General features: G+C 36.4%; 8 protein-coding genes and 1 long non-coding RNA gene across 22 annotated transcripts in view; 4 read left to right on the top strand and 5 right to left on the bottom strand.

Annotated features, from left to right (window-relative positions):
- Positions 1 to 4,012: 4,012 nt before the first annotated feature.
- On the bottom strand, positions 4,013 to 48,224 carry NLN (neurolysin). The gene is made up of 13 exons (XM_062600418.1): positions 48,158 to 48,224; positions 34,871 to 35,127; positions 32,216 to 32,364; positions 26,026 to 26,133; positions 24,431 to 24,533; positions 23,544 to 23,704; positions 22,024 to 22,159; positions 18,563 to 18,929; positions 13,064 to 13,265; positions 10,651 to 10,837; positions 9,202 to 9,330; positions 8,568 to 8,704; positions 4,013 to 5,234 (listed from the first exon to the last, which is right to left on the bottom strand). Exons 1-13 carry the CDS (start codon positions 48,181 to 48,183, stop codon positions 5,100 to 5,102), a joined length of 2,097 nt encoding a protein of 698 aa, XP_062456402.1. The 5' UTR covers positions 48,184 to 48,224; the 3' UTR covers positions 4,013 to 5,099.
- A 148-nt stretch (positions 48,225 to 48,372) lies between these two features.
- On the top strand, positions 48,373 to 71,565 carry SGTB (small glutamine rich tetratricopeptide repeat co-chaperone beta). Of its 4 annotated transcripts, none has more exons than XM_062599974.1 (11): positions 48,373 to 48,461; positions 49,495 to 49,621; positions 53,856 to 53,959; positions 54,727 to 54,796; positions 59,083 to 59,182; positions 61,116 to 61,220; positions 63,728 to 63,866; positions 63,954 to 64,016; positions 66,027 to 66,064; positions 66,311 to 66,394; positions 67,911 to 71,565. In XM_062599974.1, exons 2-11 carry the CDS (start codon positions 49,522 to 49,524, stop codon positions 68,020 to 68,022), a joined length of 915 nt encoding a protein of 304 aa, XP_062455958.1. In that variant the 5' UTR covers positions 48,373 to 48,461; positions 49,495 to 49,521; the 3' UTR covers positions 68,023 to 71,565. The 4 variants fall into 4 exon arrangements, with proteins under 4 accessions (XP_062455958.1, XP_062455959.1, XP_062455962.1 ...); XM_062599975.1 differs by lacking the exon at positions 48,373 to 48,461 and adding an exon at positions 48,892 to 49,049; XM_062599978.1 differs by lacking the exon at positions 48,373 to 48,461 and adding an exon at positions 53,230 to 53,385 and having other exon boundaries at positions 49,543 to 49,621.
- Positions 71,566 to 72,747: 1,182 nt separating this feature from the next.
- Positions 72,748 to 99,424, bottom strand: TRAPPC13 (trafficking protein particle complex subunit 13). 6 transcript variants are annotated; one of them, XM_062599376.1, is made up of 13 exons: positions 99,366 to 99,424; positions 92,456 to 92,524; positions 91,426 to 91,525; positions 90,491 to 90,575; positions 89,657 to 89,784; positions 89,412 to 89,484; positions 85,983 to 86,027; positions 83,140 to 83,157; positions 80,800 to 80,933; positions 77,939 to 78,137; positions 74,191 to 74,291; positions 73,165 to 73,315; positions 72,748 to 73,067 (listed from the first exon to the last, which is right to left on the bottom strand). In XM_062599376.1, exons 2-13 carry the CDS (start codon positions 92,520 to 92,522, stop codon positions 72,960 to 72,962), a joined length of 1,209 nt encoding a protein of 402 aa, XP_062455360.1. In that variant the 5' UTR covers positions 92,523 to 92,524; positions 99,366 to 99,424; the 3' UTR covers positions 72,748 to 72,959. The 6 variants fall into 6 exon arrangements, with proteins under 6 accessions (XP_062455360.1, XP_062455356.1, XP_062455355.1 ...); XM_062599372.1 differs by lacking the exon at positions 99,366 to 99,424 and adding an exon at positions 99,204 to 99,294 and having other exon boundaries at positions 73,165 to 73,312; XM_062599371.1 differs by lacking the exon at positions 99,366 to 99,424 and adding an exon at positions 99,204 to 99,294.
- SHLD3 (shieldin complex subunit 3) lies at positions 95,613 to 99,288 on the bottom strand. Of its 2 annotated transcripts, none has more exons than XM_062599378.1 (2): positions 99,204 to 99,288; positions 95,613 to 97,010 (listed from the first exon to the last, which is right to left on the bottom strand). In XM_062599378.1, exon 2 carries the CDS (start codon positions 96,872 to 96,874, stop codon positions 96,125 to 96,127), a length of 750 nt encoding a protein of 249 aa, XP_062455362.1. In that variant the 5' UTR covers positions 96,875 to 97,010; positions 99,204 to 99,288; the 3' UTR covers positions 95,613 to 96,124. The 2 variants fall into 2 exon arrangements, with proteins under 2 accessions (XP_062455362.1, XP_062455363.1); XM_062599379.1 differs by lacking the exon at positions 99,204 to 99,288 and adding an exon at positions 97,204 to 97,418.
- Positions 99,425 to 99,725: 301 nt separating the features above from the next.
- TRIM23 (tripartite motif containing 23) lies at positions 99,726 to 134,067 on the top strand. 4 transcript variants are annotated; one of them, XM_062599269.1, is made up of 12 exons: positions 99,726 to 99,836; positions 100,590 to 100,752; positions 107,196 to 107,317; positions 108,221 to 108,499; positions 108,967 to 109,149; positions 109,841 to 110,056; positions 111,067 to 111,201; positions 114,746 to 114,875; positions 114,992 to 115,102; positions 116,560 to 116,684; positions 117,023 to 117,225; positions 133,986 to 134,067. In XM_062599269.1, the coding sequence occupies exons 1-11, from the start codon at positions 99,735 to 99,737 to the stop codon at positions 117,200 to 117,202; spliced, it is 1,746 nt and encodes a 581-aa protein (XP_062455253.1). In that variant the 5' UTR covers positions 99,726 to 99,734; the 3' UTR covers positions 117,203 to 117,225; positions 133,986 to 134,067. The 4 variants fall into 4 exon arrangements, with proteins under 4 accessions (XP_062455253.1, XP_062455251.1, XP_062455255.1 ...); XM_062599267.1 differs by lacking the exon at positions 133,986 to 134,067 and having other exon boundaries at positions 117,023 to 119,883; XM_062599271.1 differs by lacking the exons at positions 100,590 to 100,752; positions 133,986 to 134,067 and having other exon boundaries at positions 99,795 to 99,836; positions 117,023 to 119,883.
- Positions 122,071 to 136,102, bottom strand: PPWD1 (peptidylprolyl isomerase domain and WD repeat containing 1). 2 transcript variants are annotated; one of them, XM_062599265.1, is made up of 11 exons: positions 135,964 to 136,102; positions 134,669 to 134,771; positions 133,930 to 134,030; positions 132,558 to 132,678; positions 129,442 to 129,889; positions 128,700 to 128,890; positions 128,012 to 128,201; positions 126,377 to 126,558; positions 124,073 to 124,154; positions 123,439 to 123,621; positions 122,071 to 122,426 (listed from the first exon to the last, which is right to left on the bottom strand). In XM_062599265.1, the coding sequence occupies exons 1-11, from the start codon at positions 136,100 to 136,102 to the stop codon at positions 122,283 to 122,285; spliced, it is 1,884 nt and encodes a 627-aa protein (XP_062455249.1). In that variant the 3' UTR covers positions 122,071 to 122,282. The 2 variants fall into 2 exon arrangements, with proteins under 2 accessions (XP_062455249.1, XP_062455250.1); XM_062599266.1 differs by lacking the exon at positions 135,964 to 136,102 and adding an exon at positions 135,647 to 135,757.
- An 89-nt stretch (positions 136,103 to 136,191) lies between these two features.
- CENPK (centromere protein K) lies at positions 136,192 to 157,481 on the top strand. The gene is made up of 10 exons (XM_062599273.1): positions 136,192 to 136,263; positions 138,935 to 139,069; positions 141,443 to 141,499; positions 144,020 to 144,092; positions 149,103 to 149,149; positions 150,540 to 150,622; positions 150,732 to 150,830; positions 151,101 to 151,236; positions 154,024 to 154,077; positions 157,106 to 157,481. Exons 1-10 carry the CDS (start codon positions 136,261 to 136,263, stop codon positions 157,262 to 157,264), a joined length of 846 nt encoding a protein of 281 aa, XP_062455257.1. The 5' UTR covers positions 136,192 to 136,260; the 3' UTR covers positions 157,265 to 157,481.
- A 23,150-nt stretch (positions 157,482 to 180,631) lies between these two features.
- Positions 180,632 to 183,016, bottom strand: LOC134153533 (uncharacterized). The gene is made up of 2 exons (XR_009961164.1): positions 182,922 to 183,016; positions 180,632 to 181,703 (listed from the first exon to the last, which is right to left on the bottom strand). It is a non-coding gene; the product is annotated as an uncharacterized LOC134153533 (long non-coding RNA).
- Positions 183,017 to 189,386: 6,370 nt separating this feature from the next.
- ADAMTS6 (ADAM metallopeptidase with thrombospondin type 1 motif 6) overlaps positions 189,387 to 288,358 on the top strand; it is a 144,452-nt gene continuing 45,480 nt past the window's right edge. Inside the window, exons 1-13 of the mRNA XM_062599217.1 lie at positions 189,387 to 189,483; positions 190,239 to 190,603; positions 197,483 to 197,651; positions 203,488 to 203,705; positions 204,244 to 204,327; positions 204,831 to 204,976; positions 243,415 to 243,458; positions 246,914 to 247,019; positions 257,707 to 257,853; positions 267,037 to 267,178; positions 278,047 to 278,154; positions 283,507 to 283,652; positions 285,953 to 286,016. Of these exons, the coding sequence (XP_062455201.1) occupies positions 189,387 to 189,483; positions 190,239 to 190,603; positions 197,483 to 197,651; positions 203,488 to 203,705; positions 204,244 to 204,327; positions 204,831 to 204,976; positions 243,415 to 243,458; positions 246,914 to 247,019; positions 257,707 to 257,853; positions 267,037 to 267,178; positions 278,047 to 278,154; positions 283,507 to 283,652; positions 285,953 to 286,016 (1,836 nt within the window). The remainder of the gene's footprint in view (positions 189,484 to 190,238; positions 190,604 to 197,482; positions 197,652 to 203,487; positions 203,706 to 204,243; positions 204,328 to 204,830; positions 204,977 to 243,414; positions 243,459 to 246,913; positions 247,020 to 257,706; positions 257,854 to 267,036; positions 267,179 to 278,046; positions 278,155 to 283,506; positions 283,653 to 285,952; positions 286,017 to 288,358) is intronic.

Raw genomic sequence — 288,358 nt, forward strand, 5'->3', positions numbered from 1 at the left:
TCTCTCTGACCAACAGTCAGCCACTTTTTCAATACTGAAATCATTAGTAGTTTTACAACTGTGGCATATACCTGGTATCTCAAAATTAACAGCAGTGAGGAAAAAAAACCCCTACCAATTCTTTTAGGTTTGTAGAGTGCAAGTTATCCAATCCTACTAATTTAAAACTGTTTATTCTTAGTAGATATTGCTTAATATCCTCCTCACTTCATAATGGACTGGAAAGTACCCGATTTTCTCATATGATATGATTACATCATGCTGCTTCTTTCTAAATGCAGAAGAGAAATCATAAGTGAAAAATTCTTTTCTGTCACTAACAATATCAGCATCTCCAATTAGTACAGAATCTGTAAGACAAATGGGATTTCCTTGATTCTTACTATATTAACTTCAATATCTTACTGACCATAAATGTTTCGTTCTTAGATTTTTTCTTGATACCCTTATTTTTTATCTTTTCCCGACACATTACAATTCCTAATTTTATATGTTTCCTACTCCTGACCCCATTTCTGTTTCATTTACTTCTAATGCTGTTTTACTCATGAACAGATTGGTTCTTAGGCAGAACTGTTCTCTTTTTATGTTGTGAAAGTGTGAATTTTTTGGCCATTTAATTTCTAAAGTCCTACTACTTCTCATTCACATTTTTAATTCCAATTAATTTTATTCATTGGCCTCTTTAGCAATGATATATTTGGCCCTTTTAATCCATTGGCAGCATAGTGCGAGTAAGTATTGGTTTAGTCTGTTCTGTTAATCAATACTGAACAAAATTAGGTCACGATTATTGGTTTCTAGGCAACCACCAACTTCCAGTCCTGTAATTAATTCATCTTTATCTCTCCTAATTAGGTCTAAAATAGATTATTTGTTGCTTGGTGCCATTTCTTCATCTACACTTTTTACAATTGCCAATGATTATATATATGGGACTGTCAGTACCATAAACCGAACTTTTCCCGTAGTATCATATTTTTTCCTTCCACAATGGGAAAATATTACTTAACATACACTCATGAAGTAAATGATGGCGGAATAAGAAACAATATTCAGATGCCAGAAAGAAGCAGAAGTATTCAAGCAATATTTTGTGCATAATCTCATATTCCTTGACATGTTAATGAAATGATAAGGATCTATAACTATCCAGAGATAAATATAAGCATCTGTTGTTTTTAATTTGTAAAATAATAAAAAGCATTCAGTAGCTTTTCATAAATCAGCATGCACAGAGCCAGTCATTTTCCCTGCTATTTTTAAGTGACCTTCACCCTAAGCCTTCTACAGCCATTGTAAAAATACCCTACTCCAACTTCATCCTTCCACCTCCTGCTTTACTCTTTTCTTTTGACATGAGCTACCACATAACCTTACTCCTGACAGCCAGCCCCTCTAATTTGTCCAGTCATTGACTCAGTTCTCCACACCTCCAGACATGCAACTCCCACTCACCACATCTCCAGTTGCCAGCTGTCCTCACCACTCCCTGTACGACCAATTCTACGCTTCTGGAGATTCCTGGAGGGGTTTTCCATTCAATTCAACTACTACCTACTATGTCTAAATGCATTTGGAAATGGTTTCATTTTTCAGAGAGGAAGCAGAGATCTTGACCTTGTGATTCAGCTCTTCTTGCAGTAATCTTACTTCTCCCATACCAAATGACTGCAAACATTAGAATTATTTTCTGTCTGATCTATTAAAACAGAGTTTAATACAATTGTGTGACAAACAAAATCAGCAGTTAGCTGACCCTGATTAATTAAAATGAGCAAAATTTTGGGCTTCAGCCCCCTCCCCAAAGTGCATGTTATATTACACACTAATATACAACAGCACTATTTGTACAGGAAAACAAATTGTAATAGCATTAGAAGCTCAAGTGTCAGAGTAAATATTCCATTTGATCTCTACAAACATGGACTCTAAGCCTTACAGTTCCCTTTACGGAGTCAGCATATAAACTGTGAGTCTCCAAGGCTCAGAGATGTTGAAAACTTTCTTCAGTTACAACGAAATTTAAACATTTCCTTCAGCCTTTTTAGCATTCAGGTTTGGCCATATGGCTTGCAAGTAATCCAAAAGCAGCCTACATGCTGGACCTACATCAAATGACCAGCAGCATTTCTGCTGCAGGAAAATATGAATCCTAAATACAATGTAATTATAAAGAAATAATATATTAGTAACTCGAGAAGGCAACAGTTTGCTACAGAGTAAGATCACAAATTAAAACAACTTTTTCATTTCTTTATTACAGTGAACATATAGTTAGGTGGGAATCAATACAAGTTTTAGAAGCTTTGAATTTAAATTGAAGCATAGTTTTAGAAACTCTGAAATAGGCTGCTTTTGCCAGGTACCTACCTTTTCCTGTGTTTGAACAAATATGATTGTTTCTGTGCAGTGTCAAGGCAATTAACTCTTGTTTCTAAAACATTTATGATCATGTTTCCCTGTTTTCTTGAGGGACTTTATTTCACTGCCTTGGAACAGTGTCCGAATAAGCTTGTTTCCTATACAGACAAGGTTCGTGCCTACAATGGAAAGTTTCACTGCAAGAACAGAAAAGATGTCTTTAGCTAGGTTATCATTTTCATTCCAAGATCAGGTCTTTGCAATAAGGAATGAGAACTTGAACTTAACTCATAGGCTCGAAGAAGCTGATATAAAAATGAGCAGCCAAGTTTGATATATTACTGCATTAGGTATTTCAGAAGCACCTCACAACTCTGCCCATTAACCTTCTGTCTTTAGCGCAGTTTTAGGCATAAATGATCCGACTTAGTTACTGTCCGATGCAGACTAAAGGAGCTGGCTTCAAAAAAAAAACTAATTGCAAAAAATCCTATTCTTTTTGACAAGTATAGATTGCAACGCATTTGTGGGGCACAACATGGTTTACATTTCTCTTCTCCCTACACACAAGCACATCTAGCTCATGAAAACACAAGTCTACACATTCATGTAGGTATTTTCACATATGTATAATAGTGGGCATTCTCCTGCAATTTCTCTTTGTTACAATTTACTATATAATATGCATACTCTAAAGAGCAAGAAAATAAAGAGCCAGTCAATTAAATTACAATCATTACTGTCCTACGTCTAACATTTAAATATTATCATGACATATTTTTGTTTACAATTACTACATTTGCAATTTAGCCTAAACTAAGACTTCTTGTTTATGCAGAGAAAGGTCTCCCTCATGTGGAAATCTGCCTAGTAACTGTGAAAAAAATAATACCATTTGCTTCTTGATAAACTTTCCATTGCTTAGATTTGAAGACTGATTTCTGGAAAGTATCACTTAGCAGCTTTTTGCAACATTTTAGTTCATCAAAACTACCATCACAGTGTGAATAGAAAAAAAAAAAAAAAAAAAAAAAAAAAACTTGATCAGACAGGATCACAACAATTTAAATAGCTGTTCATAAAGAAAGCAAGCAAAATACTTCCAAACCCAGTCAGAATGTAATGGAAATTAATGTACGCAAAATTCACAGAGAATTAGAATTCACCTATCTTCTGTGATAAAACTAAATAGTTTATATATTTTGGCTATAGACTTTTATGTTTCCTTACGTTTGTAACCAGTGTAATTAAAAAGTAAGTCCTGGAAAATTTCCCATTTTGAAACAAAAATACAAGTAGAAACAAATATAATTCGTTTCTTTTTTTTTTTCAGTTGAAATGCTTTAAAGAAAATAAAGTTTCAACTTAAGATTCACAGGGTTTTTTTTTTCCCCCTGAAACATGGAAATTCGACCTCAAGTGAATGCTTTCGGTTTTCTTCTGCTAGAAAGAGGAAGTAGTCTTTTGAGTTGACCAGGCATATTTTCTTATTTTGTGGTTGAACCAACAAATAAAATATCAGTAATATTTACAGCCATGGGTGAATGTCTCAGAAATGCTAATTAGTAAACAAATTAAAGTTTTGTTCATATGAATGTTGTAATCTCAAAACCAGACATAGCATCTAAAGACAAAAATAGCAGTGCACTTGGATTAGCAGTTTTATTCAGGATGTAGAATTGGCTCATAAGACATTTTCCCTGATGTTTCAGAAAAGCTGCAAAATAATTCCTGGGTTACTTTCACACTCAAACAGCTGAAATCATGAAACTTCTGAAGCTTTTTTTGTGACACCTCTGCATACCACACTGGATAGGACCGGTAAAAATTCTGAACTGACTTTTACCAATCACACAGAGGACGTATTCATCTTCTTTCCTTTATATGTATGTGTGTGTGTGTGCCTGCATGTTTTTTTTTCTTCCAAAATATTTAACAAACCAACTAAAATCATTATAATTGTTCAGGTAGGACTTGTTAGCAATTGCCATCGTTAGTATAATTGGGAAAACAAACATCTGACTTGTGATCATCAACAAAAAGTAAAAAAGTAGTAGAACTGCCAGGCTCATAGATTTTGCCTGTTCCTCCTGAATGAAGAAAAGTTCACATTAGTCTTAGTTTTTAGTCACATAGTATAATTTCATAAACAGTACAATAATTTAACATGCATCATAACAAAATATAAGGGTATCACACAAGTATCTCAGCTGTAAACCTGTTTGGAAGAAGGCTCTCAGTCTTGAAATCTGTCAGGAAGCTAGACTGAGCCGAAATCACAATGAAAGCAAACATACCATCTCTCCCGCACACACATTTGTGAGCCATCAGTACCATAGAAGAATACAGAATAAAAATGCATCTGTTTCTTTTATTGCTGGTAGTGCTTCCTTCCCTCCTCCCCCTCAAGTTTAAAATTTGATCACAAGACATAGTTTAAATGTGTCTATTAAAAGAGATACAGGGCAGCAAACCTCCATATTGATTAATATTATTTCATAACAATTCACAAATAAATCACCATCTAAACTTCTCAGCTGGTGTATATCTCAGATTTTTTTCCAATGTGTTGAGTTTTGTTAGCCCTTTGCAATTAAAAAGTCACATTATTAATACAATTTAAAAAAATCAAAATGTGACCCAAGTGACCTAGAATGATACATGTTAAGGTGTGAAATACACTGACATTTCCAGCTTATTTCATAATCAGATGCCATTACAAAGGAACCATCATTTTACTGAACACACAATCCCTTACTCAATAGAAAAGCTCTCTGGCTTGGTTTACGCCCCAAGAAATTTTGAAGCATATCCATCCCATCCAATGATCCTCCAGGTTTCAAAATAAGGTTTCTGTATTTCATCCCCGCCTGATAAAAGGTAAACAGAATGTTAGTATTTCTTATCTTGCAAATTGCCTTTTCTCTGTATTAATTATATATTTAAAAACCTACAAAAGATAAAACAGCTTCTCTCCTTCTAGATTTACCTAAAACCAAATGCAGAATATACCACAAGTGTAACTTAGATCTGTTGGAAGGCTTAAGACAGCAGAAATTTAATGTATTCTCTAAGAGGAATCCTTTTTCTTGGTTCTACATAGTTTTAGAAGTTATAATCACACAATGTGCCCAGCTTCTGGCAGATGTTCCAGGTGTAGCTCACATACACAATCTCCACATAATCTTCAGTAATGCATTATCCCCTTTAACTGACGGTCAGTAAAAGGGAAGCTAACATCCATACACTCTTACTAATTTCATACTTTCTCTATTCTCTCTTTGGACAACAGATGACAGTTCTTCTATCTACAGTACTGTGGAATAATAAGGCACATATACACATATTATACACATAAACACATCGTACTTCCCTATTAAAGTATCTTAAAGTAATGGAAACTCAATTCATATTTTATATTTTCAGGAAGAAACATTACTTCAGAAGGAATGAATGTCTTTAAGAAGAATGAATCAAGAGCTTCTGAGACAACAGTAAAATATGAGGGCTTTCTTAACAAGAAGTCATACTTCAGAGAATGCACCTTAAGTATTTTGGGCCTCTGAGTCATGAAAATATCATTTTGCAGGCATAAATCCTATATGCTTTTATTTTTTACATTAAAGAAAAGAAGGTTCTTCCTTTTAGTCATTGCATATATGCACATATACTTCCTCCAACTCAAAGCTATGAGATTAAAGGACTACACAGCTTCCTGATAGCTGTACTGCAAAACAAGTGTAGGTCCTTTTCACTAATGGACTTCAAAAACTAAATTGTATTACCAGTTGCATCATCACAATGAACAGCTGGAAAAACTGAAAGGAAACAAAAATCACTCAAGTGTTGCTTATATTTTGCTGATTGTGTTAGTTGCCTGAACATTAGCACAAACGAAAAAGTTGCTCCTTTTAATTATCTGAGTAAAACGGAATCTTTGGTGTTGGTAAAACAAATCTTTCTCTACAGGGACAGCGTATGAACCAGTTCTAGGGAGACCAGAGAATACTTCGGACTTGTATTGAGGAGTTCGATAGTTACAGAAGTTATAGAGTTAAGTGTTTGCTGAAGAACTGTTACAGAGGCAGTCTCGAACTAGTTTTACGTCTGTTGCTCAAAACAGGAAGAGAGGTTTAATTCTAACAGGAAGAGGTAAGCCAAATTTCTAAAAACCCTAGTCATGATACCGTAACTGTTTTCCTTTCCTGCTGTTCTGAAAACTAGTCTAAATCTAAATAAAATGAAATATGAATAGAGAAAACATACCGGTATCCAGTAATTTTTTTTAATAAGGAATTACTTGTGCCATCATAGTGGTATCTAATATTTGTTTATAAAACAATCTGTCCCATCTTGGGGAACTCTATTATGCTTATAGGTAAAAGATGACTGATTTGAGAAGATTGTATTGCTCTGAACAGGGAGTTACATGAGCACCCAAGCGGGCACGTGCACACGTACCTGTCTGTGAGACAGACAGATACACAAATATATACATTGCATACACACTAAAATAACCATTTTTCTTCCTCACTTCTTAGCCGAGACAGGAGGCTTCACATTAAAAGAGGCGCTAACAGTCTTTTAGTTGAAATACAGTAAATATCCCTTGCTCCTAGCATAATAAAATTATTCTCAAAGCCCCCTGTAGAAAGAGAAAGAAAACAAAAGCCTACAGAAATATCAGAATAAAGGGCACTTCAATCCTTAGGGAGAAGTAAAGGTCACAGAGAAATTCTGGAAAACGCAGCTTAGGGTTTTGACTACACAATTATTCAGAGTTTTGAGTAAAGGGAGTAAAGATAACAGGAAAAAGGTCTGTGATGACACTGGAGGGGTGTGTGCATATATGTGTGTGTGTGCACACACGTGCCAGAACAGAAAAGCGACACAAAGTCCCATAGTCCCAGCATCAGCACCCTACTCCATCTCTCCCAATTGCAAGCAGTTCAAAAGATATTAAGTCTAACTCCTCTCAAAATACTTCTTTTAACATTCATATCAACAGCATTTTTTCTTAAAAGTTATTTTACTCTTATTTAACTTGCCATTTCTTCTTCTCTTCTCTGAGACTGACAACACTCCCAAAATTACTGTGATACAATAGTTTAGTCTAACAAGCAAGGGTGCTTTACCCTCACATGTACCCGTCATGAATCCCTCAAACTTCAAAATTAACCTTGATCTCCAAACATTTTGCCACCTCTACTCAAACTCTTCAGTTTACTTCCTTCCTCCTAAAATCCCTTTTCCTACAACTCTCATTGGCCTAATCACTACCTCAGTTATCTGGCCCCTACCCCATCGCCTCATGGGACTCTGTCCAGGTCAAGATTTAATTTTATTGTGTTTCTAGCAGTTCTGGTTGCTGTGATAAAGAAAGAGAGGAATGAAAACAAATTCCAAGAGAGGAACAGGGAAGTCAAGCACTTTCTACTCTTGCCTCTACTTCTCCCTATTTAAAGTTATTGGATAGAGAGAAGGAAGAGCTAGTGCTGGCTGCTGAGCTCCAGAAGACAGGTGAGTGGGACAGGAACCCCAGAAGATCTTTCCCATGATAGAGCTGCAGCATCCCTAACCATAGGTCTACTACTATCATCTCTGAAAAACAAAAAAAGATCACCAGAACTGGTAGGGCTATTAACTACACCACTAACTGACCTTCCCTTCTGCTGGGGTAAGGGAGGTCAAAGGATTACATGGAGGTAAAAAGACCAGTAAATCTAGAACCCAACACTAATTTAAACTTTGAAAGTCATTTGGGAGAAAAATTGGAGACGCAAAAAAAAAGCGAGTTATAAATACATACACTTGAGGTATTATTATAATAGAGCACTACTATCATACAGCTTTCACAGCAGAATAACATGCATCCACTCTCGCAGTAGAAGAGTGTGGTTCTCAGCACAAAATTAAAGGCGGCAGCATTGGTAAATGTAACACAGAAAATATGTATTAAGAGTCATGAAATAATTGTTAATATTTGACCTTATGTACAAATTACATGAAAATCCAAATGCTCTTAGAAATTTCCAGCAATAAAGCAATAAAGTTACGTATACATCATCTTTGTTCTGCTGAATTTCGGAGATGTAGTAGAAGTATTTGAGACATTAAACCTATGGATCATGCTGATTGCAATAGATCTGGTTTTAGAGATAAACTGCAACTGAATTTTTACATAAAAATTACTCAGCACCTACCTTTGGATTCATTATTCCCTCTTGTTTAAAGCAGCTATAGAAAATGTCCATGGAAAACACTTCACTCCACAGGTATCCATAGTACTGGCCATCATAACCACCTGCCAGATGCCCAAAAGTAGCTGGCATGCTTGTTCCTTAAAAAGTATATTAACATTAATGTGTTTAAATCAAACACTGTAATTTATTTAATGAATATAGTTCTTCAGCTATAGAAAAAATTAATAATGCATCTGTGCCAACTAATCTGAAACATCTAACAAAAGGGTCTGTGTATGCCTCTAGAAGCATCAATTATACTCCACTGCCTGTAAAGAAAAGCCAGTTTCCCATTTTATGCCAATTATACATCTGACAAAGATGTGAAGAACATATAATGTAGACCTTATGGTATCCATGTCAAATCATTCCAAAATATAATCTGCAAAAGGTTACATTTTACATTTACTTTCATCTTCCTTAGGATAAAGAGATCATTAAGATCATCCCAAGTTTCAAAGTAATTATTTGAGGTTCATAAACTAGAGTCTTCTATGAAAACTTTCTTTTTCCCCCTTATGGTAAGCATTTCTGGAAAAGTAATGTTCAATCAAAGCACTTGGACATGCCATACAAAAGTTTTATGGTAACATACCTGGAGTTGCAGGTATTCCTAGAATCTCCATGCAGTTTTTAGCATATTCATTTGCTGGGTCAATAGATGGCTTTGTATGGAGTGCCTGATCAACCTTGCTCAAAACAATCTGACGGAGAGTTAAAAGACCTAGTTGGGTAACAGCATTCAATTAATTACCATCAAAGTAAGTTTCTTTAGCACCTTCTATTCAAAGATCTCAACTCATATCCTGAATTATTAGAATTTTAATTGCAGAAAAACACTTGGAGCTGTGTTATTAATCTCTCTTGAATTCTTCAGTTACAAAAATATAGGAGAGGGTATACTTTTAATAAAGAAATTACCATTGCAAGCTCCATTTTACATTATTTTCCTTGTGGATTAAAATCAAATTAAAAATAGGCACTTTAAAATAAAATTTCAGTATTTAAAATTACGCTCTCAGTTGTTCTCACAGGGCTTACACAGACAGTGGTTGTGTCTACTGCTATTACCTGAGACACTTCAAAAAGCAGCAACTACTGCTGCTGCTGTTGCTGCTTTAGGCTCTGCTTTTTGAAGAGGCTACAAGATACAAACCTTTGTCCAGAAAAGATGCTTATGCAGCTACAATGCCTGTACAAGCCAGCAAGAACATGCACTTCTTATTTCAGGACAAGGAAGCAGAATGAAGCAAACACGTGTGGGCTGACAAGATGAACTGTACCATAAACGGGTAAGACTGAGTTTGAGAGTCTTGACCACAGGGTCAGAGGAGTGAGAGTGACAGAATAACAATGGGATGAGGGGAAATGGCATGGGATTACAGAGCTGGTATGGAGATACAGGTAAGGTGGCATGAGATATGGAAAGAAAACAGAATTAGACTGTAGCACTGTATCTAGCTACAGGAAGGTGGGAAACACGGACTTAGCGTTCTGCTTTGAGAAGTTAAGGGATTTATGAGCAGTTATGCATGCTCAGTAAACTTGCAAACAACTTCCATGTCTGTGAAGTGTCACAGGCAAATCAAATGTAGAAGGCACATGCTGAAAGTCTGATGCTTATGTACTAATGCACAGTGTCTGCCCCAGGCTACCAGAAAACCAGAAAGATTGGGAGAGGAAAGAAGGAAAGAAAAGTCACATGCTCACACAGAGAGAAATACAAAAGTATGTTAGCCCTGTGGATAGCCCGGAAAACCAGGCCTGCTACCATTTCTGGACACGGCAGTATTTGTCATCACAGTCTTTACTAATGGTTGTACCCAGGCTAATAAATCCAGGAATTATTCATCCAATGAACCTATTTTATTGTAGTGCATGCTTAATTCTTCATGGCATGGACAGTGGTAATATACACCCAGTAAAAGTATAATTGGCCTGTTAAGTTCTACAAAGAAAATTATCTAGACCATTTCCTACAATTTTTATTTATCTATATATACATATAGATTCACACTGTGGGAGGAAGAGGGGAGAAAGATACCTGTATTAGCCAGTCTAGAGGCAGCAAGTTTCTCAAGGAGAGTGTCTGCAATGTGGCTCTCATCTTTATAATGTCTTGACATTTGTTGTAGTGGTTCTTTTTCCCATACCCAGTTCTCAAACATTTGTGAAGGTACCTCTACAAAGTCTGTTTCCACATTAGTGCCACTAAACCTAGCAAAATCAGTCTAAAAGAAAAAAATCATTGTATGAAATGAAAATAGAATAGGATTTCTAGCAGAATATAAACTTTCAGATGCCAAAACTTCAGTGTTAATCACAGCAGAAGGAATCATTTCAATAGGTCAACAGTATGAAAAAAAAAATGAACTTTGAAGAAAAGAGGGCATAAATTCAGATAGTTAGGCTATTACCAAACAACAAAATGGATTTTTCCGTCATTTAGTGCATTCTCTATCAGTGTGAAATGATACTTCTGTTTTTCTTAATAATAATCCTTTCACCTCTTAGGTGAAAGCTATACAGCAATATGAATGTTTTAGTGCAGTCTTATGACAATGCTATAAATTGTTACAGAATTTTGTTATATTACAGCTGGGAAGTAATGGTGATAGAAATGGCTATAATAAAAGACAGGAGAGGTGCAAGTGTGTCTTGGCTTCCAAATATAACCATCTACCCATCCATAACTGCACTGTGCTAACCATAAATATTAAGACATTCAGGTACTTGAACAGCTCCCCTTCCCTAATGCTATGAACAGATCTCTGCCTTGCCCTAGTATCTCACTTTCCAGCAGCTCCCACTACCTTACAAGGAGCACCATTCTCCAGAAGCTGACCTTCATGTGCTGCTCACACATTCTCCTCCAGTTAGATCCCCCCCATTCCCTGGAGAACCTGTCCTTAAATGTCAAGTTTTAACATGTTCAAAAAGCAGGGGGGGGGGAGGGGGGGAGAGAGAAACAAGACACTCTTTTGCAATAAGACACTGTTTTGCACACACTAAACCAAGAGAGGCCAAGATGTTCTTCTGTGGGCAGGGAAGTTATTTGCAGGTGTGTTTATTAGTCCATTATATGATTTACATGAAATAGAGCAGCACCAAGCACGGCAGTTACACACACAGAGACCACTTCAGCAGTGAGACAGGCAGTTGAAAGCAGGCCTCCCCGACCTATGAGCAACTCCACAGCAAGTGAAGAAATATGTAAGTTATCAGAGGTCATGGCTGGGCTGCCCTGAAGATGCTCTGCAGCACGTGCACATCTTCATTGGTTACCTAAATTCAGTGGTCAATTTTGCATGAAAGCTGAATGTGTCACATTTACCAGGAGAAGCTCTGAACTCTGAGCTCTGAGCTGACTGTCTTGGGATGAAGATAATCAAATTATCATTACATTTCTACCTTGGAAATAATGCAGTTATATAAAATCTACCTTTTTGCTCTGAAATGTGATTGAGTATTGTTTGTTTAATTCTAAATTTAACATAGGACTTCCACGTCATGATTTCTTCACCCTTCAGTCTCAATGCCTAGAACCCAGGTCAAGAATTAAAATCTATTAAGTGCTGTATCTCCTCCTCCAAATTGTGATTTGGTACTTATTTATAAAGGAGATCACAGCAACACCACACAAAGGCTGGATTTGTGGATAATAATGCAAATTTACAGTTTTGGTGAAGGAATATTGAAACTCGTCTCCCTCTCTGGAGCATAAAATTGTCATTAGGCCTATAATAAATTTATCATCATCTGGCAGATTCAATCTTAAATGCAAGTAAAAATGAAAACAGGAAGTTTCACACTTTTTTGAGGTCTTGATGTGAAATCTGCAGCCTAGCTTCAGTTCTTTACTGCTGACAGTGAATATCCCAAGTGCCAGATGGGAGAGCAGAAAATAAGATAGCTCAGGCAAGACCTGTTTTATGTTTTTGATATTCAGAATGATAACTCAAAAGGAGTACTAAATGCCAAAATGCTGGAGGTGAAGGCATAACTATCTGGATTCACAAATCGTTTGCATTCCTGCAGACAGCAGCCTTTGTTTGGTTGTTTTTTTGCTTCTGCCAAGTACCCAGCATGTGACTAGGAACAGCAAAAAGCCTTCCAACAGCTGTAACAGGAGCCACCACTGAGCTCCTTCTTTACTTTATACAGGGACCATACTGTGACCTAGTCATAGGTATTCTGAAATACAAACGCAAAATGATACGCTCTTACGAAACTTTTCCAGAAGCTGTATTCACTGCTATAGTTTTAAATGAAAATTAAAAAATAAAAGCAGGTTTTCACTTTGAAGAAGTGTTTTGTTGTTCTTTCACGTTGAAGAACAACAAAAAAACCTCACACATCCTTTACTGAAATTAGAAGCTACCAAAATAGACTTACACCTTGCTTTGAATCATTGGGGAAAGAAATAGGTCTTACACTGGGATAGAAACATCACTAACCTGTGCACATATCTGATGCATTACATGACCAAATTCATGGAAGTAAGTCTTCACTTCATCATGTCTCAGCAATGATGGGCGATCTGATGCTGGTTGTGTAAAGTTGGTTACCAGAGCAGCCACAGACATCATTCTGCTGCCATCAGACAGAAGGCAGCCAGGCTGGAGACCAAAGCATGCTGCATGTCCATACTTCCCCTCTCTATATAAGAAAATATACCAGAAACTATCTTTAAACAACAGGTCTTCTCCCCAGAATAAGAAGCCTATTCAAGGACAGGGATGATGAGTCAGAGTCTCTTTACAGGTTTACATGAAGAAATGAAACCTTTTCATTAGAATGATCACATAGCATGCTAAGAACATACAGGAGAAAACAGTATTTAAATCACATCAGTTCAAGACTGACAGTAGCATTTACAATCATCTGATTTTTCATTTAGATACCACAAGTATATACACTTCTGAAATCAATTCTATTTTTAAACTACTCATGAACACTGTAACAGGAAGGACTAGGTTCTGTTCTCAAGCAGTAGCTTTTCTTTCATTACAGCACATAAAAGAATGCAGTTTACTGCATTTTCAGTGACCTCTGATCATCTTCGTAGCCCTACGCTGGACTCTTTCCAGTAGTTTCATGTCTCTCTTGTACTGCAGAGCCCAGAACTGGACACAGTACTTCAGATGTGGCCTCATCAGGGCTTAGTAGAGGGGCAGGATCACCTCCCTCAACCCGCTGGCAACACTCTTCCTAATGCACCCCAGGGATACCACTCGCCTTCTTGGCTAACTTGGCTAATGCTTGCTCATTGTCAGCTTGGCGTTCACCAGGACTGCCAGGTCCTTCTCCACAGAGCTGCTTTCCAGCAGCTCAATCTCTAACCTGTACTGCTGCATGGAGTTATTCATTCCTAGGACCTATGAGGGAGGAGCTCATGAAGTTCCTCTCCACCCAGCTCTCCAACCTGTCCAGGTCTCTCTGAATGGCAATACAGCTTTCTGGTGTGTCAGCCAACTCCTCCCAGCTTGGTATCATCAGCAAACTTGCTGAGAAGGCACTCTGTCCCTTTATCTAGGTCACTGATGAAGAAGTTGAACAGGATGGGACCCAGTACTGACCCCTGGAGGACACCATTAGCTACAGGCCTCCAACTCAACTGCACCACGGATCACAACCCTCTGAGCTCTGCCCTTCAGCCATTTCTCAAACTGTTCTCAATCCACCTCACTGTCCACTCATCTGACCCACACTTCCTGAGCTTACCTATGAGGATGTTATGGGAGACAGTGTCAGAAGTCTGGCTGAAGTCAAGGTGGACAACATCCACTGCTCTCCCCTCATTTACCCAGTCAGTCATTCCATCCTAGAAGGCTATCAGATTGGTTAAGCAGGATTTCCCCTTGGTGAGTCCATACTGATGACTCCTGATCACTTTCTTTTCCTCCACATGCTTAGAGATGGTGTTCAGGATGAGCTGTTCCATCACCTTTCCAGAGATGGAGGTGAGGCTGACTGGCCTGTAATTTCTTGAACCCTCCTTCTTGCCCTTTTTGAAGACTGGAGTGACACTGGCTTTCTTCCAGTCCTCAGGCACCTCTCCTGTTCTCTGTGACCTTTCAAAGATGATAGAGAGCGGCCTAGCGATAATATCCACCAGATCCCTTAGTACTCGAGGGTGCATCCCATCAGGGCCAATGAGTCTGTGGATGTCAGGTTTGCCTAAATGATCTCTAACCCGACCCTCCTCAGCCAAAGGAAAGTCTTCCTTTCTCCAGACTGTCTCTCTCGTCTCCAGGGCGTGGGACTCCTGAGGGCTGGCCTTAGCCATAAAGACTGAGGGAAAGAAGACATTCAGCAACTGCCTTCTCTGTATCCTTTGTCACCAGGGCGCCCACCCCATTCAGTAGCGGGCCCACATTTTCCCTCGTCTTCCTTTTGCTACTGATGTATTTGAGGAAGCCCTTCCTATTGTCCTTGACATCTCTTGCCAGATTTAATTCCGTATGGGCCTTAGCGTTCCTCGTCACATCCCTCCATACTCTGACAGTGTTCCTATGTTCTTTCCAAGTGGCCGGTCCCTTTTTCTATATTTTGTGTGCTTCCTTCTTCTGTTTGAGTTTGGCCAGGAGCTCCTTGCTCATCCGTGCAGGTCTCGTGCCCCCTTTGCTGGACTTTTCACTCATAGGGATGCACTGCTCTTGAGCTTGGAGGAAGTCTTGCTTGAATATTAACCAGCTCTCCTGGACTCCCCCTCCTTCTAGGGCCCTAACCCATGGGATTCCTCCAAGTAGTTCCCTGAAGAGGCCAAAGTTTGCTCTCCTGAAGTCCAGGGTTGCGATCCTGCTTATTGTCCTGCTTCCTTCTTGTTGGATCCTGAACTCCACTATCTCATAATCACTGCAGCCAAGGCTGTCCCCAGCCTTCACATCTCCAACTAGTCCTCTGTTTGTTAGTTCAAGGTCTAGCAGCACACCTCTCATCGTTGGCTCCTCCACCACTTATGTCAAAAAGTTATCAATCAGTCTCCAGACTGTTTGTACCTGCGTGTGTTGTCTTTCCAGCAGATGTCAGGGTGGTTGAAGTCCCCCAGGAGAACCAGGGCCTGTGATCCTGAGGTTGCTTTCTGCTGTCTGTAGAAGGCCTCACTGACTTCCTTTGACACAACAGTGTCACCTATGTCAGCCTGCCCTTTAATCCTTACTGATAAGCTCTCGACTTGCTCTTCATCCAGCCCTAGGGAGAGCTCGATACATCCCAGTTGCTCTCTCACATAAAGAGCAGCTCCACCACCTCACCTTCCTGGCCTGTCCTTCCTAAAAAGCACATAGCCATCCATGACAGCATTCCAGTCATGCAAACTATCCTACCATGTCTCTGTAACTGCAAAGAGATTATGGCCCTGCGACTGCACACAAATCTCTAATTCTTCCTGTTTATTCCCCATGCTGTGTGCATTGGTGTACAGGCATTTCAGAGAGGCAATTGAGCCTACAGGTTTCCCAAGAGGGGTACAAGAGGATCCTCCATAGTCATGTCCTATACGCACTTCCCCAGTATGCACCAGCTGGAGGCATCCTGACTTGAGCTACGTTTTCTTGTCTACCCTGTCTTGCTTGGAGGGCTAGTTTAAAGTCCTCTTTACCAGGCCGGCCAACCTGTTGGTAGAGACATGTGCCCCATATAGTGAGTTGGATCCCATCTCTCCCCATCGGATGTCAGTCTTCAGATGGGGTCCCATGGTTGTAGAAACCAAAACTGTTGCTAATACCAGCAGCGTAGCCAGTTGTTATCTTGGAAAATCCATCTACCCTCCTCTCATCCTCCCCCCTCACTTGCAGACTTGAGGAGAAAATGATCTGAGCTCCCAGACCCTTGACCACCATCCTCAGAGCTCTGAAATCCTGTTTGATGGCTTCCCAGTTGCCCTTGTTATCATTAGTGCCCACACAGAAGAGCAGCAGAGGTTAACAGTCCAATGCATGGACAAGCCTTAGCAGTCCTTCCATGACATCTCATATTCAAGCCCCTGAGAGGCAACAAACCCCTCTAGACAAGAGGTCAGCTCAGCAGATAGGTGCTTTTGTCTCCTGCAGCAGGAGTCACTCACAACAATCGCTTGATACTTCTTCCTCTTCTTCCAGGTGTTCCCACAAGGCCTAGTTGCTTCCCGTGAAGCCATGCCCAGCTTCTCCTCAGCATGGAGGGCACCAAACCTGTTCTTCAACTTCAAGACCTCAGAGGGAGTGACCAGTTTCCAGCCTTCTTCTATAAGTTATGATGTACCATTTCACATCACACAGGGCCCTCCAGCAACTCCAATGCTTTGGGGAGTTGGGACTCCTGGAGCTGTACAGTCTCCAAGAATACCTTCTCTCTTGCTCATCTTCATGGATGCTACATAGTCCACTGACTTCCTCCTGTAACTCCTTTACCTGACAACACAACTCGTGAACAACAGCACATCTTCTGCAGGAGAGCTGACTGTCAGCCGAGGCTTCACAGAGAGGTCCCAAGCACTCCTTGCAGCCTGAGACCTGTAAAACTGCATCTGCTCTCAGACAGTCAGTCCGGGTTGAAGCCTCTGTCACAGCTGATGTGGAGACTCCCCAAGAGCTACTGGGGGATGTGCTCCGTGGCATGTCATGACCATATCTGAGTAAGCATACTCTACTAGGACTGGAAACAAAGGTGCCTTCTTGTGTCCTCCTGCACAAACTGCTGTGCTTGTTCACTGCCTCTGTCCACTGTGCTCTATAAGCCTCTTCCTAGCACTGACTCACAGGGTGCTTGGCCCACCCTAACAAAGGGCCACCTAGATCTAAGACCCCAACCCCCTCTGATCAGAGGCAACCAAGAAAGCTCGTTAGCAATAGCTACCCCAGCTAGAGCTTCTCTCAGGAGAAGTTAAGGCCTCCTGTAGCTGTCCTTGTCTAGATCCCCTTTCTTGCTAGTAGCAATCAACCTCTGATTCCTCAGGAGTCCCCAGAAAGCCCCAAAAACGTCCTCGAAAGTTCTAAGCAGGGCGCAGATGCTGCTGCATTAACTGCTGTGTCTGCTCACTGCCTCTGTTAGTTGTGCTCAGATACCTTCAGCAATTCATGTAGGATATGGAGAAAAGCGAGAACAGAAAAACAGGTGAAGAAGAAAACCAGTGCCTGTCTTAAAAGAACAATTTATATACTTTTATACCAACCAACTTAATTTTCTTTTACCCCGAGAAGCCTTACATCCCTTTATATTTTAAAAGTCATCAATCAATTTATAAATTGCTAAAGAAACAGCCAACAAGGTCTAGCTGAGAACAAATCATGTCAAATCAGTCCAGTCTTCTGGACTGCAAAGATGATTCTGATAGCTAACGAAGAGCTATAGAGATGAACCTGGAAGTACATTTCAAGGTTTGTTCAACAGGAATCTTTTCTTGGCCCCAATCTACTTGATATTTTCTTTAGCAAGCTGGACAACGGGGTACAAAATACACCTATAAAGTTTACAGATAAACAGGGAGAAGCTAGAAACACTTGGTATACTGGACTATAATTAATCTGAACAGACTGAAGTAACAGTTCAACACAAACAAAAGTAGCAAAGTCAAACAGTGTTATGGATAGGAAGGCAAAAAGTCACTGAGACAAAATGATGGACAACTGGCTAGACAGCAATACTACAGAAAATGAACAAAGAGTTATAATGCTTCATAAACTGAGTGTGAGCAAGGAATACAATATTACATAATAAAAATAAAGAATCAACTATTTTACTCAACAAAACTGAGGCCTCAACTTATAAATTCTGCAATATTGTACTATAAGGAAGTGTAAACAAACTGAAAACAGTCCAGAGGACAACTTAACAAACACGGTAATAGTCTTGCCAGTAGGACAAATATTTACTTCCAAATGCATTTAACTCCACTCACTCCAGTATCCTGCTCAGACCAATTCCATTTACACATAAACATACAAACACATAAGTAAATAGCAAGTCATAATTACCTGGGGTAAAGGTCCAAATAGAATTGCCCTAAAGTTTCTCCTGTTGAGTTGTCCTTTACCGTATAAAGAGTGACGCTGTCATGCCAAACATGAGCACCCTCTACTTGCTCAAATACAAGTCCAAGCAGCTCCTGGTAGATACTCAATAAGCCTTCTGTAACAGCCTCAATTGGGAAGTATTCCTTCAGCTTCTCTTGATCTATGGAGTATTTCAGCTCTTGTGTTTTGTTCATATAATAGTGAAGATCCCAGGCATTGATTCTTCCATCATAATCAAAGTTTCTTTCTTCACACTCCTTTTGCTTCAAATCCAGAATGAACTTACTTTCTTCCTCAGCCAACGGCTTTAGCTTCTTACTCAAATCATCTAAAAAAAAAAAAGATTGTCTTTAAATCTACTTGTTTGTTCCTCAGGAATATGTATTCCTACAAAATGCATCCAGATTTACACAGTATAACTTTAAGCATGTGTCCTAAAAGTGGATGCTAAAGTTTTCTCTTTGTTGATTAACAGCAAACCAACTGTCTGCTTTCTGTTTCAATGAGTTTAGTGCTCCAAATAGTACAGGAATACTCATAGGCCTAGCAGGGCTGGGAAGGGTTTTGGTAAGTTTAGACTCTTCCAAAGACATCAGAAATGAAAAGTAACAGTTCACTTAAAACCTTTGATTCTACTTTGTGTAATCTCAGTTCTCTTGATGTGCTTCTGTAGAAGCAACTGAAGACTGCAATTACTGTTAGTTCCTGGTAGTGTAAAACAAAATTCAACCATTACTTTTTCTTCCAGGATCTTTCAAAGTAGCTTCTGATCTAGTCCCAGCTGAAGTCCTATAAAGAACAACTAACTGAAGAGTTCTTGCCTATTCTGTAGCTAGCTTCTGGACTAGCAAATCCACAGAATACTAATTCCCACAATCCCAATTTTTTCAGTGTAGCTCCTCTTGGGCAGGAAGACACAAGGTCACAGCACTATGAAAGTGCTACATTAGATATTTAAGCTTACTGAAGCTTCCGCAAAGCGCATGCTATACCTGACTTCTATGCTGAGTATTTTTGCATGGCCAAACACTTTTTTTCCTCCTTAAGAATTCAGGATTACGTTCAATTTGTTTGTATTTGGAATACAAGCTTCAGATATTATCATCCTGTTTCTAGGTAGACTATAAAACACTACATGCATTTACACAACTAATAAATGGTAACAGCGTACAGTTTGCATGCACAAGACAGAATGCTTTTTGTCCTAGCCATAAGATCAATTTATAAGCATCAATTTAAAATATAAATATATGAAAAAGCAAAGCAAATAATACTTTCATTCATACCAAAAGAATTAAATAAAAGCTGATAATTAATTTGATGAATATTCTCCATTTGCAATAATTACCATGAAACATGATCCTTGTAAACATAAAAATATATGAGCTTATATTGTAAAAAATTAGAGTAACAATTGCTATTAAGTTTTGAATTGTATCAGTTTCAAAACAAATGAGAACAGCACAGTACTGTAGAAGCCTGTTTAGAACAACAAAAAAAATACAATGGACAGAAAAAAGTTCAACCTATTTAAATGCATTAAAATCAGGTAATTCTAACATTTCATTATAAATAAAAACTAAGTTTATTGACAAATATACAGATAATTTGCACTGCCAAAACAGCAGCCAAGCTCACACCATATGAGACATGACAGAATTACAGCTGAAGGAGAAACATTTGAACCTCTTCACTGCTGTGCAAACACAGAAAAACATTGCTACCAAACAGATCTTATTGCTGCACTGAATAATTTCTTGGCTGTTTATTTATATAAATACAAATACATGATTCTCTTGGTTAAAAGGAATAAGCAGTCTTAGGACAAACTATTAAAGAAATGTTGTTTATTATATGGAACTGCATAATTTCAGAAAGTAAAAGTTAACTCTGTGCATGTGAATTGACCCACTGAAGTCAGTAGGATGACTGTATGTGAAGCCATAAACTACGCAGTTCCAAAATTTCAAAATCTCTTTCAGCGTAAATTCCATTAGAGGACTTGATCTTCAGAGAGGATTTAGGTCATTCATTTTTTTTTCCAGCCTGTGGAGATCGCATCAAAAACCACCAAAGACCTAAACTGAGATAACACTTAAATGTTTTTTAAAAAAAGGTTAAAATAATTTTACCTTACCACAGTATAAAAGAAAAATCATATGAATGTACAAAAGGCTATTCTGTCACAGCGACTTCAGGACTAGTTACATGCAAAAGACAGCTTTTACAGAAGCATGTTTTTTTTAAAGCATCAAGTAATGTGCTGTTTTGCATATCGCAAAGAGCTCTGGCATTACTACTCTTTTTCCAAATTGAAATAACAGAAAAAAATCAGAGCAGTGTAGCTGCCAAATTAATTCTGAAGTATTTCTTTTTAGAAGTCTTTTTTGTCTTGAATAGAGAGAAGGAACTCAATAAATTGTGTTATTAACTAAGCATTCTGCATTACAATCATACAGATGCTCAGCACATACCTGCTTTCTATTAACCTCTCAGTCAGCTCAGGAATTCACCTGCCAGCAGGTATGCTCAGTGACATCAGTTCAGGGATAACTACCTCATTCATCTACTTACACATAAATATTTAAAAACTGCTCGAAGCTACAGATATTTTAAAGTATCACAGAATGCACAGGTGTCGCAACAATCATACCGAGGCACACAAGTCATCAGGGTGTAAGTAACTATTCTAGCCCCACAATCCCATGTTACTCATCAAAAGACCATGTGCACTCGTTTCATTTTTAAATAATGGATACAAGTACTCTGTAAAAATTTCTCCTCCCTACAAAAGTAACCATCAGAAGCAGCAGTTGCGGAAAAATCACTGAGCTGCATTGATCAGCATTCCTTTGTACTGCTAACAAAAGTTTCATTCTGTTGTAACCAGAACAGAAAACACTTCCACAGAAAAGCAAACACAGAAGTGGATTACTAAAAAGGGCACTCTGTGCCTTCACAAGTTATAAGCTGCTCCTCTAAAACCTTTTATGACACAAGAAATACCTTTTCTCTCCAAGCAGACTTGTATCTTTTATTATACTTAATGCAGTTCTATCAGTGTACAGAAAGAGATGCTAAGGCTACAGACACAAAAAATCTGTAGCTAATTTACAGTAATAAAAAGCTGTAACTGTGACACAGTCTCTTGAACTGATAACAAATGCTTATGCTGCACATGCTATTCTGGTTCCAAATTAGGATAATTACATTTTGGGGGCAGAAAAAAAACACAGCAGCTTATCTGTATTAACTGTTCCAAAGTGATTATTTTCAATATGCCAAAGCTGGGGCAACAGAGAGCTCCTTTTCTATCTGAACATGATGCACGCTGTGACCCAATTATGTACTTAAATTAATCATGGCTGAGAAGTTATGTTGCCACGCTAAATATAAAAGTATTATTTATAAATAAAACAAACCTAAGAAGGCTGTTACGTTATCTGTGCTCTTTGCAGTGTTCACTTCCAGGACAAAGTTGGCGTGAGTATTATATCCAAGAAGCTCTGCTACTTTTGCCCTTAGTGGAAGCAACTGCTGAAGAATTTTTGTGTTCTCCTAAAATAGAAAAAAGGCAATTTTGTGAACTCAAACCAGTCAACGCACATTATGAAAACAACTATCTGAATAACATCTGTAACCATAAAGACAGCAAACATTTAAAATGAAACACATTAAGACTTACATATACAAAAGTTTAGCTTGATTCTTGTAATTTCTTTTTTGCAACATTTGATTATAGATAGCTAAAAATCTCATTTTCTGATTAGTCTAGGTCATTTTTCTCCCTATTATAACAACTCTATTTCAATTAATTATAAGATAGACAGTTTCCTTTTAAGGTAACAAATATTTGAGAGTTACAAAAAGTTGATTTCCTTTATCAATCATTTAAACATATGAAAGATAACAGAGATACAATTAAATTAAATAAATTGCTAGATTCTGCTGAAGACAGACTGCAAATACTAATGGTAAAGACAGACTATTAGGCCAACACACAAAGTTTATTTGCAAGTTTCCTTATTTTGCTCACTCTGACAACAGCAATCAGAGTAAGGGATAACATTCATCTGAAACACACACACAGGCACAGACACGCACACAGGCAAGGAGGATCCCTGAGAAGCTGAAAACATAGGTGAAACTCCGTTTCTGGAAAAGCGCAATTTCACTGGTAAAAACCATTTTACAAGGCAGGCACAGAATACTAGGTTTGAAGATGGTCCCACAGCTTTTACAACATATCCCTTTAAATGTGCCAGCTTACAGTGTTCAGTTCTTGGTGACATATTATCTTATCTTGTACTCTTCACATTTCCCAGCGTTTCGAGTATAAAAGCTCAATTCTGCCATTGTTCTCTAATGAATGATTGGTACAATTGCCTCAATGACACTTCTTCTATCCTTTCTACTCTTTTCATTACTTTTGTACCTATCTGTGTGTCTGTTCTCATCAGTTTCAAACAAATTATTTGTGAAGTGATTTCTCCTCTTTATAAGATATTTCCAGCTATTTTTCAGATAATTAAATGACTCGTGTTAAAAAAAAACAAAAAAGCATTTATTTCACATTTCACCTGCATTTCATAATTAAAACACGTGTTCGAACCACCCCTTTCGTTCTGAAGAATCCCACTTCAGAAGCTACATTCAGAAAGCCTTCTCCGGGAGGAAAGTGCCAACCAGTAGCTGCGGAATAGACCATTGGGAAATTTGGCAAGAGAACAAGATCCTAGTTCTATTAACAGCACCACTGAGACTTTCACACACACACGCAGATGATGAGCTTTTAACGAGGAAGTGGAAGACTGCACCGACAGGTGTTGATTTAGTAGTGCTAGACAATATATACAACTCAAACCTAACACCTAAATGGTGTCTAGCTCCATTTTTCAACTCTGTCATTACCCTATGGTAGAACACTCAATATATAATGTACCTCTTTGCATCTTGTGTTAAAGGCAGATTCCAACTTTCTCCTGGTTTCTGAAATGCAGCACTTCTTCATAACAGGAAAATAGTGGGGATACTTTAAAGTAATTTTATACTTGTCTTCTGCAGTCTTCTCTAAATTCTTAATAAAGTCATCGGGAAGGCCTTCTGTGGAACACAATTTAATAAGTGATGTTCACCAGAGTTAGCTACACCCCTCATTTTGTGAGATTACTGCATTTGTTTTGCTAGAACCCAATTTGGTATCAGGAGTCTCCACAGAAAAACAACTCTTCTTTTTACAACTATTTGCCAATACTTTTTCAAATCGAAACCAAGCAAAATGAAAATTGGTGATGTTTTACTTGTGAGCAAAAGAGAAAGAAAATGTAGGGCTAGTAAAATTGATTATGACTATTAAAATATCTTCTCCAGTGCTGTTAAAGAGCATTTTATACCATGCCCTCCAGATAATGAATCCCCAAATCCCTTATCACAGGAAATCTTTATACCAGCATTTAAATGATTGAAGTAGCTTAACTATCTTGTAAGACAGAGAAGTCTTTCAGACAATTATAACGAACAAAATGCACACCGTGTTGCCTGATGGCAGAGAGCAGACAAAGAGAGGCAGAGAAAAGATAAGTTACGAAAAAAGTAGGCCAGATGCTCTAAATTTATGCAAGGCAAACAGTCCAGGAAGCAGCAGTCTATGAAGAAAACTCTACAAAGGGTAATTCTAAACTAATTTTGGAGAAGGATTGACAAGGAAATGGAGAAGATTGGAATGCAGCCAGGATTCCATTTCATCTAACCATCACCAAGTGGGCCAAAAAAGATTACTCAATAAAACTGGAGAGCTGAAGAAATGAAAAAAGCTAGCAAACTACTCACCAAGTTCTTGCTTAGAAAATACAAGAAATGTATTTTCTTCATTCAGGTTTTTGTTAAAATCTATGCACAGCTCACTCAATTTTTTCTTCATTGTCTTTATTTCCTAAATCAAATATAAACTGAAACTTAGTCAAAAAACAAACTTTGAATGCTTGGCAATTACCAACCTACATTTGAACAGCATTTCATTTTTTCCAGCAAGGTACTATCAGGCTCATTTTCACCTTTTTGTTTTCTTGATGTTCTGAGCAATCTTGTTGCCAATGAATCCTGGGTGGGGCTATCATTCCAATAACATTTCAAAATGTTTCAAAAAATTCAACTCAGAGGGTACTGACCATGCAATGAACTTTTCAGAATAGCATTATGTGCCTCCATTTAGTTATTTTCTCATATTTGAAAAGTCTAATTTTAAATATAAAAATACCAACTAAAATCAAAGGGAATCAAGGGAATAAAAAGCATGCAACTAGTTGAAAAACACTTCTTTGGGATTGTGGAGGTAAAATTACAGGAAGAGAATAGAGCCACAGCATAGAAGAGCATTCCAAAACCTTTTCTAAATCCTTTCACTTCTCTGAAGCATTTTCTCATGTATCTTCAGCATGTCTTTGCCCCTTACTGCCGGTTCACACAAACAGTATTTACCAGTAACAACACACAAAGATGAATTTGGCATAGGTTATTATTAGTCAAGATTTTACATAAATGTAATTCAACTATTGTCTTCTTATAGAGTATTTAAAAGTTCTTCTAGAAGAATCAGTTGCCTTTATGGAACGTAAATACATAAAAGACAACGGTCCCACTAGCTGAAGAATGTACATGATGAATGATTATTTTCAGCAAAGGGAAATTTATTCAAGAGTCATAAACCTAGATTGTTATAAAACAGGTCAGAATTTAAGGAGAATTATTCCAGCATCTCAAATGCTGAAAATTTTATTTCATGATTTTCAAGAGTGACAAGGGCTTTTAGATGCTTGAGCAAACCCTCTCTTCATGGGGCCAAGCTTCTCAGTGCTGCCTGAGCTCCCCTGAAGCTACCTCAAGTTTGTTATTCAAAATCAGTAGCATCTTTGAAAATCTTTACTTATTTTACAACGTTGGCTAATATTTGAAATTAAAATAGCTGTGTCTTTATAACAATTACAACACATACACTTTGAAGCTTGAACTCACAGTTAATATTTTTGCAAGGCTTCTTGATTAAGAATCCAAGAGGCTCTTGATTAAGAGGCCTAGGCCTCTTGGCTAGGAATCCAAGGAATCCAGTAATTTAGGCTTCCTCTCTAATCAGCAAATATAGCAAACTTCTTCCAGATAGTCTTCCAGATTAAAAGAAACCTAAGAGAGGCGATACCTTCTCTAACCACTGAATACTGTGGGAAACTAATTTAAAAAACTGTAAATGACTGAAGTTTAAAGAATGGATCTGGGGCTAACAACAGACAGTTAAGATTAGAGCAGTAATTAAGAAAGCTCCAAAAGGACTAAGCTCAAATATATGCTTAATAGTTCAGTTACACAACCATAATTTCATCCCTTGAACAATTTTTTTCACTTTGCTTTACAATCTAAGAACGCTTACTTACATTCTGCACTTCTTTAGGAAGATGGAGTCCATTCCTTTTTCCTACTTGAACTGATTTCTCCAGATATCGTTTTGTTTCAGGTTTTATATTTTTGAGATTGCAGGTTTGCTGAAATGACATTAGACGATAATGAGAATTCTTTTCACAGCATGTTGTGAGAAACATACCTACCAAAAGAAGGGTCTGAACAGACCTGTTCTTTAGAATAGCATTATAGAAATACTGCAGCATCCTGGATTTTAGTGTTTTTAAAAAACAGTTACCCTATAATAGTATTCTTTCACTGATATAAAAAAGTTTTAAAGTAATTTTCTTTTACTAAGTATCACAGCCAGAAATAAGAACAGAAGCATTTACATGTTGCCATAATGACAAGTCCTTTATGTTTGCAGTACTATGCACTTAAGCTCTTTCTATAGCTTTCTTACAACATTAACTTGCACAAGTAAGCGCTGTAAGGATACACTGTTTCAGGCTTTCTGAAAGTATCAGATGGGATAAAGTTGAAGCATGTAAAATTTCCTTTTTCAGAACAAAACAGTGACAACAAATAATCAGAATTGCTAAGGCTGGTTGTGCCATTATGAAGATTCTTGAATGATCATTTGCTAAAGTAACTGACATTAAAAGACAAGATACTGTTTGGAACAGATCACTGAAACAATCCTATGAGAGTCTAGCTTATAAAGACAGATCCATTCAAACTGACTAGACCATAACAATTTAATTCAGAAACTTATCTTTTTTTCTTAAATTGAAAATAATGCTCTAAACATTTAAAATTCCTTTTCCATCATTATAAAGTGAATATTTTAAAAAGGCATAAGTTATAGTACTTGTTAAAAATGGCATATTTTATTAAAGTTCATCTTAAAGGTTCTAAGACATTGGAATCAGCTCAGACTTGTCTTAACAACCCTCTCATCAGCTTACCTACCTACAATTAATTCTTGACTGGCATCTCTGAAAAGTAAGGATGTTGAAACATGCAAATTTTATGAAAGAGTTACACAACTGTCAACTAATGACCTGCCAGTGCAAACTAGCTCTCCCTTAAGCAGGAAGGATGAGCGACAAGAACCCAGTTGTATCCCAGGAGAAAATAAATAATAACTCGGAAACAGGAATTTTCCCAACTCTGATTTAAAAAGAATTCACACACTAACAACATATGAACGATGTCTGCTCTGATCAGCACCCTCACTGGTGTGATAAAATCTCTTAGTGAAATGTATCGAAGGTTCTGACAACAGAATGAATGCGATCACATAGATTTTCCATAATTTACAACAAAGTCTGATGTAATGTCCAGCCAAAGCAGACTCAGCGTGAGTACAGAAGTACAATAACGACAACTAATGAAAAATTTATCCTATTTTTTTCTGAAAAACAGAAATAATTAGATATGTATTTAATACTAAAGTGGTTTCTTACCACCTCCCTTTTGATGAAAGCTGATACACCACCATTCTGTAGGCTAGGAGCCGAAAGTATCTACTGACAAGAAACAGGATAAACTCAGTGGGACTGCAACTTCTGAAAAGCAAAGCTCAACATACAAATGACTAAACATATCACACAGGGACTGACCTGCTCTCTCAAAGCCTCAAGTGGTCAACTGGAATAGGCAGAAGGAAACTGCTCAGGTGCTAATACATTTTGGTAGAGACTGGGGAAAACCAGATACCCCCTATTTTAACAGTATTTCTGTGATCATAACCACTGGTATTGTCCTGTTTTTCAGTGGCAAGATCTCCTATTACTCTGAAGATATTATTTGGGAAATTCCCACAGGGTATAGGATAAAGAATTGGTGGAGATTAGTTTTTAGAAACATGGAAGAATTTGAATGAATTTAGCTTTCTTTTTGCTCTTCAAAGAAGATAGTCACAAGTCTTTACTCCTGCTCACCATGCAGTGAGGAAGGGCAGACAGACAGAACTAAGCATTAACACAATTGTGCACAACTCACTTATGCACATACCAGCAGTCTACACATAAGTGTTTTTTTTTTTTTTAAAAAAAAAGTCTAATTAAAAAAGTACTGACAACAATCACTTTGCTTTGTGATAAACCAACTTTTCTAAAGCATTAGGTAGAATATCTTAGTTTACTGATAATACCATAGTCAAATGATGAAGAGTACTTTTCCTTTTTAGTATTATCTGTTATCAGGTTATTTTTTCAGAAATTATTTTTTTAAAGTTGGATGATCAAACTTGCGTGTCACCACATAGCCAAAGTCAACGATGCATGAATAGTGTGGTTATATGGTGCACAGTTCACTATGGCTATAATTTTTTTGCAGCACTGGGCCTCTGCTGTTTCGCTCTCACAAAATGATGTAAAAAGATAGCTCCTTCCTTTTGGTAGGAACCCGTCTCCTCCCCAAGTCAGATCTCACATTTTCAACCCTCATTTGTGATAAATGCATAAGATAAGCCATACAGAACACTTCCCAACACAAAGAAATAATAGGAATGCTATTATCCCATTCCCTGTGACCCTCAGGCTTCCTGTTCTGCTTCTAGCAAAGAATACTCCTTGATATGCTGCAGCTCCATAAAGTTCCTGTGCTACCAAGCACTACATGTAGGATTATGAAGTAATGCTGTGATATTGAGTAAAACCGTATTTGATATTTGAAATAATTAGAATTTTGATGTATTGTTTTTTTCACTAGACAACTCACAATTCCTTTTTCTTTTTTCTGGGCTAAGATCAGTATGATAGGAAAAGCATGACTTCACCATAATAGAGGTGAAAAATGTACATATTGTCATTGCATTAATATTTTTATTGTGCTAACTGTACTGTTAGGCTCAGAAACAGAAAGGGTGAATAAAAATGTGAATAATCTGATCTCTAAAGAGACACTTCTTTTATTGAAGTAATAGTTAAGGACAGAGGATTGTGAAAAGCCTCGCTGAACTACTTACATCTTGGGAGGGATTCCCCCCATCCTCATTAGACAGATTTGAAAATGAAACCGTCACACTCCCAAAAATCTCCTAGGCCCGAAGCCACTAGAGACTTTAGGCAGAAGGAGGAATTCACAAATACTTGTAAGCCCTTATAGCCAGTGAACATTTGCTCCTTCTAGAGCTAAGAAAATGAAAGAGTTCTTTTCTGGAAGAAACGACAAGAAAACTAATTTTGTGTTCTTCATGCTCCTCTTGATTAATATGCATCTCTGCATACATTTAACAAGGCGGCAATATCAAGTAGCTTCTAGCCTTAACAGTAGCCTTTGGGAAGCTTATCTCCATCACGGACATGCCTAAGGCAAGGTGTGTCACACTCAAGAGGCCAGTCACGACTGCAAGGACAAGCAACCGCACAAACTCTCACAGGCAGAGGAATTAAGGGGCGCTGCAGTCATCTCGCGTCCCTTCAGGATGCTCCACGCCACTCACCGCCCCTTTGATGAGCAACAACTGCAACAGAAGCACTAACTGCAAGTACACTACTGCACATGAAATTTTGGAACTTCACAAAAATTTTGAACGGTTATGGCTGATGATTTTAAATGCCATTTATATATGTTTCTGAACAACTATGCTACCCCATTCCATGAAGAAATCTTGAGATAGAATAAGAAAAGAAACCTATTTAGAATATCAGGAAGAAAAACCGCAGCAGCTGTTTACATCAGGCCATGTTTCCTGAGGGTGTGTGGGTGGAGAAGATTGGCAACATTCTTAAACATGCCTCTGCTAGCCAACATGTGCAGATGTTAGCAGTAATGAAATCTAAAGTGATAGTTTCACTACCAAATCCACCTTTATTCAAAATTTCAGATCCCAAAGTCAAAGTTTCCTGAAGAATAAGATCTGGAGTATATTCAATAACAAAACCTAAGTGGCATTTTTTCCCTCAGTGTATTAGGAAAATAAATAACCATCCCCCCCAACTCTATTCCACATTTTTAAACTAAATACAAATATATCACACATTTTCCACCATGACCTATTTTTAAATAAAGCAGAATTCAAGAATCATAAACAGTTAATAGCTTTTATAGGTTTAGTCCTTGGATAAAGGGAGAAAAAACATTCCAGATGTCACTGAGAGCTAGGAGATTTAGTCATCATGCAGTGGATTAGTTCTATTATAAAAAAGCTCCGAGTGTGAGGAGCCTCATTCTCTTCATTGTATTTTAATCTGTACCTCTCTTTGTAATATCAAGAAACTGAACTCATGTATCTCAACTCTTATACCCTTGACAAAGCAGCTTAAAAAAAAAAAAAAAAAGTTTTACTGTTCTGTTTAAAATGATTTCAACAGAATGTTTCTGTTTGTGGAAGAGTTTTTTTCATCTGCTCCTGGCACCTGATTTTTCAGCTAGGAGTTTCTAACAGGAGAAGATGAATTAGGCAAAAATTTTGTATTGTGATCTGGAAAGAGCAGGACTCGCTCAGTCTTGCACTGCTGGCAATTTCATATCTACCCTCCTATAGCAAAAACTGTTACTACTTTCTTAGCTATTTCGAAGCTGATGAGTGCTCAGATCTCAGTGCAGGTCCTATCTCTGGAAAGCTAAGACTAAAATATGCCTGCACGCTACATTCAAGCCAAAACAAAAGATACCTAAAAAAAATGAAATGAAGACTTAAGTAACAATTGCAATTGTTATAAATGACAGATATTGCTGCAAAGGAAAATGAAGCAGGAAAACATCAAATAAAAATATAAAACATCAATAGAAAGTAATACTGCTGAATAGTAGCAATTGTTTTTCACTAATAGAACTACTTTCACTACTAGTACTATTAGAAATTCCTGTAAGTAAAAAAAAGATAGATACACAGATATTATAGACTAGTCCTAAATGTATCTGTGTACATTATATGGAGTCAGGGGGATATAATCACAGCAAGTAATAAATGCATATCAAAATTCAATTAATAGCAACAGATTAGAGAGAAAAAAAAAACCCTCCAACATAAGGCACTATCCTTCAACACACATCAGAAGGTCCTCAAAAGGAAACCATGAACACCTACGCGTATATGTAAACACCAATATTCAGTTAGAGGAAAACACTTGCAAATGCACCTAGAAAACATAGCAATAAAAGACAATGGAAGGGAGTTAAATACAATATTGCAAATACAACACTGGTTCCAGTCAACACTAAAAGAAGCACAATGACTCCAAGAAATAGCGCTCCAATGTATTACTAGCACCGCAAGAAGTTTGAAAGTAGGTGAGATGGAAGAGAAGATTCACATTTGGAGCACGGACAAATGCAAGCTCTTCACGTGTTCATGTTAAATAGTTTCCTAGCATTATTTTTAAATTATCTTTCTGAAAAATGATAATTAAATGTTACCAGATGCATTTGGGGAAAACAAAAACAAAACAAAAAAATTCTTCCTGTTTAAGCAACAAAACAAACAGGAAAGGAGAAGAATACAAAATCCGTGCAGGTGCTCAGTTAGAAGGGAAACAACAGAACAAAAATGCAAAGGGATAGGAACTTTTTCAATCAGTAAAAAATACTAAAACCAAATTGAAAGATATATTCTGAGGCTTAAGCAACACATAAGAATGAGTATACAATGTGGCTGTCTTATAAATAGCAGATCAGAACAGAAGACTGAAGGTCACTCCCAGTTGTATGTTACTAGCAATAACTTTTATAACTTAAAATTTAAATCCTCAACAACTTCAGAAATAAAGCACAACCTTGGATTCAAATTCAAAAGTAGCATAAGCCAATCTAAATAAAGATTGCCATTTTGCCCCTTTCTTTCCTTCCCCACTTGGTGATGCTCTGGGCAAACCAGTTCAGGAAGCTTAGCCAACAGAAAACAATTCACTTTATTTTTCCTACTGGATTTCCTTCTGCTGGTCTAGCTTCCTGAACCAGCTCACTGGAAAATTAGACAAATGTCAAAGCTATTGCAATGGAGAGAGAAGGAAACACGCCTAGAGATGGGAGGCAAACAGCAGAACACCAGGCTAGAATAGAATAAGTTTCTGAGGAACTGCAGTCCCAGCTTGGATAGCTGTGTCCCACTGGAAAGATTTGACTGCTACAGGAACAGGTAAAGCAAATACAGTGATGGGGGTTTTGAAAAGCATAGTGCATACTAACTTTAAATATTTTTTTCACTTTTTTTTCAATTTCAGAATTTTATCTACACTTCCACAAGTTACGTACAGTGATGTCATTGTGATTTACCTGCAAATAAACAATCTTCTGAAATACATCTTCTCTCATGCTCATCTCCACATCAAAATTAGAAAGCTTTTTATCAGCTTCTGTGCTTGCTAAGCGCACCTCTTTGTCTGGTGAGACATGCTGTGGAAAATCCAACATGCTTCTTTCCACTGTTTAAATAAAAAAGCAGTGACACTTTAAGGATAAGGAACTTGTACTTACAAATGAACTGTTCCAGTAATTTCCTCTTTCCAATATCAGTAGAAACCATAAGAAACATGTACCTAGAGCAACCTGAAGCTTCATATCAGGCCTCAAGGTAATGAAGTGATTATAGTTAAAGTAAAAATGAACGGGTAAAGGGATAAAACTGCATAGCACCGTAACAAACTAATATTTTACTGAAGTCATCCATTACCAAAGTCTAATTGTCTCATCCTTGCAATATTTCCATAAGTCAACTGAAATGTATATAAATGTGATCTATGATTTTTGAAAGATGAACCATTTGTAAACAAGAAGATCAATACTGTTTCATAGATGGCACAGACACTTCCCTTTCAGTATTTTAACTGAAAAGATCTGAATCTTTCAAAACATGCCCATCTGTCCTGAAATCATTTTTATATTGGCATGACAGAACAGTGTCCAAGCCCCTCTCTTTCCTTATTTATTTAAGGGGAAACAATAAAGCAACCGCAAAGGATACTATCTATGTATTTTGAACTTCTTAAAGTCAGAAGCTGAATAAGACTATTGTTTTTAAGTATACTTTTGAAATTAGATGAATTCTTATTTTGTAAAAATATATTGCATCTTTATGACACTGAATACAGGTGCTAAAATAAAAATGAAATGCCATGGTAAGCTGAATTAACTTCTTATTTCTATCCAATTATAATTTAACTTTTTCCCCTCAAAAAAAAGAGAGAGAGAGTAACAATAATCCTAGGAATGAAGTTGTAAAGCACTGTAATTTTAAGTAACCTATGTTTTTTTTAAAAAAAAACACACACACACTGTGATCATCTCAGATATTCCCTTTAGAAACCTATGGAATGCAAGCATCGGCATACAGTTCTTGAAGCTCACAGGAAACTTCTCTTTTTTTCCTCCTATCATCAAGCCAAGATGGTTCAAAATGATGAAATGAGTTTTGGCAGCTTTCAAGTGAAAGGTAAGGTCTGTTGTCATCCGTGTCTTTCCTGATAATGAGTTCAAGTTACTGGGACAGCACTCTCACTTTCATGTGCATATGAGAGGGCCACACAGGACTTAAATTCGAGGGTCTAATGGGTTGTGGTAATATGTCCTTATCAGACACTACAGGGTGTTTCAGAGTTAAGTAATGCTAATTTCACATACAGCTTTGAAGATTAGCATTAAAAGATTAGATATGACCTACCCGTGCAATGGCATATAAAAAGAAAGCACACTTGGAAGATGTAATCTTGATGGTTATACTGAGAAGCTGATGGCCACTATTTTCTGAATCAGAGATTTGCTTTTTAATTTAAAGCAGATTTTTTTTTTTTACTTTGGTGAAAAAGCTTGCAAATAATTGTACCAAATACACTGGTACACTTAAAACTGAATCTGAGAGGACTAGACAAAGATTATTCAGTCTTCTGCCAGCAAAAACTCCAGTCAATTCACTAGATATGTCTGAACTGTAATTCTAAGGAGTGTAAATGCTACAGACTAATATTACTATACAGTCATTTGTGCTGCAGGCTGCTCTTTTTTACAAGGTGAAGACTCAGTGCTTGAAGCCAAGGTACCTGCTTTCAGCACTTCCGTTGCCACTGTGAATTTTGGAAAGGTTAAGAGAACCTGACATTCTGTTAGAGTCACTATTTTTGGGGGAGTCATACAGTATGACTTTTTTCTTTTTTCTCCCTTCCCCAAACAAAGGCACTACAATCACATTTTACGTTTCTATTTCACCTGACTGACAAAAGTTAACTGAATGACCTGTGTTGGGCCATTAAACTCCATTTACATGCTGGCATGTCCTAATAACTCATAAGAGCAATTCAGACAGGAGTATCTTTCCCTAGTTTCTTCAAGTACTTGCAAGCAGTAATATAATAGTGAGTAGGTGAAGAATTCTTTTTAAAAAAAGAGCATACAAAAATTCCTCCATATTCATCCATGACCTTTTCTCTATTAAGAATTTACCAAACTTATCATTATTCAATTTGACTTGCTCCTCTCAGTCAGATTTCTGCAGTGTCTGAAGAAATGTACTTAGAGTTGAAGGTATTATAAGTAACACAAACACTGTAAATCCACACTGTACAGGCAGCTGCACATTGTCCCCTAGTGGTTGTACACAGTTGGAAAAGAAAATACAACTTTGCAGAGCTTCAAATGCAAAAAGAAAACAGTGTCCAGTGTAGTTCTTTGGATGCATCAAAAAGATCAATGCAACAGTTTTACTAATCCTAAATTTTGTCTCTACAGTAACATAGCAGAATTTCACATACAATCAAATTACATACTGGTGAGATGCCCAGAAAAATGACAATGACTGATGGCCCTTATGAGACCTCTACATATTCTACACAAGCAGCTCGGATCAGAATCATAAGTGATAATAATCATTCCTCAACCTTTTTTCATCAGTGGACAAAATGTGCTAAGTAAAGAATCACAAAAAAAAAGTACACTAACCTGCATATTCCACTTCTATATCTGCCAAAGCCTGTACAGTGTTCTCATGTGTTACTTCTTCAGTATTAAGCATCCCAACGCTGTCATATACATGCTTTGTCTTCCTGATCAGTTCTTCTGTTCTTGTTCTAATTTGCTCTGGGGACAGGTCCCATCTCAAAAGGTTTCGGTTTGATGTGATATAGGAAGAGGCTTTGAGCTGGCCAGTAATTTCTGCTCCCAACGTCATCCTCAAGACAAGCCGTGGCCCAACAGCCCTGAAAGTGTTAAAATGATTTTTGCATACTGAGATTGTAGTTCAAAAGGTAGTTTATAATAAATTAGAAACAGGCAACAGGCTTAATAATTAAAGAATATTTTTAGAAGCAAGATGAAAGTTCTTTTTAGAGCCACCATTTGTCCAGCAGGACCATAAGCAGCTTTTACCCTTATCAAATAAATCTCATTTTAAAATAAATCAGAGGTCTGTTTTCTACCTATTCTATTCAGAGGAAAACCAACTATCATCTAATATATTTGCAGACAAATCTAAAACCTTTGGTATTGATGAAAACAGACAGATTTGAGTTGCTATTCAGTCTTCTAAGCAAATCATAACAACTACTGAATAAATTACTAAATAATTACTGAAACTACAAAAACAGAGAGTATTTTGCATTTTTGAAATAAAGACCAAAATCCACACAGCAATTTGTAGATTATAAAGACCAAGAACTGCAAACAATATACGCACAAGAAAAAAATGCAGTTTGCTAGTGTTCACTGAAACAAATAATTTTATATTTGTACTGATTGTTTGCTGCATAATGGACCATGGGAAGAAAACCTAAATTGTTACTCCCTTGAAAATTTACTCCTTTAACTATTGAAGATTTTATACAGATAGTTTCACTCTATTGCCAGAAAAGGGGAAAAAAAGGTTACTGTAATTTATGTACTAATAATCCTGGTTATTTAACTCATCTATATTTCAGCTTTAGTTCAACCAGAAGGTTGTACATACATCGGTTGTCTTAGTTCTGTTGCTGTGCAAGCAAAGGCTGCCCCTTCACTAATCTTTAATGATAAAAACAAAACAAAACAAAACCCCCCTGAAATTCAGCTGTTTTTCAAGTGCTTTAAGAAAGGAGGAAAACTCAGTATTAAGAAAAACATACCTGATTTTCTTTCAACTCACTGAAATACCAGAAGAAAGAAACTGTTAGACAGGATATTTTACCGACTTTCCTCTGCTCACATTTTTCCCCAGGATTTCGTATCTTTCTCTTCATACAGTGTATTTCAGTTACTTATTCTGCTTTATCTTACCATTTCTCTGATACACTATCCTGTCCTTTCTTTTCCAGTCTTCTCCAGCCTTTTCCCACTCCTTACCCTGTTTTTTCTTCCCCATTCATTTTGGGGAGATCATCCACGCAAGAGGTCATGCTTTTCAACCACTACGCAGTTTCTCTCCATCCCTACCATCATCCCTTCAAAGTCTCCACAGCTGAGCTGACACAAGACCCTTCTCCCTGCTATATTATCTGGAAAGCTATGGTCTACTTACACAAAGATTCCAGAGTGGAATGGGTACTGAAACATGCAGAGATGAGACTACCTATAACTTACCAGTCCTTTTCCCCAAACCTTGTTTTTCCATGAACAGTGATTTGCCTTTTCTCCTGCCACCTCCAGTCCAGACTAGCTCTTCTTTGTTCATCTTTTCTCCCTTCATATACTTGCTCTGTTGCCTTTCTCCCTTCCATAACCCTTCTCCTCTCCATCTTAATCTGTTTTCAGCATCAAAAGAGTCTCCAGAATAATGCAGAATCACACCTACATTCATCCCCAGCAGCATCAAAAGATGGCTAACTCCTTCCCTAAGCAGGATCAAGTTTCATCGGTTTAATTTGTTGCTATTTTCAATTCCATTAATGAGACACTCCTAAGATTCTTGTTATACCCAACTGGTAAATTGTATTCCAAATTTGCATACCCTATTTGAACACAGTTATCATTTCTCCATCTATGACGGAAGAGATGGCTGCATACTGTGTACAAGCCTCTGGATTTGCATATATAAAATATGCATAATAAAAGAAACTAGTCCTGAAGCTCTGGAGGCTGAAAAGATACAGGACTTGGAAAAAAAGATTATATTTTGGAGAAATGAACCCCAAATCAAAGGCAGGAAGATAATGGTTTTGGAAATAGTGGCATCCCCACCACCCTATCTGCTCGGACAAACCTCAACTTAGTTGTATGAAGGAGAAGGATCTAGACTCAGGCAGCTGATTTAAATAGGGCCAACAGAAACCCACGTAGTCAAAATGTCCATCTGGAGAACACCATAATACCTCAGTTATACATAAAATAGTAGCTGATAGAAAATAATTGTACAATGATTAAAAGAGAGCTTGCATTTGAGGAGTAAAACTGCTTGATAGTGTTTAGAATCATAGAAGGGTCAACTCACAGTTTCAGAAGAGCAACAGGGAGATTTTAAACCTTTAAGTTACCAAGAACAACTCAGGCAGAGATTTACTATCTGCCTCCCCTTTTCAGCTGTATAAGTTTAAAGAACAGCATGTGTTGGTATGGTGAAGCATGGTAACTTAAGATCTTCAATTATAGCTAAAAATATGTAAGACTATACACAGAGAGCTCACTATTAAGAGAGATATTTACTTAACATTAACAAAAATAGGTAATTAACATTATTTAACATCAGCCATTTAGCTGTGTAAGTTTTATCGTAAAATCAGTCTGGTATGTGCATAAATGCTTAGATAGGTTTTCGCATACAATGCAGGAGACACACATAAAAGGACAGGCAATTTTGGCCTAAAGGAAAAACAGCAAGAGTAAAATGCCAGCAATCTGAAAAGGGCTGCATGCAGAGCTGCTGTTTAAAGGCAAGACTTTTTGTTAAAAGTCTCCTCTTCCATATGAGAAATTTTTTAGAAATAGCCTTGTCAAGATTATATAAGACATAAACGAAAGCCAACATTCCTACTTACATTTAATTATGAGGATTCTTTTTCCTTGTTACCAGTTTTTTCAAATCTTCCTATACCAGTCTAGACAAGATGTTTACTTTTCCCCTCTACAGGCAAACAGAAACATAAACGACCAGCAATTTGCAAGCTTTGAAAATGAAGCCTGAATAAAGAAAATTCCTCCCACCTCTCTTCCATCTCTTCCTGATACCAACTGAGATCTGAGACTAATGTCTTAGTAGCTTCCCCACTGGACTGCAGAAACTTTGAATCTCATTTAGAAGTTTACGAGAAACAAAGCTGCTTTCACGAAAACAAAAGGATATATAAAAGTATGAGCATTCAGAAAATGCCTCTGTTTCCCATTCCAAAAACCACTGATTAGTACCCTGAATCAACAAATTCGTTAAAGGATAGGACTTCATTAAGTCATGAGCTGCTTCCCCCTGGGCTGTGCTATGTCTAGTCTTCCATATGTTGTTAACACAGCCTGGTACAACCTGAAGCCAAACCTCCTCGCGACTAGGTTCCAGACCTCAGATAATATCCAAAAGAGTGCCAAATTAAGGTGAAAATAAAAGATTTGTCTCTGTCAAGGTTTCACATATAAATGAAGCAGAAGCAAAGGAAAACAAGAACCTGGAAAAAAATAAAGGCTGACAACTATGCTACAGTGCAGTATATGAAGCACATATTCTTTTTTAAAGGCAACCTTCCACTTTCTGCAATTCATTATCTTCACCTGGTGCTAAGTGCTTTAGAAATGCAGGTACAGAGCACAGCTCTGTCACTGACCAACAGCATATCAGAAACAAACACTAAAACAGTCACAGAACCTACTGTTTATATTAATTTCAGCCCGTCAAACAGGTCTAAAAAACAATTAAAGTTGGACTGATTTAAAGAACTTGAATGTAAGCTCCAGGTGGCTTTAGAGTATTGCTTTTAAGTACCAAAAAAGGCTGTGCCACTGGTTTTTATTAATATGCTGGCTAGCTGCATTGAGGAATATATATACAAATTTGATAGCTTCATAAATAACTGCCATAGCCAGTAAATGGTTGTCTGTATCTGTTAAGAGAGGAAAAATTGATACAGAACATAAACTGCCTCTTATTGAAATGCTGAGAGCCCGCCTCCTCCTCCTGAAACACGGAATCAGTCATTTTATACAGATTCATACAGGTTGTACCATCTGAGAAAGACCTGTTAGTCCTTCCAACTAACCAATTCACAGTGCAATCACCATCTTCAAATTGCTCTCACAAACTATGGCATAACATTTCAAGTAAAATAATCACCATATGCAGCTCCTTAAATAGCCATTTAAAGACACGCGGTCACATTGCTACCAGTCAATCAGATTATACTTTGTGCCAATGTAACAGCAGATTAATGAAAAACCAGAAGCAAGTAGAAATATATTCACAGATGAAGCCTCAACCATTTCTTTCATGGCTTAGTATTTCATATTCTTTGTCCATATGAAACTGTAAACAAATAAATTCCCCAAACTACAAGTATCGTACTATAATAAAAAATAAATGATAATATGCCAATACATTTCTTTACCTGTAATACATTATACAGTAACTGTACACTGTAATAACACATTACCATAGTAAAACAGGCATCTGCTCATGGTTCATCCTCTAATATTGTGTTGGGACTAAGAACAAGATCTTAGTTCCTTGAGTTCCAAAAAAACACCAATACTTGTCACTACCACCGGAGCTAAGAGAATCTCTTTATCTCTTTATAATAATCGTATCCTTCTGTATTTTCCTTATATTTAAGTTAAATATGAACCAAATAACTTACTCTGAGCAACCGCTTAGCTTTGATTATGTTTATGGCTATCTGGATTCACTGCAGACCTGAAAATGGGCTTCTGTGACCCATCTACTTTTTCCAATTACACTAGTTAGTCTAATGAAACATATTACCTCTGTTCACTAACTTTGTATTGTTTGTTCAGGAAAGAAAGCAACAAAGCCAAACAAAATTAATGAAGGAATATAAAGAAACAAGAGAGCACAGCTGAAATAATATGACTGTGTCAAAACTGCTCTGGGACTATATTTGCGTTGTTATTAGAAAAATATTGTGGTGAATCATACACCGGGGGAATATACCCAGATATAAACTGGAAAAAAAATCTATTAATAATAGTAGGAACCAGATACTTCTGAATATAATAGTGATAGCATTCTTCACCAAACAGTAACTGGACCAAGAGAAGGTAATTACTATTTTAGACTCACTTTTGGTAGATGGCAGTGACATTACAGAAGAGCCAGGCATTACCTTGGGCCAAACAATCTGAAGTTTGTTCAGTTTAAATTAGAGAGAAGTATAAACAAATGTAGGTCTGTAACTAAGGTTACATATATACTGCAGTCACCAAAATTAGGGTAAAATTGTCCCGTGTTGCCATAGGTAGGCTGCTGCTACTGCCTGAACTGACTAGTTCCCGCTGTTTCAGACACAACACTCAGATTTTTTTGCAGCGCATAACTGTTGATATACCTAAAGAAGCCTGGATTAAGGTAAGTACCACATACAGCAGGAGGACTGGCTTACAGTACTCCTCTCCTGTCCCTCCCTCTGCTGCTCATTTCTGTCCCTGCCCACCGCTCCGCCAATGAGGACAGCACAGCTATCAGCAGGGCCACACTTCGAAAAGAGCCAGAGCAGTATTCAGGTGAAAAATGATCTGAACTGAAAAAAAGAGAAGGGGATGGGATTGCAGGTAATCAGTGGCAACATCTGTTTGATGTGTGGCTTCAATGCAGTTGTGCTTGCAGAAAGGAAGGATCAAAAGTGTACCAACAGCCATTTAAGCCAGAATTACTGCTAGGAAATGCATGTGAAATATATGGGCTTAGTCTAGCAATAAAAGAGAGAGAGATTCAGGATGATTGTTGTCATTAAGTATATCTAAGGTTAAACACTAGGAACTGAAAAGAACTATTGATGCTAAAAGGCAACACTCACATAAGAACAAATTAATAAATTGGTCAGGAATACTCTCAAGCTAGAATTTAAAGAGACATCTGTAACAATCAGGGCAGTGAGATTCAGAAATAGCTGCCCAATAAGCCCCATGGAAATAAAAACTTCCTAACTATTTTTAGTTGGAGTTTGATGAACTTATAAAAGGGCTATCACTTAGTTGTCTAAGGTAGCACAAGACTAGACTCGATCTCCCCACTTGCTCCTTCCATTGTCTGTGTTCCTGTGCGGTTCTTCAACATTACAGCACTGTTATGTACCTAACATTTTTACCATGAATGCTTAAATAGCTCTTAAAAAAAGGGGGGGGGCAGAGGCAGTGCAAGTCTCTTAAATGAGTCCTATGGGATCTAATACTGTCAACGGAATGACCTACAGGGCAGCCTGGAACATGTTACGCATCGTGCACTGCATCAGCTATCAATGAGATGCTGGGAAAGAAGAACACAGGGGACTTTGTTTGGACTTTCAAGCTACCGCAAAGAGTCTAGAAGCAGCTGTTGCTCACCAAAGCAACAAATTATGGCACTAAGTTACCAATTCCAAAAGCAGTAATAATGAAAATTTCAACCAAAAGCAGTGTAAGTTGAATAATAACTTAGAAGTAGCTGCTGAGCTTTTACAAGAGGATTTTTAAGAAGTTTAGAAAACAAAGCATCTAAGTTACAGACTGCAATCAGGTATGAAAGACTGCTATTTTTGCCAGAATGCCAGACAATTTATTTTGCCAATAAATCTAAAATTTGATTACTTGTTGCTTCTGGAAAACACAAATTTGATTTGATTTTAGAAAGAAGAGAGACCTTTGTAATACTTTATTAGAGCAGCAAACATAACTGCAGCAGACAAGCAAAGCAATTAAATTTACCAGCTGATTTTTAACTCATGCATTAAGTATTTTAAACATTTACGTAAGTCTGGTTTTGTTTCAAAACAATGTTTCATGACAGGAATGTGCCAAACAATCCTTTTTAATAGGCCACTATGAAAGTAAGGCTAAAAAACCCACAACCTATGAAGCAGAATCAGCAAAGGGTAGTACTGGCTTTAGAAAATGCAAACAAAAAAACCCCGCAAACTTGTTCACAAGATGCTCCTACTACTAATATTCACTTTATAATGTGGTCAAGACTCAAGTCTGTCACCTCATTTAACTCTGATTGCATATTGATAGCTATAATTCTATCCAAGATGCTTTAAAAGCTTTATTAGTTTTCAAATTAATCTCCACCCAAACAGTATTACTTACAACGGCAAGTAAAATTCTACAGAATAATTTAAGATCTTATTTATTTATGGATTTTTGAGAAACACATACAGCCAGTTTTTCTTGTACTTGCTCATAAATCTGACAGCTCCATATAGCCATGCAAGAATCAAAGTATATCGGATTTGTGTAGAACAGAAAACTATATTGCCTGCTGACATAAAAGGTCTGGGACAACGGCATCAGGGGTAAAGTGGGAACCAAGGCAGTAGATTAAAAAAAGAAAGAAAAAGTCTGATCTCAGATGATTCAGCGCTGAAAATTTATTCTTCCAAGCTGTGCATACTGAGTTTAAACAAAACACAATCTTAGGCTTTTTGTGCATTTCTAGAAGTCAAAAAAATGATTCTTATCTTAAAAATTATATCAAAATGTAAAAATTTCTTTCTAACGCAAAACCACTAAGATACTTTGGCACCTTCTGATTTTTAAATAGTCTGAGGGCAAACAGATATGAAGACACTTATTTAGCTGTACCTCATATACACGTTGAGGGGGTACTTCTAATATATAAATAAGAATAGATTTGAAAACCACCATGAACACAATTAATTTATTTTTCAAACAGCAATTTGCTGTATGAAGTTTTGCAAAAGCTGTTAATTTTAAGAACATGAACAACAAAATGACCATTTTGATCTTTCTATCTTTTGAAATAGCAGATCTGAGTAAATAAACACTTCCAAGTCTTACAGGCTGCAGTAGAAATAGTGATGCATGCTGGAAGCCAGTACTGTACATGTAAAGAACATACTCACCAGGTAACTGCAATCAACATTCACATGGCTTCAGTGTTTTGACTCCACCTAGCAGGCTTGCTTTAAAAAAAGTTCTATTAAGGTAATATAAAACCTGACAGTTTGCCTCAGGACCAATTATTTCATGCTTGAGTAACATGCCGTATGTTGGCACTTTTCCTGAGAGTAAATGCCACCAAATACTAGTGGACAGGCATGATATGAGTAAAGCTTTAGAATAGCCAAGTAACAATTCTTTTTTTAATTAAGGCTTGCAGAAGTTAAAAAGTATTTCAGAGAGAAACCACTGTGAATTTTCAGCAGCCTCTAACACGGTTTAATATACAACCAATTCCTGAGAACATAGAATACAATATAAACCAGTAATTATATACACTAAATTCCCTTTTTTTTTTGCTTGAATTTGAAATGTATCATCACCTTGGTTCCGTTTTGACTCATGGCTTCAGATAAGAAGCAATTGTTTATTTTATAACAAAATAAGGACAAAATCATGGAAAGTCAGCAGAAGGCTGAGTAACATGGAAAAACAAGAATAAAAAAACCCAGAGAACTTCAAGACAGAACAAGCAAAACACAGATAGATCACTCAAAGGTAATGACAGGTCAGCATTAATTTAGTTCAGCTAAAGGAATAGCCCCATAGCCCCAAAACTGAAGTCATCGTTTTTTCCTGCTGGGCAAACACATTTGAAGTCTTTGTTACACTTCACCTCTCATCTCTCTGGCTCTTGACAGTGTCTGGAACAGCATATACATGCTTTGAATTCTTGGGACATTTTCCTTAGAAAAGTACTTGGCTCTGTGTCACAACTGTGTTTGGCATAGATAGATCTCACTATGGCAAAGGAGAACATGTTAGTACTTCTTAATTTAAAGCTCTGTAACTGCCCTTAGAAACTATTTTTTCCTGACGCTGTGTTCAAGGAAATGGAAGAAAATATAGCACCTTTTAACACTACATTATTAATAGTGTCAATTCCCTGCATTTCAGTTCACTGCAAGCTCTATGTTGACCATATTTCTACAATAGACATAGTTTTAGTTGTTATAGTCAGTTTGAGCTAGCCAGAAAAGCTGTAGGTTTTAAAAATATTTTAAAATCTTTATTGATAAATTTAATCTCTGCAGTGCTACTTTTATGATCTTATCTGGCAACAAATGTTTACTGTTTTTTTCTGATAGAATTAACATCAACAGCAGCAAAGTATTTGAAGATGGCACTCTGTGATAATTGACGGAAAACACAGACCTTAAATGGGAACCTATACCTGTGCGTGACATGTTATATATGGCACAAATCTCTAGGCAGTCTTCTGTTGTAATTGCAGTCTCTCCTCCCTGATAGTCTTTAAACAAAATGAATTTGGAAACTGCTCTGACTGACTTTCATAAGGGGAGGTGACTTCCACACAGTAGTCTGGAGCTGACTGTATAGAGGAGTCATGGTATTGTTTCTGCAGAGGGTTGGCACAGTGGAAAAAAACATAATGCTTTTAAGGCTCTACAGCACTCTCAGGTGTTGCTGCAAATAAGCATCTATCATATGACTATCACAGCAGCAATATAAACAACAGGTAAAATGCATATTTTGTAGTGCAACCACCACACACTGTTACCACTAAGATAGTCCAGTACTTGAATGTAATCAGCTAATGCATGAATGCTTGCTGACCCTAGTTAAAAAAAAACTTAAGAGACTGCTGGACAGAAAAAAATATAGAGGAAGGCTTGTAAACACAGAATTTTTCTGTTTTACAGCCACAGTTAATCAATTCAACCAGTACCGTGTGAATGCCCTTTAAGTTCCTACTGCTGTTAAGTCTCATACAGTCAAAGCCAAGACTAATGCTTTTTGCTAGTTGGTTGGAAAACTCAGGGCAGATGATGAGCTAGTCTCACCTACTTGCACCTTTTTAAGTCACTCTTCTCCTCTGGGAAGAGAGTGAATTATACTGGGCCATGATCATTTCAATGCTTGCAAAATTCCAACCAGTGCTCAATACTACAGTGCATCTGCTCAACAACATGAATCACTCAAGTTAATGAAGCCTGTTTTCTGCTCTAGCTTTTGAGTGAACAGTGATTTAACAACATTAAATGGTTCCCAGGCTACTTCCAAGCTATCCAAAAAATTGCTTCAGCATAAAAACTATGGCCAAGAACTTCACTGAGCTGACGCTCCACAGTAGACATAAAAGGTGTCTGTATTAAAGATGGAACTTTCTTAGATGAACACACCCCACCAAATCATATTTCACTCAAAAATGTATGCCCCCTACCCTTACTTTTTCTAAATACATACAATATGTACTGGAAAAGAGCCTCTTCTACTAACAGAAGTCATGACACACAAATCTATCAGAATTCTTTGAAGGAGTTGCAATAGACAGAGACCAGTTAATACTGTTAATATTCGATTTCCACAGACTTTCAACCAAAATCTCCTAAAGAAACTAAGCTGCTATGAGACAAGAAAGAAGGTCCTATTACCGATAAATGATTAGAACACAGGAAAGAAACAGAGAAATAACTGATCATTTTTCTGAATGGAAGTAGGTGACTAGTGGACCCCACACAGGCTTCCATGCTAGGTTATTTTTTCTAGATGAGATTATAAATATGTTAAAGAATAAGGCAGGATTAATGAAGCAACAAAACCTACTGATGATAAAACAAATACGATGTACTAAAAGCATACATAAAGGTGTGAAAGAATCTTAAAACACTGAGTAAACATTAAAATCACTAAAAATTATTTTCAGTCTTAATAAAAGAGAAGTAACATGATCAGGGGAAAAATTCTGATTTTACATACACAATAATGAGCTCTGAATTAATTAACTATTTGGAAAGAGGTTCTGGTTAAAACAGTTCCATGAAAACACCAGCCTAGAGGCAGCCAAAAAAGAAGCAAACAACAGGAGAGAGATGAGGAATGGAGAACAAAATAGAAATATTCATTATACCATTCCAAAAATATGTGAAGCATGCACATACAGAATACATTGTGCAGTTCCACTCCTCCCAACATGTATAAACTCTCTGGTCCTCTCTTCTTTCACCTTCCCCAAACCTTCTCCTGTTCTACCTCATCATGTATGTGTTAATAAGGATCAGCTGCAGCACAGAATGGATTACATTCACACATCAACTAACTAGATCAAGATTCTTCAGCTTGGACAAAAACAACAGACCAAGTATTTAAGAAATCCGTATGACCACAAACGGCACAGAAGGAGTGAACAGGGAGCAATTTTTCCCTTCTCTTCCAACACAAGAGCCAGGAGGACATCAAATACAATACTGGGTCATAAGTTCAATACAGGAAGGTATTACTGGATAAACTGTCAGGAAAAAATCATATCAAACGACTTCCTTTTTTTTTTTTTTTTTTTGAAAAGTCCCCAAGTCCTGGACTGTCACAAACCAGGCGACTGTTCTGAAGAGAAACTCTTGATCTAACCCAAACTGTTTAAAATAAATCTGTCCAAGCTAGGGATTCCTTCCCTTGTAGAGACCATGACAGAACAGTTACCTCCCAAAAAGACATTAACTGCATTGCATAACCTAGTGTGGTCCACCTGCTGCCCGTGGTTCAAACCGAGTCCAAGAAATGCTTTTGAGCCTGACAGTCTTTGCCCCAGCAGGTCTAGGGAATAGTTTTTGGATCCACAAACTCTGTCTTAAAGCGAGTTTGTTTGTCTAGAGGCTGCTGTGTTTAGTGAAGTGGCAGCTGCTGCTTTTGCCCGCAGAACAATCACAGCTGGGGTACACAGAGGAGGCCGTGCAGCCCACGGAGCCCAGAGAAAGGGAAGAACGTTCCAAGGGTCCTACCTGGCCTTTGTCATTGCTGAGGTGTTGGGTCGAAGAGTTTAAGGAAAGCAAGCACAAACACAACGGTGATAAGCATGATATTAGAACGTGGCTATAAAAGTTCTCCCCTTGTTTCTTCACTCCACTCCTCTCAGTTTCTTGCTGCCTTGCATCCCCATTTACAGAAGAGCCAAACAGTGTTATCTTTCTGATGATGAGAAATTTTACAGCTCTTAAATGTACATGGACTCTGGAAAAACTAGAGTTTAGATTTATCTCCTATTAGAAACTTGATTTTGAAAGAAAGATTCCATAATACTTGAATCCTAGAAAATGATTTCCTAACACTGAAATTATGTCAGTGTCTACTTTTTGTCAGATTCTTTTCCATTATCGAGAATGTCCTCAAAAAGTAAACACACTATTGTGCTGATTAATCTGCATTTTAGCCTACTTTTTCCCCATGCATTTAATTGAAATACATTTTAATCTTTGAATATTTTTTGATACTAATAGGAACGGTATTTAATTGGAAATAACCTATTTCCCAAAATCCATCACTCTAAAAGAATCAAACCCTGAATGTTTTATTCATCATAAGACATGCTGCTTGAAACTTGCTGAAAACTGTCATTTTTAAATGACAGTCTGAAAACTGTCTCACTTTAAGACGCCATGGGGAGAAACAGAATCTATCAACATTTTCATGAACATGAAAATGTTCAACTTTTTCAAGTTGGGAAATCCCTCTCTGGCATTAGAAATTACTCTTTTCCCTGAAACGATTATTTGGGTAGACTCAGATGAAGACTGACAAAAGATTTTCAAATTAACAAACAGCAGTAATCATTCACAGGTGTATTTACAACACAGACATGACAGAAGTAAAACCCATACTTATAATGGAAAGAGCTAAAAAACAGGAAGATTGCGACTACATTCCAAGAGCCTCTCCATCCTTCGAGCACGGGTTTTCCTTCCGCACCAGACGACATCTGCTGCTTTCCTCTCCATTCCTCCGGGGAAACCCAAAACCCTTCCACAGCGTATTTTTTATGTATTTTTTTTGGGGGGGGGGGGAGGGGGGTTAACCTAAAACCCTTTGGGAGCGTATCTGTGCCCGATCCACCCTCCACGTAGCGCGCAGCAGCGGCACGCTTTTTCCATGACGCTGAAGATAAGCTATATAGCATACATATAATACGTTAAATATATATTACTACACCTATAATAAATAAATGTGTATCTCCGTAGCCTCGCTCTATTGTTTCCCCCGCGGCGAGCATGACAGGGCGGAGGAAACGCCGCCGCCGCCCGCGGAGCCGCCGCGCCGCCTCAGCGCCGCCCGGCCCGGCCCGGCCGCCCCGCCCGGGCAGGGGGCGGCAGCTCCCTGCGAGCTGCGGGCCGCGCTCGAGGCCCCGGTGGGCGCCGCCGCCGCCGCCGCGCCTACCTGCGAGCCGCGCGCAGCACCAGCATGGGGAGGGCGGGGCGGGACCGGCCGTTGCCGCCGTCTGCGCCGCGCGGCGCCTCCACTTCCGCCGCGGCCGCCGCCGCCGCCTCACGCCCTTCCCGCCGCGGCCGCGGCCGCGCGCCCGCGCGCGCGCGCGTCCCCGCCGCGCGCCTCCCCCGCCCCCTGCCGCCGCGGCCGCGCGCGCGCCCGCCCGCCCTCGCGCCCCTTGTCTCTGGCACCCGGCGGCGGCGGCGCTGACAGCGAGGCGGACGGCGCTGGCCGCGGGGCTCGCCCCTCCCGCGCGGTAAGGGGGGCGCCCGCCGCGGCGGGGGCGGCCGTTGGGCGCCGCGCTGCGGCGCGGGCGGGGCGGGGAGGAGGGGGCAGCTCGCCGCAGGGCCCCGCGGCCCTGTCCGCCCGCCGCGGGGGGCGGCTCGGCGGCCGCTTCCGCCGCCCTTCGCCGCGGGGGGCGGCGGCGGCCCGGGGGCGGCGGCGGCCCGGGGGCGGCGGCGGCCCGGGGGCGGCGGGCCCTGCGCCCTGCCGGGGCTGCCTGGCGGCGGCTGGGCGGGAAAGCAGGGCCGGCGGCGGCAGCGGCACCGCTCTGCTGGGCGGAGAGCGATGCCTTAGCCCCCACCCCCCAGAAGCCGGTGGTCGTTGTGCTTTATTTTTCTTTTTCTAAATCGAAGCGGCTTAAGGGGAAGAAAAAAAAAAAAAAGTTGGGAACTAAGATTTTCTTCCAAGTTATGTAACTCCCAGCTGGTGCTGAACGCAAATCAGACCGAGCCGGTGGCGTGTCCCGCCCAAGCGTGCATCGAGGTCGCTGCGTTCCAGTTTTCTGTCCGAAGTGAACGGAAGCCGTTCAGCAGCACAGTGCCGGGAAATAGAATAGCTTTCAGTAAAGTCTGTTTTGTTATGTTAGCAGTTCCGTAATTTATCAACGTGGCTTTTTAACTTAACGATTTCAGTAGGTGTTCCTGCTTCCAAGTGCATGTGCCTTAGAAATAAAACCAAAGCTATATCTTTGAGGAAAGTAAATGGCTTAAATTATTCTCAGTGAATGCAGGAATGTATCTGAGGAAATCTGTGCTCTTTTGCTGGTAATTAGAGTAGATGGTCACAGGAGTTCTCCCTTACCCATAAAATTTAATGGGTAGTTTAAAGGTATTAGTTTATTGGGCTTTCTAGTAAAGGGTGTTTTAGTGTGTTCTGTGTAATTTCTAGTGAGGTCATTGAGAGGCTGGAATACTCTGGAAATTCAGGACTGGGCCTAAGGCACATGTTTGGTCATATTCTAAAGCTTTTGTTTATTTTTTGATATAATAAATCTTATTCTTTTTAAGACTGAGGTGAAATTCATCGGTTCCAAGATGTCATCAGTCAAACGCTTGGTTTATGCAGTCATCCATTTCTTGAGAGAGCAGAGTCAGATGGATTCTTTCACTCCAGATGAACAAGAAAGCTTGGAAGGTAAGTGATAAAGGTGATAATGCATACCCATGTATGCACTGTACATACAGACATTAAAACGTTTGGTGTATATTGTGAAAGAAAGTAACTGGAATGACTTAGTTGAAACTGCCACCAAATACTATCTGCAAATACAATCAAGACATTAATATTTCTGAGATTATAAATTCGAAAACATCTCTCTTTTTTAAAATGAATTTTGTACTACCTTATTTCTCAGCAACAGATATTTTGAGTCTCATTATAGTAGGCAATGCCAAAATATAAACTGTGGGAATGATTCATATATGTCTCCCCCAACTTTTTGCCAGCTGATTCTTGTTTCGTTTTAATGTTTAGTTGCTTTCTACATTTTGTGCCTGTTGGTATCTGTGACCAGAATACAGGAGAAGTTGGTTTCTGTCAACCATGATGTTGGCCAGAGGGGAGGGGTAAGGAGTAAAACATGAACAACCATTGGTTTTGGTATGTGGAAAGAACACTTGTTTCATTCTTACAAGAATTCCATGTAATTCATGAGGGAAGGCTAAGAGACCCAAAGAATACGAAAAATAAATGTTTCACAGCACTTTTTCAAATGAATCACAGCAGTTCCAAAGAGCTATAATAGTGAGTATTTTCAGCATGGTATAGTTTCTATTAACAGAAAACATAGCCACAAAAGACATTCATTCACCTTTGTAACTTCGTAGTATCTATCTTTTTCCTTCATATTGCTCTCATTCCTTTTCCCTGATTCCTAGAGATTTCTTGGGGACTGGTAATCACAATGTGGAATTAAGTAAAAGAAGAACAAAAGTATCTTAATTTCAGAATTAGCTTTTCAAATCATCTGTTTGAAAGACCTGTGCACTGTTTCAAGCGGTCTTTGGTTGTATGACCTAACAGGAGGAAGAAGCCTAGGACCGGCAATGCAATAAACAATATCTAAGGAGACAACCATTGAGTTTTGTGAAATTTGAGGAATGAGGAGCGGACATTTCACAAGTACAGAAGCAGATCCTGCTTCTCAGAGGCATGAACTTTAAAAGATAAACATGAAATGTTCTTCCTTCCAGTGTCTATTGGTTTTATAGTACAGTTGTTCACTAACATAAGCAAGAAAAGGAGCACATGTAGGATGCTATTCAAAGGATATTCCACAGATTTTGTTTTACATCACAGTCTGGAATATTTATGCATTTGAAAAGTGATAGTTATGAGCGTAACCTGTATCAGTATTTGATAAGGAATATTTGTTCAGCTGATGAAAGAAAGTAATGTTTTTAGAAATCGTATGAGAGATGAGTTATATTCCTTTTGTTTTTATAAAACTGATAAACATTGATGGGTTGTGATTTTAGCTGATTATTTTCTCAGAGCAGCTTTAACCAGTATCTACCCAAAAGAATCAACAATTTTAAGAATCTATTTTCTGAACAAAAAGACATTATAATACTTCAGTTGTGCTTAAATACTGATGTAAAATTTAACATTTAATACAGATATGAAATCCTAATTTTAGAGCTTCATCCTGCCAAAAGTATGGTGCCATATGCTGTGTGTTAGAGGATCAGAGTCGGCATTCTAAATACTTGACTCATTTTTAGTTGTGCAAGATTATCTTCACTGCATGTGGAATAACTGTAGCTCCACTGTATCCCATGTGCTTCCATTTCCAGGTAGTAGGTGTTGGTGTGAGACCCAGGAGTTCAGAAGGGAGGTGGGTGTCTGCTCTGATTGGCAAGGTGGTCAGTACAAGCTTCAGCAGCTGCCTTGGCCTCAGAAAGTGTGTGTGACAGTGGAAGGAATAGGAGGAACAGATAAATTTGGTGGCTTGAGAGCCAAAGACACGAGAAAAATTTTGCATTAATGGCTCAAACAGTGCAGCAAGTCTCTCCCATCTTTCTGATTGCTTCTAGCTTGCACAGCTAGAAGTTATGGCACAGTTAACAGTGCCGAACTCTATTGATGAGATGGTGAAAGATTGGCAGTCTGGTCTTTTGATATGCTTTTCAGACAAGAACAAATCTTCACTCCATTGATTTTACTGGGGCCAGGATTTTACTATAATACATGAAAACAGAGTGGTTACTGATCTTTCAACAACCTGAAACATCATCTGGTTTGAAAAAGTTTGAGCTTTTGCTGTGTTTTTATTTTTACGTTGTTGTCTTGCATGTTAGCCAGTGATTACTATGCTGTAAAATAGTTCTAACCTACTAATTTATCATGTAAGAGCTCTTAGTTTAGTTGTACCTGTGATAGAGAGACTGTAAGGAGTCAGAGTGTTCCATTTTTCAGTTAAAGGAAAAAAGTAGGAGTTCGCTTTAACAACTAATTATTTCATGGAACTGTCTACCAGTAACAATGATATATTCAGGATTACTTTGTTTAAGCAAAATTTAATCGTTATTGCACTTTGCAAAAATCTCCTTGATGATAAAGATTTGGTGTCATGGACTTAATACCTTGAGAAAGAAAAGGAGAAAGTTTTAGTTTAAATGTATACAAAATCAAAAATGAAGTGAGGCGTTCAAGAAAGGGAATACCTTCAGGTGAAAATAAGTTTTAGAGAACACTTGGTAAGTATACAATGGGCACTGCCTTCCTATTAAGTCATATAAGGAAAATTACATATCTAGTTTCAGTGAGTTTATGATAGACTTTATAAGAAGTATTATTAATGTATAATTCAGAACTTGAAATAATCAATACTCACTTAACTGTAATTAAGTTTTCCTACATATCAATGTATTGTTAGGACACAAACAAATTTAACCCGGGTCTGTCAGTGTTCTTGCTTGGTAATTTAGAACCTGGCAAAACAATTAACTTTTAACATTTACAGATACAGGAGCAAGTTATATGCATATTTAGTCATGTATTCAATCAGCATCACATACTATTAACATAAATTTTGTATCATACTTGTCTTTCTCTGAATCACTTCTATTGTATACAATCAAAGATTAAAAAAATACTTCTTCCAGCTTTTACTGTTTATTTTACAAATAAAGTATACATTTTTGGCTTTCTTCACAGCTATGACATGGAAAACAGGCTCCTAGATTTGCCTTTTTGTTGTTAATAGTCAACAATTTTACATCTGTGATTTCTAATTTCGAGCCAGCATTTATGTTTGTTATAATACAAATAAATATTCAAATTGCATGTAATTCAAACAATTTCAACATTCAGTTTTTAATGATATTTAATTTGAAATTAGAGTTCCTACTCCTGGTTATCTCTTGATCAGGTTCAGGCTAAAAACATTGTACCTATAAACTAAGATGTAATAAAAGTCATTTTTCTGAATGCAAACCAGACTTTAACAGGGAAGAATTTTTACTTCTCAGTTTTTGGTCTGGATGATACACCTTAATGGAAACAAACTACTAGATTCTCCAATTATATCAGTATTTTTCTTATAATCCTAAGATATTATAATTAACAGAATATATGTATATATACAATTATATATAATAAATATGCTCGCATTTTTACATAAAAGTTGATAAATGGCAATTAAAACTTCACTTAGGCATTTGGCTCCATTTTTTTTTTTTTTTTTTTTTTTTTTTTTAGAATTGCTCACTTAAGAAAGGTTGTGAATGTACTTATTGCAGGATTGTGAGGGCCATTTGATCCTTTAACAACAGAACATGCGAGAGGATATTGCAAATATATTTCTTTGTACTATAAAGGCTTGTGTTTGATGAAGCATTTTATTAATGAACAGTGGCTTCAGATGAGTATGTTTTACTTCAAAAAAGAGAGAAATAGTAAGTATTTGTATATATCTAGCATTTATTTCCAATAAAGATGAGTTTCTTCTAACTATTATGTTATGCCATGCAAATGGGTTGTGGTTTTTAGGGGTGGGGTATGTGATACATGCGTATCTGTATTATGTATTGTTATGCTTTTGTTAAAGCCGTACATTTTTGTGTAAAAATATATATATTTTATATATATATTCTTGAATGAGTTTTGATTTCAGTTCTCTCAATGATAGAGCTATGTATAGATTTTGTATAGCTTATACTATTATCTAGCAAGTCAGTTCTGTGGGGATTAGATAGCCTCTGTTTATTTGATGTTGTGTTCCAAAGAACTGTTCTTACTAGTTCAATAAGGAAGTGAACTACAGCTTTCTAAATAAATTAATGAAATTATACTTTTGTTGAAAAACAGGCGACTTTATTTTTCCCCCTCTCTCTCTCTCTCTCTCTCTCTCTCTCTCTCTCATAAGTTGCAATTCAATGTCTAGAGACTGTTTTTAAGATTAGCCTGGAAGATACTCATCTTGCACCTCCACAGCATTTGATAGAGATGTTCACAAATTCTTTTCACAAGGTAAGCATTGAATTTAGATTCTGGAATTACTCTACCAATATGTGATAAGATTTCATATTGTATTCACAACCTTAAAGTGTTATATAGGTCAAAATAATGTGGAAACTTTAGGAAAATATGAAAAAAAAGTGAAATTACCATAAAAACTGGCAGAATGAGAATCTTTGGGGATAGTGGGAGGAATTAATTTCAGTCAGGCAAGGACAATTCCGTATGGAATATTATTAAACAGTGGATGTCTCATTCTCGCTTGAAGTTAAGCATTTTGCCATTCCCAGAGATAATTGTCTGGAAAGTGCTTGAGGTTATCCACAGTTTTCTGATGCCTCCGATTCCCATGTGGAAATAATTGAGTCATTCAGCTTTAAGAAAGGCTGTGTGAACACTAACCTTAAAATATGAACTTTTAAAACGTAGACTAGTATTTCACATCATATAGGACTGCATGGTACAAGAAGCACAGGAACCACCACGTGGCAAAGAAAAGAGTTAGAAAATCAAGACTGTAGAAACAAATCAGTTACTTCTCTTCTCCTTGAATTCCTTAAAATTTGTAGTGAGCTATAAGGTTTCTTTAGTGGTGGAAAGAAACCTATCTTTCTCTTTTAAGGATGTTTTAGTTCTTTCACGCTTCCTGTGCGCTACAGAAAATCTGGTTGATTGCTGGTATGGTGGAATAATTCTTCCCAGGATGAAAGAAGTTTTTTAATATGATCAGGGCTTATATTTAATTAAAAACCTTTTTTTTATATATATCATGTACACAGAATGACATGCTGCCTTTGTCAGATTCTTTACCAGAGGATGTTGAAAAGGCTGACCAGCTGAAGGATGAAGGTTTGTAATTAATAAACAAACGTTACACTCTTGTTGGCTCCTGGGGATATTAAAATTTTTGGTTTAACGTGGATTGTGATAGTATAGCAGCTGGGTAGCACATCCCACACAAAATCTTGGGTTTATATTCTTTAGTGACTGTTATGTTGTAAGAGGGATAAATGATGTGCTCTATGTGGGATTTAAGAAAGTACAGTCTATTCTCTGCCTTACTGCTTATTGCTCAAGACATTACTTCACGTGTCATCTATTAGTTTTTAGCAATGGTCAACATTCTTTAGTAGAAACTTTAAAGAATGAACAATTATTGTTCAGTATGTAATGGCTTTCTCTGTCCATGTAATTTTTATACAGTTTCTATTTCATATTGAAAAGGTTATCTGATATCAAGCATTATATGCTAGTTGAATATTATAACATTGGTAAGGTTACTGTCACGTTACTAGCATCAGCATTTCATGTGATTTTTAAAGCAAATTTATATACTTTATAAAAATGGCAGGCAGGACAGTTGTTTATTTTCCCTTTGGTAAGTTTTATTGCAGTGAACATAACAAAGAGCTGTATAGAAGAAGTCTTCACTAATACTGACCAAGACCGAGAAGGAATTCATTTTATTTGCTCATTCAGCGAGGAAAAAAAAAGACATAGAATGATTGCTGATATTGGTATTAGATTTATTGAACCTTTGCAAATCATGTTCTTAATGACCTTTTGGATTTCCTAACACCTATTTGGGTTTTATAGGAAAAAATAAATATGTTTCTACTTGCAAGGCAGATGTAATCCTCCAGGAAAAAAAGAAAAAATTCAGAATAATGACTTGGAAAAAAACAGACCATATTTGAGAATGAATTCAGAGTCTCTTGTCTTAAAATTGGCCGTCTGCAGCCATTATGAATGACAAAAAGAAAGCACAGTCCATTGCAGTTTTTTGTTTTTCTTTCTTAAGAAAAACAGTAACCTTTTCTTTGTGCTTGTTGTTGAAGTTGGTCATTACCTCTTTACTTTTGAGAATATGAGTTCAAACCAGGTTAGTTCACAAGTGAAAAGAAGTAAAAAGTAACCTACCTTTTGTGCATGCTGGCTTTTCATTTTACTGTCTGCAATTGTCAGCTCATGCAGTGAAGAATACCTGCAGCACTTAGTACAGTTATTGGAGTTTTTAGTCCAGTTCATAACAATGGATGATCTAAATCACTCACTTCTGTCTTGTCATCTGTGAACCTTTGTGTCTTTGTGAACTGGACTAAGAAAATGAAGTTAGTGTATGCTGTGCATTAGTCTTTATGTAGTGTTACTAAAGCAATTCATATCTCTACTGAAAAATTTGGAGGAGCCAGTACTTCAACAAAAGGCCACTTAATAGCCATTAGAGGCATTAGTAAGGAGTTCTGAAGTGCTTAAAATGCTTTTGCTTAATTTCCCTTAATAAAACTAGAGCTTCCTGTCCTGTTCTGTAATGCTGCTTTTGACCTATCAATCCTGATTTTAACACATGTATTATCTATCATCACTGTCATGTTTTCAGTTCTGAGTACTTCTCTGCCCTGGGCTTAGGGAGATGAATTAGATGAATTGTTAAAGTCCCTTTGAGCCATATAATTCTATCACTTCCTGGCTTTTATCTTCGTGATCCCTTACCAATGAATAACTTCTTTCACTTATTTTGCCACCAGCTTGCTCCTCCTCTGCTCTCAAATCTGCCCTGGTACCTGTAGAAATTGACTGATGAACAATGAAACAAAATCAGATAGCTCTGTTTTTTTTTCTTGGTTGTTATTTATGAAAACCAGGAAGTAATATAATCTTCAGACAAGTAAATACTTGATTCTGTTTCCCTAATCCTGTGTATCCCTTGATGCTTTGTGCTTAATATAAGCTATGCAGAGTAGAGAATGTGTGTGGGTTTGTATAGTATAACAGTGGATTGATCCTAAGTAGAGCTTCTAGGTATTACCACAGTATACATACTAATAATCGTATTTTCACTATAGAAAGACACACATTAATTCCTAAAATAAAACTATTTCTTTTTCCATTTTAAGAATTTTTGTCTGGCATTAGAATAAAATACCACAATTGCTTTTCCTTTTGTCCCAAAATGCATAGTCTCAGCAGAAATAGTAGGTCTCTCTATTTGCTTGTTTTCCTTTAGCCAGATTCTGAGCTGAGGAGAGCAAGATTGGTACCTATTTATACTAGCTGCAACTTAGTCCTGGATCTCAGGTCATTGTTATTTCAGAGCAGTATCGGAAATTCCAACGTTAGTGGTCACTGATAACAATTTTGTTTTACAGAAATGTTAATTACTGCAATCTTATTGGTCACAGTTGGAATTTTAATTGGGCTAAAAAGATCAGTTATTATCTTTTAACTTGTGAATCTCAACTCACAAGAACATACAATGTGAAGCATACCTTCACCTTAAATCAAAGGAGAGATGGGCTTCTGAAATAGAGTACAGGCGTAGTTACATTCTGTGTATATTGCAGGCATACGTGTGATTATGGTTTCAGTTTACCTTCTCATTGACAGAGATTGCCGATATAGTTACAGTCTCTCTTATATTACTTTTGAATAGAGGTAATTTTGTACTACATCGGTGATACTTAGTTACCTAAATTTGGTTGTGTTTTTTTAAGCTCTCCAGTGCTCACAAATAAATGCAAGCGTAGTTGTTTTCGGTTAGTACTGGCATCTAGGACGGCTTGCTCCACAGTCCCTTGCATCAGAGATAGCATGCTGCACTGGCTGAAACTTTCAGCCTTTGTTTACGTAATTATTTACATCTGTAGCAACCTGTTGACACTTTCCAAGGATCTCTTGCTTATTTTGGGATAGGGATGAAATATTTTGCCAAAATATAAGCAAGTCTGTCACTCTCCTGCCAGCTTATTTCTTGACATTGCTGGAGAGCCAGGGATTGCTTTGGGAACTCAGAACTAGGGCTTCATTTTTCCATTATTTTGTCATGGGTAAAGAAAGAAGCTACCTGCACTGCTCTGTGTCGAAGTAGAAAGAATGCAACTAAAGTGTGTTTTCTTTTGAATGAACTTACCCTAGAATTTTTTTTCCATAGAAAAGGTAAATATATTTCTAGTTTTTCACTGTAGTAGGCTACAAAGATTAAGAAATGGCAAGCTTTCTTATGGACCAGAAATACTGAATTTTGATAGCTTCTTATGGTGAGAAATTTTAAATCTGAATCATTTTAGGCTGTCTGTGCTATACATGCTCTTCATTATCTTGAAGTACTGCATCTGTGTTATCTTGGAGTACTGCGTTCAGTTTTGGGCTCCTCAGTACGAGAGACATGGAGCTGCTGGAGAGAGTCCAGCATAGGGCTACGAAGATGATTAGAGGGCTGGAGCATCTCCCCTATGAGGAACGGCTGTGAGAGCTGGGCCTGTTTAGCTTGGAGAAGAGAAGGCTGAGAGGGGATCTTACCCATGTCTACAAATACCTTGAGAGGGGGTGTCAAGAGGATGGGGCCAAACTCTTTTCAGTGGTGCCAAGCAAGAGAACAAGAGGCAACGGACACAAACTGAAACACAGGATGTTCCACCTGAATATAAGGAAGAATTTCTTTCCTGTTAGAGTAACAGAGCACTGGCACAGGCTGCCCAGAGAGGTTGTGGAGTCTCCTTCTCTGGAGATATTCAAAACCTGCCTTGATGCAACCATGTCTAACAAGCTGAAGGTGACCCTGCTTGAGCAGGGGGGGTGGACTAGAAGGGACCAGAGGTCCCTTCTCATCTCAACCATTCTGTTATTTTGTGATCTTAGTGACTAAACTCTGTGAGAGCTGCACAGAAGTAGGACTTAAATGCTGCTTAGGTTTTGGTTTTGTTTAACATTACCATGTTATATGGGTAGCAAGTTGTTGGGAGATGTGAGAAGACGAGACCAAAAGGGATTTAACATATAGCCTACTGCAGTATGAAGTTTCCAAAGATACCGATGAATCTAAATTACAATGGAGGTGTTGTGGTTGAACAGCTTCTCAAAAGAATGGTCTTTGCTTAACAGCAGAAACTAACTAGACAGTATAAAATAGCAAGATGAAAGGGGGAAAGTTTGTGGCGGACTACCATATACATACACTTTTACATACATAGTAGGTACTTTTATTTGAATTATTTCATGCCAATTCTATTTAAAAGAATGTATTTCAAAAAAGTGAAGTCATAGCTGTCTTATGGATGTTATAGTGTGACTGTTTTGCTTTCCTACATGGCATTGTATCTTTTAACTACTTAAGAGCTTTCTGTAATTTCTTTCAGGCAACAATCACATGAAAGAAGAGAATTATGGTGCTGCAGTAGATTGTTATACTAGAGCTATAGAACTGGATCCAAACAATGCAGTCTATTATTGCAACAGGTAAAAACAAAATAATGCACCCCTTTTCTTTGTCAGAGTTCATGAACATAATTTTAAAGATAAATTATGAAGAAGATCAGAACAATATGAGGCTAAAAATAGCTGCTGTTCAGGAACTAACATGTTAAATTTGTAACAGATTTATTTGAAGATATGAATATCAGAAATGAACTATCTGTATTAGCTACATGTGTAATATGGACTTTAAAGGCAGTCATATAACATGAGATCAGGTTGTTGTAAGTTAGAATCTCTATATTAAAGCATGATTTCATAATTCCAAGTCTGTTAGAAGTAGGAGCTTTAAGAGCTTCCCCCACGGTGTTCCAGTGGATCATCTGCCATCTTTCTCTCACCGTATTGACATTCCATGAAAAAGTGTCATTAACATGAGTATAGCATTTTGGAGATTTCAAGTGTTGTTTAAGTACTCAGCATCTTTATATAGGACCTGATGAAAAAGTAACAAGACTATGTTATTGTAGATTCATAGTGTAATTAATTCCTCATTGTGCTACTGAGACGGGACCAGATGAAGTCTGGTAGAGCATGTTATCCCAAGAGCCAGGAGCGTAAACATTCAGCTATACTGTGCTGAAGGCCAGTACAGGAACATTAGGAGGATAAGCTGTGAGCCCTCCTGGAAGTGACCTGTCTCTACAAAGTCAGTGTAAAGCCGTCTGCTCTATACCGTTTGGTGCATCTGTTGCCAGAAGGACTTAACAACTTGAATGTAGTTAATCTGGCCTTGTGGATTTTTCTGTTTTCTGAGCTATGTTTCCATTACTTTAGTTGTTTGTGATAAATACAAGTGAAAGATTTGGTATTTAGTGACAATCATAAAGAGGCAGGAAATTCAGCTTACTAATATTACATCAAATATTCAAGACAGTTCAGAATGTAAATTATCTATTTTTCTTGAGAAAACTGATCGCATAAGTCATTTTAGGTTTTAAATGGCTATATGTGATTCCAAAGCCTCCCAAAATGAGTAAAAGTTTCCTCATTAGATTGTGCTTAGGCACCAAATCTGTAGTTGTCAGAAGAGAAGAAATACTTCACTCTATATGCAACATCATCACAGGTTAAATGGGTGAAGAACAAAATGCATCTTGATGTCAGTGAGCACAGTATTGTGCAAAATTATTTAAAAGAATGGCAGGCAGTTGCTTGGAATTTTGAGGGTCATGCAGTATCCAAATAAACATAGACCTTGTTTTTTCTTCTGCTAGTTTGGAATCAGTGGAGAGTTACTGCCTCCAGCAGTATTGCTTTTTATTTGTAGCATTGAGAAGACAAAGCTGAGATCACTAAAAGTTTTAACTGGCCATATAAATTACCTGCCAACATTGGTAAACATTTTCAGTTCAAACGCAAGACTAAGCATTGTCCCTGATTTTATCCAGTCCTTACTGAAAGGAAATTTTAGCAGTTTTGATGTTTCAGAAAGCAGAGAGAAGAGCGGTGAAAAATGTGGGCATCCTTTGAATGTTATGAAATGGCAGTAAAAATATACTTCTTACTGGAAAAGGGCAATTGTATAAAATACTTCTATTTAAACAATGAATCTATGTAAACATTCCATTATTGAGAGTTTCAGTTCTTATAATAAGATTTGTAATGCATTTTATGTATAGTTATGTCCTGATTCTGGAACAGTTTATTAGAATTACTTATTCTTTGCCTTGTTAAAGGTGAGCCTGTGTTCTCCAAAACCCTAGTCTAGCAATTCATTTAAGCACATATTTCAGAATGCTTGCGTGTCCCACTGAATTAAAGAGAGTTGAAGCATTTTCTATACAATGAATGAAAAGCCAGTAAAATTAAACGTGTCTAGTCCAAGTTAGCCATGGACTTGTGAATCTCTGAGCTTTTTTTCTTGTTATTGCTTTTTGACAAAGTTCTCTCTCTTCCCTGTCCACTTTTTTTTTAGGGCTGCAGCTCAAAGTAAGCTCAGCAACTACAGTGAAGCGATAAAGGACTGTGAGAGAGCCATAGCAATAGATCCAAAATACAGCAAAGCATATGGGAGAATGGGGTAAGCTAATAAAAATCTGAGTAGACACTGAAGACTAAGTGTAAATCACTATAGATTTTCTAAAATCAGTGGAGCTATACTGTTTTACTTCAGCTGACGGTCTTAACCCGAAAGTATCGCAGTTCTCTAAAAATGATACTATTGGGCTATCACCTTTAAGCTTTATAGAGGCTGTTGATCTCAGCAATTTCGTATCAGTTTTAGTCAGTTTGCATTTTCTTCTTTCAGTTTACCAACTTTGCAAATTTAGTTTAGGAAGTCAAGATATATATAAATGTGTGTGTGCATGTGTGTATATATATATAAATATATATATAGACACACATACATATATATACATGCACACACACACACATATTTTTTTATGTCCTACCTCATTATGAGTAATAAGAATTCTGTAGTTGGAACAGTGAGTCTAGTGTGCTAATGATGCTGTTAGAGAACAAAATTCTGAAAGCATTGGGGCTTTAGTGCTAACAGGAGTAGACTTAATTTTTCTGTTCAATAACTCTCAGAAAGCAGATTTTTTTAGTAAGAGTGCTGTATCTTGTTAGTAAGTTTTCTGAGTCATGTCTGGGAGATTAACAGTGTTATCCCTTTTAGATGGTGGGTCTGATTAAGTGCTATCTCAGACAGTACTGCCAGGAATATTCTCCTGAACTGTGTATCTACTTGAGTGAAGGGCCATTGTGTTTGGAGACATGCAGCTTTGCATTTTCAATAGTCAAACATATTGTGAGGATCTGGGCTGAACACTGCTTTAGACTTCTGGCTTTTGAGATGATGTCTATCTAGTAAATTAAAAAAAAAATGCTTGGAATTGTTCTTGGAGGTCAGCTGGCACAGAATGGTCCATGTTCATATTATTAAACTCTGCTAGTCTGCATTATGGAGTGGACAAATTCAAACTGCCTATTGCTAAATTGCCTTGGCCTGTGTTAACTTCTGAACCGTGCCCCAGAATTGTTTGGAATAATGCTAAGTGGCCTGGGACAAAACTCTGCCAGGGGCCATTTATCTAAGAGTAAAGATAATGGAATTCTATTCCCTGAAAATCCTCCCTGAGAGAGTTTATTTTACTAGTACTAATGCAGCCTGATTGGGTTAGATAACCTCAAAAGCCTTAGTTAATTCACTTCTAAATTACTTTTGTCTTGTTTAACACTCCTTGATTTTGCTATATGGAGACATGTTCTAGAGATCCCCAGATTTCAGTGAGATGGAAATCACAGACTGATTTAACTGGAAATTGGAGGTTATTTTAGAGTTTTGGATGTAAGACCAGTGTGCTTTTTGATATACAGTGTAAGTGGGATCATACTTATGGGATCAAGTTTCTTTAATAGGCTGATACATTGTTATTATGGTAGAGGATATATTTTGAGCTAGAGGGTGTTGCTTAACTCAGTAGATGGATGTAATAATTCAGTTTGCATAAGCTGAATATGGAAACAGTGCTTGCTTAGTAATATCTAAAAAGAAACAAGTGCAGAAGCTACCATCTCAACAAAAAATCGTGTGAGAAAGTTATGCTTTCCTACTGCATTACACAAATGTATCAGTTTTTCTGAGGATTTGACATAGGCTCTGTGTGAGTCACAAGAAAAAAAACCACAGGTGCCACAGAAAAATACAGAGACAAGAGCCATATACTCAGTTAGAGATGCCTGCAGCATAACCCAGAGAGAGCACTTGTCTAATTAGGAGGTAGGCCTGGAACTGTGAACAGAGAAACTGTTGTCCTCTGTTCTGACTCACACTGTGATCCAAAAAGCACGATTTTACATATTTTCTTTGTAAATAAGCATAATTGCATCTCAAAAATATCTGATTGTATTTCTCCTCTGATGAGAAACAACTATTTTGGCCAAATAATGGGCCAAAATGGAGAAAGTTGTTTGAAAGCAACTATGTTAAGGGAGAAAACATGAAAATTGCATGGGTTCCTTCAGGAGCGCAGTGAGTTTCAAACTATTACTGATACATCTCATGATGGAGTTTGTAATGACTGGGACTGATGCAAGTAGCACTGAGCTCTCTTGCCTGAGACAAAAGATCTGGCAGGCTGAAACTTCTGGTTCCAATATCTGGTTCCGTAAAGCTGCAGAATTAATGTGAAGAGTATCTTTCACCTTACTTACCACTTTGTCTTTCTGAATGATCTCTTGGATCAAAACAACTGGAGGAAATATTTAGAGGAATTCAGAGCTCTTGTGACCAATCAGAGATGCTGGATCTGGCTTGTGCTGTCAGACTAAATCACAGTATGCCAAAGAGTTTTTAACAAATCTTGCATATATGTGAAACAGTTCTTCAGGGATCTACTACTCTGCAAAAATATATGCTTACACTAAGCAGTAGTAGTATGATAGCAAATCTTGCTTTAACTTTGTACTGAAGATAAAAATTAGTTGTGAGATGTTGTATTTAGAGCAGAAATTGTCAGTATCATTCTCTTTTGATGCTGATTTATGTTCCAACCAGGATTTTTTTTTATTTCACATTAGGTTGGCTCTGACCTCAGTGAATAAATATGAAGAAGCAATTACGAGTTACCAAAAAGCACTCGATCTTGATCCAGAAAATGACTCTTATAAGTCAAATTTGAAAATAGCAGAACAGAAACTAAGAGACATGTCCAGTCCTGTAAGTTAGCTCTGCATCTATTTATTTACAGTAGTTTTAACTGAGGTTTTGTAGATAAATTAATTTTCAAATGTAATTTGTTTTTAGACTGGAACTGGACTGAGTTTTGACATGGCAAGCTTGATAAACAATCCTGCCTTCATTAGTATGGTGAGTATATCTTAAGTTTTGCATTATATTGTTTTTATGACTGAATTTCTAAGAACTCTTGTTCAATAAGTCAAGTGATTTTAGTGCTTATTATAATGGACAATTGTTTCATTATACTGAATTTAAAACTTCTCTCAGTGATTTTACACTCATATCAGTAAGTGAAACTTGTATCTACTCTAATGCTTATCTGATTTCCAACTGATCCTATACTACTGATGAACAAAAGTATGTACAGATTAGTTATGCTGTTTTTATAGATGGCATAAATAGCAAAATACTGGTAACAGCAAGATGAAAAGATCTCTCTTTTTTTGTTCCTCACATAAGCAGTTAGCAATGAATACAAAAAAAAAGCCTCTTAAATGAATGGCAGTTGATTCAGATGCAACCTATCCAAGAATGAAATAACCCAATACACCTTTTTTTTCTTACCATTTCAAGTTATCCATTACTTTTGTAAGCACAAAACTTGGAGGTGTGCAGATAATAAATACAAAAGGGCTTTCCTTTACTTCTAATACACTAGAAGGTTGTGGTTTTCTCCCTTGGTCTTTCTCCATAGATGGCTTTCTCAGCAAGATGTTATGGATTAACTTAGAAGAATAGGATTGGGAGGAAAAATGAAAAAATCAAAAAATTTATTATAAAACTGTTAAGACTTTACTACCTCTCTGGCACCTCCTGTAGGACAGAACATTTCAACCAGTGCTTCAGCATGGAAAAGCACTGCATGAGAGAGATCGAGATCTGGTCTAATACTGCCTTCTAGATAATAGAGATGGTAAGCAAGGAGGAAGAAGTGAGCGAGTTCTCCAGTGGCATTAATGATTAAAAGCACTGGAACTCCATGTACCGCTTTGCTGGCCATGTGACTTATTTAGTCAGTCTGCATCTGCTTAGAGTCAAAAATGTATTCTTCAATATGGAGCTAACTGTGGGGCAAGAATTTTTTTCTGTCACTTCCAGAAGATGCATGGCAAAGTAAGTAGAACAGAGGGCATTCAGCTAGAATCGAATGTGGTCGGTTTGTTGTTGTTTTAAATTGACTGTGACCCTGAGAAAATTCCTTTTGGCCGCCAATTTTTGCCCAAACCTAGATCGGAGTCATTGCTGATGCTGGAGAGAACAAAAGCTGAATTTGGCATTTTATGTTCAACGGTAGACTGGAGAAGACAACTGATTTACTTTGGAGAGGTTTTGGGGAAATATATTTTGATCAAAAAAATAAATAGTGTGTGTCTATTTTTACATTTGACAAGATCAGTGAACAAGCAGATACTCCATTGTGCCTGTTAGTCTTGTGTTCATACAGCCATTGATTTCCATAGGAATTACAATACTAACTTTAAAGCATCGTTTGGCTTATTCTGTAGTATCTGTCCATATATACTCTTACCCTATGGTAAATACAGTATAATTTTTGAGGTATGTCATTAATGAGAAATTTAATAGTTTTGTGCTTACTACAAAGTAAGAAAATGTTCAGATTACCACAAAACCATGAGACAAAGTAGATCCACAGCCTGGTTTACTCTGCAGTATTATATTCATGTGGCCATAGCCTTAACAGCTTATATCCCCTTTAGTAATAGCTGTAAAATTAATTTATATAATCTGGGAACCAATAAAAACCAAACCTTTCCCAGTAAAGCCCGATAGCAAACCTTAGACCTTAGAAGTCTGAGTTTAATATTTTGGTTTTAGGGTACTGGGGTTTTGTGTTTCTTGTCTTGATGTTCTATTTTTTATGTCTGACTCCGAATAACTGTAATAAATTGTAATTGGTATTTATTGTCTAAAGTATAACAAATTGTGTCAGCTTCACATCCTAGAAATACTTTCCTGTAATGATGATTTTGCTTGGGTCATATGTGCTCTATGCACATAAACTTAGCTTATAATTTGTAACAAAATAGAAGATACACCTTGTGGGTTTTTGCATATCTTCCTCAATGATAACTAAATAGTAAATGTATTATAATGTCAGCTCTATATTGTCTATTTTAGGCAGCAAGCTTAATGCAGAATCCTCAAGTTCAACAATTGTAAGTATTAATGTGGATTATCATTGAAACTAATGTCTTTATGGGTTGAATTAACAGAGAAAAAAATGGATAGTGCTGTTCTTCTGATAATGTAATTTTATTTTTGTGAAATAACTGTGTACAGTTCTACTGTAAGTAGAACTACTGCAGTTTCTTCCTCCTGCGTCTTCTCTCCTCCTGGCAGTTTATTGTTCACTCTAAAGGTCCCTACATACCCCAATGCCAACCCTGTGTTAACTATTCCAGGATGTCAGGGATGATGTCAAATGCCATTGGTGGCCCTGCTGCAGGTGTTGGTGGCTTGTCAGATTTGTCCAGCCTGATCCATGCGTAAGTGTTATGAATCACATAGTTAAAACTATATTACCTTTTTTTAGAAGCAGCATTTTATGCCATCTATTTAAAAGAGGTAGTGTCAAGCCAGTTATGCTGTGGACTCTCCCCATTGTATGCCTGATTATTGTTAAAACTAAGTAGTCCAAGACTTCTACTTTCTGCTGTCTTAAGTTGTTTTCTTGCTTTGCACATTTCAATGTCAGTGGCAGAACTGTGCGCTCAGTTTCATGCACTGTTTGCTTTCTAAATGCCACTTACTAAAAATGCTACTTTAAAGGTTTAGGTGCTTCTGCATCTTGCTTTTAAATCGCATTGATCAAGTTACTACCTAGGATCCCAGATACTATTTTGAAAAGCTACAAATTAGTGAGCACAGGTTGCAACATTCTGAAGTTGACTTCTGACTGACAGTGCTCCAGCATCCTTACATTGAGAGTGGGAGGGCTCTTCTTTCAGGGAACTCAGGATTTAATAGGAGTGATTTTTTTACAAAAGCCAGGACCTAGCTCATTTATAAGACAATAATGATAATCCATCTGGAACACAGTGCACAAAAACATGCACAATTTGCTTGTATGGCAAGTCCTCTCAACAGGTATACAGTTTTAGTTTATTCCAGAATTCTAACCTGTTTCAAACCATATTTTAAGTTTTGCCTGTCCAGAGCAAAAGTAATTTATAATTCACATTATGAGAAGGAATCCACCTCTACCAAAACAAGGGCTGTTTTGGTAAAAATAGTCTCCCATGCGTTTATCTCTAAAAATAGTGGCTTTCCTTCAGCCTGCACTATGCTTAAAGGTGCCTTGATAAGCTCTGCTACCTGAACAAAATGCAGAAGTTGCAGAGAATCCCACACCAGGCTATTCAGGAAGTAACAGATTCTACTCACTTGCTTTTCCTAATAAACTAGTGTCATGCATTTTACATACACTTAATCTTACCTATTCATTTTACTCTAAGTTGCAATTGTTGTAGAGGTGGATGTGTCCTTACTGCAGTCCTGTGAGACACGTAGGTGCAATGCTTTTTACTAATGACCTTCTTTTTACTTTTTACTAATGACCTTCTGCCTACCAGCACAAGTTGGCAGCAGCATACTTCACCTCTGCAAAAGCTTATAAAAGGTTGCCCTTCAGCTAGAAGAGTATTTTTCTTACACAACTATAATGGAGTCCCTTGAAAAGAAGGGAGCAAATCAATTGCAGTTCAATTGCTCAATTTCAGTCTTAGCAAATAAGATAATACTACTTCCTGAGTGTTATCAACTACAAGTAGTAGTCCTAAAGAATGAAAATGAAGACCTGACAATGATATTGTTTGGAGAGACTTTGACTAGATAAAACTCAAATGCCATAGATTTGAGTAACATCATAGTATGGTATTAATCTTTAGTCTTAGCTTTCTTATAATGCAGCTTTCAGTTACATTAGAATATCCTGTTTTCTTACAATTGCTGCTTGTCATTTTTTTTTTAACTTGCTGTTTAATATAAAACTGTTCAACACAGGGGGCAGCAGTTTGCACAACAGATACAGCAGCAGAATCCTGAGCTCATAGAGCAACTGAGAAATCATGTCCGGAGCAGATCATTCAGTGGCAGCACTGAAGAGCATTCCTGACTTAAAGAAGGGATATAAATTGGAATGGTATATAACCCCCAAATGCATACCATAGTTAGTAGCAAAAGTACCATTGTAACTCTTCTGCTTGAATAGAAGACAGAAAATTCTTTGTGCGTGTTCTGCAAACAAGAGTAAATCTGTTAAACAGATCTATTGCACATTAACTTGGAACATATCATTTATGTATAGTTACTCTGAAAATAACACTAAATAGACCGAGTGGTTTATTAAAATCCCAACATACATACATGTCATTTTCAGTATGTGTGTTAGATTGATCTCTGGGACTTTTGAGTGAAGGAGTTTTGTGGTGGCCTGATAAGCTTGCATAATAGTTTAATTCTAAAATCCTAGTGTAAAAGGTCTGTTATTCTGATAGTGAAAATCTTTATGGCTGTATTCCCTGCCAAATGTGCTATGAAACAATACATTAATCAGCCCTTCTGATGTACATCTGACGTGCCCCCTATAACAAGCATAAATCAGTGTTGAGTATAGAGTGCAAAAAGTAATGCTTGGAAAGCTCGTTTCTTCAAGACTGTGGCAGGGCTGAAAACAGTAATACGAAATACTTTTCAGCTTAGTTTGGCAGGAGAGAGGGAGATGATTGCATACAGAGGACTACCACAAACTGTACAGAAAGAGAGGATACTAATCTTAAGTAGGAAAATGCACAGAAACCAAAAGGGAACTTTCTTGGGAAGAGGGAGGAGTGTTGAGAATTTCTAGGATTTTCTACTGCCATGTATATGCTTAAATCATCATGGTAGCCCTGGAGGTCAGCATTATGGTACTATTTGCATAGCCATGGCAAACTGTATTACATTCTATATGTATGCAGTATTTAACATAAGCTTAAAAATCTTTTAACTGTAATGAGCTAAAACTGGTCCCATGACTGTACAAATAATTAGTATTGAAAATTTATCCAAAAACTGCCTTAGAAAAAATAATTCTCTATATAATCTCATGTGGTAAATCATTGATTTAAAAATACCTAAGGACTGTAAAAGTTGCATTATACATATGTATCTTAAGTGATGGTTTTGTGGCCAAGAAAGCTTTTCCAGTCTTTGGTATTTCTGTCTCCACCCTGGCGTTTCTTGCTTGCCTCATCTTACTCTTTCCGATACTACTGCTTTTCTGTTTTTTTATTTCATTACCTATTTAATTCTACTTGCTGTTCATATTGCTTTCTGCTGCAAGGTACGTTTATTTTTACTTAGGGAAATTCTCAGCATGCACAATTTCCTTTTGATATATAAAAACTAATTTGAGGAACGTGCTTTGATCTCTGCTGACTAGCCAGCCTGAAAGCAGTATGGGGAGGACAGTAGAGTCTCCTAAATGGAGAAAGACATAGGAACCCCTGCACCTCACACATTTAATCTGATTCATCTTGCAGTGAAAAAAGAGCATATAGATTAGAAGCAAATGTGAAATTAGAGGCTAAGTAGGGTACTTGACTCTTAATAGATACTAGTTATTGCAGCAATTGTATGAGTGAGTCTGCAGCTATTAAGACAGGACAAAAATGGAACTAAATCCAAGAGGAAAACAAGAAAAAAATCAGGAAATCCATAATAACATCTGTTGAATAAAGACTTAAATCTTAATAAAATGACTAATAACTTTATTCAATAGTTTGCCTGAACTATTAAATTCTCATTAAAATTCTGCTCTTTTCTACTCTCTATTGAAATTGCTGTAGCTGCGTTTTTGATGCTGTAGAAATAGTTACATAAAAATTAAATGCATTTCCAAATAACTTCTGACTTCACATTATCATGACAAAAGAGAATCCCTAAACGTAATCCTTTCTCAGAGGTAGGTCAGACTCTGTATGTAATCTCTTCAAGGTAACTGCTACTTAGAAAGTTAATTCAGTTTCAGCCTGTTCAGTTACACTCAATAGACAGGATGATACTCTTTGTAAGAAAAGACTATGGAAGCTGTGAGTGAGCTGTAACTATTGTATAAATACAGCTTGGAGAAGTATGTTCTGTCAGAGAGCAGCATCACTCCCATCACTCCTGGGAAACAGGAGTTAAATCCTATCCTGTTAAATTTCTTTTCTTTCCTCTTACTTCTCCTTCGTATTTTCAACTGCTTAAAGTGAACTCTAACTTAGATAAGGGGAACCAATGAATACCGGGTGGACTGGACGGCACTTGAGCTATCACACTCAATTTACCTTTGCTTTCTGAAAGTAATCTTTGTGTAGCTGGTTATCTTCCTACTTCAAACCAGCAGCAGTGTCAGGAAGCCCTTAGTTCCTTAAGAATTGCAAAACACGAGAATAAGCAATGACTGTCTCTAGAGGTTGTTCTGTCTTGGGTAAATACACTCTTTTCTCCTTTGATTTTTATTGTTCATAGATGCAGCCCTATTAACTTTATGGATTTATGGGAGAACTATCTCCAAAGTAAAATGGAAATACTGGTTAATTATGCTGCAAACTACTCATGAGATCATCTTTATAAAATGGTAACTTCCATTTCACACACTATAATATTGTCAAATATACATTTTACTCCAGTAGGGATTATATGTAACCAGAATATTTACCACAACTTTGGTATTAGCTAGCCCTTTGGGAATGTGTTACAACTGACACGCTACTTAACTTGTAAACATCCTGGGTTTTTTGTATATTAACAGAAAGAGCTTTATAGCCTGAATTAAAAAAAAAAAAGAGAAAAAAAGAAACACCAGTAACAGTAGCTGTCATTACATGCTTTTCCAGCTGAAACCAGGAACAGAGGGACCATTTATGCTAAAATCTGTTTTGCTTTGAATAGGCTAGTTTGTTTCACAAAGTCAGTCATGCAACGCGTCTTAATCACAGGGTGAGGAAGGAATCTTTCCCTGTGTAATAACGGCACTTTACTTTGCACTGAAGTTTTTCATCCTGGTACATCAAGTGATAAACAACAATCCAAGTAGCCACTGACTTAGTTTGAGGCCAAATGCAGTTTATCATCATTTAACTGAATAAATAAGCATTTAAACCTTTTTGTATTGCTACTGTTTCAACAGCAAATAAGTGTGATAATTGTTTAGAGAGAAAAGTTTTGCACTCATGAATTGTAAAATCCTGTAACTAGCTTGCATGGAAATATATTCTTCTAATTGTACCTCATCAGAAAAACATCTTATTAAATATTCAATATAGAAATAGTTTCAGTTGTACTTTTGGTTTTGTAATAATTAAAAAGTTAACTTCTCCACAGCAAAAGTTGCAATTGGTTTGTAAAAAACATATGTTAACTGTAACTAATTCCTGTAATTTTTGCATAGTGGTTTGTCTGAAAAATCACTCATTCATACTGAGAAAGAATTTGTCTCCAACTTCTGAAGGAAACTTCCCACGCTGCTTGAGGGCTGCAGATAGTCATAAGTCATACTGGCGAAATGCAGTTTGCCTGCCATTTCTGTCTTTCTCCTACCTCTTACTACCACATGGTTGTATCTATCTCCTTTGTGTCATTTAACTTGAAAACAGATTATAAATAAAGTTATTTACATTTTTTGTGTGGATAGTTGTGGTTTTGCTCTGTTCTAGTCTGTTGGTACATCTTTAACCAGGTTGTAATACAAATTTTAGCAGGTTTACCTTATTTTTTTTTTTTTTAATATCTGCTTATGTTGGTTGCTATGCATTTTATTAGATTTGCAGGGTATAGTTTTACTTCTTTTTGTTTCGTATGGGCAAACTCCATTTATCCAATTTTTATTTATACAGTATTTTAAAAATGGGTTTTACACCTAATTTTCACTGATAAAAAGATCTTAATTTTGAAAGTATTTAAAGATTGTTAAATGCCAATATGGCAGCTGAAAACTTTGACAAGCCATTGAGTCGAATCTTTATTACTGTATGTCTGTAAATGCTACTTAAGTGACCAGCTTTTCTAGTTTTCTGTATTAAATAGCTACCTTGGGGTGACCTTGCTTCTTCAGCCACAGTATTTCAGTCTTTTGTCAAAACAAAGCTAGGGCAAAGTATGGTTCAGTGCTTAAGTAAGTCCTGAATTCCTTCCTGTGTTTGCTTTGCGGAAGAAACTTGATCTAAGGCAGGTACGTAGTGGTTTTCCTCAAAGCAATGCCCCCAGTGCCTCTGGAGTGGGAGGAGCAGGTTGTACCACCTCCTTTAACAATCTAGTATCCAAGTTTAGTAATTTCTTTAGTTTTCAAATAATTGTGAATAGTGTGCCCTTTTTCAGCATGCCCTCTCTCCCAAAGAAAAATACACCACTCACTCACAAAGTTTCTACGCTTCCCCAGTGCACAACTGGGACAGATTTGCTGTATTACCCTCTCCCAGCGACTGAGCCACAGTCAGCAAGTGCTTTGGTTGGCACGCGGCGCTCTAGCTGCTAGCGTCGCACCAGCACCAATGCCAGCTGCTCCCCCTCTCAGCCCGTGCCGCTACGCTGCTCTGGTGCTCACCGCTGTGCATGTACCACGCACACCCTGACGCTCCAGCTGCCCGCAAGTGTTTCTTTAGGGGGTTGGATTCTAGGAATTCATCGGTAAAAGGCCAGTTCCTTCAACTGAAACAGTTCTGTCAGACCCACAACTTAATTTTTAAATGTTTTAATAACTTATATAAAATTACTAACAAAAGTAACACCAAGTACTACTATCTCAGAGAACTTGCATATGAATATGCTTCCCCCTGCAAGGTGATGTTAATACATTATAATTTGCCAGACCTGCTCTTTCTTCAAAGGCTTTATTTTCAATAGATAAAATGTAAACACATCTTTTTAAAATATTTTAAAACATTCAAAAAATGCTCACAGAAATTAAATAAACATGCTTATGGCTATATTGGGGTTTTGTTTTTACATGTTTTAATGATTCAGCTGCAAAACCATAGAAGGTTGGTCCAAAAAAGCCTAGCAGAAGTATTTATACAACGTTTTTCTTCAGCTTTCTTTTTTGACTTCTGAAGAAACTACACAGACTTGTGCAATGTCATCATACTCATATGTTCTCTTCAAAAATGTGTCTGTAAGTCTTAAGCCAGAGACACTCTAGAAAGGAAAAGCATTTATAAAAGTCATTATTAAAAAGAATTACTAGATTTATAACATGGATATTTTATAACAAAGTTGTGTTATAAAGACTTACTTGCAGTCCCTGCACTGAAGACAGTAACGTAAGTGCCAGATGGAGGGATGAACTTGGGTGTAGCTTTCCAAGCTGCCTTCCTGAAACTCCACACCAATGGATGGAGTGAGTATTGCACATCTCTAAAACCAGATCCATAGTCCTTTCACTGCTAGAGGAAATTGGAAAAACAAGAATAAACCTAGGGAGCTTTTTAAGCATTCAAGGACTGCAGACATAAACCAGCTTGAGTATTACTCGGGTTATTGTTAATCAAACATTTGTAATTAATTTATAAGTAAAAAAAGGCAAGTAAGAGTTACAGTGATACGCAGCAATTGATGGACAGTTCCATCCAATATATGAATGTTCTCGTCATGGGTTTAACTACACTGGATAGAGTAATACTGCTCATATTTTGTGTAGGCTACAAGACAAGAAACAAAGGTATGTCAAATACTTTACTGTTAGTCCTTGGCTTCAAATGCTATCTATAATTTCATTATTTAAATTTTATTCTACAATCTTTTTATAAAGGACTATTGTAGATCAAAATATAGATAAAGAAGTTACAAAATACTACCTAGACAATGTTTAAGGCGGCATTCTAGCAGTGCTGCAGAATTAGCAGAAAGGTCAAATAGATACAAATGGCATCATTTATTCTTACAAAGTTAGCTGTAGTATAAAATAAATATATAAGAACTAATTTTGTTTAAGAATTAAGATGATGCATGATTTAAGCCTGGGGTGCATCTTATGTGATACTGCAGCCACTTCCATGAACTTCCAACTACATATTTTCGTAATTTCCTAAGCCAAATGGTATTGGGAGATAATGATGGAAGAACTTTTAAAAATCACTTTACTCCAAAAGATACCATTTTACTCCCTAAGTTCAAAAAGGATTATCAGTTTGGTGTTGCTGCAACTGATAGTAAAGAGCAGGTTTGAGCTGTTTCAGGAGAAAGCATTGAAAAATTAAACACAATAGCCACAACTTACCCACTTGGGGGAAAAAGCACAAGAATCACCTGACATCATTACCTGCAATTTGTTATTTTACATGTAATGTCAAAAGGTTCTTCCAAATTTACAGTGTCTGGTATTGTCTCCAGTGAAAGCCTTACATCACCATAACCAGGAGCCTGAGAAAGTACAGAAAATTCATACTTAAATGCTGGCCAGCAAAGCTGAAGTTTTTACTACTCAAGTTTTTGCTTACTGCGACAACCTTAGTATAAGAGAAATTTAAACAAAGTTTGACTCTTTGCACTTTTGATCTGTACTCAGATCACAGCAGTGCTCCATCCACTACTGAGTATTATCATCCTGATGGGTTCAACAATTCATTAGGCAAGGATGATCTGCGCAGGGCACAAGATGCTCTTTATTACTCCATTTTCCAGATAGTCCACGTTCTTAAAAGTGTGCATACCCACAAATGGTGCCTGAAAAGATGAAATTTCATCCTAAGAGCTCTATTAAAGATAGTATGTGGATAACCAAATGTAGTTTTCCTGCATTAATCCACCGTTGTTCCACGTCCTAAGAAATGGCCCTGTTCCTACGAAACGGTTGTTCATTCTCCTGGCCATTTCAGTCCTTCAAACCTCTGCCAAAATAGCTATTAATGGCCACCTGTTAAAATGGTGTATGACACGAACACTTGTCAACTATCAAACTGTGTCAAGAGGCAAACTCATTTCATACGGTTTACTAACAAACTTATGATAAAAACCTCTAGTTACTACCAATTAATGCTGATTCAAGCCAGTAACCTGCGGATAAAAACTTGTTATGTTTTCAACACCCACAAATGACAGATCAGAAAGGAAGAAGTGGGGAAACTTTGCCTGCTTGACAAGGCTTAATTGTGGGAGATACTCAAATTCTGCTGATGGAAGGGTGCTGTAGGAAAAGTCAGGAAAAGCTACATTTACAACCTGCTTAAAAGGTTTCCTTAAAGAAGGACAGAAAGCCAGTGACTGACAAGTTGGAAACAGTCTTCACTCATACACACTTCATCACAGAAGGAAGACAGATGCAAGGAAATCTTGGACACTGGAGCGAGCAGAGGGACGTCAAACCGATTAGAAGAAGAATTTCACACCAGTGGAGCAACATAACTTTAAGAGACCTGCAAGGAAGATATCTAACTATTCAGCACTGGAAAAGGACAAACATTTTCAGCTTTATTAGATGACAAGAAGGAATCTGCTGGGAAAACTAATATTCTCTAAACAAGAGATAACTTGCCATAATATTCTATTAAGAGAGAGATTAGGAAAAAAAATACAATAAAAACTATTTTATAGAATAATTCAGCAGCAATTGGCAAAATTGAGGTAAGATCAGAGCAGAAGAGAGTTACATGTCTAAAACAGTACACCTCTGCTGGCCTTAGCACTGACGTACTGCGGAAGAAGAGATGGCCGGGGAAAGCCATGCACTGAAGCAACAATGAAGGAGGACGGCCTCAGCAGGAGGATGAAGCCCAAAGCCAGCTATTCCACCAGGAGCTGTTAGAGGGAGGAGGACGCCATCTCACCTACCGCTGTGTTCAGCCAAAAATTGTTACAAGGTGAACGTGGCGAAGCCGAGGAAATTTGGACAAAGCGGAATGCCATGCATTGGCGATAGCTTATCCTCCCTAATTCACTAAGACTACATCTACATTAACAACTACTGCAGAAGACAACCTGTACAGCAGAACAGTTGATGCTTGTGCCCTGACGTCCATCCCATGCGTGTTCTGGGGTTTTTACTTTGGACTAGCTCTAGTCCAGACCTGAGCTGAACGCCCATTGACGTGGGCAGCACCCGTAGCGTACTGCAGACATAGATCACAGAGTTTAATGTCATCCAAAAATAACGTCGTTTGTGAATTCCAAGACCACTCTGCAGACCAAAGCATGGTAAGCAGGGATGATCCAGTCTTTTTTGTTTCAAAAGCACATTCCTGATCCGAACGCAGATGATGATGTGGAGGCACAGTAAGCGGTAAAATTCTGGGCCTGCTGAGGAAAACTGGTTACAGAGCTAGTAAGTGGATTAGAAGAAAAATATAGTAGATGAAAAGAGTCTAGAAATGAAATAATGGAATAGCACTTAAAATATCAAGAGACGATAAGAGGGTGCTGCATTGCATCTCAAAGGAAAAAAACAACTCCATGCTGCTTTTTCAAAGGTAGGTGTTGCTCCAAGAACAAAATATAGCTCTCAGTTAATCACTAGCACACAACAATGATGACTGAATATATAAAACTAGTACTGGAATGTGGAGTTTACTAAATCACCACTGGATTTCAAGTGCAATTCTCAAAGGTTCAAAAGAAAGGACACAGAATGAGAGACTACTGACTTAGGGAGAGAAGATCTGTCTTAAGAGGGATCATAGAAAAGGTCAGCTGGAAATGAGAGAACTGATTAGCAAGAAAAAAAAGCAACAAATTTTAAGTAACAGAAGTACTTGAATTTTAAAAAAGGCCAATTTCTAATCTGATGTGGTTATAAAGAGATGTTTAACATCTAAATTAAAAACAAATTTTAGTGACTTAACTTCAAATTTTCGTGATCCAAATTTCCTTGCCTGGTTCCAACTTCATGTGATTGATTTCCCTACAGAATTGCTCGATTTACTAGACAATTCAGAGGGAGGAAAGCGAGTGAGACAAAGAGTGCAACAGAGAGCAAGCAAGCAGGCGAGAGAGCACGCACCCAACAGAACCCAACTGCAAGTTTTGTAAACTCAGATTAAGACGCAATCGTCAGAATGGTTTACTTCTTTCCTCTTTTCCACCATCACTAATTCAAAAGATAGTGCAAGTCAAGCTTAGGCATAAAAGTAGACAGGCTGCGCAGGTGACTTAAGCAACCCAGTAATTACAACTTACAATCCATGAACAATTTATATATAAACCAAACAGAAGAGAATAGATTGAACTGAAAACTGGATCTGAAAGATGAGTAGTATTATACTACACATAAATACTGTTATTCACAGAAGCTCATATAAGTCCATATGAACCAGGCAGCAGAGTTCTGTGTCGACAGCCGGCACACTTAAAGAAGCTCTTTTGTCAGTGCCCTCTAGTTTGCTGCCAGACGGCATTCAACAAGTTATTTTTACTCCTTTTTGTTACACAGGTTTTCAGCTTTATTAGATGACAGGAAGGAATCTGCTGGGAAAACTAATATCTCATTCTCTGAACAAGAGGTAACTTGCCGTAATACTCTACTAAGAGAGAGCTTTAGAAAAAATACAATAAAAACTGTATTTTATAGAATAATTTAGCAGCAATTGGCAAAATTGAGATAAGATCAGAGCAGAAGAGAGTTGCATGGCTAAAACAGCACACCTCTGCTGGCCTTAGCAATGAGGTACCGCATATTTTGTTACACAGGTTTCTTGACTCTGGTACTTGAGTGTACAATCTATTAAGTTATGTTGGTCAGTGCTGTGAAAAAAGAAAAAGTCATGTTATATGCCAGAAAAAAAAAGAAATTCTGAAGCAAGTCCCCCAAAATGTTGTCATTCACACCATGAAAAGAGATAAGAATTTTTTTGTTCAGCTACACTCTCTCTCCAAATAGTGTTTTTTCACATAGCAAGCTTGTATTCAGTATCTGTATTAAATAACTTTCCCAAACTTGTATAAAATACAAAGGCATGTGAATTCAGAATAAGATCCAGAAAGTAAGCAGCCTGGACTTCTCCTTCAAGTCATTATTGCTCATTTAGTTACCTTAAAACAGAGACTAGCTTAAGTGGATGTCTAAGTTAAAGACTTACCATTCTTTGGAGTTGGCTAGTTTGCAACCTTCCTCGTTCACCCAGATTTGTTTTCCATACAATGTCTAGTTTCCCAATCACTGTTACACCTTTTATTACTCCAGCTTTCTCTGCAAATTCCTGCTTTGGCTTTAAGCAGTATAAATACTGGCGTGTATCCATAGGCTGTAAGTAAGTCCTTGAGCCAAAAGTAGATGCTCTTTACAAAACAAAAAAGAAAAGAAAAAAAAGCCTTTATTTAAAGTTATTTTTAAAGGACTTAAGAAGAATTCAACTTTTCTCCCCATCCCTCTGCAGTTTTACTACATTTGTGATATTTTATTCATGATAAAACACATTTCATATTTCTGTGCTTTCACAACAGAAAACAACTCCCGAATTAATGTTGAATACTTGAACTGTAATGCCTGTAAAGGAGCATGTTTAGATCACAAGAGAGCTGACCCAACTGAGGCAGAAAGAACAGAAGCAGAGTTCAGCTTTGCTGAATTGTAATTTATTATGTGGCATCTCAGCATTCAGAGAACAGTGCTGGCAATTTTGAGAAGACTATTGAATCTCATTAACCAAGACTTGCATTAGCTCTGAAAAACGTAAAGCAAAATATAATTTAGAATAGTATAGTTAAATACTGATTTATTTGTAATTAAAAAAAAAAATTGTAGCAATGTTCCATCTACCACAAATACACAAACTAAATTTAACCTGTACTGCATTCTGCCTGAGATATTCATAGACTGGGAGAGACAGATGTAAAACAACATGTAAAATAACTTCAATATGCATTTTTTACCCTAGCAGTATGAGGAAGCAGATACAAATAAGGAAACATAGCTATACCTAAGCCAAGTATCTTATTTTGGGAGGGACACAGACATTGGAACAAAAATGGATCCAGATGCCCGCTTTGATTTTTCAGATCAATTGTCAATTAATTTTTCAAATTATCCAGACGGAGGAGGGTAGGGAAAAAGTAATTGCTATAGTTAATTATCCCTAAGAATTACTAGCATTTTGAAGCAAAGAGTTCTTCATGCTAACAATGTGATTTGACAAGGTTTTAAAACATTATTCATGGCATGAAATAATCCAGGAAATAAATTCTTAAGAGATGCCTATACAGTATCTACATAAAGTACCTACCAAACTACTGTTCAGCAACTTGTGAGGCAGATGTTACAGCAAAGGGAAATAGTCTGTTTTACAAAACTGAACACAAACATTGATTTGCTAACGAAATACTGAAAAAGTTGCAAAAAAGGCCAGTAACTTAATGGAGCTACTAATAAGCCTGAAACAACAGGTGCTGAAATATTTCTTAACGAATTCAGGAACAAATTAAGATAGTATCACATAATAATGTGAAGGCAAGGACAACAGTAAATATGGATTAAACTCATTTTCATTTTCCTCTTTAAGAGTTATTACAACTGAGTTCTCGAACTCTAGTTTTTCCTGAAACAAAGAGAAGGAATAAAGCTATTTCAGATACTGAGAATCAACACTGTTTCAGAGCATTGACCCATAGAGAAGGTGCACTTAAAAATCCAATCCTTCCCATAAATCACAAACATACCTAACACTAGCAGGTTTTTAATATTTTAGTACACACTTTTCATTAATGATTGCTAGGAGCTACAATACACAGTTTGGCTTTAAAGTCGAATTTATGTCCAACTACTTTCGACAAGAACTACTGTCTTACAATTTTTAAAATATCTATAGCCTTTTCCATTAGATCAAAGCACAGACCTTTAAGTTTTTGCCTTCAAGACTAACTGTTCACATAGTATCTTCAGCAACCCTTAGTTTGGGGCTTTTCCCTACCACATTGTTCTTTAATCTCCTCTTTACCATTCTTGCCAGCCTTGATAAGGCTTTTGCAACTGCTTAGATTTGACCCATCGGTGCAGAAAGGCACCTTATACACTGCATTCATTAATTCTCAATATACAATACCAGCTCATTCTAAATCTCTCTAAATAGTTCTGCTATGCAAAAAGCTGTTTGTTCCTTCCCAGTAAATTTCAGAGACTCTCTCTCAATCTCACCAGACCATGATTCTGATTCAAGATAAAGAACATTATAGCAAATGAATATTTGACACTTCCTAAGAACAATGCTCAGCCATGCTAGAGCTGAAAGCATGGATGGATGGGCTAGGAAAGAGAATTTCCACTGCAGCCCATTACAGCAGCAGCAGCAAAACTACACCTCCTCTGAAAAAACACAAGAAACTGCAAAGCACAAACAGCTTAAGCTATCCTTTATCGAGACATCACAAGCTTTTGTATCCATAACGGTTTATACTGAGTGTGGCAGACAATTCTTCTGGTATTTTGTAATTTATTGACTGATGTTAAATGGTATTTTAATTTATTTCACTGTGTGACAGATTTTAAGAGCCTTTAAAGGCACTGCACTGATCCACCTGGACTGCTGGATCTTAATTAGAAAAACTAAAAATTGGCAAGAGGCTCTTAGAAGGAAGTAGGGAAGTCAGATGGGTTCTGTAAGGATAAATACGTATAAATGAACAAGTCAGAAACAGATGTGCACATTTTATAAAAATAGTAGGTTTTCAATACATCCATGTTATCAATTATTTGAAGATTAAGTGGGGGATTTCTCTACTAAATAGATTTTAGACAAAGTTTTAATAGAAATTCCTATAAAAAGAAAACTATTGACAACTTTTCCAGCTGAATACATCAACAGGAATTTGATCTTTCTATCAAGCAAAAAGAATCACAATCCTACAGTTACAGACAACTCACTAATTTTAATCCTTATATCTCATGAAATCACAGTACAAAGAGATTCAAAATCAAGTATCAGCTGCTTCCTGAATCTGAACATACCTTTCCTCTGCCGTGTCAACTGTGTTCAGTTCTGCAACGTTGTACATAATAGATGGCTCTAAAGAAACCTTCTCCATAAACATTGGAGAGGTGGTGATATTCTGAATCTGAGCTTCCAGAAATACTTCATCTGTCTGAAAAAACAGAAGTGCAAGTTCATGAAAATATGATTAGTATTATTAAAAGGACTAGACTGTCCTATTAAAAATAAACAAATAAATAAAACGTGTGTTTAGTTCATGCCTGCAAATCAAATTACAGTAATTAACGCAGGAAAAAAAAAACCCTTAATCCCAACAATAATTAATAGGAGCAAAAGTGTTAGTCAACAGATATCTTGCAAAACAATGGATGTGGGATAATTTTGCTATGTTCTAGCTATTGTTTTATAAAGCTTTAGATTACGACTTCCCAAGACTTCCAACACTTCAATAGCAACTCAAGTTTTATCCAAATTGTTAAGAAAACAAACCCAAAAGATAATAGAATAAAGGGTAAAGAATTGCAGTGCACATTAATGACATGCCATGCCAAGTTACTAGTGCATCAAGCTATGGGAAAAAAATAAAATAAAGGTGCGTGTTTGTAGAACTTAAGTGTAATAGTTCAGGTACATGCTCTGAGATTCTACTATTCTGAAACACCGATGCCCTAGCTAAAAAGCAAATCAGCCTCCTCTCTTGCTCAGCTGCATCATGCCAATGGTTACCAATACTATATGCATCCACGAATTTAATTGATGATCTAACTTCAAAATATCCTGTAAGACATATCTGTTAAATGAAACTAATGCCTGAAAACAGTGTATAAGGACCAATTCTAGTATAAGAAGGAAAGCTACAGAGAGTTTAAACTTCACAAGCTAAAAACATGAAGCTAGAGGTGTTTTTGTCTCCTTGTTTCTGTGGAATTCTCTCTAAAATCTCAGGGAGGAGTAATTATTGAAGGCTCAGTCTGCTAGAGATACAAGCCCCTGGAGAAGTAAAAAAGAAAAACAAAAAAGCACCAATTTAAAAAAAGAATTATTTAAGTACCAAATCTGCACCTGCAAGAGAGTTATCAATAAATTAGTACAAATCAGTTTAGGTAGTTCATCAGGATAAATCCAAAGAATGTATTTTATGGTGAGGGTGGAAGGAAGCTTACAGTTTCCTTTTAATCAGTGTAAAACAAGTGCTTTCATTATGCAAATGCAGTCCTGCTCATAAATTAAAAATAAGAGAGGGGACAAAATATTCGGAAGTTTTATTCTCTAAAGGCCTCAGGTTAGAGGCAGAAACATAGAACGGCACTGGAACTACTAACTGTGCCTTCTCAACGTGTTACACACCAGCCAGACAGCAGTGGATATTCAGCAACGGGAACTCAGCAAGCTCAGTGGGTTACGGAAAGACCTTGCACTTGCAGGAGGAGTTGGAAATACCCCCAAGCAAAACACAGCTCTTCTAAATAAAACAGCATATGTTGTGTAATCGCTACAATGCTTATCTGACTGTCACTTAAATTGATACTGTTTATATCCCATAAATCCATTGCTCAAAATCTCCATTTACCCACATCTTAGTTGTTTTAATGCAGCAACCAATAGCAGAAATTTAGGAAGAGCTAATTTGAAAGGGGAAAGAAAAAACAAGCAGCATAATGAAAAAGCAAGTTAGTTTCATATTATTTTCAAATTGTTTTAATAATATGATTAAAAAAAAAAAAACCTTTCGGCACTTTACAAGAATGCAGTTTATTTTAGTACAATGCACACCTTAAGTTAAAGCAAAATCAGACTGCAAAAGTACCATACTAACTCATCAGTTGTTACATGCAGTTAGACGTTTGAAAGCACAGTTTCAGCTAGCAAAAGGAAGATAGAAAATACAGCTGCTGCTCTCTCCTCAAACCCAATGTCTCCACCAATAGATAGGAAAAGTCCTGCCACAGCTTACATAAGCAGTCTTGTAGTTAAAACTACATTTCAGTGTTTCAAAAAAGATAATTTAGGAAAAAAAACCCTCAGTTTTCAAATAACAACTTGTAAAATCCTCTTGTTCAGTTAAAAATAAAATGTCTATCTAGTAAATTTTGGTGAAATTTTTTATAGAATGGCCTACACTAATACAAGCTTGAAGTAATCAATTTTTAGTTTCAACAATGGGTATTAAAGAAAGAGTTAACCATTTAAATGATTAGCTGCACATATAAAAGATGAGTGAGAAAACATCAGTTCAAGATACACAGAACAAACATTGCTTTTGCATTATGCTTTTAAAATAATGTCAACAATAAGCACAGAGACAGATAGACGATTAAAAAAGCATACATATTTATAAAAAAATAAATAAAAATTACCACAGAACTGAGGTCACTCTAATGGGAAAATAAAAAAAGAACACATTAGAGAAATTAGGGTTAAATGTTAAAGAAAAAGGAGGCTAACTTTCAAACAAAATGCATTTCTGCATTTTTTTTTTGCATCATCTAAACAAGATAGCATTAGTAAGACAGAAATGTAAATAAAAATGGATGCAAACAAAGATGGCAACTACATTTCTAAAAGATATAGCTAATATTGTTACATGGTTTACTAGCTTTGCTTCAGGTTTTACTAACTGCTGTGGAACCAATCCAAAATAGAGCCTAAGGCACACAAGGCACAGATAAGGTATGGTAGAATAAACTGACCAAAAAAAAAAAAAAAAAGAAAAAAGAAAAAAGCAGTTAGTTTCTGAGCAAGTTTTAAAGTTTGTCCTGAATTTAAATCCATGCAATGGTTTGTATATGAGAAGAAAAAACTGTCCTTGTCATCCATGTCATTTTACAGACAATTTGAATTGTCCGTATATAAGGTCTAAAACCAAAAACAGTGTGTTCTAGCAAAGCTGCAATGCTGCAGCTTATGACAAAATTTGGCATAATATACTAGGAAAAACTCCTTCTTGACTAGATCCCTCAAAAAGACTAACTATAACCACAAACTTTATTTTCTTAACTCTCTGTATGTTTGTCTCCCTAGGCATGTTTGCAGGAACAGAACCTCTACCGAGCCTTTTCCAAGGCCTACTGACGGCAGTGAGAGACTTCTCATAGACTGTGGCAGGTGGCTCGATCACAGGATTGCGGCAGGTTAGGTGACAGGGCTCGCATTCGTCCCATAAATTTCAGTGACCAACTTGATTTGGATGCTATTGCGATATGAGCAACAAGCCAGAAGATTACGGTTCAGCATTACTTCCTGGTCTTAGAAAAGTGAAATGATTTTCTGCTAGAAATAGCAATTCAGAGTTTTAGTTTTAGACAGACTTCATGAATAGCTAGTATCACATCTGTAACATTAATGGGAAGAGTTTAACTGGTTAGTCAATCTTTACAGACTTTTAATTAACTAATAACTGATCCATACAAATTTTTGTTGCTCCCCTACTCTCCAGGGCAACGTTCTTTCTTAACATACAGAACGAAGTTCTCAGTGCCTCTGACAGCAATGTAATATCACATACGGCATCTGACCAAGGACTGACTTTTCACTTTTTAATTTGACTCTTGCAGTCAAAACATACAGCAGTGTTATTTATACTTTCAGAAGCAAAATCATAATGGTAATATACCAGTTTGCTAGGCAAATGAAAAGTCCTCAGTTAATATCATCCACAATCTTAAAAAAAAAAAATTAATAAATTATGTGGATACAGTGGTAATAGGAGTCATGTCCTAAGCCTTGATTTTTCCTCCCTCTAAACAATTTACATGCTATATATTAAATATCTTATAATTTATATGCTATTCATTTGCAGCAGAGGGAAAATGTTCATGGAAAACCTCTCACATGACTGTGGACAAGACAGATCTTGGCACCTTAGATCCTTACTTGTAGACCAGGAATTACCATGTTATTTCTCCCCTCTACCTGTTTTCTCTATGCATAGTGTTAGGAAGGGAAAGAAATATATGTTTTGCACTTGAACAGTAATAATCTTGCATGAGAAACTCTATACCTGTAACTATGATAAAGATAAATCAGAACAATAAAAAGATTTTGAGACTTTCTGCTTGCCTACATGCAAATTCATAACACATATACCTGCTTATTTAAGAACAAACAGGATAGCAAAACATTTGCTACTTAGTTTAACACAAATTGTCTGAATTATTCCAACCAAGCTACTTAAGCATACTAACGAAAGTTTCCAACCAAATGGCTAGCAGTGTAATAGTTAGCCATATTTCAGGGGCTATGAAGTTTAACACTCATAATAAAAAACTTGAAGTGTTTTGCAAGTATAAAGTTTAGATTGATACAAACAATACAGAATATAATGCACAGGAAATTCAATTACTTGCTCGTTATCACAAAGCAAGTAAATGATAATGATGAAAACACATGTCTTGATTTCTTATCTTATGAACTACTCCTAAAGGAATATTAGGATAAATCCTAAAGGAATTATCTTATGAACTACTCCTACAAGATACCCATAGAATACATGCATGCACAGGGGACCTCTACAAATAAAAAGTATGCTGTATTTATTTTTTAATTTTCTACTGTCTTTCACCTTCAGTAAAGACCATCCCTATAAGTAGTCAAAGACAAATGCTTAAGTAACTCCATATAAATATTTAATGAACATACAAGGCCATTTAATTTTGAAGCACTATGTACAACTGCCACAAACACAGACATTAAGTTATTTTACAGAGGGACCATATCTGTATTAGAGAAAAACAAAATCTCCCACAGTGTGGCAAATTATTATCTGCTTTAAGTGATCCACCTTATGTCAAGTACTCTTCAATCACCCTAAGAATGAAAGCTACAATTGCAAATATTTGAGTTCATGGGAAAGAAGTAAATACGCAAAATTTTCAGTCAATTACATTGAGGTTCTGACATATCTGCCTTAGATACCACCTTTTCTCCTCTGTTCATCTATAAAAAAGGACAATGAAATGGACTTCTGATGTCTAAAACATATACGGAAAAAAATTATTATACCACCCCCCCCCCCCCCCCCGCCCAATAAACAATACATAACCCACCACCTGATTTTTCTCCTTTGGAGATGATTATATTTCTAAGAAATTTTGTATTTTAGAAGTTCTTTGATTTTAACCTAGCAATCATCTAATGCAAAGCAGAAAGTCCCAAACAAACAAAAAGCATCCAAACTCAAATATAAACAGCTCACACTTACCTCAGCATTGTAGAATTTGGTCTTCACATCTAGTGGTTTGAGAACCTGAATGGGGAAAAAAAAGAAAGATTTACAATTGCTTTCTCAGACATCTTTAGCATAAAAACCAAAAACTAAAAAAAGTTTGTAAGTGCTAGGATCTTTACTATAGTGGTAATTTTTCCCTTAGGATCTTAAGCAGGAAAGATGCATAATGGAAGTATGACACCACCATCTCACCTAAAAAAAAAACAACACAACTCATACTACATACTAGCTACTTATCTGCACATACGATTATCTTGCTAACGTCTGAATAGTTTTTATGTATTGATAATAACTACTTCACCACTCAAGCACTCTCCACCTATGAAAGCAGGCAAATCTAGTCACTGATTATTAATGTCTTTAGCGTAACAGCACATCGCCTACTTTCCTGAAGTGGTCTGCACTTGCTTTGAAGAGGAAGCAAGAACCATGAAACATTTGCAAGTCCCTCAGTATTTTGCAGCAAACTGCTTGCTTGAGGGCTCTCTAAAAATAAATGAAATAATAAACTATCAGTTTCATTTGACTAGCGTAAGCAACAAACAATTACTAACCTTGACTTTCTTCTTGAAAATACAGTTACTACAATTATTAAGGGGGAGGGGGGAAATATCACAGAACATTTTCATCCATAAGATCTGCAAGAGAGAATAATTCTCTGCTGGAAGGATGATAATGAAGCACTGGTTCAGAATCACAGAATGGCTGAGGTTGGAAGGGACCTCTACAGATCATCTCATCCAGCCCCCCGCTCAAACAGGGTCACCTAGAGCAGGTTGCCCAGGATTGCATCCAGATGGCTTTTGAACATCTCCAAGGAAAGAGACTCCACAACCTCTCTGGGCAACCTGTTCCAGTGCTCAGTCATCCTGATGGAAAAGAAGTTTTTTTCCTCAAGTTTGGATGGAGCTTCCTGTGTTTGAATTTTTGCCTGTTGCCTCTCCTCCTGTTACTGCGCACCACTGAGAAGAGCCTGGCCTCAATTCAACCTTTTGTATTTTGTGCATCAAGCCACTACAGTTATTACATTAACTCAAAATAGTTAATGCATTCAAATCTGAAATGGACATAGATTGATATGACCGAAAGAAATAATCTTTTTTTACACTTATCAGGAAAGAAACTTAAATTATCTTGCTTTACACAAGAAAAATTTTCTTTAGTTTATATGTAAGTAGGGGTCAATCAAGATGCAGTACAAAGTTCTGAGTTGTGACAAAATTTTTAGCTTCAACAAATCGAAGTTAAAAATGGGTCCTCATGGAGCATGGTAATAGGAATAATGTTCAAATTTTTCAAATAATCATAACTTACTCTCTGGGGGGGGGAAATCAAAACTTTATTAAAGTATTTTTCTTCTCTCAGATCCTTATAAATTTCCCTAAATTCTGATATTTTCTACTTCTTTCCTTTGATCTGAAAAACTGAGTCTTTCCATTAATTTCAGTATATTTCAAATAGCATTCCATTAAAAAACAGCAATTATTGTTAGGTTCACAAAAAAACCCTACACAGTATCATTTCTTCTCCATGCAGACATACCAGCGTTAATTACTCAGAGAAAGTTTTGGAACAAAAAGGCACGACTGGCTAATATAAAAGCACATATATGGTTGAAAAATTAGCTATTTGAAAACAAACTATAACCCCAGATGAAGATCTGAAAAACATAATGGAAAGACATGAGTATCTGTCAAACAGAAAGTACTTTTTATGTCAGAAAGTATCTGGTAGCACCTCTATCACTAGAACAGCCACCAATTCCCATAATAAAGACCCTATTCAGTTTTTTTGTTCTCAGATTTTCCAGCCTAGGTCTCCATGTCTCATGTTAAACTTTTAAAAATAGCGACCAAAATTGTTCAGCTAAGGATTTTTCTAGTAATAGTTCAAAGAATATTTATGTAATTGTGTTAAAGGATATATATTCTTTTTGAGACATTCTTGTGCTTCCTTCTTCGAAGGAAGAGCTTGAAATTTAACAGTAACGTTCTTAGCTGTTTTGAGTCCTGCCATTAAATGGTGCCCACGTTTAAGTGACAAAACAGAAATCACAGTCTGCATGCAGACCTCTGAAAACTCTGTCTGCCTAAATGCCCCCATCAAATCCAATAAAGGAGGTAAGTTCACAAACTTGAACAAGGCTCTGGAAAGAACAAGTGAGGGCGAGAAGATAAGAACCAGAAGCCTGCAGATGTGTACATAACAGCAATCAAAGACAGCCTGGAGGCAACAAAGGGACAGAATACTAAACAGCTAGGGACAAGACAGAAAGAAAGACAGAAAGACAGAAAGACAGAACGAACAAGGGAAATGATTTTGCAAGGAGAATAAGACAATACCCAAAAAGATGAAAATCAGCCTCAGTAAAGATGAAGAAACACTACAGAGTTTAGAGAGTGTATGACACAAAAACATGTAGGGATCATCATCTAGGATCATATGGAAACATCTTGCCTAACCAGTATCTGCCATTTCAAGGCCCACAAGTACTAATATCACTCTCTACTATTCTGTCTGTAGCACACAGCAATTTAGTCTTCTAAAGATTGAAATACTTTTGTCTAAATATAAAGTAATTAGATTGAATGTAAGACTAGAAGAGTAAAATGAAATAATCTATAACTTGCAAAAGATACTCTTGTGGAGTTTCTGACAGTATAGAGGCATTATGTATCTCAAAATGTATTCAGTGAAGTATGTCCTCTAAACCTTCTTTCTCTGGAAAAGAGTCCACAATTCTTCAAACCTCATCATACGTCTCAGAAAACAAACATCCCTTAAGCACATGGCTAAAATATACTCTTTTCTGCAAGAACTAATGTACAGATAGTGGTAATTTCATACTTTCATCAGTTACTCTAATCAAGTCTTGAAATCTGTGTGGTAAAACAAAAGGTTTCAACTCTATCAGTTACTTGTATGGCTATTAGTAAGATACACCACATTAGACTTGTTTTCCTAGTTTCCTTTAAAAAACAAAAAAAACTATTAAGTTCCATTAAAAAAGCTACACTAAAAGAAAAGCAAAATTTCAAAATCTTAAACTCAAAGGTTGAGTGTGTAAGAATTAGAATGGATAATACTTGTTCTGCTAAAAAAAAACCCACGAGGCTGGCTGCTTTAAAACTATTTTTTGAAAAATAATTGGTGTTGATTTTTTCTTTCACAATCAATGAAAAGAGATTAATATTTACTACTTCTAAAAAGTGCATGGTAAATAGAAATCATCAGTTCATGTAAAGTTTGAAGCAATACTTCTTTCACTGGTTCAACTTGCAAAGTCAAATACATTTTTACAGTATGTAAAAGTACTTTAGAAGTTCTCAACTGTTTAAAAAAATGACAGTTTTCCAGACCTACCCACTTATTACAAGCACAACATGCTCTTCTGTACAATACCTGAAATTTGAAGAACTTTCTGAAGTACATCTTCTCTCCTGTTTGTGTAGTGTAACTTACTGCACAAACTAAGCTGAAAGAAAAAGATTTTTAAATAATTTCTCAACAATTTTAGATTCCATGCCTCTATTAAAGTAGAAACAGCCTAGTATTCATGTGCCCCAGTTTCATTTAAGCTTGATTATAGCTCTGCAATAATTAAAAAAAAGATGAAAAATGCAAGTTAGAAGATTTAAAAACATTACATGTGTGTTCCTATTTCCTTTACTTCATGATGAATCACATCATCAATACAACAGTCAGGTTTAAGCTCTGCCACTGCAGCACTAGAAGCTGAAAGATTCAAGCGCTGAGAACTTGTCTGAAGATCAGCCTGGGAATAGAAAAACAAAGGATTGGTTATAAACACAGCAACTTAAAGCACTCTAAAGAAAAACAACTTGTTTTGAAAAGTACTAGATTTCAGAGAGGATTTTGTACCCTGTACACTTTTACACATGTAAAACAACTTAGACATGTAACTTGACAAAACTAAAGACAATTTTAAAAATATACATAAAGAGTCCGGTCCTTTAACATGCAGCTCATAAAACTTCCACTCACTTTTGAATTCCACAGTGTGAAACATTTGTAGGATTTCTGTTCTCAACATATTATTTGCTTGACAGAAAAGTGAAAACTATGATGCACTGAAAAACTCATTTGAAATACAAGTAAAATACAAATCAATATGTATTTTACTGAGACTTGCTTTGATGAGCTCATTGAAAGTGCAACCAGTAACAACTCCAATTTGTTTTGGCTGTGGAAGTTCTGCTACACTAATTCCCTACAGAAGCTTTACAGCCTATCCTTTTTTTTTGATATAATCCCATTTTTTTATTTTCATGTTTATAGATTTTTATAATCTTCTCTATTTTTATGTCTTTTTGTTTCCAGGGGTATTTTCTGGATCGGAAATAAATGTGGCAAGTATTTCCTAAACTCTATGCATCAATACTAAATGCACCAGATACTGTCAGGAAACACACTAAATACATTTTTTTATAAATCTAGGAAGTAGATATATTTTCACATACCTTTACCAGTATGTCCTTGACAGTTTGACTGCTATCATTATGCACACTAATGTAACTGGAAAACGTCTCTCCCAGAAATATATTTCTGTGTTTAAAAAAAGTATATTTAGCAACAATTATTTTAAACAAAAAATAACACAGAATACTCCACTAAAAACCCTTTAAGTTCAATTTCTATTGATTTTTGAAACTGTTCAGCAATCTTGTCTATACCAATTACTGCCTCTAGTTCTTAAAATGCTTTAATAGAGGTAGCCCATAAAGGCCATGGAAGAGGGCTACACACAAGTCACAGTACACTGCACTCAGAGCACACCTTGTCAATACAGTGCTTAAATCACAGGCAAAAGATTCTATTACGGGAATTCCATTTGCTAAGATTATGGAGCAGCATCAGACATAGTGGTTTAGAACATTTTAATCTTTTTTTTATTTTCCAGTATCCACAAGCCAACAGAATTCCTTTAAGAGTCAAAAGTGAGAACAGCTTAAGAGACTGCCAGATCAAGTGCTGAGGTATACTGGCAATTACACATCCATACTTCTAAAACGTCAGATTTCTAAGAGAAACAATTTCAGAAGAGAACCAACAAATTGGAAAAAGTTCTACTAGAAAAATCTGAATAGAATAAGATGGCTTTCAGTACCCACTAAACTCACTGGAGTAAACCTTGTTAGTATGAACTGCGGTTTATAGCACTGTCAAAATTCACCCACAGCCACACATTTCTCTCAATTTTCAGTTCCTATTACATTCACAGTAAAGCTACAGACAATGAATATAATCTAGTATAGGTTTATATCTTATTTCATGCTGTAAATCAAGCCACAGGTTTCTTTTTACTAAATATCGCTGAACACTTCACTATATTACTACAGTAATAAACCCTAAACCTTATATATTATATATTGTAGTTAAAATAAATTGTTCTTACCCAAAATTCTGAGGTAAAGTCAGCATTTCTCCTAGCATCAAAGTTTCTGCTCCGTTTACAGTAGAAGGATCATCTTTCATGAGCTGGTTAAACAGATTACCTATAGAAATATGAAACTGTTAAAATTAAGAGTATTTGCAAATCTAGAATGATATCTACATGTAATTATAACATTTAACTGCCTATTTAGATATAATTTATTTCAGACATACTTTGTTTTGCAATCAAGGTATTGAGGCATAAATTAGAGATCTATATGCCTGCTTACAAATTATAACTTACTTTTAGGCATCTATGCCCAAAAAAGCATTCTATATATGCTGAAAAGCTAAGTATCAAAGGTGTTGCTGAAACCAACATTAAATCTTAAGGGAAATTCTGCTTGTAAAAAGTGCAATAAAACAGAATCAGTCAGCCCCACTGAAGTTTTTTTCCTTACTTGCTTTGGATTTCAACAGAACTCTCTTTCCTTGGTTCATTCCTTGCCTCTCTCTTACACTTGACTTCTAGACTGCATCTACCACCGAGAAACAACCCATGATCTTCTGATTTAACAGCTCTCTATACACCAAGCATGGAGTGTACAGCAGTAACTCCTGCAAAATCATTTTCCATAGTCTGAGCATTAATATATGGGTCCTAACTAGCAAGGCCATTTTCTCCAGATAAAGACAACTAACTCTAAACATTTGTCTATGCATTGTCTATCTTACAGCTGCCATCCACATTAAATCACCTATATGCTCCCCACCATGCCCATATTCTACAGGAATATTATGTCTTAATTACTCAAACTTCAAGCTCATACTTTTACAATATGCCCACCAAGTTTTCAAAGAGTTTTAGAGTACTACCTTGGTATCTTCCCATAGTCATTACCAAAAGAATGTTTATTTCATATAATATACTGTCATTTCAGATCACAGACTATAGGAGATTGTAAGATTCTAGTGGCATCTAAGTCACAGATGCTCACATGGCATAGATCTGCTAATATGTACAAAACAATCAGTTAGTCGAAAAGACATACCTGGCAAATCTCTCTCTTCGCAAGTCACTGGAATATTAGTGAATAAAGTAGGCTTGGTTAGCCTCATCACTGTGAAATCAGAAAATAAGCCAGAGGTCAATGAAACAAGTATCTCTGGATTTTATTTTAAGTATAATTTTGTCTTGCTCTCCTTTCACAAAAATAAAGTTCTTAAAAATAATAGTAGTAATATATATATATATAGAGAGAGAGAGAGAGAGACAGAACCAAACCTCAGCTTGAAAGGGGAGAACAACTCTTCGGATAATCAGATTATTTTCAGCCTAACAAAATTCTCCGCTACTGTGAGATCTAGGAGCACTGGTGATGCTACTGCTCTTTTTGCTTTATTTCCTTGACACAGCACTTTTTACTGCTTTCAATCTAATATGCTGAAGGTCTTATAGCTGTTATAGGGTAATGTTTAACAGTTTTGTTGTCTTTTGTATGAACACACTGGTTGCATTTTTTTGTGGACTCTTCTAGGCTAATGACCAGTACAGACCGTTTCAGTCATGCACTCCCATGATACATGAAAGTCCATTTACAGTCTAATCTCCAAGAGTTGGAGATATGCAATATGCAAGAGAGTTATATGTTTAAGATCCCCGATTTATACAACTGTTTTTTCTTTTAGACAGAATTTTAAAATCAAACCAGCAAAGCAATAACAAAAGACTTGGTAACCCACTGACAAAAACTATTTTATCAATATTGACAGAATAAAATCGAGATTTTACTCAGTATTAAAAAGTTCCCTGTTCCAGGAAAGTAGAACTTGGGAAGTCTATTTCAACTCACAGTACCCAGAATTACATGATTTTTATTTACACTGCACATAAGACTTACTGTTTCTTAAAAGGAGAATTCTTCCCTATTCATACAAATCAATGGTTCTAATCTTGGATATACCTTCAGATAAAAGCACTCACATGAAAGCTGAGCACTTGTGACCTTAGGTGTTGATCTGAGTGTGTTAAAAAAATAATAATAAACCACTCTATTTTTTCCTTTGAACTTTTGAAATATAAAAACATACATGTTCTGAAAACAAAATAAAAAAGTCTTGGGATTTCTCTTGAACACAGCAAGTTAATCAACAACCTTGCACTTAACCATTTACTGCACTTTTATCTTTACTATACGTTCGCAGCATCTTGTACGTCAGGTCAGCATTCACTATCTCCAACTGATTAAATAATCAATTGTTTTGATACATTTTTGTGTGAAGCAATGGGTAGTAGTAGTTCACAACAACTTACACTTCCCGAAAGAAGACCTATGCAAATTTGCTAGTGTTGACACTAATCAATCTCAATTTTCAAGCAAAAGGAAATACATTGCCTTTGTAATGGAGAAAAGTTGAACAACATGACCTTTAAAGGCTTAGAGCAAAGTAAATAAAAAGCCCTCAAATAAACAAAACCAGAGTAAATAGAGAATCAGATTCAATGCTGAAACTTGAAAAATATATGCATAATGAATTATAGATGCATAGGAGGTAAGCATTTCCTGAACACTTCAAAATGAAGCAGCTTGTACATTAGTGCTACCCAAGACTTTAATAATTTTTTTTAAAGAAAATAAATGTGGTGCTCACTTCTTATTACTCTACAGTGAGGTGTTCGCAACTCATAGTGCAAGTACCATTATTATAAAAGCCAACCCAAAGAGGCAGAGAGCTGAAAGCTACCATGGGGAAAGGTGGCACCAGTCACTGCTGGCATTTGGCAAAATGCTTCTTTACCTCTCTTTCATGTGCATTAGGCAAATAGAACGGGACTGCACTACTGACAGCTACCTAACTGCACTCAGTTCTACCGTAAGCTCATAAACCTGTACTTGCTAACTCTTTCTAAAGAAACAACTGCTGCTCAAGTTTAATAACGTGACTAAAGCATGGATAACAAACAAGAAACAGCAATAAAAATACTCTCTGCATGAAGTCAAAACACAAACTAAGTATGTAGAATATCATTTTATCACTACTGAATTAATATTAGAAAATAAAGCATCTTTGCAGGACTACCTATTCTTGCTTAACAGTCTTGCTTTTAAGAACATAGATACAAAATACAACACTAAATAAAACAAAACTCAAATCATGCTACATTCTATTCCACTATTTCTTTTTAAATTCTGACTGTAAAAAGCAACTGTGTTACTACTTATCTTTAAGATCAGAAAGAAAATTTCAGTGAAATAATCTGTTGATATAACTTTAAAAAATAAGGACCCTGAGTTACTCTAGCCAGCATTTCACTTCAGTTTTGCTAACGTGTAATCTTAAATCTCAAATAAAAGCTCAGGATATCAATAAAAGACTCCTTGAACATTCAAAGTTTAGAAACACGTACTGATCATCAAACATGAGAAATACCATAACTATTCACTGCCAAGTGATAGGTAATCTCTACAATAAAGACAACATAGAACATCATATGGACAAAAACTGCTAGTTAAAGCTTGGGGGGGGGGTATTTTCTTTTCACACACGGGAATCTCCTGTAGTTACACTTCTGAGCGCTTCAATTTGACGAAAGAGCCTTTGTGGCAATTTAACAAAGTCTGAGATTACCCTTCACTCGCTATTCTCCTTCCCCCTACCCCCAGGGTGACACAGACCTTTATCTCCAGCTACATCAGCATCATCCAGAGAGGAGTTAACAGGATTCCTTACGAGAAACACAGGCCCACGCAGTTATACGGATACCGGTTTACTTGCTCTGCTGACCTTCCAAACGTGGTAGTGAGCACGGACAGTGTGACCTTGAAACAGTTCATTATTTCAGATGACAGAAAGTCCTACTGAACTCAGCCCTTCACCACAATATACTTTGAGATCCTCAAAGACCATTATCTTCTATAACAACAAATAGAGATTTATGGAAAAAAGCCCGATTTCTTAATCTCCTGACTTGCAGGTAGAAGTTAGTGCTTTCTGGTTCCCCAGAACAAACAGAGGCTCCAACATAGATAACAGACCAAAGACCAGCAACCTCAGAGAAAATATTAATACAAAAATCATAAAATAGAAAACAATAAAGATGTCACCTATTCTAGAGCATTCTACTTCCACTGAAACTTTCACTAATTTTTCTGTGAAAATACTAATGACATCATTAAGACAATGTTTGAATGGAACAGAAAATATTACTTTTGTATTTAAAGCTTTTATTTCATGTATTTAATTTCAATTCCTTCATACTACTTCCAGGAAATACTCAGATCTTGACAATCTTGGCAGGGGGCAAAAAAAAAAGAAGTTCTTTACAGAGATAATAACAGCTCACTTTAAAACATCTTTTCCTTCTTCTAATTTCAACCAAAACAGCACAGTGAGGAAGTACTTGACTTGACTGAAAGTATAACTTTTATTATCCAACACAGCTTGCCATTACAGTCCAGACAACAGACTTTTTTTCCTAGACATCTGATGTAGAGAAAAGCTGCATAAATATAGTTCTAAACCAAATAGAAATATATTAATAGAAGCACTCATAAGATCTCTGGTCAAATAAAGTTAAATAAAGAAAACATGTAGCAAAATAATATTAAATAGTTCCCTGATCTTTAATTCATTGGTTGTTCCAAAGTCTGTATTTTCTAAGCTGCTTAAAAATTCTAGTTCTTCAGACAGCAATATTATTGTGGAACTCTATCTTAAAATTATAACCTAAAAATAACTCCAAATTTATGCACAAGCAAATTCATTTTATCAGTAAGGCTTAGCCTTTCCCTAAGAATATTTCTAATATATTCACAGTATAATATATCACAGAAAATCCATATCTGTCCCACCGATCTTTGGATTGTAGCATTGCAAGATGGCAACTCATTCTGTTTGATGAGCCTATTCAGTTTTATCCAGATGTCCTCCAAAGTTTGATCATTACAAACAGACTGTTCGATTGTCCACTTTGCTCTGTGAAATACATGCAGTTTCAGTCTTTCCAAAATATTCTGCAGTTCTTGAGACAAAGGAAGAATCTCTTCTTTGATCTTAATGCTAGGGAGAGAGACACTCCAAGACCTTTTCAATTTTTGTTTTCCGTTAGATGGTGGTTCTTCTTGGTTCTCCAAGTTAATTGGTCTGTGGACAGTTTGAGCTTGGATTGAAGTCTGCCCGTGTCTGATGTTAGACTGAAACTCAAGTAGATTTTTTGTGCAGTCATAATCAGGAGATCCTACAATATATTCTGAAGCTGTAGAAAGTTGTTTCAGTTCTTCTGCCTCCTCACAAGAGATAACAGGTGGCTGCCTTTTGGGTTTGAGGGGAAGTCTGTACAAATTATTTGGAAACCAGGGTGTAAATCTTGGTAACGGACGAATGGGAAACTCCTTCACTGCTGCTTCTGCAAATTTTTGCAGTTTTATTAGATCTGTCTGGTGTGGTCGATAATGCAAGACCATTTCCATGCTTGCACTGAGAGTATGCAGTTATTCTTACAAAAGGAACAGTCTCTTGATTAGGATTCTTAAGTCTAGACTGAAACACATCCTATTTACAAGAATTTCCTTGCCTTGTGCTGCAAAGACCAGTGGAAAACGGGACCTAAAGCAGAAGTATTATAAAGAATAAGATACTACCATAATCACACACATATTGCTAGGGTATCTTGTAAAAAAGCAACATGTTGTAAAAATAAACTAGAGATACAAATCAGAACATTCCTACTTTACTCATGCTGAGTATTACTGACTGTATCTCATCATTGCCAGCATAACTTCAATACACCAAACATTACCTGTATGCACACAGTTTGCTCAATGCTGTCCCTCCCAAGAGTATTCCTTTCACTATCATCTCATGGTCATTACAGCGCGGGTCATCTCATCCTTGCCACCCACTAAGATCCATCATTATTCTTGCCATATCTTTGTGATGAATATTAAAGCGATTTTTTTTTCCAGTTAAGGACATCTCAAAAGTTGTCTCAGATCTCAAATTTTCCATACTAAGGTAACCACATTCTCTTTTCCTAAAGATTACTATGCACACATACTACATTACCAACAATATATATCAAGGTATGAAGTGAAAGTAAAATAATTCACTTAAAATGTTAATATCACTATTAACACACACACCTGCAGTATCTATTACATCACATTTGCCTGTCAAATCTATTTAAAGACATTAAAGAGGAAAATACTACTTTTCACAGGCTAACCAAGAGAATATAAAGCAACTAGAAAGCATTCAGTGTTACAACAATGAAAAAGTCCTTCCTGAAATAGTACTGACAAGTGTAACTGTCTTTAAAGTTGCAGGCTAAAGGGGAAGTGCTATGGACAAACAGCACTTGTGTCTGATTTTTTTTTTTTTCATTTTATATCAGAACTGTATGTTTAATTTTACTCGGGGAGCTTTTGAGCCAGACATGCAGCCATTCTTTTCAAATAAAAGAAGGACACATTTTTATATTTTAAGAATATTAACATTTCTTTCTTTCATGGGAAAATTATATTATGTTTTCCTTTATGCACCCCCACAAATGCTAGTATGAAACATATAACACTTAAAACACATGCACTCTTTTGCTCTTTCCCCCCCCCCCAAGTAAGTTTGCCACTCTGTCAGGCTCCCCAACAGACACCAGCAATGGACAATGTTTAAAACAATAAAACCTAGTATTGCTTGGTCATTGTACTATCAAGATTTTGCTTAATATACACACAATGCAAAGAAATCCAGATGCCTTTTCGCTTCTATTTGTAAAATCTATAGCCTGGACACTGCACTAAGTTCAATATAAGCCCAAGAATTCTACTGATTTCTCATAACAGTAAAACAATGATATATCATAAAAATTTCAATATTGAATTAACTACTCTCAATATGCATCTGTACTGGTGGCTGATGTTGTTTCATGCTACATGTTTTTGGTTTTGAGTGCATCTGTGTGTGTACACACACATGTGGAAAAAAAAGCTTTTTATCATCTTTGAATTATGATTAACAAATTTTACTCTAAACAGGCAGACAGCACAAAAATCACCTCCAGGAGCATTATAACACTAAGGTATTGACAGAAAATGGATTCTGAAGTCATTTATACACAGGCACTGTTTTATGAGACTGAATATCTCACTGATTTAGAATGTTTGCATAACTCAAGCTGTAACTACTTATTATTCTTATGTAACATGCTACACTTATTTTCAAAACAAGCACTGCTAGAAAAAGAGAAATAATTTTTTTTTCACTGAAGTAGGGTGCAAGTAGTTTCAGGATTTTCAATGCTTTGATTGCTAACTTACTGGTATACAACTGCCAGTAGAAATACCAATTTCTTTACAGAGCTGCCTTCATTTTTGCACTAAATTCTGCAAGGCACCTGACAGGCACCAATACTTTTATTTTCATCTTTGTGACACCTGAATAAAGCCAGGAGCTGTCTATTGAGCGAAGGCTTAAAAGAGCAAAAAAGCTCCCTGAACTGGAAATGAAAGCTTTTTAAAAAAAAATCGCGGCAAGTGCCGAAACGCTTTTGCAAAACGCAGATGAGCCGGAAGCCCTGCAGGAGCGGCCCGTACGCAGGGAAGCACAGCGCCGCTCTGGAAGGGCTGCACCGCCCCGCTCCGCCCCGGCCCGGCCCGAGCCACCGCCCGCCCCGCGCCCACAGCGAGCCGCGGCCCGGCCCGGCCCGGCCCGGCGCCCTCAGCGGGGCGGCGCTGGGAGAGGCCCGCGCAGCCGGGCAGAGGCGGGCGGCGCGGCGGGCCCGGCCGGCCGCGCTCTCGGTACCTTTCAGAGCCAGCAAGTGCTCCTGCTTAGGCTGGTTGACGTCCATGGCGCCGGCCTCCCGCCGCCTACGGCAGGGCGGCTAGGCCAAAACGCCTCCGGCGACGAAACGCGCGCGACCGGCAGCGACAAACTACATATGCAAAGTCCGGGCGCTGCAACTACCTCCGAACCCGGGAACGGCTGTCCCAGGGTGCAACGCGTCACGGCCGGGCGCCGGCGGGGCTCGGGCGGAACTACTGTCCCCAGAATGCATTGCCCGCCGCCCGTCGTGACGGGGCTCTCCTAGGAAACCGGCCGGGCGGTCGCAATGCATGCTGGGGTATGCAGTGTCGAGCAGCCACGGGCGGGGGCGGGGGTTGTGCCGCGCGGCACGATGGTAACGGTAGTTCTCTGACGCGAGGCCCCGGAGAGGGCGCAGACCTGGAGCGTGATGCGCATGCGCCCTGCCACGGCCGGGGCGGAGCCTGGGGGGCGGGGCGGGCCCCGCCGGCCCCTTCCTGCCGGCCGCGGCGTGGCCCCGCCCTCCCCAAGATGGCGGCGCTAGGTGTAAACAAGGTCGGCGCTGGCGCTGTGCTGGACGCCGGCCGGGGGCCCGGTGGCAGCGGCCGGGGGGCGGTTGGCGCTGCCGTGAAGGTGAGGAGGGCTGGCGCCCTCTCCTCCCCGGTGCCGAGAGAGGGGAGAGCCAAGGGGCTCCGTGGCCGCTCCCTGAGGCGGTGGCGGGGCCCTGCCGTGAGCGGGCCCCGCGGCGGAGGGGGCGGCCGGCTCCCCGCGCGGAGCCGCCTGCGCGGGCGGGAGCAGCGCCGGGGCCCCGCGAGGCTCCCGGGCAGCTGGCGGGCGGGGCTGCGCCCTGGCACAGCTGCCCTGCGGGTGGCGTTTCCGTAAACGCCAAACAGCCCTGTTTCTACCTTAATGCGTTCGGGTGTTCCTGCCACCTTGCTGCAGGGTTTGCAGCCTCATAAATGTTTGGTTTGGTGCGTCTGACCTTTTCGTGTAGGTCAGCTGTGAAAAGAAACTGTTTCCCCTAGCTGCCTGTCTGCTTCAGAAGGGTCTTTCCCTTTGTTTCCTTCTGGGACATTGCTGCTTACCCATTTGTGCCACTTGCCCCGTAAACTCTTTGCATGGCTATGTGTTAACTGAAGTGGGCAAAAACTAATGCTAGTCAGGAGGTAGTCCAAAGAGTTGAACTGTTCTGTTCTCTTCTATTTTGTTCCAGTTGTTTAATGGATCAGTAGTTATGTATACAAAAAACTGAGCACCTGTGTGCTGTGATTGCAGGAATTTTCATAAAATATGTTACATGGTGTTGTATGGTGTTACATGGTTTTTTATATGAAGTTTGGGTTTTTTGTGAGCTTGGAAACAAATACAGTCTCTTATTAATTATAGGTTCTTGAGTGTGGAGTCTGTGAAGATGTATTTTCTTTGCAAGGTGACAAAGTTCCCCGGCTGCTTCTGTGTGGCCATACTGTCTGCCATGACTGTCTTACCCGGCTTCCCCTTCATGGTAGAGCAGTTCGTTGTCCCTTTGATCGACAAGTTACTGAACTAGGTAAGAGAATATAATTCCAAAACTCAAAGAAAAAAAATAAATCAGCCAAGGATACATAGTCTTTAAAGTTATAGGAAAAATGTGTAAAAACTTATTCATTTCTATGGGCTAGCAGACTATGTTGTTACATTGTATGCTATCAGAACATTCATAATTCATGCCTTTGTTTTTGCTCAAAATCATGAAAAAGGAGAAGGCAGAAAAAAGGGGAAATGAATTGTGGATGGTATAGGTGCATAGTGCACAGGAACCAATAATACAGGTATGCTAAATGAGTTGGTTTTGTGCAATAGTCCTTTTTAATGTTACATTTCACTAATAACTAATATTTTGGAAAGGAACTAATAAATGGAATGTTCACTTATTTCAGAGAAGTTCATAACACTGCTAAACGTTAGTAAAATAGCTATCTTAAAGTTAAAAGTTTTTATTTCTTCCTGGAACCTGGGCCTGCAAGCTTTATGCCTTGAAGTCTTGTAAACTTGTATTTACAAAGTCACTAGTCTATTTTAAGTTAGGGTTCCTGAATGGCTTTTGGGTTCCTGTTGCCCTAAATGCTAAGCAGTTAAGGGAGTAATGATGACTTTTTAGAAATGGAGGAGCCAATGATAATAATTAACCTGTTTTTATGTTGTAAAATACGTCTGTGTATGAAATAACTGACTGATAGTGGCAAGCTATCAACAGGACTTTTGTTACAGTAGAAGAGTCTCCAGAGAATATATGAAAGCATAATACATAGCTTTTATCCATGGGTGGGAGGTTTTCTAGGCAACAGATGGCACATGCTTGTAATTCCTTCGAAAAGAAATTGCCTATTCAACATATGGTTACAGAGAAAACACTTATCAGAAGAATTTGTACCAAGGAGAAGTTGTTAACAGAACTGGTTGCACTAGCTTTGAGTAGCACAGGAGAAAAAAAAAAACATTGGAAGAGTTCTCACAGGGAAATTTCTAATGCAGTGATCTGTGGAAGAAGTGTTCAAATACCAGATTAGCTTGAATAAGCGTTTGCTTTGTGTAGCAAAGAATCTGTTAAAGTGTAGATGAAGAATAGGATGAGAATAGGAATAGGATAGTCACTAGCATGCTTTCATGGAAACTGAAGTCAGAAAAAGAAGTATCGCTCTTGTATAAAAAGAGTGTTTGTGGGGGGGGGGGGGAGAGAGTGAGTGTCAAATGAATGACTGCTGATTGAAAAAGGTGGCCAGAAAAGTAACAGTTGTTTTACATTTTAGCTGTGATTGTACAGCTGCAAGAGATTTCTTGAAATGTGCTTTTAGGAGGGCTCAATCCTGCTGCTGTTGTGCAACTTTTCTATTTAGGGCCACTGCTTATACCTTATTAAATAAAAACAGACTTTTTTTTACTGTAGTAGGGAACTTCTTATTTCATATTTTTTTTTATTGTGCATTCTTTTACAGTAGCTATCTGAAAATATACTATAGTCACTTTTTATGACTTACGGGTTTAGTAAAATCAGAGCTTTATCTAAACATCAAAAATTTCTTTATCTTATACTGAGGTGCTTCTGATGGGAAAATAAGGTAGAACGTTGTTAAACTAGGATAAGGCCTGATAAGGAGTGGAGGAGAAAAGCTTCAGCTTTTTGTGTCTCATTCTAGACCTACAGGCTAGTTCTAGAACTAGTTGCTCAAAAGAACTGTTAAGTGGAAAACTAGCAAAATAGCTTGATGGTAAAAATGCTTTTGTGAAGAAAAGTGTTTTGCTTGGTCATTTGGGCCAAGAGAGGGTCATAGTCACTGCAAGTCTCACCAGGTCCATGTAAGAAGTGTCTTAAACAGTGTTGTTTCCAGCATGTAAAAATGGGGTGTTCTGTGAGTATGTCTTGTTATGGCCCCTTGTGGTTTAAGTCTGTGTATTTGTTATCTTGTCACCTAATAGTTGCTGCTGTTTAAGTCTGCTGAGATTGTAACTCTGTTTGGCTTAGGAATGAAGCTGGGTGGAAGGCATGGGAACTCTGAGGCTTTTTACAAGGCTTCTTCCGTTCACCACATTTGAATGTTGGCACGTGAGGGAAAGAGCTCCATTTCCTCCATTCTTGCAATTGCTGTTCCGTTTTTCAGTGAGGTGGTCTCAGGCAGCTGCTTAGTATCTAAATCAAGATTATAGGATTACTGTCAAGAGAGTGTTCTGTCAAACATCTTTCTGTTTCAACAGAAAGAAAAGCTGTGTAATCATGGCATAAAGCTACCTGGGTTGGACAAAATTCCTTAAGCAATAACAGCAGATTGTTTTGTAGGCTACTTCTAGTTGATCACTTAACCTATAAAATTCAACATGTAAATTTGCTTCTTTTTCTTTGGTCTTACCATTAAATCACTTAATACTATGTGCATCCAACTTTTCAGAGGCTTGGGAACTTTCCAAAAGGGGTACCTATGTGAAAGCTGTCTTTTTTCCCTTCTAAACGGGCACTTGCTTTAAATTTGCTGACCTGTTTCTTCTACACATACAACTGGGAAGGCAGGGCAAATAAATACTTCCTCTATCAGGACTTCTGGAAATATGGGACCTGCAAGTGAAATTTGACAATGTTAACTTGTTTAGCAAAAAAATTCTAATAGGTCATAAAATTTTGCTTTGAGAGAAAATATTTCCTAATGGATAGGTAGGACTAAAGCCTCTCCAAGCATTTTTACTTTGCAGAGTAGACTAAACATAAATTTGAGTTCTTCAGTGAAGTTGTTTGTGACTAATGTTCTGATGGAAAATTTTAAATGGTTATGTACATGTTGAAGGTATGTGAGCTATCTAATGGTTATTTTCAACTAGATTAGTATTCTTTAGTGAAAAAGATGTAATGGGAAAACTTTTTTGAGTTGGGAATTTTCAAACTTTCAAAGCCTTAAATTCTGTATGATGTTGTCCTAGTGTAATTTGGGAATTTCTATAAAATCTCTTTAGATGAATGAATTCCTCTTGTAAATCTTTCCTTGAAGTATTGTGATTTGGGAGAAGAGGATGAATCACATCTTACTACCAGGTTACCCTTCTGCCCTTCCTGCAGGGGGCTAGCTTCTTTCAAAATAGGTAGGCCAGGAGTACATGGAGAAGAACATGCTACATGTAGCAGCTTTGGAAACTCAGGCTTTTTGCTTTATCAGAGCAGCTCTTCTAGGGCACCCCTAAAAGTGCAGGGCAGTGATACTCCCTCACAACTGTCAGCATCACATTACAAAGCTGAAAATACTCTCTGTCTGGCTAATATCGTTATAACTTGTTCAACTGGCATCTGCAAGTTTTGGCATCCTTTGTGGAACACATCTCATTCATATTGCTTATATCTAATGTGTTCTTTTGATAGTGCTAATGTCAAAACATTGTGCAAGAAGGTGTTCACTCTAACTTTGTTCTCTCTGCTTTTGGATACAAGCTGTGCCTTTTGTTCTTTGTTATTTGTAATCTTTTCCCAAACAAGCTTTCATGCTTTCAAAAATAATATATTGCTGACTGGAGTTGATCTTAATATCTTCACATAGGTTTGTCGTTATCTTATTCCTGGCTATTCATGTCACATTCCTGCTTATTCGTGCCTTATTCACAGTCAGATTGTGTAGTGGTTTTCATAATGGGCACAAACATTCATCCTAGGCACAAGGATGAGATCACTAGACTGATACTTGCGACCTAAGCAGAATTTGAACCAAAGTCTACAGAGATTAAACAAATATGTTTATGCCCTTTATCCTTCAGTATTTTTTAATATAAAACAGATACTTGGTCAGCTGATTGAAAGTGTGTGTTTTGAAGATGCAATTTTATAATGCTTTTGGTGTGAAAAGAAGCAACGTGGCTGTTCTTCAAATACATAAACTTTATGGTAGATGCTAGTGAAATGAGACATGACCTATGTGACAATGCATGTATCAAAGGGTGCTTACTGTTATAAATTATATTTTAGAGGAATAATGAGTGAGAAGTATACATGTAAGCTTTGCCTATTTTTCCATCTGTGCCCAAAATTGATAATGCGCAGGTGATCTGTAATATGTATTATGAAATCTCTGTGTCTATAATAAAGAAAGAATGTAAAACTAGTGTAACTGTGTTATTCCTGACAGCTTTAAGTTAAGAACTGTAAAAAACACATAATAGCTATGAACATATCTTTCCGCTGGTTAAATTTCTGTAAATCAGTTTTGCTTCGACTTGCCTGGCTTGACTGTCTCTTCATGCTGAGCATGGACCAGGAGAAGAACTAGCATGGTTCAAATTGGTTCAAAAGCTTACCTTTTAAGTAGTGAATATATCTGAAGAGTATCTGTGTAATTATACAAAGACCTTTTTTAGCGGAATGACTCTGTGCTGCAAAGCCAAACTCCTGTGGGAGCTGAAGAGCCTTTCCTTAGAACCATGACAATGCTGAAGGTCATCTTGCTGTATGTGCCAGACTGAGGATTAATGAAACATGAATATTTGAGATGGAAAAAGTGGGTACTTCTGGATTTTATGGTTCTCTTAACTGCCTGCTACTCATAGTAAATGGTGCCTGGCTCTTCCTTTGGGACAGCACTTTCACTGTCTGCAGTGTATCAAAATCCTTCAGTTTGACAAATTTTGGCACTGAAGAAAGGTGATCTGTACAGGATGGGTAAGATAACAACTGAAGTGTCTTACAAAGAGATAAATGAAATGCAGAGTTGAGGTCCTTTGTGCCTGGTCTTCCTTTCAGTGCACAAAAGAAATGCTTTATCCAAGTATTTAGATGAAGATTGGAATAATAAATAATAAATTCCATTGGAATTAACTGGAATATACGAGTGATTTTGGAGATAATTAATTTCTTGAGCTTGTCCTCTAAGATGAGGTTTTTAAGAGCCATGGAAAATAACGTTACAACAAATCATAGGCATTTATGGGTTAATTGTGATAACTGATAGAAAAATAGCATGCTTGGAGATCTAGTGTAATTGGTTTGTATATCCCTGTTCTTATGAATTTTGGTGAATTGGTCATAATAAAATCCCTACGGCAATAGCAAAAAGTCTTTTGAGTTGATCAGCTGGTGAGGCTGGAGGAAGAGGATATGCATTTTTGTTACATGTCCTTGGCAAATTAGGAGTCATTAACAAGTAATTACATCCTGTACCTAGATTGGCATGTGTTGATTTTGTATATGAATTGCCTTACTGCTATTAATTAGGGCTTTAACTGTTTCCAAACTATGCAGAGATAGGGGGTGTTGTCTAGACAGTGAACAACTTAAAAAGTTGACCTGTCTTTGAACTAAGTGTGACACTCATTCTGGAAACTCATGGTGAATTCAACACTAATCTTCATAAAAACACATTTTCCATATTCTCAGATTATGCAGCTATAATTTATTATTCTTTATTTCCAGAACTAGTTAGTTGTGACTTTGCAGTGGTAGTCAGTCTATTGCAGTTAATCCAATATAACTCTCTAGATCTTGTAAATTCAGGAGAACATGATCTATCCTTGAAGAGGGCAGACTTGTCTTGTCTGAAGAATATCTGGTCAACATACTAATTATATATAAAATATGTAGAGAGCGAGCATGTCCCACTCTTTTATAAAACACAGAGGAAGGTCCTAGATATTTTCTGTACAGACACTAAGAATAATTAAAAACTAGTGAACCATTGCTCAAAGATAAATTATCTTTGAGGCACCTTTAGCCTGCAACAGAGTCTTTAAATTTATGGTAACTGATGTTGGAGAAAAAAAAAATCAAGGGATGATATTCTGGAAAAGCAATCATTAGTATTCTTGTACATATGCTAAGCAACCTATGTCCATAGCATTTAGTAGTAATCACTGGCATGAGTAAGTTAACCTCTACAAAATGAGGCTGATGCAGGAATAGATATGAACTACTGCTCTCCTCTAAGGAGTGTGAGATTTTTTTATTATTATTATTATTTTTATATATTCTTTTTGCTATATGCAGTGGTATGGTTTATGGGTCCCCCTTTCTGAATATTATTTTAAGTTTTATTCAGGTTTTAACTAGGCTGGGATCTGCAATAGGCTTTGCCCCTTGTCATTAAGGGAAAGCAAAGTTTGTCAGTATGAATTCTTCACAGCTTCTGTTGGCACAGTAGAAATGTTCACTGTGCCATAGATAGGTTTGGGAAGTATATTAGATTGACATACATATTTTGCATATTCTATTCAGTCTCTAACAAGATGTTGCAGATTATTTTATAATTTCTTTTTAAGCCCTTTAGTAGGAGAAGCCTGTGTAAATATTAAATAGTTCCATGGTGGAAAGAAGAGGATGGAAAGGTAGTATAAATTTCCATAGAGAGAATGATAGTTATATCTCGCTTCAGTTTTCTCTCTTTAGTATTAGATTGTCAGAATCTTACCTGTGGTTTATGGAGCTTCTCATGACAGTATCTACTTGGAATCTTTGTTCTCCTCCTCTTTAATCTATTTTTTCCTTAAAAATAGGAGATTCTGGTGTCTGGGGCTTGAAGAAGAACTTTGCTTTGTTGGAACTGTTGGAACGACTGCAGAATGGACCTGCTGGACAGTGTGGGACAACAGAAGAAGCTATTGATCTATCTGGAGAGGTATTAGTTTTAAAAAAAAAAAAAAAAGTTGATTGCTTAAAATGTATGTTTAAGATGGGAAAACTCTGTTTTAACTGAACAAAAATGAAAGCCAGTTCCATATTAAATGTAAAGTTATTTTATTAATGAGATGTTTTATTTTCATCTCAAGTGTTTAACATTTTAATTACTTGCTTCATTATTGAATTCTGTGAAATTCTGATATCCAGTGACTAAAACAGAATAGAAAAATCCAGAATGTATATGCTTTTTCCCCTTTTTTAGGCTTTTAAACATTTCCAAAAGGTGTTACTCATTTGAATGTTTTAGCTGTAGTAATTTTAGAGTTTCTAAAGCTTCTTGAAAGTTCTTCCTAAACATTTGAAAGCAATTCTTTCTCAAGTGTTGCTTTTCTGTAGTCATTTGATATGACTATGTCATGTGGTAGGAAGTGCTTCTTTATTAAAACTGACTGCTTTAATCATCTCAGTATTAACTGCTATGCAAAAAGTATCATGGATTGCCATTCTAGGAGTAGATGGTTGTCTTAAGGGCATATTTGTCTATGGATGTTTTGTCTGTCTGTAACTTTAATTATTTTTTCTGTAGTGCGTGTATTAAGGTAGTGTCTGGAGCCTGAATTATTTTAGCTTTCAAACCTTTAAGACTTCAGTAGAAGTTTGGATTTGTGGAATCTCTAGAACAATCCATTGAGTTTACTGTAAAGCAAACAGATTTTTATTTTTTTAGGAATCTGAAAATTTAAAAGCAAGCTTTGGAAGTATCCTAAATATTTATTAGTATGTAACTTTTTAAGAAAAGTCTGCTTTTTAGGTTTATATTGGTGATAACTTTTCTGACTTTTCCTAGTGTATTGAAATTGGATAATAACCCCTTCAGTTTGATTCTTTTTGTTGTTGTTAGTGTATCATCCGTTGTGATGAAGACGAAGCCCATGTTGCATCTGTTTATTGCACTGTCTGTGCCACTCACCTGTGTGCAGACTGTTCCCAGCTTACTCACTCTACCAAGACACTAGCGAAACACAGGCGTGTACCGCTTGCTGATAAGCCTCACGAGAAGACCATGTGCTCCCAGCACCAAGTGCATGCTATTGAGTTTGTTTGTTTAGAAGAGGGCTGTCAGGCCAGTCCCCTCATGTGCTGTGTCTGCAAAGAATATGGGAAGCATCAAGGTCATAAGGTACTGTTAAAGATCTGTTTATTGTTGTGCTGCGAGGTAGCTGACATAAATGATACTTATCCAATTTAAATGCAGAGGATTATCAGGAAGGAGGGAGAAGATGTTTGATACATCTTTATGGAAGTAACTTCATGCTATTCATTCCCCTTTTCTTCATTTTAAATAACTGCTATGGTAAAAATACATGAGAAAATTGTTTCTAAGACCACAGTATGGTTATTTGTACGTTAAGACCCAAAGGCCCTTTTTCTGATATGGTGCTGAACCTGATTATGGAAATTTGCTTATTTGCTTGTGTAATTGATGGATTGCTACCTTAAATGCACAAATTAGACTATGTTGAAATTTAATTTTAAAATAGTGTTTAAATTTTCCCTTGCCTTTCCCTCCCCTTAAACATCTTCCTTGATCATCCTATCTTACTACATATATTTATGCTTGAACTTTATCTTACTTTCATTTAACAGCATTCAGTCTTGGAGCCGGAAGCAAATCAGATTCGTGCATCCATTTTAGACATGGCCCACTGTATAAGAACTTTCACAGAGGAGATCTCGGATTATTCCAGAAAATTAGTTGGAATTGTTCAGCAAATAGAAGGAGGAGAACAAATAGTTGAAGATGGAGTTGGAATGGCCCATACAGAACATGTATGCTTTTTTTTCTTTCCCACAAGCGTTGTGTATTTGTTTTTGTAGCTTGTGTTTTGTTTTTCTTTTAAGGTTGTAGTAAATGAAGACTTTTTAGAGCAGTAAATTATAACGTGATTACAATATATCTAATTTTAAGGACGTTCTTTGGGAATTACACACCTTCTGTAAGACAAAAGCCTTAAATTGTTATTATGGAATAAGTGTAATTTGAACATACTTTGCACTTCTTGATATTGAGGCTTAAGACAGCAGATGGAAGGGGAATTTCTAGACCACCACAGTGTTTTTTGTCGGTGTGGAAACAGATATACAATAGGGAGTTATATAATTGCAAATATAACATTAAAGTATCATGACAGATTGTCACAGTACCTGAGGACAAATTGACATTACTGAGCTTTTTTTGTCTTTGTTAGTAGTAATTTTCTGTGAAGTGTGTGTACACTCGCTCATTTGTATATATGACTAAGCTACTTGTTTATCCGAAGTGCTACTTGGAGTAACTTCTTGGAGGATCTTGGTCTCAGGGCTGATAAGACACTCTGTGCAACTGAAACTTGAAATGTGAGCTAGCCAGCCAGATGTGAATAAAAGTTAGAAGTTGGAATAAAATGCAGAATATTGTACTTCTGGGATCAGCTATTGTCTTTAATCAAATTTTCTCTTGATCTCATGACTAATGTTGTAGGTACCAGGGACTGCAGAGAATGCGCGCTCATGTGTCCGAGCCTATTTTTCTGATCTTCACGAAACCCTTTGTCGTCAGGAGGAAATGGCTCTTAGTGTTGTTGACGCTCATGTGAGAGAGAAGTTGATTTGGCTTAGACAACAGCAAGAAGACATGACCATCCTGTTGTCACAGGTTTCAACAGCTTGCCTTCATTGTGAAAAGACTTTACAACAGGTAGGCTGGCAAGCTGTAACATGGGGCAGGATATGGGGAGCTGTAAGCTAAATTTAGCCTGTAAACTGAAAAAAAATGGATGGTGCTCTGTATTCTTTTTTTTTTCCTTCATAATGTTAAAACAATAATGATACAGCATAAAGTGTTCATTATAAATGGATGACATAACAAGTACAACAACATCATGTCCTTCCATTCCTAGAAATGCTGTGGCTGCAGCATGATTGTGTACCTTGGAGTAATGTCTAATTATTTATGGAGTGAGTGGGAAGAGAGAGAAAAAACTGAAGCAAAAAACTTGCATTATTTATGGGAAGGATTTTACTGATGCGATTTCCAGTATAAATGTTTGAAGATAGTTGTTCGGTGAAACTGATAAAGAATACTGTGCTAAATAACTTTCTGCAGACCTCACAGTCTGGGTAGTTCAATCATTTATTAAACATGTGAAGAAAGTGGCTATTTAATAGTACCAGATTGAACCATTATGCATTTAGTTTGACAGCAGAAAGTAAATTGCACATGCAGCAAACAGTAAATTGAATGTGACAAATTATTAATGTATTATAAGTATCTTTTGGTGTCTAGCTACTTTGTTAAATGTACATTTAACTGTCACTACTTGACATTCCCATCATTAGTGCTAAATATTATTCTTCCTTTTGTGTTAAGCATGTTGCTGTATGTTGCAAAGTGCTGTTGTAGTCTAGCTGCTAAAATGATTTATGAATGATATGAATGTATAAATTATACTACAGAGTAATGAAATAAATACTTACTCCTAGAGAACTAAGAGAGGTTAAAGAATAACTTAAAAAATGGCTGAACTTTTAAATATTTGCTACTTAAATCACAAATGCAATTCTTCCTTAATACTAGCATTTTTTTAAAATGTTAATTTGCTTTAACAAAAATACTAAAAATGATTTATTTCTTGCCATCATACTTGTTTTGGTTGTATTAAGTAAGTTACTGATGGGAGGGGATGCTTTTGTTTTTTGTCTGTTTAGGATGACTGCAGAGTAGTGTTGGCCAAACAGGAAATTACAAGACTACTAGAGACACTACAAAAACAGCAGCAGCAATTTACAGAGCTTGCAGATCACATACAGCTGGATGCTAGCATACCTGTTACTTTTACAAAGGTATTCTTAATCTTGTGAAAACATAACTATCGTTTTATGAAGTTCTACATGTCTTTTAAAAGAAAGCAAGAATAATATACCTCTTTAACATGCCATATTTGTTGAAGCAAACATACAGAGTTCAGCATCAGTTACAGCCAAAGTGTCTTACCATATGATGAGTGCTGTCTGGCATTTGAACACCAAAATAACTCTGTTGGAGTTAGTGTGAGAAATAAGCATTCATTTAATATCAGCTACATCAGTAGCTTTGCAGTATAGCTGCTTTCTTCTAAATATTCAACGTAGTTGTCATGGATTTTAAGAACACTTTTCTTTGGAAACATCCCTTTTGTTGTGCATTCAGATTAGGAACCTGCCACTTACAAAAAAGACAAAGATGTGTGGAAAATGAGGACAGCAATCACTTTTGCTGAATGCATATTATTTCTTGAATGTTGCACACCTGTTATAAAAACAAAAATACCAATGTGTTTCAGTTCATAATCAAGATATTTTGTATATTCATTTGCATTCTTTCATTCTGATTGAGGGAAGGAAGGATAGGGTCTATTGTTACTGTGGCGAAACTGAGGATTTAACTACTGCTATTGAAGTTTTTCCTATAGGAAATAGATACTTTCATATGGTTTCTGTTCTAATAGTAATTAGCATTGCTCTCAGCATCCGTGTTCTGTATGGCTCTCCAAGAGATTTCATGCTGTGTCCTTCTAGTAAAAATAGTTTTAATGTTTTGTTTCCATTGGTTCTGCAACAAAGTAGGTAATTCAGAATTGGTGTGTGTTTTCCATTGTGCAGCTTTTCCTCCAGATTCGTCATTAATTGCTGTTCTTAGTTATTGTTCTCAGGGTAGTTATTAATGTTCTTAGAAGTGCCTACATCTTGTATTTCAGCATGCAGTTTACTTTAGCAATACACATGTTCCAGCAGTAGGTATCAGAAATTCAATTTCTGACAAATATCTTGTTTGGAATGTCAATATGTTTCAGTTTCTGTGTAATTTATCTACCTCAGGTATGAAGGTGAAACTTCCAGCTAACAAATCTATAAATACGACATTTTCATCTCTACCCCTTCTTTCCTGCATTTGGCAGAGGCAAGAGATAACTGGATGGAGGAGACCTCTGTCTGCAAACCTTTGGTTAAATCTAAGTGATGTGCTCAACCTATATATCACACTCGCTGTATTTTGCCTTCCCTCACTAAGAGCTGTTAATCTGACTCAGAAAACCTTGATCAGGAATTTCTGAGCATTTGGAAAGAGAATGGTTGCAGCCAGCTTGGCTACACTAGGAAATATGAAATTCTAGCTCAGGGAACTCTGTCTTCAAAGGTCTTTCCACATTTCAGCATTCTTGGGAAAGAAATGGGGCATTTGTTGTTCTCTCCTGTGATAGATTGCGATGCTCACCAAGTCATGTGAAGCCTAGATCCAGAGTTTCAAAAGTGCCAAAGCGAATGTCATTTTTCACAAAAATAGCAGTAGTCAGGAAAAAGCAGAGTGGAAATAACAGCTTCAGTCTATTTTCTTACTTTTTTCTGTTCCCTTACTTTTGATATGAAACTTAAAGCTCTCTTTTTTTACACAGTGGTCTTTCAGGACACTGTCATGCTTGTGCCCACTGTTCGGGGTATGCAGTGAGGCTTGTCGTACCTGAAGGGTCTGTGTCTGGGAATAAGATCAGATTTTGGGCAGCAGTGAAAAGGGATTTATCTTCAGATCAAGAACTGATCTCTTGCTCTGTTGAAAGGTCTCTCTCAGGATCTCTTAATGTGCTAAAGGCTGCATCCACCATAAAAAAGGAAAAGTATTTCAAACAGTACCAGATCAGAGGAACATGAGAATTCTATATCCAGTGAAGGTTGTGGAGTTACAGGTTTAAGGCTGAGAAAGAAAAATCCTGTCTGCTGTTCAAAGTGAATGGATTTTAGCCACAGTGTTTCAATGATTGCCTGAAAACCATAAATAGTGCTATTTCCCTCTTCTAAACCATGAAGGGAAATGCCATGCTTAAAGCACTGAAAGGAATGAATAAATTATTTGGAGACGTTTCCAGGAAAATACACTAAAGGCTTTCAAGGAATATATTAGTATAAAATCTTTTTTTTTTTTTTCAAATGTTAAGATAACTATTTCCCATAGATGCTTCTTTATACATGCATTTATGAAAACTTCTACCAAATAAGGTTGAGATTGCTTCATATACTTAGCTTGTCGGCAAAGAAACGGCTTCTCATCTAGGACTGTGATCTTTGTTTGGAGAGAGATACTGCTATTGTGTCCTGGTCAAATTCTTGGTATAGTTTGTAATGAGTAGTGACTTCAGGATGTTGTATCCATGATTAACAAATAGTTGTCTGTGTGTACTGTGCAGGAGGTTAATGATAAGAAAACTATACCTGAGACAGAAAAGAGGGCTGATTTCCTCACTGTTCAAGCTAGTATTTTGGACACTGCTTACCAACACCAATCTTACTATAATCTTGATGTTACTTGTTTTTGCACTGTTATACTTGCATCCCTTTAATTTTCCTCCATGTCTTACAACTTCTCAGAGTCTTCTTACAAGGAATGCCTTTGGATATTGCAATAGCTAAGGACACTGAGTTAAGCTGTATTGATTATTCTAGCAGTTTACTACTTGGTCTGTGATAGAGGGGAGAGTGGAGTTGCAAATCAGATCCTGATGGCATAGCTCTAGCTGTATAAATGGTTCCTGTACTTGTGTCTCAAGTCACGTAATGTGGATGTTTAGATGTACAGTCAAACTGGTGCATGTTGGTCTCAAACCAGGAGAATTTGTATTTTGTACTCAAGAAATAGCATTTCAAGCACAAGAAGAAATAAAAAGCTGTAGAGGGTAAACAGTTTTTGTGTTGCCTAGCACAGTGGCACCTGGAACCTCCAGATCTTGCAAGAAAACACATGTAATGCTGCAGGTTTTTGGTTTCAACCCTGCTTCATCATGAAAACCTCTAAGTACTTGAAAGATACATTTCTAGGACACACATGTTTATACTGCTTGTCTTATGGTTTATTCTTTGCTATATATTAGTAATGCCTCTTGATCTGTAATGTGCTAAAGGATTGGTAGTGGGTTGAGGTGAAGAGGCATAGCTATGGAGCTTCCTGCTAAAGAATAATTATATAGGTGTTAATAGTGCAACAAAACTTAGTGGAAAAGCTTGAAAGCCAGCAGGGAATCCTCTGGTCAGGGAGTCCTCACTAATTGCTGTGAACAGCTTGTCATAGGATTTAGGACAAGAATGACAGAAGAATTTGAAATTAAGTACAGACATGCTAGCATGAGAGTGGATGTTTTTGTAAAAGATATTTAATAACTTCAGTAGAAGTTACAGATTTGCTTCAGAAATTATTGCATATTATGGCTTATACTATTGCAGGTGATGATTGGCAGGTGATAGTGCCTTCTACCTTTGGAATCCATCCATTTAATCACTTTACAAATAGTGATGATAAGCATATTAATATGCATTGAGTTTCCTAAACTTGCTCTCATTTTGTGTATTTTGTTTATTCCAGGACAACAGGGTGCATATTGGACCAAAAATGGAGATTCGGGTTGTCACTTTAGGACTGGATGGAGCTGGCAAAACCACTATTTTGTTCAAGTTAAAGCAAGATGAATTCATGCAGCCAATTCCAACAATAGGTCAGTAGCAATGAATTCAATGTAATGATTTTCTGTGCATTTGTTTTATCTGTAGAATTTGATAATTTTATGTTCATAGAGAATAAGACTATAAAACTTGAATATTTTTATCTTAGGTTTTAATGTTGAAACGGTAGAATATAAGAATCTGAAGTTTACTATTTGGGATGTAGGAGGAAAGCACAAATTGAGGCCCTTGTGGAAGCATTATTACCTCAATACACAAGGTAAGATTAATACAACTTTAAATCTTTTTGGCTCATCTTAAAATACAAGATAAAAAACAAAATACAGTGCTAACTTATCTAAAACTATTATTATTGTTAGAAATCATAACTCTAGAAAGTTGTTATAAAGTAGCATACAGCTGCTAGATTCATGGTCTGAGATTTTAATGCAGGTGGTTGTAGTGTCTGATGAATAAAGGTGCATTCTGTAAATCCATCAGACGGTTCATGGAGCCAAACAAAATTAGAATCTCTATTAAACTGGTTTTAGCTGACAGCAGACAAGGTGCAATGTTCCAGAAGTTCCTGTAGTGATAATACTTGTCAGGTATAAACTTTAAATAGCACTTGAAATGAAAATACTCAGCATTTAGAAGTCCCTGGTTGGCGACTTAAAACTTCCACAAACTTCTGACTTGGTACTGTAGTATAATATCTTGTCATAGAGTAGTTTACTAATAAAATTACTTTCTTATGAATACATAGTTCTGAATGATGTTAACTTGAAAATTTTTGCTTGTTCCTATATATGTTCCATAGTTGTTTACCAATTTAGAAAGGAATTCTTCATGCATTCATTGAGAATTATGTAGAATACTTCAGAATGACAGACATTAATTAAAGTATTCCATTTTGCATGTTATTTCAGCCTTCACTGCAAACTTTAACCTCTTATATCTTACCATCTTTTTATACTTCCAAAAAATTGCATTTGGGGTTTCTGTTGACCTCTTAAAACTTCCTCCTAAACAGCAATAACACTGAATCATGCCTGTCTTGAATTGTAAGCCTGAGGCACTGTCTAAACAGTTTGCAGTGATCTAAGAGTTGGTAGATCCCTATAGTAAGGTTCATCTCCACCTCCCCGCCGCACACACATGGTAAAAGTTGATGAGTTGAAATTCTATCCCCTAGTTCTGCCTCCCTAGCTGTGGTCTCTCTGGCATCTCTGTTACCTGCTATAATGGATAGAAAAATCTATGCTGCTATGTCAAACACTTTGTTAATAGGAGTCCATAATTTTCCCTGGCTTGTGTAGTCCTCTCTAAGTATGTATGAGAATGGTAGGGAAGGGGTATTGATTTGGCTGAAGCTTATAGGTTTTACAGCCAGTTCAGTTAAGTTAGAATAGAGTTGTGTGGGAGTCTGAGCATAAATGGATCAGGAAATAGTTTAAACTGATGTATTTAATTTACACAAGGTAAATCTGTTTTTAGACATAAGTATCATAACCCTTATGTTAGATGAGGCCAAAAACTTAAGAGTGTTTTTTTCTTTTTAGAGTGAAGTCTAGAGTTTTTAGAAAGTGATAGGCACATAAGGCGTTTCTCAATACTCCTGAAGTGCACTGCTGAGACACTTCATTTAGAGAACTGTGTTAGAAATAAAAATTTGTTGGAAGCTAACACAATCCAGTGTTTATGTTTGAGTGTCTAAAACTTCTTTTTCTTTATTAGCGGTGGTGTTTGTTGTTGATAGCAGTCATAGAGATAGGGTCAGCGAAGCACACAGCGAACTTGCAAAATTATTAACAGAGAAGGAATTGCGGGATGCCTTGCTGTTGATCTTTGCCAATAAGCAGGTACGTATGGTTCTTTTTTTTTCCTCTCAGTTACTTCTTTGTCTTTAGTTTGTGCAAAAAATTCAAACTTTCTGAACCCTTTGTCATAGGCAAGATATAGGACTGTGGAAAGGATATAATGTAGATGTTTTTCCTTATGTTTAAAGCTGGTAAAATAAAGATTCAACAACCAATTTCTGTTTTATGATAAAAACAATATTCTTAACAATTTGATCTGGCTCTTCAGTTTGAAAATTGTGTGTATGACTTGCAGTCATTCTCAATCTGAGCTATCAGTTAAAATATCTCAAACATACTGCGAAAGAATAACTGAGTTTATGTATCTGGTTCTGCTGCAGGATGTAGCAGGTGCACTTTCAGTGGAAGAAATCACGGAACTGCTGAGTCTACACAAACTCTGCTGTGGCCGGAGCTGGTATATTCAGGGTTGTGATGCCAGAAGTGGTACAGGACTTTATGAAGGATTGGACTGGCTTTCAAGACAACTTGTGGCTGCTGGTGTCCTGGATGTGGCTTAGTTTCACAGCAGTTGCAGTTTAAGGTTGTAGTTAGTTTTTTTTGTTGTTGTTGTTTTGTTTTGTTTGCACGATTTAGGATGTTGTAGATGGGTCTGCTGTCTGAAGAGGGGACTTTATTTCACTTGGTGGTTACAGAAACACATAAGCCTTTCATCCTAGGTTTGATTGGTTCAGTAAATCTGTGCAACTGTTTGTGTTTTTTGAAATTTGATACATTTAATGTGATGGGTTAGTTAAAAGGGTGCCTTGAAATTCTTTTTGGCAAAATTAGGTTGTTTCAACTCTTCCCTGATAAGTATGTGCTTTGGAGTTTATCTGATAATCATGACATGGTCACAGTAGCTAGTGGGTATCAGAAAATTTGAGTGATTTAGAAATACTTTGCCAGGAAACCATTCTAAAAGTTCATCTCAAGCTATTTGGAATAGTAAATTCTAGCTGTTGGTCAGAAACAAATGGTGCTACTTTTAGTATCTTAAATGCATTCACCTGAAGTTGGCATTGAAAATTACGTGTGAATATGCTGTAAGAGAAGAACATCATTTCCCTCCACACCTTATTTATTAACTTCCCTGTTTGTTACCAGAAGAAAAAGGAGCATAATTTATTGAGGAGGAATTGAGCATGGGGAACTGTGTTGCGGTGCTGGTGGGCTGTGGCATTGCCTAGTGCATGTTTGGTGTGGTGAGGGAAGAGTTGTTAAAAGTGGGCATATGCTAAATTATTTATGGACAGAATATAGCGATACTGAGGTGGGGGTGTTTTGTGTATGCTTAAGAACATCATCTGTCTTCAGATATCAGAGATTTAAATTTGATTCAGGAAGTCAAATGAAGCTTAAAAAAATTCCTAAAGAAGCAATGTGGTGTAACATCAGTTAAGCTATGTACTTTTATGTAGAGGTCATGCTTCCAGAATAAGGTAGTAGCCTTAAAATATTAAATAACCTGTCGTAAAACCAGCATACAACTAATTATAACTCTTACTTAGAACAGCAGATGTTAAAACGTGACATAAACTTTCTGAATTTAGATTGTGTTCATTCTTACTATATCTTCTACATGAACTGTCAGCAGTATCTCTATTTTTAAAGGTAATTCATTCAGAAACCAATGAAATATGGATGTAGCATTCTTTAAATTTAAAGAAGGTTGAAGTGACTTACTGATGTCTCCTTTTTTGCTGTGCACACAGTTAATTTATCTGTCTGGTATGCACACCTAGTATAGAATCTTCTGGCCCTTCTTTCTCTGCACAGCCTTTGCCAGTTGAAGAATCTATGCCATGCACCACTGCACATCAGTAGAGGAGTTACGACTAGCATAGCCAATAGATCAAAATCACATATCATTTTTCTTCCTAGGGTAGAGATAAACAGGGAGAATCAGCAGAAGTGAGCAGTGTTGTTTCACAGAGTTCTTGTTTCTTGTTTTTTTGCCATGCTGAAAAGCCTATTTATCTGGTGAGGGCTCTGAGCCCCGTCTGGAGGAGAAAATGCATCTCATCATCAGTGGCTATGACTAATGTAGTAGTATCAGTTTTCTGATGTTTTCTCACTACATACATTAGGTAAAGCTAAGAATGTATGAACAAGTAATTTAGTACAATTGCACTTTTTTGAGAGGAAGCAGTGGTGGTAACTACTCCTTTCTCATGATAGTTGCTTATAGCTTTCTCTTACTTAAGTTTAGCACCATTTTTGTGAAGTGCAGCTGCAAATTTAGCAAGATTAATGACTTGAGATTAAGAGCTGCTGGAAAAAAACCTAAGCTTTAAAGTAGGTGTTTGTGAAATAGGCTTACATGCCTACAGACATGTACAGATGCAGAGAAGGAGCGGTTACTCTTTCTTTGGAAAACACTTGGTAACTTTTGTACGTAGTTTACAACTGCTTTGCTGTTGCACACCAACTGAAAATTGTTCATCCTTCCCAGCCTGCAGCTTCTTGCACAGTAGACAGCTGGCTGCTGTGACCTGAGTATTTGCTTGGCCTGTACTGCAGAGCTGTTCCAGATCTAGTTAGAGCTGACTGTCCTTTTATAGCTCTATTTATAAAATATGAACAAATTCTGCTAAGTGTGAGAGTTACTTTGCTGGAACACTTCTAACAGAAAACACATGCATTCTCTAAAATCCTGAACCTGAAATTTTGTTTTAGTTGGCTCAAGCTTTGGAAGCACAAGCCTCCAACTATTAGCTGTAGTTCTAATTAGAACTTTAAAATGTTCAAGGTGACCAGTTTGCTTTTTCTGTAACAGTACATTTGGAGACAGATACTCACTCATGTATATTTTTGAGTGCAAAAGGATTGCTTGTGACATGTGTGGAATGCTACCATTAAAGTGTTTTTAAGTGGAACTTACTTAAGATGACTTCAAGTAACTGTGAAAAATGTTGCATTTGTGAACTCTTTTGTGTTAACAGGTACACATGGAGGTTTACTTGTATTATAAGTTAATATTATATATAACTGTTTCGGTTGTAAATTTAAGCTTGTTTCACCATTTTTATTGAACTTCTAGTTTTTAGTGTACTGACTTATGCAATGTGTAACTGGAATATTTCCTCAACTAGAACTTACGCAAACGTTATAACTACATGGATTAGTTGAAAGACTGAACAAATTTTCGTAAGATTTTGATTTAAATGTGAACCTGAGTAAATACAGCATTCAGTAGTGGTGTTGTGGCTTTCTTTCTGGTGTAAAAAATAGTAAGTCTAACCTAACTGAAAAATAATGCCTTATCACTTGATAAGGCATTACTGTATGTTACCTTCAAATTTGTTGTGGATGGAGTGGGACTTGGGTTTTCTTCTGAAATAGTCTTTGTTCTCATCTGTTTGAATAGGTGTAGATGTTATGTAGTAGTGTTATGTAGTAGTCTTTGGAAACAAATGGCTCTTTCAGTGGAAATAGTTGAGCTGCTGCAGTTCAGCTGCCCAGAAAAATTAAAGGTTTTAAATTTTTTTTGTTGTTGTTGAAAGAGTAAAGAAATTTGCTAAATTTTCTCCTTTTTATTAGAAGTCATTTAAGAGTAGAAATGTTATGTTTAACTTACTGTAAACATTTTATCCCTGAAGATAGCCTTTATTTTACTGAAGATAAGTTTCTTAATGATTGCAGCTTTTGAGGGAATTAATTTGATGAGTATCTTCCTTCAAAGAAATGGTATGAGATTTAAAACCACCACCATCTACTGCAATGATTTGGCTAGACTTATTTTACTTCCTGAAGCTGTAAACAGCTTCATTATGCAAAGATGGAAAACTTGAAATCTAATCTGTTTGTACTCTTAACTCATTTCAGGAATAAGTACCAGAGTCATTCTAGATCAAGCTTGAATTCTACAGCAGGAATCAGTGTAATTAGTAATCATGTAACTAGTTATCAGCTAAAAACCTGTGGTCTGGGCATTCATAAGCTTGGAAGAAATATATATGGTTAAATACAGAAAAAAAATCTGTCCCTTTTACTACTTCAGCATTGCAACTGAGTTAATACAAAAGTCAGCAAATAATGGCATAGTAAGAAGAAAAATATTGCCTAATGGATTATATTCTCCTAAAGTAGTATAGTTTAAGACTACTAATGCTGTTTTACCAGTCCTTTGTTTTGTGTTTGGAAAGCAACAATGAATGCTAAAGTACTTTTCTGCTGATGTGAACAAAAAATGAGCATAGAGAAATACACCTTTTAAATCACTTGTGTAGTTTTATTTGCAAAGTTAGGATGTTATAGCTCCACATTCAGCTGCTTTTGGTTGAGGGGAAAAATGGGATGTCTTGAACTTTTGAGGATCATGAAACCTTCAACAATTTTTTTCCACTTGTTTGACAAGTTATCCATATAGTTAATTTAACTAACTAGGATCTCCTTTTATGAGTCCTACAAAGAAATTTAAGCTTAACTTTTACCATTTTATTTATGGTTTACTTCCAAAATTGTTACAGAGCTACTTCCAGATGTTAGGTACTATCAAGATTCTTAGTTACATGTGCAGAATTGTAACAAAGCGGAAGGATCTCTGCTGCAAAAAAAAAAAAAAAAAAGGCGTGTGGGCCATCATGAGTGGACTTCAAGTTCTATTTAACATCTCATATGAAAATGACCTGAAGTGATTGGAATGCTTGGTTTTATAAATCAAATCAGCACAAATGTGAACTCTTTGGAGTCTTGCACTACTGCAATGGTCAAAGTTAAGATTACTGTATTTAGAGCAGACTTAGTTACCCAACATAGTACAGGACCATATTTAGCCATAGGTTCACTACAGCTTGAAGCTGGCTGAGCTTTCCTTGAAGACTGCATCAGAACACCTGACAAGCTCAGTTTAAAATAAGTGATGGCAATGACCTCAACTGAATAGATACTTTAGCAGAAGTAATGTTCGGTAAGACTTCAGGTAAAAACAAGTTTGAAACAGACTCCTACGGATAAAATAATGAAGATAAAACCTTTTAAAGATTAAGTACCACTTTGGCATTGCCAAACTAGTTGCATGAGACTTTATGCACTGGCATTCCAGTAACTGATCGGTGCTCTTTCAGCCTAATCGACATAACGTCAAACATCTGCAACTATCTATAAGGACAGAGGTAGATTGTGTTTTGCTGTGACATGTCTATAACTTAATCATGTTTATATATCCAAAATTAGATTGAAGAGCTTCTATTTATTTAAAGCTAACTACAGTTTGCCACAGACTTCATTGATGTGAAAATGATTGATTAAACATGAAATCTAAAAAAAAAAAAGGGGGGGGTAAGATATCAGCTAGATACTGATACTGATTAAAAACATTATCAGGAGACATGGTGTAGGTTCATACCTTCAGTCTTGCATAGAGATACAAGAACAACAGTAGACATTGTAAGAAATGTGTATGATTTTACTTTAAAATACAAAATTATTAAAAAGAGAGAGGCTTGTGGCACTTTAGGTACCTAGAAAGTAGTAGAACTGATGGTTGCTGTGGCCTGGGGTTTCTTGCATCCAAGAATTATGAAAAAGTTCTTCCTGGGTCCTTTTGGGTCCCACAATGCTGAGGGTTTTTTTAAGCTGGAACCTTCAACTCCTGGCTTACTTCACAGTGATATTAATGATGCTGATGTCCTCATAGGGTTTGTCAGTTTTGGGATTGACTTTTACATTTGAGATTCTCTGAACAACTTCCATTCCTTTAGTCACCCGTCCAAACACGCTGTGCTTGTTGTCTAGCCAAGGCTGTTCAAGGGTATAGGAGGAGAAAAAGTAATTTTAAAACAGTCACATGTGACATTAAATACAAACCAGGAAGAAACAGAGCTAGAGTAAGTGAGTATGAATACTTTTTATATTCAGGGTATTAAACTAAGCACCATGTGTGTGCAAACTGCTCTTTTAACAAGTGAAAAACAGTGCAGCTCATGCACATTCATATGCATTTAAACTCACCTTCTGAAAGATTTTTCTCAAAGTACTTCAGTGGACAAGTTCTGGCAATGCAGCAGCATTTCACAACTTTTTATTTAAGTGTAATTTTAGTTTGCAAAAATGCTGTTTCAATATCTATTTGCTATTCTCACAGATAAAAATGTAAGTGTATGTTTTTTGTTAGTTCAGAATACTGGACAGGCACTATGGATAGTTTGCCCAATTAGCAATCCCGATATAAGCACCAAAATAGACTTAATGAGCCTTCAAGATTATGTGATAAGATGATGCTTTAACAAATGATCTTGAAGTAAATGCTATGAGGTTTTTTATAAGAGACACCTTGAAGGATTTGTTTTGCATGTTAGATTCATATACCAAACTCTTTCTGGCTGTGAAGTTGCATGCAGGTTAAAATATTAACAGGGAAGTTTTCCAAGTAGAATACTGGTTTCTCTGTAGGGCTAAGAATAGACAAATTTTAGAAGTATGTAACAGTACCAAGTCCAAAAACATAGAGCAATCTTAGCAATAGCCAAGATTATATCAAATTTAAACCAGTATATTAAAGTAAAATGTCTGCTCTACTTAGAATTCGATATGGCCCTTACAGCCTCTTCTGATCAGAGATGATAAATACCTTTTTTTAAAGGAATGTTTCAATAAAGCCAACACAGTGTACATGTGTGCAATGCTTACTTCCAAAATAGGAAAGGTTATTTAGACAGTACTATTTTCCTTTTTCACTATAAGAATTACTGTATTTACTTCTACTATATAGTTAACATTTCAGGCCTTAAATTAAACTTTTAATATTACTCACAGTTGGCACCACTGTTATAAAAAACTGAGATCCATTGGTATTTGGTCCTGCATTAGCCATACTGAGCGTGTAAGGTCTGTCGTGTCGTAAAGTTGAATGAAACTCATCTTCAAATTCTCCTCCCCAAATACTTTCACCTCCCATTCCTGTACCTGTGGGGTCACCAGTCTGAATCATGAAACCCTGCACAGAAATTGAACGTGTTGCTGCATTATCTCATAGAGTAAAGATAAGATTACTCAGTGGTTCTGTGCTAGCAAGGGACAGAAAGCAGAACATCTCTACCTTCTGGAAACACTTAAGTTGTATCAACTTGACTATGTTTAAAAAAAGCCTTACAAGGAACATCCATTCGGCCAAGAAATGCATAAAATCATAATTCAAGCAGGATTACCAAAGTGATCTTTCTCTCATGTTCCAGGTTTTTTCTAACTTGTCAGTTGCAGAACAACTATTAAGCTACTTTACTAAGCGATAAAGCTCTTCAAAACTTCTGAGTTGTTCAGACGTTACACAAAATAATAAAACCATTCCAGAAATTCTCTGTGTAAAAGGGAAATGTAGCTTTGGGGTCAGTTCTGTCAACATTTTCATTATGTAAACCAATCAAAAACTACCTTTTTAAAAAAGCTACCTTGATAATACGGTGAAATACGTGTCCATTGTAATAGCCATTTCTGCTGTGCACACAGAAGTTTTCCACTGTTTTGGGACACCTGAAATCACACAATAGAAGATACAGGCTTCAATAAATATTTAACTGTATTGTTGCAACACCATAAAGATTTCAGTTGAGGCTGAGATCCTGTTGTACTGAGTCCTGATTTAACACTGACTTCGTTTTTTACTCCGAAGGGTGTTGTTACTGGAGTTGCAGTTCTTTGCAACAGCTTGTTTGGTTTGGAAAAATAGATTAATAGAGTGTCTATCTACACAGATTCAGGCAGCCACATGCACATTTTTCCCAGGAAACCAGCAAGCAGTCACGTTGAGTCCGTAAGCTGTTCAGCTACGTGAACAGTGACAAGAGATATTAGTTTGGGCTTAGTGATACTCTAAAACACCTCCTAGACCACAGCACCAATTAACTGCTGGAACACACAAGTACAAAAGTAGCATTCACAGCTTTATTCCACTAGCGTACAGCATAGATTTAAGGGGCATACAAAGTTATGTCTCCTATCCTCTCCTTTAAATTCATCATGAAGAAATTTTAATTTCAGAACTCAGCTAGAAGGAAACACTAGAACAAAAAAAAGCATAAACCTGGTAGTGTTGTATTTAATCTAAAAAATGCACATAGAACATTGTAGCAAAGCACACAGCAATACTATTCATGCAATTATACTTGACACACAGGCATGAGAATTTTTTAAAAAGTCACAAATATGTAGCTTGTTCCGTCAGTCATTCATATATGCTATACCATTACTGCGACCCATAGGCTACAATTACGAATTCCAGGAGCTAGGGCTCGAGACAAGGACACACTGGTGAAGAATGCAATGGAAGACTAGCAGCCTCGTAGGGTAGAATTAAGCTGGTGCTGCATTAGCTGTGCTAATGATAAAAGATGAACTTGTGATTAATAGAGACTACATTTAAATGGTTTAAAGGTTTCAATGTATTGATATATCAAACCTGACAATCTTATATAAATCCAAGTGTTTCACAACAAAATCTTTACATATGTTAGTAGCATTGTGAAGGAGAGATGCTGACACATTGTAAATAGTCAGTCATACTTAAAACGCCTTTTCAATGATATGCCTGTACTTGGATAGAGACAGCACTGATGTTATACGCTGGTGTAAGTTTTATGTTGCTTTTGAAGGATGAGTTGCAATAACATAAAACATAAGAATACAACAGCTACATTTGGAAACTGTTGAACAGTATTATTCCTCTGGCTTACATGGACCTATTGTCAGATCTACTACTACTGCCATCATCATCATTCTTTTTCAAGATAGAATGAAACATCACTGCTTAACAATAATATGTAGCATACATGGAAGAGCATGATGCCCTATCCACACCTGAGGTTTGGAGGAAACTAAATAAAGAAAGGGAAGGAGTAAATGCCCCAAACAAGAACTTCCAAAGAGCAAAATCCAGGAAAAACACGTAGGATGAGAGCAGAAAAACAAAAAAAACAAAAAACAAACAAACAAACAAAAACCACCGCAATCATAAACAGATGGACAATTTGGTCAGATGCAACAGTCTGAAATGCTATAGCAACACTCTTAAGCTGTTTTTTGATCTATGACAATAAAACAGTTTCCTACCAATACTGTCCCATCTTGCCTAAGCCCCCGCCCCCTTAACGCAACACCCCTTATTGCCTCTTTCCATCTTCTTTACTAAGCAAAGGACAAAACGTATCACAGCTAGCTGAGGCTCATGTGACAGACCACTGTTGTCAGACTACAGATACAGTGGTTGAATTTTGTTTCCTTTAGCAGGGTACTAACTAGTCTTTTTTTTTTTTAATCCAGCCTCCAATTATCATGTAATTTTTAGAAAGTAGCTGTCTTTCAGACTGCAGTCCTCCTGCAAATATAGTCGAAATAATTCAATTGAAAGTAACTAGTAGAAAAACAAGTAATAGGCAACACAGGAAATATATTGTGAATTAGTGCCCCCTCACTGTTACTTAGACCTATTTTACCGTAGTTTACTTCTCATTGTCACACTCAGGTAGCCTGCTCTAGATGGTCCTGCCTGAGCAGGAGAGTTGGACTAGATCTCCAGAGGTCCCTTCCAACCTCAACCCTTTTGTGATTCTGTGATTAAGAAACAGTGAGGAAACAAAGCCAGAAGAAAAGAGGAGGATGAGAACCATTCCTAGCTTGGAATGCATCTCTTGGATACCAATACTGAAAAGCACAGAGGGAAGGAACAACAACATAACAGAAAAACACCAAATACATACTCAACAGGAAAAAGCTTGATGTGAATGTCTCCCATGCTTGTGTGGATAATGGCACTGTCTGAAACTCTTTTGGGACCTTCTGCCTGAGTAGCTGCCATGACCTCTTCTTTAGAAGGTTTCTCATTAAACACATCTCTGTCGGAATCTGCGCTCTTTGTATCTTCTGGTTCACGCTTAGTAAACTGAAGAACAAAACCCCAGAAAGTTATTGTTCATTTTCTTTATCTTACACAGTGCTCTGCACCTGAGACATCAGTGTGATCATTCAGCCTGCTAAATACCCAAATGGATTTGAAACGTAGACAGAATTCACAGATCCTTGCATTTCAGCATTAAGTGCGTGATCAGCACTTCCAGAGCCACAAATTCCAGTACAACTACTTGTAAATCCAAGCCACTTTTTCTAATCTCTCTGCATCTTCTACTTCCTCTCCTTTTCAACAGAAAGCCCACACCAGTTCAGCACCGTTGTTTAGAGAAGACTGGAGAATACCGATGTGGCAAGTCTTTTGGCTTCATTGCAAAGACATCAAGTTCTCTTATTCCAATACTGCATTAATATAAAATTACAGACAGAAAAGCAAACTTAACTAAAAATAGGAGAAATCTCAGAAATTAGTTTTTTATAACAGTTCTTAAAGGAGCAAGACATGAAGTTAGTATCAGTGAGTACACAGCCATCAATACACTTACATATCAAATGGCAAATACCAGATTTCTGCATACATTCATTTTTTCTCTAAAACATGCCACACAGTCATGTTTTCTCTAAGAATGTATAATATTTCCAGGTTTCATCCAACTGTACTATATTGTCACACAAACCACACAAAGTAACTACACAAAGTTTTAGGAAGTATGCTATCTGTACTACTCAGAGCAGTATACTCAGTTCTATACTATAGACTCACACAAACCACAGAGGAGTTTTAGGAAGAGTATACTATCTTGCTCTGTAACCTAAAGCAATCCAAGCACAAATAAGCCGATGGACACTCTGATCTCTAACCTCCACTGTGATCACATCCCAGATTAACCACAAACTACTCCAGATTGCTTATTCATTGCATCTCATCCAAAATCTAAATTGTGAAAAGGAAGATGACTCGCATCTTTTTTATCATTGCATCTCATCCAAAATCTAAATTGTGAAAAGGAAGATGACTCGCATCTTTTTTATTTGCCCATAAGGCACTTCGGTGCTACATAGTCCTAATGCTGCTCTGAATTTAATTTTATACATAGAGTTAATTATTGTTTTTCATTGGTGTAGGATACAGTCAGGATTTTAAAATGTTCTTATGTTAGTTTCTTAAACTACACCAAAAGCCTATGCCTCTCACAAAGAACTGTAATTAAGACAGCCAAAGACAACAAAATATTTTAATGGCTTCAGTAACCTAGTGAAAAGACAGTTAAAGACTACGAAGCTCCTCTTAGTCAATTTTTAGTCAGTTCAAGCTAAAAATTCGAGAATATACGTGTAATTTAAGGAGATGCCTCTGAAAAAAGTTGTGTTTGCAAAGGTTCAATACAAAAAGCACTGAAAAGGCACAAGGAGAAAACTGAGAAGTAATACACATTGAGAAAACATCAATACAAGAATGGAGTCATTCAAACAGAAACGACACACACCATATAAAACCTATTTTTTTTAAAAGCTGTGCAGATTACTGTCGGATCTGGCTGCATGTTCTGCAGAACAGGGTTTTCAGATGCCTTCATCTCTATAGTGATTGCAGCACGATGTTTCTTTGCTACTCCTTGGAACAAAGCTAGTTGCATCACCCTGATGTTTTCTTGTTTGCCCAAGATTCGAATACACCTGAAGTACAAGATGTAAAAAGGTATAACTACCGTTATTTGCTCATGACACAGTTAGAGAGTCATCCCTCTGATTGCAAGAGACTCAAATAAAAATTCCTAAAGCCTTCTCAAAATTATTTTTACTGTTTTTTTCTAAAGACTATTTACAATGCTTCTCTATTCAAACTTGCTACGTAATTTACTAGTCAATCTCCCTGCCCTTTAAAAACTCCACTCCATTGATCCACATTCACTTCATGTTACCATATCCAGTTAGCCAGAAATTGATGGAGCATTTTTAGTATCAAAATCCTTTCCATATTTTCTCCCCATTCTATTAAGCTTTAAACCACAACTTTTTAATAAGTGTGGGAAAATCTGATCTACAGCCTAATTTAAGGCTCCTGGGGCGGAGGGGGGAAGTATCCACAGTCCTAGTAAGTTTTAAACATACTAAAATTTGCATGAGTATAGATTTTAAAACAAACATATTTTCATATCTCTCACTGGAACTTACCTGTTAGTCTCTACATTTATGACCTTAATGCCCAACATTGTTCCATAGAGAACGAAGTGTCCTGTTTCATCAAAAACTATATTAATTAATCTTACTGCATCCACTTTCTCCAGCTCACGCTCAACAGCCATGCGTCGGCCAAACTCCATGTCTGGTAATTGCTGTCTCATCTGCTGAAGTTCAGTAAACATCTACATGAAAAAAAAAAAAAACACATAATATAAACATACTTTAAACTTTTGACCCAGCAAAAACCTACACACATGCTCATGAAATACAGAATTCAAATAAGACTAATCAGCTCTTAAAGTTACCTGAAGAATTACAGCACAACTAATGCTCTTTTTTTGGATCAACTAATAGGCATGTTGTAGTACTTAGGCCTCAAAGAAAAAAGTACATAGTTATCTAACAACATTCTTCAAAGATCATAAATTTAATTTTTTATGTTATTATGATTTTATTTAACAAAGATAAGTCTAGCAATACAAAAATATATGCAAAAAACAAAAACTCAGTTTCACAGTACAGCTAATATATATTAGTAAGAATTAATTTTTGCTAAGAATAATGTAAAAGCCAAGGAAGAGAACAGGGAAAACCTCTCTTCAAGAAGAACATAGAAATGAAGCTCAACTTTCAGAAACAGGTGACAGTGTACGTGAATGTGCTTGCTGGTAAATAAATTCAACTAAATAGATAAAAATCCTCAAAAAAAAAAGAGAAGCAAGACTGAACTCACACTCAGAGATTCATCAAAGACTCTCATGAGCTTCCCCGTCAAGAACCGGAAAATTCTGACTTTTCTGTCAGATCCAAGAGTGGCCATTTTCTTGCCATCAGGTGAAAAACTTATACTGGATGGGTAAGCCTTGCATTTAGCAAATTCGTATAAATCAGTATCTGTTTTATACTCCCAGTTCACATTCTTGGGAAATTTATATTCATGAGGAGTACCAGTCCAGTACTCAATCATTCCAGATTTGTCAGAAGACACAACTACTTTGTAGATAGGGTTCAACCGTATCTGAGTAAGAGAGGATGTATGGAGTTTATCAAAAACATGAAGTGGCTGGTTATTTCCTCGTCCATCATATATGAATATTTTTCCCGTGCTTTTCTCAGATGTGGCAACAGAAGATATGGCATCTCCAGGGCAATATACCCACTCACATTGGCCAGGGTAGTAGCTGCAACAAAGAGTGGAAGGAAAAAAAAAAGAAAGAGAGAAACAAGGAGGATTTGTTTTACTTATGTAAGAACTGAATTACACTATCAACTCAAAACTTAATATTAGGAGCAAATTTTGAACCTTGTTTACTAGCCTTGCTAATATCTGACCTGCTAAAATTGAATGGTGCTATTGCCAAGCTGTTCCAAGGAACACAGATCAGTGGATGGACCAGTTAGCCAATCTCTGTTGTTCCCACTTTGTTTCATAAAGAGGCTGTGACAGACAGCTGACATAGAAGAGCATGGGTAAAAAAGGATGGAAAACCACATGATAGCACCAGCGGCACTAAAAATTACTACTCAGTTATTGTGATTCAGCAACATTTATCTCCTGCCTAGAATGCGATTAGCACTTCAGTGCAAATGAAAACAACCACACTTTTGCCATCTACTTAAGGAAAAGTGCAGTTGGGTCTTGCAAAAAATGAAACACTTATAAATTTATTAACAAGAAATCAGTGATACTAAGACAACAAGGCTGTACTCTGTAAGTGTTCTGAATGAACGCATTTGCTACTAGCAAAAATATATGCTATAAATAAAGTCAGAGATATAGTCAATAATCAAAACTACTATAGTCAAAACTACATGACAGACCACAAAGATATGATAGAAACTCCATAGGAAACTCTTATTTAGTATCCTTTCACAGATTAAACAAAAACCAAGAACTGACAGATACTAATCATTTGGATTTTTAATACTTTTCTGGCAAAAATTCTCAGAAGGGCTATTTGACGCTTTCTTTGGAAAAATGGTTGTTTCAGTAACAGAACCACAGCTTTTTATCAGGTTCACAGAAGGGATAAGAAGCAAAACAATTGCACTAAGTGTGACATCCCATTGCTGTGTGCTATTATCCAAATTTCTATGTGAACTAGCCCTTCTCCAGATCACTGAAAGCATGAAATACGGAGATTTGCAGATCACTACATTGTATAGATTAGTTAAAACTGAGAGGATCCGAAGAATCTGAGATGAAGCTAATCAACCATGAAACATAAGTGACACGTATGTATCAAAGCAAGACAACGCAAGACAACGCAAGTTGAAAGGATCACACAGAACTGATGAATTCTACATTAAGTGTAGCAAGCCTGAGCAAACAGCCATGAAAAATTTATCAGGCAGGTCAACAGAAACTATTTGCTCAATAAACAGTAATGCAGAACATAAAGCAACAAACTCATTAAATTTTAAGAATGGTATTCAGAACAGCATTTGTATTACAACTGTATCTTTTCACTTCTTCATTGGAGTTCACATCAAGTCAAACCCAATCATCTCTGGAGGAAAAAAAAAAGGTACTAGAGGCAAGGGCGGAGGAGGGAAATCTTAAAAAGAAGAAAATCTTAATCACTGAAGATGAGAAAGACTCTTTAGAGAAAACAAACCAGGAACATACTATAGACAAATATTACAGGTAGTGTTCCTACCTGTAATCCCTGAGGTAAAATTTTAATCTATTTTGCTTCAATTTCTCCTGAATGCTTATATAGGAAAAAAAAATCCTCTAGTAAAAAATCCTCTACTATAATGTCAAATTATGGGGCTTTTTATTGTGGAATAAATACAATAGGGTATGTATTCTTATATCAATTTAAAAATAAATTTATTCTGTTTTGCCCTATTTTATCAACTTTGTGCTAATTATACAAGACTACTAAGCATAAAACACCAGCAAAAGCTAAAGATTAAGGCTAACTGGAATTTTTCCACAGCTGACAGACAAGAGAGAATCTTTTCTCATCGGTTAAATACATTATCTGGAGATTGTTACTAACACTATCACAAGCAAAGAAACTAATATAAGCATTTATATAGAGATTCTGAAAGGTATTCAGATACTGTATTATTTTAGCATCTTTCAGAGCAGAGAAAGTTTTCCCACTATTTTAAGTCAGGAAAGCTGTGAGAATACTGAACATTTTTGAGTTTATACTTTTATTCAATTTCAGAATTAGCCAACAAATAATAGGCTACATGGAATAAATATTTTCTGATTTCAGAAGGACTGTGGAAACATCAAAAGCATGGAGTTTATTTTTCCCTGTTCCTGATGTAACTCCAATAATACCCATTCTTATTTCTTCCAACTTCTTCAGCTACATACTGTATAATTACAGAAAAATCTATAACATCATCATTAAGGAAGACAAGAATATTCTTGTATTACAAGTAGACGGAAAATGCTATCCCTAAGTCAACAGAGACCATACATACCCTCCAAGAGCTCCCTGCTATATCAGGACTATTAGTTGGCTATGATTTTTATATTCGGTACCCAACAGCAGAAAAAAACTACACATGATCCTAACTACCCATTTTGTGAAACAGTACGTCTTTGCAGGCAACAATATTTTACAGAGAAGAAAGGCATAAACCTCTTCTACTCTTAGGAAGGATACACACAGAGTCATAATTTTTTCTGTTCAACCAAGCAATCTCCAAGCCACTGGAGGCATTTCGGATTTGCTTAGCTCAGTCTGACCGGGAAGAAAAAGAAAAAAAAACCCTCATGCAAAACACTCAGAAGAAAATGTAGTTTACTTACCTCTAATACAAAGTAACCCCCAACATTTTATAATCCCTAAAAATATTTTTTTCAAGAACTAAGTCACTTACCCAAGCTTCAGCATGTTGATCATATCGAAGTTTACCACATCAAATACCTTCATTGCTTTGTCATCTCCAACTGAACAGAATAAAGCCCCTTCTGAGCTAACAGCAATACTCTCAATAACTCCTATAAAAAAGTTAGCATATTATAAAGAATGGAAGGAAATAGCCTTCATTTCAGTACTCCAAAGAAAAGGAAGGCAGAGACACTAAATAAAAATAGAGAGGCTTACAGCTGTTTCTCTACCATTTTTAAATTAAAAGGCCTACTTATTTTTTATTAAAAACTTTAATAACAACTTTGTATTCTGTTGTTATTTGGAAGCAGCCAAGTAACAATGAATTGCTTAGCTTCTACATAAATGGAAGATAATAATTACAATGATTTTAATTTAAAATGTTTATTATAAAAACACTGAGAACAATACTATGATCCTGTGGGAAAAAAATATGTGGTCTTTAGGCTTGCATCTCTCAAAAGAGAAAAAAGCAGTAGAACTCTAGAAACCATTATAGTCATATATAACGGTGGTCTCAACCACCAAAATCACCCTGTAAATGAAACTTTTAGAAATTTTTCCACAATACTTATTTTTGCTTGGAAGGCTACAGTCTCATATTTTGTTGTTGTTATACCAAGATGCTGATAGTTAAGATCAAGAACCTACGACTGCAATTTTTCACGTTAAACAGAGGTATTACTTTTATTATTATTATCATCTTTTTTATTGTTACAGGCTGTGTATCAAATTTGTTTCTCTTGGGTAGATCACTTCCAATAGCAGTACCTCAATTTTCTGTCAGGCCTGTTTTATGCTTAGCATGCTTAGAAGAGTTGCATACTCAACACAAACTACAGTTAAAATACTGGAACTGTAATTCAGTGACAATCAAGGCACTGATGCATAAATTATATAAACTAGAAATATTCACCACAATAAAGTGAAACGATCTGACTTGTGAAGAAATGATGAGGGATGAAGGTAGCCTGCTTAAAGTAGCACCTTTTTTATCTTCTTTCTGTGTACCCTGTTCACTTATTTCTAAATTGAAACTCTCAATGTCTTGGACATTCTCCCCAAAAGCAGGGCACAAAGCAATGCAAAGGAGGTAGGGGATCTGGACAAGATGACTCATCAAGTTTCATTGCCACCTTATTCCTCATGCAGTTTGGAGCAGGATGGAACAGGACAGGGGAATGAAGGAACCTACATGGGTATCACTTTATCCCTGATTGCAATAGATGCAGTCCAGAACTTCTCTTCTCTTTGTTTGCGCTGCCTGCTCAAAATACTAAGCAAGGGAGAGAAAGAAACAAAGAAAGATAGGAGGGGAAAAAAAAGTGCGTTTCTTTATAAATGAAATAGTAACTTCTCACCTAAGTGGCTACGAAAATGTTTAACAAACTCAATCCCTTCTTCTATCTTTTTCCAGAACTTTACATGTCCATCATGACTGGCTGTTATGATAAAATCTGTCCTGCAATTACAAAAGAAAAAAGGAAGAAATTCACATATGTTTTCACAATCCACACTGTTTTGGGGCAGTAATTTGCATCAAGAGACTACAATTAGTGCGGTAAAGGGAATGAACTTTAAATAAATTACTGTGACAATCTGTCTGAATGGGTACTATCAATCCTGAAAAAGCAATCAACTATTTTGATATACTCTTGGTTAATCTATAAAAACTCAATAGCCTGAACTTAAGAAATAAGTAACACAATTCCTTTTGACTTTGTACATTTTACTACTCTTTTAGGCTTCGTTTGACAGTAGTTACTATTTCCTAATAAAAATAAATCAATTCTATCTTAAAGGTATTACAAGAAAGCTGTTTCCTCAATTGGTGCAGTTCTGCTGAATCATATTTTACTCTATGCATAGCCAGTTTCTCTTATTTCTGTACATATTGCAATAAGGATTTTAAAGGCCCCTTTTAGTCTATTTAGTCATCTTCTTGGTAAGCCCCTTCCTTTATATTTAGTTTTGAAAACATTAAAACGGCACCTCCAAACATAGTAACTTCCCATTATTAAAGTTCTACAATGAAAACTTCCCATTATAAGCAAAAACACATTTCTGACAATAATATACCATGACAAATAAGAGACTTACTTAGTACATGCTACATGTGTAATGACATCTCTGTGCATGTAACTGCGTTCATACATTGAAGCACTTGGAAGATTTTCAAGATAGACATGCTCAAATTCAAGGACTGAACAGAATAAAAAGAAAAAAAAATCAGGAAAATTTGTGTTCATAATGACGTACCTAGCTTTTCTTCTCCATTAATTACCCTTGAATACCTTTCACGTTAGTAAAATAACTAATTGTGCTAACATAATACAAGGGATTTTCGCTGTGGTTTCATGCTCAGATTTCTAGATTCATGACAGACTAAACCTATTCAGACTCCCCTTTCAACCATGAGGCCTGCTCCTAAAACACTATTATTATTTTGGCTTTCTGAACGTGTAAAAAGAATCTGAAAAACACAAACATGCAAAGCCTGTTATTGACACCACTTCTGCCTTAATAAGATTGTTTGAAAACAGAAACCTGAGCATTTTACCTGGGAAATATTTATGTACACTACTTCTTATTTAAAGCACATCTTTCACAAATAATCTGGAAATATAATGTCCCTGTTGGCAGAGAATGTTTTTAATAGTATTTTAATAGAGCTTTTATGCAGATCACTGAATACCTCGTGGCTCAGTCTCCCACTATATAAATAATCAGCTGTTTCTGATGTTTCATTATATTTGAGGTACTGTGAGAAAGGGGATGATCAATCACATCTTTTTTTTTTTCTCCCAAAAAAATGAAGTCATTGTTATGAGATTCACAGTCCCCTTCAGAAATTACAATTTAAATTCTAAGCGCCGCCATCTACCCTTTTCGTTGTTTAACTGGCCCACCTGAAATGAGCTGATTTACTGTTTTTTTTCTCCAATCTTTGTATCGTAATGGTTAATATGTACACAATTGCACTTCTGAATAACCTGGAAGGTTTGCACCTGATGAACAAAGGCAAACTCACACCGCCATCCCCATAACGCCTACGGAGCCCTGCACCGCGGAGCTCACCCGAAACGCGGAGGAGAGGCTCCCCGCTGCTCGCCCCGCTTCGGCCGCGCTCCGCGGGACGGTGCCGGGGGAGCCCCGCGGCCAGCAGCGGCACGGCCGGAGCCCGGCCAGGGCTGACAGACCCCTCGGCCCGCGGGGATCTGCCGGAGCAGGCAGGGACGCGGCGTGCCGAGCCCCTCGCGGTTGCTCCCAAGGCCCTGAGGCGAAGCTGCCGCCGCGGGGCAGCGCGGCCGCGCCAGCCGAGCTCCCCCCGCCACAGGGCCCCGCTCGGCGCAGCGCCCAGAGCGGCCGCCCGCGGGCTCCGCTCCTCCCGCTACCTCGCCTCTTCTTCGCCTGCGCAGCCTCCCCCGGCAGGGGCCCGACCCAGCGCTCCTCGTCCTCCGCCTCCGCCTCGCCGCCGCCCGCGCCCGCCGCATCGCGCTGCTTCCTCCTGCGCTCCGGCTCCGCCGCCTCCATGCTGCCTTGCGTCACTGCCCCGCGACACCGCCCCCGCCCCCGTCCTGCCTTCCGGGGCGCCCCAGAGTGACGCCACCGCGGCGGCGGCGCGGCGCAGCCAGTGAACGCGGAGCGCGCGCAGACTTGGAAGCCGCCGGGCCGAGGCGCGCGGAGCTGCCATGGTAACCGCGGGCCGGGGGGGGGGGGGGAAGGGGGCGGCCGCGCCCCGGGAGCCCCTCGGAGGGGCCTCGGGGCGCCGGGCCGCCCCCAGCGCGCGGGGCTCGCCTGCCTTTCCCGCCTCCTCCTCTCACTGCCTCTGGCTCTGGCCTTCGTGTGGGGGAGAGCGAAAGCTTCTGACCTCGCCTCTCTGTGGCGTTACTGGCGTCCTGCTGCCCCTCCCCCCCCCGGGGTGAGACCGCCCTAATTTTCCCTCTTTTCTTCCCTAACAGATTTTTCAGGCTTACCGTGACTCTCCTTTCTCATCTCTGAATTTCTTCCGCTGTACGGTTATTCTGTATTTGTCGATGTTGAACATAATTTGCATAAAGTTTGCCTGGTCCCGTGCCTTGATTAGAGGTCTCAAGTTTTCAAGTCTCTTCGGGCCCCGACGAATTAAATATTTGTCATTTACGCGCTTCAGTATGTTGCTATCCCTTATTCGTGTGTGAAAGTTGAGAACTTCACAGAAACTTTGAAAGCATGAAGCAAAACATCTTTTTCTGTTATGAGAAAAATGGTATGGGGGAGAAATTATGGGAGGAGGAGGAGAGGATATATTTTTCCCCAATTATATTCCTCTGAAAGGGAACAAAAAGCAATATATGTGCGTGGACAAGTGTGCATTGTAGCTCACTTTCTAATACTAGGTTTACCTGCTCTTTAGTATTTTTATGAGATGAAAAATTTTTTATTTTTGAACTATAACAGACAAACAAAGCTTTCAGGTAAGGAGTATGAAAAGAGGCCTAATATGACACAAAAATAGAAGGATCTCATAACTGCAAGCTCTAAAGAAAATCATCTAAACAAACATGACACTTAGGTGTGTATACCTTATAAAGTAATTAACATAGCACACTGTTAAGGACTGCAAGTGGATTTGTCTTGCTCCACAGAGACCTATATTGTTTTCTCACACTATGTAGGTTTTGAAACTTTTTTTAAAACCATTGCCATTAACGTTTTGAAGATCAATGATAATGAAGTGGTTATAATAATTACTTTAAACCTTTTGATTTTTCTCACTTTGTATTCAGAGATATTTATCTCATGTAGTGTTTTTGTTTTGGTTTGATTTTATTACTGCGTGAGGGGGTGGAGGGAAAGAGGAAGGACAGTTTTTCCCCCCTCTCACGTGTTTCCACTGCAGCTCGTTATTGTTAGTCTCCTCTGGGGCCTCTCAGCTGTACTGCAGATCCTTAAGGCAAAGTCCATACTGCCTGACTGACACAGTGCTCCCTCTAGCTTTTTGTCAGGATGAAAATCATCTATTCAGACTTTTTGTTTTGTTTGTCTCCTTGCCAGTTTTTGGTCCGAAACGAAAGTTTACATCTTATCTCAAGACTGCCTAGCTTTTTTATTAGCCTTCTGTGGGGGACTTCGCTGGAGGCATTTCAGAAGTCTTAATAAATTATGTGAGCTAGTTTTCTTTCATGTTATGGAGTTATTCCAAGCTCTTAAGAAAATAATGATTTTTCCTTTGCAAAAACTGTTCTCATTAGACCTTATCAGATCATGGCAATTCAGATTTTTTTTTCTATGTTCTGTTTTTAATTATTAATGGAACAGATTTACCAGGAAAGATTATTAGAAGTATTGCTACCTTTCAATTCTCTAGTGTGTTCAGCCCTGTGTTCAGTGAGACATTATTATTTTTTGTTAGCCACTCTGCTGCAACATACTTTAACTTTGGAACTAAATTATTCATTTGTTTGGTATATTTTTCTCTGGCATCTCTCTCTTCTGAGGAAGAACAAATAGTTGATTTTGGTTTTCTGCATCATCAAGATGGCAAAGTCATCATTTATTTCTTCATTAGATCTTTATCTTCTTCACTGTCTCCTTTTAATTTCAAGCTATTTGGTAGGTTCAGTCATATGTTTAAGTAAAGTATTTCTCCTGAATCTGTTATATTTAGGAAATTCTATTGGCTGTTTTACCTTTAACGTTTTTTTTTAAGTGCCACTTTGGCCCTTGTCATTTTCCTCTTAGTTGCTGCTGTCATTTGTATTTTTCTTTATAGACTTAACTAAGATCATGTTTCTAAATTTATGTTTCTATTTGAACCAACAGCTCCTCAAACATTTTAATTTTTACCTGTGATGAGTTTTTCCTGGCCTTGCTGGTGCCCTCTTCATTCAATAGCTTGCATGTCACTCAGGTTCTTCTGTCGTTTGTTTTCTCTTATTAACCTCCAAGACAGCTGATTTTGAAACCTTTTTATGATGTTTTTTGGAAAATGGAGCAAAAGTGACTATGCAGAAGACCTTTACAGGTATATGGAAGAAGAGTGTGGCTTTGTAGGTGTGCACTATTTCCCATTGTTTTTTAGTAAAGTTATCAGAAAAAAAGAACAAAAAGAAACCCAACAAGTGCAGATCATCCACAGCAGTTTTGAAAATTTAACACTGTGATTCAATTAAAAAAAATTATTATCTTTTTTTCAAAATTGACTGCAGTAGTACAGTTAGCTGATTTTACTGGTTGGTTGGGCTGTCTACAGTTACTAGGGAATTAACTGAAAACTTCATGGATTCAAAGAGTTTGTTTTGTTACATATTTGACTTAAAGGATTCAATATCCTGTTTATAATTGTAAATCTTTGTGGTAATGGTTCTATTTGTTTGATAATAGGCAGAAAAATTACCAGAACAGATGTCAGACTCCCAGATTTTGCCTCCAGAAAATATCAAGGAATCAGTGTGTCCTGTAGATGCCAAAGAAGAGCTCCTGGATGAATGTGAGAGTATTTGGAGGCAGCTGGAAGAGGTACAGCAATTGTGAACAGTAGGCAAAGTTTGTGGTCAGCTTTTCTCAGTGTTCTGTCTTTCATCTCCTCTCTCTTCCTTGCTTCCTCACCATGCTTCCCGCTGCCCCCCATACCCCCAAATCCCCACATCCTAACAACAACACAGACAGACAGACCTTCAAAAGCCAGAAGTAGAAATGCTAGCGGGGGTGAAGAATGCCTTGCAATGTCAGTCTTTGTTTACAGTGGGCTGATGTTAAGATTTAGTTAAATCTTAAGTAGAGAGGGAACATATCCTAAAACTAAGGAAAATATAAACAATTGTTGTTTGTGTTGTAGTAGTACCAGCAAACCAAGACTGAGAATCCTTCTCTCTTTAGCCTCATACAAAGTGGAATTGGTGTCCTCAGATACTTATGGTCTTATACAAGTGAGAGACAGAGGAGGAGAATGGGAAGAGAAAGAGACTCTCAGAAGGGTGATGCTGTTTACATACACTCATACAATCCAACAGTTATATCCTCGAGAATAAAATTTATATCTCTTGACACATGGTCCGGTGTGCTTATAAAAACACATTAGAGCAAGTTGTTTAAATATTTTAAATAAAGCAAAATCCCTGCAAAGATTAGCTGTGAGAGAATAGTATGCATTCACGAGGTTATTCTGGATCTGATGAAAAATCATGTTCTAAATTATGTTTTAGGAGTCTTAATTGCTTCAATTCTATTTTGTGTAGTATTTATACGCTATACTTGCTTGCTTGAGTTCTGTGTTGCAGATGCAATATCAGGAACAGAACAGAATTAAAAATATTGCAAATCTTAAAGTAGATTAAAGCAAAACATTATACAGTCTTAAGACCTCAAATATAAAAAACTCTATCTCAAAAGTAACTAAAATGTTGATATTTGCTATTGCATGTACTCTGAACAGCTGTGTTATTAAGAATTTGGCACCATGCATATGCTAATATTGTGGCAGAGAATGTAACATAGGAATATACATATATGTGTGTGTGTGTACATATACACGTATGGATTCCTATGTTTTAGATGTATAAATATGTGTATTATATAGATGCATTATATATAATTATTATTTGTATGTATTATAATGTATGACCATTTTGTATTGCATGCAGATATATTATACATGCTTGTGCACACCTGCACACAAATGTGTATACATAAAAAAATATATATAGGAATCATAACATGGTGTTAGAGATTCCTGCATCTAGATATATGAAGTACTGTAATAACTTATCAACAGAAGTTTTGTTTGCCTTTAGGTTTTTTAATCTTAAAGGATATAATCTTCCTTCAAATTTTCAGATAAGAGGGAAATTAAAATGTTCAACAGTTCAACAGAAAGGCTTTGAAACTTTGTATCTCATTCCCAACAGCCCCAAAACAGTAAAGGAAATGATCACATGCAGTATTTTTGGAAACTGATGAAAAGAGTTAGGATTTTTATTATTTTTGTGATTGTCACATCAGACAATTTTAAAGAATTAAGAGTTGTTGAATTACCACCTCGGATTATGTGGTTTATGATGTAATGTTCCAATTATTGTGTCCGCGTTAGCACTTCTTATTATTTTTACTTTTATATTCCTACTAATAAGCCTAGTTCATGTGTTTATTTCCAAACATGAACAGTAAGGTTTCCAAATCACTGCTTAGTAGTACACTCAGTAGAATGCATCCTGTGCTGTAGTGGGGCAGGAAAAATTACTGTCAGCATAAACAGGTATATAAAAAAGAAAATGTTTTAGCAGATGTCTCCTGCTGAAGTCTTGTATATCTGTGGTAGCCTGGATTTCAGACTTGATATACATCCTGTTATAGTCAATGAGATCTGATGCAGTGCACTTCTGAAAATCAGACCACTTCTGAAGCATACAGTGTATTTCTCTGCTAAACGAGTTAAAACAAAAAGCAGGTATTATAACGTGATTGCTCTGTTTGCAGAGCCAGAATAGTAGTACTGAGCTGTGTTAACTGCATGCCAGCTTCCCTATTCTATGTCCACGACTCCTGTCGCCTCCTAGTTTATCTTCTTTGTCTGTTTAGTGTCTGTTGTCTTATAAACCTTTTCTCTGTAATTGCACTTTTTTCTCCTCAGATCATACTTCCTCTCTTGATAGTTGTTGCTCTTCTACTTTTCAACAAGTTCTACATTTTTACTGTAATGTAATTTCAAAATATCTTTGCTGTTTTGAATCAGGCTCTGAGGGATGGCTTGGAGCCAAATCAGTTCTTCCTTTCCCTTTACTCCCCGCCCCCCAGTAAACAATTTTTATCAAAATTTTTAACCATCATGTTTCTCTCCTACAAAAGAAAAGAGAAAGTAAACATTGTTTTTTACTTTGTTTGTCTTCTACCAAGTGTCAAAGCAAGCTAACACTTTTAGGAACAGAAACACTGCCAGAATCAGATGCCAAGGTAAGACAATATATATATTTTTTTTTACTCTCCACAAAATCCTTTCTGTAAAGAAATGATATGTTTTCAAAAGAAGCAAACTAAGTTATCTTCATTTAGTCTCTAAGGTGGTCAACTTTGCTCTTATTAACTTTGATTTATTCTGAAGTTAGTTAGTGTCCAGTAAATGTGGAAAAGTTGCATTTAAGTATACCAAAAAGGTTACTTGCAGTCTAGCCATGCAATCTGATAACTAACTAACACTGGCAGCAAAATGCAGGGGCATCTAACTTCTAACAGCCATTTGGACTAATTCCTAGTCAGTGTATATGTAATTTATGAAACTGTATATAGATATCTTTAGTTTTACTCTGAAACTTGTCTTGGAAATGACTATACTCTTTTTTTTCCGCGTTGGTAGATATCATTAGGAAACTTATGTGCTAGAGTTAGAAATGAATTGAGCAACACTGAATGCATGAACTTGAACTGCTGGATCCCTAAAGTTTTTGAGAGCATACAAAAAGCTCACTTTATAGTCATGTGTAAATTCTAAATGTGAACCTGTAAAATAAAACTTATGTGTGCACTCTGAATTTGGAAGAATATAAACTATTAAACGTTTATCTGGTTAGATAGAATTCTTAAGTATTATAAATCTCCATCTAATGTGACTTCAGTAAGCACACAGAGAGTAGATTCAGTGTATCTGACTGAATGATTAACAAAATTACTTTTCTTCAGGGATGTATCTGTGGAATACCTTCAGGTATTTATCCATTAATTACTAACGTTAATCTCTTGCTATTAGTAAACATTTCTAAACCATTATTTACTCTGAATAAATAAAATATAAAGATGTATAAATCAAATGTATAAATACAGTCTAACTCCCTTTTTAGAACTCTGGATAAAATCCTAGAAGTAGAAATAAATTTTGTATCATTTTAGTTGAGCATAGACTCAGGACTTTATGTTTCTTTGCAGCTTCATTAAAGCACATTGTACCGTGTAATTGATACTCTTAAATTCTGCCGTGGTGTTGTGCGTTTCTTGAAAGCTGTCATAGCAAGACAATGATTAAATGGAGATGCAAGGGCAGATTGTACTTCATGGTAGAAAATAGGGAGGAGAGGAAAAGGTTGCGTTAGACCTACTGTCAACGCTTTCATGTGATCATATTACAGTCCGGACAGTTGCGTGTATTTTCACTGAAGCTGACAAGGTAGCTGTAGGTTTTTCCTTCCTGCAGACCTTGTCACCAATGTTTATCCCTTAATCACTTCAGTATTATAATCATGCAGTATGCTCTGTGTGGTTTTATGCCTTAATTTTGGGGACTAATTGTAGCCTGCCATTTAATGGTATACATAATGAGCACCATATTTTCCTAGGAATGTATATAGGGTGTAACAGGGATTTCTGCTATTTTTTGCTGTATATACTTTCTGTTGAAAAGTGTGTCCTTGATTGAAGATTGCCAAACGGCGATGTTAATTTGTTTGTTTTAAGTCCAGCTATTGGAATATCCAAAACATTTTGTACATTTTTTTGTACAGTTTAAAGAATGGGCAAAGGGTGTTCTCAGAAGTAATGCTCCAGTATTACGAAAGTGCTGACACTAGCAGATCTAGAAAATACAAAATATTTGGTGATTATTTCTTTGGGTTTTTTTCTCTTTTTCTCCCTCTACCTAAAACTTTAGAAGTTTTAAAGATGCACTTTTAAAAGTTATTTTGAGTAATGAAAAGCAAAACTGTAGTTATCAAATCTTGGTATTTTTTATTTTGAAATTTTGCATGATGATTCTTAGCACATTTATCTTATGTGCTTTATATTTTATTTTATAATAAAGTATGTGCTTTATATTTTATTTTATAAATACAGACCCCAGTTTCAGGAAGTAGAATAGTAATAATGAGTTCTTCTTTCTCCAGAATATGTTAAAATATTAAAATAAGTACTTTTTTAAAATCAAAGGTTGTTTAGGTTTTTTCTTTAATAAACTTTCCTAGACTGGTGTTTTGTATTATTGCTCCTGTATTCTCAGTGATTACAGTGAGTTAGAGCAGTAGTTCCTAAGCATTTTTTGTGGCTCCCACATAAGTAGTTTTGATGCGTATCATCTTCAACTCCTGATTATTTGGAAAATAAACTTTTGTTTAGTCACCATACACATCATCTGCAGCCCATTCAACCTTCAGCATATATATCAGCCATCCATCTAGGAAGGAGCATGTGAAGTAGAGTCATTGCTTCTAGTGGCTCATCTTTAGTTGCAATTGTCTGACATTGTAGAGGAAATGAAGAAAAAGTACTGTGAAGGCTTCTAATTTACTCCGAAAAAAAGAGTGAATAAGTTTTTTGATACCTGTAAGTGTCATTTTGAATTCTTTGAAGGATGAAACGATCTATTGGAATAGGTGCTCTTTTGTTTTTTGCTGCGTAAAGATGACAAATGAATTTTTATCCCATTCTATCTCATTTAACTCCAATGCAACTCAGCACGCTTCAAGAGATGCTTTTTTTCTTGTTATACAGCTTTCCTTGTTAGTGATGCGAATGAAAGCATTAACAGCAGAGTATAATCAATGGCAAAGAAGAAGTCCTGAAGGTAAGTTTTCTGATTTTTTTAATTTTATTTTTAATGTGTATTACTGCTTAAAAGTTTGTGTATACCTTAAATTTACGAAGTATCTTTCATCTAGGCATTTTAAACTGAACATATATTTAAATATGTTTGTTGCTCATATTATTATGCAATAAGTACTTAAAAACAAAATGAAATACTTCAACAGTAGCAGATATGTTTCCTTTCTGGTTGTTATACTATATTCTTTTTAGCACTTCAGTCCTCAAAGTGAATTATCCTAAGACTTAATCCTATGATTGTGGACAAATAAATGCGTAATTCCTACCATTTATCAATCCGCTAAAGGGAAAATAAGTGTTAGCAGATCTCTGGAAACATTTTGGCCTAAATCACAAAAGTGCGTTATACTGTTACTGTTTTTTTCAGGTTTGCCCTTTCTGTGATTGTTTCTTCTCCATCTTTTATCTGTACTTCCTTTTTAGGCTAGAACTACCTTGAAAAAGAATTCTGTCTTTATGTTGTCTTTTAAAAAGCCAGTATACTTTTAATTTTTGGAAGTACTAATAATAAACTCAACAGTAGTTTACTCAAACATATTTTTATCCTTGCCCTTTTTTTTTTTTTTTAAGTAGTACGTCACAGAAGTGTGTTGTTTTATGATGTATTAGCTGAAACTTTCAAGTAAACTTTTAGTGGTAAACCCACTACAGCATAATAAAATGTCTAGCTTGGATTTAATGGGGTTCAGAAATTCCTGGTCAAGAAAAACTCGTAAGAGACACTTCAGCAGATGGTAACCACACAGGAATCCAGATCACTTGTTTATCCTGAGAAGCACAAGCCACTGAGAGAAATGATAACTCTTTTAGAGTTGTCAGTCCTCATCAGTCAAAACATAATTCCTCTGTTCTTCAAGATGCCTTTTATACCCATCAGTGCTAACTGGCTTTGCTCTGTTGCATGACTGATGTGGCCAGGCACAGTGAAAATAAAACCATTCAGAGCTGGAGTGCAGGTAATGTGGCCCTTTGGGTGTTCCATTTGGAGACTCGTAAAACAGTTTATATTGAACTGTCATTAATCTTCTCCTAACATTCAGTTCTGTGTCTGCTGTCAAGGACCCTTTGGCATCTTTCAACCTGGTAAAATTTATTCGTGTAACTCTGCTATCTGCATATACATACCCATTGGAATGTTTTTGTGCCAGAATCTTGTCCTTTTTAGCATTTCCAAAATGATGGGAATATGACATAGACAGCAAGTGGAGATTTCTAATATTTTGTAACTTGGCCAGATTGGAATGCATTTTCAGAGGAATGTTCAAGTTGCTTCTCCAGTTTCTGTCAAAGTTTATGTTATGTGCTGCATGTCATAGGATCAAATAATAAGAGTTGAAAAAATGTAAATATTTTTTTTTTCTCAGAAATGGGTATTGCTGCTTTGTTGGAATAAATCCATAGTTCACGTGCTTTGTTAGCCTGTCTCTAAGAATGGTCAGCCTCAAATGCTTCTTAGAGGTGTGGAGACCAAAAGTATGGAATTGAATTTTGAAATACTGTTCAACTGCTGTTTCTGAATAAGGTGCTGTTTTCCGAAGCTACAGATGAATCGAAAGTACTTATAATTTTTATCTGGGTAAAATAACTTCAGATGTTGAGTTTTGTTATTAAAATAGGTAATCTTTTTAAACTTTAAGCTGTTTGCTTAAAAATATTCTTGAGGCATACCTATTTTTATTGGCTTGGTGAGTTGCTTGGCTCAAACATTCTAATTTGTTCCCAGGTAATAAGATTTGTTAGTATAAATTTTAATTTATACTGGATAAATGATCTGTGCATATTATGATATGAGTAATTTATCATTTTGCAGTCAAAGCTTTGCCTTTTAAATTTTCTTTTTGGCTACTTTTCTGAGGGAAAGAAAACAAGGTGCATTTAAGAATTTGTATAAAATCATAATGGTTGTATGAAAATGGAGAGTCTACTGGGCTTATATCTTTTGTGTTGGCTTTACATCTCGGCTTTTTTCTACCTCTTGTTTGTTTTGAAGGAGTTACTTAATCGAAAACATTGTCTGAATGAACATAAATAGGGATAGTAGAAATATTAGTTGCATACAGTTTACTTAGAGCATGAATGTCAGGCAGTCGTGCTACTTTGTGGTTTGGCTTTATTTATTTTTTTATTGTTATTATTATTTTACTAACAGCCAGTACAGTTCTTCTAAATGAGGATCTGTCAGCATTTCCATTTTCAATCTTATTTTCAAGGGTTATAACTTGGCAGTTCTAAACTTCATTGGCACAATCTTGGCAAATGGGCTTAAATCCACAATGCAAATTTTGTTTAGTTTTGCCAAGCTTTTACTTCAGTCTCTTGTTCTTTCTCGATTTCTGATACTATTTATGTAGCTTTAGAGCTGCCAGATCAGCTAAAATGAAACTTTTTAACAAGCGTTTGGCTCTTAAAAATAAATTTTAACTTTTACCTTTGCTGAATAAAAAAGTGGAAGCAACCATTTTTTTTTTTTAGCTTTATAAATCAGTTGTGGTCTCTCTTTAACTTCTATTTTCCTTTGCAAAATATCAATATTCTGCCAAATTCCTCTTATTTTAACAAGTAGGAGTTTCTGTGTACAGACATGCATAGCAGTTGCTCTTTTATTCTTAACATCTGGTATTATTTTGCCTAGTAATTGTATTACATATCAGTAGACTATTCTTCGTGACCTTCATTTGATTTTTGCAACTTACATTTGCAAGTGTAGTGAATCATAACTGAATAAAGTTTAACTGATAGTAGATACAGCAGCCTGTGTACTTTGCAGTAGTGGCTGCCATAAATGTGCTGCCTCAGCATCTTACGATCTTCACTGGCTCTTCGCTGAGTTAAGTCTTGGTGAAGGGATCAGCTCTGATCCTGAGATTCTAGCCACTGAAGAGGCTGCCTCAGCACCTGTAACTCACAGAGCTGGGTTAACAGGGTTAATGATCCTTTCCTGGAAGGATGTGCCTCCTAGTCTAATACTCTCACAGCATTCAGTATTACTGGGAGTCGTGTGCTTAGAACAAACTGCCTAAAACTCAAGTGTTAGAAAATTATAGTGGAAATTTGTAACTTAAGATAGTGATGGTTTGTGATCATCACAGGAATAAAGAGTTTTATGCGATTCTTCAAATATGCCAGTGAATATTTAATGCAAATATTTAATTTAGTCATTATATTTACATTATAATATACATTATAATAACATCTTAATAATAGCTATATTTAATTTGAATAAAAGCCTGTCAATTAATTTGTTCCTGCATATATAGGATATTAATGTCATTAAAGAAATCTTGCTCTAATATTAGCACTGACCACTGCCTCCTGCAACGCTTAAACACAAGTTGATTTAGGAACACTCTACTCAAATTTTGTATTAAGATTTAGAGATAGTAATTTTCTAACTAAAAGAAGTTTTACTCTGATATGTAACAAGGAATTCTGAGCTCAAGTTTCACCAATTTTCATCTCTGAACAAACACTTACTGCTGTTAAAACTATTAATTTGTTTTCTCAAAGTTTGTGGAGATTTAAAACTACTATAAAATTACTTCATGAAAAATGGTACTTCTATTGTTCTTAGGAAACATTTAAAACTTTAACAAAAAGGAAAATCCTTAACGTTCTGATAAAGTTTTCATCAGAAATTGCTTTTGTTAAGATTAGATGTTTGAAGCCCAAACTTGGATAAAAATATCCCCCAATGTTAAAATTTAGATGTTGGAGTAGCTTTCGTTCTCTTAAAAGACAGATTCAGACGCTTTGCTTTTTCCAAAGTCATGCATTTATGCAGATACTGAAAGCTGGCATGAGTTTCAAAATTGGTTGAGAATTGATTGGAGTCCATTGAAGGCTATTAAGTACAGCAATTCCCCTTTTATTTAGAAAGTCCTTGAGCTAGGTTCTGCAGAAATATTCTGTGGAAATATTACCACATGCTGAAAAAATACAGTATTTTCCCTGAAGTATTGCTCCAGCTCCCGGGGTTGGAGATGCTATATTGGCCTAGCTAGGCTTCTCTAACAGATAGCTGTTCTTGTGAACAGTAAGGATGGTGGCGTACTTTGCCAGTTCTTTGAATATGGTGTGTTTTACAATCCTTTTCAAGCAATGGAGAAGCGCTGGAGTATTGAAACCTAAGATGCTCACTTGATTTCTATCTTTAACAACAACAAAATCCATACATGCACCCCAAACCAACTCTCTTTTTGGGACAACATTTCCCTCTTTGTATAATGTAATGTATTTTTGTTGTAAGTGAAGTCTTAAGCAAGAAAGTCAACAGCATCTTGGGCTGTATTAGGAAGAGCATCACCAGCAGGTCAAGGGAGGCGATCCCTGCCCTCTACTCGGCGCTGGTGAGACACATCTGGAGTGCTGTGTCCAGTTCTCGGCTCCCCAGTACAGAAGAGACACGGGCATGCTGGAGCGAGTCCAATGAAGAGCTGTGAAGACGATTAAAGAACTGGAGAATCTGTCAAATGATCAGAGGCTGAGCAAGTGAGGATTATTTAGCCTGGAAGGCTCAGAGGAGGATTTTATCAAAGTGTATAAATACCTGATGGGAAGGTGCAAGGAAGATAGAGCCAGACTCTTCCCGGTGGTACCCAGTAACAGGAAAAACAGCAATGGGCACAAACTGAAATACAGAAAATTCCATTTGCACTTGAGAACAAAAAATTAGGCTTGCATATCTTGTTAATATAAAGTACGACTGCACTTTATATTTCAGTGCTACATACCTGAGATAGCTGAGGTGTAAAAAAAATAACCCAGAAACCTTAACACAGCACTTTCAATCTAGTTTATTTTACTGGAAAGTAAAATAAAAATGAAATATGGTTAAATTGCTTCTGATAGCCAAGCTAGTTTTTTGGGGAGCTACATAAGTTTGTCTCTAACCATACTGTTCTTCAGTATAAACAAGTCTGCTATACAATACAAAAAAAGAAAAAAAAAGAAAGAAAATTATTTTTTTTTCCAGTAATTTCTACCAATCCAGATGTACTGGTAGCATTGGGAAAAGAAGAGGTAAGTCTCTCCTTCTTTTTTTAAAGTGGAAAAAAAGTATATACAATTCCTGTATTTTCCTATTACTTCTCCTGTAATGGGCTACTGCTAAGATACTCTGCTTGCTTCTTTAAGCATTGTAGTTTTTTAATGTTTTTCTTCTCCTGAATTGTGTTATAATTACTAAAGTTTCCTAGTTTTAATGAATGATTTTTTTAAGCAGTTTTTCTATATTGCATTTCATACTTAATATAAAATAACGTAACATTATATGTTGCACAGAAGAGTCAATATTCTTAGACCTTAGATTTCTGTGGGAATAGTCTGCAAATATTTTGTTGAGCTCCTATAGACAGGGAGGAAAGGGCAAATCAAGAATGTATTAGCAATAGCATTACTTTATATTGGTTGAACATTGATATGAAACAGTAGCTGAGAATATTTTTATGGCTATGGTATTGACATAGTCATAAATAGGCCAATAAATGAAGATACATTAAGATTATGAACTATTTAAAATAGTCTTGCTTCACTTACCTTTTTAATTTTCTTCCTAGCAACTTTCCTCCCTCTAGTGTCATTTACGTCAGGGAACTCAATAGTTATTAAAAGCCACTGTTAACAAGGTGATTGGTTACATACTTTCATCCGAGTGTGTTGCCATGGCATGTTTTGTCTGCTATCCCATTTTGTGACTTAATTTGTTGAGGATTCCAATATTTTTTAAGATGTATAAAACACACTTGCTTCTGTAAAATATTTTCAGAATTTTTATTTGTTTGAGCAAAATACAAAGCAGTTCTTGTAACTTGCATAAAAGACAAAATATTCCAAAGGACTCCAAATTATAGCAGTATCCCTAACTCATTAAAGAGACATAACCTATTAGGATGAAAGACCCAGCCCAGTGAGGTGTGCTTTCCCTATGGACAACTTTTGGCTGCAATAGTCTCTATTTCTCCCTCTTTACTCTCAGAGTATGTTCATACTAAAGTCACTTAGTTCATGAATGCAATCAGCTTAATTCAAGAATCAATCTTTCCTTGCAGCATCTTTGTTTTGGAGTGCCTTTTTTGTTTGTTTGTTTGTGCCAAAGATTTTTCCTCCTCAGTGGTTCATTAGATTAGGTGAGCAGCAGTTCATGTGAATGCTCTGTAATCTGCTTCAGTAAAATGGGCTAGGTTGTTTTAAGGAGCCTCAGTAAGACATTAATGAGCAACTGGGGACAATAACGTATATATTTTAAATTAGACTGTTACTCTATAGCAGTATTCTTTTAGGAAATTACAGATAACTTTGGCTCTTTTTAAATCTGCTTTCATATATCAGATACAGGTATAGTCTTACATAGAATGAACACTAGCAACTTAGCTATCTGTAAACTATAGGTTCGTTTTTCTTTTTTTTATAGTTGCAGAAAGTAAAGAATGATCTTGAAATGGTGCTGTCAACAGTTCAGTCAAAGAACAAAAAACTGAGAGAAGATCTGAAAAGGTAATACAATAACTAGAATTTATAAATACTTTGAACTTTTTTTACAAAGTATTGTTTTACTTGTCCAGGAAAACTATCTGTTCTATTTTCTACTTTTTGTATTTCAAAGAGAACAACAGTGGCATGAGGAACAGCAGCAGATAGTAGATGCTCTTAATGGAATTGAAGAAGAGATGAAAAATCAAGTTGTACAGTTTTCTGAAAAAAGGTATTCATATGCAGTTGAGTTTTTCCTATTGAAGAATTTAAATGTTAACAGGAGAAAATGAGTAGTCAAAATCTTAAAAATGTACTACTCTTTTGTAAAATAAATAACTTAGTAATGCATATTTGAAACATACAGAAAATGTTGCTACAATCTGCTTATAGTCTGTGATTCAAGATGTTGATTTTAAAACAATAGAAAATATGGATTTTTTTTTAACTGTGAAATTTTCTTAAATTATTTTTTTGGATTTGATCTTACATTGGATACTAGAACGTTTCAAGAACTGAAAAATAAAATGCTGAAACTAAGGACATATAAGGAAGAACTCTTGAATGCTTTGGGTGAGTTCCTAGAAGAGCATTTTCCCCTTCCAGAAGAAGATGGAAGTGCTAAAAAAAAGAAAAAAGTAAGATTTTTCTTTAAAATATATATCTATGTTGAGAGAGAAAAAGTGTGTGTGTGTATATGTGTGTGTGTATGTGTATATATATATATATATATATATATATATATATATATATATACACACATATATTAAAAATTGGAATATTCACTTTAATTAGATATAATACTTTTTTAAAATCACTGGCATAGAAACTAGTTATATTTTGAAATAAAAGTACTTCTTATAGCTGATCCTTTGTGTTTAATTGATATTTTTCAAATTTGTTTATATTATTTTAGACTATCCTCAGCTGGGCATTTTCCTTTTTAATGCACATATCCTTTAGCCAACAAGATGCACAGCAATGTATTGTATTTCTTACTGGACTGCAAGTTGTGCCAAATTTAGAAATGCTGAGCAGTTTACTCCAAATTGTTCCACGTTTTTTTTTTACTGGAGTAGTCAAGTGGATTCATATTTTCCTTGGCAAAGCAAATTTTAATTGTCTAACAATATTTTTGGAACAATAATAAGGACAAGTGTTTATAATTAGAGTGTAGTTTAGAATGTTAACCATCAGTTTCCTGTTCAGGCAAACTAGGCCAGAAATTATCTTAAAACTTTAGGGAAAATAGGCAGCCAGGGAGTATTTTGCATAATAAATTCAAAGTCTGCAGTAAAAATAAACCTTTCACCATTACTATTTATAAGAATAGTTGCAAAAATGCTGCAGAAAAGATGGGATTTGATTTGGCTTTCAGACACACTTAAGAGCACAGGACTAAAAGGATGTCTTGAATCCAGTTCCCTGTTATTGCCAACAACCACAAAATTTCTTTAATACTCTGACTGAGCTCCACTTAAAAACTATTTTTTGTTGTTACTACTGTTCCTGTTGGAGTTCTAGGGCCTCAGTACTCTAGTTAGAAACTGTCTTACAATTTCCAGTCTAAATTTATTCACATCTAACACAGATCCAGTTATTCTTACGCCAGTATTGTCCTTAGAATAGTTCTTTCTTGTGTTTACTCCTCCTGATATAATTATAGAGAGCAGTCATATCCCCTCCACACCACTGCAAGCTCCACCAAGCCTGGCTCTTCTGGTTCCATCCTCCTTTCAGGTGGCAGGAGTGTCTGAGATTGGGAGTTGGGGGGGAAGGCTAAATCACAGCAGCCCAGATTAGCTTCTGTTGCCATGACTCCACACCTTTGGTACAGGCAGTGACTGATATAAGAATTATATTGCATTTTCAATCTTGGACAAAAAAAGATATGTTTTTTGAGATAAGAAATGTGGAAAGTCAAATGATAAGGAACATTCTATATGTAATTTAAACTGTCTTATGGAAGGAGGAAAAAAAGGTGCAATTCAGGTAAAATAAATAAATCAGTGCTGACCATCCAGCTTAAAAGTGACTTTATACATGTTAGTTAAATTGGAGATACTTATTAAATTTGTGGTACTTAAAATTTGTAAATAATGTAATTATATGAAACGCTACACTAGAAACCTAGCAAGACAATTTTGCCAGGTCTGTGAGAGTGCAACTTCTCTACACTAATATCCTTGGGATTTTAATCTTTGTATATGAGCTTTAATACCTACTGAAGGCCACAATCTAATTTTACCTTTGAGGCGCAAATATTGAACCTGCTACTTAAGTTATGAAGTAATATTTTTTGGCCTGGGAAAATACAATAGCCAATGTTACAAAGGATCTTCATAACTGCTCCATGGGATCTTTTGCAGCTTCTTAGTGTAGCCTCTACTTCCTCTGCCTGATATAACGGTAAAGGCACAAAGATGCACATTATTGAGCCAGGGCTGAGCTGTGATTTGTGCAAGGAAATCTCCTTGGAGCAAGCAGTGTGTCCTTGTAGCTGTCTGAAATTGAGAGTATGCAGAACTTCTGCAAAGGAAAGAAGGAGCCAGACTTTGCCTTTCATGAATTCTTATTTATCGTCTTGCTTCCTTGTCTGTTCCAAAATCAGAGCTCGTGTAAGGTGCTGCCCATCTGTTAATGTCTTAGGACTTGGGTCAAAACATTCAACAGCAGTGCTGCGTTATCTCCTTCATTTTGTTGAGTGTGAAGTGGATAGGGGAAACTGATAAAACTGAAAAATGAAAAAAATCAAGTTTACCCTGCAACAGCACAGTTTTGCTGGCATTATTGCCTAAGAAATTCATATCAGTTTAAAGAGGAATAACTTGATTTGCTTGCCATAAATGGAAACAAGTAATTGTCTAATGGATCACTGTAGGACATATTTTATTACGGAAATATTTTTTAAAAAACTCTGATTCTATTTTTTTAAAGTTGGCCAAGTTTTTTAATTAAAGTCAACAGTAACAGCAAACACATACTCACCTGTAACTCATGAGAAAATATTAATGCACTATGAACTGAAGTCTTAAGGTACATGAGATTTGCAGCTCATTGCAAATTTTCTCTAAAGTTTGAGGAAAAACATTATTAATCTCCTAACAGATAATATTCACAGAATGTTTTCTACTGCACTGTTATATACTTGTTTTTATTTAAATAGACCCCTGTGTATGTACTAAAATCAATTAAGAAGATTAATCTTAACAAATACATTGTTGCATTTAAACTTTGTGTTATTGAACTGATGGATGAGAGATATTAATTATAACTTGTATTTGTACCATGACTAAACATACAAGTAAAATTCATCAGTTATGTACTATGCAACTATGTGATTGTTTTTCTTTGTCAACTAAGATTCTTCCTGACTATTTGTTTTTATTTTTCTGACTTGGCTATGTGGGGGGTTATCTTTGCAGAACTCTTCTGAAGAGCCAGCTGTACAACTGATAACACTGCATGAAATTTTAGAGGTAAGATGGTTTTGTTATACAGAGATTTGGAGGATCTTGTAATACTCGGATCTGATCACAATATATTAATAAGAGTATGTGATATACAATTAACATAGTTAAATGAAAAGCAGACTGTTCAGGAATGTTACATCATATTTTATATTGATTTCTATCAAACAAAAATCCATTATTTTTACAAGAACTTTGGCAATAGTTTAGCTAACTAACTTTCAGATTGAGTTGCCGGGTGATTATCTCTTATTTCATAAATGATCTTTAAACTCTGAATTTTATATTGGTTATTTACACACACACACACACACACATACACACACACACAAAGTGTTATGAGCCTTAGTGGCTCATAGTAGGAGAAACAAATGCTGTGGTTTAAAAAAGGAAAAAAAAAGAACAGCAAATCTGTTCCATTTCAGGCTATATTTTGTACTGTTTCAGTACAAGTATTTCTGAAATATAACATAATAATGGTTATAGGAGGCCCAATTCATGTGCATTCTCTTCAGTTGACAAGGTTATTTTGTTTTATATGGAGAAGATTTTTTTTAAAAATCCAATTAATGTATTTCTAAAGGATTTTATAATGATTCCAAGATGGATTAGTGAGTATTTTTAATTTCATTACAAATTATGATTTTGAATTGCATAGCATAATTCTGAGGGAGCTGTAAAAAAAAAAAACAAAACAAAAAAAAGAAAAAAAACAAAGAAAGAAACTTTTGAGTAGCAGTGGTTTCCTTCTTGTCCTAAATATAGTATTTGAAATTAAATTCCCCTTCCTCCTCTATCCCTGTCCTTCAGATAGCTATAAGGATCTATGTATAAGACCTCCTTGAAAACCACTTTTTTTTTTTTCCTGGAGGAAACTTGATGAATAACAACATTCTGGTGTTAAGATGCTAAGATCCGGTCACAATGACATTGTTGTGCTTTAGTTTAAAGTCCAGACAGTGAATCTGTACTTACATCATCAAATTCATTTTACATGCCTCAAGTATCTCAGCATGCCTATTAATGCCAAATTAGGCAGAGCTGGAAAACAAATCAGAATTTAAAATAGCCATGTTCCCTATGGAAATAAAATTTTAAAGCTCTCAATACATTAGAAGTACCCTTCATATTTTTCTGATAATATTGATCTCCTCCAAAATGCTGATTTCCATTTGGAAGAACAAACTAGTCCCAGAAATTCAGACTTATTTTTAACTATCTTGGCCTAAACTATGAATGTCCCTTATCTTTGTTTTATGTTGTTTTTCTTTTTTCTTTTCTTTTTTTTTTGGTTGAACAACTTGGTTTGAGTTTCAAGTGCCTGTTAAATTTCAAAACTGTGTTCTTAGATATAGATAATAGTTTCTTAAAGAGACAAATGCAATCTCATCTTTATATTACAAATACAAATTTAGGGTTTGCTGTTATTGAATTCATAGCCAAAATTACAACCAGTGGGTGTGTTCCTTCCTAACCATGCCTCCTTAATAAAGGTGTACATTTTAATAAATACACTTTGACCACCTGGATGTATACATTTATATTATTTAGGGATACTGATAGCTCCTTCGTTAAATTTGTGTAAGATACTACAACAATGAATAAATTTCTTTTTCATGCAAACCTCAGAATTTTTATTATGCTTTTATTCCAGTAATGAGCTGTATTTTTTTTACAAATGCAGTAATTCTTTTCCTTTTAATAGTTTGAAGATTTTTCCTATCAGACTGAGAATTTAGAGAAATAATTTAAGATTTGGAACAATGTATATAATAGAAATGTATTTAAATAGGTGCTAGTTGTAAAGGCTATTTTGGAATATAGATGTCGAAAAACATCTGAGCAACAAGTGATCTAAAGTAAGGTATTGGAGTAAATATTAAGAACTAGGGCAAATGAATATCAAAGAAATAAACTGGAACAATTCTTTGGAATGCTCTGAAATGCAGCAGAAGGGCAGCCTTTTCTGAGCATAGAAATGGATGAAAAAGCAGTAAATTTGGTTATAAGCATTTTGATGTGTTTTTCCTTAGCAATAAGAAGGTAGGCAGAATATTTTGTACATGCTAAAATTTGGAGAGCTAGAACATTTAGAAGCTCTGAGTAGAAAGATTTAGTGTCCAAGAGGAGTAGAGAGAGCATCACGGATGGGTAATATTTCATCATGTGTAGATGTCTGCAGTATTTATTTTGAACAATATTATGAGGGCATAGATATGGTCTCTAAGAACAGAAAAACAAGACTGATGTTTGCTTTTAATTCCGTTAACTGTATTTACTTCAGAAAGGAAGGAGAGGCAAGGAGGTAGTAAGAGGAGAGGAACTGGTGTAGGGTGGTAGTCATGCGAGAACAGGAAGTGATACATGCTTACCACTTAGGAGGCAAGCAAAAAAAATGTGACCTTGTAAAATACGACAATGATGTTCAAATTCTCATAGGGATACATTTTTAGCACTAGCTATAGTAAGACAATGCGGAAAAAATAATTTTTTCCAGTCTAAGACAACACAGGGTTATTATTGATGAGGAAAATAGTTAAAAACATGAGATGGGCATTTTTCTCTGATAAAATCTGAAATATTGAGATTATTTGTTGGCAGTAAGTCATTATGGGTTTGAGGTAAGTGATTTCCAAATATTTAGCTAGTTAGCTTTCCCTCTTTTTTAATGCTTGTGACCCTATATTAACAAACACTAAATATTGTTAGAATTTACTGTTTTCATGTCCAGATTATTTAGGTATTTACCCTGTTATGCTATTAAAATCCATTTAGAACTTTTGATAGGTGTTGAAGAACTTAGTCTGAATAAAAGAATTCTAATTTTGATTTTTACTTCAGAAAATAAATAGAGAAGTTAATTGAAAGTTCTTAATTTTACTTCTACCTTGAACAGATCTTGCATTTCTCCTGTAGTCTTGTATTTCTTAGTTAGGCCATCTAAACCATGCTTATTACAATCCTGTCTACAAGTTTAAAGGAGATCAAATAGAGCTGTTCTGTTCACATTCTAAACTTCATGCTTTTGGTCTTCCAGATTCTTATAAACAAATTAATGAGTACACCGTATGAACCCTATTTAACAATCAGTGACTCGTTTTGGCCACCTTATATTGAGCTGCTGCTGCGATATGGAATTGCACTGAGACATCCAGAAGATCCAAACAGGATACGCTTAGAAGCCTTTCACCAGTAGAGAAAACTTCGTTTACCTGAAAACAAAACAACAGTACTCTTACTTGCTAGGAAGATGTCCTTCTGTTTCATTGTCATATCAGCAACCTCTTCCTGTTGGATAGTGTGTGTGTTTGTTTTAATAAAACGTGCATTTGGCAAGAGTGTGAAATATCAAAAAGACAATTTTCAACTTCAATTGCTCATAGCTATAATTATTTTTCAGTTTTATTGCAAGTGATGCCAAAATTTGCATTTTGCTTTTTTTCAGCTACTTTAAATAAGATGCAAATTGAGATAATAGACAAAGTAAAGAAGTCTAACAGTCCTTTTGACTTTAAAGATTGTATTTTACATGTGATTTTTTTTCTTTTATATTCATTTCTTAGATTGCGTTAACTCATCTCAATTTCATTTAATATTTTGTCGCACTCAAAGTCAAAACTCCCCCAAATGAGGTCTTGGAGACATTTAGAACTGCCAGTGAAGTAGCATCTTCAAGAGGATGTTATTTTCGAGAGACTGCAAATGTGAGTTCGTTTCAAGATAAACATTTAGAAGAGCTGACACATCTTTCTGTGCGAAGGGCTGAAGATGTTCAGCGTGCAGATTTACAACCATATGTTTCCTAAACAGACCCTTTTTGTGTTGTGTTATGTTGCATGAAGCCATCTGCCTTCACATTTCTGAACTGATTTATCAAGGCTCATGAAATGTCTTTATGTTCTGTAGATTTCTACAGTTTGTAAGTTAGAGCAGCTGATAGTTACCATCTGAATGGCATTCTATTGTCATTCTAGTATGCTTTTATATGGATGTTGTTATCGTATTCCATAGGTACACAGACAACAACTTGCCTAATTGTACACAAGTAGTCTCCAATTAACCCTGGGACTGAAGCTGGAAGTTCCACTTCTGTGGATCTGCAGCGAGTATAACCTTGGGAAATAAAACATGCCTTTGATTAACCAGATTTCAGTTTAACCAATATTCAGTTTATTCAGTTGTCAGGTAGGGGTATAAATGTTACTGATTTTTTAGTTCAGAGAAAAATAAAGGGCAATACAGATAAACTAAATGTTCAATAACTGAAACAAAATTAAGCTGTTTGGTGCTATAAAAGTCTACCTGGACAGGGCTTAACACAGTTCTTCATGTGAAGGCTCAACTGATGATACGAGGACTCTTAGGGGATGACAGGGGAACAATTCAGTGCAAGTTCTAGCATAATTACCTTTTTTAGCCTTACTAAATGTTAAGCAAAAATTCATTGTCTTGTATTTTTTGCATGAATGCAGTTACACATTTATCTGCCAGTTTTGTTACTTAATTATTCAAATAGCTAAGAGATTTTTTTAGCTTAGCTTTCTAGCATTGCCTCTTTGGATTTTTTTTTCTTCATCTCTTAAATACTTTGTATTCTACTACCCTTTTATCTTATTACTTATAATATAAAGCTGAAGTACTTCACTGAACTTGAATGTCTGCTTCTGTGGTGGGGGTGGTAAGTAGGAGAAGAGAAAATGTTAAAAACAATTTTTTTACAAGCACTCGTGTGTGTGTGTATGCATATAAAAAGAGACTATATAAACAATCTATAACAGAGTGCTTTAAAGGAGATGAATAGGAAACATTTGTTATTTTTCGTAACACAAAATCTATCTCATCTGAGTAAACTGTCAGAATTGGTTTAAAAGAAAGCGCTGCTTCATATAAGGCTTTAATTTAAATTGTGGAAATCACTGCAGTAGGATTCTCTGTAAGGGTTAAATATAAATCTTCCAAACACAGATTAAAGAAATTAGACTCATGAGTGACTATTACACAAAATGGACAACATGCAGTTGCAGAAACCCCTATCCTGCTATTTGCTAGACCTTAAAGGTATACTTTGTGAAGTACAGCTCTGCACCTGACCTGATTTTTATGTTTCCCTACACAGCTGTGACAGACTCCTTGAAGACCTTCATATGGTTACACACTGCCTTACTGTATTCCAGAAAGCCTTTCTGCTCATGCTTAGGGCATGCTCAGAACCCAGTACTTCCATATCGAGTTGTTTCCTTATGCTTAGTTAAGTCCTTCTACTGCAAAAGAAAAGCTCTTCATAACCTATTTCCTCTCATTGTTGAAAATGCAAGCTCCCAGAAGAATCCTGGCAAATTAAGTGAAGAATTTCAAGGCAGTAAAGCAAAACAGATCTTCCTTATGAGAGAAAACCCAAAATAAGATCTTCCATTAGTAGGATCAACCATCAGGAAAGCTGTGAGGAGTAGATCTAAAGACCAAGTAGGATAAGTTGTCTTTTTTTTTTTTTTTTCCTTCTCTCTTCTTCCTTGTCAAATTGACAGTTGTTTAACTGGAATTAACTCTTCTGTAAATTCTGATATTGGACTGTACAGTATGTTCTGTGAAATAAGGGTTTGTTTTACTTAATGCCAATTTTTAACTCCACAAAGCTAACTTAAAGGAAAGTTAGTGAACTGCCAGAGCTACAAGATTTAACTGTGACCTTTTAGTGAATAGTGTGGTTGTGGATAGTTCAAATATTCTCCATTATTAGGTTCAGTTAGCTAGATCCCTCTGTCACTTCACAATAATTATTTTTATAGTTGGTCTCAGTTAAGAGCCAACAATAACCAATCTGCGTTTACCTTCTTTATACAACTGTATCAAATGCATTTGTTAGTGTAGAAATTAATACTCCAGTAAGAAGCACTTCATATTGAAAAAGCCACAAGTGATCAAAGGAAAGAGATGAGCTTTTTACCCATAGTATCAAAGCTAAGAAACTAGAACAGCTTAACAGGTGCTTGCTTCCATTTAAGTTGTCAGGTTTATGAATTTGAACAGTGTTCACTGTTTCAGCTGTCAGCCACGCAGGGAGCCCTATATTGGAGTATAGTCTTTTCATGACTATCTAGTCCTTAACTAGGCTTTCTAATCACTTTTTGATTTTTTTTTTTTTTAATATCCAGACTATCTTACACTGTGACAGTTTCACAGTGTAACTACCTATCATATGAAGTAGAATATCATTTTGTTTGCCAGACGTGATACTGACCAGTCTGGGGTACTATCAATAGACATTTTCTATTAGCATTTACTTTTATATAGATGAATTATACTGAGCAGCTTGCAGGACAGATGTCTACACAATAGATACTCCTTTAGGATGCATTTACTAGAGCTTTTTTCTGTGTACCATATTCCTCCACATTCAGTGTTCTCCAGATTTGTTTTCTTATTTTCTGTTGCTTAGGATAAGTTGTTGTGGTGCTATGAAACATCAGTAGAAAGGACAGACCTGTAAAGTAGATTTAAATCTACCATTGAGTATTACATTTCTCATTTAAGTATTCTGTCCTGCTTTGTGAAAATCTTTTATTTTGCATATGGGTTCTATACATTCTGCTTGTACATGCTTTTGTATCTTATGTATGTAAGTTCGTATCCTTTTGAACGTTTTTAGCTATATACACCCCTTGTGCTTTAGTGCAAGGGAAAGGTCAAGATGGCATTGAAAAACTCCTTTTTATAGCTCAGGGCAAAGAGCTACAATCTGGATTAGTATTGGACCTGTTCAATGTTTCATTAACTTAAAATATCCAGTGAAAAATACTCATTTAAAAATAGAGCATTTCCAGAAACAGAGTTTTAGGTATTTCCTCCCCCAAATTAGTTACGGAATTCTCAGCCATAGACCGAGATATTCCCCCCTTTTCAGCTATTGTTAGTGACAAGAATTAGTCTGCCATAAATATTTCATATCAATAATCACAAAACAGCAAGAGTATTTCTGTCTGAAGAGAGGACTTGCTTCTGAAAAATGCTACAGCAATTGCAAGAGCAATCTCTTGCATGCTCTTTCATCCCACACCTGAATATCCAGACACAGCAATTAAGCTACTCTTATCAATGTCCTTCAGCCAGAATTTAGGAAACTTTAATAGTTACCCTTACAAAAAAGTCAGTCATCTGTAATTCCAGTGGAAAGCAATGTAAAAGGCAATGCGACTTGATACCAACATGTCTATAATTAGTTATACTTTGGAGCATATGATTTTTACACTAATTTCATTAGCATTAACTCTGACAAAGAGATCGTGTCTTCTATTTCATATGCCCAGTGCTGAAAAGCAGACAAACCCCATTCATTAAAACATTTGTGGAACAACAACAAAAGGCAGCAATAAGAAAAAACAGTAAAAAAGACCTCACTGTTGAGACCAAGAATGAATACTAGCATGGCTGAAGAAGCCCTGGCCTGGTCACAAAGTACATCTTTTAAAACAGTTTGTCAATCTTTATGTTTCAGATACAACAGTAATATCACACACCAAAAATAAAAATCTAGAAAGCATCCCTAGTGAGGTCCAACACATGAACAGCAGCACATAGACCGCCTGTGGATTTCTGTAACTGTGCCGTAAGTCCTGAACTGAAGCTTTGTCATACTTTTTTTTTGGGGGGGGGGAGGCATTTACAACTGCTTACAGGTGATGTTCATCTAGATAGTTTTTAGTGGATCTAGATGAATTTCTCATTGGAGTCAAGGATGACTCAGGAGAAAATTCATTCCTTCCCATCTCTTTTGGAAATCTTCCTTTTCTCCAGATGTATTTGTTGTCTTATAGGCTGCCAATAAATTACAGGTCTTCTAAAAGTGGATTTAGGAGAACTTAGAGCATTTAAAAATAGATAATATAAAATCGATTGAGAAAATGAGAACTTAGAAATTCAGGCAACAGTAATGCAAGACAATGTACCCAGGTTATTCAGACCTCTATTCTCAGCTCTTTCGTGTTCACAAGAATTCTGATATGGCTGCTTGATGCGTGGCCAACAGTTCAGTCTCCTATTTGAAGGCATCTACGATGCCAGCTGAAGGCAATGTCTGTATGTCCTTAAAATAATTGATTGCCTTGTCTGTACAGTTTCATGACATGAGCATGAATCATATTAAAACTGTTCTAGGGTTGAGTTCTGGAAACCTTGTTTCCACAGAACACGGTCAGAGATGACAGCTGACACTTAAACAAAGAACCTTGTCAGCAACAGCAATCGTACCTCATTTTATGCTCATATGGCAATTTTTGCACACCAGTTGTCAATAATTCTTTTCAAAGAGCTTATTAAAACAAAAAGTGTTTGCTTTGATTTACTTTGGAGTTATAGGAGAAGTCATACAGAAATGTAAGCAAAAATTCTTCTAATTTTCTTATTCTGAAAAAAAAAAAAACTAATATCCTCGATTGAAAACACTACATATGAACACTACATATGTTACCACAGATTCTGAATGGTAATACTTGTTTCCATCTTTTTAGAATGAGGTTTTTGATTTAGGAGTTGTTTACATCATACGGCTATCCATCTGAGCTGTGGGAAGTATACCTGAGATGCAGAGTTGAGCCCGTCTACAGTGTTGTCCTAGGACTTTCATTGCTCTGAGAAATTGGCTGATCGTAACAGTACATTCCTGAGAAATGTCAATCAAGCCTCTTGGTAAACCACAACAAATCTTTATTTATTCTATAGCAACCAATAGTGATCAAGATATGTGCCATGACAACAGTGATGGGTGTAATACGGACAGATTTTTTTGACGTTGGTTGTTACTGGGTAAGGCAGTATTGCACTTGGCTGGGTTTGCGTTATTTGATTAGGCCAATATGTCTGGAGTATTGACACTGCTTGAAAACCCTCACAGCTCTGAGACTCTGCTCAGTTTCCTCTGCACAGCATCAGATAAGTAGTAGGCTTATTCTTCATCTAACCCACATTCTCACAGTATTGAGCTGGTGGTTGCACCTTTAACATTGTCAAGAACAGGATGTCAGACACAACCCTGTTACCATCTAGGACATTAACCATGGATAAATGATCTCCTACGAATCAGAAGCCACATTTGGGGAAATGGTGCTTTAGTTTCTGACTGATTCAGTGAGAAAATCTCAACCTGAGGCAGTGTTGCCTGCCATTCAGCTTTGATGGAATCCAAACTGACTTAAGCGAAGGAGAAAAAAATGATGTACTGTACAGCAGCGATTCTTTAGGAGCATGCATGCAGTGCATAGCCCGTGATTCTTTCCTCCTTAGGCACAGTTCTAACAAGCTTCGTGTTGCAAGGAAATCAGTCTAGCAATGCAAGCACCTTCTTGTAGGCACTGTTGCAAGACTATGAGGAAGCACAGATCACATCCGCTTTGGCAAACTCAGCTACGCGAAAGATTGTGACTGGTACACATTTTCTATTGTCCTTTCCTAACATATTAAGTAAATTGTTTTGGATAGTTCTTCAGCTTTTGATGGTGGCTTTATAATTAGCTGTTGTATTTGTCTGCATTTTGCTGCAGAAAAAATCATGATTTGAAGAATCGTGATTTCAAAAGACTGTCATGATGTTTCTGGATACAGAGTGTCTGAAAGAAACACATGAGCTTTTTGCTTGTGGTTTTTGAGAGAGAACAGGTGATGCTAATGAAGACTGTTATGACTAGTAACAGGCATGAAACCTTGGAAAAATGAGTGTACCTTAAATCCTAGGACACTCTGTAGCATTTTGATACAACAATACTGCATTTTCTTTATCTTAGTGGTATCTGAAGATATATTTATTTATTTATTTATAAAATAAGGAAAGATCTGATTAACAGTAAATAAAACTTAGTCCTGGAAAGCATTGATACCTTGCACCTGTCTGTGCTTTATGCCTCCAGTACATCTCGTATCTGTCATTCTTTCATGAAGGATAGCCATTTCATGTGTTTTCTGAGAGAAAGTAATTTTTTTCCAGTGTTTTCAGGGTTTTTTTCTGGGTTTGAGGCTGTTTGTTATTGGATTTTTATTTTATTTTCTTATTTATTTATTTTGCTTCAGAATGCTTTTAGCATAGTATCTTTTTGATCAGAATGCTTTTACTGATTCCCAAAGGCAAAATTTTAGTGATTGAGCCAGTGAGACTCTTTTTTCGTGTGTATTCTCAGGCAATACTAGCACTACGTTTTAGTTCAAATTGTTTCCAGGTTAAACAATGAGCATTCCAAGGTACCTCAGCAGTGCCGAACTACTCATAATTATAATCAGCCATGGTTACAAAAAGTTCTTTGTTCTGCAAAAGTTTAAAATTCTGTACTTTATAAAATTTATTGTGTCAAATGAAACATAATCTTGCCTTCTCTATTTGGCAACAAATACTGCTTGCAGGTGCTTCCAAGCGAGGTTTTGGATTATAGTTAGCCAAGATAAATGTAATTTTGGTGGTATTTCTATTGTAATTGTAATTTAGATTGCATTTATATGAGTTGCTGGAGGCTGTTTCAGGCAGACATACTTTAAAATACAAATTAAACTAGATTAATGTTGCAGTTTACTTGATAAATACATTTACTATTTATAATATATCATTTCCCCAACAATCAGTTGCTCAAGTTTCCTTAGGACTATAAAATGCTTTTACTTAGTTTTAACAGAGCACTGGGGAATTCTGATTGATGGCGAGGTAAGTCATTACCCTTGGTGTCAGGCTCGTCTAGAGACATCTTTGCCAGAATTCTAAATTACCCCAAAAACTAATTTTATTTTTTAGAATAAATTGATATTTTATATAATAGTTCAGCTTTGGTACATCTTTTGCCTTTATTTAACAGAACTGTTCATTTTTCTGTTCTTTTTTGTGCTCTTAGGGCTAAATTACTGCATTAAAACATGTTTCTGCATAGCAAGTGTTAACTTAGAATGTTACTTTGTGTGTGTAATCTCATGCAGTTACACCTAGCTTTTTATGCAGTATGCTTGTATTTTAGTATCACCTGTTTTTAGAGTTGTGTCTATTTTACTATTAGAGGGGCTTGTTTCCTGAAGTCTCTATTTTCTTGAAAGCTGTATTTTGATTAGGTCCAGGAACATGTACTTTGCAATACTGAACTGCAACACTGCAGAACTAGGTAATGACTTTGTTGCATTTAAGAGAAGAATCCAAAGGCTGAGGTAAACGTGTATGAAGTTGCTTAATAGAAACGGGTGTTTCTTCACAGAAAGGTGAAACTATTCAACTGAGCTGAATATGTAGTTAGATAACCTGGCCAAAGTAGCCCTTCTAACTGTTTTGTAAATTAAAAATTGAACTAGACTTTGCTATCATAGCTGAAAACTTTTTAGAGAGGCACTCTCTGTTATGGCATGTTGGCTGCATTCACACAGATGTATAATCCTATACAAGTTATTCTTATTACTAGACAAACATTATTTCCTGTTGTATATAATAATTTTTAAAAAAGAAAACAGAGGTATAATCTGTCTTGCATAAATGATATACAGAGTTTAACCCAACTGAAATCAATAATATTTTTCCATTTCCTGTGATGTTTCTCTTCTTTCACTGAACACATGGAAGACCTGCTGCCTTTTGAAATATAGGCACTAGAGATATAACTCAGAAGCACGCAGATGAATGCTGACTTGATTTAGTAATTGCAGTTACTGTAAAAATCAGGGAACAAGTACACATAATAGTGTCACCCAATTACTGTTTATCAAAAGCATGCGATCAAGGAGTTTCCCAGATTGCTGTAACCTTGCAGAGCAACCCCCGATTGTAAACAGGAGCTTAGTTTTGATGTTCTTGGCGTACAAGGGCTAAGGCTGTGCAGTATTCTCTGACTGACTGAGTGCAAGCTTGACAAAAATAGTGTAACCTGATCAAAGTCCCTTATATATGACAGGATTCTGGCAGCATCCCTGTAGTCTATGATTTGTGAAGATAAAATACTGAAGAGCTGGCAAAGGTATAAAAATAGTTCTGTGACTGCCTGTGTGAGGGTCTCTGCAGAATTCAGCTAACAACATACGAGTTCTTATGTAACGTTCCTCCTACAAATAGGGCTGACGTGGGCAGGAACAACAAAGCTGAATTTAAAAAACATTTGCAAGTCTCTTGACTGCTAACTTTGAGATGATTAATTCAGAAAGCAAGCTCTCACATATGGGTTACAGTTCAGTAACACTGGAGCTGACCTTGAGAATAACAACTCTGTCTTGACTGAATTAGTCAAACAGTGACTGTTCTACATCAAGAAAAATGTAGCTGCAGCAGGGTTCACATTGTATAATGTAACACAGATACCAGCTTTATGGAATATTACATCTCTATGTCAACTATGAATTATCACTAGAAAAGCAGCTTTTCTTTAGGGTGCCAAATGTCACCTAAACTAAACCACAAAACTGGGAGAGGGCAGACAGAATCCCAATAGGATCGATCCGTAGTAAGAGCAGTCCTTAGAGCAGCAAGTCACCGACACCATGCCGGAAACATGCTAAAGAAAGCAGCTCACTCTCTCTAGAACCATCAGAAAATAGATGTAAGCCTTCATCTTAAGTCTAGAGAGAGTTACTTATGCAACCAAGGCAATTCCTGATGCAACTCTTTTCTACTAGGGATAGGACTGTCTGTGGGGTTACACCAGGGATGAAACTGCTCCACTGGATCACTGCAGCAGTAATATTTACAAATCTAGTACAAAAGAAACATTGTCGTGAATGTTTAACAAAATTCTCTTTGCAACATTTAGTAAGGTTTTCTTCAAGTGGCTATTAGTTAGAAATCCAGATCTGCAAGGTAGTCAGAATGCAGTTAATCCTGGGACAGAAAACAAACTTACTGCCAACTTTCAGAAGTAGAAGCACCTAGAAAAATTTGGAGAGCAATATGATCAAACTGAAGTTCATCTGTTTAGTTTTAAAATATTTGTCATTTTAAACATAAAAAATGTGTAGTGGTAAATGTCATTTAAGTTCTATGAGTATATGGTTTTAAAATAAATACGCATATTTATGTCAGGGATAAGCATTATGTGAAAAAACATTATCAGATGTGTGAGCTTAGCAAATTTGTAGCAAATTACATAATTGTCCATAAGCTACAAATCAGTCTGAATCGGACCAAATACAATCATTTTGGTATATTAATTAGGATGTTATATTTAGTCTTGAAAATGTTGAAGATTCATGTCTGCTTTTTGGATAGTTAAGGAAATCTTTTGCATAAATTTACTGACAATGCTATAATGTTCAAAATGTCATAGCTCATTAACTGCATATTTTGACGAAAGCAGTCAGTAATCATCTGAACACTACTAATTTTCTATATTACACCTAGATATTAAAACAGAAATGTTTTTGCTTATAATGGTTACTCTTTTCCAAAATGGTTGATAATTAAAGGAGAAGAGAAGATTTGTTCCGTTTTAGAAAGAGGTTGTTTTCCCATTTTGGCATAGTGATACATAATTAAGTACAAATAGCATGCTACTGTTTTTATATACTAATTGAGATATGAAAAAAAATATTTATTCTTTAATAGTCTAAATACAAGAAAGATACTTTTTACAGTATGCACTATGTTTTTAAAATCTCAGTCAGTTTATGTATATGTATATTCAGGGGTAAAAATCACCATTTTATTTTGAAAAGAAGTGACTTTTATTTTGTCTTTTTTTGCTTCTGTCATGTTCATGCCATTAGTTCATACCATTTACAAAATCTTTTATTTTTTGAGAGATTTTGTGTCTATTTCTTCTTTCTGTCTCCCTCCAAGCGCATTTTTAAGTTTTCTTTCTCTATATTTTGTTCTTGACTTTTGTATTTTCAATTTCATTTCTTCTATTTCTCCTCCCCATGTCAGTACTTTACTCACTACCTTCTAGTTCAAGCCATATTCACAACAGGGTGTTCTCTAGCCCTGTTGTAACTGAAAACAGACCTATCTTTGGCTCTGATCCAGGCCTTAAGATGCCTCTATCCAGACCCTTCCTTTGTGGCATAGCTTGCTCTGAAGATTTTCTTTTCAAAGCTAACACATTCAAAAATATTTTTATTTGGTTTCTGCGGCAATTCTGAGGGAAGCACATCTTTTATTATTATTATTTTTTTTTTCCTTTACAAAAGTTTGCCTACCTCTTTCCCATAAAGGTTACCAAAGTTTTAGCTACGTTGTGAGCAGGTTGCTGCCTGCTGCAGCCTTTCATCCAATTAATGAAAAATTCTCAGTTCAGGAATTGTTTTTCTCTCTAAAGCTTTCCAAATCCTTTGCTATAAACATGAGATTATTGATACACAAATTATTTCCCAGTAATACAAGCATTATCCATTTACACTGTAAAACCATAAAAGAAAATTTGTGAAATCCCACTGAATCATGTTAGAAGGGAAAGTTCCAGTAGAAAAATTAAACCCAGGAAAGTCTGGTTCTCTCCTAGCACATTAGAAGGTGTGTAGGAAGAGCATGATTCTCCAGCAGCTCGCTATGTGATGTCTTAACCAGTGGAAAAGGAGACAGCCTTGTAACAGACTGTCAGCTATCAGGAATCATCTTGTGTCTGCAGCTGCCTTCTCATCCTGGGCAGTCAGCCCTCACTGATGAGGATGCTGCTGCAGAGAGCAAGGAGATAAATAAATTCAGAGAAGGGTAGATGTATCTTCTCTCCATTTCCAGCTTCCAGGAAACCCATGGGACCTGATAAAGCTCCATAAGGAGAAATGAACAATTACATTCCATGAAACTACAAAGTCTGTACAATTTTTGATCCAGTCACCGTACCAAAATGTTTCGGGGAGTTAATTCTTACAACTACTCGTCTGCCACTTGCTGCTCACTCCAGACAAGTGAGTCACCAGTACAAATATCAAACTTTGTAAGGGGTGCTAAAGTGACAAAGAGGAGTTGTGGAAGGAGGCAAAATGCAGATAGTTCGGTTAGCTCTGCAAATCATCCAGCTGTCTCTCTTCCATTTCCAGTGGGTCGCTTGTCAGAACATTAGCATATGAAACTGATAAACCAGGAGATTCTTAGCAAAAAAAACTTCCTTGGTTCCAGTATCAACATAGAAAAAAGATGAGGGACAACAGACTCTGATAATCATGTACCCGGGTAGGGACTTGGCAGGAGAAGCCTGAAGCTATATGAATAAACACACATTCAAGTCCAGCTGGAAAATGCTAAAATAGTATAAAAATGATTCCCACTGAAGAAGGTTGTTGAACTCTTTCTAAATGGCCTCAGGTTCTCTTATGCCTTCCTTCCTACCAGCCTACCACTTGCTGCCAATATCCTGATAGTAAAAATGATTTAAGAAAAAAAAAAAGACTGTTCAAACAGGCCACAGCAATCCAGGTCATTGTTTATATCAGGCCTTCCAGGTCTTTGTTCCCAGAACAGAATTCCATCAGATATTCTTTCCATCAAAAAGCACATAATTTTCTCAGTGCCAGACTTTGCTACAAGGCAACCTCTGCCACACACAAAATTGGGAAGGTGGAAAAAGGAATTACAATCAGAAAAAAATGTAACTTGTTGCAAGAAGTTGGTGAACAGCATTGTAGAGGCAAATTATAAATTGATGTTGAGTACTTATATCTGTATTTAGTCTCTTGACTAAGTGACTGTTTTTTTAAGCATGCTGAATGTCTAGAGGTTCCATTACACTTTCTGCACCAGTGAGATCATGCATCTCAGATCAAGGATGTACTAAGTACTACATTTACATTTGCAGCTTTTTATTACTGTTAACTACCCTTAGCTATTTTTTTTAATTCCTGTTTAATGTATTCGGTAAAAAGAGCAAGAGGTACACAGGGACAGCAATCTCAATTCTGCCAAAGACATCAGAAATGGCAAAGCAGCCCCAAAACAAAACAACATTGCTAAATGATACTGTAACAAATTCTTTCCCTTTTTATTGCTTTACTGAAGCTGCCATGGAGCATATGGAACCACAATTCAATTATGACTTAAAAAAAAAAAAGAGGGGAGAGAGAGAGAGACATTTTATTTCAGAACGTTCATTTCATATAGGCTCTGTATGGAACAGAAGAAGTCATCTATCCTCTACACATACACATCCTGGTTCCTGAAAACTGTTTGACAAAAAGAGTTTGAAAGAGAGCATCTTTTCTTTACATAGGCTTTCTAGTTTGCACACTGTTTAAGAAAAAAATTGAAGCTCTGCAGCCATACTGACATTCTTGAGTCCTGGCAGGTCACTTCTTTCAGAGCCAAGTCCAAATTGTATTCTCTCTCTTAAGCTTTCTGAAGAATAAAGAAACTGTGGAAAATAGCAACTTTTCATAAAGTTGAATTTAGAACAAGTTTCTGTAAATGTAGTGATGGAATAGTTGGAAATCTTTTAGTCTTTTTTTTTCTCTCTCTGTAATAGCTATACTCCATTGTAGGTGATACCAGTCAAGAGTTTTTTTTTTTTTCTTCCCTTTCCCAATGTTGTGGAAATTAAAATCCAGGCTATAGACTATAGGTTGTCATATTCTTTTTCTTATAATATTTTTTGGAAAATTTTCTCAGAGCTACAAAAGACATTCTAGGTAAAAAGAAAGAAAGAAACCTATCCCAAAATACCCAGTTAAGAAAGGCACTTAGATAGCTTGTGTAAAACCTTGATTCAAAGCAAGGGAATGAACCTTGATTTGTGTTACTCAATGTCAGGACAGCAAACTTATTTCCCATGCTAGCATAAATCTTTCCCTGGTTTTATGTTAAATCAGGTTCTGTTACTCTAAATAATACTGATTTACCTGAAGCAGGGACATGAAACTGGGTCTCACATTTCAGCAGAGTGCCTTGACTGTACAGTTTAACAGAAGATTGTGGTTTTGTCTCAGTGTTAGATGAAAAGACACATTGTTTTTTTTCACCTGAAAATCCACTTCCTTCTCAGTTTTGCTGTCATTTTTCCTAAACTGTCAAATTGAAAGAAGGAGATGAAAGCTGTGACCTGCTGTTAGAGACAAATCGCTGCTGGAAAGCAGCTGAAAGGTATGTTCTCTATTTTTTTTGCTTTTCTGCCTTGATTTGGGGGGTCTTCATAGCCCCAAACCAAATGGTGTGTGGGACGAGAGCAATGGATCAGCAGCAGAGGCAGTGCAACCTGAAAGCATTTGGCTCAAATAAAGATTGCTTTCTGCTAAACCATAATTTTATTCAAGAAATAGTGGCTCAGTTGGTTCATCATGTGAAGACTTAATATGGAGTAGACTTTAGAGTATGAATGTCCTATATAAAAATGATCCCAAAGCTCTAGGTCTGAAAAAAGCAATGGGAAAACCTCTCTTTATTTTCTATTTAATTTAGAGGATATGCATAGAGATTCTGAACATGTGACAATCATTTTCTTTTTCTGTCAAGTTACTATACATTTATTTCAATGTTAGTATACATACTAAGGCTGCCTATAAAATATTTTAATGGGCAGTTCTGTTTTGCTTCTGCGTAAAGGGTTTGTAGGAATAATGGAAGCTAGAGACAGTTACAGAATCCCGTGTGTCAAAGTCAGATTAATGAAAATAAAGAAGCCAATCCTGTTTTTGTTGAAATCAAACAGAAAATTAGCTTGATGTAATTTTTTGTACAAGTTAGAATCATGTAGGTTGGAAGGGATCTCTGGAGGACATCTAGTCCAATCTCTTGCTAATTCAGGGAGTGACAAAGAAAACATGCTGCTTGCCTCTGAGCTGCCGATAAACCATCCTAATGCATATGAATTTATATGGGCATTTCTTTTATAGCACCTAAGATTTTCTGGGTTGGTCAGGTGTACTCCTGTATTTCAGTTATCAGTTCTGCTCTGTAATAGTTGTCTGTTGTTACTGATACGTTAAGCCAGAGTTCTTCATATGGATTTCATATTTATTTATCTCATGTCTAGTGCCCATCAGGCTTACAATATACATGGCTAGTCTATAATATAATCTGAGATAAAAAATATTAATTCTGCAATTAAGATTTCTCTAGAATAAATGGCATCAGAGAACACACAAACACATGAGTTAAATTAATGTCTGCCAAGTCACAGAGCCAACATTTGTTCAGTTTAGAGGTACTTATTTTAAACAAGCAGAAGAGAGAGATGCAATGATTCTTCCATATGATCTTGGATGAATCTTAAGTAGAAATCTTAGGAACAATTGAGAACCCTAACTAAAATCTGTTTCCATTAAGTAAAAGTGACTAATGAACTTACTTCCCTCTTCCATTCCTTTCTAGAGAATCTGCATTCAGTCCAGATTTGCTGGTTAAATTTGCACAAAGCTACAGACTGCAGTAATTCATGAAAGAAATGAAGTAGAGCAATTGGATGTGAACTGGCACAGGTAAATAGAACCAAAAAGATTGTATATGGCATGTTAGGTTGGCTGAATCTGCCACTTTTTCCATCTCCCTGAAACTTCCTTTTAGTACTATACAGGCAAGGAAGGCATCATTTTCACTAAATTTATGGATGGCTAAGATATTTTCTTGAATCCAAACTGCCCAAATCATTGAAGTTTAGTGCTGAACCAGATAGAAAGCTTAATATACAGGGTAGGAGGAGTTTAAATTTAGTAACTGTTGTGTGCCAGGAATATAGTCATTTTTCTTCAGGGAATTGGTTGAGTCCAGCAAATTGGCAATGGATAAGGGGGAAACCATTCTGCTTCCAGCTGGAGCCAGTCTGGGATTCTATATCTCAGAGGCTTAAAATATTACACTGCCTGACATGAGATGATTGCCTGATGACCAAGTGGTGAAGTCGGGGAAATACAAATTACCTATTGTGACAAAGCTGTAGTATTTGTAAGGAGATCCTGAACTTGTTATTATTTAAAAAAAAAAAAAAAAAAAAGTTTGTTTACTTTGGAAAAAATAAAGGGGAGAAATACGGGTAAGAAGTCTATCCAAAGTAAGCTACATTTTAAGAAGGAGGATTTCTTTTAATTACATCTGTTTTTTTCCCAAAGGGTAAAAGGCAGTATTTGTTTATCATGCAAATTACCTTCTAATCTACCTCTACCTATACAGTTAATTAGTCTAAGATAAATTTGACTTCATTTCAAAAATATAATTTTTATATTTTATTCAACCTACTACTATTCAACTTTTATTCAATCTCAGAAAAAGAACTACCTGCTATGAGAGCCTGTATACCCCTACGAAAAGCTTAATCTAAACCAGATAATCCACATCAGAACAGTCCTTTCCCTATTTTCAGTTAATTCTCACGACCCAAACCCTTGAATCTTCACCTGCCATTATGATTTATGCACAGCCTGTGAAGTGAAATATAGTCATGAGTATTAAGAATTTTTTAATCCTATATCCACAATGTTTGTATGTTCCGTATTATCAAAATGTCTGCTTCAGAAAATGCATATTCAAACACAAAGTTGTGAAAAGTGAAGGATGTGAGTTTAAACCCACTACCTTAGCCATAATAAAAGATGTTTGTTTTTTAATAGGAAAGCATTATTTTTTGGAAATTATAAATGATTCATTGGAACAGAAGACCTTCCCACCCTCTCAATACCCATAGCCAGTATACATGTTCACAATTTCTAGATACATACTTTTATATATATGAAAAAAATACATACTTAAGTCTATAAAAATACACTTGAATAAACTAGTTTTACATTTTAAAATACATATTTAAGTCACTAAGCTTGAATGACCTTGCCAACTAATACACAGTTATCAGCTTCTCGTTTGTGAAAAGATATTAAGTGAGCTAAGAGAGAATGGCCGCTAACTGCATATCTTATAATCAATATTCTTCATGCATCTCAGAAGTGAAGGAGAGAATTGGCATGCTCTCTGAATGAGATCAGGTAGGGAGACAAGTAGGATAGTAAGAGAGATAGTAGGAGAAAGTAGGATAGCCCTGAAATCTTGTTGATCCCACTGTTGATGATAGTTCGTTCTTAAAGGGCAAATTCAGTATTGTTGATCATAGTGCCATAGTCACACTTGAAAACATTTCAAAATTCAGTATCTTTTTTTTGTTTAAATGCTTCATAACCAAGAAAACACAAGAATAGTGATGAACATCTTTTTCTATTGCTTTTTTATATTTGAGTCATATCAGGTTCATACCTCTGTTCTATGCGAAATGTCTATATGAAACAACTGGAAAACATCCTGAGCTGTTTAAAAGCTTAAGTGTTAGCAAGGAGCAGAAGACATTTTAGTAGTAACATTTCTACTTAGGCACATTTATTAGGACATATGTAATATCTAATAGGACAAGCATAATGAGGTTATTTGAGGAAAAACAATTATATAATGATACTATGGTGGGCATTTGTCACACACAATCTGTTCCCAAGATTTAAAAAAAGGACTTTTCTGCATATTATATTTCTCTCAGGAGATCCCCGAACTATTGAGCAAAAAATCAAGAAAGCACACCTAGCCACTATCCATCTGAGCTAGAGAGCAGTGATTAATCAAAAAGCTGTGTAGAATGTTTTACCTTCAAAACTACAGTTTGGCCTCAGAAGAATTATAGTAACATATTTTACACTCCATCTTTGGTAAGAAAACAGGTAGTTTGTAAGAGATTAGTGTGTAGTTTTATTGTAGAGTAGCCCATGAGCAATGCTGGGCTGCCCTGCCTCTTCCAAAAGTTTTCCATTTCAGCCAAAAACAAATTTCAAGCTTCTGAATTGCTTTTTCTATGGAGTCTCAGGGAAAAAACAAACAAACAAAACAAAACAAAACAAAAAAAACTTTGCAGAGATACTGCACAAAGTGAATTCCCTGGTATTCTTTTGCAGTTAATTTGTTTCATCCCTCAAAAGAAAGTCCTCAATAGAAGAGTATCCATTCATGTGCAAAGTTGGGAATCTGGGGTAAAACAAGAGCAAAGGTTAGCCCTGGTGCCTCCCCCAGCCCTATTCAGAGAGAATCCCAGTTCTCTTCTTCCTCACCTCTGAAAGTCACACATTGTATCTGGGGACAGAGAAAGAAAATGGCCCAGAGACAGCTATTCAAAAATGAGAAATAAAAATGCCCTGGGTGTAGACTTTAAATAGAAATGACAGGATATATATGCCCCAGGTGATGTGTAAAACTAAAGATTTTACACTCTGTTAAAGAGGCATGAGCATAGGCTAGAGAAATAAGGTTAGGAAGGATGGAAATAGCTGTAACTTACCTCATTTTTGTAATTACTAAAATGTATTTGGGCCTGACCTAAAATATATACCAGCTGAATTGAAGGTGTGACTTTGTACAAATTTAGTTAAACTACTTCACTTATACAGTTCCTTAAATTACATATTCCTGAATTATAAAGTAATTAATGCTTAATTACACTTAATCCCCTGTGGCCCAATTTGATCTCTTAGTAAACACTAATCATATCTGGTAAAACACAAAACTAAACTTTCAACTTGTGCACTGTTCAAGATGATCTTTGACTTAGAAAATGGTGAAACATCTTCCTTTTTAAGTGCTCATTTTCCAGACAGCAGGATAAATTCACTGGTACACTAGGTACACATTTTCGGATGGGATATCTGCATCTGTGCCCATACTTATTAAGTATGTACTTGTTTGGCCGTGTAAATACACTGCTAAATTATGATAACTGTAGGTAGTGACTGTTAGCTGAACTTCATACAGACTGGCAACACTGGAAGAGTAGTGTTAGGTTTATACTTAAATCTATGCACAAAATTTCTGGTGCAGTAATTTATATCAGAACTTACTCTATTTCATTGCCAGACAACCTAATCTGTGGATGAAATTGTTTAGTCAGATTTGTAGATGGCTGCAACTGTGGATGCAATGAGCTAAAACTAAGTGTATAGCATTTTCTTCAAGTATGTAGATTTCTATAGCTGATATTCCATTTGTTTTGAGCACTTCTATTTTCTCTGCCAAATTTCTTAATATACTATTAATTACAAAGGTTACAGAATAATACTTAGAAGTTGCTACTAATAATTGAGTTTCAGCCATGGTGGGAACACAGATAGGTGTTAAGAAAAGTTAGTCTTTCACAAGTGAAAGTTGCTGCTAGAATCAGCTTGAATCTTTTTCACAAGAGACAATCATATGGAGGATGAGGCCTCTTTTTATCTTGAATAGTTGTGTGAATAGAAACTCAGTGACAAGTTGCTTTTCCCTCAAACATCTTTGAACAGCTATACACCAGCATCATCTTATCTCTGGATGGTTTTATGGTTACTGTAGGTTAAAATGCAAAACTGATAGCATATATTGTACAAGCCTGTCAAACTATAGTATTAAGCTTTCTGAAAATTCTGAGAAAACTGGATCCGATCACTTTTCACTATAACTTCCCTATTTATGCAAATAATCATTTAACAGCTATAGCAGGAACAAAAGGACAGTAAGCTCAGTTCATATTTCAGTTCACAGATTGTGCCCAGAATTAGACCTGTAATTAAAAAGTGTAAGCTTTTAACTTCATAGAAACAAAACGCTGTTTGCCATTTTAATGCATAGCTGATTTTGCAGCTGGAAAAACTTTATTGTGACCTCTGATCTTTTACTGAAAAATCCTTTGTTTCAGTTTAAGCTTTAAAATACAACAGGATGCTTTACAAAATAATAACCTAAAATATACACAACAATTAAAACATTTCAAGAATATTCAGTGGAATGTCAGAAGATTAACAGGGTTAAGTACCTATGAAAAGATTATATAAATTGCAACCATCATGATATTTGTTCTTGCTCCCAGGGTTGATGAGGGCTTTGATAGATCCATTTAACAAATAGCTGCAGTCATTGCTAGGGGATCAGCAACTGCTCTGTTTCAGAGTTCTTTTTATTACTACCCTTTTGTGCGAGATCACTGCTTCCACAGCAGAGCAGCAAAACGCAACATATGGGTGCTCCCACACAAAGTCCAACAGCTTAACTTATGATCTAGTGGAAAGCGTTTTTAAATTAAGCCACTAGAATTTGTACTGAAGAAGTGTGTTCTTAACACAAAAATAGCTGTACTGAGTCAAACCAAAAGATTCATCTGGCCCTGGATCGTCTCCAGGAGTGGTTAAAAGTGACTAACTAGTCAAAGAACAGGGCAAGTATATATGACAATTCCCCTCTACGCTCTCCTGTCTCCAGTTTCTAACCAGCTCTGTGTTAGGGACGTACATGAAGGTCAGGGAACTTACAGCCGCACAAGCTGTCTTCATGCAAACCAGCCGATCCTAAGTGAGTTGTAAAAGGAGAATGTTGGACTCTTTAAGGGGCTCATTGCAAGCAAACTGCTTCAAGCAGAACACTGTCTTCCCTAATGAAGGAACTGCTAGTGCTGCGATAGTCCTATAATAATATGAAACAGGAAATTACTTGTGAGATAGATGGAAAGGTATTTACTTACTGCATTCACATAACACTTCACTGCATTCACAATATGTTGCTGTATTTTGGAAGGGTAAGCAAAAGTTGCAAGGAGAGGCCTGGGTATTTTTTTTTTCCAATTGTTCTTTAATCCATCGGCCTAACAGCTTTCAGTACAGATAGTTCCATTTATGAGCTGTTGCAAGACACTTTGGTAGAAAGAATGCCAGAGAGCCATCTAAATTAGACCAAGTTTTAATCTGTGTCCAAAGCAGCATGCACCATATGCTCTACAGTCTTTAATAAATCTTTTCCAGCTATACAGTCCAGGAATATGGAAAGTCCAATTCTTTCCATTCAAAATAAATCTGTGCACATTTCAAGATCCAATTTTAAAATCTCTGACATTACTGCATACTTTTACACAAAGCATACCAAGAAGTGGGGGATCACCACTTATTTCAGCAGATGCTAAATGAGGAGTCTATGATGCGCATCAGCATGAAAACCGTAATTCTCCTCCAATTCAGATAGCAAAGCAGGTTCTTAGACCCAGGTGCCTGATTCCGAATTGGGAGTGTCGTTTTTAGAACTGAGCGCCAGACTCCACAACACTGTAGTGCTCTGCATGGTAATAGCCAAGTCTTCTTGTGAGCTAATTCCATATTTTTCATTCTGAAATCAAAATAACTGAATTCTTGTACCTTTGCTCAGAATTTCTGCATAGCTTATATATGTTTCTGCCTACACTAATCTTTGAAGAATATCATTTTCCACAAAGATTTTCCACACACATTTTCCACAGATTGTAGCATTTGTCTCAAATTTCTCCATAAATCTTACAGATTGTTCAGATCTTACTGAACAACTTTCTCTGGAAATGAAAATAACAAAAGATATGCATAGAAAAAACAGAATACATACAGCTGGAAAATTATCCCTTTAGCAAACTACTATGCCCACTGCCATAATGTTGTTTCTGGTATCCATCTCTTGGCTGGAAAGCTGGAAACAGATGAAGCAGAAAAAGATACCTTCTAGTGTCAAAAGAAGACAACTCCCTAGTCTGAACAACCTCTTTCCCCCTTATTACTGCCCTTGTTCCTGTGTGCAGCTGAGTTTTCTATACTTTTTACTTTAAACATAATGAAGATAGTACCAGCTTGATCAACTTGCCTAGAAAATTTGAGGACATTATGCTGAAGGGATTCCCTAATCAGCTTGACTAATGTCAGAGTCCTAATTTCAGATTTACTAGAGAGATGAGACGTGTAGGCAATCTGAATTCAGGCTACTTACAAATGATACGTCAGTGTGAAATACTGGACCTCAACAGCACCATTACCTGCAAGCACTTCTACAATCTTTTAGTTCAGGGGAGTAAAAATGAAGCACCTATGCACAGATAAATGCAAAGTTCCTAGGTAGTAGGTAGTATTTTTTCAACTATATGGTTGACCAAAGTAAGTATACCACAGTCTATTTAACTTTCACTGAATAACTCTTGATGTGCGAATAGTAAAAATCATTATAAATTACAGACACTGCTAAACCAGTGATCCTGAATGGCAGAACAGCTCATCTGCTTGTGCATTTACCTGGTCCTGGAAATTATGTACAATACAGTGGGAAACTATGCAGGTTGCTAATGTTGTCCTATTAGCTTCTCCAGAGGCGGCAGCAGTATGGTGTCTTGGTCTGGAGAAATCTTGTAATCTAATTTGATGTAGCAGGTTGTCATAGTGAGGAGACAAGCAAACAATCTGGATGTTTGTCACATTTTCTATGCATCCTAAAGGCCAGGCTCCAGTTTTTTCCAGTTGTGACAGAGGAGTAGTAAGAGGATGAATTTCTAATTCCTTACATGGAATTTACCAGATCAGAATTGGTTCAGAGCATAAATTCTTCCAATTCAGTACAAGCCGCATAATAGTAAGAAACAGTAAGACATCTAATCCTAAAATAACGTATCATCTAAAAATTAACTTGAGGAACACATTTTTAAGGCTTTTCTTCAATAGTACTTTCAAAAGCGGAAGAGCACTTACAGTTTCACAGAATTACACATACATAATTAAAACAAGTTTTAAGTTGAAGGGCTTTTTCTCTGTCAGTGGAATATGACAACCCATGTCATTGTACATACTAAGCCATAATCACTGCTGTAATCTTTGCAAAGGACCCAAAGGTTATTTGCTAAGCTACTCCAGCAAACGCTCCCAAAAGAGTTGACACATCCCACTGTGTCTTGAGTCCTACATTGTAATAAATAGACATTCCAGCAAACAATTTTTATTCATCAGCCACCACATCAGTAAGTGCTGTGGTACGTGGACCCACTCACAGGGTAGCCCATGCCTCTGCAAGGAGCTGACATGTAACGTCCAAGCAATGGCACAAGCCAGACATCAACAGTCCTGTTGCCAATCTTTGCACCAGCAGAAGGGCCAGTCAGGCCATTAAGGCCACAGTTTGATTAAGAAAAGAAACAGGAGAAAGTCATGAAAGACTATAGGCAAAAAATTGCCATAGGGAATTAACTATAACATTTACTAAGCTCATCCCTTGTTTAACTGGCAGCTGCTAGTCCTGTACAGAAAACAAGATGGAGAGTCCTTAACTGTCTTACCTTGAACAAGAGATGATGCATCAAACATGATGAAATTTTTGATGGTCAATATTTAAAAATAATACTTCAAAATATCCTCTGTAACATTCCCTAGCTACTTATTGCTACTGTATGCTTGTATTTTACCTATATGCTGGAGGAATTTTGCTTGATATTTCTTAATTTGCAAATAAGGGCATTAATGGCTTTCTTTACTTAACTATGCATTTCAAGTAAAGTTCTCAAAGAGAAATGATAGAAACAATAGTCTGATGAATCATGGTAGTTCTATACATTCCAGAAATTAAGTTGTTAATAACATATATCATATGTATTTTATATTTAATTTAAAAAAAAATATTATCTTCTCTGCAAACACTGCTAGGATGTTTTCAAGATACGTTAGGATACTATCCTCAAGTCTTCAATGACCAAATCAAGAGGGGGAACACACGTACCTTGGAAAAAAACGTATTTTCAAGCATGTTTAACCAAATATACAGGGAACAAGAATATCATCTTATGGAAGTACACTGCTCACTGAAAACTTGTAGCTCCCTCTTTTATATTCATTTCAGTTAATAGCAAGATTCCTTGGATCAATCCCAAATACCTTTGAATATATCTAGTAATGTTAAACAAGTTTAATATAAATATTTATTTAAATGAAAAAGTGTTGCCAATCTTAGCAGTTGTTGACTGACAGACTAAAGGATTTGAAGGCTTAAAGTAAAGTCAAGAGTGCTTAAAGCTTTAGCAAACTACTTGCATGACAAGCAAAAACTAACAAAATGGTTTAAGACGTTGACTAACGTACTTTGTGCTCAGCAGATCTGTAATCTTGTCCAGGACTTCTGATGCCACAGTTACCCAAATAGTTTTAAGTCTTATCAGAATTCATAACAGAATAACTATATCTCTGCTATTTGATAGTTCTACAAAGATTTCTACTTGCAGCAAAGATAAACTTATACTAACGACCTGCATATTACCTTTTGTGCAAGTTTTTTTTTTTCCTAAAAAGCTGCAGATCATCAAAAATACATGAGTATTACTTAGGTTGTAAGTAATCAAACTCACTATTTTCATCTGAATCAAGCCCACTCTGAAAAATGATTTTACACAATAAAGCAAAAATAAAAGGTGAGTCAAACTACACAGGGAATTCTATTAGAAATTCTAATTACAGCTGGTCAGGAATTTTTTAACTAAAGCCAAAGCATTTCCTGGTAATATACCAGTTTTGACAAAGCTGTTATTGGAAACATTTTTTCAGTTCCAGCAGTGGGTGTAGGCAAGAAAAAGTGGTTGTCTGGGACAGGGAATAAATAACTTGTTGCTCTGAGCAAGCAGCTGGGTTCTGCAGAGCCCATGTCCAAGTCTTTGCTTGACTGCTTGATTTAGAGCAGAGAGGTGAACTCATGTGAGTGTCCTAACCAGACGGTGATAATCTGTCTTTCTTTTTAGCTTGATGAGTATTTAATGAGTTATACACAGTGGAGCAGCTCCAGCCACGGATGGCACGATCTTCCACACCAGAATAGTCCCTTGGTGAGCTGTCAGCCAGCAGCAGGAGCATGCCTGAGCCTGATGCAGGCAGAATCTGATTTGAAGGCAGGTCTCTCAGTTCCCAGGAGGATATCCTAAGCGTGAGGCAATTTGCTATAGTAGGTGTCTTCTCAAAAGGTTATTTTTCTGGTCCTGATATAAAACAAGTGAAAAATAGAATCTGATGGTCAATCTCTCCCCACAACCTATCCTTTCAAAAGCACGGATTCTCCCAGTTTGCCATACTGCTGCATTTGAAGGAAAGGATGAGCAGAAACGGTCTCAACGTCTGTCCATTGAGACCGATGAGGTGGCCAAGGTGCATCTACCTGCATTTGTTGCAGAGCGCGCTCCACGAGCATAGTTCATTAACGCGGTCATCTCACAAATTGATTTGCAACAGAAGACGGAATTTTGGAATGTTAACAACAACCAAACCCACCCCGGTCCGTGCTCAGCATTCCCCGTTTCCAGCAGGCGTGCACAGAGCACCCGCGCAAAGGCAGCGCCGGCCCCGCGGCCCGGGGGCCGCCGCCGCGGGATGGCGCTCGCTGCCCGAGCAATGCAGCCCGGGCGGCGGCGGCCCGGCCCCGCGGGGCGGCACGCTCCTCCGCGCCGCGCACGGCCCGCGGCAGCCACTCTGCCACTGCCCGCCGAACTACCCTCACAGCCACTTGCCTGAAGAGTGCGGAAGGCCTCGCGTGTAAGTGTTCATGGTAAACGCAGCTCAGAGGGAAGCTGCAGCACGACCGAAGACAAACGTGACTACCTTTTTAGGGGCTCGTGCTTATTTTGTTAGTTACCATTGACAGAAGTTTCGCATACTTTTATGCAGAAATCCAACCCCTCCAGCACCGCTTTCAAAGATACCTTCAAAAATAAAGCATGCAGCTACCACATCCAGAGTTCGTTTGAAACAGTAAACGCCAGGCACAGCACTGGCTTCCAACCATGACCATTACAGTTACTACGAGGACTGTCAGCTCTGTAGATTGATGCTGTTCCCTTTCCACCCTCAAAGAGGAACTGGAGTAACTGTATTTTTGGATGTTTCCAGTCTGAATCACCTCACAGTTCAGCCAACTATTATAGATTCACCAGAAGAATTACACCTACTACCTCCGGCTCAGGATGAAAACACACACACGCAGAGACACCATTTGGGAAATACTGTTACCAGAAGCTTGAGACCGTCAGAGGAAGGATTTTTTTCTCTTTTTTGGCTATCGGAAATTAGCTTGGCAGCTCTGAGAGCAAGGCTCAAATTCCACCCTCTCCTTCCCCCCAGCAGCCTCTCCCCCCACACCGTCATTAGCTTCGCCGAACGTAAATGATTCAGCAGATCGCCCCGCCGTCCTGCACCGCGTTCACCTTTCTCCCGCTTCCGACCTGCATGCCAGGTTTTGCGGACGACCCCACCACACGGGAAGCGTGTTTGGCTCCCCCCGGCCCCTGCCCAGCGCCACCAGCCTTCTGCCCGCAAATGAAACCGAAAGCGCTGCGCGCGGCGCGCCTTGCGCGGGGAGCGGCCCGGCGCGCCCCCGCGGCCGCCGCCCCCCCCCCCCCCCCCGCCGCTCTCTTGCCCTCATCTGGAAATAATGCCGGGTCTTGTTTTTTATTTATTTTTTTAATAAAGCCTATTCCAGCGCCCCGGTGGGCGGGCGGCCCGCCCAGGCCTCCGCCGGCTCCCCCCCGCCGAGCCGCCCGGCGCTGCGGCTGCGGCGCGGCCCCGCGCCGGGCCGCTTCAGCCCCGGGCTGCCGCGGCGAGGGCACGGCCGCACCGGCACGCTCCCCGCGGCGAGGCGAGGCGAGGCCGGGCTCCGCCGGCGGCGGCGCTCCCCTGGCTGCCGCCTCGCCCTGCGACGCCGCGCCGGGGGTCGCGCTCGGGACTCCGACCCCCCCTCCCCCCCGGCAGCGGCCGCGGCGCCCCCGCCGCCCCCTGAGGCGCGCGGTGGGGCGGGGCGCGGCGCGGCGCAGCGCGGGGCTTCCCCGCCCTCCCCCCGCTGTTTTTCGTTACCCCGACTGTACCCCTGCCCCCCCCGCCGCCACGTGACGCGGCGCGCATGCGCAGCGGCGCCGCCGGCCGGGGCACATCTGCAGGCTGACGTCAGCGTGCTCCGCGCCGTTCCCCGGGCGAGGCTGCCAAGGCTCCCTGCTGCCGCCGCGTTCGGCTTGGCCGGGGGCCGGCAGCGAGAGGAGGTCTGGGGCTACTTCAACCAAACTTTCCTGAGTCCTTCCTGCTCTGCCTGCCTGCTCTTCCCTCTCCCCCTTTCTCTCGCTCGCTCGCTCTCTCTCTCGCTCCCCCCCTTCCTCCCCCCCCACTCAGATGATATTCACATGGTATTTTGCACAGAGGAGGCTGTTCAAGAGGAGGGCACCCACCCCCACCCCAATATAAGCCTGTTTTTCCTTCCTTCCTTCCCCCCTTTTTTTTGTTGGAAAGACAAAATGTGCAGGGTGATAGGTTGGGTGAATTGATGGCATCCCTCCTCCTGCCAAGTCAGTCCGTTTTCTAAAACCCCCTTTTAGGAAGGCTAGAGAACTTTATTCTGTTGGAGAATATAACCCTGATGGTTGCTTGCACAGAGGGGAAAAGCAGAGAGGAATACGGGAATCGTCCTGTGCAATCTCTATTGTTTGAAACTTACTTTATATCAGAAATTGAAGATGAAAACGGTAAGGAAGATTTCACGCTATTCAATGAAACTTTTGTTTTTCTTGTGTCCCGAATAATGGTGCGTTGCAGGGCTTTGGGGAGCGGGGGGAGTTTTATATTGCATTAGGCGAGGTGGATTTGGAGTAATTTCAGAGCGAAACCTTTGAGGTTTGAGGATGGGGGAAGGGGGTGCGAGGATTTTCAACTGAAAAGAATACTGATTTATGAAGTACGGTCTTGAATAGTGCAGCGCTTCTTTTTTAGAGTTTTTTTTTAATACTAAATCGTTGGTAGAGCGAAAAAAAAATAGGTGAAAACCAAAGCAGCCCCCGAAACCCAACAACAACCCACAACTATTCCAGACTGCCGTTAAGTTTAAAAAGCCGAGCGCTTGCTCGTGTCATGTCCAGCGTCTCCTTCAGCGGTCAGACAAGTGCATATTTTGTGCCTGAACTCAGAGGGTCCGCGCGAAGCCGAGGCTGCAGCCCCGATGCTCGCGGAGATGTTGAGCTCTGGCCGGGCTCCTCAGGAAGATGGGAGCGTGTGGTTTTGATTTGCTTGGAGCCGCTTGGGGTTTGCTAGACTCTTAACCCGGCGGAGCCCCGTCGGCCGGCGCGCCCGCGGCGGCGGGGCCCGCCGGAGCCGCGCCGAGGGGGGAGGTAAGTGGGCTCCCGCTGCCCGGCGGCGCTCCTGGGGCTTCGCGGGTTCCTCTCGTTGTTGCACGAGAGGGAGTTTTTATTTGGGCTGCCGGTGCAACGCGCTTGGGCCGAGCGCCAAGTGTCTGGGTCACACGCGTTTTATCCAAATAGATTCAGCGCTGCTGTCTGGAAATGGGCTGCTGAAAGTTAACTTTAGGATCAACTCCACCACAGCAACCAGACTCTTCCCTTCAGCCTCTCTAGGGAGGAGGGCTGCCCTTTCCCCCCCCCTTCCTTTTTCCCTTCTTCTGAATTTTCTTTGAGGGGTGTGTGTCTGGTGACCTCCAGCTTGCTTCAATACTAGTATTTCCCGCTAAGGTCTCTTTTTGTTGTTGTTAGCGTTTTTGTGTGCCTGCAGACGTGTGTCTGTGTACATGTAATATTAGTGTGTGTACGTGTTGGGGTGTGTGGGTAGATACATATTTATACATTTCTAGCTTGTTGCTTTGGGTTTTTTTGTTGGTGTTTTGTCTTTTCCCCTCGTTTTTAGGAATACAATGACAGCTGATCCCTTGCCAGGGCTGGAGGGGAAGAGTGGGGCAGACGGAGGGGAAAGGCAGCCCTGCGCCGCCGGGGGGGGGGGAGCTGGCCGCGGGTTTACATTATGGCACACACAGCAGCCCTCTTTTCTTCACGCTTCGCTTTCTGATGAATAACCGGGACGGAAAGATCCGTCTTCTCCCTTTGTACTTACCCTCTCGTTTTCTCCAGCCCTCCCCCCCCCCCCCGCCCCACACCATCTCTTTTCAACAAGCCCCTTCAGAAATGAGGTCTGCGTGCTGCTATTTACGTCGGCGCAGCTCCCGGGGGCACGGCTAATCCCCCGGCTTTTGAAGCCGTGTAACGCTTTTCACGGCCAGCCCCGATACCTGTAATTGAATTTGTTTTGATTGACTCGCACCCCCTCGCCGTCCCCTCCCGCCCCTCCCTCCGCATTTCCTTAGCAACCACTCGTACTGCCGGCGCGGCCGGCCGCCCCTGGCCGCGCGGGGCGCGCCTTGGCGCCGCGCTCCCGCCCGCCCGCCCGCCCGCCAGCGGCGGCCGCGGGAGGCGGGAAGGCGGCGGCGGGCACCTCGCGGCCGCCCCCGCTCGCGGGGGCCGCGCCGCCGGAGCGGACGGGGTCCGCGCGGGCCGCGGCGCCGTGCTCCGCCCGCGGCGCGAACGGCTGCCTCGCGCGTGGCCAGCACGCCCGGTCCCGCCGCGCGATGTGACCTGCGGCTCATGGATGCGGTGCGGTACTGCTGCGCGTCGTCACGGCGGAGGGTCCGTTAGGCTTGCGTGGGGACGGCCGTTGGGCCGGGGCGGTTGTGGCGCTGTGGTGGCGGAGCGGGGAGGAGAGCGGAGCAGAGGAGGGTGGGGAGGGGAGCACCCCTGCCGCTGCTGCCCCTTAGCAGCTTGCTGTGCTCACTCTGCAGCTGCCCTGTACGAAAACCTGAGGGATGGTAGAGTTGCCCAAGCCTCCTAACATCTCTGCCTTTGCTATATGGAGGGTATCAAGGTGACCGGTCTGAACAGCTTGGTTAGCTGCTGCCACCAAATAATCCACGTGGTGTCCCAGAGTCTTGCTGTGTGTCTTCATGGTGCTGCTTAGTCTGTAGGAGGCCTGTGGTGCCTGTGAAAAACTGCCACTCTATCGTCTGTGCTGCCGCAGAAAGCCCGGTGCAGGGCACCGGTTTTGCCTGCTCTGTTCTGGATTTTGAAATGCATCCTGTAGTTTTTCTTTGCTGCTCCAGCAGAGCTTTCAGAACGAGGCCGAAACTGTGGCTTTCGGTACGCGTCAAGGAAACAGAACCATACCCTCTGTTGCCTTCGATGAACACACACTTCTGGCGCGAGGTAGAGGAAGTGCCTCTTACCGCAAGTTTAGTGCTGATAAAGGGTATCATCTTGACCATGATCAAAACTCAAATGCTGAACATACGTAAGTCAAGACAGAAAGAAAGTATAGACAGGGTATAGATGGTGGAGGCTTTTATGTTCCTACCCAGCCGTACTGGATGTACCATATCTGGAGTTACACAAGTGCTTCATCCTTCCTTCTCTGGAGATCTTCAAGGCCCACCTGGATGCAACCCTGTCTACCATGCTCTAAGTGACCCTGCTGAGCCGGGCGGTTGGACTAGATGATCTCCAGAGGTCCCTTCCACCCTTACCAATTCTATGATGCTCCTTAGTTCAGAGCATTAGTAACAGCTACGAGTGGCCTATTATATTGGTGTTCAGGCTGGCAAAAATACTTTGGAAGGGAGTTTAAAAAATTTGTTGAAAATTCTAGAAAGCTTAACATTAAAGGGGATTTTGTTGTGTGAATACTTTTCTCTCTACAGTGTAGAATGAGGGAAGCCATTTCGCACTGACCCCTGAAAAGATGGGGATGACTTTTGGGCATTCTTGACCAAGACTTCACATGGGCCAGTGATGCCCAGATAATAGGCACCATGGTTACTTGCTCCTGAGCTACCTGCTTCTTTAGGTGCTACAGTTTCAGGAGATCTTAACGTTAGTTTTTTTTTTTTTTTAGTGTAACATGAGCTCCTCATTATTTTATTTATTTATTTATTTGCCTAAGTAAATGCTGTGAGGCAGTATTAGGTCTATATATGGCATTAATGAGCCATTACTGGAATATTGTGTCCAATTCTGGTGTCTGTGCATGAAAAAGGATGCTGACAAATTGGAAAGGATTCAGAAGAAAAGCTGCAGAAATAATTAGACATCTGGAAGTTGTACAGAGCGAGTTGCTTATCAGTCAAGAGGTGGTTGTATCAGATTATAACTATCCATTATAACTAATCTCATTAGCAGAGGGAGGTAAAGCAAGATGCAGTAACTGGAGTTTGAAGTTGGTCATACTCGAATTGGAAATAAGGCACATTCTGTAATAGACTAATCTAGCAGGAGAGTCTGAGATTGGTTATGTCTCTTCAGAAATTAAAATAAACATTGGCAATCTTCTTAAAAGTTATAGTTAAATATTAGCCAGATAATACAGGCATTACTTGAAGGCCAGGTTAGAGACTTTATTAATACCCTTTGGGGCCCTGCTGTAAGTGAGTGACATCACTAAATCCTAATGCTTCCTCAGAAAAAAATACTATGAAGTACAAGCCATGCTTACAAAATTGAACGTAAGTTGAACAGTTCTATGTATTACAATTCTTCAATATTAACAAACAACCCACAGACCGTAGGGGTATTATGTGCCTGAGTGAATGTTGTAAATTTACTTTGCTAAAATTCTGGGACGGCCTGTGTAAGTGACTGTGTATGCTGTTGGTCATTTCTTTTTAAACTGTTTGTCCTTCTCAGGTGTTCTCCTGAGGTGACATCCTCTGTCTCTGTAGAAGCTACTCTAAGCACAAGTGTGCTGGGAGTGTATTAAGAGGACTGATCAGTACCAGTTGGTGTAACACCTGATATGGTATCTTGTGATAACAAACTGCTGGGCAGCTGCATAGACCTTCCATTTAATCCCTGGCCAGATCTAGGGCTGCATTTTAATATTACTGCAGTAGTATTTTAAATGTAGAAAAATAACAGGTAATATTTTACTCACTGAATCCCATTGCCTCCAAAAGGAAAATAAAAATCTATTCTAATATGTCAAATGGTGCTTTATATATACAAAACAAATTTACAACATATTTAAAAACTTAAAATGCATGATGAATACTTTCAAATACTAAAATTCATTCTTTTTTTTATTAGAATGCGCAGCATTCCCATTTAAGTGAATGAGAATTTTGCCTGCATAAGCAAAACCCAGGCCCAAGTAATAACAAAATACATGCTGCAGAAAGATCAGATAACTGTACTCTGGATTTTTTCCCAGGTTCTTCCTGTGTCTACCAGTGTATTGAGTTTAGTTATTCACTGCTGAAATTGATGAATACATTGCATTGATTATAGCTGGAACAAGTTTGCGCAGACTGAAACTTTAATTTTATAAATTCTTAGACCTATTCAACTTGAAGTGTATATATGCATCTCAAGCTGTATGGAGCTGCTTGTTCAAGTTTAATGATACTTCATTGTTCTTGTGAGATCATGTCCTTGGACCACAGGAGTAGTAATGGTTAAATATTATTGTAAAATTTATATTGTGTAGTTTATTATAGTTGCTTACTGTTTTGCAGTATCAATCTGTTTTAACAGAATTTGCCTTGATTCATTTTCTTTTTTTTTTTCAGGGAAAGAAATGGAGAAAATTCAGTAACTGCTGAGTCTAACATCTTACAGATAACTTAAGGAATTTACAAATGCTTGTTTCTGTGTTGAGAAAATGACTGCAGATATAGAAGAAAGTACAGGTTGTTGGAAAAGAATACCAGTCAAAAAGTGGAATGTCCAATAGTTAATTTGGAAGTACTATAAATATACCTGTTATGGTGCGATTCTGGAGTGGAGTTAACTCTATAGCACACGGGTAGCCCTCCAAGAAGGAAAAAAAAACCCCACAAAACTTTTAAGTTTTTCTAAATTATGGAAATTTTTTGGAAGACGTGGACATGGATTTTGAGCCTAGTTGTTGTTTCATCGGAATTTCACAGTGACAACAGGCTTTCATATAGTTCTCAAGGTAGGAGTCTGACCTCTGTAGCTGTAAGAAGCATGGATTTCTGTGTTGGGTAGCTAACATTTTCTAAACCATGTTTACAGTATTTTACAAGCTGTTAGTTCTGTCATGATTCATTATCATGAAAGCTAATTACAAAGAATCTGATTGAATTGTCCTAATTTCTGTCTACTTTTAGCTGTAAGAAAGTCTCACAAATTAAATCCTGTAAAATGTTGTACTGGCTGATAGTTTAGAGCCTTATCAGAATGTCATTAATACTTTTTAAAAACTGGAAAGGAAGGATCTAATCTTACTTCGATCTGTTAACTTTTGTAGGTTTCTAATGGAATGAAGAGCCATTTACATGTTTTTACAAAGTAATACTTCTTGTCATTACTACTGTTTTTATTTTTGCAGGTGGATCTAATAGCTTTTGGCTTTGAATGGTATCACTAGGAGGAATACGTCCCTCTTAGGTAGAACCTAGCCCTAAATGTTTATATATTTTGGGTATACAGGAAAAGATACGTAGCTTAAAACTTTGTGATATCAGATTAATAAGAAACTAAACACGTTTTGTTGGCTTAGTAAATAAAATATATTTTCATTCTAAAGCTCTGCATTTTAAATTTACCTAAAAATGACTTTCACTCATGGGGGTGATAAGATTTAGCCAAATACGGTTAATGTTTATATACTACTACTTGTTGTTTCCTGTTATATTTTCTTCTCTTTTATGCCCACTCCCTGGACTGTCTTACCTTGTGATTACAAAGAGGAATTCCTGTCTTACCTTGAACACTACCAACTAACAATCCCAATAAGGGTTGATCAAAATGGAGCCTTCCTCAGCTTTACTGTGAAAAATGCTAAACCCTCAAGGAGGAGGAGGAGCACAGACTCTTATGATCAAGAACTGGCAGCATCTAAATTATTTTTTAAACTTTCTGCCTATGGCAAGCACTTTTATTTAAACCTGACTCTCAACACAGATTTGGTATCCAGACATTTTACAGTAGAATACTGGGGGAAAGATGGACCTCAATGGAAGCATGATTTTTTAGACCACTGTCATTACACAGGATATTTGCAAGACCAACATAGTACAACTAAAGTGGCATTAAGCAACTGCAATGGTCTGGTAAGTGCATGTTACATGTTCTGGTATAATAGTATGCTTGCCTCTTTTAAAATACAGAAGAAGAATTTCATTGGCCTAGCTTTCAGTCTTTTGAATTCCTGTGAGAAACAAGAAGATAGATGCAAAAAACAAACAAAAAACCAAAAACAAAACAAAACAAACAAAAAAACAAAAAACAAACAAAAAAAAAACCAAAAACAAAAAAAAAAACAGACCAAATCTGGGTCCTGGGGGAAAAGCAGTCATCGCTTTCTTAAGCTTAATTGTAAGTACTAAGACCCAATTCTGTAGTCCTTCAGCAGACAACACTTTCATTATTTACAGTGTCTGCTTTAGGGCTGCAAGATTAGGTCTGTGGTGAGATTATTACAGATTATTAAAATTTTAAACACAGAGGGGAGAACACTGGATCCTGTAGGATGCTCAGTCTCTCCCGTGAACTAGAGATTGAACTGAACACCCACTTGCCATCTCTTAGAATTTGGGTGTAGAAAATTAGAATAAATAACAGAGCTTGGTGTAGAAGTCATCACTGCTATAAATCCAAAAGGTGAAGAGGAAAGCAGATCCTTCGCATGTACCAGGATCAGAAAGTAACTGTGTGTGTGTGTGTGTGTGTATATATATATATATATATATATATATATGTATATATATATATATGTATATATATTCTTTTTAAGAAATTTTTTGTTTACAAATTGAACAGTTGCATTTAAACTAAAAATAGGATTAAAAATTCTCATCTCATTTCTTTTTTGAGCTCTTCTCTTATTGTTGATCTCTTAGTCACATGGCAGTAATGCTTAAATGGGAAAAAACCTTCATTTTTTCAGGAAGAAAATTAAAACAGAATTGCTAAAGTACGACCTTTTTATCCTTGGAAGTGCTACAGAATAATCTATTTTGAGACATGATTGCAAACAAAAGCCTGCAGTTTCAGAGGGGTGGATTGCAATACACACAGCTTTTTGATGTCCCTGATAAAGTCTAGGTTAAGTTTTTGAGTAGATTTTTTTTTTTTTTTTTTTTTTTTTTAAGAATTTTCAGGGGTAAATGAACACTCCTGATAAAACCTAGTTAAGATGGAGCTCTCTCAGTATGGTAACACAGTATGGTTAATGCAGGCTTGCAGCTGATTTGTTCTAACTTTATACAATTTTAACTTCAGCTTTACAGTCTTCATGTAAAAACAATTTTCGCTGCTCTTACTGTGCCTCACACCATGAGGTGGCTTTTAGCATTCCTGTTGTGTGTTTTCTTTCTGTCTACATTCTCATTCTTTTACTGCAGCAAAGCTGCCTGTGTTGTGGTTTCAGGTGTCAGTGCATTAACATAATGTTTGTAAGTTAACTTTAGTATGTAATACTGCACGATAAATAATTATCTACAGAGTTTGTAGCTATTGGCTGCTCTTACATATTTCTTCCAGGGTTCCTGCTCTGGATAAGGCAGTCTTGGGTGCTTGGGCATACCATGACTGGAACTCTGGAGTTCTTCTCCATGGTCATGCTTCTTACCTGGGACTGTATGTGTCAGGTGCCCACTGCCTCTCCTAGGCCGAGTCAGGAGCGTGGGAGGTTCCCATCATGCTCCAGAAGCAGCAGTGGGGTAGCACAAGACCTCTCGCTTGCAGGGACCCTTTAAAGGGCTGCAGTGGTGGGCTAGACTCAAGAAAATTCTCTGCTGCAGTGTTGGCAGGGCCTTTCAGAGAACTGAGTTTGGGAGTTACCACTCCATTCAGATAAATCTGACAGTTATTTTTAAAATGATTATTCCTACTAATAAGTGTTTTGTTATACAGCTGCTTGTTACACTATGCTTAATAAAGCAATTGGCAATGAATATTAAGAACACTATTTGTTTTAGAATTGATGGTAATTCATCATATCAGATTCTTGCTCGGGGCATTTATATTTTACAGCCAAGGAGGAGAATGGAAGAGACTGCCTGTTACATTCTGCATAGTCATTGATCCACATCTGTCCAAAACCTGTAGTTTTAAGATGTCAGTAATTCTGAATGGTGCCTCCTTCATTTTGACTCACTTTCTAATTAGAAACTTAAGCCTTCCGTTTTTGCCAGTTGTCCTGTTAAGTTTCAGCCTTGTCTGAGTCAAATTTACTCCTCGTATGAATGTTTTGAGTTCCTCTGTTTAGTTATTCAGGGTGAGTGAGTGAGACTATGGTTTAATTAATGTAAATTGTTTGAGTCAGAAGAACATTTATAGTATCTGATACAAGTTTTAATGCAAATAGGGCTTTCAGTTTCATTATGGTAAAACTGAGCAGCAATCAGTTCATTTCCTTCTCTTCATTTCCAGTTTTGGCCTTTCCTTCTATACTCCTTTTACTTTAGCATAATTGTGGCCTAGCATACAGAAACTACAAGAATGAGACTCCGTAAGTTAATAGCCTGTAGTCCTGGAGTGCTAAGTAAAAAGCTGTTAATTTACTGAGTCTCATTCTTGTAGTTACCATATGCTAGGCCACGATTATGCTATAGATTATCTGAAGTTTTAAGAAGTCCTCTATAATACAGTGAGCAGTCATGTAAGGGAATTGAAGACCTTGTTCAGCAAGCTTTTTAGCTTCTGAACTCTTATTTACTTCAATGCATGTTCCATTTGTGGCTGGATTGCAGGTTTGGCCTTCTCATGAAAAAGCCTGCAAAGAGCAGTATTTTGGGGCCTTTAGATGTTGAGTGCAAGGCAGCAAGGTTGAGGTGTGATGATGCTGTAGTTGAGATTGTCTGAGCTGAGCATGTCATACTGAAGGAAGGAAAATAAACCGTGGCAGGCTGGCAAAAGAGTGAATTTCACCTTATGGAGAGAAATTTCTGGTAGTGGACTAAAGCAGAAATCAGACTTACCCTGTTCTTGTCCATCTCTGCCCACTTCCAGCTGTCAAAGTTCTTACTAAATGCTCAAGCAAGTTTTCCATTTTAGCAGATTTTCTCATTTTGAGCTTGAGAAGTCCAGTAGCAGGAAATATATTTAAAACTTAGAGAGTGATTTATTATTAGGAAAGTGATTTGGGGGCTAAATCTCATTTTGAGACTACTGTGGCTCCAAGGAAATGTTTAATGTAAAAGGCCAAGTATTTCCATGGTATGTAAGATTGCATGTACTGTGCTGGGCAGCACAGATGTCTCTGTCCAAACAGAAATCCCAGGGAAGCCCAAGAAGTAGGTTGTAGCTAAAAGAATGACCTTTACATGTCATTCTTTGGTTAGAGGAAGAATTACTTTGCCAGAAGACTTCATGTTCTTTTCATGTATTCATAAATCTATGGTTTTATAAATTGTTCATAGCCTTCTTAAATTAGCTAATTGGAAAGCTGGTTCTACCTTAAAGAAAGCATTTACTTTTATAGATTGTAAATCGCATGTACTATGATATTTTGAGTAATACTTTTAAATCATAAATCATTTTTGCCTATGATTTATAACATTTGGAAATATCAGAAATGATGTTAAAGGCTGATCTAGTATTCGGTTTTTTTCTGGAGTTCTCTTTGATCCTAATATGCATTTGCAGTATGGACTTAGTATTCAGAAAATCATGTATAAGCTGTTCCTAGTTTTAAAGTGTTTAGATAGTTTCCGTGATGTACTGTTCCAGTCCAGATCACTTTTTGTCATCCTTGAGAATACGCTAAGCTAATGCAGCTTGTTTCATTAGGCACAGAACTGTACAGAAGCAGAGAACCAGCTGTAGTGGTATTGAACAACACTGACAGATTTTCAGAAGTTTCCATGACTATTATTTTATATTAAAAATAAAGCATAATATCTAGAAAGGGTTGATTCTGTAACTGATGGATGTCTGAAGTACAGTAAGGTCTAGCTAGACAGCCTGACACAAAGAACTGCTTTTTCACAATTTTGCAAATTCATGTGAACTCCATGTGGATTCACAGATTTGTCTGAGCGTGTTAAGCTGTTGGATCCAGACTTTATATATGTTAGCTGGAGTTGGATTGGATAACAGGATCTCAAACAGTCTATTTTAGATAATGATCTTGGGAATGTTGCTTGAAGTGACCTATTTGGGACATTCAGCTTATTTCTTAAATGTGTAATATTTTTATCAAAACCTTTCGCTGGTGATTCTTGTCTCTTAATGATATCCTTCATACTTTGGAGCAGGTGTTTAATATATAAACTGTTGAAGTTCAACTATAAAAGCAAAACTCAAAATTAATTCCTTTAAATATTTTAAAGTACATAATTTCAATCTCTCTTTTTCAACTGAAACAATTTTGGCCGAATATAGATGATAGGCCAAAAATGAGATTGAGAATGTTAATTTGCATATAATAGTGTAATTATCACTCTTAACCAGGTGCTACTGAATGCATATACAATGGAGGCATCTCCAACCACATAGAATAAATGCTGAAAAAATTGATGATTTCCTGGTTGCCTTCACTGTTAGTACCTGAATGCGCTGTCGTAGTAGTTTGCAGATAGTTGTAGTAGTTTTTGTTTCTTTTATACACAATTTATTTAGAGAATTAATGTTGCGATTAAGTGTTGTTTATGGCATCTGAATTGACTTGCTTACACAGAGGTTGTACTGCTTCTTAGAAATATTAGTTTTTAGTATTTGATAGAACTTACTTGTATTTAGACTTGGTAACCTGTCTGGACTTGAGTACAGACGTGAAGAGTGTGTACCCTGGAGTAATCAGATCTAGGTTAAGGCTTCTCTGTTGCAGAGACAGGGCCACAGTACAGATGGTACTTCTGTCTCCACAGGCTTCGCAAAAAGCAGGTGGTGTTGGCCAGAACCATTCTGCAGGTTTCCTCTGGGAACATTATACCAGAGCTTATAATGGACCAGGATTTGGTTGAACCCAGATGTCTGACATCTAGACTGGATGCAATCCAGACTCAAGGTTCTTTCCACACATCTGGGGAATCTAGTTACAGTTTGGTTTATACTTTCAAGACTGTTTAAGCAGCAGTATACCACTAAGTGATTTATTTTTAGTGATATCTTAGATTCCAAGTAACAAGAAGGCATTATGAGAGAATTTTGTACCTACGTCGGCCAAGTGAATGTAGACCCTGATGTTATTTTCTTTAGTAAATAATGAAGTTCATAATGGAAAAATACTACTGAAGAGGCACATCAATTGTTACAGTCACTATGTAAGAAATGTGTAACTGAAAAATGAAGCATGTTCATAATACGTTTTTTCAAAATACATAGTACAGGTATATTTAGAGAATACCTTTATTCCTGAAGTGTTGTACAGTATTTCTTCATTTATGGATTGTATGTTGTTACTGAAATCCTGTTTTGGGAGTGGAGAACAGCAGACAGTCGGTACATAGAACAGCAGTAGGAGGAGAGTCTTCACCAGGAGTGCAATAGCAAACCCTGATCTTTTAAACAGCTTTGGATTATTTAAAGCAGATATGGACCAAGTGTTTTATGATTACTTAATATATTAGAGAGCTCATTGGAGAAGTACAACCCCTTTTAAAAAGAAGACTCATGCATAAGACTTGCTTTACAGATAAGAGAGCAGAAATAGAAACACACAGCTGTATTGGCTGCTTCTGCGAGAGGGTAATCTTTGCAACCTTTAGGAAGTACCTTGAGACAGGTTTTCTGCACACATCACTGATTGCAGAGCTTAAGTAACATACATAATAATTCTTGAAGATGTGTGTTGAGAATGGGATGCTGAATAGTTTTAAATCCTCTTTAATTAAATAATGATGAATTCGCAATAAAGCGAATAATACTTTTTTCTTTTGTTATCTTGAACAATCTTATAGTGACTTTAATGGAATCTAGACCGGTTTGTAATTCATCAAATCAAGTTATGAATGCAGAATTTCCTGTTTCCCAGTCTCCTAAGTGATCAGTATCTCTTTCTCATAGTGTTGAAAGATTATATGGTAAGAAATTTCTTGATACAGATACTAGAATTTGTAAGTTAGCAAATGTAGGTTTTGGAGTCTGTCAGGTCTACTCCCCAATATTTTTATATCTGAAAGGATCTTAAAGCTGGATCTTTTCTTCTATAATTCAGTTTTAATTGCTGAAAATTCAGGATATTGCATAGTTGCTCTGAAATCTCCCCTTTCTTCCATAAACCACTTCCTGTTTGGAAGCAACAGAGTTCAAAAATCTGAAATTACGAGATCTACCATTCTGCAGTGCAGTATGAGGGGGGACAAAATGTTCATTTGTTATGGGGAATGAGATCTGGTACATAGACTGCAACAACTCTGATTCACCAAAGGTCTGTGTTGAGACCTTTCAAGGAATAAATGCTTTGTAGATCATTTAGCTTAGGTTAATACTAGTAATTTGATTTTAATAACTCTAGCTCAGTTTTGGAATTCAGCATTTGGATGTAGAACATAATGTTTTCCCTGAATAATATATTCTGAAATAAATCTCTCTTGTAGTTTTTAAATATGCAGTATATGGCATTAAGGACCTACAGCATGCCATCGTAGAGGGCTCGCTCTTTGAAAGAGGCCATTTTGGCTTGGCATCACTTCTAATGGATATGAGTCGTGTAGTTTAGAAACATCTCTGTGAGCAGATTTTGTCATATACCAAGAGTATCTCTTGCTCTCTTACCATATCCACCAAGGGTGGTGGGAAAGAACTCGAGAAGTAGAACAATATTTTTTTGTTTATTCTTCCCTTACTGTGTTGTGTATAGGGACCTACTCCCACTCCCACTAAAGTCAGTGGAGGAGAGCTGGTTTATCTGCTGTTTTCTATGTTTGTGTCTTGTGGAATTCTTCACAGAAATAAAGGATAGTCAAATGTTACTGTAAATTTAACTTATTTATTAGTTTTATATTTTGTCTTTTGAAGTTATTTTCTTTTTTTTCCCCTTCAAGCATGGAGTAATTGCTACAGAAGATGAAGAGTATTTTATAGAGCCTTTAAGGAATATAACAAAGAATTCCAGTAACTTTAATTATGAAAATGGTCATCCTCATGTTATTTACAAAAAGTCTACTATGCATCAACAGCATCTCTATGATCATGATCACTGTGGAGTCTCAGGTAAAAGAAAAAAAATGTCAGTTATGTATATACAATTAACTATAAAATTGTAACTAAAGTTGTATTTTAAAATCTCTTTTAGTAGATATGAAGGTACAGTGGAGATATTTTCCAGATGGAAAATTCCTATTGCAACTGTGGTGCACTCCTTTGAAAAGTAGTTTTTTTGTTGTTTTTTTTTCCCCTCCAGATTCAGATCAAGAATATAGGACTGCTTGAAGGATAAGGTTCTGGGAATAAGTCTTGCTTTATATCTGTGTTGTGCACAGTGTAGTGATGAGCACAGGCTTCCTCAAATGTGCTATAGATGTGCTTTGTTCCCAAACTGGAAGGTGCTACTTGAGTGACCAAGTATTGCAGCTCAGTGTTTAATGAATGTTCCATCCCATTTGCACAAACCTGATGTTATAATTCTGATAGTTTTGTCATTAGCAATACGTTTGGAACTGATCAAGAGCCTCCAAGTCTTCCTCACTTAAGGTGGTTTAGGTATGTGTGTTTGTTTTGTTTTTGTTCAATGAGTTAAGGTAATTCCATGGCAGCTGAACAGGTGATTTACAGGTGCCCTGCAGGAAGGACTACATGGTTTTGATTGAGAGATTATTTACCTTTAAAGCACAGTTTAACTTCCACAAAAACACTTTTCAAATATCCCTTTCCTGACATGATTTCCACTTGCTTAAACTTAAGCCAAAAGCTAATTTATGGAGTTCTTTTTGGAGTAAATCTGGCAAGTTGTTCTGGAGCGCTAAAATGTCTTTCATGTACTTGAAAAATGATCCAATCTTAATGTTTACGTTATTGTTCTCAGGAATAGCTTGTTCTTAGAAGTTTAGTCCTGGACATTAGTTTTCCATGAGATTCAGTCTATAGGACAGGTTCGCAAATATTAAAATAATGTCATTGTTTGTTGATGTTACCTCTTCCAGCTTTTCCTTTTGGAAGTTGTAGTTTTTCCTAGCACTGGCTGACTGAACTTAAAACACAGATTGTTGACAAAAACCTATGCCTGGGAGAGAATTTTTCCAGAGTGGTTCAATTAACTGTGCTTAGACTCATAGGAAATGTCAAACTTCTTATACTAAACTTCATGGGAGTGTTATTTCATCCTCATTCCTCTCAAGATTGCGGAACAAGTCTTCTAACTATTACTATGTGCTGCAAGACTTGGAGTGGGTGACTGATTGTAAAATAAGATAACATTGTATGTGTGTGCTCCAATTTATGCATATTACAATAGACCTCTGCAGAGCATCCATCTTTTTCTTTCATTGTATAGGCAATGTGGGCATTTAAACCTCTTGAAATAAGTGAAAAGATGATGAGATGTTTGACACTAATTTTTACCATTGTTATTTCCCTAGAAAAAAGAAACTTACTGACTTCTGTCAGATACTACTTTATAGATTAATGCTTAGGATGTCACTCTTCGCCAAGCAAGGGTGAAGCAGTGGCGGCTAGTTGATGAGCTTGTGTCTAACTGTTATGGCAGCATGTGTCTCATGGATCATTGGTTGATCAGAGCTTTGCATCTTGCATATTCCTTGTGAAACATCTAATAATTTTAATGTGTATTCCTTTGTATTTTTTATTACCTCTGTCGTTAGAAGTTCCTTAGCATTCTCTAGGCTTTTTTTGTCTGTCACATTCTGAAGTCTTAATCATTGAAATGCAAAAGCTTTGCATCTTGCAAGCAGAAGATCGTGCTCGTACTCATTTCTCTCAGTTTCTTTCTCTTCAAAACTTTTACCTGATGATCTCTCTACTTTTTCCAGTTGCTGAAAATTTCTGAAAACCTTTTTTACTTCCCAGAACTGCAATGTCTTATGTTTCCAGATGAAGTACTATTTTAGTCTTTCATGCTACCAAACCTCTTAAACTCACTTTCTGAGCACGGCATAAACCCGTTATCCCAAAGGGACATGGCATCCAATACAAGAATACCTAAAAGATAAATCAAATACTAATTTCCAGTTTCTCAGCTTTCAGGCCATAGGACTGAGGCCAGATTTACAATAATAACTTTTTCTGCTAGTAGAATGAAATTTGTTCAGCATTTGACCATTTTTAGAAGTTTTGGATGCTTCCATTTTGTATCTATTTTCTTTTGTTTGTTTTTTCCCCAAGCATAAATGCAGTTGTAAAGAAAAACAAACAAACAAAACTGTTACTGCCTTTTTTTCAGTATATTACTTATTTTGTATGGAAAGTGATTTTAGCTATCTATTTGGAACAGTTTTCCAGTATAATATGCTGGGACAGGTCTGCTTGTGTAGGTGTGCCACTACTCACATCCTGACAAATTTCCCCTACTGTAATCTAGATCTAAATTTATCATGCATCTGCTCTGTGTCAAGGTGTGGTCAGGGTTTTTGAAACAAGAGACAAGGAGAATATTATTTCTGACTTGTCAGAAAAATAGCAGTAACTGACAAAGTGGGGCAGGGAGTCTGAGAGATGAGTTGGGATGAGAAAGTGATGGATTTCTTCACAATACATAATAGAATTATGGTGATTCATACAAAAGAAGAATTTGAGAGATGGATACAAATATTTCTCTATTTGGCAGATCATTTAAGTTCAGGTAAGGATATAGGATGGAATTGTGGCTGATTTCCAAAAACTTAGTAATATTTTAAGCAGTTAGACATAAGACTGTTTTAAAACCAAAAAATCTTAAATTAGTATTTTATGTATATGTTGTCACCAAGTTAACTGTCTTACTAAATAGAGCTTAAATCATTAAGACCTTGTTAGAAGCTGTTTAACCTCAAATTTCAGTTACTACAGTGGGATATGAGGCCTTTGGGGCGTCTTGCAGAAGCACTCAATGCTTTGTGGGATCAAAAGTAGTGTAACTATTTCAGAGGCAAAATGTTAAAATCCATCGTTAATGTTTGCAGCAAAGATTTTGTTATAAACTGCTTTTGATGGTGTTCTTGTTTGACTGTATAGTTTATTGAAATATTTATTTTGACTGATGCCTAATGTGGTTGCAAAAAAAAGTTATTCATTATTTTTGCATTTGCACAATCTTAAGAAATACGCTTTTTTTTTAACTGAAAGGCTGTGTTCTCATATTTGTGACTAAAATTGAAATTTGGCCTATTTGGCAATTTTAGAGTTGTGTGAGTTAAGAAAAAAATTCAGATATACAGACTGCTTTGGATGTGATTCAAAACAAATTGGCATTTGTATCCTGAAAAGCAGCAGGTCCGTTATTTAGAGATGGCTCCATTACATGCTGCCTCATGTTGGGATTTTGCTCAAGCCAGGTTTTAGTATATTCTAGAATGAAAAAAACCCCACATAAATATATATGTATATATATGCACACATTAATATACATTGTTAAAATACTAAAAAGCAGCACATAATTCTCGTAGCTGTATTTAGCATGAGTTTCTGTAGTATTGTGAGATCTTACTTATTTGTATTTATGTGTTGTCTTCTCCCCCACTCTACTGTGCACCCCTGTGAGTGTCATTAGAGGCCTGACTTAAGAAAATGTGGGTACCATAGTTGTAAACTTTGTGTCTACACACATATAAATTTCTTTCCAGTTGTGATTTAAAACTAAATTTCTTACTTTTTAATATTTACTTTGGAGATAATTACATTTTTTTTCCTGATTTTTGTTGTACGTGAAGGGGTTACCAGTGTTCAATCTTAATGCTAGTTTAAAGGGATTTTTTCATCTAGAAATAAGGAGGAAAATTAATTTTCTTAAAAAAGCTAAAACATTTCAATAAAATTTGCAACATACTTAAACTTTTTTTTTTGGAAGATTATGTCAATTAACTTCATTTAGCATGTTTAAAATAAAACTGTGAACAACTCAAGGAGTGTGAGGCTGAGTACTAAGGAGTGTTTTCAAGTTTCCCATTACTTATGAGACTAGCTAAAGCCTAGTTCCATCTGGAAAGAAAAGGAAAAATGTTTGTTTTTGTGAAGTCTTCTGAGACCTTTATTTGAAAGATTCAATGAGGATTGAGTCCAAAAGAAGAGTTTTTTTTTTCTGAAAGATTTTTGTGTGAGCTTACTGATTTTTTTCAAATCTTTAATGCAGATGTGCATCTTTAAATAATGAAAATTTGTGAATGAATGTAGAAATAATACTGTATTTATAAACAAATTCTAGCATTATAAGCGCATCAGAAGTCTTCAAACATTAACATTTGTTACTTGAATATGAACCAAGTGTTCTTTTTAATTTTACTACAGAAGTTGTAAGAGAAAATTCCAGACATTCCGAAATCTCCGCTTTGGTGAGATGAAGATCTTTGAACAATTAAAGTGACTTTGGATTTCGTAGAATAGAGATGAAAAACATGGAAAAAGCTATTGATTACAGAATCCTCAAGACTTCAGTACCCAATACTGCTTTTTAGAATGTGTTTAATCTTATCAAGGCTTGCAGAATGATGAGGAATTTTACTGTCATTTTGTTGACTACTTGGTTTCTCTTCAATTTTAAACTTTTCTATAATATACAACTTTTAAAGCCAACACTGTGTATGAAAGAGCACTAGAATCAGAATGATGAAGCTTTGCATACCAAGTTTCGACTTGATCATATATCCTTTGTACTGTAGTTATTGCCCTTTGAAAATAAGGTGTTTACCTGAATTGCATAAAGCTTTATTTGTTTTGTTTTGTTTTGTTTTTCTTAACTGAAAGGACTAGTCCAATCAACTGGTTCTTAGTTGAACTGGCTTTAGTAGAGATACGTCTTTATCTCTGGTACTAGTCACATGAGTACTTCTTATTAAGTCATTTTAAGAACATATTTAACTTCTAGCATTCTTATGTTCATTTACAGCTAGCAAGAATAGGTACTTTGTAATCCTTCTTAGGGAAAGGGTTCCTAATTATGTACTTTAATAAACTGAAGGTTGAGTTCAGTGTGGGTCCTGTGATGACTGGATACTTTTTACACATAAAGTCAACTTGCAGAGAAGGAGGTGGAATTCAATTTTGTACTGAGGCCAGGAGTTCAAATAAAAAATCTGTAGCGTTTTATTTTTCTGATAATTGTAACCGTTTGGATTTTTAATATTCAATCTGTCGTATACAAATGCTAATTTTTCTATAGCAAAATATTTACTTGAACTTTACAAGTACAAGAATCAATGGATTTGAATTGAAATTAATGTTAAAAACAACTGAAATTACCCTGTGTTAGGCCATTTAAAGTTTTCCATTATAGTTAATTTGTGAGGTAAATAGTATATAATTGCTTTTTAAAAAGAGACATAATTTGTTTGGCCAAATATTATTATGTAGTGATCAAAATTGGCTGATAATTGTATAATTTCACAGCAGGGAAGCAGCTTCTTCTTCTTTTTTTTTTTTTTTTTGGAGTGGTGTCAGAATGTTTAATTCCTTGATATATTTTGATTTCCTTTTACCTTAATTTTGTATTTTTGATGTTCAATATGTTTTTCCAAATATTACAGCAATCTTGTTCTTATCTTTAAAATCCTGAATTGTACTCATGCTTAACTATAATCTTTAATATTAACATAGCTGAGCAGTTTCAGATCTTTTAAGAGAAGATGCTGATTTATCACCCTAAACCATATTGAGGGAAGTTGAGGATGACACCCTACCTTGTAACAAGTTTTTTTTCCCTCACCATTATATGTTATTTTAAAATCAAGTTTTTGTGTGATTTTGTGTGTGTGTGTGTATCAAATAGCTTTAATTTTTTCTTACCTCAATAAAGACTTGTTGTTTTCGTAACCTTAAGATTATAATCTCAACATAAAACGGTTGTATTTGCATGAGTTTTAGTAGGGACCTGTCTGAAGTGTGTAATTATTTTGGTTTCTAGAAGACCTCACAAGAAGCAGTAAGCCTTGGTGGATGAGTGATGCATCTGCTTTTCCAACTTCACTTCCAGTCAATGACACATTAAGTAGTCACAGTCGACAGAAGAGATCAGTAAGCCTTGAACGGTTTGTGGAGACGCTGGTAGTAGCTGACAAAATGATGGTGGGATACCATGGTCGCAAAGACATTGAGCATTACATTTTGAGTGTAATGAATATTGTAAGTTTGATCCCTCTCTGTTTGTTCCCTCTCATGCATGTAATTTACGTGTTCTGAAATCATGAGTAACTATAAAATGTTGAGTTTATTTACTGGCACGAATAATGTCTTAAAATATGTATCAGCTTGCAGGAACTCATAGTTGAAATATGACAAATAATTTTGTGGGTCTTGTTGTGAAAATGGAAAAAATGTAGTACTATTCCTGTCAAGAAGTATGCTGAATTCAGTTTTAAATTGTGCTTGTCTTTAGTTTTAAATTCATACGATTACACTGAAAGATTGTATAGTTTTATTCCATTTAAATGAAGACCCTAAATGCTCCTTATAATGGATGGGTTATGAAACAAGATATAACAGTTTTCATTGAAAAAGGTGGTGGAAGAATTTTGTTTTTACTGAATGGTCATTTGTTGGTCCAAAAATAGTTCTTGCTTGGACAGTAATTACATTTAGCGGGAAAATAGATTAGTCACTTTACGAAACAAATCATGTTTCTTGTCTGACTTTGTGCCTTTTCTTATTTTCTGGAGGTCAGGTTGCCAAACTTTATCGTGATTCCAGTCTAGGAAACGTTGTGAATATTATAGTGACTCGTTTAATTGTCCTCACTGAAGATCAGGTAAGAGTTATTACACTTAAATTTTATATCCTTGGAAATACAAGGCACTCTATTGCATAATATTATAGACTTCACTTAATTATTGCTTGAAATGGCTGCATTTGTGTTTAAAACCTGTCTTGTAATCTTTCGCTACTTTAATCAAGATAAAACAGTTCAAAGGAATATTTCCTCACATGCCATCTCAAAGATACCTGTTCAATACTTCAGGTGAATGTTAATCCACCTTCAGGGATGTCAGCTTTATTTTTAGCTCTGTATCTTGATATTCTGAATTCTTTGTATTTACATAACCATTATTAAAGTTGAAGCAGAAAGAATGCTTGTTCAGTAATACACTACTGAACTTTGGGTCAGATTTTACACAGATAAAATTTGGCAAGAAGAGGTTATTCCTAGAAACCACTGCTTCTAATTATAGTCCCGTTTTAGTCTTCAGAAGGCTTAACAACTGACCTTAGTAATTTGTTTGGAACATTTCTGGTATGCATGTTGTATTGCAGCCAAACTTGGAGATAAACCACCATGCAGACAAGTCCCTCGATAGCTTCTGTAAGTGGCAGAAATCCATTCTCTCCCACCAAAGTGATGGAAACACCATTCCAGAAAATGGGATTGCCCACCATGATAATGCGGTTCTTATTACTAGGTATGGTCATTATAAGTATTGTGTTTATTTTATTTTATTTCTGTAGCTTTCTTGTTTCTACTTTTGTACAGAGGCTAGTTTTAAAGTAATATAATTAGTAGGTAATCTTACGAGGAGGAAAATTAACAGATGGCTTGTTTCAGTTATATCAGACTTAAAATATAGATTAAGGATTTGGAAAGGTAAGATATACAAATTACTTGCCTCTGCTGTTACTGCTCATTTCATAACTGCCAATGAAAAATATTCTGATAGAACAGATGGATCTTATTGAACGTTTTTTAGTTTTATAATTGGAAAAAAAATTAATTATGGAGGACAAACAATATGGGAAACATTTTATTGATCATATTTAATGCTTTTTGGTAAGAATTCCAAGCCAGAACTTCAACTATTGTATATCAGTATTTCTTGTTGAAACAACAGGTTCCTGCAGGATCAAGCAATGTGAGAATCTGCTTTGTAGTTGTTTTTATTTATTATGCTTAATGAAGAGGAGAACGGTCATTTTCAATAGCTACTTTCTAAGCCTGAATATGTTCACGTTTGCCTGTATTCCACTGTTACTGTGACAGATTCAGCAATGCTTGCTCTGTAGTCTGACAATCCTGGTGAACACCAGTGTATTGCTGTTTATAATTGCGGGCAAGCAACCATACTTAATTAGGAAATTTGTTTCTGATTGTTTAAGGGTAGTATTTTTTTCCTTTACGTGTTAAAGTGGCAGCAAGTGCAGCAGCAGTAATTTGGGTTGTGATCTTTTTATTGTAATTTGTTTTCCAGGAGGTTTTCTGTACTGCTCTCTATGACCTGTTTGTGGAATCCTTATGTTTACTGCAGAAATCTTTGAAACAGTTATTTTAATAACTAGTCTTTAGAGTTTTGTGTAACGGGTGTAACAGTGGTTGCATTTTTTGGGGTGGTGATTTTTTTTGAAAGGAACAGGTTTTTTTTTGCGATGGAAAGAAAAATCGATTAACCTCTACATATTTTTATATTCATGATTTTAAGTGTAATTGTGTAGTGCTAATGACAACATAGAGTAACTAAAATGATTACGTGTCAAAGTTGAGAGCTGTTTTTAGTCCAGTAATTTTTTAAAGTCTCTAATACTAAAAAAAATGGAATAATATTCAGAATAAAATGCAGCTACAGTCTAAGATTTTGATTTTTTGGAAAGACCTCTGTTTTTGTTAATTTTTATGCATACAGGTAGTCCCATTGGCCTCGCTAGGGCTGCTCACATATTTGAAATAAAATGCATGTTTACAGCTGTGGCTGTGCATCAGACTTCTGCTGGCATAATTTAGTCCTATAGTCTGTTGATAGTATAACTGTGCCTGAAGCTTCCCAGTTTACATGAGCTGCATTCATAACATTAAGTTTCTACTAGTGTATCTGCATAACTTGAGATTGTTAGTGTTGTTCTGGCACTGCAAAGCCAGTTGTTTATTTTCTTTCTCTGTTCTGCTCAAATGTGTTTTGTTACTATATATTCTGTACTGTTTTTTCTGTTCTGGTAGGATGTTCCTCGCACAGATACGAACAGATCTGTGTTCCAGGTCATGGCTTAAATCAATGTTAGTATGGCCTTTAACTTCAACAGGAGCAAGTTTCCGGAGAATGTGAATAATTCCTGTTGAAAGTGATAGTGTTTTTTTTTTCTTTTTTTTTTTTTTTTTTAATAGCAATAAGTAGTGAATGTTTAAGACCTCCTTATGGGGGAGGTTGTTATTTAATTATCTAGTATGCTATAAAGTTTCTGAAGGACTTCTGCATGCTAACTTAAAAAGGATATAAGAGTTACAAAAACAGCTATTTACACTTCGAGGTATTTATCTGTTATAAACAACAAGTGTATCAATGCAGTAATGGCAGACTAGTAACACCATCTTTAAAAGCCTTGCTGAACTTTTTAAGTTCAGTTATATTTGCTTTCTTTTCATTTATTTAGTTATAACTTACAGAAATAATCCCAAATGCTTCATGAAATTATTTAAATGGAATGATGAGACTCCTACTGAAGTTGGTAACTATCCTGACTCTACGAATAAATTGTCAGCATATGTGAATCATTTTGTTTTGGGCTGGAATCAGTAAAGATACACATTTGTATTAATTTAATATGTGAAGATGTTAGTTTTAAATAATTCAAAATGAAATAGTGGAAAAAATTGATTCCATTCTTTTTTGGACATTTATGTGATGAGGTAGAATGAATGCATTGTGTATGCAAGAAAAGAGTAGAATTACAGTGCTTTAAACTCTTGACATGTTGGAGAGTTCTTCAGTAACCTCTTCTATTTGAAGGAGTTTGAACCTATATTACCAAACTCAAGGTTATTTTTTAGCTACTCTAATAAAGACGTGTTTTGAAAGTAGCTTCCTGAATCTCCTGTTGATGCTGCTCTGCTTTGTCTGTAGTACTTACGCACTTTTCATTGAATTTGACACTAGAAATATTTTTATGGTCATTGTATATCTTACTATCTTATAGTAAGTGAGGAAGTTTCAGTTCAACTTTATGAATAGTTCTGTTTTGATCAAAACTGTATTTTTCAATAAGTAATTAATTTACATGAAAATGTTACCTAGCCTAGATGAATAGTAAAGTTCCCACTTATACCAGTGTTTATCGGAAATATGGGACAAAGTTATTCAGAAAAGGAGTTGGAGTACCTTCATACATTCAGATAAAGACAACATCTCAACTTTCTTTGCAACAGATAGCATTCCTATGTGGTGTTTTCAGAGATGGCATGTTCCAGTCTGGAAGCAAATAGTATTATGGGTGCTGATGCCCTGTGGGCACTTAGGGTACTTCCGTAACCCAAAGCCAGGTAGCCTCACTGGCATGGAGGTGTGTCCAAGCAATTGCCCCAGGCCCGCAGAGACAACACTGCTGTGCCACCTGAGCCTCTGGTCTTCGACCTCTAGTCCACCAGGCAGCTGTTTGTATGAGCTTGTGTGCCATAGTTCTGCAGGTGCCCTGCACCCTGCAGAGCACTTCATAAGAAGCGGCCAGCGGACTGTGGAAAACTTCTTAGCTGAGTATAAGATATGAGGCAGATAAGTGACTGGTGCAGGTAAGGGCTAGATTCCCAATTACGAGAGCAAAAAGGATGGTATTACTTGCAGAAATACACTAACAAAAATAACTTGCATTCTCTACCCGTGACAGTGAATATTGGGATTGTAGATTTTGCTTTTTCAGTGCTGCCACTGTTACGTTGGAGGCAGGAAAAAATAAAAGATAATTAGTAAGAGCAGTTCTTGGTGCAGCAGAACCGTCTTCCTTCAGTTTTATTGATGAGTTTCTGAGCATACATGAAATTGATAAGAATTAGACACATTTTGATAATGCAAAGCTGGGGTGGGTAATAGGCCTTGCATTTAGTCCTAGGGTACTGGTTGACCCTGTGTAATATGATGAGCAGTCACTCAGAACACTAATGCTTTTGTGAATGATGCTCTGCTTCTGCCTTTATCAATTTATTTCGGAACTTTGGTTCATATTCTCCGAGTTCTAAATCAAGTTAAGCATTTTGTGTTACCACAAGATAAAGTTGTGGTTGAGAGAAGGTATTGGAACAAAGATAGCTGGATTTTATTATAGAGCTCATTATTTGCAATTTCACTTAGATTTTTTTGGTAGACACTGTTTCTTGGACATTAGATAATTATAGGATAAAATATTAAATTGGGTTTTTTTGGAGGGTGGGAGGAAGTAAAATGCTAAGCTGACAGACTTTAATTATGAAGTAGTCTAACACTGTAATGCTATTTGCACAGCATCATCTTTTTTTCCATGAAGTAACTTCAAGTAAACCTAGTTGATATGTAAATTCTCTTTGATATTAAAACAATAACAAAAACAGGGTGAAAATGTATGACTCTTATCTTCAGTCCCTTGGTATAGAAAAATTAATCTGTGTATATGATTCTGTGCTGGCATCACAAATGTAATAATCTCGCTTCTTAGTCCAGTGTCAGATTCTCTAATACGTCACTTTAAAACTTGATGTAAATTTTGAGAGTCTCTGTGTATTCTTCCCTCTCTTCTCCCCTCCTCCTCCCAAGTGCCTATTTGCCATTTTAAAGTTAGTTCCTGTGTATTTGTTGATTTTTTTTTTTTTTTTTTTTTTTTTTTTTAAAAAAAAAACCTTGTTCAGTAGCCTCCTGACTGTTCTCTTTCTTCAGAAACTTCCTAGGAGATATGGTCTAAATAGTTTACTGTATGAACACAAAACTTTAGAGGTCACAATATACACAATAATATTGTTGTTTGTTTTAAAAGAACAACATTTATCCCAGCTTCCCTCTCATTTCAATCATTGATTCTTCTACTTGACCCTAAAGATAGTAAAACAGGAAACTGTTAATATTATACATCATTTTACGTTCCTGGCACTTCTAAATCATGGAATTCCTCAGCAATGCCTCCATTAATTTTTAGGAATGAAACTCTTTCTTATTGGGCACAATAGTGAGGGCCAAAAGTGTCCTCTTGCTTTCTGCATTAGTTTGTAATAGGTGGTGGAGGATTATTCAAAAATGTCTGTTTTTACATCCTAAGAGATCTTTAATATTTCACTTCTTTATAGCTCAGGATGAATAGTTTCTCCTGTCCAGGTACTAAATAGCTATTTTTCCAAATAACATATGTGACTGTATAAACTTTGTGGAGGTGGACTCCTTTCCTGCTGGGAGAGAATGTCCATAACTATTAATTTTACTGCTGGTGTGTCTGCAGACCAAATAAAATGTACCAAACAGCCCATAGAGAGAGAAGTTCTGGGGGAAGTTGAGATGCGCATGTGTATCTTAAAGGGGGCAGAAACTGGTCTATAACATACAAATGTTTTAAACAGAAACATTTGGAACTTTACTCATTTAAAGACGTAGTGCTGCTTAAAGTAATTGCATGAAATGTCATCTGTTGGTAGTATCAAGACTTTTATCTTTTTAAAAAGAAAAAGAAATCTACTATGTTTTGCAAAGATACCAAGATCTCTTTAAGAGAGCTGAAGTGCTTTATGTAGCAGAATAATTGATTCCAAACCTCCCCCAAAACTCCCTAGGATTTTCTTCTGTAAAATTTTGGGTTTTAGGGTGGAGTGTCACTTTTTTTTCCCTCTGCTATAGGGTTAGTAATGCACTTGTTTAGGTATAACTTCTGAAATTAATGAGTTACACCTTGAAATGTGGTAATGTTTAATTTGGATTAGACTCTGCTTGAGTTAGCTTTAGAAGTAGTTTACTACTTCAGCCACAATTTGTTCAGCAGCTGCATTGAACCGATGGCCCTTCTTTTGGGGAGAATCATTATTTACATGAAGAAAGAATTGTGGCCCTAGTCAGCTTTTATTGATTAAGCCAAATTCATTTCGACTAGTAGCTTAGAGCAGTGTGAGTAAAAATGGATAATGCCACAGATGGTATAATTTTACCATTTCTCCAGTTTTAAATGGGCTTGTATGTGTTTACTTTTGTGTGAGATGGTGAATGAGCTCTCTCAGTACAGACTCCTGCACTCTTACTAGATACCACTGTACTTATAAATCAGTAAGTGTATTGCTAAGCAGTGTTATAGGGTCACTGTTAGCATTAACCCATATGCATACAGAAGCTATTAGTATGCAGCACATCTCTTGCAACATTGCAGAAGTCCGTACAGGAGGCATTAGCAGCATTATTCAATCAGTGGATTTTTCAAATTCTGAAGGAGAGAATTTACAGAGCTGGCTGATGTTTATTGTACAGGTATGAGATTCACTTCCTGAAACTTCATGATGCTTACATTACTCCCTTGTTCATATGCTCTCAGAGGCAAGGTGTACTCTCCCTTGTATGTGTGAGGTGTAACTCCTCAGCAATGCTTTTCCCAAGAGGGAGAAGGCAGCAGTCCTAAACTCTTGCAGATTTTGTGGTCTGTAATCTAAAGAATTGCATTGTTTTTCGGCATCTCTGAAGATGTTCAAGAGGGGCAAAAGGTTTCTGATTTCATTTTTGCATACCTGGGCAGAGTTGGCTGCAATCACACCTTTCATTTTTATAGTTTTGGGGGGTTTTAGGCCACAGGGGATGATTTGGAAGTTGCGTTGTCCTAGAAATAGCCCTACAAGGAGTTGCACTTTGTGGACACAGTTGCTCTTTTGCATGCCAGTTGCTCATACATGATGTATGCTCATTAGTAATTTCTTTTTATTCTGTAATAGCAGGTAACATTTCCCTGTTAGCTCCTGTAGCAGTTAAGGCCTTTGTTGGTGATACAGGGCCAGACAGAACTCTGCATATTTCTCCTGCAGATCCAAGGTTGTCCTTTTCTGAGACAGTTTTTCACTTTTGCTGGGCTTCAGAACTTGTTTGCAAAGACTTTTCTGTGCAAAGACTCTGTGAAATTGCTTTTTCAGGACAGCTTCCTAGCCTTGTCCAATAAATCTGAACATACCAAGTATTTCTGTTCCCATGAAGCCTTGTCTCAGATCCTCATCCTGCAGTTCCTGACTCCATTAATGAAACCTCAGGTAGAAGTTCTGATGTCAGCTGCATCTGTGCTTCTTACCTCCCTGACTCTTAGCCCATTAAGTGATATTCACCCTTCCTTGTGATGCAGACTTATTTTTCTACTGAGATCTTTAAATTGAATTTAAGACTTCTGACAGGAGGCTCTTTTTCCTTGGTTATTCTTTATTATGCTTAAGATCTTAAAATTGTCCATCAACTTACTGTTCTGTGGACTACAGGTATGAGACTGGTGCTCTAAAGAAGAGTTGAAAAGCAGAGATGGATCTGTTTTCCTTCATTTCTGTCTCTGCAGATATTTAAAATGCAAGTAGTATTTCAGGTACTCTGTGTCTAGATAGTAGCATTGAATTTCCCTTTCCTCTGTGTTCTCAGGGAACTGAAGATAAAATCTCTTTGCATATACAAATTCGATATATTTCTGGAAAAACAACCTTGAAGTGTTCCAGGACTCTGCTACAGTAGATTGATGAAAGTCACATATTTGATCTTATTTGCGGGGATGCTTTGTATAACAGGAATGTCTGTCCCAGTGTTTCTGTACATGCTATGTTCCTTGTATCCCTTTTTTAGACATCTGCTACAAACCACTGACAGAATCAGTATATTGACCCTAGGTGTGCACCCGGTCCCAAAGTTCCTATATTCTTACTATTGTGTCAAAAACATTTTGTAAGTCTTCAGTATCCTAAGGATAGTCCTTACATATTCCTTTGGAATGGCTCTCCTAAGATTGACAAGGGGGGAGCTGTGGCTGAGAGATGCAGCATAGTAACAACTATGAGCTATTACAGTGGTACAAGATCTTCATGTAGATTTATTTGGTTTAGATACAGCGGGTCCAGAGCCATGTTCCAAGGTTGGAAACCTTGCATGTTGAGAGTGGAAAAAACATACACAAAAGTATCAGCATAGTTTTCCTCATCAATTTTCTATAGGCTCTTCTGTGAGCAGAGAGGCTGTAGGGTGTGAAATGATGGTAGAAAAATGTTAGATACGAATTAATAAAATGAACATATTAACATAATTCCCACTTATGTGATAATTGTATTTTTAAAGCATTTTTCTTTCCCATGTTAACAGGATAAGGCCTAAAATGTAATTCAAGTTCCATTCTTAGCTGTGAGTTTCTTTGAGTTTGAGAGGGAGGAGATTGCTGTAAATTTTGTCTTTAAAGTTTATTAATAGATTTTTGTAACTGAAAGGAATCAAATAGACTCTGGGGGATTTCGAGGAACTGGCATGGAACAATAAAGTAGCTAGAATGTGAATCTGAAAAACTGCTTATTGCATGGCAAATGGCAGCCAGCAGGTGATTTGAAGCTAATTAACAAGCACACTGTATGAGTGGATTTTTTTCAATCATAGAAAAAAACATTATTTTTAATTTGTGATGCAGTTAGCTGACTCTGATTTATAGTCTCAGCTGTAAATAGTGTTGGCTAGCAGGTGTGTATTCTTACCTATTTTATAAAGTTTGTGTCTGTGAGGGTGGAAGTGGGGGAAGGTGTACCTGGAGTTTGTGTAATCCATTCCAGATGGGCAATATGTGTCTTATTTAATTTCAAATCCAGAAAATGACCAGTTTCATGAAGTTAAGATCAGGCTTTCATGTTTTGACTGGAGACAAGATCTGAAAGCTGATTATTATTATTATTAAGGCTCTAGGTGCACAGAGATGCTTAATATTGAGTAAATAGAAAAATAGCATTCTTCTTTCTCAATTTAAGACAGAAATTTTGAACGTAATCCCACAAACATCTCTAAGATGTGCTCACTGAGTAACAAGTGCATTGAATGGAACTGATCGCATACATAACGATTTCCCAAACTGGGTAACTGAGAACACATACAAGCATGCAACGTGGGCAGCACAAATCCTCAGTGCTCCTTGCTAAAGGCTTTGTCTAAATGACTTCAGTTCCTACTGAAGGAAGCCTTCAGTAATTAAAAGTGCATTGGGGTAAGTTTGTAAGTTACCAAAATAAGCTATATTTTCTGTTGATAGTAATTATATGCTAATGCTTGCTGTCGTTCAGAAGTAAACCTTTTCCTTTCACACACTAGGTTTACTACAGAAGAAAAAAAATCAGTGAAAAACACTTTTGCGTGAGTTTATATATTTAATTTCCCTTTTCAAGCATTTACCTTCTGACTGAGTCTCACAAAGGGTCATAAAACTATTCAAATGATAGTTTTTCCAGGAAATGTTTGGTGGTAATAGTTTGGGATATCTGTTAGAACACTCAGTTACTGCTTGGCCAGATATCTGAGGAAGGATTTTCTAGCAGTTCAAAATGTCATATTTTGCCTCCTTTTTTAAAAAAGAGCATAGTTATTTAAAAGCCTTTCATTTTTAATTTTTCTTAGTAGTCTGAGTAGAATCCTAGCATTCTTTTCTTCTTTTCTTTCATTCCTTTCCCCCCCCCCCCCCTTACTTGAGTACAGTATCAGTGCTCTTTTTATTTTTGCAACTTACAATGACTGGCAGAATAATACATATGCAAGTGAGTAGCTGAGCTCCTCATTCTTAACAATCCAGAAAAACATATTAGAACAATTTCTACCTTGGATTTTCACCAACTTTGGATTTTATCTGGAATTTGTTGCATAAATTCTGTCTCTCACCACACATGAATATATACTACATTTTCATGTTTTCTTACTTTTTTTTAAACATCAGTCTGGACTATTTAGCTCAACTTTGTGGCTAGGTTTTATTAGAATACTTCTATATAAGATGTTTAAAGCATGTGGTTTTAATTAAGACATAGGTTGTAAATTAATTTTTAGTGGCAACATCATATCCATTCAAGTTTAGTTTTCAGTATTTTTCAGTTTCTGCTAGTTTACACAAATCTTCCCAACAAAAGGCCAAGGTTATTTATGGTCTGAGGTCAATGGCAGCATGCCCGTTATTTCAGTAGGCTCTGGATACGATTGCAATTTGAGTTCATAGCTTGTTCATTTTAATTATGCAAATTGACATGTAAAAGCAAAAATGAACACTGTTTCATGCTACTTAATAACTTTTAAAAATATTTTGCCCACAGCTTTAAGATGGAGATTAATAAAGTGCAGTAAATGTATTGAGCATTTTTAAATGAGATGCTACTTTCTTTGAATTTATGCTTTTTTTTAATTAAATTCTCTACTCTTATAAAAGATTCATTATGCATGAAGATAGATCACTTCCTAACTAATTTTTAAGTATAGTCAATGTGTTAGAAGTATCTTCCAAAGTGATTAGCACTACTTGCAGGTGAGTTTTTGGCTTGCTTTGTAAGTGATTTTACAGCAAAGAAGTGACTCTTAAAAGGAAGTGTCTGGAAGTTTTTCAGTCAAAGAGCAGGTGTGCATAGGCAGGAGCAGAGGATATTACAGAATAGTCTTAAGTAGAGAAATATCTTGCAGTTCATGTCAGCAGTTGCAGCTGTTCAGTTTCACTCCTATAATGTATGATGAAATGTAGCTTCAAAGGCTGTTCAGATTCTGAAAACTGGATGAAAGAAGTAAAGTAAAAATCCAAAGTAAAAATTCCATATTCAAATATATTGTAATTGCCATGCTAGCATGATTGCGTGTGCTCTGTTAATCGGTGCTTAACTTGATTTTGAAATCAGATCTATTAAACAGTAGATAAGACTTTTGCTTTAAATTCATATTTAAAACATTTTTAAATGGATAAGATATTTGATAAGAAAATGACAACTTCTGATCCTGTAACTTTCATAAAAATTAACTTAAGAAGAGATTCAGTGTTTCTAATATGTAGGAGTTAGCCTGGAAGTTTGCCTGTGGGGTATTCGGAATGAAAATATCACCAGTGTTATATTCTTAACTATTTTCTTAATTGACACTGATTTTTTTCTAAACATACTTTTCATATTCTTTATTGCATGAAGTAAATGTACATTTGTTGAATTACAAACAAGGTAATACTGAGAGCTAAATGAAATTTTGGTCAAATCACTTCTTTTGAAACAAAGTGAAGGAATGCTGGTCTGGCCAACTGTAAAGAACTATACGCAGAATTGTTTGTTAACACATTTAATAACTAGTATGTTTTGTGTGGATCTACTGTTTAATGTGCTATATTCTGACTCCTCCTACCGTCATCTTGATTCCTTCTCTGTTGCTGTCACATTGACCATATATTATGAACAAGAGAAATTATAACACATGGGAGCATTTCAAATGGGAATATACTTAGAAAATTTAACAAGGTCTGCATTTTTTTTGTGCTTTTTCTTTCAATTCTATCTTCTATTCTTCATCTTTCTATATCTTGATTTTTCTTTGCATTCCTCTGGCTTGTTTGCCGCAGTCCATATAACGTACTTTTAAACTGAGTCTTTGAAATGCGAAGGCCAGTTTACATTCCTCTGACATTGCTGAAACTCAGGTCATATTAAATGAAATTGATACACATTAAAGGCTTTTGTAGTTATGCATTCTCAAGTAGCAGGAATTTTCTAGAAAACTGTTCAATCAAAAATGACAGTTTTCTGGTGGCAGTATTACTATTTTAGTCTTCAGGTGCAGTTTTATACAAATGCTTTCACATGCTGAGAGGTAAGGAGATTAATTGATTGAAGGAATCTACATTGCTGTGGTTGGATATCTAAGCATGTTCAGATCTTGTTACTCAGTAGCTAAGGTTTTGTGTGTTCCTTAAACTTATTTGTACTTTTTATCCTGTAGTAGAAATTCTATGACCACGTCCAGAAATTATAAAATGTTACTTTATCCTGAATATGGATATGGAGATAAAACAGTAAACAGTTAGCCTCTTTGTACAATTTTCATATTCCATTTAATTGGTTTGGCTGTCTCTTGTTGCCCATGTTTAACTCATCTTACAGATTGCCAGTGAGGGGAAGAATTTGTCGGAGGGTTTATTACCCTACAACAGCCTGGTAGGAGCATTAAGGTTGAAGCTGAAGAGACAGGCAAAAGTAGGAGGTGATACAGGGAAAATCGGAAGAAAGATAGTGTAAATCGGGGTGGATAATGGCTCCAAAATTAGAGTTGCAGAGTGTTAACTGGTCCCTGCAAGCACAGGGGCAGGCTTGGTTATGCCCTGCAAGCAGTGTCCCGAAGGATGTGTCTGCACTGGGGGTGCCAAATGCCAATGCAGGCTCTTGCTGCATCTCTACTCAAGGCAAGAGGCAGGTTAGTGGCACTGTAGATACAGCACTGCACCTGAGGTGGTAACCCCTGCTGAGAGGGTACAGGCTTGCTTCCAGCTTTGGCTGGGCTGCTTCCAGACATGTATCGATGGATCTAAGTATCGTTTCTGTGTCCTATGGATTTATAAACTTGAGTCTTTGCTGTATCTTGAGTTATCTCTACTGCAGAGCTTTCTGAGGGAGTAGATACTTCTACAGAGAATTAGGTGTAGCACAGAGATGGTGAATATACTGTGTCAATCTAGGTAATTTTGAGGAAGAAGGTTTTAAAGCTTTGTTACCATCAATTGTAGGGTGTCTTGGAGAACAAAGCATTTTTTTTCTTTTTAATAAATCTAAGTATTTTAACTGAACTAACAACTGAACTAACGACTAATTAATCAAAGCATGAATAACAATGCAGAGTCTAAAGCAACAGACACATCTGATGTTGGAAAAGTCTAGGTCATACTACTTTATGCAGGGAAGAGTGGCTTCTGCAACAAACTATGTATTGTGGCATATATCCAGCTTTCTTTTTAATTAAATGGCAGGCCAAGTTAGAGTGGTAAGAATACAACATTTAGCTTACTCACAGCAAATATTGATGTCTAGAAAATGGAAAGGGGAACCTCAACTGTGTGATAACTTTATTAAAAGAGCAACTATTTTCTCAGCCTGTTTGAAATGCTTGTACTTGATTGTATTTTTTTACTGGAGGAAAATGAGTAAGAAGATAATAAAATTGCATGCTTACTTGTGAGTCAGAATTAATACTCTTAAAAAAAAAAAAAAAAAAAAAAACAAAAATCATCAGTGTACAGTCTACTTCTATGTGAAAGGAAAGACAGGAAAGAATAGCTTTTAAAAATTGCCTCCTGTGCAGGTGCATAGCCAAGGCTTACCACAGTTGGTACTTGTGATACTGGTACCAGAAGCTAGTAAGGTTAAAAAAGAATTTAGAGTAAATTTGCAGATTACATGTAATTGTTTTAGTCTGAGTAATGATGGTCTTTCTTAATAAGCAGTATTCTTTGCAATACAGCACTATTCTATAGTTAGATGAGAGAATGTTCAATTTGTCGTACTATTTTAATATTTAGTGCATTGTTACAGTACTGCGTAGATAACCGTTCTGATTATTTCACATGGTTTGCCTCTTTTATTATACAGCTAGGAAGTTTTTTTTTTTTTTTTTTTTTTAAGTGTTGTTGAATTAGACTTGAAGAATGATCAAGATCTGTTTCAACTACTCATTCATTGATGGATAAGAAAATGCTCTCTATGTGAATTTTATGTTGATGTTTCTTCATTTTATAAATAGCATACTAAATTTAAATAGGAAGGTATATGCAAGTGCAAGAGACTTTAAAACTAGTAAGAATGTGCATCCTTTGTGTTAATGAGTGTTATTGTATATAGTTAGAAAAGAAGATTCCAGAAATGTAGTAATTAACAACTGAAAAAAAGATCCTTCTGTACCTTCTGTACTGTCTCTGTCTCATAATGGCTGTGATAGATGCTTTCAGTTGCTGTGATTTATTCAGGCAAGTGCTGAATATGTTAAGTGTTTTGAGGTGAAAGTATGTAGTGGTGAACTTGCATGCTTTCACAGGGTGGCAGGTATTTCTTAGTATGAATTTCATGTTCATATTTGTTCTATGTTCTTCAGTATTTGCCTACCTAATCTTAAGATTTATTTCATTTAATGCACATTATACCACCTTATGAAATATTTTTTGGCTATAGCAATCCAATGCATTATACTGTATTGTAATTGTGGAAACATCTGTATTTTGAACATCAGTAGTTACATGTAGCAGCTTTATTTCCATAGATTACATGTTTCTTTGTGTAATGAAGAAATTACAGTTTTTACAATAATTATAAAAATTGTGAACATATTATAAAAAGCGATTTAGCTGTTACATATCAGAGGTGCCTTATACTGTAGGCTTTTTTTGATCCTTCTTAGCCTAGCAAAAGACCTTTTTGCCATCAGAATAACATGCATGTTAATCTCTGTTTTTCCTGTGACCTCTTCTGACTTCTGAGTTGATGGTTCTGTTTAGTGAGTTATCGGGAAGAGTATTTACTATGGCTACAGTCCTGCATTTTGATATATATAAGTCAAACTTCGGCTTATGCCAAATGCCTTAAATATTAATTCTGCACTGCACAATTATAAAAATCTGCATGAGAATTTAATATTGCAGGATTTGGACCATACAGAGGTCAGAGTACTTCCTTCTTGATCATTGATGATAACTAGGTTTGGTGGGTGGAAGGGAGGTAAAGGGACACTAGGACTTTATGGGGGGGGGGGGACGGGACACAAAAAAGCAAAACCTCTCTTTTCTGTCTAGACTTTGAAACAAACAAACAACACTTCAAGATTTCTCAGGCCCAAACCCTAGAGTGTCACTTTTTAAAACTGTGGTACTTAACGACCTCTTTTTGTAATACTACAATATTGTTTTTGAAAGGGCGTTTGTTCTGTCTGTTGCTTGTGTTTTTCCTTCCATGATGGTGTTTTGATTTTAGTTTAAGTAACATGACTTTTGTAGAAATAGGAAAAAAGATAAGAACGTAAAAGTCATCAAAATTATTTTCACCTTTTCAGTTTAAGCTATGCACTCTGGTAAAGGTCACTGTAACATACTTACGCATTGCAAATTGTGTGTGCCATAAGGTCCTTCTGTTACCCTTAAGGTTCAGGTGCATCCTCTGCTCCTCTGCTGCACATTAAACAGATTCTTCTTTCACACAGATCTTGCATCACTTGTTCCCCAAGTGTCCGGTGCAGCTGTATAGAAGCATTTTCTATTAGGTGGTCTGGAGCAGCATTTTGTGCTAGTGGTGATACAGATGTTTGTGTCCTATTTCTAAAATTACCTCATCTGTAGAAATAGAATGCTCTATTGTTAAATACCTCTTTGGAGTTGTAGACTCACAGCAATGTAAAATAACTGTGTACTTTATTTTCAGAATTAAAGTATAATAATTATGCAATAGCTAGTGGCTGAGTTAATTCCAAAGATACCTGTCACTTCGTATGTATCGAGCTAACAAAGTGAAAGGATTCTTCATGGCCCTTTGTCTGAGAGCTTAGTTCATGAGCTACTCTATCTTCTCATAAAAGATTTGGCAATGGGGACCTATTCTCCGTCAGTGGAGATTTCTGTTATTCAAAGCTCTTCCAACCCTTTAGGATATTTTACTATGGCATTTCAGCCTTTCTGCTACTGAACCATTATTTTCATTTTTTGAAAATGCTGGCATCCATTTATTGGACTTAATCAAGTGTGCTGTCTGTAAAGTATGTTCAGAGGTAGAACATTTGTTTGCTTAATAAGACAATAAACAAACTTACTTTAAACCTGCATCAGTATATGAAGTTGATTTTGTACAGACTTATAAATTGATGTGTTAATGCTTGTAAATTGCAAGCATATAATGGAAATTCATCATGTGATTTCTTAGAGAACAGGCACCCTGATATGATAATAGGCTTTGGATGAACTGTCCCCTCAGTTGTGTTTTAGCCTTACTGTGTGTGCTTGGGGAGTTTGGTAGATAGAATCATGCAGTGGTCAGTGCAGAGCAGGAAGTGAGGTAGGCTATTTGTCCATACTAAGGCAAAAAGGTCCGTATTCGATGCTGACTGTATGATCAATTTTGTATAAATGTGCATCTAGACAACGTATCTTGAAGAATTCAAACTGTTGGTAAGTAACTTACATTTTGTTTACATAATGTAGCAAAATCTCTTACCCTCTATTGAGACTGTCATTTTGTTCTTAGAGCTATCACAGCATATATTATTGTTAGGAATTATTTCAATTTTATCTGCTGAAACCAAGCTTGAGAAACTCTTGTTTTCTCAGTAGTGTAGGCTCCCTGAGTAGTGTATAAGAGATAATTGCTTACAATATTCAGTGACTCTTAAAAGAAAATCTTGTTAGTATCCTATTCAACACATCTATTAGCCCCCTCATATTTCAAAAAAAATTTTTTTATTACTAGCCCTCATAACCCTGCTGTTGATTATTCTTGGATAAAATGCTGTCTCTCTGAGTGTATTTTCCTACAAAGTTAGTAAAACACACAAGAGGCTGAGCTATTCGATTGAAAAATGTAGCTAAAGCTGAAAGATTGAGAAGAGAATGCTATGCCTGTATTGTAATTTTTCTTCACATGGCTTTTCAGTTCTATGGATTCCTGTAAGGTAATTTCCATTTATTTTTACTATGCTGCTTATTTAGTAAATATGTGAAAGATTCCAAGCTGAGTCCTTAAAAATAAAAGCTCTGTAAGCATTAGATACCCAACACAAGAATGCTAGTTTTAAAATTTTTTTAGCATGTTTCCATCTGCATTGAACTTAATGAAGTTGTTCAGAGCTGAGCACTTGAAGTGTATTTCTGCTTTTTGTAAACACTTACATGGAAGATTTTAGATTGTATTCCTCATTTGCAGAAACACTATTGACAAATAGGAAAGAAAGACTGATTCTGTCACATATGCAGGAATTAAAGTTGTCACATCCAAGAGGAGTTTTGCATAAGCAGTTGAGACATGTTAGAGCTGCTGGTGTGGGACTGCATCTAAGCTTCATATTCAGCTAATTGTATTCTTCAATTATGGAGATATGTTCTTTGTGGAATGCTGTCTAAGGAAAGACAGTGCATATGAAATAAGTGCTTTTTTAATGTCTGAAAGCTTAAAGAATCTAAACTATGGCTAAGATTCTACCCTAGTATGTTTTCCTCCGTGTTGCTTGTTCACTGCTAACTATTGTGTGGGAATAGAAATACTCGACTTCGTGGAGTATAGTGGTTTGGGGCGGTTAGTGCAATAAAATGTTTTTTTTTTCATTTATCTCCTTAGATATTTCAGAACAGTAAATGTATCAGTTGCCTCATTATACGTATTGACTTTACAAACATCACAGAAGCAGAGATGTTCTTTCTGAGAACTTGTATGATATGACAACTTGCTTTGTGTAGTGTGTTTACTGAAATAGCTTCAGTGTATTCATGAATATTTTTTAAGGATGAAATAGTTTTGAGGATAATTTTAAGTCAAAAGACAAGACATACCCATGCCTTTCAGAAAAGACAAGACATACCCATGCCTTTCAGAAAAGACATTGGCAAGGCAGTTTAACGTCCATTTCTAGATACTTTCATTGACTAAATTTCAGATGTGTATCATTCACTGTGCAAATCTATAAAGAGCACAGCAGGAGTTGGTTCACGAATACCCAGAACTAATCATGTGAGTTCTACGATTTAAATTGGAGAAACTGTAATCTAGAGGCCAAAAACATAAAAATGTTAGAGTGAAACACAGAACGAACAAATTGAAGGGAAATGTACTTCCCTTTGACTGCTGTATGTATTTCTGAAAGTAGTAGTTCTTTCTTCTGCAAAGGTATGATTTCTTGTGTTGCAGGGTTGGCTGTCGAATGTCAAGTAAATTAATGGTATCTTCAGTAATAGATTCTTTGTATTTCTTTTAATACTGCTTCTTCCAACATTGCTAAGCTTATATTCAAGAATCTTAAAAACAAAACAAAACAAAACAAAAAAATCAAACAAAAGAGTAAAAGCTTTCATTTCCAAATGCAGATGTGTAATTTTGAGAATCATCAAGTTCTGATGTCCCAGCTGAGAGGCATTTTAAAGAGGTAGGATATTCAGAAAGTGACAGTCCCTTTGGAAACGAAAATTGAAAATTACTTTAAAATGGAGGCATCAGAAATATGAGCTTTTCAAAAATAACTTGGGTGTAAGTATTTATTTGAAGCAGTAGCTCATTTGTTCAGAAACATAAAATGGCTATCATAAATTTCAATAACATTTTAAAATAAAAAAAGCAACTTTGGATTTTTAAAGGGGATGGAAATTCTTCAAGTATCACTCCAAACTTGCTGTGCTGTTTCAGGAGAAATACGTGATGTTAGTTTTATTATAACTAAGTTGTTGACTCAGTAGGTGGCACTCTTCCCTCTGAGTCACTAAGGTACCTAAGTCAGCTGCATTTGAGGTGCCCTTTTTAAAATACAGTGTATAAATAGATCCTGTTTCTGCTCGTTTAGATGAAGAACATCAATTGTGATATTTTGACAAAATTTCTGTTGAAGCATTCTTATTTGTCTCAATTTTTGCTATTACTGCTGCAGGATAACACAGTGTAACTCAGTTCTTACTCTGAACTGTTTTAGTGTCAAAATACACACACTTTCATAGATGATAGCATTAAACAGGTCCCCTGTTTCATGTTCCTTGTTCTTAATTATTACTGTTGATGATTCTATAACAAATCTTGCTGAATGACTCTCCTCTAATAGCTATTCCTTGCTTTATTGGAATGTGGCTTATTAGTAACGCATATGCAAACATGCGCATATGTGCGCACATGCACTCTTTCCACTCTTTCTGGCCATGCTGTAATATAGATGTCTCTTCACATCCCCTGAACCCATGGCACCAAGAGAAAGTGGGTATCGCTGTTTCTTTCATTATTCTTACTGCTTATGCTAGAGACCGAGAGCTCATATGTGTTCCAATAGTCACGTACAATATGTACGTCTTACTTTAGCCTTGTAGATAGCAGATCAGGGTAGTCTAGAGCTTTCTGATTTTATGCGACTTGGGTGTTTAGAAACAAAACCACACAATCTCCATATCTTCTCTCCAGTTTCCGTAGTAAGAGAACTTAGCTAGTTAAGGATGGAAATAAGTGCCAGGGTTTGAAAATCATCATTTATTTTAATGCAGCTCATTCTGTGCAGTTACATGGATTTGAAGTGGCATTACTGTACACATACCTAGATGGTATTTTCTTTTTTTCCAGAAGACAGCAAAAGCTGAGAAACTTATTTTAAGCTTCTTCTAGTATTCAGTGAGCACTTCCTCAAAGCAGAAATACCATGCTAGCTTATACTGAACTGGCATCCTGTGCCATTCCTTCTATGATTGGCTTACTCTTTGTGGAAGTAACATTATTCATAGAGTTGAGTGTAAGTTTATATCCTTCTTCTAGAGATGTGGTAAAATGAGAAGATTTATTTATGAATGATGAAGAATGAGAAGATTATTCACCAGCTTCCCAGGCAAAAGGCAGTTCACAACTTCCGTGTCCCTGTGATGTGTTGTTGCACTGTGGTTCTGATACCTGCCATGCATTCTCAAGCAGCATCCCATAGCTGTTTTAATACAAACAGAAAATGCCCCCACAGCTGAAGTCCATGGTGTTATGGAATTGGAACCTACATGGGTCTTTGAAAGCTTAATGCTAGCCTGCAAGCTGAATCCTCATCCATATGGTATGCAACTTGGTAGGAAGATATACTGTGTTATAGATACTCAGTGAAAGGAGAGGAAGCTTCTACACACATGCAGTTACCAGCATGTTTTTCAGTTAATGAGAGGTCATCATGATGTTTTTTTCCATTGTTTATCATTGAAAGCTCTTGAGTTACCCTTCAGAACATAGTTACCATTCAGAACTATTCTCTGTGGCTAAAGTGTGAATTCTGTGATCAGTCATTACTCAGTTAGGAGGAAGCATGTGTCCATTTAACAAAATTCATCAGGGTGATTGACATTGTTTTTGTTAATCAAACTACACAAGCATATTAATGATCTTTGATACTGGCGGCTTGTATCAGTCTTGAAAACTACAGCATAGCCTTAGGGTGTTTAAAAAAAAAAGCTTGCATTCACATTCCACTGTGAGCCTGTACTGAGCCTGTTCTGTAGATAAATGGAAGACTGTTTTCCTGTAAAATCAAGTTAATGCTTCTCCTATCTGAGTAACAGGTTCAATTATGAATACTTAGAAATATAAAAACAAAAAACTTGAAATTTTACATTGCACCTATTACCAAATAATTCTTTGATTTACTTCCTGTTTTAAATTATCCAAGCAAGCAAAAGATCAAGAAGTGTTTGCAAAAAACTGAGATAACTTTTGATCTGATAAAAATAAATATTGACAGTAAGATTTTTCTGTATTGCAGTGGGATGTAATTCTGGTAGTCTGCAGTTTGTGTAGCATCTGACTGGTTGTATTCAAGAATGAGAGAACTTTTTTTTTAGGAATAGTAATCCTTAAATTTATTTTAACTATTAAAATGTTATAATATCAGTGAGCTCTTTTAGTAATGAGATTTTGAGATTCTGTATAATAAGACTCCTTGAAGTGCCAACTCATAAACTTAGGCCGTGGATGGAGAAGGAAGAGTAATCACATCATATAATTAAAATATGTCTTTGTCATGTGTTTTATTGTTTTTTTCTGAAAGTTGAGGTGTAGTTTTCAGAAGACTTATAGTTAACATATTTTGGTGTTTTGAAAGCATGCATAAACTCTTAACTTACATAGAATAACACTGAGGGTGGGCAAACGTAGGCTTCTGAATAAAAGTTTTACCACATAATCAACTTACTACACGGTACTAGCAAGACATTACAAGTTTGCTTAGTCTTCCCTCGTTTTAGACTAGACTAACTCAAATTATCTTTAATAATTCATAAGCTCAGAGCTTACCATTTGGGGGGTAAAAGGATGCTTTGTTGACAGAACTGGAAAGAGAAGCTGTTAAAATCCCCTTCTCTCCCCCTTCTCGCATCCAGTAGTGATGTCAGAGGCGAATCCATTTTGAATCTATATATTTGCAATATTGTGTTGAAAGCATGAAGTGCTAATTATAAATTGATACTTTACGTACTTTTTCTGAAAGCTGCAAAATTCTATATTTTATAGAGCTGATTGTATTCAGCCTCAGAACGAGTGCCATGCTTGTGTAGAGCTTTTAGGAAGATGGTTCTTTGGATAGCATTGAGACTACATTTGGATGCATTGGACTACATTCACACTGCTTTAGCCAAACCCATGCCAAATCTCTCATTTATTACTCTCAGCAGCTTGAAAAGGGGAGTGCTAAGTGATTGGCTAAATAGAGAAAAAGAGGTACAGGCAGTTCTTTAGCTTGCCCGTTAATTTAGCTCTACTGAAAAGTATTTGCCTGCATGCAATTTTAGGACACTTCGTTCTGTTGAAAGATTGCAAGATCATAAGTAATGCTGACAAATACTTATTGTCCAGACTCCTTTAGAAGAAGCGTCTGCCCTATTGGCTCTTTCAACCACCTGCCAAACTGGAGTGAGATGTATTACGCAGTTCTGAACAATATATTTGGAAACACTGAAGAGCAAAGAATTCTACTCCAAACACTAGTAAAAAGGATATTTTTTCCCCCACAGACATCTGAAATGCAGTTTGTTAAGCACCAGAAGTGTTTTTGAACAAAGTGTCTTTGAGCAAGATTGTTTTTGAAACTGCTCCATTTTAGTTGTATTTTCCTTTATGCATTGGCCAAGATAAAATTAATTATTTAGTAATTAAAAAAAAAAAGTGTCAAACAATAAGCAATAGCAAGAGATGCAACTGTCAGGAGGAGGTGGTTTTGCAAACCTGTATCTGGTTATGCCTTGAGTCAGTTGCATGGATTGCTTGGCAATCCACAGTGTATTTTTTGCTGTGCCTGACCTTCTAAATAGTAAGGTATTATCCTAGGGGTGGTAACTTTGCTGAAATGCATGGCTGTTATTTGTAGCCTTCGTATTGAATTTGGAATCTCCTCCGGCTAACTGGAAGGAAACTTAATTCCTTTAGGTAGCGCTCAACCTTAGTATATATTTATGTAAAGTATATTTATGTGAAGTCCAGTTTTTACATTTTTAACCAACTGAAAAGTAGTTATTGGCTTCAGATTTTTTGCTTTAGATGTCTTCTAATTTTTGATTTTTTGACCAAGTTCATTTGAGCAAAAGCTGGAATTCAATTAAAATATTTACAAACAATTGTTAATGATTTTTATTTATTGAATAAGTCTACCCATAGCATTGATTAAAAACACTTGCTAAATCAACAAATATAACTTAAGAAATATGGAAATATGGAATAGCCTTTTCTCCATGTTTTCTCACCTTTTACCAAGCATCCTTGTTTTATTACATGAGAAATGCAAATTTCCATATAGGATCTTACTTATGCATAATTTGGGTGCAATTACATTTGGGTGGAAATTTAAGTGATGGAGTAATTCTGACTTATATAATGCAGTGAGATAATATTATGATTAAAACCAATGCAGTTCTCTTTTTCCGATACAATGAAATATATATTTTATTGGACCTTAAATCTTCCTGTTTGTGGATCTTACAGTCAATACTTGTGTTGATTTATAGTGGTATAATTGCATTAATTGCCAAAATTTACTAAGCTGGAAAAAATAAGGCTTAGTTAATCTTTGTTCAATTTGAAGGACTTACTGGATCTTTTACAATTGGTACTTCAGCTAGGCCTGTCAGTTTTGCAGAAGGGGGTGGGTTTTACCGTACAACTTCAGAAGCTTTGCATCTTGAATTTGAAGCTTTGCAATCAACTGATTGGAGAGTATGGTTCAGGAGTTTTAATGTGTGGTTGTTATCATGACTAGGGCTATTTCAAGTCAGAGTGGCATGGAGGAAGGCATATGACTTTCTTTTTCTCCTTTCTATATTGATAAAACATTTGGACCACAGTAACTGTATGGCTATAATGAACTGTCCATTTTGCGTATGCATTTTACTTTACTTTTCACTGAATATTCTGAAGAGTTTTGTCAAAACATTTCTGTTATTCCATGCTTATTTAATAAGCTCTATTAAGAATTTCAGATGGCATGTACTTAGGATCTGTTGGGTAATTGAAGTTGGAAGGAATCTCTAGAGGATTTTAGTCCAGCTCCCTGCTCCAACAGCAGAGTCAGCAAGGATGTCAGACCAGGTTGCTCAGAGCTTTATTCTATCAAGTCTTGCAAACCTACAGAGATGAAGGCTGTACAGCCTCTCTGGGCAGTCTGCTGCATTGCTTGACCATCCTCATGGGAAAAAGGTTGTTCTTTATAGCCAGTCATAATATTTTGCTCAGCACTTAAAAATGTATAAGACTTATGGGAATTGAGTAATTATCTTAATAATTTCATGCTAATATTCAACATGTGATAAAGATAATAAACATATAAGTTCAGGTCATTTTTATTACAAAGGAGTAGTTGGTCACTTTAAAAAAATAAAAAAGACATTATTTTGAACCATCTGATGTAGAGGAAACCAGAAGTTTTGGAAATAGAACTGCAAGTACTTTAAAAGAAAAAAAAAGTAAATACCTAGTGGGCTTAGTTTAAGTGCCGAGGAGATTTATTTTCATACTTCCAGAAGATTAGCTTTGAAAGAATAGTTTATAAAATTAAACTTATGAAATCAGTGGGAAATCAGATAACTACAGAGTTAATAGCTTAATTTGAAAAATCTTTTATGCTTTCCAAAGATATAGCTGTGCAATTGCAATTTCTTTAGACAAATACATGCCAAATTGTTACTGAGCTGGAAGATACCATTTAAAAGATGGGGTCCCCATTTCAATTGTAGCAAAAACAGATATAGAGTTTCTAAAAACAAAAAAACCCAGAAAAGTGGAGAAAGACAATTTCTGTGAACCTGTTCTGCTGACCACTCTTCCTTGAGGAAGAGCTTAGCTCTGTTGATGACCTCTCACAGCTTAACAGATGGATGAAGAAAATGAGTGGTAGGAGAGGAACTTCAGGCTTTACGCTAGTGTCACTTTTCTTGGATAGTTTTTCTGCTTGGTTGAAAGAGTGGGTGAGTCCACATTGTATCTTTGCTAACCATGTCAGTGTTACATCTGACTGCCAACAGCAGATTACTAATGCTTGTACTGCATGCTACTACTTAGCAAGAATCTAGCTTGGAACCAGCAGAGAGGCTTTTGATAAAGGGCAGGAAGAAATGAACCACTCTTTTTTCTCAAAGCTGTTTAATGGAGAGAAGACAGGTTGATAAAACTGTTATCTTGGACCAGCAGAGTTTGAAGGCTATTTGAGTATCTCGCAGCATCTCCACATAGATGATAGAAATGATTCTCTATGATGATAGATAACTGGCTGACAAAGTTAAATATTTGGCCACATTTGAGCTTTTTGAGTTTGACAACCTCTAGTCCCTGATTACAGAATTCTTCTGTTTCTGAAATATTAGGGCAGTTATGTTGTTGTTAGAAGTTTGCAGAATCAACACCTGTGTAAGTAGAGGTGTCCTTTTGCTGTAGTTAAAACAGGAATCTTGTTAACAGTCCCCAGAGAACTGCTTATTAGATACAAAGTGTCAGTAATTATTATGGGGAGTCATTCACAATGGAATCAGGCAAGTGCATCTACTTTCAAGACACGTCACTGTTATGATGCAGCCTGTTTTCTTTCCCAACTAATACTGGGTCTTCTAGGGTTCTTTATGGGCAAAAGTTCTGAAAAATAATTAGGCTGTTCCACCCTTTCATTCTCTCACTTATGGGGAACTATGTATATATGGGTGCAGGCGCATAGACACATAGCGATAGACACTGGCTAATCCTAGCCAGTGCATATGTGCATAATATGGTTTTGAAAAACCATTGTTCTTGTAAGGAACTGTTCTCATGATATTTAAACATTTATTCACAGCAGTTGGTTACAGCTGTCATTAAAACTTTTTTTTTCAATTAATAGGCTAGATAGATAGCCCAGTTCTGGGCTCCCCAGTACGAGAGAGACATGGAGCTACTGGAGAGAGTCCAGCGTAGGGCTATGAGGATGATCAGAGGGCTGGAGCATCTGCCCTATGAGGAACGGCTGCGAGAGCTGGGCCTCTTCAGCCTGGGGGAGAGAAGACTGAGGGGGCATCTTATCCATGTGTACAGGTACCTGAAGGGAGGGTGTCAAGGGGACAGGGCCAAACTCTTTTCAGTTGTCCCATATGACAGGACAAGAGGCAATGGGCAGAAACTGAAGCACAGGCAGTTCTGCCTGATCGTGAGGGGGAATTTGTTGGTTGTAAAATACCACTATCTATTTAGTGCACCATGGATGTTCAACTCTTGATTGTATTGTTTTAAGCACTCTCAATAGAATTAGTCACTGTATGATTTCCTGAAGGGGAGAAAGCTTTTTATTATGATTGTAATATACTTTTAAACAGAGATAAACACAACATTTCTAAAATAGGTTGTTTTGAATTTCCTTTTGAAACAAAAAAAATCATGTAGGTGCTAGTCCGACTTAAAATCCTTTGAATAGAGTGATTGTCTTTTTGCCCTTAAAGTGAGCAAATAAAATCATTCTATTAATTGAAAAAGTTTTTAGTTAGCTTGCTAAGCTACTGATATATATAGCTGTCTACATAAATAAAGCTCTGTGGTTACTCCAAGTACCTTGTGTGATTGTTTAATTGGGCCCAAGCACAGGGCATATTGTTCTCACCATAGTCAGGAAAAATAAGTTTTAACATTACGTGCTTAGAGTTTCAGTCCTTTATTAAGGACTTTGTTTTGTAAAAACATCAACCAGAAGTAACAGAAAAATCCACTGCTTATCCTTTTCCTTGATTCTTTTTTTCGTTAGCGCAGTCATCAAGCCATTACAGGAACCCACAATAATAGTATGATAGCATGTTTTCACTGAGAAGATTTGGACTATATCTAAAATACGTAGTAAAAATCCGATTAAACTTCTTGATACGTTTCAGTGCTTAGCTCATAAAGTTAAATGAAGTTGCTACCTAATGAACAGAGTCAGTGGTCTTTAACATGCTTTTGCAGGGGAGTTATCTCCTGATATTTAAACTTTTATTTTTTTTGGAACAACTTCCATTTAATGTCAGACTTTAATTGTGTAAATATATCTGTAGTTAAATGAAGTCACAATATGAGAGTCCCATGTTCCAGTTGGTAAACAAAATCCATAAAATATTTTCCTACTGAAAACACCATATAACGAGAGGCAAAATTCTAGGAATATATTGATTTAAATGATTTAAAAGAGGAAATCATGAAAATATATTCTAATGACTTGTTTTTAGAAGAAAAGATTTTAATGCTTTATTTAAATAATTTTGTTTAAACAGTTCTGTGTTACAATTTTCGGTTTAAATGATTCAACCTATGTAAAATGCTTGGAAATTGTTGGGAAGAGTCAGAGTGGACTTTGAATAATAATTAACTTTGGTAGCTATTTAAATAAAATGATTAAAATAACTTTTAATGAAATGGAAATTCTAGTTATCACATTTTTTACTTTCACATTTCTGCAGTTGTAGTCTTTCATATAAAATGAGGTGTACTAAGCTGACCATCATTTCTCATTATAGCTGGTGGCTATGAGAATAGTTCTGTGGAATTATCGGCTTAATTTGCTTTTGTAACAGCTTTTTGCATATGAAGTATTAATAATTTCTCATTTCTTAAAGAACCTCATTATGCCACCGAATAAATTGATATGCCTGTGTCTTGAATACCTTTTGTTACAGAAGAATTGGAAAAGGTTCAGGAAAGAGAAACAAGGAACTTTCTTTGCAGTGAATGACTAGGGATAGAACTCTCTTACTTGGAAGAGTCAAATTTGGGAAGGATATAATAGTGGCCTACAAAATATGGACAATATGAAGGATATGAATAAAGAGCAGTTGTTCACTATCCCTTTCAGTTCAGGAGCTAGGGATGATCATGTGGAGCAAAGAGGAACAGAATACAAGGACAAAGCATCAATCCTTTATGCAAGAGTTAGTAGATGTTGAAGCTACTTGCCAAGTTGCTTTGTGAAAGTCAGACATTTGCATGAGTTGAAAGGCAGGCTGGGCAAGTTCACAGAATAAAAATCTGTTGAGGGTTACTGTATATGTAGAAGCACATCTATCTCAAAGTCTGAGCGGAAAATTACTGAAGCGGGAAAGAGTGTTGGTGCAACTACCACTTTATGGTTGCACTCTTAGACATTCTCTTATACCCTGCCTTCAGGATACCATAGAAGTGAGGGAACTTTTGGTCTGGCCCAGTGTTGCAGCTTTTACATTCTTGTGTTTGTACCACATTTGTTTTGTTTTCCTAATGAGCTGTTACTCTTCATGACTACTGCTGGCACCAAGACTTTCATCTTGAGTACATTAAGGTGTATTAGCACTATGGAAGTTGAGACTAGAAGACGATGGTAATTTCATATGTTGGGGATGTTCATATAGCGCAGACAAGAAAAGGCCTGCCGAAGCGATTTAGGCCTTCATGCTTTTTGAAAGCCAGTGAGACTTCAGGTCTAAGCCATTTAAGCTCTTTTGAAGACTTGCCATAGAAATTTCAATGAAAGCCAAAGAGCTTCCAGTGAACTTAGCAGTTGCTGTTAGAGACCTATACCTACCCATCTCTCTTTGTGCATTTCTCACTCTGGTGCGGACAAAGCAGTAGCATTTGTTTTGTCCTTTGCTTAGCAGTTCCAATATCCTATTCACTTTTTTTTTTTATTGAGTTATGTTTCTGCTGCCTAAACTTGCTGAGATAGCTGAGTCTGAGGTATTATGGGCATGTACCTAGCAAGAAATACATTAGGAATTCATTATTAGGAGTCAAAGGGTAGGTAGAGCTGTGGTAACTAGTGGATCATTTGGGGACTGCCATACAACTTTTAGTTGCCTAAATCGCTTTCAGGTACACGCTTCTAAGCCATGTAAGCACCTTTTTGAGATTTTTTTGTCTACTCATATTGGAGTTAATGGCTTTATATTAATTTGTATTAGGTGATATTTAGGTCCTAAAGTGATGACTTTTTGTCTCTGTATGCATTTTATACCTAGACATTTCTACCAATTTTTTAATAATATGTTTTCATGTCAATGTTTAACAGAAAAGACAAATAAAAAATGTGAATGTATGGTGTGTTTAAAAAAAATCCAAGGGTAAAGATAAAATAGTTAAAGCATATGTGATAAAAATGTACATAATGTACATACATGATAGGATTACATTCATAACACATTAAATCTTATGATTGCATAATTCTGAGCCGTACCCTAAACTCTGGAGGTTAGTGATCTTTGAATTTGGAAGTTTTGTCTGTGTAAGTATCGTAGGTATTGTAGAATGAGACTCTTAAGTGGACCCTTAAGTCAGAATGCTTGCAAAGTACTATTTACTGTGAGTAAGGGCAGATAAACTGCAGGTTGTTTGCAATTTACTTAAGGTTAAAAGGGGAAGAAAGTCCATATTCACAACAAAACTTGTAAATGTATTTGCAGTGTCTTACTGGTATAGTTTCCCATTTATTTCTGTACAACAGAGCTGAAACTTGGTTAGTAGTCATAGCTGCTGTTTCACTCCTGCTAGAGGTCCAGACTAGTGGCTTCCTATACATGGTTTAGCATAATATTTCCTACTTTGCGGCAGAATGCCCCCAACCACACCTATGTAATTGGTGTTGCTAGTCGTCCTCGTCTTTTTTTTTTTTTTTTTTTAAACATTAGAACACTCCAAAGAGTATTGCCCTATAAACAACTCAAGCTGTTCTGACTGAATATCCCTTGAACAAAGGCTTTATGCATTAATTGCCAGATTTTCCCCAAATTCACTGATATGAGATGAGTCAGCAGCGTGCTTGGAGTAGCTGTTCTTCAGGCAAGCTTTCAGCTAGGTCACATCTGTGCAGCTCCTTCCAAGTTTTGGCTAGGTACTGAGAAACAAATTATAGAAGCCAGTTACAAGTTAATTATTATCTATGTTCTGGTAAAAGTGTAAATCCACAACCTCTCTGTGGTTTCCAAACAGTTATAAATTCATGATTTATCACATATGTGAATAGCTCCAAAATTCTGATGCATTTAATATAAATAATTCTGTGAATCAGGAGCTATTCCATGGAAAGAATATGAGAGCTGTAGTGGAAAGGTTTAAAAAACACTGCTTGCAATTTTGCTACCTTTAACATCTCTGGTTACTTCTCTTGATTCACTGTCTTCAGCTTACAAGTCTTGTGCCTTGTAATCCTAATTAATTTTCTATGTTCAGATTTACATAGTACAATTTTGACTTCCATATAGGGTTTATTCAAAGATGTACCTTTTTTAATGTCTGATTTTTGTTGAAAGCGCCTGATAGAGGAGTCTCAGTGTTGAAGGGGACCTAAAGCTTAACATACCTTAGAATAAACACATTCTGAAGAGGATGGATGGATTCACCTAAGAATGAGGTAAAACAGCTAGAAGGCTTGGAGCTCCTTCTGAATGATGACTTATGCTATCTGTACTGCAACCAGTGACTATACACTGAATATGCCAAAGACATACACAAACATCTTTAAAACAGCTAGCTTGGATACTAGTATTTTAAGTGCAGAAGCACAGAACTCTGTGCAGAGTGTAAAAATGGAAGGATGCAAGTTGGATCTTCAGGTAGTTAGCCTAGACTAAGCCCATTGATGCTGCTGTGACTGCAGTGTTGATATCCCTCAAAATTGTTTTTTATAGTAAGACAGGCCTACTTGTGAAAGCTAGCTAGTGATCACTTGGGCAGTTGGTTAGTATGGGCCCAGCCAATCACCCTCGAGCTGTGGAGTGGGAACTGTGGTGGAACTCATGTTCACTGGAGATCACAAAAGAAAACGTATGGAGGAATGAGATGCATCAGCAAGGCTGTACCTGCTGGATACAGAACAGAAAAAGAGGAAGAAATTACTTCTAGATGAAGGCAGAGCAGAGCATGAAGTGACACTACCGATCCAAAACCTGTGACGGGCAGATTTTGGAACCACAAGTGCCAGGCTGTTTTTTTAGTGCTGGAATTTGCTTAGAGAGCTTGTCCCTAGAATAATTATAGAGCGGATGTTGTCAAATAAAATAGTTTAATATTTTGTAGAGTGTTCATATACATTCAAGTTATGGTGGATGATCTGACACTTCCCTACTTGTAGTCATCTATAGTCTGTAGAAAGGTGATGTTAGTACGTTGGTGGACAGCAAGGAAGTATATCGGTATTTTCAAGCTGCCTATTTCAATCTGTGAAAAAGAACTTTCATAGGAAAAAGACCGTAAATAAGTATCACTCCTGAACCAGTTAGTAGAATTGGTGCTATCTGAATGTCTGTCTTACACTAGACATTGTCCTGTAAAGCTACTTTAGGTATCTGTCTTAGATTCTGATCTACTTAGGTACCTAACAATTTATAACTCTCATTATTCTATATTTTCTATGCTCTAACTTTCTTCTCATTATTTGGTATTTACTGTAGCTGGTAAGGACAACTTGCTGTGTAAGAAACATAGCTAACATAGCTAGTTAAAAAGGAAAATAACTAAAAAGAGTTAAACCTGAGAAAGTGCCAGACTGTGTACAAAAGCAGAAATCTCAGAAAGTAGATTCTACTTTCTAAAATGTCTAAAAGCTCAAATTTCTTTAAAATGAGAAGAGTTTTAAGCCAGTCCTCTGATTTTTGGACTGATGACCTTTTATCAGTGATTTGAACTGATGTAAGATGTATGTGCCTGGTCTCTAGTTGAGAACTCTTTCTGAGTTTGCATCTTGTCTTTAAAACTAGTTCTCCTTTATAAACTCATCTAGGAGGACACTTATTTTCGTACATGACGCATCATGACAGTGTTGAAGGAAAACTTCTGTGTTGATGTTGTTTTTCATGAACTTAGTTGAAAAGTGTATTTTTAGAAAGTTGAGGTTTGGGGTAAAGTTTGTGTTGCAAGAAACTATAAAATCAACATTTCAATCAGCTAAGTACATCTGTCTTAAATACTCTGGTGATGTTCCTTGGGATTGTATAGCTCTCCCAAATACACTGATAATATGACTGATTATAAATTTGCAACTGCTATTCTAATATTACATTGGGAAGACAAATGAGAACGTGAAAAAAAGCAGTTGTTTCAGAACAGAATTTTTTACTGTTGTGGGTGCATTTACAATTTAGAAAGCAGCACTAGGTGAATGTTTCATCTATAGGGCAATTTTCTTACGTGTTTGCTTTCATATAAATCAGGGAATGAGAACTTGTAGTATTTTTCCTGTAACTCACATTTTCATTTATCCACACAAGTTAAGTATCAGAAGAAAGTCCCATACAGCAGACTTTCATTGTCTGTGGCAGTTTTAAAGACATGGAAAACTAATAATAGAAAAAGCTATTTCTGTTTGAGTGATGTGTAACTTGTATATTATGCTTTTCCTTCCTTGGTTTAAATAGCTCTTTCTGGTTTGAGGTTTTTGAGGAAGAAACCAAATAAGATGTGTACTTTATTTTAAGGCAAAATGCTGTTGCGGTGTACCACTTTCTATAAGGCTAAGCAGATGTGATAGTAAAGCTTTTAGAAAGAATTCAAGAAGTACTGTATTGTAAGAAGTATTGTTGTACATAAGCTGTGCAAATGAAATGAATGACCAATTTTTCATAAAAGCGGTGAACTACTGAAGAGTTATGATAAAAAGCCTTTTACAAAAACTGAATAAGTCTATAAAGTATCCATTGTATAACTGTTTTCCATACAATTCTCTAGCATTAGGTACATTGTCTGCACCTGTAAAATAAACACTTTTTTATCCTAGCAAAGTAGATGTATATTAAAAAATAAAAAAAAAGAAGAAAAGAAAATGAAGCTCCTTTTTCAATTTTTCATTTTCTGTAATTTAGAAATACAAACTGTAATTGTCTGACAGTTTGGTAAGCTTTTTGATCCCTTTAAGAGAAATCAGGGATCCTGCTTTGGTGTAGATGTGATTCGGCTTATAGTTTGTAGTTCTAGCGTTCATCTAGTGTTGGATCTAGATGAACTTTTTTTTTTTTTGTTAGAATAGTTTTTTTGATTGAAGTTTAAAACTTACTCAGATGTAAGACCTATATGATAGCTTAAAGGAAGAAGAAGTAAAAAGATAAGATTCTAACGAACCAGTTGGGTTTTATTCTTGGACAAGTGTATGTTAAAGGGATAGTAGTTATTTGAATGGTTTCTGGTCAAAATCTATTTGGGCAAAACTTATTACAATAAAAAAAAAGTGTCAAAAAAGAAAGACCTGATTTAAAACAAGTGAAAATAAAATGTTCCTTTCAGGGATGACATATTGGAAACGTTCCCTTTAGTAGCAGTTGTCTGTTTCCTTTTAGTTAGGACTGAATCGGTCCTTAGGTTTAATTTTTTTTTTCCAACAACTATTCCAAGTGGGTTCATCAGCAGATCTTCTGATATTATATATATGAAGTGTATGTGCAGTTGTCCTAAACCTATCTTTGCTACTCTTTGAAACTCTTCAATTAAAAATATTCTTGCAAAAGTCTTAACTACTTCTGCCTATATCTACCTCAAATATTACTTAGGCATATTATAGATGTAGCTTTCAGATGATTTTGTAGTAGACTTATGTGTTCATAGGTCATTTGTATGTTCATAATGTTTTTGAACAGTTCACATTACTAACAAAAGTTTTCATGCGTTCTTCATATATCATACTTTAGGAAATAAATTCTTTGAACTATAGCCATTGCATATATTAGTTCACAATACTAGTATTCATATATGTTTCCAGTGCTACAGGCATATGATAGTGCTAATTTCATGCAGATAGTTCTTTCTAGCTGCATGCTATTGGCACAATGGATGTTTTACAAATAGTTATAACAAATCTTTTTAGAGATAGAAATCTTTTTTTCTGTTAGTGGGCAATTTCAAGTAATCAGGGTAGTGAAAAGCACAATGTTATCTTTGGATGTATAAATATGGATTATCAAGTGAGAATGGGTAATTGATTTTGCCTTTGTATCCATTACTCTAATCGGAACAACTTTTTGAATTGTAATACACGTGCTCTGAAAGTTTTTAAAAGCCATAGAGCTCAAAGGAAGGCTACAGAACGGCCATATTGTATTGATGTGACACTGACAAAGCTCAGTTTATTCATCTTGGTTAAGATTAACAAATGACTTGATCATAGAAGAGATCTTTAATGGGTTGGAAGGACTCAACCTTGCTGACAGAGGCATAACAAGATCCTAGAGATGAATACTGAAGTGAACTAATTCAATCTTGAAATAACAGGTCTTTTTCTTAGGTTGAGGGTGAATTAACTAATTGTTAGAAATATTAGAAGAAAAATCATTTAGGTATTAAGATACAATCTCAGAAGTTCCCTAAGCTACAGAACTGGGAGGCTATATCAGGGAAGGTACCCTGATATGATATACCTATGCTTTCCTATTCCTTTTATTCCCGTAAGCACTCACAAAGGATTTCTGTTGAGGGAAAGATAAATGAACTCAATGCAATTGTTCTCAAATTCTTATGTTGAAAACGGTTTTTAATGAGCTGTTTTAATCCAGTTTCTAGGATAAATTACTTGCCTTTTTATGCAAGGGGTAGAGGGAGATATGATTTAATCATTGTTGTGATGCCTTCTAGCCTTCAAATCTGTGAATTTATCCCTCCTTTTTTTATGGCAGGAACACACTTGCTTTTATGTGAACTTTGTAGTTGGATAATTACATGCATTACAGCTTTTAGGAATCAGGAAGAATCCTCCTTCCTTTCCCTGCAATGTGTAGTTAGATGGGAAAAATATCAGATGCTTCTGCATCTGATACTTGTTATAGTTAGAAGTAAGTTATCTGAAAAGATGGATGAGTCCTTACAGTATTTGCAGAGAACCCATCTTTCTTATGTATTTGACTTCTGTCCTTCTCAAGTGATCAGGATCATACTAATCATCAGATTAACAAAATAAATTTTTCCACAGGTCAGCTTTGCTGAGGCTTCTTCACTGAGGCTTCTTGAAGAGATGATCCATCACTTACATTTATACTAATAAATTAAACAAACATGGCTGTTACTGTTCTCTTGTACTGACAGCCACTGGCACAGAATTGCTTGTGTCCACATTATCAAGCTGTCTTCTCCAGAACAGGCTGCGTGCAATTTGCCTGTGTGTAATTGTATGTGGCCAACCTCTGAACTTTACCTGGGAATTTTTGAGGTTATTGGTTTGTGTGGGAAACATCTGTGCAATGGATTATTTTAACAGTTTGATAACGCAGGTAATAGTATTTCAGTATACATGAGTGGTCCCTGTCACTGTTTAGAGGTATAGACATAACATGTATATTTTTAAATGGGCACACTAGCACTTTGCGTCCTTCTATTTGATTCATGACGTGACAGGAGTTACAACCACTCCAATTCTTGACTGTCTGGTTGAGTTGGAATAATCTGTCTCTGCAGTTCTCTTCTGGATGGCTTTCAGTCAGCCTTTTCAGTGAAAGCCGTTCATCCATCATGCATTTTCCACTTGTCTGATGTGGCTCTTCAGCAGCCTTGCAGGTATGCCTAAAAGTCCCAAGTCTGTTCCTCATCTGCCTCATCAGCTGTTCCAGGTATGAACAGAGGCACAGTGTACAATCTTGTCTCTTACCTCTTTCTACATTGCATTTCCTCAGCATGGTCATATTTCAGTCCCATTTTATCAGGAGGCATATGATCTTCTCTTCCAATTTGGGTAAAGGATTTACTTTGTTGTGTCCAAATGAAGAGGCTGCCATCTCATCCTGCTTTTCTGCAACCTGAGTATCTCCATTCGTAAACTAAAATTTTGTGTTGAAGTAAAGTAAATAAAGTCCCATGTTGTAAACTGTGAGAGTCTTATTTTTGCATAACTCTGGTTGTTGTTTTAATCTTTTGTTTTAATGGTTGGGTGAGATTTTTATTGATTTGGTACTTACCTTTTTTTGATTGTCTGTAGTTCCTGAAGTATTTATGAAGATCCTGGCTACAACTCCAACTCATCTTCACCTTTTTATTTCATGTGAAACAGAGATCAGTTCCATCTAATCTCACTAATTGTCTGGATGATTTATCATTTCAGGGATTTCTTGAGTTGAAGCTACTATGTGTCAAGTATTGACTTTTTAATCTCCCACAGTTTGGAACTGTTTCTTCTCTAGCAAGAAGCATATTTTCAGTGATCCTATGACATTCTGTTTCTGGTCTTTCAACTATAAATTCATACAGTTTACTTACCTGCGTGGAAGTGCATCCACCCTTGCAGATCATGGGTGTGATCTGCAGCCATCAGTCATTTCTTCAACCTTCACAACTTCTTTTTTTGTTTGATGATTTGATAAGCAGGAGAGGATCCATGGAACAATTTTCTGTCATGATTGGGAAGCCCATTTGATTATTTGCCTGACTTATACCAAGTGATCTGCAAAACAATCTCTATATAGTGTTTCAGAGATTCAAGCAAGTTTTTTATTTTTTCATCTTCAAATTTTGCATGTTTTGCTGATGATGCACAACAGTGTCTCACACTGTGTAAGCAAACAAGGGTGAACAGGGCTCTTCTATCAGGAAGCAATAAAGCTCTGGATGTGCAGTGTTGTCATAGGTGTTTACTTCTTGGCAGTTCATCTTCCTTGTATCCACGTCAGGAGGTCTGTGAGTATAGATCAAGCTGTGGCAGAGCTTTTACTCACGTGGTGATAGCTCAAGAAAAATTTGTTATCAGGGTCACCAGGAATTTTGACAGGTTTGTCTGAGGCTGGACCGAGATTCAGGAGACCTCTCAGACGTTCTTCACTTCCTGTGAAAGAAGGTATTCTCTATACTATTCCTCTAGTTCTTTTACTTAAGGTTTTCTTCAAAAGTGCATCAGGACAGGATGATGATGTTTGTTACTGTTCTTGCTTGGAGTTCTTGGAAATTTTGTTCTCTGGGCCCAATTTGAAACTGCTCTTTTTTCCCCCTAGATTTGTTATTCTCAGAAATTAGGTGGCAAGTTTCACCTATTTTTGATACAGTTGTTTATCAGCCTGACTGGATAGTTCTCTGTGTTCCCCCCCCCCACTTTTTTTCCCTCCTAATCCAAGTGATTCTTGACAACGGGGAGGAAGGTATTAATTAAATGGATGCTGTCTGTACTTTTTCACCCAATATTGTGGCTCTCCTGAACCACTTGGGTCTTGTGCAGTGTTTGATAAGTTTGCAGTCATCATTTGAGTAAAGGGATTTTCAAATGCTTTAGTAAGTGTTACTGACAAAGTAACTGATAGAAGTCACCCCTCTTAAAATTTTTCTTCAAAAGGGAAAGGTTAGCATGACAACACTCAGATTTGGTATGTGCACTCCACATTTATGTGTATATTCTACCCTGAGTCTCTTTCAGGTATTATTCTTCAGTGAGAGGAACTGATGTAAACATGCTTCATCTTTCACACCCTGTAATGAACAGGAAGAAAGAAGGAGCAAGAGAATTTCCTCTGTTTTTGCCATTTTATTTAGTTGATATTTGAAAGTTAGCAATGTGAAAAAGAGTGAGGTAGATATTGGTAGTTGTTTTGACTTTAAATTCTATGAAATTATGAAAAGCCATCTGTTGGGTCTTCATGGTTTAATAGATTCCGTAGTAATTCAGAATAAAGTGTGAGGAAGTGAAGTCAAAAATGGAAAAGACAAATTAGGCTGATTTGATTAAATCACATAGAGAAGCAATTGATAGAATTGAGCCATTCAATACATAGAAGTGATGTGAGTTTTGGAAAAAATAATGAGCAGAAACCATCTAAATGAAGGGAAAAATGAAAAAATGGAGCCGGAAAGTAACAATGCGAAGAAAATAAATCCTTTGATTTTGAAAACTTTGAGGTTTTTCACCTGTTAAACAGAAAAATAAGAGAATGTATGAGTCTGCTTACAGGAAAATAATATTCACTATAAAATTTAAGTATTTAATGAAGCTATTATTAGAATGCCATTATTGTTTCGCGTATGTTCCTGTAGAAATAGAGCTTATTGAAAAACAGAAGTGTTTTCCTTAATTTCATTTAATTATGTAATTCAAGTTTTATTATCACCTAGGTTTTCTTACCAATGCTAGCCTATGCATAATGAAGAATACTAGCTTCCCAGCACAAAGAGGAGGGTACAGTAGTCTTGGTTTTTCAAAACTGTAAAAGAAACAAGGAATTTAATTCATATAACTCTCTCCTATCATAATTCCTTCTTGAAACTTAACTGAGTTTGAAGGAGTATCTCCAGATTTGTACCTAAAAGAGTGTAAGCAGATTCAGGCTAGAAAGGCAATTATACCTGCACTAAAGTTAGCAACAGCATTTTCTTTGAGTTCAGTGGAACTGAATTTCTTCTTAAACATACATTTTATCTAAGAATGTATGACTATCGCTGTTTTTTCCCCACTAGCATTAAATATTAAGAAACATGAGAATAATAATACTTCCCGTGTATTGCACAAACTTCCTTTTTTTGAGTTCAAAATTAGATATTAAAGGAATTCAGGGCAGTTTAGTGAGAAAAAACTTCGCAGTGTGAACTTTAGTAAGATTAAGTTCAGACTCTGTGCTAAACACATAAATAATAATTCTGTTTCTTTGAAGATTTAAGGGGCAGGAAGTGTGCTCCCTATCTGTGTATTCTTATAGTTGTATGACCTATAAAACCTAGTTATGTTCCAACACATAATATATAAGAATGTTTTGATTATCTCTCCCTCCCCAAATAGTAAGTGAGAAATCAGTGGGAGCTTTATGTGCATGTAGGATGGCAGTTTGCACCTTTTCAGTAACATCAGTGCACATGAACATTTGAGTTCAAAATTAGGACTTACCTCAGCACTGGTCCACAGTTAGAGCATTTAAAATCACAGGGTTTCCATATGGCCACAGTAGTCTACATGCACAGAGAATTTGCTGGATTTGATCCAAATTTTAAGTTTTATTATTTTGTCCATGGATTAGGCTTTCAGACAGAACTTACTCTGTTAGCACTAGAAGGCATATATCTCACGATCAGGCTTCTAAATGAACTCTTCGAAAAAATTCATTATATGTTATTTTTAAAACGAGTTTCTGGTGGTCTGAAATTAGTAAGTATTTGGGTTAAAAATGAAAGCCTAAAGGTCATATCTTGTCTTTGTTTTCACTCACCATTAAAAATCACAGGAATTATTCGGAAACATCTTGTAAGGAAATATTTTTAAAACCTTGAAAATCAAAGACATTGTAATTCTCATACCACTAGCCATATCATAGGTTTTCGTATTCAGAATGTGGAGTTATAATTCATTGACCATTGTATGTACTATTAGATATGTGACAGTAAACATTTTAATTCCATTTTCAGCTTGAGATACTTGTATGTTAATTACACAGAAGCTCATGGAGCTTCTGTATTTGAAAGATCATATCAAAAATGATGAAAGTTTTCCTTTAAAGACTTTATTAACTTTTGGCAGAAATGTGTTTTTCATTTTAATTTGTTACGGTATACTCTTAGGACACATATAATCGTTGGAAGATAATGAAAAGAGAAATCTAATACCAGTTTATCAGATTTTTGATTTTTGGTGCAATAATTGCGAATTACAATTTTTAATGAGAATCAGGGTTTGAATAATGGGAGTTGTGATTAATACTGTTTAGTTTATAAATGCTATATGAGACTCTTAGAGAATTCCAGTATGTTCAAAAACTGAAAGTTGTTAAACTTGAATCGGTAGCTGTCTACAGACATGCTGCTGTAACTTCATAACAGCATGGTAGACTGCTTTATAGACCCAGTGATTACAAAGATCCACTTTAACCATTTTTTTCTTACTGGCAGGTGTCCCACTGGCCTGAGGCCAGCGGCTGTGAGTGTACTGCAGCTTGCGGTTTACACCAGAGTGTAGAAAATGCCGACACCAGCTGGCTGCACATAATTAAGCTGATTGCGGTCTGACAACTTGAACTGTGATACAAATATGTGATAAATATACAAAATATCCTACAGATTTGGTTCTCTGACGTACCTTATCTACTTTTTTATCCTTAACAGATATGATATCTGCACTTACAAAAACAAGCCTTGCGGAACACTGGGTAAGATTATGAAGAAAAATTTCAGCTTGAATTTGCTGTTTGTTTGCTTGCTTTAATTCAGATACTGATTTATTGGCTGATTAGGCGTTTAACTTTATGCTTTCAAAGTTCTGCAGTTCTATAGGCATGAACAGTGAAAGGTAACCTAGATGGGTTTATGCTTTGATAGATTACTGGAACTTTAAGTGAGCTGCTGTTGGTCATTCCTTTTCTGGCAGCTGAAATGCTGATAAAACCTTACGGATGACTCAAACTTAAGCAATAATTAGAGGAGAGGACTCACTGTGTATTTCCATTTAATGTGTGTCCATGATCTGTTAAAAATACAAACAAAAGACATCAGGAAAATTAAAAAAAAAAAAAAAAAAAAAAAACTACAGAAGAAACCGAAAAAGATTTTGAGGTTTACAGTGTTGCTCTGTTGTATACAGAGGTGCAAGCTCAGACTGCTTCTTTCACAGACTTAGGGAAAAATAACACGGTGATATAAATTACAGTAGTATTGGAATTTCACAGTGCTTTGACAACAGAGGAACACACATGGCGATCTTAGGGGCAGCTATTGTTCTCTCTAAACCTAAATTTTTCACTAGTTGTGATACCTACTATATTATAGTTATTACCTTTAATGATGCTTTAAATTTATGAAAGAAACATTATTCAGAAACTAATTTATAATTTTTTTCAGTTTGGATCATAAGCCTTTCATAAGCCTCCTCTTTTTCACCTGTAATTAAAATACAATTCTAATTCAGCTAGTTCAGTTTATTAATATTTTTTTCATATTCAGAGCCCATCACTGTACTTGCTTTGTCTCTATTACTGCATGCTTTGGCAGCCTTAATGCATGTTGATTCTTCTACAAGTGGTCCCATTCAAGTCAGTAGGAAACTTGCAGCACAGGGAAATGATTTGCATGAGAAACAGTATCAGAATTTTGCCTGTTGTAAACATAAGCAGTATTCACGGCATGTTTTAGTATACCACAAATACTAATGATTATTTCTGAATTTACTTAATGCTTTACTGTGAAGTCTGTGTGGAGATGCAAACCTGAAGGCACTGTCTGTACTGATGTCATAGGATCAGCTTTGTGAATGTTAAAAGGAAAGTTTGAAAGGGAGTGCATTCACACATGAACTATTTGATACTTATATGTGATATTTTTAACACAGTTCATTAGTATATTGGTTCGCTGTATTTGGCATAAAGGCAGATTCTGCTCCACTTGAATCCACAATAACAGTGGATAGACTTTGGCACGTGCTTTATTAAACAAAGGGTTTGATTTAAAAAAAAATTTCACATGTGGTATCAGTTCCAATTCACTGTTACTGGGCCCTTGACAACAGAACCACAATGATTTATTTGCATTATAGGCATTGATTTGGAAGAAAGACAGGGCCCTGTGGCCCTTTTGCAGCAAAACATTTAATATGCTTAAGTTCCACTGACCTCCAGTAACTAAAGTTAAGCACATGTTAAAGGGATCTGGTGAAGGAAAGTCTCAGAGAAATTTCAAAATGAGAGAGAAACCTGAACAATTTGTATTCAAGGGATAAATAGAAGTAAATGATTTACTATGGGATAGATTTCTTTGTCCCATTCCAGCTTCCTAAAATAAGGAGTCTTGTAAGGAGCTGTTTAGAAAAGATAGACCTCAAATGTCATTTGTGGTTCTGTGGCTGCAGCAGAGGACACCTTCTTTCTCCTTTAGTCTGAACTGTAGACCGGCTTCTTGATTTGATCTCTGTCACTTTCTGCAAGCATGGTATGGAATTATAAATCATTAATCTGGTCCTGCAGTCATTAATGAAGTGCTTAGTTATGTCTTACCAGATGTAAAGGTAGAAATCATTTTACCACCAAAATGTGGCAAATGTGCAGGGAACATGACGGTTGTTATGTAGGTTTTCCTATGTTGCCTTCAGAATGTCGTACTCAATTAGAGAAGCATAGTTTTGGCAGGTGGACTATAGTTACTGTATTTTTTACAGGTTGTATACTGCGAACAATGTTAACACTCTTCTTAATGTCTAGTCCTTTTTCTTCTGACAATTCATCCTCTCTTCTCAATAGATGTGTCTGTTTTAGTGATTTGTTTTAGAGCAGTTTAAGGCTCTAAAGACCCTTCAGACACTTAAGTGTTGCCAGTTGCCGCCTTTTTGTTTGATTATCAGAGCATTTTGGGTGTGTACAGAATAGGTTTGTTTTGGAGAAAACAAAAGTCAGAACATGCACTCCCCAGAAGCTCCAGATGCACCTAAATGAGAAGTTAGATTCTGAATCACTGTGTGGGCTGTATTCCCGGGATGTCCTCTAATATTTTTCCCTTCAGAAAGCTTTGAATCGTGTGTAGGGAATATGTTTGGCCTCGGGGGTTAAACTATGACTTGTCCAAAGTAGAGTCTCTAACCCACGTACAAAAATAAATGGGGAACCTTAATACCAGGGCTTCACTCTATTGACCAGCTCTTACTGCTCCAGATTATCTGTGAATATGGACATTGCTAGTAAGCACTTGTCATTTTACTCTTAGCCCAAACAGATTATCTGGAGTGCCTGTTTGAGTAGGAATATGGATTTTTTTTTTCCACGGCCAAAGTTAAGCTTTTTCCAGTCATTGTTTTGTTAGAGTGTAGTTAACAGAACAGGTAATTTTTTAGAAGAAGCATTAATACTTCTTTCAGATAAGAAACTCTTGGGAAGAATACATAAACAAACTAATATTTAGAGCTTTCTCTAATGGCAACAAATAGTATCTGCAATACGTTGTCTCATATACTGATGCTGAAGAAGATAAAGAGGAGCCATATTCCATAAATGCCAGTGGCTTGCTTTCTCTAAAATATTTTTTTTAAAAGTACTTGTGATACAATAAAGTTTTAATTCCAGAAGATGATTGGTGATAAATGGAAAACACTTTCATGGCTAAATGAATGCTTGTTATTAACATGTCTCCTTTCTCTTCATTGATGCATTCAGTTTTGTTTTTACAGTCTTTTTAACATACCATGTGGGGCTTTTTTGTAGCTTAAAAAGTTGCTTGTATGTTTTTATGAACCCGCTAAACTTAAACAGATTTCTTTAGAAAAATAATGTGGATACATTTTGCTTTCTTCAGGCTCAAGAATGTTAAAATAGAAATGCTTTCTTGAATTCCCTCTCCTGGCTCAAGTTACTAGGTGGTCCCAAGTTACCAGAAGTAAAATTTATAAATCTAACCCCTAGTCTAGACATTTTCCAGCACTGACTGCAGTTCAAAAAATATTAATGTCTAGCCGGGAAAGTGAAATTCCCCCCAGTGATTTTGCAAATGACTAGAAAGTTAACCTTTTGCCAACTGCTCCTTCTGTGCATAGAGGTTATTAAAAAGAATCCAGGCATTTATAACTAGGGCTTTTAAGACTGAAACACCTTGGCATGACCCTTTGTGTCTCCTTCTGTTTATTCAGGCTTGGCCTCTGTGGCTGGAATGTGTGAGCCTGAAAGGAGCTGCAGCATTAATGAAGACATTGGCCTAGGTTCAGCTTTTACTATTGCACATGAGATTGGTCACAAGTGAGTGAGTTTAAAAAAAGAATGAATTTTACTGTATCATCTTTTTAATAATAGTTTAATAATAGATATCATTTTTTCTGTTTGGCTGTACCATCTCTATTCTGGTGCTCTGTGTTTCTGTATATAGTATTCATGAGTGGCAGAATATTTCCTTTAGTATATGTTACCGTGGGCTTTAACATTAGAACTGAAGACTCATTGTTTACCCTTTGATTTCAGATTTCAGTTTAATCTGTGCTTTTGAGATTTGGCTCACAACCTTTCTATTCTGTTTCATATTTTTATGTATCTGGCTTTGAAAATTGTCTTTTTTCCCTTCTTTTGTCTGCTTTTCTTTGTGAAACAAAAGCAGTTAAAAGGTAATCTTTTTTGCTTTTCATTATTTTGTCTTAAATATAATTCACATTATTTTGATTAAGATATTGCTTCTGTTTTCAGGATTTGTACATTAGTAGTCATCTTTCACCCAAACATGAAACATGTATAACAGTCATAACATCGCTTGTACTTTTGATATCATTTTAAAGCATCATCCTTTCAGCATATCATTTTAAAGAACTTGGTGTTATAAAACAATGATAAATCTGAGTAGAGATTGATCTTAAAATATTTCAGGTTTTCCTTTGAAAGATAACACCATTTTTTTGCGATGACTATTAAAAAAAATAGGCAGTTTCTATTACGATTCAAGAGGTTTCCTTCTTTGTTTACATGGGTTGACCAACACTGAGTTATGGATGACATGTTTTTCCAATCATTAGCTGATGCAACTGCTAAAAGTTCCAATGCAGACTGAAATAGAAACTATCAATCTGCTGATCAAAAGCAGGAGTTGGAAGTAAACACTTACTTCCAGCCCACCTATCATGCGAGATAATCACTGGGCAAGTATGATCTCATTTATATTATGTATGAAAAAAACACTATAGTTGCACTGAAGTAGATGAATGCTATAATCCAAAGGCAGTTGTATAAGATCTTAACAAAAATAATTTAAAACAGATGTAATTCTCTCGATCTTCATTCCTCCCCTTCTTTTCCTTTACTTGCATGAATTGTGGAAGATAGGATAAAGGAAAATATAGTTCCGCTCCTGAGGAAATAGCTCTTCTGAATCACTACTAATTGTGAAATTCTTGTTTATTACTGTCTTTTATAGTGATATGTGGCCTTGTTGTGAATTTAAGGGACACATTTAACAAGAAAAAAATTTCTTTCAGTACTACTTCTGTATTCCAATCTGTGTGTCATACAACTTTATATTTTATGTCAGTTATTTCACATATAAATGAATGTAATTTAAATGGTAGCTTATATACACAGCTATTTTATCATGCAAAGTTGGCATAATGACAACAGTTGCTTTACAGAGCTTAGACTTTGATTAGAATCTGAGAAAATGTAGCCGTAGTATATATCCTGTGATCACAGGATCTTTTTACTGTGTATTTTCACTACTGTCTGTATTTTTTGGCTTCTTATACATAAGAAATCTTTGAGGCCTTCACCTCCTACTGTAGTTTGCATGACACGTCAAACACTGTTTTGAAGAAAAAACAGAAATCAAATCCATTATTTTTTTTGTGATGTACAGTGAATAAAAAAACGTTGCACTGCAAGCACTATGTTAAAAGTAAACATACCATGTAGATATATTCAGTAAAGGCTGGGAAGAATATGTGGGCAAAAAACCCTCAAGCTTTATAATGTTTTGGGCTATCCATGCATCACTTCCCATTACCCAAAATGGGACTAAATGACCTTGTGCCTAAATCAGGAAAGTTATTTCCTCCTCACTTCCTACTTATTTTTAAATTGAATAGATATTATTAGTTAATGAACTAGAAGGTGCTTGCGTGTGTGAGTGAAAAAAAATATAACGATTTCAAGGAGCATTGTAAACTTTTTTTTTTCCTTCAGATACACACAATGATTGCTATTCTCTTCAGACATACATGGGAAATAGGGAGTTGGCTTCATTGTCATGGAAAATTGAAACATTTAAGTGACATGTCTAGACTGAATATATACCGTACACTAAAAAGCACTTAATTAAATTAGAATGGGAGGAATGCACTCTGAAAGATTTTATTTTTCTTAATTATATAGTTGCCATAAAATACTGAGGTTGTAAAAAATGTTGAACTGAGGAATCAGATTTTGTGGTGATTAAAAACAAAAATGTAATAATAAAACATATTTTTATATTATCCACATTTTCTTGAAAACTGGATTTGTAAGATTTTTTTGATGGATGTATGGCTTAACTTGTTAATAGTTTTTAGCAAATTATTAAATTTTAGAGTGATGAGAAATCATTAGTTCATCCCATCTAACATCTTGTATATCATAGTTTATTAAATTTAACCCCTTTTCCGTTATATTGACCCAATAACTTCTGTTTAGTTAAAAATATTACTCAGAAAGCACTTAGTCTTGAAGACTAAAAGAGACGGAGTTAGAGTGTGATTGTAATGATCAGCCATACTTTCTGTTAAATATTTATAATTTTTTAAAAACATTTGTTTTCAGTTCCTCACCACTGGTAGTTCTTGTATGTGCATAATCCCGTTTTGGTGCAGATAAGCTGTGTGCAGTCAGAACTCTTAGCCTGTGTTTGTTAAAGCCATGTGTATGCTTTGATTATCTTCGTGTTCCTCTCCTGAGGGTAAAAAGGGTAGCGTTAGACCGACAGTATCGTGATTGTTTCTCCCTACTCTTGGTTTTGAGAACAAGCTTGTGTTACCTCAGTGCTTCTGTTCATCAGATATAATGCAGAGCGAGTCCTTCAGCCTTCAGAATAGTGTCTCTGAAAAGTTAATTTGTGATGCTGGACTTTCAGGCTGCTTAAGGCTGCTTACTTTTCTACCATTATACATTTTACACTGAAGAAATACTTGGGATTTCTGGTAAGCAAAAACCAAAACCAGTGTAGATTTCCCTTTTTGGCAGGACTGAGAATTGAATGGGTATCCCCTGCATTTTGCATGAGTCTTGCAGTCACTGAATTGTTGCATGAAAAGGGACAACTCCCTTAGATTTTTCTCTTCTAAGTGAAGAGAGTGACTTTGCAGGCTTGCATACGGTCTCTAAACCTCAGAGAAGGGTAAAAAGTACAAGATCCATTCCCATCTTCAGTGTTTCCCTGTGGGTTGATTTAGGTCGCTTCCCAGTAGGTGTGCTTTTTTTGATTACTTTCTGAACTGTCTAGTGTGCTCCATGCACACTACTGGGTGGTTAAATGAACTGATATGGAACTCCAGGTTCCTGTGAAAGGGGAATGTACCTAAGGATGGGTATTGTGGCAATTGTTGTTGTAGTCCTATGGAATTAGCTGAGGTCTGGAAGCAAAGTGAAAAAGCAAAAAAGAAGAAATGAGAGAAAATAAAAGGAAAAAAGATTGAAATTTCAAATGGTAGGGATTTTGAGCAAGGCTTAGAATTCAGACCTAGCCATAGAACACAAAGAGTAAAGAAGGAATTTCCCAGTGATAGAGAGTTATTGAATACTATATGTAAGCAGCAGAGAGAAAAGGCTGATGAGTAAAGAAATTCCTGAAAAATCAGAATTGTCTTGACTAACAGATGTAATTAATTGAAATTCAGAGGAGTTTGGCAGTCGTATCTTGATGAAAAGAAGATTAAGAAAAGGCTATTGGCTAATGTAGTAAATTGTCTTAAAGATGAAGAAGAGTAGTATTTTTCTAGCATATATTTAGCTCCTAATTAGTTCATACAGCTAGAATGTGCCCACAATTGTAGCATTTATTTTTATCCTGTATGCAAGGCAGAAAAATAGCTTGAGTATCCCTGCTGCCTGTAAGAGAAAGCTAGTGTTCATTGCTGGAGCTGAAATTTCCAATCTATGAAAATGTCTTCCTAGAGACATTTTCAGGGAAACTGGTATCTTTCCCTCCTTCTTCAATAATCAGCGAGTTTCAACTTTGATCAGTCAGACCTCAGCTGCATTTTAGGACCTCAGTTTTAGAATGATTTTTTTTCTAGAAAAAATACTTATTCAAAGTATGTATATGTTGTACAACCGGTAGGAAAATACTCCATTCTGAAATACTAGGTGCACATATTTCAGCCTTCAAAATATGAATAATAACTAGGTTGAATGTTGCTAGCAACATCTACCATCAGGTCTCCCATGCACAAATCTCCAGTTGATGGTGTCGTCATTGTTTTATGTGTGATGATGATACCTTCCATCTTTAACTACAGCAAGGTGGACAGACCATTTCAAATCCACAGTGTGTGTGCACCTCAACACTAGAATTGCCAGCTTCGAAGCTTGTGATGCTTCAAGTTACTAATGCACAAGAGAGCAAGTTCCATTCCAGGCTGTTGACTTACTGCCAGCTTAGTCAGTCAGAGTCACGGAACCATGTTAAAACTTGTCCCTGCTACATGCCTAAGATCCATTTGGCTTTGGTTTCTTCTCCTATTATATTTAGAATAATCCCTTTAAATTTTAGGGACCGTTTAAGTAAACTTAAACAGATTTTCCTTTTTTTAAGTTAGGAGAGTAAATTGGCTGGAAAAATCACATACAACCGTATGGTTGGTATCTTTCCTCTTCTGTTTAAAGGAACATTGTTTTATGTCTGCCATTGTTATACTGCAGGTATAAAACCATGCAACTTCTATAAACATAAAAAAAATCTTTGTTGGGACTTTCGTCTCAATGATGTATTGAGCGTATGAACTGAAATGTCATAAAATGAGGCTAGAAGAACAATTCTGATTTCTGTACTGTGTTTATGTTTACAATATGAAGACTAAATATGTGGAAAATATTTGAAATACAGAGTTAGCAGTAGTTAAATCATTTGTCTTACATTAAAGCATTTTAATCAAGCAAAAGGAATATGATAATATTTCACAGATCTTAACAAAAGTGTAAGTAGAATAAAAGAGGGTGAAGAGGAAGGTTACAGTAACCTTCAGGGCATCATGAATTTCGGAAGGAAATCTGAGCTCAGAAGTTTGCTTCCTGATTAGAGGCAGTACATTCCACTTTGACCTATAGTGTAGAGCTCTGTTGCATTCAGACTCCTACTTTGTAGAGCACAGAAACATTACTTGATGTTACTCTTGTGACATGAAAACTGAATAGCTATTGCAATATTAAGCTAGAGGAGAAATTTGTGCTGTACTTTTTTTTCTGAGTCTCTCAGAAATCTGCCATTTTCCCATAATAAAGTTCAGATTTCTGAATAGGCTGTGTTTTTTTCAGTAAATTGGAATTTGCAGTGTTTTGAAGAGCTTCAGAAGTTATTTAATATTAAATTATGTTAATATGTCAAAATTTCATTTGATTGTGTGTTTGATCATCAGCCATACCTCAGAGAGAAGAAGGACGTATAGGAAGTAAATGAGAAAAATGTTAAACTAAAAGAATGCAAAAATTTTATGAATTTCATGGCAGGTATGCTTTTTATAAAGCTACATTATTCAATAAATGCTTCCCAGATTTTCAGGGAAGTAGTATGTCTAATGAAATCAAAGTCAGGAGTTCTGCACTGCTTCAGAATAAAGGACTAGGGATGCTCCAAACCGTATAATGATCTCTAAATACAGGAAATCAGCAGTTAAGGTTAAAATTCACACTAAGATACGAAAGTACAAAGGGAAGTAGCCAAATAATCTTGATCCCTCCCTTGAAAGGAACAATGCAGTGTGATGTAGTTATGATAGATGAATATCGGTGTTTGTGGTACCAAGGGAAAATAGTCTAATATTTAGTCTTATAGTCTGAAAAGTAGGTCAAGACCCTACTTTTTTATTCTTTTTATTCTTTTTTCTTTTCTTTTTCATTTAAAAGTGAGTTGCAATTTGCATGCAATTATGAAGCAATAACCAATGCTTTTATAACACTGGCTAGAAATACAAGGTCTTTTACATAGAGAGAAAGGGGAGAGCAGTCCCTTATGACAGGGCATGAAGGATGTGGTAAAAAAAAAAATCAAGTTCTGTTGTTTAATTACTATAAAAACATAAAATATGAAAATGGTACTTTTTTCCAAAAAAGTAGCAGTTGATAATATTGTATCAATTTAGAAGTATTTATCTACTAATAGACATGAAAGTAATTTAAAAAATTGTCATATCTATCCATACAGAAATTGCTGTGTGGGTTACATGAGGTTCATGTGTCTGGTATTACAAGAAAATTTTCTTTATTTGTTAGTAATAGTTTTTGTTCAAATTATTACTATCTTGGTTGAGCAAGATTAATATTGAATCTCCTTCTAATGCTGATACTTCTTCCTTCTCTTCCACCTTTGCACAAGTTTCAGTGTCACTAAGAAAAGACAATTTAAAACTATAGGTTTTTATAGATATAATAAAACTGACTTTGGTAGTTTCCTTATTTTTTCAATGTAGACTATAAATAGAGATTCAGTGAATAGATATGCTAAGCCATATGAATATACTAGCTAATAATCTAGTAATTAGATTAAAATCTTTTAATTAGATAAAATACCAAATTTCTAAAGATTTAAGTGACATCATTTAATAGGTACTGGAGCAAACACAAAATACTAAAAATAAAATGAGTAGTTTATGAAAATAGTTTATGAAAAAGAGTAAGTCTTGTCTAAGCAGTAACTTTAATAAGCTGGCAATTTTTACAAGCGAATTCTTATTTACTATTTACTCTCTAGATCTTACATCTAATCTGAGAAATACTTGTGCAAGCATGCCTTTCCTCTTCCCGCTGTATTAGAGCTTTACTTTTTAAAGGTCTCTTCACTTGTGCGCTTTTATGTCCCTCCCCTGACTCTTGCTTCTTTCTCCATAAATGTTCCAAGGGCTACGCTAAGTGGCACACTGAAACAGTCAAGGAAGATCTACAAACATACCCAAGTCAAGATGCTCAGCTTGAAAATTCATTCATTCTTTTTAAGGGAGAAAAGAGACAAAGCTTAACCTTAAAAAGTTTTATGCTAAGTATTTGTACTAAAAAAGGCAAAATTAACATCTATACTAAGAGTTAAATGAATGTTTTTCAAAAGAGTTATGTTGGGTTATACAACTGTAAATCAGTGTCTGGTAGTGGACAAGAAGATCAAGAGCTTGATTTTATAGTATTTCTCTTCACTTGTATTTTTGTAGCTTTGTTGCCTCATATGACTCAAGATTTTCCATCTCCTGTACTTTCTTCTCAACCCTGTTAAACAGTGGCAGAACAAAGTAAGGGCTGCTTTAAAAGGATTAGGCCAAATTCTCCCATATCTGCTGTAACTCATGCATCTGTAAGTGAACAAAAATATGAACATCCCCTATTGTATTTAGAGTAAAGAAAAATTAGAGACCTCTGCAGTTCTTGGTGTTCCAAATGCCAAGAAAACTAGGAAACGGCGTGATATGCAAATCACTAACACTACAATTGGAAGACAGAAATAATTGATTGCTAACAAAGAGTGAGAAAAACAATTTACATGAGTAGCACACTTCAGATAACTTCAGTGCCAGAAAAATAGTTGATATATAAAAATGAACCTCTGAGGAGCATTCAGATTGTTTGGGATCTGTCTTTGAGTCTGAAGTGTTTAGGTAATAAATCAAGGCAGAAGCATCCTGGCTGTCTCACAAAAATAAGTGCTGTGATTTCAGATTCATAAGCAGTACCTCTTATGGCAACTGTAACGATCAGAATTTAGAACCACCCAACAAATCAGCAACCTCATCTTAGATAAAATGAAATTGTAGGAATTTGGGAGAGATGTGTCTGTAGTATTGTTCTTTCACAAGATAAAAGAAGGATAAAAAAGAACTTCACATTCCTATCCTTCCCTTCACTTTTACCCCAGGGTCTCTGGTTATCAATTGCCTTTTTATTCAGTACAGCTGAGACCAATTACCTTTGTGATTTTTGAGGTCAGATTTTAAGTTGGATGTGTAATACAAATATTTCTTTCAGATACAAGGAAAAGCAGATTGCCAAGAAAAAAAGAATCCATTCCATTGCAGATACTAGTAAATGAAACGGACACAGAGCACTAACTAGCCAGATGTGCCGCCACCTTAGCATTTCTAAGAAATGTACCAACTGTAGAGAAATTGCAAGAGAGTTTCAGTTACGATATTAAAGCCGTTTGAGCTGCTGCATTACATAATTCTTATATATTATGTAGATGTAGACTCTCTTGGGAGAAGAGGAGCTGTAGTGCTTGAAGAAAAACAGTGATTCAAGGATGCTGCACCAAACACTTTCCGTTATACTTTCATGAGATGGTAGGCAGAAAGGTAACTTCATAGAAAAGTTCCTCCGTGTTAGTTAAGACTTCTGACTATCTCCTTGGTCATCCAGCTGTTCTTCTAAAACCAGAACTGTACTGTTAGTTTTAGACAGGCTGTTTAAGCCAGCAAAAAAAATACCATCTGTATCCATTTACTCAGTTTCAAATAGGGAAGTAAATTTTACCAGTGGCTCCATAAGGACCATTCTGTGTTCCCTCCTTTCTTCCTTGCCTTCCCACTCCAATCCAGTTGCAAACTTTCTTTTGTGAAAGAGGTAGCCTTAGTATAATGATGACCAAATATAAATGATGTGTACTCACGGAAATAAAATTGGTGCTTTGGTCAGAAACGTATTTTTCTCTGCAGTCATGGCCATAAGGGTGCAAATTACTGAACTATAATGGCATATTGCCTCTACCGTCTTTGGAGAAAGATGACAGCAATTGCAACCCCTCTTTCCAACCCTCAGAAGATGACCTGCATTAATGATCAGTTTTGTATTAAATTCAGAAGCAAAGGTCAATGGAAGAGCCTTCCTAGAAGTGAATAGATTATTGAGATGAATAAATATTCAGGGAAAAAAAGTTAAGATCTTCAGTTCCTGTGCACATCAGGAATAGCAGTTTCCATTCGCAGACACACTTTTTTTCAGACAAAACACTGCTACCATCAACAACATTTTTTTTTCACAGGGAATTTGGTAGAAGAAGTTATGCTATTAAACTATAAAATCTGTTCTTTTGTTGATAGGCCCAAAGGTTACAAATCTCATTTGGACTCTATTTCATTTCCAGACAGTTGGAGTCTGCCTATGTTATTTTTTTGAAAATTGAAATGCAGTAACTATGAATATCTGGACATCAGAAATAGTTAGAATGCAATTCAACCCTTCCTTCCTTCCTATATGTTCACTTCTGTAAGAGACTCACTTGCAGAGATTGTTAAAACTTGAAGTTTTCTGTTTTAAGAAATTATACAGAAGTAATTCAAAAGAAAAGGTTTCCCTTTGAGGCACCCCCTCATATGATAGCAGTTGAGAATTAGGCCAATAAACCATGTTTTCCATTGTAAAATTCTGATTCAGTTTGTTTGGACATCTTAAACTCCTTCCCTCCAGAACGTATATTGATATTGAAGAGCGATTATAACATTTAACAATGGTTTCAAAGTTTCAGTATAGCACATAGGTTACTCAGACAGGAGTTGTATTTAGAGCTGACGTTTTAGTATATGCCAGGGAGTATTCTCCATTTGAGGTTGTAATAACCTAAGATGTCAGTCAGACCTTTCTCATTTATAATACAGCATATGATTTCCTGTGTTTATGAGACGCTATGCAATAGACAGGATGCAGGCAGACATTGCTGTAGACTTCGTATTCCACAAGGAGATACCCCATAGGCATGGAAGTGATGCTTTTTTCTCTGATCAGGTCCCTCCTCAGCCTGGAAGGAATATCCGTCAACTACATTCGTTGAGGTTCCTTTTTGTATATCAGTGATATTAATGATTGCTGGGAGGAATACTTCGCTATACGTTGTGCTTTTAGGTCATAATGGTCAGCTGAAGAGGTGAAACAGTATCCAGTGTCTTGGAGCTCAGAGTAACATGCAGGTCTCCTATTTTTATACCACATTCTGGAACAATACGTTCAGATTAATTTGACAACACTGTCACTGCTTTCAGTAAAGAAAGTGGTATGAAATACTCTTCTTTCTGTCTATAGAGAGATGACCAGCCACTAATGTACCCTCAGTTGTGTCTTTTTGCAATCAGCCCTGAAAGTTTCTAGAAGATCACAATGGATTGCCTCAACACATTCTTGTTCCTGAATGATGACCCAGAGATTTCTTCCTGTGTTTTCCACTGATCTTAAGTCTCCTTTGCTTAAGTTCCATGACAAAGGGGACTTAAAATAGAGACTTAAAGTCTCATCCATATGAGTGGATATATAGAGGAAGCATGCATACAGCATGGCCCTGGGAACTGCAAAACCAACTTCTACTTGAACTTTCATTGGCTGCTGTGTGTAGATACTGTACTGTTACAGAAACATGACCTACTCCTTATTTGTCTCTTTTTACTAATCCAGGTGCCTTAATGTATAGTCCTTATTCAGGTAAAATACCCAAAATGGGATCAACTACCTTTAATTTATGTTGCAAGAATGTTATGAAACTTTTTTTAAAAAGTTTTATAAGTAAGATGTTTTCAAAACTCTGCAAAAAAAAAATGCTAAACAATTGTGCAGTATTCTGAGATGTGACTAACTAGACAGAGTTTAATTGATCCTGCTTCTCTGCTTACAGTTCTGCTGTACTAAGAGTGTTCTTTTAAGTCCAGACATGATCTTTGTAAAAATTGCATTAAGTTTTAAGAGATGCCTGATGCTGAAGAAGAGTAATGGGCTGTTTTTCTCCTCCTCTTTTGGGCAGTTTTGGTATGAATCATGATGGAATTGGGAATTCCTGTGGGACCAAAGGTCACGAAGCAGCAAAGCTAATGGCAGCTCATATTACAGCAAACACCAACCCTTTCTCTTGGTCAGCCTGCAGTCGGGATTACATCACCAGTTTTTTGGAGTAAGTAACCTCTCAGGAAAAATGATAAATTGTTTCAAAAATTCACACCTTTCAGAATGAATAGTTGGTGGAGCTGCAGTGACTTTTTCTAATAGTTTACAGTTTAAGGATGAAAAGACAAAAGTGTAATGAGTCACTTCAGATATTGTACAGTATTTTTTCTGTGTAATGGAAAAGCTTCTGCTGCGTTCTCAACTTCACAGTTCTCATTTTTGATCTATTCAAAACATTTTGAAGTGCTGAGCATATTTCATTACTTCATTAATCTGATAGTAAGAAATACGGGAAGAATATGGGGTGTATTTTGTTAAATACATGCACAATGTGAGGCAATCTATTTAAGAGAACATAATTCTATCCCTGTTTCTCTTAAATTTCATTTTCCTGTTTTGTTACTAGGTCTTCTGTTTGGGTTAATAACTTTAAAATATGCTAACAGTGTGGTGATTTTTATCCAGAAATACATTTTTGACTTTATGCTACTTGGGACATTTACTTCTATTAAAATAATATATTAAACCCATCAAAACATGTTTGTCACAAAAATTTGCTGTTAGGTATACATTGGCCTGCATGATGCATAACGAAGGCTTTGTATGTAATTTACACTGTAGAAGACAGACACCAAAATACTGTGACTGAGAATAGATTAATAACAAGAGTTGTTAAAATGTGTGTTATGCAGGGGTCTTTATGGAGGCAAACTGCAATTATTTGATAAGTTCAGTGTTGTCAGTGTAGTCATTCCTTTAAGAAATACAGGTTGTTTAATAATTTAGATACTTATTATGTTATAGGAGGTATACTTAAACAGTACACCTAACACGCCTAACAGTCTAACCGCTAGACTACAATGAATAAAATGAACTTCTTTTAGATACCTAATCTCAGAATAAGGTGCTGATCAGTCTTACCTGGACCCATCCAGACCAATAGTATTTGTTTTTTATTGATTCTAATACAGCTTCCCACACACTGTACAGGAGCATTGACTTGTTCTAAAGAGGTGCTTAAACTCTATAAAGGGTCAGTGGACAATTTTGTGCTGATATTAGTCATTGTTCAGATGAATATACTTCTCTTCAGGTTACTGTATCAGGTTAAGGCACTTTGTATCACCCTACTGAGCTACCCACTGGTGTTTTATGTACTGCGGTGTTTGGGATGACTGGTATGACAGCCTAAACTAAATTATTCTGACCAAATCATCCAACATATATTTGTGGTACATGTTTCTTGGAATATAAATCAGTTTTCTGATAAGAAATATATATACATTCATTTAACACAAATTAAATGAAAAAATAGACAAAGTCATCTTGTTCTATCACTGCCAATCACTTCTGTCAATGCAATGCTGTCCATTCCCTTTAGTATTCTTTCTGGTATGTTATGCAGTTTAGTTTTAACTATGATCAAGAATGGGATTTTTCATCTCTTCTGGGAGATTATTTCCCAGCTTAGTAGTTCTGACTATCAGTTTAAGTTTCAAATATTTTCTTGTTGCATTTGGAGGTTTGCTTCTCATAAGAGTTTCATTATTCTCAGTCTTGTCTTTCCTTTGTTTGTTGCTGTCTTTGCAACTCTTATTTTGAACTCATTATTGTCCTGAAAATATCTTGTCTATAGATGAAGGTGTTACTCCACAGGTAGTTAAAGCAGTCATTTCTTATTCAAGGATTTAGAGAAACGTGGTACAATTCTATGGCTTGTGTTACGCTGCAAACAGAACAGGTCAGAGCATTTGATCATAATGGTCCTTCATGGTTTTTAAATTTCAGTCTGGATGAACTTCCTTGTTTCTTAGCTAGATGCCTCCCATGTATGTAGTGATCTTTTAACTTTCTACTGTATCAATTTAAAAAACCTGTATAGCTTGTGCCTTTACTACTTTATTGCAGTTAAATTTTTATATATTATTTACTCATTATTTTATGTATTATTTACATTATTTATGTATTATTTATGCTTTTGCATTCCCCATGTTTGATTCACAATTAAGTTTCAGTTTTAAGTCAGTGAGATGCCACTGAAATTGTAGTTAGGCTGGCATAAAGCTAGAATAGTATTCTGATGAATCTATTCCTATCTCTCCTGATTTTTTGAGATACTTCTTTATCATTGTCTATGTTTGCAACTCTTGTCAAATTAGTACCATTTGTGTATTTCATAGAAATGATTATTGAAGATACCAGATGATATTGAACCCTAGAAATAATTCCAATTATAGGTTACTTTTAATGATTTTTCAGTTATGTTTTTAAAACTCAGAATGCAGATTTTTTTTCAAAGCCACCTTGGATAAACATGGATCTGTCTATTTCAATTATGAATTGATTTTCCAACTGTATAAGATACATTGTTATAAAATGTACTATGAGCCAGAGATTCTTTTCCATCTACTAATTTTATAGTTATAAAAAATTCTCAAAGATGATCTGTTCATTATAAATCTGTGCTACTTATTGTATGTGGCTTAAATACTCTCTGTGTAGATGATATTTTTTCTTAAAATAGTTGTTGCATTGTTTCACAAAGTAGAATAGTTTGCATCAGAATCAATCTTTTTTTCCCCTATAAAATTATAGTTTATTTTTCCCAAGTGTCTAGTGCTGTGCTTCCACAGCTTTTCGTGTACTTTCCTCAATGACAGCAAGAAGCTGTTAAGATGCCAGTTGCACAGGTCCCTGCAGAACAGCTGTCAGAAGCCAAAATCACTTTTTCTTTACCCATTCACATCTTTCCTTGAGGCAGAACATCTTTAAGGGCAGAGGCATATCTATTGCAAGTCATCATCAGAGAGCAAGAAGCAAGGAAAAAAAGAGAATTTCATGTGGTAACAATTCCCAGACTGCTCCCATGTAGCAGAACAGTCTGCATCTAGAAAGGAAAAATGATTCAATTTTTTTTATACTTCTTCACAACTTAACAACCAGATGAGGAAAATGCTGATTTAGAGCTCTCTTCCTCTCCATTTTTCTCAAGAATGGGAAAACACCAAAGACAAGAATCAAAAGACAACAAACAAGGATGACAAGTGCTTTTTCTGTGCACAGTGGATATGGCTAATTTAGGGTTCATTTAGCTATGTCTGAAAAGAAAAGTAGAGCATGGTGGAATGAAATGCAGAGATGCCCAAGTTAGCAGAAACCTGAACCAGTGAGTCTGTGTGACATATCACAACAGCTTTTGGATTTATCGACTTGGGTCTGGGTGCAGTCCAGCCAAGTTAGGGCAGGGCTGTCATGGTGCCAGGATAATGCAGCTGGAATGCATTCAGCATGAAGCTGGTAAAGTGTTCACAGTGCTACAAGTAAGGTTAGATCCATGTGGATTTACCAGGTTGGGTGACCACTTGCTAAGATATTTTTGTATGGTGCACTGTTTCACAGGATAGACAAAGCCTTTCTGTACTTTCTCATCATGCAGAAGCATTTTGAAAGAGAAGTCATATTGGTGATACTCAAAGGAGGACTCAGTTTAACCTTCTTCCTCAAGACTTTCTAAAAACTACACTCAGATAAAAGTTTTCCAGACTTAGGACAAACAGAAGAAATTGAAGAATGGCCATTAAATATCAGTTGGAAGATACCAGTTCAGCCAGCTACTACTTAGGAGAATTGTTTATTTTGCAGGATGACCAGGTAGAGGATGGAAGTGATGGTAAGGATAGTAATAAAGGCAAAGCAAAGCTATGTATTGTTAACAGAGCTATCAGAGCTCCCAGGAAGATTAGCCAGCACAGGTTTGAAATGGCCGTATTTTGTAACTATGAGAAAGACAGTTTTTATGTTAGGGCAAAAGGTTGGCAAAGTGTTGATAAATGCTTTACAGCAGCTTTAAGTTTCTCTAAGCTTTTATGGAACTAAATGCAAAAATGCTCACTGAGAATTGAAGGCTCGATGAGCACTGTCAGAGGACAGAAATTCCTGTGAGAATGCTAAAAATCCTCAAAAATAGTTCATAGGAAAAAATGAATGAACCCTGAAGATACTGCGTGATGTAAAACCAATCATTTTAAATTTAATTCTATGCAGCATAAATATACTTTTTATATATATATATATATATATATATATATATAATATATATACTTATATATATACTTATATATATATACTTATATAGATACAGCATTCAGGTTTCGTTATATGCAAAATGTGTTTATACAGTGTGCCTGCTATAGTCATGCAGATCCCTAGACTTTAAAAAAGAGAACTTATTTACAATTCTTTTTTCAGTTGCTTTTGTAATACTATAATTTGGATGATTTCTGGAGCTATAGTTGCTTACTTTTGTCTGAGTCAGGATCCTCTTTTGAAGAGGAATGGAGAAGAACCAGGAATCTTCAAATAAGTAAGATTTAACACAGGAAATTCTTGAAGGGTCTCTAGGATTGCCATACAGCAGGATTTAGATCTCAAAGGCTACACCTTTCTAAATCTGGAAAAAAGGAGCCAAACTATCTGGATCCAAGCAAGTACATACAGAGAATATCAGATACCTTCCAATGCCTGTGTCCAGGTATCATCTGGGCCTTAGATCTTGAACATACAAATGGATATGCAAGATAGATAAAAGGCACTTAAATATTTGCCTCTTATGCTACTTAGAGCAGATTAGCTAATCCCACAATACTCCAGAAATCTAAATTAACTTTTAAAAAGTACAAGCTAAGAGTAGTCTTGTAAAATAAGGTCACATCAGGTGTATCTAAATTCCATATCTCACTCTCCAGTCACTGGAGAAAATTTACTATTCAGTGTTACCCTACTGACTTTTCTGTCATTGTGCTGTAGGTGACCCTGCTTGAACAGGGGGTTGGACTAGATGATCGCCAGAGATCCATTCCAACCTTAACCATTCTGTGATGCTGTGTCCTATCCTTTGGATTATAATTTGCCTCTTTTTTCTTTTACTTGAAAGCTTACTAGGGAAATTTTTTAGCCAACAGTTATTTTGATAAAAATGATATATTCCCATTTATTGTGGATTCTCAAACTTCAAGAGTCAATATTTTGTTTAAAAGGCTTCCCAGTTTTTAAAAAAGGACCAGTTTCTGTAGACATGGGCTCACAATATGGTTTTAAATGTTGACTTGGCAAGTAAGAGTCTGTCTAACTTTTGGGTTATTTTAATGTGAACAAATTTTAATGAGCCGAACCAGCAGCCTGTTCCCACTAACTTTTTTTGTAGAAATGTTTGATAAAATTAACAAAACCCAACAAATTAGTCCTACGTTTTATAGCTTAATATCTCCCAAACTCTTAAGGCCAGATAGCTCGGTGGACCAATAGACTTTTTCTAGTATGGCTCCTGGATAATATTTGAAAGAAAAAAGAACACTTTGGACTGCAGATCATATTGTGGAGAGAAAACATCATTAAAGAAGTAGCATGTTTTTTAGTACCAAACAAAAGAAATATTGATAATTATGACAACCTTGTAGAAAATGAAAGGGTCTTTGAGATGAAATCTGAAGTGATAATCAGTCATATCGTCAGGCCTGCATGAAAGATTGGAAACAAATAGAAATTATCATCAGAGAGAGAGATTCATAAGTCCATATCTATATTTCAATTTCTCAGAAGTTCAAGAATGTTTGTATTTAGTAATCCTATTCTAGCTCATTTCAGTTTTAGACATACCACCTTAAATCACACTTCCTGTACTTAAGCTCCAGTTCCACAAATATTTATGCCTTTAGACCAGTGAGTTTATTCCTTAATGTAAAGTTAAACAATTTTTTTTTAACCTGTATAATATATCTTGGTACTCACTAAAAATCAGTTTTACTCAGGAAAAATAGGGAGTAAGTATGAAGTAAGGATTCTAATAGGAGACAAATGTTATATATGCACATACAAGTAATACGTATCCTTATATGTATATGTGTATATATGAAGCACAATATTTATAGTTAATATATTTTACTATTGGTATACGTGAACATAATTCAAAAGATAAATGTAATGTAACTTATGAAATTTCTCATATTTTTGTCAGTAATTCTATAATAGAATTAAAGATATATACTATCTATGTACAGCTGTAATAGATCATTAAAATATTTACAGTAAATTTAATATATGATAGTCATAGTTTGCATTGTATTCCTCATCATTAATATAAATGAGACAATTTTTTAACATTTAAAACCTAATTCAGTGTCACTATTCTGGGATATTTTCCTCTTATTTTCTACTGTATATGCTGCTGAGATATTTGGAAATAGATATATTGTAGTATGAGCATAAAGTATTAAAGGTCAACACGCATAGTTTTTGCATTTTCTCTTTAGAGCCTTGACTATAGACGTGGTGTCCACACAGGTGCCTTGATCCATCATTTAATCTTGTGAGGATTGTCTACTCCCTCTTAAAAAATATAAATGCTCTCATGGGGATATCCTGCAAGGTCTTTTGACTTTATGTGTGCTAGCTACATAAGATAAAATCACAAAGTGCAAAACTGATTCCAAAGAAAAAAAAATCTAGAAATGCAGAGATGAAGGTATTGGGGCATTCTTTCCCTTCTCATCTTTTTTACATCTATACAGTGTTTGTTTGTTTTTTCACTTCCGTATGCCTGATGATTACTTTCAGATCTCAGTTTAGAGAAATGTTCCAGTATCTTTATTCATCAGGCACCTTTTGCTTCATCCTCTTAGATTTAGCAGAAGTCTTTTCTGAAGTATCTGGGTTTTCCATTGATGGAGTGAAGAGAAGGAGAAGATGAGGGATATAGACTCAAGAGCATTACACCATTTCTGAGTCCAATAGAAATCTTCTGGAAAGGCTGCAAAGATCCTCACTCTGTGTTAATTTTCTGTGCACGGATTTGCTGAGACCCTTGATTGCCAATAGGAAGTCCTTGGTTTCATGACTCTGTTTTATAACACTTGCTATTTCTTTTCCAAAGTTCACTTCAGTGAACTTCAGTTCACACAGTACTGTATCAGGTTCTTATTCTGAGTTTGTAAAATGTGTCAATTTTGTCTAAGTACCTTGAGAGGAATAATAGAACTGAAGCAGAAGGAAAAAGAGAAACAAATTTTCAGTCTGGAAGATGGTGGAGTAATAAAGTCAATAAGGGCTAGTCATTTTCTTACTTTTTTAATACTATAACAATATTTCATTTTAATGAAAATGGTGTCCTTAGAGCAGAGCAGGAATTTTTTTTCTACAAGGATTTTGACTTCCATTATATGAAATTAGCATTACATATTTATTTCTGCAATTTTATGTCTTGTAGGGTAGGTATAGAGTTAAATTTAGAGGTTCAGTGCATTGAAAGATTCAGACTTGATTCTGTAATTTAATCTGTGCATGGATCCATATGCCTATGGAGAGAGTCACCGAAGGTAATAAGAGTTTTTAAATGCTGTGTCCTTGCCTACCTGTTTACAGGAATCGTAGTTTACAGGCCAAACTCTGCACTACTGAAATTTGTCAAAATACTCCTATCATATACAATACTAGCTGGAGATATTGTTAAATGTTAAACTTCACTGATTGTTTAAGCAAAGTTCCTATTTGCAGTTGGGTCTGAACACTGCAGAAGGATCAGATTGTGTTTGCGTTCCTTCCATATTGCAATTATTAATGTGTACTCTTTGTACACAAAAAGAACAGTGCTGAAATACTTAGGTTCAAAAGAAAGCAGGAGAGTTTCCCAACTTTTGCCATTTTAAAAAATATATATTTACAAGAGTAAATATTCGAATAAGAGGGGAAGTACCTTTTTTTCTTTCCTGGTTCATACATTTGATATTTTACATTTCAACACATTTTCAACATAATTTCAGCGTGTTCTATGCCTTGATTTTAGGAAGAATATGTGCAAGAGAATAACGTTAAATTCATTGGCATTAGTAACTGAATATCGTAATTTTCGTATATTTACTTGATTATTGCCATAGTTTCTATGTTACCTCTTCTGAAATGGTCAGGGGTTTTTTGTTTGTTTATTAGCTTTTCCGAAGGATTTATTGTACTATTTAGAAGAAATGAATAAAAAGGGTTAAAATTGAAAATGTGAAGTATATGGTTAAAGAGGGCTTTTTGCTCCTTTTATCTGCAAATGAAAAGTATTGAAAATTAGCAATATCCAGAATAACACTGCAGAACATTCACTTGTGAAATTATGTTCTTTTGGCAAGCTGCATGGAAAAGATTTGGGAAAAAAACATGAATACTGGCAAAATTTATAGGAATGTTGGAAAAAAATTTAAAGTGTTGGCATAAGAATTCTTTAAAAATCCTCACTTACTCACATGTGAAATGAAAGTAAAAAAGCATCTGTCCTTTTTTATGCACACTGACTAAATAAAACTGAATAATTACATTTAGCAAAATATAAAGGTTTCTAAACGAAAGAACTCTGTCTGCCTTTGGCTTTGTTTATTTGTTCCACTACATTCCACATTCAAACATGATGTTTTACATATTTTGAAAAAACAGTGATTATAAAAGAACATGAACTTTTTAAAATATGCTATTAGTTAAAATATAAAATTTTGAAGACTAAGTATTATTAATGCAAAAATCCTGGATCTGTACAAATATATACAAATTTAAAGATCCTGGACAATTTTGATCACTAATTATTTTGTTCGCTCAAATAGAAGAATGCACATTAAGATCCTAATCTTACAAACACTTAAATATATTTGAAATTTAAATGTTTGTACTTTTACATAAGCCAATTGAGCTTCTTATTTATTATCCATAAGAAGGTGAAGTACTTAGCTGTTGAAGAGTTGAAAGGGTTGTTAAGAATTATAAACTTCATTTTTTAAATTTGCTTAATTTGTTTGTTTTTCATTCTATGACCAAATGTAGTTACTCTTCAGTGAACACAAATAGGAAACTTAAAAATGAAAATCAGTCTTGTGTGGCTCAAAAATTATCGTACTTTTTAAAAGGATGATATATGAAATCTATTTCACAGTCTAAAATGAGCATTTTTGTTTAATAGTAATAATGAAAAACTCTTTTGAGCTCTTAATTCCCTCTAATTATTTTTTTTAATCATGGGTGTACCATTTTACTGTTTTGTTTCTTGCAATCATATTTGTTTCACACCCAGTGCTGTTAAAAGTAAGAACTAGATACATGATATCGTTACTGTGATTAACAGTCAATAGAATTCCTAATTCCTTTGGTCCTTTATGTTGAACAGTTCAGGCCGTGGTACTTGCCTTGATAATGAGCCTCCCAAGCGTGACTTTCTTTATCCAGCTGTGGCCCCAGGTCAGGTGTATGATGCTGATGAACAGTGTCGCTTCCAGTATGGAGCAACATCCCGCCAATGTAAATATGGGGTAAGAAGTCTTAATCCTTATGCTGAGTGTTCTGCTTAGTCATTTGTATATATTCCTTCATAACATAAATCTTTAGTTAGATGCAGTAGTGGGTTACAGATTTCCTACAGTATTCTGTCTGGTGCCGCCATGTGTAAGCTAAGGGTAAATTTTAATATTTATGCTGCATCTTTTGTTTGAGTCATTTGTGTGTACGGTACTCCAAAGTGTGCAGGTAACGATGAGTTGGAGAAGCATTTTTTTAATGTTAGGAAAAAAAGAGCCCATAGCACTTGCTCCTGCTCCTTGTAAAGTGAGCAAGATTCTCACTGATAATAGTTAAATGAGATCATCTTGTATTAATCTTGAAACATGGAATCTTTTGTGTTGGCTTTAACTTTTCAGTTTAAAGCTACATTTTGAAATTACTTCTGTATTTATATTGATTCGCCAAGCCCATTTTTACCTTTTTTTTTTTTTTTTTTTTTTTTTTTTTTTTTTTGCTGGCATTGAGGTTATTATTTCTCATGTTATTCAGATCTCTTACTGAAAAGAATAATTGGATATGGGAACAGAAGGACATGATGCTAGATAGCTGAAAAGAATACTGAAGAGCTGAGTACTAGCAAAGTTTTGGTTGCTAGTACCAGTGTGCAGTATTTAAGTTAAAGGAATTTACAGCACAAATAAAAACCCGCACACTAGTATTTAGGCAATTTATGCAATATATCTTTAAATACTATCTTGAAAATCTTGCCCAAATATCTAGTAAAAGGATGCATTCTGTTAGGCTGGTCATCAAATTATCAGCTGAGACTGAACCTTAAAAATATGTCTGATTGTTTAAAAATGCATAGTTTTAGTAATATTTTAATTGCTGCTTTTTCAAATAAAACAGTGTAATTTGTTCTATACACTTTTCTAAAGGTTAAATGTAAAGGAAGTCCATATTTAATGTCTCCAGGGTGACAAATACAATATTATTCTTGGGATGGCTCTTTGGCAGATCATATTGTACGAAGGATTTAAAAGCTGTATGTAGTTGGCTGACTAGCTCGTTGGGTCTTCCGTTCTTGATCTCTCATCAAACTTCTTTTGGCCTTTAGTATTTCTCTTTAAGATCTCACTTCTCACCCCAGTTCTTTCAGGGCCCTGTTTTCTGTCATTACATCTAAGATACACTCTTTATTTTTTCCTTTTCCTTACAAGTTCTCACCATACACACTATTTTCAGACTAAGGAAATCTACAGGTATTTAATCCATTATTTTTGGAGTTATACGGCGTTTTAAATTAAATTGGAAAGTTAATAATGTGCAAAACCTGGCTTTTCTGCATGTATATTATTTTTTCATACTCTGTTAAACTATATAATCATTGTTCTGATCAAACTGCACAGCACAGTTTTATTCTTAAAACAGTATCTTGGCCTTAAAATGCAAACAATGTGAAATAATGAAGATTTAAGTAATCCTGGCTTTGTGCTGTCTGCTTTCTTTTTTGTTTTGAGTTTTTTGTTAAGATTCCCTTATAGTTAGAAAAAAGAGGCTGAAACTTAACTGAGGCACTAATTGAAAAAAATTAAGTCTTCATGTTACATCACCAGTCCTCTGAATTGGTACGGCATATCAACACGGCCAGCAGTGTGCAATGGAGCATGATTTGAAAATACGTTTTTTTCTGAGACACTTAATAACAATATTCAGGTTGTATATATTTACGTAACATGAATGTAAAAGTCTTTCTAACTTGTAAAAAGTATGTGATAATTTAAAATATTGTCTGCATTTAAAATATTACCTGCCATAACCATAATGCTCTGAAAATACCATCATAATGATTATGATGGCACATATTCCAAGTGATACCTTTGAAGGGAAGAAAATTATTTGCAAGTTGATAGTGCAGATGGAAAGTACTCAAACAAGAAAGACCTATTCATGTGAGAGAAGGTTTTTAAAACTAAACAGTGGAGGTAGATCTAAAAACCCAGTAAGCTGAATATTCAGTTCTACTCTTTCATAGTCAAAAGTAAAAAGGCCTTTGGTTCAGTACTCTGGATGTTCCTATTTGATGTAATACTCACAACAAAATGCTGTGATAGTTTGTTGATCTCACTGTAACAAATACATATGCGATTATGAAGAGGCAGACCTAATAAAGATCGCTAATTAACAATGGAACATAATCGGTACGCTAAAATCTTGTTAGCAGTAAGCAGCTTCTATATTGAAGCACCTGGTACAAAAGAGGCAATGCAGTTTTTCCAACATGGCGTTTAGTGACCTAGACGGAAGGAAATTCTAAAACAAAAGGAAATCTCAGAGAGAGTTAGTTGCTATCTCCCTTGCTTATATACTTCACTGATTTGTGATGGTGAGACGTGACAGGAGAAATGGTTGAACTCTTAAGTCAGAAAGACAAAATCACAAGTTTTATTTAGGCTCTGGTATAAGTATCTAGAATTGAGTATATTTTAGATTTTAGAGCTCGTACTTTTAAAGCGGCGTAGAGAATTATGATGTTCTTTTTACGTTAAAATTCTGTCCTAATGTGTGTCCTTTAGAAAAATTTCCTCTTTCAGCCATCTAACTTTGATGATAATTTATGCTCATTGCTCTTTCTTCCCTATTTCCTTGTGTATTCCCTCTGTGCATTTATTTTAACTGCTTCTTACTTTTGATCATAAATTAGGTCTTAATCCTGTAAAGAATTTTGCACATTTAAGTACATGAAGCCTTCTTTCTCCTTTAGGAACTTAAATACCTGGAGAGGTGTTTGAGGAATTAGGGCATCAGAATGCAAGTACTGAAGAGGCTGCAGGCTCTGCCTTTCTATGTGTGCATAGTGAAAAGGAGCTTTGACCCTGAAAGGAACATTTTGGTAGTTGTATGAGAATTACTCTTAGAACAAGACCTAAATGGGCAAAGGCAAAATAGATCCGTCTGTTTATTCACTTCCGGACAAAATTGCTCCAGCAGAAGTATTGCTGCTATCAATCAGATTTTTCTATGTTGTTCAGCACATGAAATCAAGCAAGAATTGAAAATGCCCAGGTTAGCTAAGTTATCGGTAAAACCATGTGTTTTTAAGCAGTGATCCTTCTAATGTCATGTTTGTGGTGATCTTTATACTTTCCACCAATCCCTGATACATTGACAATTTTAAGGAATTTAAATTAAGAAATAGATATTTTGAATAAAAAATTAAGAGGAAAAACTTGTCTCAAATACCCAGTACATCAATACTTAAAACATTGCATTTTTAGGGTACACTTTCAAATTCAGGGGAATGTTAAACTTAAAACTCCGAATAAGCCAAATTGTGATTGTGGGAATTTCACTATATGATACATATACACGGATTCTTCCTAAAGTGAAGTATCTGGCTGGATTCAGTGCAGGAGGAGAATCTGAGGTTATTAGAAATTGTACGAACAGTGCCAGTTTCATTCGTGTAGCTACCATATATGCTGCATCTTTGCTAGGATGATGGAGTATGAATTCTCCCCTGCTGGTTGTCAAGCATGGCTCAGTTCTTCTCCACTCTATTTGTGTGCCAGTTACAGAAACTTTTTCAATCTTTTTATTCAGGTGAGTGTAAGGAGAACATTTTTCATGGACTCCTTCCCTCCTTAACCTCTTGAGCATCTGCTTAATAATAGGACTGTTGGCTCTGTCTGGGTTAGCTTGGGGAAAAAATTCCAGTCTGACTTTGAATTTCTCTGTTTTATGAGTTTAAATAGTATCTGGAATATGCCTGACTAACTCAGAGATTTTGTGGTTCAAAATAATGCTTTGCTTTAGAGCTGGTCCCCACATTTCTAGGACGGAGGCTAAAACCTCAGACATTTTAATAGCAGTTAATACTTTATGCATATGGTTGATATTGCTGTGGTGCATTTTATGATCTTCGAAGCTGTTGGCTGCAACTCATGGATTTCAGAGATAGTGCCTAACAATTCTTATGGTATATCTTGTTGCATTCTTTGCTTTTCGACCATCAGTGGCATCAGTAGATACTTTGAATAGATGAATAAGCAGACAAATTCTTTCCTTTGCATATATGACTACCTTCACTCAAATCAGCAGGAGCAATCTATTCATATTTCACACTAGCATTTAACACATCAGGTAATGTATTTTAGCTGATGACAGGTAGCTGTCTTCTGTGTCATGGTCTTATGTTTGCAATTAAGTTCTACAGTTAGTTTGCCAACTAAAATAGCATAAATTCAAACATGAGTTTATACTCACATTTTGTTAGTGAAGTTTGGAGAACAGACGAAGTTCAAGCTGTGAACTTACTGCTTATGAACAGTGAGAATGAGGCTACGCCCTCACGGTGTGAGGACACGATGTCCTCCTGCTGCCCTCAACAGGTCCCTTGCTTTTGTTGTCTCTGGGAAGCTTTTTATGAGTTACGGGGAATGCCCCCTACAAGGCTAATTGCTATTAATGGAAAGTTATTGGGAAAGAGCTGACTACGTAAATATACCTTCATTGCTTCGTACCTTCACTGCTGTTTACTTTCCCACATGCCAACTCAGAATAGTCTAAGTAATGAGCTCAAATCCAGGAGAATAAACAGATTTCCATACACAGTTATCTAATATTTCTTCTAGAGCAAAATAGCTTGAAATTACAATTGACCCTTGTAATTAGGTGATGCAAATTTTAATGTTAGGGAATAATGCATTTTAATATAGTATGTATTTTTTATAAACAGAAATGATTACTGTTGCGATAGCCTGAGCTGCCGCTATTTTGCTGGTACATTTATGTGATTTACTTCAGTTAAAGAAAGGGAGGCATTTACGGCTTCCCCTAACTTAGGGCTTTTAGGAAGATGAAAGCAGGTTCTGGCTGATTTCCAAAAAGGAAAGAAAGAGAAATCACTGGTGTATCTTTACCCAGAAACTACCAGTTCTGTTCTGTTTGCTCATCTTTTGATACTATGGATCATAGTACACATTCAGTTGAATTTGTACATAGTACTTCCTAACTCACTGAAAAGTGACTCGCTCCTCGGCTTCTTCTTACAGCCAAATCTTTTTATACTCAGAGTTTTTTAGAAGAGCATAAGCAATTCAGTGAGAGATTGATTTATATTATGTTGCTCACAAACCGCTGTTAAAAATTATGTGTAGGCAAAGATGGAAACTGAAGATCCTGCCATTGCACTCCATCATCTTTATAAGCCTCTCCAGCATTCTTACGCTTTGTAAGGTCTTGCCTATCAAGTGCAAAACCTCCCATAACTATTATGCAGGCCTTTTACATCGAGAATGATTAAATTCTCTTGAATTTTTTTTGCATACAGACTTACATGATCATGTTCTAAAGCTGTTTGAAACACTTTCAGCTGTCTTCTAATAGTGGATTTTAGTTTTTTTTCTCTCTCTTTTATTTTACTTTTTTTTTTAAGGTTAGATTTACTATAGCCAAGGGAAATTCCAGGTTTTTTCCTCTATCTGAATCCTAAAGTGGTTTTACATCTTTTTTGTATCTTGGTTAAGTAAATTCTCACAGGGCCAACACTGTGTACCAATCTGATACCACCCTCTCTTCTTCTCTCCTAACATTATCTTATTTGTCTCTCTTTTTGCCTACCTCTCTTCTGCTCTCTCTTCTTCTTTCCTTCTTTCCCTCTTTCTCTTTCTTTCCTTTTTTCTCTCCCTCTCTTCCTTGTGCTCTTTCTTCCTCTCTTTCTCTCTCCCTCTCTTGACATTTTTAAAATGCACAGCAGAACATGCAGATGTTAAATGCAAGCACAACACAAAAGTACTTGAATCTGATAAACCTGTTTAAAAAGTAGGAGGGGGAGACAATGATTGAAGATCACTTCTCCCACTTCTCAAAGCAAGAGAAGTGCAGTAAGTATAGTAGGAACAATAGTGACATTCTAGGTACTGTTACGGGGTTTGGATAAACGCAGGGTACTTTGCATGGGTTTGAAAGAGAAGATGGTACTTGTAGGTGAGTGACCTTGTGGGACTTCTGTAGTTTTCATAAGGTTCACATAAGCACCCAATATTTAGGAAAGTGTGATGGTAACGTAATATGATTGTATGACTTAACCTTACAAATTACCTTTCACGTTCCTTCAGCATGTTACGGTTCATAACATGCTGCACCACTTAATGAGCATTTTTATTGCAGCACTAGAATGGTAACTTTGGGTGCTTATCTGAACTAAACTTGTCTTTGAACTTTCTGAAGTTCACCCATTATTAGAATCACCCTTCTGATTTTAAACATGTTGCCACTAGTATTTCAGCAGTGATGGTGAAAATATTATAGGTAGATGCTTTTCAGATCTGAATTTTAAGTCACAGTTCAAATTAAATATTTTAATACTCTATTCTGGCAAATGCTCATCAAGAGGTGCAGCATATTATAGCTAATAGATGCTGAAGGAATGTAAATTCTAATTCAGATTTTAAAATTTTATTTAAAAACATGACTCTCCCCGCCCAAATTATCATAGTTTAATACATGTTGTGAATATATTTCCCATCTTATTTTTTAATATTATAGGCCAAACTGCTGACTTTTACTTGAGGCTTTTGTTAGTGTTTGAAACATTAAGAACAGCACAAGTGGATCTTTGCCCATATTCTGAGTTTTCATTGTGCTGTATTGTTATTATTTTGTGATGATGATGGTATAGGATGCTTAGATGTTACATAATTTGAAATGCCTATATGTAACTCTGCATGACATGACAGAAAGAGGCTCCATCATTGATAACACATAGGCAAAAAAAAGATAATTTGATTTGCTGTTTTTTTTCTCTAGATGGGTTCAGCTTTGTTTAATTTACTGCAAATACAAGCATCCGAATTCCAAACTGAAGTCATGGAGCCCTAAGATACACCGTTACAGGTTGTCATCTATCTTGTCTTGATCTTGTGAGGCCTCAGCTTCAGTTTATGTTTCCTGGATTTTTTAAAACACTTTGCCTTATTTCCTTTAAAAATTAATAGTTATTAAATCCACACACTCAGAGACTGACTTTGAGGTCATTGATTAATTTTCAGATTACTCTTCATTTTTCTAGTTCCAGTAAATTGCTCACACAAATTTGATGTTGGAAAAGGATGTGATAACCTCATCCTGTGTCCCCAGAGAAGGAAAGGCTAATCTAAAGAGTCACCTTTTGTTGGGGTGCGTGTGTGTGCATGTGAATGTGTGAAATGGTTCTGGGCATGAGCTTCCCAAGGCACTAGGATAGTGGTAATAAGAAAAAAACTTAATAACCATGAACCAAAGGTAGTACGAGGTGTAGGGTTGATCTGGAGAAGAGAAATCTTTGTGTACCTTAATAAGAATTTCTCCAACTTTCCGAAGTGAGATGAAAATAAGGAAGGCATACAGCTATATTAATACCTGGTATATTTCCATTTTCATTTAGCAGAATAACAACACAGATGGATTTTCCACTTTTTTTTTTAAATACCTTGTTTTCAAATAAATATTAATGTTATTTTTCATTTCACGTACAGGATGATGGAGAACATGCTTCAAATTCTACTCTTTCTTTTAAATACAATAGACCGGGGAAAGTAAATTTTTTAATAAATGTGATTATATTTAAATGAAATCATAAAAATACATTTAAAACTTTTTAATATAAATTATTTCTACAAAATGATACATTGTGTTATTTTGTTAATAAATCTTCGGTGTTGCCCATAGTCTTCCATAAAGAATTTTTTTGTTGATTTTGGGTTATTGTCTGTCATAATTCTCATACAGGATTCCTTTCTGATTGAAGCAGAGATTTTTACTTAAACATTAGCAGTATGATACAGCCCGTAGTATGTTTATATTACTTTCCTTTTGTCTTTAGGGATTTACAGAGGTAAACTCTTTCTGAAATCAACGGCAGAATAAGGACTGCCAGGACTTGTTAATAATAATACCTAGTTTTTATGTACTGCTTTCAATCCTGTTTCCCCAAGCAGTTCAGAAAGAAGAAAAATATTTTTCTCATTTTGTGGAGTAGGGAGGTGAGCTGACTTGCCTAAAATCATCCTGCAAGCAGATGGATAAATAAAAGTTTGAATGCTGTATCCACTAATTTACACAGTTTGTTTGATTACTAGTTTAGAATTACAAAGTGTAGGAGACATTACTTAAATGAATTTGGAGTAACGTAGTGCTGCAAAGCAGCTTGAGTATACAGAATGTTTCCTGTTGACAAGAACTTGTTAAATACTCTATTTTTGCTGGCAATGAAATACATGCATGAGTTATTACTTCCCCTCTTATGTTAATGTATAAATGACGTGCTTCTGTAGACAATCAAAAGTGAAATTCTGTAGGTAATCCCTGGAACATGAACCAGAATTCTGAATTCAAATCACCATGAAATATAAATGTTTTAAATGTTCCAGACTGTGATCTAGATCTGACACTTTGCCTGTGTCTTTGTATTGGAGTGATTGAAATCTTTGTTACTCAATGCACTTGAATTTTGAGCTTTTCAGAGCATTGATCCAAATTTTACAATGAAAGCACAGTTATTAATTTAAACATTTGAACTTGATTAGCAAAATAAACAGGTCACAAGTAGAATTTTATCACAGTCTGACACTTTCAATTACAGTTTGACAATATAAGCCACATATGAATTAAATGAGCAAGAAAATTAGATTAAAAACCAAGTAAGACAGGACTATGATAGGAGCACCTCATATAGTGTTTGAAAGAAAGCAGTTTTAGATTTTCACTTTGAAATCAGTACTGGATTGAAGCTTGGGTTCTTGGTTGATTTAAATCTGGTTTTAATTTAGAGCTGAATTTTGAAGCAATTGTAAAATTTATAAATTTAATTAGAGAGTTTTTGCTAGTATTTGTGACATCTTCTGTGCTTTGCCTAGTCTATGTAATTTTTCTAAATCATTTATTTGTGAATGTGTCTCTGAAAATGCTGTCATCTGAGTAGCAAAAGCATTTTACACAGAGATTTAAATAATAAATACTTACACTGTTTTAGTACTTCAGTGAAAAATAAATTGTAATTTGAAAAGTAAAATGAGTTCTACTTTGGCTGCAGGTATGCTTTTAAACATGGCAATATTTCTCTGAAAAAGAGGCTCAAGAATGTCAGTTAATTCAATACATGATTCTCTTAAATTTTTATAGAGTCATTTGCCAAATAGGAGTTAGTGCATGATTTAATATAACAAAATAACTTAGACCAAATTGTCAAAAATGGGGTGGAAACTCCAGAATGCCTCAGTACTCATTCTTCTTCATTTCAGACAATTCTAATATGTCTTCTAATGGATTTTTTTTTTTAAAGAAATCTTTCTTTTATCAGTAGTGCAACTAAATGCACTGTTGCAGTGTTGATGCTGACACAAGGCTCCTGTTGATTTTAAACTTAGCAGAATTTTGCATGCAAGAGGTGGACTTGCATGCAAAACTTAGAGCAGAATTTTGCGTGCAAGTCCACCTCTAAATCATCATTATTGAAGAAAAGCTTGTACTCTTGAATTGTTACTGCAGCTACTAGTGAATATATATAAATGCAATACAATGCAAGAAATGTGAATCTTGGACTAAAATTTAAAGTTACTACTGTTGAGATGTGTAGAAGACAGCCTAGGTGCCAAATACTCATTCATTTCCTCAGAGAAACAGTGAATATTACTGGGGGGACCTAATAACTTTATTTTACTCACAATGTCTTTTCCTTCTTGCTGTTTATGCAAAGGTTCAGCCACAGAATCTGTATGAGAATCACTTGTAGGATATGATTTCAAGCAGCCGTTAAATAAAATGTAATAGTAGTGACTATCATAGTATTGTTTTAAAAAGCTCTGTGAGTATTTATCTTTCAAATTTCAAATTTAATACTTTAAAAATGGAAAATATCACTGTCAACTTCTTATACAGCTCTCAGAATAGCGTAACAAAGATTATTTTGCAAGAAAGTTGTTAAAAAAACAAGTAATCTGTGATTCCATTCTGCAAACATAGCCCAATCCAAGGGCAACTGAAGTGCCTAGGAAGATTTCCAAAGTGTTCAGCCGACTTTGGATCATGTCCCACATTATGAATTTCAATCCTAGATAGTTTTAATAATGAACCACTTATGTCAATAAAAGTAGCTTAATTTAGATGAGTTAACTGTGCAAAAATACGTGAGAAAATATTGTAGGAAAAAGATTATTTGAAGAACTGTGTTTATTTAATACTGACAGTATAATGAATTAGGATGGTTGAATTATTTATGAAAAATCACCTACAAAACTAAAAAGCCAAAAGGAAATATTTTAGTATGTAGCTCAATTAGTACTAAATACACGTGCTCTATTTTAGCATGTGTTACGGAAGAGGAGTGCAGGTAGTCTGAGATCAGAAACTTCTTGGTTTAACTAGTGCAAACAAAATTAAATGTTGTTGTTTCATATTTCAGAATTGTTAGTATCCCTTTACCATGGAATTTTGAGGCAGATAAGTACGGAAATGGAGATACTACAGCACATCTGAAGCCTGCTTTTAATACAACACCAAAATATACCAAGCACGTTATTAGCACTGCTCCAAAAAAAAACCCAAAACCAAAAAACAAAAAAAAAACCCAAAACACAACCTGTGACAAAACATCACTTCTATGGAAGCTGTGAAAAACACATTTTTATAGTCTACAATTTGACATTTCCAGATTGCTTGTGGCAGAATATTCTTAGGTAAAATATGGTGGCTTTGAAATTGCTCCAAAGTGTTTTGCAACCCTCTACATATCTATTTCTCTAGCTCCATTTCTTATTGTCTCTGTTTAAAACAGATTTGTATATACACGTGTGTGTGTGTGAGGACTGGAAACAATTTTAGGCTGTTACTCTGAACAACTTGCTTCTGCCTTCTTTCCTAGGAAGTGTGTAGAGAGCTCTGGTGCCTCAGCAAAAGTAACCGCTGTGTTACCAACAGCATTCCAGCAGCTGAAGGTACTCTTTGCCAAACAGGGAGCATAGAAAAGGGGGTAAGTACAAATAATTTATTGTTTGAAGACTACAGACAGAATACATCCACATCCTAATGAGAGAGTCGTATGGAATTTATTTAATGATCACTTTATAAATCTAATCTAATAAACAATTTGTCCTGGCTATAAAATTCTAAGCCTGCCTTGAAAAAAACCTGAAGTACTTTGTTTTCTGAGTAATTTCTGTAAAAAAGCCAATTAATTTCATCTTGGGCTGTTGTAACTCTGGATCTGTAATTGACCTCTCAAAAAGGTCTGACATGTATCTAGAGATTGGGAGCTGTTATTTTCTTAGGAGATAAAAGAATCTTTCTTTCTCAAAACTCCATCTTTCTCAGTGACCGTTTTGTTTGACTTTTATTGCTTTAAAATTCAGTTGTATTTGCATAACTGCTTAGGTTTAAAGGAATTTGAAATGCAGTCTGATAAACCTACATACCTAAGGCATATGTATGGAAAGTCAGTATTGGAGTGGATAAGATTACTGGGTTTTTTTCTTTTTTTTTTTTTTTTAATGAAAGTTATATATCTATCTGTCTGGATGTGATAATTTTGATTTAAACGATAGACTGTATCTCAGTAGTTTAGGAAGGAGATCTGAAAATGATTTTCACATTAAGAAAACCAGTAAAAAGGTGTTCCATAATTAGAAGGCAGAATATATACCGATCTTAAACAGGAAAGAGGGAACTAAAATATTCTAATAATGGATTTACAGGCTATGTACCTGAAAAAATGTAAATTCCATATGTCCATTTTTTAGATAATACAGTACCTTTTGTGCAGATTTGTTCAAAGTGACACAATGACAAGAACTTACTATATAAAACAATTTCCCATAACTCTCTTGAGAGTTGCGAGTTGCTACATCTGTCCTTAAGATTTACTTCTCCAGACTGTTTTTTTTTTTCTTTTTTTTCCTCTCCTAACAATGACTACTGTCATCTGTTCTCTGTTCTGACTCTTGCCATGCTGGCTGGGCTAGTTTCAACAAAGGTTACACTGCATTTTGACTTGCAATCTGATGTTTAAATAAAGAGAATGAAAGCTTTTGGGCAGCTGTCACAGTTTATTAATCCTTGCTGACGGCTTCATTCAGGGCGCATGACCTAGTGCCATTCTGATGGCTTTTCCATGCTGAGTTTGGAAATATTGGTAAACCATGTTAAATAAATTCATTGAAGGGGTCATTTAAAAAAATGTAGTGCTTATAGTTAGCCAATAAAAATAGAGAGACCTTCACATTTTACCAAAACTGTTACCTTTTATTAGAGTAATAGAAAATGCTAGAAGCCTTATTCTTAAATCAACAGTCTGAGTTTATTTTGGAACCACCACTCCTTGTCAATGACAAGGAGCAATTTACCTCAATTTATATTTTTTAAACCCTGAGACTGCAATGAACAAGTCAAGATGCTGTAAGACAGTGTTGCTGTGTCCAGTTGCCAGAGGCTTTAATCACTTTGCTCTATACAAAACATCTCCTCCAGTCATCATTGTCTTATTCCGTCATTAGATATTAGAGAGAAGTGAGAGAAATGTTATTATTTTACAAAGGTAAACTGTCCATGCCTTTAAACAGCAGAGAATTGTGTCTATAACTTGTGACTTCAAAAGTCCTTGTAAATTAATAGTTCCTGATAGCAAAAAAAACATAAAACATAAGTCCTTTCCAAATATGTAGTTCTCTTCACCACATGCTAAGGAGAAAATAATAGCTTACAATTCTATAACACTTTATTATTACAATAATAACAACATTTATATTGCAGTCACGCCTCTAAGCCACAACCAAATTAGACCCTATTTTGCTGGGCTTTGTCCAAATATATAATAAATAGAGCATTCTCTGATCCAAAGGCCTAACAAGATCCTAGAGTACTTTATCATATTTGGAGGGTCAGTTTCTGCTTTTAATTAGACTGATGTAAATTCTATGTAACTGTTAACTCAAATTTTGAACAAAATTTGATGCATTAATATCTTACGGGCAGAGTCAGGAGGGATTTCTGTAATTAAACCTAACACTTTGTTATAAGACCTTCTGTTCAGTTGCTTACATAAACCTGGCAAACTTTAACTCTTTGAGTTGAAATTTTCCATAGTAGATATCTGACTGTGCCTGAAGGCTTTCAGAATGTTTTCCATAAAAGCTATTCAGCTATTTCTGCATACAAGGAAGGAGAATAGCGTGTTGTTCTGGCACTGACAGAAGCTGTACATCTGTCATGTTTTGAAGCTTTAATGCTTTCACGCTGTGATGAAAGGGCTTACGTGTTGCTGAGGTCAAAAAGGCTCCCCTTTCTTCCTATTCCTGTAATAATCAGTTCAAAAATAGGTGAGTCTTCTCTAGTCATATATGCTCAGAGATGAATCTGTGAAGGTGAACTAACTGGTGGATTTAAAAAGACGCTGCTCAGGAGATGAAACAAAAAGATGATACTAATAGGAATGTGTATTTTCATCTTTAAACATACAGTAATAAAAATTAACTTTTTATAGCATCATCAGTATAGACATGTGCCAAGGTTATAAACAAGTGGCAAATGTGTAGAAAGTGAAAACACAGCATGCTGAAAGAAGAATTTATAAAGCTGGATTATCTGGTGGTTAAAATTCAAGTTATTTTTGGACATTAAGTTTCCTAGCAAAATAATTGTAGAAGCACTGATTGAAAATCCATTATTAGAATTGAGATAAGCTTAAATTTAATTCACTCTGATTTTTCTCACTATTACAGTTCTTGCTCTCTGGAGAATTTTCTAAAAGCATATCATTATAAATCTCTTAATTTGGTTAAGGATGGGTCACATTATTCACAGAGTTGAATGTTTGTGAACATTTTACATGCGAGTGTTTAAATGCATTACCACTGTCTTTTTAATGCAGTTAATTGAGAGTTACCTCTTAGTAAGAGAGAAGAATAACATTTCAGTTCTAAAACTTTAATGAAGATTTGTTCTTTTCAAAATACATGACACCTTCTCTTTTCTTCATTTACTGGTTACCCAGTAGTCCCTACCTCATTCCTGACAGCAGGTGAGGTTGCTGTAATTCATGGAGGAAACATACTACTTTTATTATTATAAGTATTTTATATATATATATATATATATATATAGGTATTTATAAGTATTTCATTGTAAATAATGAAGGTTTTGGACATTTTGAATTGCTCTGGAAGAGATTTTATGCATCGCTAGCCTCTGCTGACAGATTAATTTTCAGTTAAAATATAGCAGCCGAAGTGAGCAGTAAGTCCTCAGAATTAATTTCAGTGGAGGAGAAAAAACAGCATTGAAGGAGGGGTAATATGGGAAACATAAGAAATAAATGTTTGGATGGTAAAGGAAATTGCAGAGATTCTATTCTGCTTTGGAAAATAAAACAGATAAAGTACACCTGAGTATTGTACACATTCACAATGGGATAGAGTTAGGATCGTTTGCGTGTTCTGTTTGTGTGTATGTGGTATTTTGGGGGTTTAATTTTAACTCTGAGTTTCCTTTTATTTTGGTTTATAAACTTGAGTTTTGAAGTGTTGATAATATTTCTGTCTAAATCTAAATTATTAGCTTATATTTTTACTCTTAGCAGCATTTTTAATTTTTGGCTTTTATCTCTAGCACTAGATAACTGTAATCTTGTGGCCTCTTTAACAGAGTGCTGTAAGGGGATTATTGTCTTCAGTTAATGTAATCATTACCACTTAATAATTGTTTAATATCACTATAATGAAGAGAAGACCAGAAAAATTTAATGTCTCATAAATAATTTACATAAGTAGTTTCCCCTGTTGTAATTGTATCATTAGAGGCACTGCAAAACACAGTGCCATATATGGGTGTATATACACATATGAATGTGTGTGTAATAGCTCAAAATACAAGGATTTACTTTATGGACTGCATTATGTGCTATACAGACATTCAGTAGTAGTCTAGATAGACGCTCCATATGAGACCTACTTTCCTCTAACAGATACCTGTTTATTGGCCCAGAAGTCAGAGTGGGAAATGTAGAAATCAGCAAGAAGGATAAACCATCCTTTCCTAAGTGGAACTCCATGAAACATTGTTCCCCTGTTGGATTTATTGATTTATTTTGCTCTTTTTTTTTTTTCTTTAAGAAAGGCGATGCATTTTGAACTTGAAATTAAAATATTCTGCTTCATATGCTTCCTGTAGCACACATGGATGCTGCTTTTTATTGCTCTAACTGTTAGAGAATGAGATCTTATAAACAGAAATGGGCTGGATTGTAACAGCTGTCCTTTAAAACAGTTTCAGGTATAGCCTATACAGACAAACAAGAAGTCATAGAGAAAAAAATGTTTTGAGAGAAGAAACCATAATGAATCTTACTAGAAAAGTAATATTAGCGGTTTCAGTTATCTTAATGTTAAATGCTAATATGTATTTATATGCATAACTACTTTGTATCTAAGTATATTTGTTGAGAATAATCTACATAAATTTATTATTAATACAGTGTTTTAATATTCATTCTTTAGAGTTGTGCACTTAGACTTTTCTGTTTGACATGCTTGATGATCTAGAACTGACTTTATATTAAAATGAAATTTCTAATGAAAAATTAGGGATTTTCATTCATTTTCTTTGACTAGCACTGTGCAATCATTGTTTATGTCAAACTGCTGTTAATTTCTTTTTTTCTGAATAATGACTGAAAGTTAAATTTTGTTTTCAGTCTCTTTTGTAAAAATCTGAGTAATTCAGGTCATTCTCAGTGACTGCATTTACCTATCTTTAGCTCTTCAGACCAGACAGAACTCATCTCACACACACTGCTGGGACTGAGGCTTTAGGTGAGCCTTAGGACTCAGGAAAGAAAAAACTTGACTTTACTGTACCAACTAGTATAAACCCAACACTGAGTTCATGAGTTTGACAAGGACATGTCTACTTGTCTATGTCTTCTGTGCCTGTCTCAGTGTGTTTTGTCATTTTGGACACACGAATCGTCTGGGCACTAGTTTTCAAACGAACTTTGAAAAAGGATCTTAATGTCTAAAGGAATAATGTGCAGCTCCCTTAATGTAAAACATTGAGAAGGATGTGTGAAGAAGAAAAAATCTTTATTTTAAGCTTGCTTCTGGTGTGTATTAGGGATTTATAATGCAGGATTTAGTGAAGATAATTAACAAATCACACACACCTTCCCCAATGTCTAAACATGGCTAGAAAAAGCAAAATACTACTCTTGCTATCTATACAGAGACTGCTAATGCCTATAATTGGTCATTGCTTGACCCTTATAGTTTTGTGTCCTGATAACTCTTACCAGCCTGGAAACTAATTGTGTGTTTTTTCTTGTGAAATCTTTCAGTGGTGTTATCAGGGAGAATGCGTAACTTTTGGCACTTGGCCTCAGAGTATAGATGGAGGTTGGGGACCGTGGTCAATGTGGGGAGAGTGCAGCAGGACCTGCGGAGGAGGAGTCTCCTCGTCTATAAGACACTGTGACAGTCCAGCGTAAGTAGCTAAAGTAAGCCATAGCCAACAAAAAGACGCACTTGGAAATTATTCAAAACTGTGGTTTCACATTTATCTGTAAAATTGTTTTGCTGGCATGCCAACATTTGTCTTCAAAATAGCAGACAAACAGCTACACAAGAGAAGCTCACTAGATATACTTTCAGAATTTTTTAACTGTATATATTATGCATGCACACTAAAGATAGCCAGGTTTGTATTTGGTAGTAACCAGAAAAGTTTTCTTTCTGAAACTTACCATTCATGCAGAATACACTTAAATTATGCCTTAGATTTCTTACTACTTAAAATATATATCATCTCTCATGCTTGTTTAAGATATAAATTAACTATTGCCTGTTATATATTGAAAAAGCTACACAGAATATTTCAAAGATTTTGCATACAGCTTTTTACATACAAAATGCAATTAATAATATTACTGTGCATACAGTACATTTATACCCTATCTCATCCAGCACTTAGTTGTGGCTTCCCACTGACTCTTAAAACAATTCAGCTACTTCTCTCCCTGCCACTACTACCTCTTGGTCCATCTACTCTCAAGTGGGGCCAGCTTCTCCACTACAACTTGGTCTGTTTTGTGTATCCGTACTGGTCGTGTTATCTCTGTCTGCTTTCCAAAGTCCTGAACAGTGTTGCAGAGAAGGTCTGTCAGGTAAGTGCTCACCTCTGTGTCATTAGCACTTCTCAGATCAGGAATTCATGTTATTTATTTCCATTGCTGTTCTTTGCTGAATGAATCACTGCTTTTTTCTGTTGCTGCTTGCCCTATACTCGTTACCTCATCACACCTATAGGTCTTTGCGGAAGGATATTTTTTATTAGTCCGCTCTTTGTTCTAGTCTTATACTACCTGTTTTCATGCCCATTATTAATTTCAAAGACACTTCCCTTGAAAACATCAGACTTTTCTGTTTCTTTCATGAAAATCATTCTGCAACTTCTGTCACTGCTTTTTTACCTTATCTCTGTACACTAGCTAACTAAAGATCTTTGTTGCTTGTAGCCATGTTTTCCAGGACAGACTGGTACTTTGCTCTGCTGGAAAGACATTACTGCTGTTTGAAGTGGTCTGTTCACATCCAGGCATTAGCAATAACTGCGAATCAAATCTGGCAGATACCACTAACTACTGAATTCATTCAAAAGCAAAATTATCCATGTGCATAGATAACATGGCAGTCTGTGTTACTGTGAGAGAGTAAACTAAATACATTATTTTTTTCACAGGAATAGAATGAGTACAGATAATACTTAAAGTCTGTTTGAAGCATCAGTAATTTTTTAGAGTTTTTAAACTATTCCTTTCTCCCTGTATGTCAATAGTTATGTTGAAAGATAATTGGATCTTAGATGCTTAACAGTGCAGCAAGCAAGTGCGATTTTTCTTTTATATGTCTGCATTAGGAAAAAATCCTCCTCAATTTATTAATTAATATGAGTATTTTAGGGTAATGTCTGACATGCAAAATAGTTTAAATTTTCATTTTAGTTAGCTGTAAGTTCTTTTAATCTTATATTACAAAACAAAACAAGTATTTTTCCTTCCTGCTTTCCAGCTATGATGAAAGACCTGGTGTATGGTTAATCTTCCATTTAAGTCAATGATATTTTATTATTTGACCTCTGTGGAAGATAGCTAAGCTTTTTGAAGAATCTGGGAACTTTAAGAGCAAATTTTGGCTTAATCACGCTAATAGGAACCTGCTTACTCTGGAGTTGCTTCAGATTTACTAATGCATAGTTTAAATCAGAATCAGATTCTTGAACTAGAAAATGCAATCTTTGCTACTGACTCTAGGAGTTTAGCAGGCAGTGTTTCTGCATTTTGTTATATTTTCAAGTGTAATACGAGAAGATTTAAAAAAAAAACGTTTACACACATTTCATTTTAATTTAATAAAGCAAGGAAGTAATTAAAAACAATAACATTTTTGGTGCATCTGAAAAGTAATTTGATTGTATAATTCGGAATTTATTCAAACTAGATAAATATTATGTGAGTGAAGATGTTAAGATATTCAGTTCTGTCCTGCATCTGTTCCAGTTCAAGTCAATGCTAAAATACTCATTTAATAAAATGATTGAAAATCTCACCTTGAATCTTAATGAGGAATTTTACACATTTGTTGTACGTTTATGCACATTTATTTTTATTTATATGTTATATAATATGTAAATATATCTCATGAACTTGTATTTATACTAATAGTATATAAACATCTCATGAACTTGTGTATTTACTAACAGAACACATAAAACGCATGTTTCTGCAGGCCTTCAGGAGGAGGAAAATACTGTCTTGGAGAAAGGAAACGATATCGCTCCTGTAATACTGATGTAAGTAAATTATTTTCTCTATCAAAGTATAATCAACTTACTTGTTTTTCTTTTTGGCATGAATAGATGCATTTATTTCCAGTTTGGAAAAGAATTTATGAAAAATGTGAATTTTGCATTTTATTAGCAAATGGTCCTGTTGGATACCTCTATATTGCAGGCCCCCTACATGTCTGCTGCATGTTGGGGTCCCTGTCTCAAAGTTGTGCCCAACTGCAGACTTCACATTAAGGCTTAGAATGAGTTCAACATCAGCATTCATGTTTAAGGTGAGCAAAGATCATATGAGTTCCCATGCCACACCAGACCAAAAGTCTGTCTAGTCCAATATTCACTCTGTTAGGTGAACTATTCAAATCCTTAACTATACTTACTGTTAGACAGTTTTCCTAAAATATAACATAGTTTTTCTCTTCGTTTAAGACCCTTGCTTATTCTATCCCCGTTGGGATATAGAAGTGAGCTGACCATATCCCATCTGTGGCAACCTTTTACATGTTTGTAGACAACTGTCATGACTCTTGGCAGTCGTCTTTCCATTGGACTAACAGCTGTATTTACTGCACTCTCTCTTTAATCCCCTTTGGGATCCCATTAATGCACATCTTTTTGAAGTGTGGTACCCAAATCTAGACACAATACTTGAGCTCTCAGAACTAAAAGTAGCAAGGGAGGATCATGTCATCTTAGTGAAGAGATTCTGTTTGTACGTTACACTATTGTGTTTGTTTTTCTTAAAATTGTGTCGTCTGGATCCTTTATTAAAAAACTGCTGTTAGGAAATCATTCCTCATCTTGTATAGCTGATTGCTCCTATGTAAATGTAGTAATTTGTCTTTACTGAACTGCATCCATTGGTTTATTTCAAAGCACTCCTCCAATGTCTCAAACTTTTAAAATTACAGTTTGGTATTCCAAAGCACTTGCTTCCTACCTATACTCAGATTTCAATCAATATTTTAAATAAGAAATTGGAAGGGAAACTTGCATTTCATTTCAAAACAAATAGGCTGACTGAGGCCAGACGGTTTGGAGATGCCATTGTTATGATTTTACTGTGAACAATTTTTTTGAGTATACCTTTTGGGTATGTTTTTTCAGTGCATAAACATAGTGTGACTGACAGAAGTTTAAATTTACTATCTTAACGGTTATAATGATTGTAGTCTGTTTCTTCTATACTATTTTAGGGTTTTAAGTAAATAAGAACTGCTGAGACTAGTAGATTTTATTTCAAAATTTATGATGGTCCTTATTGCTTGACATTTTTAATGGAATGATATGTTTGATTAATGTAAGTGTTAAGAGCATGCAGATCTGTCATAGTTTTTGTGAAAAATATGTTTGTACATCTTTTCTGTTGAGGGTTTTTTTTTCCAATGTCAACATTCATTGCCCATCTGTAATTTTAAAAGTAGCCTCCCTAAAGCCCCTACTATTCATAAACAAAAAACTCCTTCATTTTGACTTCATTTTTCTTTCAGAGATGAGTTAGTTATGTTGCCCTTTCTTATGACCATTTTCATTCTTTGGAAGCAGCACACACACTCCTACTAGGCATATTTCTCATCAAAGACTTTCAAAGCCATATATGACTCCTTAATTCAAAAGGCATCTGCTAATGGAAACATTGAGATCAGCAGAAAAGAACATTAGCTAATGAATTCTGGAAACAAAAGGGTGGTAGAAAGAACACAATCATCAGAATCTTATTTTCTAACACCAGTCACTCTGGCTCTTACAAAAATACACATATTTTTCCAACCAAAGTACTTGTATTAAAAAAAAGTGCTTATATAATTGCAGGACACATAATAACTTAAAGTAACTCATTGTCTGATTAAAATATATATAAAATGTGAAGCTTAATCTGGGAACACATCTAACACAGTAAGTATTTCCTCACTTTTTCAATACAGTGATAAAGGTTCTGTGAGTGCTTTATTCATATAAAAGCATGTACATATATATAGTTTCAGAAGATTCCTTCTTTTTTTGCCTTTTCTCTTAACAAAATGTGGGCAAATGATTTTTGTTAGTTCCTTCCTTTACGCGTGTGTTCGCAAAGATTGTTCGTTGCTTTCATAATTCTTAGCATTTTCAAAACTATTTTTTTTTATTTGCATTCATGTGAAGAGCTGCCTGTTGGAACGGTGGTTGAATCTCAACTATCACCCTTCTGGCTGTGTTTCTCATCCTCTGTGATACACAGTACAGTCCTTTCTTGATAAGAAACCTGATGACGTTCAGTCACTGAAATCTGCCTGCTTTGAAGCTCTGAGATCCATATAGGTTTTTGTGAGATCAGATTGAGATTTTTGTCGACATTGATTCAGTAATTT

Source organism: Rhea pennata, chromosome Z (assembly GCF_028389875.1).
Source record: "Rhea pennata isolate bPtePen1 chromosome Z, bPtePen1.pri, whole genome shotgun sequence".
NCBI lineage: Eukaryota > Metazoa > Chordata > Aves > Rheiformes > Rheidae > Rhea > Rhea pennata.

Bases quoted from the DNA above. Each gene is read 5' to 3' on its own strand.
- CENPK (XM_062599273.1), top strand. The intron at 139,070-141,442 runs GTACAGCAATTG...TCTTCTACCAAG, and splicing joins TTTGGAGGCAGCTGGAAGAG to TGTCAAAGCAAGCTAACACT. The intron at 154,078-157,105 runs GTAAGATGGTTT...TTGGTCTTCCAG, and splicing joins CACTGCATGAAATTTTAGAG to ATTCTTATAAACAAATTAAT.
- TRIM23 (XM_062599269.1), top strand. From the start codon at position 99,735: ATGGCGGCGCTAGGTGTAAACAAGGTCGGCGCTGGCGCTGTGCTGGAC. The intron at 107,318-108,220 runs GTATTAGTTTTA...TGTTGTTGTTAG, and splicing joins CTATTGATCTATCTGGAGAG to TGTATCATCCGTTGTGATGA. The intron at 108,500-108,966 runs GTACTGTTAAAG...TTCATTTAACAG, and splicing joins GGAAGCATCAAGGTCATAAG to CATTCAGTCTTGGAGCCGGA.
- SGTB (XM_062599974.1), top strand. From the start codon at position 49,522: ATGTCATCAGTCAAACGCTTGGTTTATGCAGTCATCCATTTCTTGAGA. The intron at 63,867-63,953 runs GTAAGTTAGCTC...ATTTGTTTTTAG, and splicing joins TAAGAGACATGTCCAGTCCT to ACTGGAACTGGACTGAGTTT. The intron at 64,017-66,026 runs GTGAGTATATCT...TGTCTATTTTAG, and splicing joins ATCCTGCCTTCATTAGTATG to GCAGCAAGCTTAATGCAGAA.
- NLN (XM_062600418.1), bottom strand. From the start codon at position 48,183: ATGCTGGTGCTGCGCGCGGCTCGCAG. The intron at 32,365-34,870 runs GTTAGTGTACTT...TTATTTAAACAG, and splicing joins TATAGAAGTGGAATATGCAG to TGGAAAGAAGCATGTTGGAT. The intron at 13,266-18,562 runs GTAATTATGACT...TTTCTTATATAG, and splicing joins TATTTGGACCTTTACCCCAG to AGAGGGGAAGTATGGACATG.
- TRAPPC13 (XM_062599371.1), bottom strand. From the start codon at position 99,249: ATGGACGTCAACCAGCCTAAGCAGGAGCACTTGCTGGCTCTGAAAG. The intron at 86,028-89,411 runs GTATTGTACAGA...TTCCCCATTCAG, and splicing joins GAAAGTTCTTCAAATTTCAG to GTTCTCAAACCACTAGATGT. The intron at 73,068-73,164 runs GTAAGTCTTTAT...TTTCCTTTCTAG, and splicing joins CTTCAGTGCAGGGACTGCAA to AGTGTCTCTGGCTTAAGACT.
- SHLD3 (XM_062599378.1), bottom strand. From the start codon at position 96,874: ATGGAAATGGTCTTGCATTATCGACCACACCAGACAGATCTAATAAAA.
- PPWD1 (XM_062599265.1), bottom strand. From the start codon at position 136,102: ATGGAGGCGGCGGAGCCGGAGCGCAGGAGGAAGCAGCGCGATGCGGCG. The intron at 134,772-135,963 runs GTAGCGGGAGGA...TATTCTGTTCAG, and splicing joins GCAGGCGAAGAAGAGGCGAG to TCCTTGAATTTGAGCATGTC. The intron at 132,679-133,929 runs GTGAGAAGTTAC...ACTTTTTTATAG, and splicing joins ACATTTTCGTAGCCACTTAG to GAGTTATTGAGAGTATTGCT.